The sequence below is a fragment of the Anser cygnoides genome, chromosome 3 (genome assembly GCF_040182565.1).
Source record: "Anser cygnoides isolate HZ-2024a breed goose chromosome 3, Taihu_goose_T2T_genome, whole genome shotgun sequence".
NCBI classification, from domain to species: Eukaryota; Metazoa; Chordata; class Aves; order Anseriformes; family Anatidae; genus Anser; species Anser cygnoides.
In genome coordinates this window covers 10,103,219-10,383,014 of record NC_089875.1, presented here as the reverse complement: position 1 = coordinate 10,383,014, position 279,796 = coordinate 10,103,219, and the positions used below count along the sequence as shown (strand labels likewise).

At 48.8% G+C, this 279,796-nt stretch overlaps 11 protein-coding genes and 4 long non-coding RNA genes across 25 annotated transcripts; 5 read left to right on the top strand and 10 right to left on the bottom strand.

Annotated features, from left to right (window-relative positions):
• The first annotated feature begins 13,304 nt into the window (after positions 1–13,304).
• SSTR4 (somatostatin receptor 4) lies at positions 13,305–17,073 on the top strand. 2 transcript variants are annotated; one of them, XM_048079016.2, is made up of 3 exons: positions 13,305–13,736; positions 13,920–14,070; positions 14,342–17,073. In XM_048079016.2, the coding sequence occupies exon 3, from the start codon at positions 14,393–14,395 to the stop codon at positions 15,590–15,592; it is 1,200 nt and encodes a 399-aa protein (XP_047934973.2). In that variant the 5' UTR covers positions 13,305–13,736; positions 13,920–14,070; positions 14,342–14,392; the 3' UTR covers positions 15,593–17,073. The 2 variants fall into 2 exon arrangements, with proteins under 2 accessions (XP_047934973.2, XP_047934974.2); XM_048079017.2 differs by having other exon boundaries at positions 13,305–14,070.
• A 58-nt stretch (positions 17,074–17,131) lies between these two features.
• THBD (thrombomodulin) lies at positions 17,132–20,415 on the bottom strand. The gene has a single exon (XM_066993444.1). It carries the CDS (start codon positions 20,268–20,270, stop codon positions 18,612–18,614), a length of 1,659 nt encoding a protein of 552 aa, XP_066849545.1. The 5' UTR covers positions 20,271–20,415; the 3' UTR covers positions 17,132–18,611.
• Positions 20,416–24,761: 4,346 nt separating this feature from the next.
• CD93 (CD93 molecule) lies at positions 24,762–30,151 on the bottom strand. Its single transcript, XM_048079015.2, has one exon. The coding sequence runs from the start codon at positions 29,742–29,744 to the stop codon at positions 28,086–28,088; it is 1,659 nt and encodes a 552-aa protein (XP_047934972.2). The 5' UTR covers positions 29,745–30,151; the 3' UTR covers positions 24,762–28,085.
• An 18,776-nt stretch (positions 30,152–48,927) lies between these two features.
• On the top strand, positions 48,928–54,081 carry LOC125184671 (uncharacterized). Its single transcript, XR_007169023.2, has 3 exons — positions 48,928–51,133; positions 52,150–52,302; positions 53,572–54,081. It is a non-coding gene; the product is annotated as an uncharacterized lncRNA (long non-coding RNA).
• A 9,283-nt stretch (positions 54,082–63,364) lies between these two features.
• On the top strand, positions 63,365–77,358 carry LOC125179658 (GDNF-inducible zinc finger protein 1-like). 3 transcript variants are annotated; one of them, XM_048079010.2, is made up of 7 exons: positions 63,365–64,017; positions 69,730–71,034; positions 72,555–73,469; positions 75,022–75,116; positions 75,613–75,780; positions 76,315–76,472; positions 77,221–77,358. In XM_048079010.2, the coding sequence occupies exons 1-7, from the start codon at positions 63,806–63,808 to the stop codon at positions 77,326–77,328; spliced, it is 2,961 nt and encodes a 986-aa protein (XP_047934967.2). In that variant the 5' UTR covers positions 63,365–63,805; the 3' UTR covers positions 77,329–77,358. The 3 variants fall into 3 exon arrangements, with proteins under 3 accessions (XP_047934967.2, XP_047934970.2, XP_047934971.2); XM_048079013.2 differs by lacking the exon at positions 63,365–64,017 and adding an exon at positions 64,090–64,571; XM_048079014.2 differs by lacking the exon at positions 63,365–64,017 and adding an exon at positions 64,584–68,585.
• Positions 77,359–77,408: 50 nt separating this feature from the next.
• Positions 77,409–88,787, top strand: GZF1 (GDNF inducible zinc finger protein 1). 3 transcript variants are annotated; one of them, XR_010830037.1, is made up of 7 exons: positions 77,409–77,541; positions 79,623–80,989; positions 82,657–82,751; positions 83,633–83,800; positions 85,279–85,436; positions 85,947–86,929; positions 87,784–87,921. XR_010830037.1 is itself a non-coding variant. In XM_066993442.1 (7 exons), exons 2-7 carry the CDS (start codon positions 79,644–79,646, stop codon positions 87,960–87,962), a joined length of 2,175 nt encoding a protein of 724 aa, XP_066849543.1. In that variant the 5' UTR covers positions 77,409–77,541; positions 79,623–79,643; the 3' UTR covers positions 87,963–88,787. The 3 variants fall into 3 exon arrangements, 2 of the variants coding, with proteins under 2 accessions (XP_066849543.1, XP_066849544.1); XM_066993442.1 differs by having other exon boundaries at positions 85,947–86,175; positions 87,784–88,787; XM_066993443.1 differs by having other exon boundaries at positions 85,947–86,175; positions 86,799–88,787.
• Positions 88,788–89,341: 554 nt separating this feature from the next.
• Positions 89,342–102,055, bottom strand: NAPB (NSF attachment protein beta). Its single transcript, XM_048079001.2, has 11 exons — positions 101,824–102,055; positions 98,740–98,819; positions 97,918–98,034; positions 96,519–96,565; positions 96,289–96,366; positions 95,445–95,500; positions 94,854–94,938; positions 93,768–93,872; positions 93,085–93,153; positions 92,654–92,704; positions 89,342–92,131 (listed from the first exon to the last, which is right to left on the bottom strand). The coding sequence occupies exons 1-11, from the start codon at positions 101,919–101,921 to the stop codon at positions 92,027–92,029; spliced, it is 891 nt and encodes a 296-aa protein (XP_047934958.1). The 5' UTR covers positions 101,922–102,055; the 3' UTR covers positions 89,342–92,026.
• A 14,113-nt stretch (positions 102,056–116,168) lies between these two features.
• ZC3H6 (zinc finger CCCH-type containing 6) lies at positions 116,169–160,218 on the bottom strand. Of its 3 annotated transcripts, none has more exons than XM_048078991.2 (12): positions 159,793–160,218; positions 133,137–133,317; positions 131,585–131,710; positions 129,750–130,005; positions 127,686–127,804; positions 124,725–124,841; positions 123,092–123,203; positions 122,376–122,485; positions 121,365–121,618; positions 120,205–120,725; positions 119,695–119,934; positions 116,169–118,591 (listed from the first exon to the last, which is right to left on the bottom strand). In XM_048078991.2, the coding sequence occupies exons 1-12, from the start codon at positions 160,104–160,106 to the stop codon at positions 117,087–117,089; spliced, it is 3,855 nt and encodes a 1,284-aa protein (XP_047934948.2). In that variant the 5' UTR covers positions 160,107–160,218; the 3' UTR covers positions 116,169–117,086. The 3 variants fall into 3 exon arrangements, with proteins under 3 accessions (XP_047934948.2, XP_013046577.3, XP_047934949.2); XM_013191123.3 differs by lacking the exon at positions 159,793–160,218 and adding an exon at positions 146,585–147,353; XM_048078992.2 differs by lacking the exon at positions 159,793–160,218 and adding an exon at positions 136,713–146,393.
• LOC136790325 (uncharacterized) lies at positions 147,985–156,316 on the bottom strand. The gene is made up of 3 exons (XR_010830036.1): positions 155,598–156,316; positions 151,788–151,908; positions 147,985–150,415 (listed from the first exon to the last, which is right to left on the bottom strand). It is a non-coding gene; the product is annotated as an uncharacterized lncRNA (long non-coding RNA).
• Positions 160,219–164,792: 4,574 nt separating the features above from the next.
• On the bottom strand, positions 164,793–172,332 carry FBLN7 (fibulin 7). The gene is made up of 8 exons (XM_048079000.2): positions 170,954–172,332; positions 169,311–169,470; positions 168,928–169,107; positions 167,972–168,097; positions 167,733–167,870; positions 167,513–167,650; positions 166,891–167,029; positions 164,793–166,742 (listed from the first exon to the last, which is right to left on the bottom strand). The coding sequence occupies exons 1-8, from the start codon at positions 171,044–171,046 to the stop codon at positions 166,370–166,372; spliced, it is 1,347 nt and encodes a 448-aa protein (XP_047934957.1). The 5' UTR covers positions 171,047–172,332; the 3' UTR covers positions 164,793–166,369.
• A 141-nt stretch (positions 172,333–172,473) lies between these two features.
• On the bottom strand, positions 172,474–196,288 carry MERTK (MER proto-oncogene, tyrosine kinase). Of its 3 annotated transcripts, none has more exons than XM_048078995.2 (19): positions 196,003–196,288; positions 191,955–192,336; positions 191,361–191,461; positions 190,968–191,141; positions 188,669–188,755; positions 187,668–187,783; positions 184,110–184,293; positions 183,647–183,798; positions 180,143–180,293; positions 179,766–179,919; positions 178,286–178,371; positions 177,848–177,943; positions 177,441–177,521; positions 176,714–176,806; positions 176,466–176,584; positions 175,615–175,724; positions 175,110–175,269; positions 174,581–174,717; positions 172,474–173,038 (listed from the first exon to the last, which is right to left on the bottom strand). In XM_048078995.2, exons 1-19 carry the CDS (start codon positions 196,061–196,063, stop codon positions 172,549–172,551), a joined length of 2,934 nt encoding a protein of 977 aa, XP_047934952.2. In that variant the 5' UTR covers positions 196,064–196,288; the 3' UTR covers positions 172,474–172,548. The 3 variants fall into 3 exon arrangements, with proteins under 3 accessions (XP_047934952.2, XP_047934950.2, XP_047934953.2); XM_048078993.2 differs by having other exon boundaries at positions 180,143–180,296; positions 196,003–196,287; XM_048078996.2 differs by lacking the exon at positions 196,003–196,288 and having other exon boundaries at positions 180,143–180,296; positions 191,893–192,033.
• Positions 196,289–198,140: 1,852 nt separating this feature from the next.
• LOC125184668 (uncharacterized) lies at positions 198,141–202,813 on the bottom strand. Its single transcript, XR_007169012.2, has 2 exons — positions 202,680–202,813; positions 198,141–200,430 (listed from the first exon to the last, which is right to left on the bottom strand). It is a non-coding gene; the product is annotated as an uncharacterized lncRNA (long non-coding RNA).
• ANAPC1 (anaphase promoting complex subunit 1) lies at positions 202,404–238,456 on the top strand. 2 transcript variants are annotated; one of them, XM_013191105.3, is made up of 47 exons: positions 202,404–202,785; positions 203,119–203,280; positions 203,460–203,511; positions 203,691–203,800; positions 204,230–204,312; positions 205,815–205,888; positions 206,153–206,298; positions 206,778–206,998; positions 207,629–207,838; positions 208,489–208,584; positions 209,049–209,139; positions 209,257–209,322; positions 210,213–210,350; positions 211,442–211,582; positions 211,939–211,999; positions 212,520–212,707; positions 213,490–213,564; positions 214,571–214,836; positions 215,194–215,285; positions 216,043–216,191; positions 217,828–217,906; positions 218,014–218,050; positions 218,153–218,223; positions 218,352–218,530; positions 221,366–221,592; positions 222,832–222,950; positions 223,501–223,772; positions 224,597–224,831; positions 226,026–226,117; positions 226,291–226,425; positions 226,599–226,681; positions 226,834–226,912; positions 227,521–227,595; positions 228,698–228,774; positions 229,066–229,156; positions 229,247–229,300; positions 229,606–229,799; positions 230,193–230,279; positions 230,798–230,915; positions 231,790–231,867; positions 232,305–232,372; positions 234,044–234,182; positions 234,718–234,804; positions 235,363–235,458; positions 235,826–236,024; positions 236,935–237,069; positions 238,090–238,456. In XM_013191105.3, exons 1-47 carry the CDS (start codon positions 202,573–202,575, stop codon positions 238,203–238,205), a joined length of 5,856 nt encoding a protein of 1,951 aa, XP_013046559.3. In that variant the 5' UTR covers positions 202,404–202,572; the 3' UTR covers positions 238,206–238,456. The 2 variants fall into 2 exon arrangements, with proteins under 2 accessions (XP_013046559.3, XP_047934947.2); XM_048078990.2 differs by having other exon boundaries at positions 206,150–206,298.
• A 4,289-nt stretch (positions 238,457–242,745) lies between these two features.
• LOC136790324 (uncharacterized) lies at positions 242,746–244,474 on the bottom strand. Its single transcript, XR_010830035.1, has 2 exons — positions 244,360–244,474; positions 242,746–244,258 (listed from the first exon to the last, which is right to left on the bottom strand). It is a non-coding gene; the product is annotated as an uncharacterized lncRNA (long non-coding RNA).
• A 17,585-nt stretch (positions 244,475–262,059) lies between these two features.
• On the bottom strand, positions 262,060–273,649 carry BCL2L11 (BCL2 like 11). Its single transcript, XM_066993440.1, has 4 exons — positions 273,569–273,649; positions 272,858–273,287; positions 268,226–268,338; positions 262,060–264,396 (listed from the first exon to the last, which is right to left on the bottom strand). Exons 2-4 carry the CDS (start codon positions 273,270–273,272, stop codon positions 264,307–264,309), a joined length of 618 nt encoding a protein of 205 aa, XP_066849541.1. The 5' UTR covers positions 273,273–273,287; positions 273,569–273,649; the 3' UTR covers positions 262,060–264,306.
• Positions 273,650–279,796: the final 6,147 nt, after the last annotated feature.

The window sequence follows — 279,796 nt, the reverse complement described above, 5'->3', positions numbered from 1 at the left end:
AGAGGCAAAGTGACCTGCATTTTGATGTAGATATTTCTTCTTCTGTTTAGAAAAGAAAAGGACAAGGTGGGTTGGCAAAGCCGGGGCAGATGTACCCAGGGTTTCCCAAAGCATGGCTGTAGCTGAAGCCAAGAAGCCCGCATGTTGCCATAGATTGTTCTTCTTCTTTTCATCAAAAAAAAAAAAAAGCACACTGGGGTTTGCCAAAGCCGGGGCAGAGTAGCACAGGGCTTGCGAAGTTTTGCCATGGCCAAGGCCAAGAGGCCTGTGTCTTACTGTAGATTGTTCTTCTTTTGTTCAAGAAAGAAAAGCACACTGGGGTTTGGCAAAGCCAGGGCAGAGATGCCCAGGGTTTTCCAAAGCTCTGCCGTAGCTGAGGCCAAGAGTCCCGAATCTTGAGTAGATGGTTCTTTTTCTTTTCATCAAAGAAAAGGACATCAGTGTTTGCCAAAGCCGTGGCAGAGACGCCTAGGGTTTGATAACGCTTTGCAGTAGTAGAGGCCAATTGGCACACATTTTGCTGTAGCAAATGCCAAGAGCCTCGCATTTTGACGTAGATATTTCTTCTTCTGTTTAGCAAAGAAAAGGATGTTGGGGTTTGCTAAAGCCAGGGCAGAGGCACCCAGGGTTTGCCAAAGGTCTGTTGTAGATGAGGCCAAGAGGCCCATGTTTTGCCGTAGATCTTACTTCTTCTTATCATCAAAGAAAAGCACACCACAGTTAGGGAAAGCCGGGACAGAGTCGCCCAGGGTTTGCCAAACTTTTGCTGTAGCCGAGGCCAAGAGGCCTGCATCATGCCATAGATCCTTCTTCTTTTCATCAAAGAAAAGCACACTGGGGTTTGGCAAAGCTGGGGCAGAGGCACCCAGGGTTTGCCACAGCTCTGCTGTAGACAAAGCCAAGTGGCCTGCATCATGCCGTAGCTGAGGCCAAGAGGCCTGCATCATGCCATAGATCCTTCTTCTTTTCATCAAAGAAAAGCACATTGGGGTTTTCCAAAGCCAGAGCAGAGGCGCCCAGGGTTTGCCAAAGCTCTGCAGTAGTCAAGGCCAAGAGGCTTGCATCTTACCATAGCCGAGGCCAAGAGGTCCACATCTTGTTGTAGATCATTCTTCTTCTTTTCATCAAAGAAAAGGACATGGGGGTTCACCAAAGCTGGGGCAGAGTCACCCAGGATTTGCCAAAGCTCTGCAGTAGTCTAGGCCAAGAGGCCCGCATCGTGCTGTAGCCGAGGCCAAGAGGCACACATCATGCCGTAGACCGTTCATCTTCTTTTCATCAAAGAAAAGCACACTTGGGTTTGGCAAAGCTGGGGCAGAGGCACCCAGGGTTTGCCACAGCTCTGCTGTAGACAAAGCCAAGTGGCCTGCATCATGCCGTAGCTGAGGCCAAGAGGCCTGCATCATGCCATAGATCCTTCTTCTTTTCATCAAAGAAAAGCACACTGGGGTTTTCCAAAGCCAGGGCAGAGGCGCCCAGGGTTTGCCAAAGCTCTACTGTAGTCTAGGCCAAGAGGCCTGAATCTTGCCATAGCCGAGGCCAAGAGGCCCGCATCTTCCCTAGATCATTCTTTTCCTGTTCAACCATGAAAATGAGCTTCATTTTTGTTTTATTTTCATTTTTTTCATTTTTCGTTTTGACCAAAGCCCGGGCTGATGTGCCCAGGGTTTGCCAAAGCTCTGCTATAGATGAGGCCAAGAGGCCCACGTTTTACCACACATCTTTCTTCTTTTCATCAAAGAAAAGCACACCGGGCTTTGGCAAAGTCGGGGTAGAGGCACCCAGGGTTTGCCAAAGCTTTGCCGTTGCTGAGGCCATGAGGCCCACATCTTGCCATAGCCAAGGGCCAAGTGGCCCACATTGTGCTGTAGATCATTCTTTTTGTCAAAGATAAGGACTTGGTTGTTTGCCAAATCTGGGGCAGAGTCACCCAAGGTTTCCCAAAGCTTTGCCAAGTGGCCCGCATTTTACTGTAGCCAAGGCCAAGAGGCCTGCATTGTGACATAGATCATTCTTCTTCTGTTTAGCAAGGAAAAGGAAAATGGGGTTTGCCAAAGGCGGGGCAGAGGCACCCAGGGTTCACCAAAGCTCTGCCGTTTCCGAGGGCAAGGAGCCCACATTTTGCCGTAGCCGAAGCCAAGGGGCACGTGTTACCATGTAGATGGTTCTTCTTTTCACCAGAGAAAAGGCTGCCCAGGGGTTTGCCAAAGCCAGGCAGTGGCTGCCTGGGGGTTTGCCAAAGCCGGGGCACTCTACGTGTGCTCCATGCAAGTGACAAGTCTCCACTGTCATCCCTTTTCTGAGACCAGCTGTGGTAGGATGCCAGGCAGTGATGTGCTGACCCTCATTTGTCAGAGCTACTCCTGCGGTGCATGTAGATCCCAGCCAGATTTGATTTAGAGCTGCACAAAGCACATGCAGCCCTTTGCTTTGCTCACCCTGCAGAGCACCCACAGCAGGGAGAAGCACCCCACTGCCCAACCTCCCAAAGGAGGACTAGCCCCTTCTGCAGCACTTACATGGGAATGCAGCAATCGGCCCAGATGCCTACCTGATGAGCCCCCATTTATCCATTTATTTAACTACTCAGCTGCTAATACAGAGACCTGCCTGCTCCCTATCTCTTTACCTTTCCCTCAGCATCCATAGGCTCTTCTGCTTCTTCTGCTACCTGGCACCAATCCCTCGGCTGTGATTTTGGGGCAGAAGATAATTAGTTTGGAGGTGCACTGGCTGCCATGGTAAGGAATGAGAGCACATGTCCAGCATGCTGTCAGCACAACGGGAACAGCTCTTGCACAAGCTGAGCAGCCCCCTTCCTGCAGGAGCCCATTCCCTGGACTGGGTGAGGAGGAGGAAGAGAGGACACACTGGGGTTCGTGTAGCAGCATTGTGAGCCCTGCTGCCAGCAGAGCTGGTGGGACGTGTCCACACCAGGATGCTTCGCTTATGAGCAATGGCTTACTAACTGCCAGGAACTGTTCTGATTCAGCTGAAATTGTTCAGGCTTTTTGATAACTCAAAATATTTGGGAGGGAGGGAGGGAGGGAGGCATGCCTGGGTCCCAGCCAGTTCCTCTCGCTTTCCCTTGAGTGAGAGGAAGGTACTTCGATGTGTTTAGCAAAGCAAGCACTTTTTGAGTCATTGAACCCTGGCTTTGTTTTTTTTTCCAGTTTGGCTGGGGCTGAGTACATGCTGTCAGATGCCCTCAGTTCAAGCAGGGTTTTTTCTTCTTTTTTTGACACACAGTAATTCATGCTGCTTCCTGAGGTTCAAACCCTCCTCCTGAAAACATGTCTGTGGGGCTGGCTGGGAGGGGGGCTGTTCTGGGGGACAGGACGGGACTCATGTGTGGGGGGCACCCTGCCTGGGCTGGCAGGGAGCCCCCTAAGAGCCCCTTTTGTGTCACGAGTGGGATTTTGCTGATAGAGGTGGGCAGGCATTACAAAGAAAGACACATTCAGTTCATTCTTGTGAGTTGATGGGACGCTAACGTGCACTGAAACTGTCCATCTGAATTAGTGATTCAGAATCAGGTCATAGAAATCTCTGCAGCATATTTATTTCCTTTTAATTCAGAGCAAACTGAGTATGAAAAGAAAGAAACTTGATCTGCTGCTAAGGAAGATGTGGGAAGGATGAGGCGGATGTGTCTGACACTGGCAGAACTGGGGAAGCTCTAAGAAATACTTCTGCAAACAGTTTGCTCACTTAGAAATGTGTGTGTTGGCCAGCAGTAAGCGATGAGTGAAACTCAGCCGTGCCTCTTGGATCTGTGCTGCGGTGCAAGCCAGGCTTGCACCTCAGCACCGTGCTGCGAACACAGAGCAGAGCTGCAGCCTGCGACCAGGGGGAGGACACAGCTCCCGGCCCCTCGCTGGGCACAAGGGGTGTTGAGGACCGCAGCTGGGATGCTGAGTTGCTCAGATGCTGGGGTGCTGGGATGCTCCCTGGTGAAGCATTCTCCAGCAGGGTTCAGGAGCAGTGAGACACAAGGGGGAGATGATTGCAGAACATCTATTTAATAAGATGTCTCAGTTGTCCCTGCGGCTCCTCATGAGCTCCTGCAAGTCTGGCATTAAGGATTTATTGCTTGAAATAAGAATTACAGCACGTGACACTGGCCTTGGCTGACTTGAGTGAGGAAATGCTCCCCTCATTTGCACTGGTTTTCATCCATCCCCACTGCACAGGGTCCAAAGCACAGGCACACATAGTTAGTGCACAGTGCATCACTTGTGCATAACGCATTGCTTGAGCACAACCGCATTGCTTGTGCGAAGCCCGCACGTCCCCAGGCACAGGCTTTGCTACCATTAGGGCTGCAGGCAAAACGGAGTTTTGTATTTCTGACACAATGCGCCCGATCTGCTGTTATTTTGTGTCACCAGATGGCACTGCTGCTGTCAGCTGAAAGAAATTCCCCGTGCCACAGTGCTGCTGGCGCTCACTGGATGCTGGTGATTGCAATGGTTTGGGCTACTGGGCTACAAGCTGGGGCCAACGTGCTGCAGCTCTGCGGAGCAAACCAGCCTCTTCAAACGCTGAAGATAGAGCATAGTTGAAAAATGTCGAAGCATATTTAGCTCACGTTACATTTTCCCATGTTCTCATGCATGTTTTTCCTGCCAGCCCACCAGCAAGCCCTCGCCCCTTCACAAATCCGCACAACACTACTGAGTTAGGGGCAGGGGTGGTGGTGGGCAGTGGGCACATCAGCCCCTCGCCGTGCCATGTGGCCACAGACCAGCACCAACAGGCAGCCCCAAACCCCATTTTCCACCCAAATGGCACCTGCATCTCGGTGCCATTTCCTAAAGAGTTTGCAGGGCCATCTCCTTTGTGCAGAGCTGGCACCAGTGCAGGAAGATGCCAAAGGAGAAGGAGCGAGCCAGCATGCTGGATCTTGGCTGGCTCCAGCATTCAGCGCAAATTAATAGCAGACCAACTGCAGGGAGACACAATTTTGTCCTAATCTATTTTGTTTTTAGGGCCTAATAACTTCCAGCTGGAGATTTGTAAATGAACAGGCTCCTCACAAAATCCTGAAATGAATCACTTGACACCAGACCCTTTCGCTCAGCTGGGCATTCAGCACTTGCTTCACAGCACATCTGTTGGACGCCTGCTGCAGAGGGAGCACGTTGGGTATCACCAAGGTGCCGACAGACCTGACTCTACCGGCAGCTCCCACCCAACCCCACCGTGGTGGAGAAGGTGTTTGCGCCACGCCTTATGGCTCACTGGCCCCTCACCGAGCTATTGCAATTGCTGCAGCCGGAGCACTCAGACTTCTGCCAACTGCGATGGCCCGTGCGGCAGGGTGCTGACCCAGCAGGGTGTCCAAAGGGGCACTGCTGCTTCTCCCCCGTGTTTCTCATGTGAGCCGTGTGGGTGAGCCCGGCCAGCCCTGTCCCCGGACCCTCCCCAGCCCTCTCCTTTCCGAAACGGCATTCAGGCGCGGGCACAGGGACCTGCCCTGTCAGCCCTCATCACTCCCTGGCTTGCTTCATTGTTCCACTGAAGGCTCCCGGTCCTGGAATTTCCTTTAAAGGTGCAGAACAATATCAGGAAAATCAGGTTTTCTTTTTCTTTCTTTTTTTTTTTTTTTCCTAAAAAGCCAATGGAGGCTCGCTCTGGTCCCTGGAATAAAATAACATCCTCTGCCAGGGACTCGCTGCCCGTGCTCTGGGGCACAACATCACCACTTTCTCTCTGCTCCCAGCAGCAAGCACTGACCCTATCTCACGACGGCACCAGCAGCCCTGTGGGACTCGCTCCGTGGCACCCTGGCCATGCTGGGCAAGTTTTCAAGCCTTTTCTTCCCATTCCCCAATATTTGTCGTAAGGATGGACCCCATCCAAAGCAACCCTCGACTGCCGAACAGTGTGATGGGATGATCGGAGCCGAGCTGTCCCCACCACTAATGGTGGTGCTCAGAGTTTTTGCTGCTTCTCCCATCACCTCCTGATCTCCAGCTGATTTGCAGCTGTTAAATTTTTGGTCACCTACATGGCCGAACATAACCTCTCAAAACCATTAGAGTCTTTCAGCACCTGCTATTGGCCCACATTTTAGTGTTTGTGGTTTAAATGACCCTTTCCTGACTGCCACCCAGCTGTCCTGGTATCCCACACTTCTGCATGCCAGTGGTTTTGCTTGGCACTGCCAAGCAAAGGTGCTCAGCACCTCTGGCATCACCAGCAGTGGCTTTGCCTCCCCTCTGCGGCCTGAGGAGAAAACCAGTCTGGAGGCTGATGCCTCCGAAAGGACAGGGGCTGCACCTCTGCCTGGCTCTGCAAAACACTCCCAGCAGCACTACCTTGCTCCGCTTGAGCTAAAGTAAATATATATAAAGGGAAGTCGTAAATGCTGATGAGGACGCAGAGGAATGAGGATTTGTAGATATGGTAGGAAAGTTGTAATATAATGATGTTTTGAAGAACAAAAAAAAGTCCAGAGTGATTTTCATGCTGACTATTTAATACACCCACCCTTTGCTGAAACCAGAGAGAATCTATGACAAAGATAAGTTTTCATAGCTTTTAACTATGACCCCTGGGGAAAATCCATGAAAAATATACAATATGTGAAATTTGAAAACCTAATGAACTGCATTTTGGCTTGATGGCTTTGCAGTTGGAAGGAAGAGCACTGGCATTTCAGAAAGAGCGTCACTGCAACAGCCACAGCCACTGACACTGGGGTAGGAGAAGGAAAACCAGAGAGCGGCCCAGGTTTAGTGCTCCGAGCAAACCTGGCCGTGCAGCCAGCAGAACTCCCAAGTGACTCTACCTCTGAGCCCCTCTAAAATAAAAATTGCAATTTGTAAATGGGGAACATTGGGAGCAATGTCCCCTGGCAAAGGGGGCAGGCTCAGCTCTGAGGCAGGGATGTCTGCCAGGGTAAAGCCTTCTCTTCTGTGCTCAAAATAAACCCCCGACGTGTGTCCGCAGGCCGATTTCCGGAGATAACCCAGGAAAAAAGAAAAAAAAGAAAAAAAGAAAAAAGGACATTATTTTCTTGCTGCAGAGAGTCAGGCCCTTCCAGCCAGCAGCGAGCTCAGCACGATGCTATCAGCGCCTCCCCAGCCCTCCACCCACAGCAAACAAAGGCAGGATGTGCCATCTGTCATCCCACAGCCCTGGGCCGGGGGACCCTCCTGGGCGCTCCCCGCTCTTCACCACCCTGAGCAGTTCCGATAGCATCTCCCAGCCCCATGATCCACCAAGAAGATGCCAGCCCTGGGAGAGGCTCCTTGCGCTGGGAGGATGAAAGCGCCCTTTGATGCTGCCCAAACAATTCATCGAGGGCTGGGCTGGTTTCCCCACAAGTGTGTCCTGGTGGCAGCGGGACTCCAGGGGACACCCTAGTGCTGGGCGCTGCTGGCTCCTGCTCCCCTCCCTCCTCTCGCCCCTATTTTCGGAGCCAGCCTGCAGCCAGATGGGGCTGCTGCATCCACGAACCCTGAGTTGAGGCTGCCAGCCAGTACTGGCAGCAGGTGCAGGTGGATGTAAAAACAACTTATATACCATTATATATATTATATTTAATAGGTGTGTGAAGTGGTACAGTGATGGTGCAGCAGCTGCAGGGCCAATAGCTCAGCTTTTGCTTCTGCTGTGCCCAAACCAAGGTCACCAGCATATTACCGAGTGCTTTGCTTTGTAGTCTGTGCCCCGCTGCTGGTCACAGGGGGAGCGCGTGTTTGCCCAAAACCAGTGAAAAATGCAAAATATTGGCTTTGGTCTGAATTGCGAAGGAGGAGGCAGGATGGAGGCCCAGCCAGAGGCACCGTGCGCAGAGCGGAGCGGGAGCCGCGGCCCGGCACATACTGCTCTTGCTGCCGGTAAAGTTCATTGCACCGCCCAAAGGTGTGGTGCTCTCTGCTGATCCTTGTTTTCAGAAACAAAGGATATGTGTGCTCTGCCAGGAAATCCTAAACCCTGGAGAAATGGTTTACATCTCCATGAACTCTATTGTCACTTTTATGTTAAATGTGGGTTTGTTTTTTTTTGACAAAGGTGATTTGTAGAAATAGCTGTGTGCTGCAGGAGAATGGAATAATGAGTGATAACGTCCTATCCTCTGGCAACAGAGCTTGGCAGAGGTTTTCAGTGAGCATTTTTGGAGTGTGACAACCAAATGGCCTTCAGGACAGAGCCTGATGCAAACTTATTTTTTCATTGCTTTTACTTTGTTAGAGGGAAGCATGGGCAAAATAAAAAAAAAATAAAATCAAGGAAATGCATCACTGCAAGATTTCCCTAATAAACCACTCTGGTTTTCCCATTTCTGACAACCTTTGGTTCAGAAGCGCCAAAGCTGGAACCTCAGTCCTTGCTGTTTGCTTTTTTCCCTGAAAATGAGGCACGAAACATGGGAGATGTCCAAACGCTGCACGGCGCCACGCGTGCTGAGCACCACTCCTGGTGGCTGCTTCCCCTTTCTGAGGCTAATGCTTCGGCAGGAGGCAGCACTCGGCCACGGAGGGTCCAGGTTCCAGGTGCAGCAAAATCCACATTCCTGCTGCTGCCACCCCAAAAGCCAACTCTGAATCCCAAAGGCTTCGGAGGAGTTTAGAGAGAGGGAGGAATAAAGACATACCTGGCTTTATGGAGTGCTTCTATCCAGGATTAGCAACATGCTTTTCATTTAGCAAATTGCAAGGGGGAGCTTTCAGGGGAAAATGTGAAAATAATACTGCTTGCAATGCCAGGTTTTGAGTGCATCAGTGGGGATGGGGCCTTCCCCCTGCCTTCAAAGGGAAGTGGATGGAGCTCCAAGCACAGCCTCCTTGAGACTGGGGAAAAAACAGGAGTTTTCTGCTGCTGCCCATTGCTTCAAGCTCTGAACCTCTCGACACGGCCATGCACACTCCCACGTCTTTGAGCGGTCACCAGTGGAGGGCTTTAGGAGCCTCCACCTCTGAGGCGGCACTGTTGTGCAGTCAGGAGGCTAAAGCTTATGTCTGAATGTCATAGGTTTCCACTGGCTTTCTGCCAGCTCTTTTGGAACACAATAATTGAAGAAAACACAGATTTGCCTGGGGGAAAGGGTGGGATATGCAGTGCAATGGCTGCTCCCACAAGAAACTGGAAGCAGAAAAAAACAACCTCCCTATAATATGATTTAATATATTTTAAATCTCTTTTCCTTCTGTGCTTGACTATTCTGCTCCAGTGGTAATGACATTACCCGATTTTGTGATTTATTTATTTTTTATAATTGAAATTGTAGCTCTGTGCATGGATTGGCTTGCAAGGACCCGGTTGGTGATGGCTCGTGCCTCTCCAGGCAGCATGTTATATCAATTCAGACAAAATCCTGGCTGGCCCACGCTGTAGTAAAACTATGTGCAGAAACCTGCCTTTGTGCTCCTTTGAGCACACTGGGCAGCCTTGGCCATCCCTCTTCCCAGGGATGCTGCCCCAAGTTCCTGCTAACCTGTGAATTATTATTATTATATTAATATAACTTTACGATACATGTGCAATATGGTGATCATTATATTATTATTACTTATGAAGCCAGCTGTCGCAGGCAGAGACAAAGCGACTTCCAGCCAAACCTCAGCACCACCTCCAGCCCATATTTACACTTCAGCAAGTTTCCTCCTTCCCTGCAGCCCCCCACGCCCCGGGCTCAGGGCGAGCTGTCCTTAGCCGCTGCTTTGTCAGGGCGAGCCATCTGTGCTGCCTCTTCCCCAGCACCAGCCCCACCACAGCCCCGCAGCCGTCTGCTCCGCTCCAGCTCTGCTTCATCTGTCCCGGCCGGAGCCGCACAGCTCAGTATATGCAGGTTTTTGGCTTCTGCCTAAGTGAAACCAGAGGGAAATATGTTTAAAGGCTGCAAAGCAAAGGAGCTTGGGTTTTATGCTCAAGCTAGAAAGGCTAAGAATTGAGAAAATGTGTGTTTGGCAATGTCACTTTTATATTAATTCAGATCTTATTGCAGGGATTAGCCTATTTTTAGCAAAGAAAGCAGCTACTGGATGCTGACAAAGCAGCTGCAGTTTGCAGTTGGGATGCAGAGCCCCGGAGCTCACAGCCCGCGGGCCGGACGCCGCCTGCCGAGCTGCAGCAGGGCGCTGCACCCCCGGGGGGATTGGGGCAATGCAGGGCGCAGGCTGGACATGGTCAGAGACTCCCCCAGGCCCAGGCACCCAGTGAGCACCCCTGGCTGCCCGTTAGCCACAGGAGAGTGGTCCAGCAACAAAACCAAGGGGCATGGGTTTAAATGAGAACCGAATGAATCTGCTGTTGGCAGGCCAGCTCCAGGCCCTGCCAGACAACACGAGTGCCGTCTGGATGTCTGTGCTTCTGCAGAAGGAAAAGGCTCTGCATGCTCCAATCTCACATCTGTGCTACAGTGAGAAGAGATGGAAGCATTGCTTCTAGTCCACGGGGGAGCCCTGCATTCCCCCCCAGGATCGCAGTGCTGGGCGCTGCTGCAGGCATCCTCCCGCTGTCGGCTGCCGATGGATCCTTGCGTCAGCTCAAGCACCTTGCCGGGAGCTTTGCCTTGGAGGCAGAGGCACATGGAGAGCGGCAGCGAGGAGTGGGACCATGAGCCCAGCCCAGGGGTACCTATGTGCTAAACATTGATGTCCCTACACACTGAAGGGATGACCCTACATGCTAAAAGGGATGTTCAATCCTAGGGGCACCCGGAATCCTTCCACCTCCAGCCATTACCCAGCAGCTGGAAATGAAGCTGGAAAGAAAATCTGATTAGAAACCAGCCGTAAGCTGGTAATAATGAGGTAATCAGCCACGGGGACCGTTAACTGAAGGAAATGATACATGCCTTATGAGGAGCGTCTGCATCAACAGTGAGGCATGGAAATTGGCCTAATTCGAGGCAAGCACATGTTGTCAGCCGTGTGGATGTTCCTGCTGGGTGCAGCCGTGTGCTGTCATGGCTAGAGGCAGCACCTTCAGGCCCACTGCAAGCTCTGCCAGCCGCACGGCTGGGAACCCTCCCTGCAGCACGGGGCAATAGCCAGGGACTACTCTAAAACACGTGTCAGGTATTTTCAATTTGGAATATTTCACCTGTTCCACTTTGAAACCACATTTCCCTTTTTGTAGGAAAGATTACCAATAAATAAATAAAACACAAAAACTTCCTAAAAGGGAAGGAAACAAGGCCTGTTCTAGCTAGCACTACATTTCACTGGGTTCTCCCATGGGCCAGAGAAGAGCAAGACTTGTTCTCTTTGGGCCAGCCCAAAAGGATTACTTTATTTTGCTTTATTTGTGTGCCTTGGCTGCTCCTCCAATGGACGGGTCTGGCCAAGCTCGCAGAGGTAGCCAGGCCCTGCAACAACAAGCTGCTGTTCTGTGGTGGTTTGGGACGCAGAGGGGTGCTGGGGCTGCGGGGCAAGAAGCGCCCTGCAAGCATCGCAGGAGACCTGACCCCGGTTCTTCTGCACCCCATGGGTGGCAAAGCATCCCAGTGCCACCGCCAATGGGGACAACAATGTACTGCTTGCTCCCTCCTCGCCTGTGACAGTGGGCTAGGCGTTCGGGCCAGGCTTGGCTGTTTTTACCTCTTTTGGCTGTATTTCAATGTGGATTTTTTGTTGCAGCCACTAAAAAGAAGGCACAGACTGCCTTTTGTTGGGAGACCTGGCAGGGGAGGCTGGGCTTTACAAATATTTAGCTAGCGGTGATTGTACACTGCCTTTGGAGGGGAAAATGCCAGCGCAAACACGTGCAGCCAGCGTTCTGCAGCGTTTGCCCCCAGCATCGGGCATGACCAAAAAAGTGCACAGCTTTGCTTTTACAGGGCTTTAAGTCAGTGGGTTGCAAACTCAGCTGGGTGAATGCTCAGCATCCAAAAAATCGTCCCCATGTGCAAACTGGGGGTGCCTGCCTTCCCCACCCACCATCAGCATGCAAGCTCCCCTTCATTTCCATGCTCCCTGGGCAAAGCTGCATGCAGCCCGGCTGGGATCTGGCTTCGAGCTGGTGTCCCTATGGCAGAGAGGCTTCGGATCTGTGTGCCCTGCTGGGACCCGGTGCCTCAGGGGATGTCACCACTGCCCCCATGGTGCTGATGGCTGCAGTGAAGCTCCTGGGGAGAGCATGGGCGTTTGACAGCTTTTATTACTGCAGGCCGTGGGTTTCGAGTTGGGGTTGGTTTTCTTTCCCTATCAAAATACCTCTTCATGCTACCTTGGTGGAAATGGGGTGCGCTTTATTTTAAGAATTAACCATTCCTGCAGCAGTTTTGCTCCTCCCCACCCAAACCTTTTCCACAGAAGGACTGGTACCAGCAGCCTGATATGAGCAAAAGTCCCGCTCGCCGCTAAGGAGCTTCCTCCGTTACAGTAAAAAGCATTTAAAAGTTTCCTGTTCCTCCTGGGAGGTGGACGGGCTCGATGCAACCCGCAGGCAGTTTCATTGTTTTATTACACACTTTCCGGTCGCCGTCTGCAACCGGAACCCCTGGAGCACCGTGTCCCCCCCAGTCCTCTGCGCACAGCCAGGCAGCCCCTGTATGGGCACAGGAGACCTGCCACTGCTCTCCCCCCTCCGGCACCCCTTGCTGCACAGCTTGCAGCTGTGGGCACCAGCCCCTGCTGTGCTTCTCCACCTCTGTGAAATTTAAGCCAGGATGTCCTCACCAAAATTTTTGCCAGCTGCACAATTAACTATGGTTGTATATTTAAGCACCAAGAAGAAACACGCACCTGCGTTCCCATGCACATAGAGCCTGTTCTCAGTAATATAATATATGCATTTATCAATATCCCTCTCCCTGTGGCCAAAATCCCTTCCACACACAAATGCGCTCGCTCACTCAGCTGTCTGTCAGCTTTCCGCTCCATCCTGACTTCCCAGAATCTCCCACAGGAGGTTGCCCGATGCAGGGACCCGGGAGCACGAAATGCGGGCAAGTGAGAAAAAATTCCTTTGCTCCAGTGATGTCCCAGTGCAGGAGGGAGTGACAGCGTGTGGGTTAGCTTTGTTCAGATAAATCAGAAAGTCACAGCGACGCACACGTGCTGCAGGGCTCTGTGCTGCTTTTGGGGGTTGCCTCCCACCCTGTCCTGCAGCTCAGCCCCCAGGAGGACAGTCCCTGCGGGTGGTGGCCACAAGCAGCACTGATGCTTTGCCAGGTCCCAGTGGGAGCACTTTTATTAAAAAAAATATTGATTTTTACCCAAAGCTGGGGAGAAAACACCTTGTGTGTCACACTGAGCGCTCAGCCTGGCCGGGACAGGCTTTGCAGCCCTCTGAGCCCCTTTTATTCACGGCCCCCTTTTGCCCTTTGCACCATGAATTCCATCCAGGCTCTGATTTCAGATGAGGCTTTGGGTGCGTCACCGCTCTCTGCACCCTCCTCCACCAGCTCTTTGCCCAAGGCCGGGTTTGGGGGCACGGACCTGGGCAGGAGCCGTGGCAGCCACCACACAGGGATGCGTGGCAAGATGCGGGATGCGCAGCAGGATGAGGGATGCGCGGCAGGATGCGGGAGTGAGCGCGGGGGGCGCGCTGCCTCCCTCCCGTCGCCAGGGCAACCGGCCTCCATCGCCTCCCACCCGTGGGGGACCCCCACAGCCCCCACTCGATGCAGGGGGCACGAGGCCCTCCCTGCCGCGGTGCTGGACTGCAGCATCCCCGCCTCCGCAGCGGGCTGGGGACGGCGGCGGGCGGGAGCGCACTTCCCTCGGCCACGGCCGGAGCAAGAGGAACGCCGCGAACCTGAAAGAGAAGGGAGAAGGGTATGTCGGGTGCTTTGTTTTGGATTGGCAAGTGGAGAGCATCAATCAGAAATTGGCTTTTATGTATATATGTATTTATTTATTCATATGGGAAAGCTTATTTACATGGCACAGGTGATGCAGGCGAGTGAGACTCGCCTGCATTCAAAACCGGAGAGCATGGTCTGTCTTTCACTTTAAAAGGTTCGGATCCTGCCGGTCATCTGATCCAGGTCAAGCAGGACTTTACCTCGCCAGCAGCCCCTGGAGCTCCTCACCAGTGCGGCTTGCAGCGCCCGCCGCTGCCCCTCAGCAGCGGGCTGGGGGGGTCTTTCAATCCCTGGAGGATTGAGAGGTAAAATATCTCCAGATTGCTTTCACGTTCTGCTTGCTTCCCCCGGCGGGGTTTAATGAAACCATTAGGATCTGTACAGGTTCCTTAAGGTGGAGGGTGGCCCAGGGTGCAACACTGCTGCCCTGAGGAGCACGCAGGGAGGGGACAGACAGGCTGGGGGGGCACGGGGGCCCTCGGCCACGATCTGAGGGGTTGGCAGGGGAGTGAGCCCCGCGTCCACCACACGCCGCAGCTCCCATCTCCTTCTCTCTGCCCTGCACCCTGCCTGCAGGCTGGCACCCGTCCCGCCGGTGTCCCCCCCCCCCATGGGCCACCCCCCAGCATGAGTGTCGACGCTGAGCAGCTGCCCCTCTGGGCCGCCTCCGAGGTGCCCCCCAACACCAGCACAGCCTCGGCAGAGGCTGGCAGGCTGCAGGGGCTGTCGGCGTGGGGTGGCAGGGCAGGCGAGATCGCCGGCATGGTGGTGATCCAGTGCATCTACGCCCTGGTGTGCCTGCTGGGGCTGCTGGGCAACTCGCTGGTGATCTTCGTCATCCTGCGTTACGCCAAGATGAAGACGGCCACCAACATCTACCTGCTCAACCTGGCCATTGCTGATGAGCTCTTCATGCTCAGCATCCCCTTCGTGGCCACCTCGGCCGCCCTGCACCATTGGCCCTTCGGCCGGGCGCTGTGCCGCACCGTGCTGGGTGTGGACGGGCTCAACATGTTCACCAGCGTCTTCTGCCTGACAGTGCTCAGCCTGGACCGCTACATCGCCGTGGTGCACCCGTTGCGGGCGGCCACCTACCGCCGCCCACGGGTGGCCAAGATGGTCAATGGGGGCGTGTGGCTCCTCTCCTTGCTGGTGGCCTCGCCCATCCCCATCTTCGCAGGCACGGCGACTACCCGCGACGGCCAGGCGGTGGCCTGCAACCTCCTGTGGCCGAGCCCAGCCTGGTCAGCTGCTTTCGTGGTCTACACCACCCTGCTGGGCTTCCTGCTGCCGGTGCTGGCCATGGGGCTGTGCTACCTGCTGATCGTGGGCAAGATGCGGGCGGTAGCACAGCGGGTGGGCTGGCAGCAGCGGCGGCGCTCCGAGGGCAAGCTGACACGCCTAGTGCTGATGGTGGTGGCCATGTTTGTGGTCTGCTGGATGCCTTTCTATGTGGTGCAGCTGGTGAACCTGCTGCTGCCTGGCCGCCTGGATGCCATGGTCAACAACGCCTCCCTCATCCTCAGCTACTCCAACAGCTGCGCCAACCCCATCCTCTATGGCTTCCTCTCAGAAAACTTCCGGCACTCCTTCCATGGCGTGCTGCGCCGCTGCCTCGACGCCAGCCTCTGCTGCTGCCACACCAAGGCGGGGGTCACCGAGGAGGAGGAGGAGGAGGAAGAGCCCCTCGACTACTGTGCCGTGCCCCGGGGTAACGACAAGGGCAAGGGCTGCATGTGCCCACCGCTGCCCTGCCAGCAGGAGCCTGCACACCCTGAGCCCTGCTGCAAGCCTGGCACCCTCCTGGCCAAGACCACCACCTTCTAGGGTGCCCTGCACTCAGCCTCCATCACCCTGGCAAAGGGGATCCCGGACGGAGAGGGGGCAAACCCCTTCAGCTCTGTCCCCATGGCTGCGCACCTGGGCGGGAGGACACCAGAGGGCAGCTGGTGCTTGGCTTTGCTGCGCAGGGTTTGTGCCGGCAGTGGCACCGGTTCTGCAGCCCGGATGCTGGCACCTCCCCTGGGACACGCATGGCCCCTCCATCCCCGCTGCGCTGCAGCTCCCTGCTCCTGTGGGGATGTGGTGACCAGGGGCCGCTGGAAACGCTGCATCCGAACTCTTCGATGGGGGACAATGCTTTGAGTTCTCCCACTGGTCTGGGGAGAAGACGTGGCCCTCTGTCAAACACAGAGGAGAGACCCCGAGCTCTTCCCATCCCCTGGCAGGCAGCGGGGACAGCCGCGGGGCGAGGATGTGCACAGCCAGGCCGTCTCCCCCTGGGGAAAAGCGGGGGCTGCTCTGCAGAACGACTTTGCTGATGACTTTGCTCCCACCCCTGCTTTTCGAGGCGCTAGGCTGGGGCGCCCCCCCGGTTCTCTGCGCTCTCCAGTAGTGCTGTGCAGTCCAATGAAATAAAAAGCCATAACGTTGGCCCGTCATACAGCTAACAGCCTCAGCTGAGTCATCATTGCTATCGCCCTCACCACCGAGGAGCCTTCGCTGTGGCCCCTTGACACCGGGCGAGTAATTGAGCTAATAGCCAGGTCCTGGCCTCGGGGGGGCTGCGGGAGGGCAGAGTTAGGCATGAGCCCCATGCCCAGGCTGCGGGGACACTTGCTGCCCATGGGGGACACAAGGCTGCTGTCACGGCAAGGATGCGCCCCGTCCCACATGCCTGGGCTCACCATTGCCACACAGGACCAAGCTGGCAAGCTGCTGCAGGGCTTCTATTCCTCACGGGGCAGAAAGTGGACTCGAGGAGCGGAGGTCATGGCAAAAAAAGGCACCTGCCAAATTTAACAGCAGCTTCAGCAGAAGCTTTAGCAGTTGCCAAGGAGTCCTGAGCTTACCTTCATCTATAAGGATAAACTTCAGGTCCCATAAACAGAAAATCCTCCCCCCTAAAAATTCCCCAGGAAAAGGACTTTGGTAATGCAGGACCCAAATGGCACTTTCCACAAGAAAGCCTGGGAGACCGGAGCCCTGCTTGCTCCATTTGCTGCAGACAAGCATCGCCCTCAAGGGCATCTTGAGCACATAGCCATAGGAACTGAAGACCGGCGCTGGAGCTGCACCGACTGGGCTGCACTGAGGTAGCATTAAATTAGCCATTTCCAGCTTGTTTGGTTATAACTTTGTCCTTTTAACGTTATTCTTGTTCTCCACTATTTATGGCTCATTCCTTCTATTTTAATCCTGCTGGTGAAACAACCAGGAGGGCGTGCTTTCAGCCCGAGTCTCTGCTAAGAGCCCGCAGCTCCTTTTTTGCTTTGTTGGAGCCTGTGGCCCCTGGAAAAGCTGCGAGATGTCGACTGCCAGGCGGGGAAGGCTGGGGAAGGGGAGAAAGAACAGCTCATTCCCAGATTTCTATAAACCAGACAGTAAAAGCTTTATTGGTCTACACACAAAATCACAACGTGATTGTGCATTGCGTAGGGTACATTTCCAATAAATAAATATTTACACACGTGCTGGGTCTATAAAACAGCGGGGTCAACCATTTACACGAGGAAAGCAACAGTTCACGCAGCGCGCAGCTGGTGTTTGTCTCAGTGATGGAGCTCCATCCCTGGGGGGCACAGCCCCTCCAGCCCTGACCCCAAACTCCCAGCCCCAAAACGGGGCCCAAAGCCCTCAGCACTGGCTCCACCGCTCACCACGGCACAGCTCCTGGACCCGCACCGCCAGCCCCAGCAGCACGGCCCCTGATCTCACCCCCCAGGAAAACCCCACAGAGCACTTTCCCTGGATCTTCCTCCAGCTCCATGTCGGATCCTGCTCCTGCAAACACCACTAGGAAGTTTTGCTGTTGAACTTCGACATGAATTAGATTCAGCCCTGGACTAAAACTAAGGGGGAGGAAAAAAAAAAAAAAAAAAAAAAACAGGAAAAAAGCTTGCGGACGGGAGGGGTGGGTTAAGTTGCTCTGTAACAAGCAGTTTAATCCAGCAGCGGCAGAAAACGATGGAAGACGTGCAGAGAACACAAGGCATGGTCTCATGGTGCTGAAAACGACCCTCCCTAGCACGGAAAAAATTACCCTGGCATTCTCAGTATCCCCTTTTAACCTCTGCACCCCCCAAAAGCCCCAAAATGGTAAAAGGGAAGAGAAATTAGCGTTCCCCCCCTGCCCCATGATGACGCCCAGCAGGGTGCCTGCTGCCCCTAGTGATTTTACTAGAAAAGTGCTCAGCTGCGCAGAGATACATACGCAAAAAATGGGGAAGAGAAAAAAAGCGATAAAATTTCTGCCGATGAGGGTGACGGGGGCACAGAGGGAAGGCAAAGTACTGACCAAATGACCCGTGCTCCTTCTCCCACCATTTATCAGTTTTAAAACACTAAACCAAATCTAGACAAAAGCTGGAGCATCCCAGCTCCTCTTCACCCTGGACAAGCCTTCATCCCCAGCCTGCAGCGCTCTCCGGCCAAGAAGAGGAAAAATTCAGGCGAGACGACCTCCCACAGCCCAAGGTCCTCAAGGCAGCTGCTGGGCGCGTGCTCTCACCCCGTGGCGAGGCGTATTGAGCTCAAGTCAGGTCCAAGCGGGGCTGTTCCTCCAGCAGAGCTCCCCTCTGGAGCCTCCCCGCCCGTGGGCTCAGGAAAGGGAGCAGAAATGGGAACCGCGCGGCAGCGTGCCCCGAGCCCTCCCCGCTCACTGCGGCACACGTTCACGAGAGCTGGCTGAAAAGCAGCACATATTTTTTGGCGGAGGGGGTGATCACAGCTTCTCCTGAATTCTCTTTATCATTACAAAACCGGGGGGGGGGGGGGAAGGGGAGTTGAAAATAAACTTTACCCAGTTCCAGTTCACCTCCCTCTCACTCCGTCCCACCCGGTCTCCCTACAGTTTCTGGCCAGAGGCGGCACAGCCCGTGGTCACCTGCTGAAGTCCCATCTCCTTCTCGTGGGGGCTGCCGCACTTGTAATCCATGGAGGCGGGTGGCCGGCAGCGCTTCTTGGCCAGGTGGTACCCAACGGCCAGCAGGACCAGGGCCGCACACAGGACGCCCATGGCAATGCCCACCAGTGCACCGGGATGCAGGTGCTCCATTTTTGGTGGGCCACGGCTGGGGACGGGCGTCCAGAGTTCAAAGTCTCCTGAGGAGCCCCCGCCATCCTCCGTCTGGGTTTCCTGGCAGTGGTTCCTGTCGACGAGCACATAGCCGTCAGAGCAGTGGCAGGCATAGCTGCCGGGCTGGTTGGTGCAGTTGTGGTCGCAGAAGCCCATCTCGCACTCATCGATGTCAACGCAGAAGACCGTGTCGTTGCTGGAGGCCTCGTCCAGCACGAAGCCCTCTGGGCAGTAGCAGTAGCGGGTGTTCGAGCTGCACTCGGCTGGGCACTGGCTGCGGTTGCAGTACAGCACGCAGCGGGCGGGCTCCTGCGGGTGGACTGCATAGCCAGGCATGCAGCTGCAGCGGTAGCCGCCGGGCACATCCTCGCAGCGGTGCTCGCAGGGCGCCGCGTAGCAGCTGGAGACAGGCTGGCAGCGCCCCTCCACCATCTCGTAGCCGTGGTGGCAGCGGCACTCGAAGCCGCCCTCGGTGTTGATGCAGGCCTGCTCGCACAGCCCCGGCGACACGGCGCAGTCGTCCACGTCCTCGCAGCTGCTCTTGTCGGGGGCCAGCTGGTAGCCGGCCTCGCACATGCAGAGGAAGGTGTCGCCGTTGGGCACGCAGTGGTGCTGGCAGGGTGCCCCGGCGCAGGGCGAGGCGCAGCCGCGGCCGTCGGGGCCCAGCGCCTTGCCGGCGGGGCAGGAGCAGCTCGGCCGCCCCCCCGGCTCGGCGCAGCTCCCCTCGCAGCCGCCGCCGGCCAGGCGGCAGGGCCAGGCGCCGGGCTCGGCGCGGCCCCAGCGCAGCCCCCCGCCGCCGCCCGCGGCCGCGCAGCGCAGCTCCAGCCCCAGCGCCGGGATGAGCGCCGTGCTGCCGGGGGGCAGCGCCAGGAAGTCCCCGCCGCGGACGCCGAAGGGCGTGCGGTAGGCGGCGGGCAGCCCGTCTGCGGGCGGCAGGCGCGGGCAGCTGTCGGGATAGTTGTACTCGCAGAGGAAGCCGTCGGCCGGCTCCTCGCAGCCGCGCTCCTCCCAGCGCAGCTCCCGCGACACGGTGGCGCAGCGGCTGCCGCAGCTGCGCCCCGACGGCTGCCAGTTGGCGTAGTCGGTGCGGCTGTCGCCGGTCACCCACTGGAAGCCGCGCAGCCGCTGCGCCGGCTCGGTGCAGGGGGTGGCCAGCCGCAGCCCCAGCCACAGCCGCCCGCCGCGATTCTGCAGCAGCAGCGCGATGGCGTCCTCGGCCACGGTGGAGCGCACTGTCATCAGGTGCCCGCCGTGCCGCTCGCAGGCGGCGCTGGCGGCGGCGAAGGGCAGCGGCGCCCAGAAGACGGCGAAGCAGTCGTGCTCCAGGCACTGCGCCCCCGACGGGGCGGCCTCCGCCGGCTCCGGCTCGCCCGGCGCCGGCCGCAGTCCGGCCAGCAGCGGCAGCAGCAGCAGCGGGAGCCGCCGCATGGCGGCCGGCCGGCACGGCAAATCTCTGGCATGGCCCCGCCGCCGCCCGCCGCTTTATAGGCGCCCCGGCCCGCCCGGCCGCCCGCCGCAGGAAGGAAGCGCCTCCGGGGACGGGCCCCGCCGCCGCCGCCGCCGCTGCGCCCAGGGATTGCGGCGGGGGCGGCCCCGGCTCTGAGTAAATCCCCGCCGCCCCCCGGCCCCGCCCGGCCCCCCCGCGCCGCAAGGCTCCGGGCAGGGCCCGCCCGGGCGTTCCCGCGGGATGGGGATGAGGTTGGGGGGGAAGGGGGCGGTGTGCGCCCCCTCGGGGGGAGGGCGGCAGGGCTGGGTGCCGCAGGGGTGGGCGGGGGAGGGAAGGAAAAGAGAAAAAAAGAAAAAAAGAGACAGAATAAAATAAAATAAATAAAATAAAATAAAATAAAATAAAAATATAAAATAAAATAAAATAAAATAAAATAAAATAAAATAAAATAAAATAAAATAATAAAGAAAAAGAAAAGAAAAAAGCAAAACAAGGAAAGAGAAAATGAAAAGAAAAAAGAAAAAAAAAAAGAAAAGAGAACAGAAAAGACAGCAAATAATTTTTAAAAAGAAGAGAGCGTAAGGAGAAAAGAGACCCAGGGGGCGAAGGAGAAGAAGGAGCAGCACAGGGCAGCCAGGAGCTGCCAAGGAGCCCCCGGCACAGCAAGGCCAAGCTGGGAGGGGAGCAGTGGAGGCCCAGCAGCACCCAGGGAGCAGAATGAGGCCCTTCTAGCCCTGTGGGGATGGACAGACAAGCAGCGTGGGGACAGAGAGCCAGACAGGTGGCAGGGACAGCCAGCCAGGACCACGTCCAAGCAGTACAGGGAGAGCCATCGCTCCAGGCTCTGCAACAGCTTGGCCCCTTCCAGGTTCTTATCCTCGCAGGATCCACCTCTATGATCGGAACATGGCCAAGAGCAAAATAAAACTGAAAAGCAAACATCTAAAGCTTTGCCACTCAAGGAAATGGGCGTCCGACCTTTTTTTTCCCCAGTTTAAATAGCGGTGTTTTTCCTGGAAGGCTCAGCCACAGCAGTCAGCCCTGGGGACCCGTGCAGAGCCCCAGGGCCGTGCCGCCTCGCCCCGCTCCCTGCACGGAGGTTACTTCATTTATTTCATTTAGCATCACGGCTCGGCTCCCCAGACATCGTCTTTGCTCCCGGGGGGCCGGCGGCAGCAACTCCAGGTGGGGAAAAAGGGAAAGATGGGGGAAAGGCGTAATAGCTGTCATTAATAACCCTAATAACTGTAATCGGCTCCCTCCCTGTCCCAGGGTGACTCCCTTGCCCTGATTTCGTGGGACAGTCCAGTGCTTCAGAGCAGGACAAATCCGTCTGTGGGACCTCAAAAAGGAGTTCTGTCCAGCACCTACCGCTCCCTGGGTGAAATCACTCCTCCGACAGCAGCTCTGCTGCTCCTCACCTCTGCAGAAGGAGCAATCCCCCCTTTCCCAGAGCTGTCCTGGAGGGGGAATTGTCACTGACACTTGGTAATGCTGACTTTCCTTTGCTTTAATAAGAGCTTTTCCCCTGTTTTCATTTTGTGTCTTTTTTTTTTTTTTTTCCCACTTCTGTGCCTAAACTCTCTTCTCCCTTCTCGTTCTATTTGTTTTGTTTTCAGAAGAAACACAGCAAAATAATGGGGAAGGGTCAGGGAAAACAACGGAAAAAGCAAAAAGACGAAATGTAATCAGTGAAAAAAAAAAAAAAAAAGAAAAGATTTCTGTGTTGTTGTTTTTTTAAGATATTATACGAACGTAAGTGTCACTTCAAACCCGCGTGATGAAGAGTGCTTTGAAGCGTTCCAGCAGGAGCTACAGCAGCGCCCAGGCAGTGCTCCCCCGAGCCACGGGGGGAGTGCCCGCGTCCCTTCCCGCAGCCAGCCGCAGGCCTGCCAGGAGCAGGGACACGTCTCCGGGGCAGGAGACATGAGGGCAAGCACGCTTTGATAACGCTTTTCTATCCCAATGGTCGTTTCCCTCCGGTGCCTCCAACCACCACAGGCGTTTGCTCATGTGGCCCCGACAGGCTGAGTCACGGACAGAGAAATGCCTTTCCTGCTGACATCCCACTTTTCCTTTATTAATCATGCTGCTCTGCCATTTAAAGTTATTGCAAGACTATTGCCGGCTGTCCGTTGTGATAACAGAAGGGAGACCTTTTGCATTACTCCAGCCTGAGTCATCTGAAATGTCACTGTCACCCCTCTGCCAGGGGGATGCTGACAGCGGGTATGTCCAGGGTGGCTGACCTGTGGTTACAGGGTACGTGATGTGGATCTTATTGGCTTGCTTGTTGGATTTGGGAAACGCGGCTCCTTCTCCAGCTTTGCCAAGCAGATTTTGCGTGTCTTGCAGAGAGAGGTGCAGCACGGCCTCAGGGGTGCAAAGCCATAAATCTGACTGCAAAAATGAGAGGATATTATGACAATATTTTTACCCTGCTAGCCTGCCTCAACTGGGGGCCCAGCCTCAGAAACAGGGATTTCAGATTTTGGAAAAAAAAAAAACTAAAGTATTTTTTGCCCTGACAGGGCATGTGGCTGACCCCGATTGCACCCAGCCCGGCCATCCCACAACCAGCAGGGCACAGAGCACAACTGCACCCAGGGCATTTAATTGGCTGCAGATCAGTTAAGAGAACTACTTAAGCTGGTTTTCTGCTTGGGCTGCTTTCCTTGTAATGGTGTTGGAGAAGGCAGGGTTGGGGAGGTCACATCACTTGGTGAGTGAAGGTTTTTTTTGTTTGTTTTGTTTGTTTTTAATAGGGAAAATAACTTTTTTCTGCCTGTGTCTCCATTGCCTGTTGCAGCCGTATTTTCAGTGCAGGTGCAGGGGGCACACTTAGGAATGCTGGATTTTTATCCTCCAGCAAGGCTTTAGGAAATCCTGCCTGCTGATTGTGGAGAGAGCCCCCAAGCCTGCCCTGTGCCCACTTTCCAGGGGGACAGGGGCTGTGAAGAGCTGGGAAGTGCTTGGAGGGGCCAGGTGAGATCAGCAGTAGTGCCCCTTGCCTCTCTGTGGCTGTGTGTGTCCAGCTCCTGCTCCCCTGGGAGAAGACCAGCACTTCTTTTCTCTAGACTAAGACCTGAGGCTCCTGAATTTCTTTTATTTTAATGTCTTCCTGCCCTAAGCCAGTACAGGGGAATTAATTGGTGTCTTTCTTAAATGATGGTTCCCAGGCAGCTCAATGTACAGAGGACAAAGGCTTTTGAGCTCTTCTGTGCTCAGCTGGACAAAGTTTGAGGTCCTAGGACTGGGGAAATATTGAGAGTTTTGTTTATGTGACTACATGACACTCTGAACCTCTGCTGTGAGCTTTCTGTTGAAACTTGCTTCATCTCAAGTGCTTGCACAGCAGCTGGAGCCACCTGAGGAGCACACTGGGTTTTTCTTCAGGAAAGCCCTCTCGTTCCTTCCCTACATTGTCACCAGCAGCACTCAGATCTCCTTGGCAAGGAACCAGCTTTGCTTACCAGCCTCAGAGGGGCTTCAAGGAGCCAAACGCCAAGAAGTATTTACAAAAAAAAAATAAATAATAAAACAAGGAAATGAGCAGACATTTAAAACATTTGTTTTTGCAGTGTCTGACTCTATGGGACTTGAAGCAAGGCATGTGGTATTTTTGTAGATTATATTAATTTAACTCAATACCTTTTCTCTGAATTCCTCTGGTGGAGGCTCTTTTCTTGCAGCACGTTTCTTCATGAAATGGAAAAAAAAATGTGCCGGGGGTGGCTGAATTACTGCACTGTGCTCCTTTCCTTTGGCTCAGGTGTGAAGCCCTTGTAGGAGGAACTCTGTGTCCTCTGCTCCTACACAACATGTACTGACCTCAGCTGCTCCTCAGCCATGCAAAATAAATTGCATTAATAGGACCATGCCTTAGCCTCACGGGGCAATTCTGGGGCAGCCGGAGCAAGGCTGGACATGCTTCTTTATGGAGTGTGGAGGCACTGAACATCCACCACAACATGTAGTGTCCTTTTCTTGTTTATTTTTAAACACTACTTAAGGAAAATGCCAGTGAGTGGTCAAGGGCCACATGAATGTCACTGCAAGCATGGGTGATATTAGTGGTTTCCTGTGCTGTTGAGGTTTTTCCCCTGTCTTTTGAGTGTTAACCTTTACACTTTCAAGGCTGGCCTTTCCTTGGCAATGCAGAAGAGCAGATTTCTGCCCTCCTATAGAACAAGCTGAAAGCAGCAGCTTCGCATGGGGGCAGAGATCATCCTGGGACCTTGTTGGATGTGAAGCAGATGGGCCCTGCTCAGGGCAGCAGTGCTGGATGCTGCTTGGGGCCCAGCCACCCCAAAGTGGAGGAGATACCCACAAAAGGCTGAGATCCCACTGGCATGGCTGTGTGCCTGATGAGCGCCAACAGTGAGATGATTTGTTAGTACTGCTCTGTGCTGTAAGAAATTAATTACATGTACCAAGTGACTAGGTTTTTATGATATATGTATCAAAAATAATTGAAGACACATTCTGTTCAGACTTTATTTGGTGTTTCATCAGCAAAGTAGCAGTGTTATTCAATATGTGAGATAACCTTTTTCTTTTAGTTGAAGGCAACTGTATGGCTTTAGTGCTGTACCATTTCTGTATGGATGACAAAGTCAGTACTGATAGGCAATTCTCATGAAAGAAGAGGCACACCTTAATTCTGGACTCTAAAAATATAACAACACTTACAAACCATTTGATGCACTCAAAGCGTTTCGGACATGTTGGCTAGCCAGTCCTGCCATCTTGATGGCAAGACAGTTACAGGTCTTGCTGACCATTAAACCTCATTTATACAGATGGAATGATGATGCTGATCATCCCCTCTCTTCTGACTCTATGCTGGGGGTACAAAACTGTCTGATCCCGTTTCTATTTGCTTTAGCCAATGGTTTTCACCAGGCCCTGGATAACTCCCTGATGAGGACTGAAACATTCCTGCTGCTTTCACAGAGGAAAGCAGGCAGATGGAGGTTACCCAGGTGTAATGGCACATGGGGGAGGAAGCTACATCAGGAAATAATCTCACCTGAGAGAACCTGACCTAAACCTAGGCACAAATTAGTGTTTTCCCTCTGCTGGACCCACTACAACACTCCATTGATAACACAGTACACACATCAGAATACAAAAGTCCGTAGCAGGAATCAGGATTATAGGTTTTACTGAGGGGGTTCTGTAATAAATAACTCTCAGATTTTTACCAGCTCTGAGTCTCTACTCATGCTTCCTCTTCCCTTTTTCAGGGTGGAATCAGTGTGCTACCTACAACAATTAATGGATACTGTAATTGAAAAATATGGCAGAAAAACTCCCAAGGCTATTAAGGTTTTGCAAACACCTCAGCTTTTGATCAAGCAAGCCAAGCAGTCCCCGAACTGTGGGGTGCATCGCTGTGACTGCCTCTTCCCCATGCAGACCCTGAGTCAGCATCGCCTGACCGTGCAGGCTTAATTTTATGTATGTAGGTTGTCCCACTGATTTCAGTAGGATTATTCATTTGCTTAATTTATTCATGTATTCCAAATGCTCTGCTGGCTTGTTGTCACAACAAAGACATGGTATGAATCTTTTGCAGGACTTCCAAGAATGCCACCGCTGCATTCACTACTTCTCTGAACCACTGTGCAGAGAAAAGGAAGCATGAACAGAACATTAAAAAAACATTTCTATCAGCTAGGAGCTACATTTTCCTGTTTTTTATTTTACAATGGAGAAATGAAGAATTAAAAACAGCAGGAAAGGGGTTTCTTCCACACACGGAAGAACAGGATGCAGGTCGCTGCCCACAGCAAAATCCTTTGTGTTCAGTTCCCATTTCTGTTGCAATTAAGCCTCAAGTATACAATAAAAACAGCAGAATCTTCAGGAAACTTATGTACCCTTCAAATCACATGCTTATTCTTTAACACCTTTTTGCCTTGTAGAGCGTTGGGTTGCTGCAGTACGTAAGGAAACTAGCTAGCCATGCTTGCCCTGAGAGATGTACTGCTGTTGAACCAAGGCAGTGTTTTGCAGTGATGCCGGTGCTCACTTGAGACTGTTTTCAAACCTACAGAGTTCCCTTTCCTCCAAGGGAGCAAGCCTACAGTTTGATCTCTAGTAAAGCATGGAGCAAGTCAGGAAAAATCTCCTGTCCTGTCTGGAGGCTGTACCATTGTTGCAGGCTGTGTGATGCCTCCCTCCTGCTCAGGTGAAAGGTGCTTGCTTGCATCAAGTCCCACCGAAACGAAGAGGACTGCTCCCGAAAGCACAGCAGTCAGGTCTTTGTGGTGCTGCAGCGGGTGCCTGCATTTCCCTGTGAGCTGGCAGAGAGGCCAGCAGCTCCTTCTGCCCTTGCTGCTTCACAGGGAATGCAAACCCAAAGGGAGACACACCTTCCCTCTGCTTTGCAGCACTGAAACAGACTGGGGAGCAGCTTTACCCTGAGAGAGCATTTGCTTTGAAGGGGAATTAGAAGCTTTATACATTAGTTAGCAAACATACAACATCCAGTGCATTGTTTACAGGGAGAAGGATGGAAAAAACATTCAGGCTGGGCCCCACACAAGCTTAGCCCAAGCAATCAGGAACTAATCCTGCCCAAAAAATATGATACAACAGGAAAAGTCTGGTCTTTTGTCTGGCTGTGTTTGAAGGAGAGCATTGTTTTGTGTATTTTGCAAGTGTGTTTGCTCAGAATACACTGCAAATGGGTGAATGGTTCTTCCTAAATATAGTTTCTCCTACCTTTTTATCTTATGCTCTCTGTCTTGGCCCCTTGTCCAAAAGGCCTGATTATGCAGCTTTCCTGCAAGCTTGCACCTCTCAAGCTCAGCAAGGTGGTTAAGCTCCCATCCTTAGGGGGTCTGATGCTTTGGGAGGGAGCATCACTATCTCACTCCTCCAAACGCAGTGCTTCCACACAGGTGTGCGTACAGCTCTGGGGAGTGGTGTGGGGCTGAAGAGCTCCACTGCCCTTACAGTCCCTGCTCTGCTGGAGGAGGTTTCTGCTGCTGGAGTTCTAAAAAGTTTAATTCAATTACTTGATTACTTCTGTAATTACATTTTAGAAGGAAAAAAGAAAAGGAAAAAAACCATCAACAACAAAAACTAGCTGCTTGTGGCTGCAGTTACCGATTCTTGCCTTCGTAAAACACTTAAGAATTTTAAACCCGTTTCAATGAGAACAAGGGGAAGATGGGGGTTGAACAGCAGATTTCTGTTGCAGTGTAGAGAAGGTGGGGGGGTACAGTAGCATTTTTTTTTTTTTTGGAATGACAAAAGATTGGGAGGGCAGCAGGGAAACTGCTGCTTTTGCATGCCTGCATTTTAAATATAAGCAGGGGAGACCAAATGACACAGGAAATTAATTGCTTTTCCTTTGGAAGCCAAATCAACATTTCACATTTGATATTTTTAAGCCCAGTTAGGTTTTGCAGAGCTGAAGAGCAACCTGGGCAGGTAATTGCAACCCCATCCCATCTAAACCTGTCTATTCCCTATTAACCCTTTACTTCAAGGAGCAGAGGTTTATAAATCAGCTAATGTTCCAGACCTTTTGCCGTAAGGAATGATTTTGGCTGCCTTCATATCTGTGCATCTGACTCCCAGACCTGCCTTTTCTGAGAGAGAATCAGGTCCTGCCTTCTCTGAAGCCCCAAGACTGGCTTTCAGACGTGAAGGCACTCAAAATCATCTTGGACAGATAGCATCACCCCTCTCCTTCCCCCCCCTTTTTTTTCCCCTTTGCAAAACACGCTCCTTGCCACTTGCAGCTCCACATTCCCGCTCCCCTGGAGGCGCGGGCGCTGTTACCTGCGCTCGCTGCCCGCCCCGCCATGGCTCTCCGGCTGCTCGGGCACCCAGCAGTAGTTGTCCGCTGCACTTTTGGCTGGCTGCTTCTCCCGCTTGGCTGCCCTCTTCCTGCAGGCCAGCATGACCAGGGCAAAGGCCAACAGCACCAGGATGGCCACCAGGCTGCCCAGGATGTAGTAGAGGAGCAGCCGGGGGCCGTCGGCACCATGCTCGGGGCTGTGATCCGACCCCAGTGCTGTGGGGGCTGGCAGCATCATCCTGCTAGGAGTGGCAGAAGGGCTGCGAGTGCTCGTGGTCCACGGGGCGCCTGCTGTTTGGAGGATGCTGGTGGTCTCTGGGGTGCCTGCAGGCTCCTCTCTGGCTGTGGGGGTGGCACGGCAGCCATGTCCATCCTCCTGTGGGAGGAAGCCAGGCGGGCAGAGGCACTCAAAGCTCCCAGGCAGGTTGCGGCAGGGCCCAGGGCAGGGGTTCCGCAGGCACTCGTCCACATCCAGGCAGGTGTCACCACCAGGCTGGTAGCCAGGTCGGCAGGCGCACTGGAAGGAGCCGGGGAGGTTGAGGCAGAGCTGGGGGCAGGTGCCAGGCTGGGCGCACTCATCCTCATCGTGGCAGTGGCGGCCACCCGGCCCTGTCAGCCGGTAGCCAGGCTGGCAGGTGCAGGTGAAGCTGCCGGCCGTGTTGTGGCACTCATGCTGGCAGGGCCCCTCCAGGCACTCATCCACATCCAGGCAGCGGCGGCCGTCGGGTGCCAGGACATAGCCGGTCTCACAGATGCACTCAAAGCCTCCCGGCCGGGGCTGACAGGACCCCTGGCAGGGGTTGGAGTGGCAGGCGTCCTCCAGCAGGCAAGAGGCCATGTCGGGGCCCAAGATGTAGCCAGGCTGGCAAGTGCATCGCAGGGGCTGCCCCGGCTCTTCCAGGCACAGCTGCTGGCAGCCTCCATTGCTGTGGGCGCAGCTGGCAGGGCAGAGGGGCCCGGGGGGGTGCCAGGCGAAGCCGCCCCCCTCCAGCGGCCCCTTGCAGAGGGTGAAGGCTGGGCCCTTGGCCCCCTCGCACACCGCCTCCGCCAGCGTGCCAAAGGGGGCTGCCGCCAGCCGGGGGCTGCGCACCCCAAAGGGTGTCACGTAGCTGACCCGGCCAGGGCCCCCCAGCCACAGGGGCCCGCACATCCCCTGGAAGCTGAACTTGCAGAGGAAGGCAGGCAGCGTGGCACGGCAGGAGCGGTCGACCCAGCCCAGGGTCCTGTCAGGGCCTGCGGGCTGCAGGGTGACACAGCGGGTGCTGAGGCAGGTGACCTGGGGCTCAGCCAGCCAGGCCGAGTAGTTGCCGGGCTCCCCTCCGGCCACCCAGGTGAAGCCCCGCAGCGGCTCCTGGGGCTGCATGCAGTGGCCGCGCTCCAGCCGCAGCCCGATCCAGGCTGCGCCGGCTGCGCTGGCTGCCATCAGCTGCCCCAGCCGCTCAGCCTCGGCCGCGCTGCCCACCGGAGCCAGGTTACCGCCGTTGTGTCGGCAGCGCTCCTGGGCGCCGTTCCAGCCCAGCTCATCCCGGTGCAGCGTGTAGCAGGCGGTGCCGGCGCAGAGCACCTCGACGTTCTCGCTCCGTGTCACCGGCAGCGGCGGCGGCAGCAGCAGCAGCAACAGCAGGGCCGCAGCCATCCTGCCGGTTGGACGGATGGACGGACACTGCCTCACATCCCCTCAGCTCGCCAAGCTCACCCCGCACGCATCCTGTGCTGCCGGGGCTCCTATTTATCACCGGAGGCTACTGCTTCCTGTAGTGTGGCCGCGCCGCTCACTGCTTGTTGGACACAGCTGGGATGTTTGCCTCCGTTTCTTCTCTTCTCCTCCAGCGATGCAGGCTGCTCATTCCCATTTCAGACGTTTCACTGCAAAGGGGCTTTCTTTATTTTGGCCGGTGCTGCTTTTCTGTATGAGAAAGTAGCCTACATCCTGCTTTTTTTGGTTTTGGAGGGCTTACTCTACTCACTCACCCAGTAGATAATTTTTCTAATCCCTAATAGGGCCTTGTAGTTTTCAACCATGCATTTGCTGAAAGCAGGGAAAAAAAACAAGCCGTGGGATCTCTCACTGTCTGCCTATGAAAGAGACTGAATATTTGGCGCAATGTCTCATGAGCAGACTAAATTTCCAACGTGTTTTTCCCCTCTTGGTGCGCTTTAAATAGCTGGACGAGCCCTGGATTAGGAGCTGGGTCATGAGAACATCCAGGCTGCCAGGAGGGAGCCAAGCCGCTTGCCTGCACTGAACCCGCTCCCAAGACGAGGAAGCACTGCAGTGGCCTCAGGCTCTGGGCGAGCATCGCTGCTGCCGCGCTCCACCTTAACAACTCCTCACTTGACCTCGAACCCAGTGCAGGGCAGAAAATCAGCTGGGTTTTGTTGGTGTCAGCAGCTCTGCAGAAGGCTGTCAATTACAGGACAAAGATGTTAATGTAGTGTGCTGTAATGTTTAAACAGACACATCACTTTTAAAATTATTATTATTATTATTATATTTTTATTTTTTTTTTATTTTTGCTGCAAACTGTCCTTTTAAAGCCGATTCCTGCCTGCTGCATTTCAGTTAGAGCAGTGTCTGCACCGAGGTCAAGATGGTGACAGCATTACAGGCAGTGGAGATGAGTAATGGCCCATCCCAAAGAAGAGCTGCACAAGAGCCTCTCCAGACACAGGGCTCCTTTCACTTTCCCTTCAGTGTTTGGAGATCCCTGGATGAAGATGAACGGGCTGAGGAGGCTCGACAACAGCTGATAGAGGGTTCGTATGCATCGAGCAACATGGGACAGTTTATTTGCACAATCATCAAACGTATGGTACACAAGAAGGTGGAATAACAAAAGAGCAAAGCTCTAATGAGGAGCAGAGTGTCTTGGCACATGAAGAAGCTGCCACCGGAGGCAAGGAAAAAGCAGTGTGTTAAGCAGAGGTGGAATGAGAAACAGCTGCAATCGGGGATGTCCTCATGCCTGCCACCCCTCACAGCGAGTTGGGGGCACCCTCACAGGCCTTGGTTGGGGCTGAAGAGCAGTTGTCTCCAGGATGGCTGGTCCCCTCAACAGCCACCCACCTGTCTGCATTCCCACACTCCTCTCTGTGAGCTTTCTTCTCTCAGCTGCTGATGCAGATCTTAACCTCTAGGCCTGCAACTCTGTCTCATCTTTTCTTGCTTAGTGGGCATCCGTAATTATCATTAGTTCCATGTTCTTTCCAGCACTCTTGTTGTTTGTTAATTTTTTTATGTGCTGAGTTAGCAAAGTAACCCAGTAGTCAGATACAGCAATCAAACTGAGGAACAAAACCAAGAAAGCTCATTTTTCACTTCCCCCTTTCATACCTTAAATATGAAAGTTTCCAAAAACCTAAAGACTACAGATTTCTATTCTTGTTGCCCATGAACAACATCCCTGAAGGACACATGGGTGCTGGAGTACTTGTGCTGACTTTCAGACCTTGAAGGTTGCCAAGATTTTCAGTCCAAAGGAGAGGTCTGCAGCTGGAGTCCCTTCACCAAGATCTCATGACACCTACGGTTGGGCCAGCACTGGATGGCGTTAACTGACTTCACTGAGCAAAGGGAAAAGTGTCTTGTAGATAAAGGAGGTGTTCCTCCTGACTCTTCTGGCCAAGTAAGATGCAGAGAACAGAGGAAAGAGGAGCACACAGAGAAAAATGAGTTTATATCTGGTGTTAATGTGGTTGGTGGCTTCCTGCTGGAGAAGAAGCACCTGGCTGCTGGCAGCGGGCCCTTATCTGCCCATTTTTCTCCTCACTTTGGCCAAGCCAGGTCCTGGAGACCACGAGGAGGGAGATATGAAAGAAGAGCCGCTCAGTGCTCTGCGCTGGGCTTCTCTGCCTCGGGCAGGTTGTCAGATAAAGTGTTAAAACTAGTGGGAATGAGGCAAGGAAGTGCAGGACAGACAGGACAGGACAGACTGACAGGAAAGGGCGCCAGGCCAAGAGGGGAGGAAATTCGACCCAGGCCCTTTGCCACTTCCCAGCGGTCCAATCCGCAGCTAGCACTTGCAAGCTATGGAGCCTTTTGGTTCAGCGGCCAAACCCCAGCACTGGCTTGGGAGGAGAAAATACTTTGATGCCATCTAGAATTGTTTTTATTCAGAATTTCCTACTGGAAGAAATGGGAGAAATTCTCTTTCAAATTATACAAAATAACAGTGCTCAACACAAAAGCATTTCCTTTCTGTTTCACCAGAACATATCTTTGCTTTTATGAAAACACGCCTAGTGTTTTCTCTCCCCAGCTGACACAGTCAGACTGAGTGCTCAATCTACAATTTATTTTAGTCAACCCATGCAACCCAGCAATTTTTGTCAAGATCCATGGACAAAAAATGTCCAGTTGTCACTCCAGCTCCTCTGAACGCTTTCCAGCTGGGGTTATGGACGAAACCAGAAGTATTTAGACATCCCACGAGGGATTATGTTTCAGGGGTTATCCCAGCAGACTGATCAATCGCTGGTGATGTTTTTGTTACGCTGGGCATGTGGTGCAATCGGGGATAAGATGTGGAATCAGGGTCCCTGTGTGATGGATGAGATCAAATCTGTGGCGTCAGATCCTTTCCTTTAACTTGCAAGAATACAGGTAATATTCTTTTCCACTGGCTTTTTGTTTTTCAATAAATGTTTGGCTGCTCCTGACAGAGTTGTTTACAGGCTGGTTGCAATTTCAGGAACAGGAAGCTCCCCCCCTCCACTCCCCGGCACTTTTAAGTGAGATCTTCATCTGCAAAGCTTATGTTAATATTTTTACCCACAGATTTGGCAGGAGAGTAGAATTGGTAACTTAAAAACACATCGTGCTTCTATTGAGTTTATTAAATAAACCGTATTTATTAAATACGCCATATTTATTAAATTTTCTTCTCAGTTGGGCTGATGTTCCCATCTGAAAAGCAAGAAAAGACCTGGTTCTAAATTAAAAAGGGTTTGGTTTCTCAACCCCCTCAGCTGAATAAGTCTATAAACCCCCATCTGGGCTACTAATCAAAACCAAATTATCTTTTTAAGAGCAGAAATCCTGCCCGACGGCATGCTGCACGTAAAAATACATCAGCCCGCTGGAGGATCTGGTTAAAAGACGTTTCTCAGAGGCCAAAGAAGGAAATGTATACCATCTGATTGACATCAGCACCAAGTGTTTGTGCAAGCAGCTCAAGGCTAGGACAAGGAACAATGGCCCTGGGGGCAGGGGGACACCTGCACCAGTAGCAGCCTGAGAAGAATAGGAGGAACTGGGCTTCCTCTGGGGACGTCCTCAAGGACATTGCCACAGAGCAGCGTGAAGCAAGCAGTGCCGGCCCCTGGAGAGGTGCATGCAGGTTTTGGGGGCTTGCAGTAACGCCTTATTGGATTAACGTGAAATGAGGATATGAATATCCAAGTAAGATCTGTGTCATCTACTTTTAAAGTAAGAAAATCTTACTGCCTGGAACATTTTCCAGCTGAACATTTTCTGGGGATGATGCTTAGTGGCTGGTGATGGTAGTCCCTTGCTAATAAGCAGGAATTAGCAAGGCTGCAGCAAAAACAAAAACTACCAGGAAAAAGAGGTTGCTGTATTTAGTTTCTAGCTATCATCTGGATTACATTAATGGTAATAATAGGTACATTGGCTTGTATGCCTGGCAGTCAGGTAAAAAAGAGTAGTGATTTTTGGTAAGGTTCTCGTATAATGGATGGGTTCCCGCATAATGGATGGGCTCCAAAAATAGTGTCTTCTGATTTTTCCTATGGCTGACTGGCTGGCTTGGTCTGTCCACATGTACGTCGTCTTTCTGCTGAAATTTTAGCATCTCTCGGGGAAAAAATAGCAGCAGCTCCCTCCCGTCCTGCCTTGCAAAAGGCTGGGCTGTTTGTTACAGACAGATGATTTCCCTGGTTTCCTTCCCTTCCTATTTTTGAAAATGAGATAGAGGGTTAGCTTTGCACTTGATCTGGAAGGTCACTTCTCAGTTATGTGGGGGGAACACAGACTCTCAAAACGTGAATTCTTACAGCTGCACATTAGGAAGCCACGAGGTGTTACTCTGTTCTTTGTTCAGCAACCCAAACCCAGCTGTTTCTGAGCCAAGACCACCTAGCTGCAGGAGGCAGGTGAGCGTTGTGAGGCACAGGGGGGTTCCCCGCTCCATCCTGCTCTGCCCCGCATGCCAGGCACCTTGCACCCAGGCTGCCCTCCCCCTGCCAGCTCCTGCTGGGACACCAGCACTGGGAGCTGGCGTGCAGAGCGTGGTGCTTTGGCCAAACTCGTGGAGACCCTGGAGTTATTTAAAAATGCCTGGAAGGAAGTAGAGAAGCAAACAACATTGAATACAAGGGGGAAACAACAACATAAAGAAAAAACAGTTCCAAAACCTGGAGCGTAATGGGACAACAGATCAGTGACTCCCTCCAGAAAGGCTTTGCAAACAGCAGCGAGCACCAGTGCTGCTAGCAGGAAACATCCACACCGCCAGGCTGTGAGCAAACGAGGCATCACCCTGGCAGAAGGCTGCCTTGTCCTTGCACCCCTCATCACAAGCCCTAGAGGAAGTCACCCAGCATTGGTTTGGGGGAGGAGAGTGTGGTCGCAGTGGGGCTTGGTGCCATCACGTACCCGCCGTTGCAATACTTGTTTTCACAGGAAACCTATACCCTCTGAAGTTATCAGCTATTTACACACCCATTATGGTATTGCACACACAAGCACATGCCTATTTATATACACATTTATAAACATTATTTTACATATTTTTATCAGCAAGTGTATTAGGATTCCCTTCGTGGTGCGGGAGGTTACCCTAATCACACTGGGGAATATCACATCGCGCTCTGCAGATCCTCCCAGGATTTATGCGTGGGCCTTTGCACAGAGGAAGAAAAGTGCTCCCTGTGAATAAACCTAACAAAGTTTATAAGAAAAAACAATGCAAAGATTTTGCATTCTTTGGTGGTAATCATTCAGAATTATTTTTCTAAGCCCTTATTTTAGTGCTGCTAGCTTGTTAAGTGACTGTAGCAAAGAAATGGCCTCAGCATGAGAGGAAAGGATGCGCTTCCACCTTGCTTTCAGTCATCAAGCCAGCCAGGAAGGCTTGGGAAGTGGTAATGCTGCGGGTGTTCCCCGCTGTGCCAGCAGAGATGCTGCAAAAAGTGGATGCTGATGGCAGGAGGAGGAGGCTGAGCAGGCAGCTGGCACCAGGCATGAGCTGCAGCCCCTTTATCCTGGGGTGCAGCTGATGCCCACGTCCAGGGACATCGAAGGGACCACATCTGGCTGTGCAAACAGCGGTTGCAGGGATCAGCATGCTTCTGAGCTGCGAGTGTTGCAGATAAGCTGCTATCAGTAGCCCACTTGAAAGGCAGCCCCAGGAGGAGAGCACTTCCCAATCCCACAAACCTCTCAGTGCCTCCATCTGCCCCCCTGGCCGGAAAGAAACAGTGCGTGGTGCAAAGCTGGGCATTGTGATGTGCACTCCTATCTATTTGTCCTCCATTTGCCTTTGTGCTACAGAAAATGCCTTCCATCACAGCTCCAACGCTGAGACAGAGAGTGTTCGTGTTGGGGTATGGACACTCAAAACCTAACCAGGGGTTTCAGCAGGAAAGCAGTTTGGCAGCATTTCAGCTGATGGAAAGCGTGAGGCCAGCTCTTGCGTCCTGCAAATGCGGTGGGTTTTTCAGTCTCTGCTAGCTTGGGAATGGAGCTGTTCATGGGCAAAGGCAGGAGGTAGCCGTGGAGTAAGGGACAATGTGGCCACCTTCCACCTGTGCCACCCTTTTGGAAAGGAAGAGCTGCAGCACGTGCTGCCTTCATGGGTGGGTTTTCGTGTCCAGGAATGTGTTATTCCCCTTCTCCGGAGGAAAGCATTTGCAAAGTTCACTGCAGAAAGTGGCCGCCTTTGCCAGAGCAAATTGAAATCATGTTGAAGATGACACTGACTTTGAAATGTTGCTGCAATTATGCAAGCTGGCCCAGACACACTGCTATGTCATAATAATGAAGATCAGTTGTTTATGCACAAGAGGGAGGCATCAGGGAGCCTCTTCCCTGGCTGAGAATTGCTGTGCCAAAGAGCAAACAGCTCCTCTGCCTGTGGCACCTCCAGGACCCTGTCCTCATGCCACGGTCTTCCCAGAAAGTACCTCACAAGGCCAAGGACGATAAAAGTCCCAGCACCTCTGTTTGTTGGTTTTTCTGCTTTTTTGGGTCAAGCAGCAATGAAAACCTCCCGAGTAGTGATTGGTCCAAAGGTGCCAGGCCTCACAACACTCTCCTCTCTCCTATATTTTAATGACATGGGTTACAGATCTAAACTCTGCCTTCTGCAAAACTGCCCAAAACACAAATCCCACACCCAGATAACGCTCACATCACGTAAGCACTTGTACAAATAGTCTTACTTCATTCAGCTGCGGCTCTAACAAACCTTTGGAGATTCAGACAAAAAAAAAAATCACCAAAGTGCTGTGCTGTTGATTTATGAGACAGAGGGTGTTTGGGTTACAGCTATGAGCATGTTGGTGGTCTTAGGGAAAAGAGAGTGGGGTTTGCTTTGGAGAGAGGGTGGGAGGATGCCGAGACCTCGCAGTTCTCTGCTGCAGCACGGTGGCCAGCGTGCTGCTGCGCCTTCCTCCCTGGCTTTATTCTCTCTGAACCCCACTGCCATCACCATTTAGGAGAGGTACTATGCTTGTTCAGGCAAGGTGTGTGCTGTGTGAGCTGCAGATGAGGCTGCTGATTTTAGCATTTGCTTTCCAAAGTGGTGAGTTTTGTGGGTTTTCCCTCTTGTGGCTGACTTGTGGCTTACTACCAACTGGTGATACTTGCACGGAGTGACTGGGCGTGCCCTCCTCTTCTGATAACAGGGGGAATCACATCCCTTTTGCTAACAGCTCAAGAAACCCGCAGCCTTTTCAAGCAGAAAATCACCGAGCTCTCTGCATCGCTGCTTTGAGCGCTGTGTATTCAGGGCTACCATTAGACAGTGGTGACCTCGTGTGACAACGTCCCATGCATGTGCTCTGTGCCCAGAAGGGGAGAAGATCACAAAGTGCCATCAGGTTCTTCGACACCCCACTGCTGATCTCTGCTTTGCTCTGCTGCAGTTCATTCGCAAGGGCTTTGTGCCTGTGTAGCACATTGGAGTGGCAGAGAGGGGGACACGGTGGGGGAACACGGCTGAAGCAGGGTCAGGATGCATGCATTTGTACTCCTCCCGCTGGCAGCTTGAGCTGGGAGAGCTGTGTGCTGCCTCCCTGTGAGTAAGAGCACAGTGAGGGTGGGAGTGGGAGGAAAATTAAAACACATGTGGAGAGAACACGATGGGAGGAAGAGGCAGTGCGGATCCAAAGTCATAAACTGTCCCCTTTTCACTTGTTTTTATTGCGTTCATTTGTTTTCCTGGGTATGTTTCCTATGTAAACTGTGTATCTGTCTTTATTGGGGGCTGGGGAATTGCTCTGAAACGTCATTTTCATGGAGTTTGTTCCCCAGTTGAGCAGGCTATTCAGGGGGCAAATTGTTCCTATGGGTTTCTTAAGCTCCATCCCCTCTGCCGCGTGTCGGAGTGATCCCGGTGGCCATGGAAAACCTATACGTATATTCTTGGCAGCAAGCAAGGATGTTTTGCTGTGGGATGAACAAGGAAAAAAATCCCTTAGAAATATTTGTAATCTACACAGTTTTTTTCTGAAGAAAAGGGTTAAATTCAGTGGAAGGCTCCCCGTTTACAGTCAGGGGGTGAAGCAATGCGAGGTGAATGTCCTTGCCCCACACCACTGGCAGGAGGGTTGAGCTAAATGCTTGGAGAGGTTTTGAACCAAAAGATCCCATCGGGGAACCATTGCAGCATGCTGCCGAGCCTGCGCAGGAGCACAGCTGGTGTGTGGTGGGGGGACAAGGGTGCTTGCAGCCCCTGCAAAGCTGCAGCCACCAAAAAAAAAAAAAAAAAAGTGCTTTTGGATGTAAAATATCTGTGGGGGGATGTTGTTAAAGCCTCTGCAGAAATCGTGTTCGTGGCACCCCAGTAGCTCTGGTGTAGCACCCCAGGGGTCTGAAAATAGGTGAAAAATGTGATAGCTTGACCGACAGATGCCAGATGCACAGGGTCCGAAAGTGCTGTTGACCTGCCCTGGCAGCGAAGCAGTGAGCCAAGCCGCAGCGTCAGCCACACTGAGCTGTTTCCCACACGCAGATTATTGCTGGGGGGGCCGCTCTCTGTTACCTCTCAGGATCTGAGTCTCCCTCTTTGTGTTCCCACATCACGCATTCTGTAAGCAGTAACCAACAATGACATCGTGCACTTTCCTGTGTACATTGTGAGGAGCTTTTAACCTGCCTAAGAGGCTCTCTCTCCTCTTACTGCTCCGTGTTTAAAAAGGCACCGAGATGCTGGGGGGATGCCTTGGCGCTAACTCATCAAGCAAAGGTTAGCTCTCCACATCTGTTCGCAATGCGCTCTTAGTGCTCGCACGCTCCCCTCCATGTGTTTGGGATTAACGGAGGAGAAGGAAAACATTTCCCTGCTCCAACGCAGCGCTGGGGAGGAAGACCTGGCACAGCGGGATGCATGCGAGGAGGAGGGCAGCACACACCGGTCCTGCTGTGGCACCCTTTGGGTTCAGCATCCCATCTATCCCCTCCTTTCAATGCCTGCTGTAATGCAGTGGGCTGGAATCACTCCTCTCCATCATTTTATTGTCAGAAAATCGGGATTTTTGTGCACAGACACGGATGGCATGCCGTAACCCGTGGGGGGACCACGGGTCTGTGCCAGCGCTGCTGGGTCCCGAACCCTGGGCACTCCAAGCAGTGAGGGCCAGACTGCCCTCGGCTGCCCTGCAGCCAGCCCAAGGCACCGATGGGCCCACGGCAAGTTCCTTTTTTGGCCCACAGTGTAAAATGCAGATTGCTGGGGGGTGAAGTTGCGGTGCAGCACGTGGCCATACCTGCAGCAGGTTTAAGTATCCCACCCGCATCCCCTGCGGGCCAGAGCTTGCTATACCTTGCTGACCCCAGGCTGTTTCACCACCCCATGATACATCACAGCAAGTCCCTCTGTTCCAGAGCCTACAGCCCGGGTAACGTTGGATGTGGGCAATGGGCCAGAACCGGCTGCATCCATCAGTCTGCAGGCATCATCCATCTGATGCCTGCGACCGCAGTGGTGTCCTCGGGGAGATGGTTCCCTGAGAAAACACATGGGCTTCCTCAATACAGCAGAGCAGGGCGTAGACACTGAGGCCCATAGTGCTAATCCTGACCTCTTTGCCCAGAAAAAAATCAATTAACTCTTTGGCAGTGGGGGGTCCACTGGGAAAGAGAAAAAAAAAAGAAAAACCACACATCCAATGAATGCAGAAATGTTTCTGTCCTGTTTTTGCACAGCATCGTGCAGCTGGTTTTTGGGAAGTTTAATCTGCACTGTGTTCAGAAGTCGTCCCACCAGCGAGACCACCCGCGAGCCCCATGGCTGCACTGCTGCTGGAAAGCACGGACATCATTAGAGGAGATGGATGTAATTGTTCTCTCTGGACAGACATTCGCCATCTGAAGGCTTCTGCTTGTTCTCCAATTAATTTAGCAGGAAGGGGGCAATTGAAGAAGGGTGTAAAAGTCCAGCCGCTCTGTTGGTATAGTGCTCTGCAGCACAATGGAGCTGCATATCTGCATCTCCCCAGGCCCCATACTCCGCAGATAAATATTTTCTCCTAATTCCCATTTAGTGCATTGAACTATCACAGCCCACCATCTCCCTCTCGCCCTTCTTCTTGCCACAATATGCTGCCACTCTGCAGCATGAATCCCCTGAGGGTCTGAGAGTGGTTGCTGTCATTGAGCATCTTCCTCCTCCTCCTCCTCCTCCTCCTCCTCCTCATCATCATCATCCCCCTGCACCACAGCCCCCAGCCGTGCCCTTGGGATACCTCCTGGTGCAGCAAGCCAGGCAGCAGGGGTGAGAAGCAGTGGGGCCACAGCAGGCACAGCGTGGAGCTCCCAACCCCCTCCCAGTGCTGCTCGGAGAGGAAAGCTTTTGGTGGGGCTGCTTCCTCCGCTCTGGCCTGACAGCACTTCTTTTGCTGCTCACCCATGGCAGGCAGCCCCTTGGGCTGCAGCTGCTGTTCTCACACCGGAGGAGAATTTTTTCCTCTCCCAGCATATGTGGCCAGGTGACACCTAGCTGTTTGCTCTCGGCCTGCACTCCCAGAGCCCTCAGCCCCCTAAGCAGCTCCAAAGCTGTGCTCATTAGGGCTTGATGAGCTTCAGGCTCCCTCAGCTGAGGCTATTTTACCCGGTTGCTCCGGTGGCATGTTTCTCCAGGGAGCTTGGGCCACAAGGACCTTCTCTGTGTCATGCATCACTCTGAGCCCTGCACATGGTCAGTGCTGCTCCCCTAGGGGTGACTTCATGTCCAGGAACATATTAATCACCCTGTGGGGTCACTGCTGACAGCTCTTGTGTGAGTTTGCTTCTTGTAGCCTTGGAACCAACCTTTCCTGCCCAGGATGTCCTGTGGGCTTTAAGTGGAGGTGCAATTTTAAAAAATATTCTTATTTGGGGTCACTCTCTTGAAGAGTGTGCTGTTTGGGGAAAAACCCAGGGGAAATGGGGCTCCAGATTTGCACCTTGAGGGGGTCCTAGCTGTACAGAGATGTCAGCATCATGTTTGCATGACACTTCAGCATGTTTGTGCAACCTGTTGGCAAGGCGCAGGTCAGAGCATTTACCCAACGCTTGCCTGTGATTTAACTGCGAAAAGATGTGACAATTTCCTCTTCCTACACACGGCTTTGATATTGCTATAGCCGCAGCAGCATGACATTTATTTTTTCAAAAACCTCATGGTTTAAAAATCAGGCAGCCCAGGAGCGAGCAGGGGGAGGCTGGCGAGTGGCAGTAGCTCACCTCGTGCCTCATGCGCTGCGCTGAGCCCTGGCCCTTCCCTTCCCTCCCCTCCCAGCAGATACGCCACTTCTTTGGCTCTCAGTCAGCGCTGGGGGAGGAAAAAGGAGGAGGGGGGAAAAAAAACAGAAGGAAAAAAACGTAATTTGGAGTGGCAAGAGCAGTGGGGAGGCTTGGGGACAGGGAGGCGCTGGGGTGGCTTCTCAGAGCAGGCTGTGTCTGTTCACTGTCTTGCTCTCCCTTTGTCACACCATCCAAAACAGCTCATACGGGGAGCTCTGTCCTTTGGCACTTTCACCCTTTTCTAGGAAAACCCTTGCGAAATCCCAGTGTAACTGTATGGCAGAGGCAGCTTATGTTTTTTGGTAGAGTAAGTGAATACTTATCTCGATGAAAGGAAATGAGTGGTGCGTTCCCACCCGAGTATCGCATCACTTCTGAGCATTGGCACTGCGTGCCTCCCTTCCTCCCTTTTATTGCTTTTGGAGGAGGAGGAGGGGGGGGGGGATGGGGATGGGGATCTGCCTTTGCCTGGCAGCCCGGGTCTCTGGGCTGTTCTTCCCTCAATCCCACAAACAAGCAGCCGCAGGACCCTTTAGGGTCCCTGGTAACCTCAGGCCAACCAATAAATTCTGTCATGCAACAGCACTGACAATAGGTTGAAAGAAAAAATAATTATAATAATAATAAAAAAATAAATAAAAAGTAATGGGGTGGGGGGGGTGCTTTGAGGAGAGCAGGAGGATGAAGTCGGGTGCTGTCCCCTGGGGCTTGTGAGCAGATGATGCTGCAGGGCAAAGGCTGTATTGGGGAGAAGAGGAGGACAGACCAAAACCTTCCTTTTAATGGCAGGGGGAGGTTAGCACTGCTATTTCCAAGTCTCGTAATAACCCTGCTGTTCGCATGCCTCGCTGGACGGGCTGGCTGCTACTGCAAGGATGTGCCTTTGCTCCTGCCCCCAGTAGTGGTGTGGGTGAGGTGGCTGTGGCGAGGATGTGCTGAACAACAGCCAGGCGCTGGGCAGCTGTGGCAATATGGCCAGAGGGAATTGCAATCTGCCTTTCCAGGCAGGTATTGCCTACATGAAGGAAAATCATGTCCTTTCATCTGCTCCTGTAACTACTGGCCTTGACACAAAATGGTAAAAGATAATTGCACTTTCCAAGGGCACAGGGAATTTTTGCTCAATTTTTCCCAGAGTGGTGTGCTTGTTCTTTGTGGGAAACTGGCTGCGAGGGTGAAAAATGTGTGAGAAAACATCTTTAGTATGCTTTAATGACTTTTTTCTTTAGTTGGTGTAGCTTGAGATTTTCCCCCGTTAATAGTAGGTGTCGGAAGGCTCACCTCTGGGTGCTTGGTGAGGGACCGCAGCCATGCAGTGGCACCAAGTGATGCTGTGTGACAGCAGTGATGTTGCAGTGTTTCATGTTGTGATTCAAAATGAGGTGAACCTTTGCTTACAAACTATTGAATGCCCATGTGCTTGCTTTCATCTTGGATCCAGGCGCAGGGAGAAATGGTTTCACTGATGTTTTTCTCTGAAGCTTTTGCTCCTGTTGTGCTCCCTTTGAAACTCGAAAACTTAAGCAAAACTCACAGCCTCAAAGCTGAGGTTTTTCTAAGTAAACCGACTCTCCTTCCAAAGCACTTACCCTCAGTGCCATGAGAAAGATCCTGTACAAGCACGGGAGGAGAAGAACGAAGCAGGGCACACCTGAGCAGCTCAGGGCTGCAGCCTCACAAGTGCTGTACATGAGCTCACCGAGCACCCCTGGCTTCCCCACATGGCAGGCACAGCGTGGGACCTTCACTTTTCTCCAGTGCAGGTTTTAGCACTCCTGCTGTGCTGAGGGAGGACATCACCAATCGCCCAGAACAATGCATCCCTCAAACATTCACCCAGTTTTTCATCGACTCGTTCTTCACCAGCAGGTGAAGGTGCTCAGCCCAGCTCCAAAACCTTGGAGACCTTTTCAGCTGCTGACCTGCCTTCTGCAATGGACTGTGAGGAAAAACGTCACCCATGAGCACTGCAGGGCGCTGGTGCACATCCATCCCACAGGTCTGCACGTGGGGCGTGAGTGGCTCGGCTGGGCCCCAGTGCCACAGCCAGCAAACACCCCATTTCTTCCCTTCTTTCTCTTTCTTTTTGGTGGGCTGCAGGCAGCGAGACAGCACTCAGTCTGTTACCAGCGCCCCCTGCAGCACCGGGACCAGGACGCCGAAGTGCCACGCGAAGGGCTGTGCTTTGGATCCCAAAAGCAGGCTGCAGAAGGGCTGCCGGAGGGCACATTGCGTGGCAGCTGGAGAGAAGCGAAGCCCTGTTCCTGCCGGGGACAGGAGCGGCTCCTCCAGGTGCAGCGCAGATGAGGCAACGCAGCTTTTGTTATCTTTAATTGCTCGAGTTGCTGCCTGCGTGAGAACGCTGCACTGGCATGGCCAGAGGCAATTGCACCATTTCAGGCGATAGGTGAGGGCTTGTTCCCCTCGGTGCTCATGGTTCAGAAGGTTTCTTTCCCACTGGTAACCGGTCCTCATTAGGTGGGAACGTCAGGATGTTGGAAGCTCTGAGCTAGAGCTGTGCTTGGGCTCCTGCTGGCTGCAGGGGGGCACCCCCACTGTGCCCTCTCCTTTTGGTGCCAGAAGAGCGATCCCAAAGGAAGTGCCATCATTTCTTGCAACTGCAGGTCCAGCCTCCATCACTTGTGGTCCCAGCCCTGGGGACAGCAAAAGTCAGTAAAGTCAGCAGGACCTGGGGGTGAGGCCTTCGGGGTCGCCTTTACTTCAGGAATCCCTCATTTACACCCAGGACATCCACACACGTGCACAAGTGAAGGTGTCTCCGAATTTCTGTGGCTTCCTTTCTGGAGCAGAGCCACAGGAGTGGTGGGGTTTGTATTAAATATGAATTTCCTCCTCTTATGGAATGTTTACTCTCAGCGCACAATTTCCTGCCTGCTTTCGCTCAGCCTCCTGTGCGGGTTTGTATGTTTGAGGTCTTTCCCCAAATTTCCTGGCTAAGGTTTGCTGCCTGGGAGCTCTGAGCAGGCAGTGGGAAATGCATGAATCAGGGGAGAGAGGGGGGATGAAGGTGGCCAAAAACAGCTTAAATTGGGCTCAAGGTGGCACCCTGTGTGTCCCTCCAGCCGCCAGCTCTGACCACGTGCTGGAGACGGGCTGGGGGCCCCGAGGAACAGGCGGGGTCGGGAATGGAGCCGAGGGCTGGGTGGTGGCTGCCTGGCAGGAAGTGGAGGTGGAAATCCTCCAAGGGGGCACGTCCCTCCCGCCCGGCCCCACGCCTGGGTGCCCCCGATGGGTTGCGCTCGTCCTCCTGCCCCTCACAAGAGCAAGATATCGCCCTGCAGCCTTCCCTGAGCACTCTAACAGAGAGGCCTCAAGGTGCGGAGGCTCTGTCTGAAAACCCACATGGACCTGAAATATTTGCAAGGTAGCTCGACCCCAGGTTGGGCCAGATGCTGGCCCAGCCAGCGGATCTGCTTGCAGGTGAAAGGGATTTTGTGTTTCTTTGCAAAGCCAGAATGAGCTCCTGGGGTTGTGCTTTGCTGCTGAGAGTCCCTGTGCAAGCATCCGCACCCAGTCCTTGTGCGGCTCTCAAGAGAAGGAGCTGGCAGGAGCCAGCTGCTGAGCGCTGCTGAAGCGTCATTTCTGGTATCATCAAAGCTGGCTGCGCCCAGCATAAACAAGCAGGTTATCTTTAGCTAGCATTATTTCATGGAAGCCTCATAACCTAACCTTATATAAACAGAAAGTCAAGGCAGCCAAATTTTGAGCACTGTCCATGCAATATGGCCCCTTCTTTTGGCCAGGTTTCCTTGCACGTAGCTCAGCGGGGAGGTAGCAAGAAGTGGCCGACGCTTCGTCCCCATGAGCCTGGACGCCGGGGCTGAGTGCTGGAAGTTTTGATCCCATGTCCGGTAAATGCACCAGAATAACTGTTTGTACTCCCCCATTAACGAGCCCTTCACCTGCTGTGCGAAGCATTTTGCTTGCTCAGAGCTTTGGGCAGTGCAGCAGGAGCTGTGGTCAGAGAGCAAACTGCGAAGGATTTGCGAAGTGGGAAATATCCACTCGCAGCCATGCCAAAATATACGTGTGTGTATATGTGTATATATATATATATACACGTGGGTTTAGATGTATTCTTTCATGTCTCAGTCCCTAGAGTTACATGATGCTTCAGATTTTATTTTGTGAAAAAGCGTCTAGTCCCGTTGCAGAGAAATCCCTGGAGATCTGCCCAACCCTTGCGCTTAAACTAAAGCAAACAAAACAGTGGTTTTGTTGTTGTTGTTGTTTTGTTTGTTGTTTTTAAATAAAAAGCTACCTGCAGGCACAGGTGGGGACTGGGCCCATTGAGATGCAGCGGCCCTTGGGCTGGGGTCCCTGTGCCCCTGGTGGCAGAGCCTTGAGGCTGGCAGAGAGACAACACAAGCAGCCCCACCAAGACCTTTGCAGGCTCCCGGAGCCTCTGGGAGACACTTTGGGAGCCCCTGTGACTGTTCCGTGCCCTTCCAGAGCACATGGGGCTGCTTGTTCCTCACTTGGTGTACGTGTGCATATTCAAGTGCATGCATGGATGTGCATATAAATGTATGCATAACTGCACACAGATAGGTACGTGTGCGTACATAGATAATGCATGCACATGGGGTCGGCAAAGGCGTTCACCCAGCACCTCCGTGCCAAGACAACAACGTGGTTTTATCCAGAATGCGTCTCCACCTCGATCTGAAGAACCCAAGAGAACAGGAGGAAGCAGCTTAACGACCCAGAAAAAGGAAACCAAGATTTCAAACAAAGGGAAAAGTTCATTAAGGCGTTACCCAAGCCAGCCTATCCTGGAAATGATGTTCAGCATTGTTCGGCAGCCGCCCATGGCTGAATTCAAAGGCATGCCGCGCTGTGCATTAAAAAAAGCACACGTGCAGGCAGCGCTCAGGTTTGCATGGCATTTTCTCTGCTCCAGCATTACTGTTTCAGCCCTGCAGGACTTGTCCTGGGAAATATGTTCAGAGCGGAGCATCGTGGTCCCTGGCAGGACGTGGCACAGAAAAACCTCAACGCAGACATTCATGGAGAGGAACGGATCCCATCCGAAGGTCGCTGTGGCAACAGGGTCCCCTCCCCCAGCTGTATCGCTCCAGTTCCCAAAGCCCCCTCCCTCCTCCCCAGTTCCTCAGCCTTGTGTTTGTGGCATTAATTACCAAATAGTAAAGCAATTAGTAATTAGCTGTGTCTCTGCTGCTGTAGCATGTAATGGTTCAATCTTAGAGCAGAATGACATGTGAATTGACAGCATTTGGGGATCGTGTCCTTAAAGTTGTCTTTGTTTAGGGGGGCTGTCTGTTGAACCCCTTCAGAGCTTTTTGGGATGTTATGCTGTCTTTCCCATTCGGTGGGGGCACAAAACCCATTTTCCCAGCGAAGCAGTGCCTGCTGCTGGGGCCGTGCAGGAAACCGAAGCGCCCCACGCCACAATGCATTATTTCCTGCAGGGAGGCACCCCGCAATACAGGAAAGCATCAGCAGTTTTCTACGGCCGTCGCGCCCTTGGGGCAGCCTCAGCCAGCTCTGCCGCCACATCCAGTGCAAGCCTCCACATCACCCCGCTGGGGCCAGGGGCTGCCTGAGCCCAAGCATGGCCTGTGTATGAACGTAGAATAAATAAAAATAAAGAGCAAACACAAATCCCCCCTCTGGAAAGCAACCAGGACTTAGAGGAGGAGGATGCTGGCATGGAAAACCCGTCTTGCTCCTCCCATCACCGTGGGAAAGGTGCCCAGTGCACCAGCCATCACCGTGGCTCCAAAACCTCCCTGCTGAGCATCAGTCTGAGACCAAGAACAATCAAAATACAGGCATTCTTCCAGCAAAATCTGCCATAAATCTATTTATGTAGTGATGCAAGCTTATGCTAAGAGCCGTGACTCAGAAGGCAGCACAGCACGTAACCTGTGCAGCCTATCTCCACCACATCTGGCTTTCTATGCCTCGTCACTGTGTTACATGAGCAGGGTTTGTCCCCACGCACTGCTCTGGGGCTGTGCTGTTCTGAAAATCTGCTTCCAAAAATTCGTTTGGTTCCTTTGGTAGAGATCCTCAGGCCTGTTGTGGCTGCCAGTTAAATATGGGGTTGTTTATTGTGTGCTTTCTGGTTATCTTGGGGGGAAATAAACTGTCCTCAATGCGTGCATCCTCACAATATGTGGGTGTTGGAAATGCCAGTCCTCAGGGCCTGGGCTATGGGGAAAGGAAACGCAGAGAAAAAGTTTCAGCTCCATCAATTTTTTTTTAATTTTTTTTTTCTGAGTAGTAAATATCTGCTTGTCTGGTGTTGCTCTGCAGTTGTACAGAGCAGCGCCCGGCTCCACAGCACGTTTCAGGTGCCCCTAGACTGAGCTCCAGCTATCTTTGCTTCTGCTCTGTAGCAAACTGCAGCAAACAGCCAAGGAAGCACTGGCCAGGGGACCTAAAAGGCACATTTTCCCCTTCTCTGCACCTCGCAGGCACCCACTGCTGGGTTTGCTGGCACTGGGAGGGCTGGGGAGCAGCCCCGGGGCTGCGAGGGGCGCACGCTACCCTGGTGATGAAGGTGTCTGCTCTGGAGTTGTGCTGCGGGCCGCCGCCGCCCCTTGGCAAAGTTTAATTTTTTCCTGCTCTTCGGTGATTTGCCAACAGGTGAGAAACGCACGTGCGCGCCTCACCAGGGCGGCAGCTGGTGTGGGATTGCATTGCCACCGTTCACACACAAAGTCCTTACGCCGTTTTGCTGCAGTGCCTCCCATGAAATAATCTCAGCAGATAAGCATCTGGATCCTGCCATTGTTATCCGAAAAGGAGCAACGGGAGGAGAAAGGTGGGGAGTGAAAGATGGTCCCCCCCAGCAGCCAGGGCAGCGAGGGGCCACGGGACAGCCCAGGCACAGATTTTGCAGATTTGTTTGTCTCTCGGGGGGAGAAAAATTCCAGCTCCGCTCTCAGCAATCGCACAAGCTTTCTCACTGCTGGATAATATTGCTTTTCCCTTCCATTGTACTTGCACAAAGTAAAACCTCCAGCTGCAAGTTATCTTTTTTCCTTGAGCAGGCAGCCCCGCTCAGTCATGAAACCACAGCCTGTATGTGCTCGAGGGCTTGAGGGGAGCAGAAAGGGGAACAGGGCTTTTACAGGATGCAAGGGTTTGCCATTAGCTTCATGAGGAGTGCCAACCAGGAGACCAAACCACACCAAACGGTTGCTGGTGTTGCTAACAATCCAGGTGTGAATCATTGGGTTAATGCAAAATAAAATGATCATGCTAGAAGTTGTTTGAGAAGAAAACCTCCCCTGCACCCTGCTTTGCTCCTCCGTGGTGCTTCTTGTGCTCCTGCTCCTCTGAAGCGAACAGCGCCAGGAGCTTCACTGCTAAGTGAGCAACAATCAGCACAGTCAGATAAATATTTTCCTTCAAAACAAGGAAAAAATTTTGCAGACTTTTTCCAAGCCTATAGTGATCTTTCCCTGAACGTGACCAATGATTTTGCCACTTGGTTTGAAGCACAGGAGTGGTGATTCTCACAGCCTGCTTTCACCATGACTGCAAGCCCCCAGCCCTGGCCTGGCTGCTCACCAACGGGTGCGAAGGGAAAGCTCGCGGCCACATCCCACAGGCCGTCCCCACAGCCACCTGTGTGCCCTGGCCTCATCCAAGCCCAGCTGGAGGCAAGTGCAGCCTTTCCACTGACCTCACTCCCCAAATATTCCCTCCCCCTGTTTTTGCAGGAAGGAAAGGAGTGCAGAATTAAGGATTGGATACACAGAAGGACTGAAGGAAAAATTCCTGCCCTGGGCTGTCACAAAATGTGTGGAGCCTGCACCCAAAAGCTTGGCGGTGGCTGTGGGATGCCTGGCGACCAGCTGCCCCATGCTTCACATTCTGTTTGCCCCCTGAGGCTGCCCTTTGCACCGAGTGAAAGGGCTTCCAAGGCTGGAGTTCCCCTTCACCCATCCCGACCCAGCTGCTTCATCTCTGGTAAACATCTCCTGGGGGCTTTGTTGTCATTTTCAGAAAATTTCCGTGAAATGCTGGAAAAGCTCATTGGGAGGCTCCACTCTCATGCGTGGGGGAGCAGCAGGGCTGCATCACGGCAGCCGGCACAAACCTGAACCCTCGGCTTGCTCCTGCAGAGCTGTGCCTGTGTAGGTGGGAAGCGTCTCGTGCCACACGCAGCATGAGCCCTGCACGTGGCATCGCAGAGAATAAAGAGAACAGGATTCCCATCGTGCAACCAAAGAGCTGCTTATTGCAGTTCTGCCAGACTATAAGTGGCATGGGTGGCAATGCACCTCCCCACAGTGCAGCTGATGTTTGCAGGAGTGCACGGTGCTGGCACCAACCTCCTTGTCCTGCATCAGCGGTCTGCGCGCATCATCCCAACATCTGGTCCGGCTGCAGCGCTTCACTGCCAGCACCAGCACACATCCTCCAGGGACATCCAGTGTTGCATGGCAGCCCAAGCCCTGCCCGAGCCTTTCTCTGCTGGCGCAAAGCTCCTCGGCAGCTGCTCAAACGCAGCGGAGAAGGGAGGAAGGGAAGTGTGGGTGGGTTTGCTGTGGTGAGTACAGCGTGGCCTCAGCCAAGCCAAGAGGTTGCAACTTGTGTGTAGAGAGGGGAACTGGGGAGATCTGGAGAAACTCTTTCAAAAAAAAACAAATTCAAGCTAGACCCTGCACTGCAATGAGGCCATAAAAAAGCTATGTGTGGGCACAGGGCCATGGTATTTCTCGGTGTTTCCCTGTTTTCCTCTGCACATCCGTGGTGCTTTCTCCCTCTCAACCTGTTTGTCAGCTCCTGCCATGTGTGCCGTCACTTCTAACCGCTGGCTTAAGTTTTACTAGTGCACAGCATCCAGGGCTGAAAGCAAACAGTGGTTTGTGTTACCAGGAGGTAATGGCGAGGTGATGTTTGGGAAGGAACCTACGAACAGGACTGCAATGTTACCAAGAGAAGAACTAAAATGTTTCTCCTGTGATGTTCCTTCCAGATTGCTCTGAGGTTTACAACAGGCAGGTTTTCTGGCAGCAAACCCATTTCTCAGGGCGTAAACCTTCCCTGCAGTTTGTGCCAGCTACAGGCGCTCCCTGGTGAGGTGGGAGAAGAGGAGCTGCACACAAGTCCTGCTGCTCACAGGCAAAAACGGTGCCGAACCCAACAGGACTGGCCCCAGGGCTGGCTGCGAGTGATGGACGCAGTGCGAGCCGGGTGAGCTGCCTGTGGCTCAGCCTCCCGAAAGAACGCCCCGCTGATCGATAGCACGTGTGCTCGCTTAAACCTCTGGCTCTTCTCCCGGCTCATGAGGCTTGGCTGAAGGCTGATGAACTATGCGGCTTCCTACTTGGTATAAATCATCCTATACATTTATTGCGGTCATAAACCTGGCAGAGAGGAACGCTGGTGCTGTTTCCAATGCCAGTCGCTATCGGTTGTGCCATCGTCTCCTGCGTGCAGTGCATACAGCCGCGGGGGTGCGAGCAGCCCGCGAGCCCTCGGGGGAGGCAGAAAGGACTGTGCTGGCACCGATCCCCTTACGCCGCTGCTCCTCTGCCCCCGGCCCCACATGAGGGCAGAGTGGGTCCTGACCCAGCTGCCTGGGAATTTCTCCATTGGTGCAGGGCCTTTGCAGCAGGGTGCTGGCTGAGCATGCCGCAAGCGAGCAGCCTCCGCGGAGACGGCAAAGCCTCCAGTCCCGTGAGAACATGCTCCCCGGGATGCGCCAGGAGCCACTGACATCACGCCAGAAAACGCGTGTTGTGGTCCTCGCTCCATCGCCATGGAAACCAAGTGCAGAGCTCCGGTCTGACATCAGCAGCGGGGTCACCATGTGCAGCCCGCCTGCCTTCGTGGCACCTCGCCTGCCTTCCCCAGCACCTCGCCTCGTCCCTCACGGTGCTGCGGGCAGGGCCGGTGCGAGCTGCACATCCACGGGGCGGCCGACGGAGCTGTGCTGCATGGGGCCTTGTGCTGGGAGCTGCCCTCACAAAGGGGCCTGGCGACAAAGGCAGGCGGGGACCTGAATCCCGGGCTGGAGGAAGGGACACCCTGTCCGGGCCCTCCCGGTCCAGGTGGGAAACCCATCAGGGTGACTCAGTGGGGCGGTTCTCGGGCACCTCCGGGCCTTGGGGAGGGGTTGCCTTGCAGGACGCAGCAGGTGAGGGGATGGCACAGGACTTATTCTGGGATGCCTGAGCCATGCCACCAGCATTCCCAAGGCTGCTGAGCTGCTTTGGCTATCCCCGCATGTCCCCCGCCCCCTGGCCGGAGGCACCCTCTGCATCTCAAGCTGCTCCCACGGGTGCTCAATGTTCCCACTGCTCCGGTCCTTTTGCCAACACAAGTCCCAGCTTCCAAAGCTCATGTGAGAAAAATGAAGTTATTTTTGGCTATGTGTGAAAATGGCTTTAAGCTGGCAAACCGGATGGAAAAAAACATGAAATCAGGACATGCTCCAGGACTCCTTAAAGGGTATCGCGATGGCAAATATCTCTCGGGGGAGCGCTGGGGGAGTGCATCAGCCCCTGGCGCTGGGTGGAGGAGCTGGGTCATGTCCCCAGCACCCCTCTGCCCAGTAGCTGTGCAGAGTGCTGCCCTGGAAAGCGCTGGGAACATTCCATAAGCAAGTGCAAGGAAATGTCGTGAGCTAGTCGATATTTTCTTACTGTGGGGAGCACCGGGGGCTTGGCTCTTTCCAAGGGTGCGAGGCCATCAGGGAGGCTTCTGGCAAGGGGGGGGGGAGGAGACCTACCAGCCTCTTGCTGCTATCACTCCTCTCTACGTTGCCCAGCAAAGCCACCTAATCATTTTCAGCCCCACCGAGAAAGTTCAGGTGAGGTCAGCTGTGTGTGCCGGGCCACCGGCCCCTGCTTGGTCCCCACATGGCTCTTCCCCATCCCGCTGCAGGTGCTGTGCCCCATCCTGCAGCACGCCGCGGGCGCTGCTCTGTTCTGCTCCGTGCAGAAGAAAAGCTGGGCCAATCCTTCCGACGCTCTCACATTTTCCAGGGGAATAAAACCCCCTCCCTGGTGCTGCTGGCCGCCCACCCAGTGGCCGGAGCTGTGCGACCTTGCACCTCCTCCTGCAGATCTGTCACGGGCCCCTGTGCACCCGAGAAGGCAGAAGACGTACGTGACACATGATGGCTGGCATTTAGGGACCTCTAGGTGTGCGTGCAGATGCTATTTGTGGAGCTGTGCTCACACAGACCTGGACGCCGGCTTCGCCCAAACCCCTGCCCGTGAGTGTCCAATTCCCCTGGGATGTTTTAAATGTCAAGGTTCGCGTCCGCGGCATCTTGGGGACGGAGGAGGGAAGATGAGACTTGCTGCTCACATGGTCATGGACAACCACCCCTCAGCATGTCCCCCTGGGGAGGCAGGGAAGAATTTGGGCCCGAAGAAGGAAAATGAGAACTCAGGGGAAGATAAAGCTAAAAATCACCCATCTACGCACCCAGCCAGGACGGGCTTCTCAGAAACAAAAGGCTGAGGTGCAGGGAGATGAAATGATTTTACCAAGGCCACGAAGCTTTAACAGAGCAGGGCCAACACCTGGCATGCTCCCAAGGCAGCTCCTCTGCTCCCAAAGGTCTCTGCTCTCTCTGTGGGTCCTGAGTAGCCCGTGCCACCGCGGTGACATTTTGGGGCAGGAGAGCGGGAGCTGCAGGGGGAGTGTTGTGGCCAGGCAAGGTTGCTTACTGCTGGCAGCAAGTAGCTAAAGCCCACAGCCAGCCAGCCCTGTGGGGCAATGAGCAAATGCATAAAGCATCCATGGGGAAGGTCTGCTCAGGACCACCAGGAGAGGTCCGGACGGATTGAAGGCAAGGAAGTTGCGCCCCAGGTTGTGTTATTTGTTTCACCTTGTTGAAGAGGCAAGGGGCAGCAGTGGGCACCAACCATTGCTCAGTCCCCGTGCTGCGGGACTGGTGCCAGGGGTACTCTTTGCCTTCAGCTGGAAACCCACTTTTGCCCGATTTCCCAGGAATGAAAGGCATTCTTTACTGCCATCTGCAGACATAACCCCTGCATAAATTAAAGGCTCCGACAGCGACAATGCCTGAGAATTCCGGGTGGTTTTCCATCACCACAGATTTTCCTCCATGTTAGGAGGCTGCAGTGCACTTCTCCAATTGCCTACAAAGCCTGCCGCTCTGCTCTCTAAGATTTTTCTCTAAAACCACAGCACTTGGAAGTAAATCGAACCCAGGAGAGTTGATGCCAAGGGCCGAGATGTTTGCGTGCATTTGCTGAGACGAAGCCAAGGGGGTGCGGTCGTGCTGGGGAAGCACAGGGGGGCCTGCAGCTTGTTGTCATCATTGGCACCATCATTGTTTTCTTACAAAAGCAATAACAGAGAAATGAAGAATTTTTGGTGCTAGAGGGCAATGCACATTGACAAAAAAGAAAAAAAATACCCCCAAAAGAAAACTGAACCAGAAGCCTTAGCAGGATATAAGCCAATTTAGCCCCACCAGCACTGTGATTTATCTGTGTTTTTCTCAAACCAGTGGAAAAGGCAGGTGTTCCTGAGCAGTGGCTGCAGCAGGGCCAGGGTGCACGTAAGGCACTTTGGGGACTTGGAGGTACTGCTGCTTTGTGCTGTGTGAAATACCAGGCCGCAGACAGATGGACATGGGTGATGTACCAAAGGGTCCTCGTCACGAGGGAATTCAAGTAAAACTGGCTCTCTGTGCATTTTGAGTTTTTGCCTGAAAACCTGCACCGTCGGTGCTGTCTCCTGTGTGTTGCAGCATTGTTCACCCCCCTCATGGGATGTGGTGTCCGTGGGCTTGTGACATGGGCTTGTTAGCCAGCCAGCACGATCTACATCGAATTTACTTCTCTGCATTGCTCTGCGGGGTCAAGAAAGGAACACACACACTTATAACGTTATACAGAATAATAAAGTACCAATGAAAAAGCCCTTTGGTGGATAATGTTCTGGGATTCTAATTAAAGTGAAGTAAAACTCTGTACACTCAAATGCCCCTGAGGGAATGTTTTACTCTCTCCACTCTGGCACTTCTACAGCTCTTGAATTTGCACATTTCTGGTGTTCTGCAATCCTCCAATATCCCAAAGTAAGAGCAGATGCTTTTAACAAGCTCATGGCCCAAGCAGAAGTCACCGCTGCTGTACCCAGAGGTGTGAGGCTTCTTGGTTGCCCTCCCACTGTTTAGGAACACTTTTTTATCCCCTTATAATGGTAGTTGGGGAAACACATTCTTAAAACAAAACAAAACAAAACACAAATCAGGCATTTGTCTGGTGACACTTCTACCTATATCGCTTGCCCATGTGATGAGCAGCAAGTCCTGCTTGGTGCTGCCAGCAAGGAGAGCTGGCTCTGAGACTTAGCGCCACACAGTTATTGGAAACGAGCACAGAGCTGGCAAGTTGTGACCTCGGCAAACACCCTTACAGCCCTTCTCCTCTTCCCTCAGCTGGAGCTAATGAAACGTGAATTAATTTTGACTTAATTTTGAATGGACATGGATTAATTTTGACTTTCCCTATCTACAAAGCAAGCCATGAAAAGCAAGCAAAAACAGATGCAAAAAGCAGGCTTCAGTTCAGGCTGTCGTTCTGCCTGCTCAGCCCATCAGCTGCTGTGCAGACTACACTTCATTTCACTGACCCCTTGTTAATCTTCTTATACAGATCAGCCCTCCCTTTTTCTAATTATGCATACATGCAGGCCGTAACAATATGTCCCTGTCTCACCATGCTGCCCCCACGTGCACACGAGCGTGTTTTTCCTTCCCCACGTTACCCCTGTCCGCTCTCCCTATTCCAGAAGCCCCATCCCACGTCTTCTTTTTTCTCCCCCGTGCACGAAGGCCCCTGGGTAATGCTTCTGAGCCCTGTGGGTCCCTGCATGCACCCATCCCTGTGCACCCAGGCCTGGAGCCTCCTAAGGCAGCAGCGGCACTGGGTGCCGGCGAGGCACAGGGCAGGGCACCGCAGCTCCAGACCGAGAGCAGAGAGATGCTCCTGGTCATTTCCTTTGCTCCTCTTCACAGTGATTCTCTCAGCTAAATAAGTCCTTGTTTCCCAGAGCCTTCAGGACTGGGAGAGGGCAAGGGGGACCTCAATGGAAAAGAAGAACTCCTTGGTGGGATTCCAAAAATAATGAGTTAGTTAGCTGCCAGTGCAAAACTTCCCTCCTCCGTTTCTGTGTTTAATAACCATGCCGGGAACAAATACGGATGGATGAAAAGGGATTAATTGTGTTTTTAATGAGCTCAGACATTCCATTTGCAGAGACTGATGCTCGCTGCAGACCGTGCAGAGATCATGATGTCCCCTCAGTGGCTATCAGCCCCGCTCTCAGGTGGTGTGGTCATCCTCCGAGATCCAGCAGCAGGGAGCTCCGGACGATGGGATGACAGGTAAAGGCAGATGAGAAGACTGCCTCGGGCTCCTTCTGCACCCGGGAAACCTGACTCAGGTGTCAGCGTCAGTGAGGTATTGCAGCTAGACCAAATGCGTCAGATGCCTCCCTTTATGTTAGTCTGCTATCTCATAACCCGAAGGGAAGCATAAAGCCGGTATTATTTAAGTAGTCTAAAGATGTTTTCATGTCTCTTGTTCTTTTTTCTGATAGCTGGTAGATAATGAGGAGAGTTCTTGACAGTATCAGAGGAGATCTTGCAAAATACAGAACTTCTGTTAGACTCAGCAGATAACTTGATAAATTGTAGAAAACAAAAAGAGAGGCTAGGAAGGTGCTGCTGTTTGGTATCTGCGTGAATCACGCAGTTAGGAGGCAGGCTTCACTCCCCATCGGGCGCTGGTATGCACGATGTGCTCCACCAGCAGCTGCTGCAGGAAGCAGCAACTTGCTGCTGGGCATTCCTGCACCCTTCCCTGTGCTGCCGCTGTAATTTGCTGCAAAATCGTCTCTCTAGAGTGAGAAACAAGGTGAGAACCCGTTTATATGGAGCTTTACACCTGGGAAGAGCATTCCCCAAGCCTGAGAGCAAATGCTGCTGATCTCCAGTTGCCACTGCCAGATGAGAGCTGGTTTATCTGATCCAGCCATGTCTCACATCACTAAAAACTGGGGGGCAAGCGCATGCAGAGGTGATGCTGGGGTACAAATATGGAGTTGATCCCTTAAGCCCAAGCTGCAGGGGCTCTCATCACCCTCTGTGGCTGCTGTCACCTATTCCCACCAGCACAGCAGCTGAAAAGGCCTGCCTGCAGCTTTCCTTCTCTTCCCTAGCACCTCTTTCTCCTGTTGTGCACCCCCCCAGCGTTCTCTCTTCCTTCCCTTCCTGCAGTGGTTTTGCTTGTTTATCTGTATTTCAAAGCACGCGTATCAGCTTTCTTGGATGAAATCCCAGAGCTCCACATGTGGCTCCTTGTGCTGACGTTAACCCAGATTTCTGGGCAGAGGAAAGATCCCGCTGCAGGAAGAAGCCGGTGCTGCGGGACCCCAGTGGCTATGAGCAGAGATTGTCTGGCTGTACCGCAGACACCCGCCACAGGAGGCTGGCCACTGGTTTCAGGGGAGCTGCTGGAAACCCGGAGCAGCCCTCTGGTGACAGAGATCACACCTGGCGTGCATTGGCACGTCCACAAGCACGTGCTTTGTTCTCAGGCTGCAAGATGCCCTGCAGATGTGTTTTCGGGTATCTGCACCTTTCAGAGCCCATCCTCACTTCATTATGGGATTCAATGTTCAATCGAATGTAAAGTCACATATATGTGCTCCGACCAACAATCCCCCAGCTCTATCAAGGTGTTTGTTGCGATGGTTTGTCCCCCAGAGCTACTGCAGTGATACGAGACAGGCAGCACCCGTGCTGGAAAACCAGGGGCACAGTGGTGCATAGAGCCCACTGGTGGAGGAAGCAGGAGCGCACCCACTGGGATGGGGCCGGGAAGGCTCCCCGTGACACGCGTTGTGCAGCTGGGGTACGGTCTTCGCAAAGCACACAGGCAATGACTAATCGCCGAGTCTCCAAAAATATTTTGCCAGGTGTTTGTTTCTCCAGGCAGCTGCATTTACATGTTTACTCATCGCACGAAGCCTCCACACCCGATCTAGTGATCGAAAGGGCATTTTCTCAGCCCAGGCAGGGAGCAAGCGATTGCTGCTGGAGGTATGAGTACGCCCAAGGCAAAAAGTTCAGCTCCTCGAAGACACTCAGGTCCAGGACACTACTTCCAGCCCTCCAGAGAGAGCGACCAGATGCAAACCTAAATTCTCAACTTTTGCCAAAGAATTTGGATTCCCAGTTCACGATGAGGGCCCATCATTAAGGAAAAAACGACAGTATATCACCGTGAATCCAGGAAATGTTTATAACAAAAAAAAAAAAAAAAAAGTCATGGGCTACTTCAGACGTTTAGAAGTCAAGGGGCTCAGCTATGATGATGCAGAGGGGGCAGCCCCTTCCTGTGGTCTGCTCTTCTGGACGTGTCTTCCCACCTGAATTACAGTCAGTAGCACAATTTCTGGAGAACCGCATCGGTGCAGAACAGGGATTTTGATGCCAGATGCAGCCTACAGGCACCAGGGATGCCTTGCTGCTTGCCTGGCCTTCACAGCAGCATTTTTGCACTGATTTCAGTGAGTCGGGTTTTTTGTTGCTGCTGTTTTTTTCTTAAAAATTCCCATCAGTTGACAGCTGGGATCAGGTGGAGTTTGTCTGGCACCAACTTCTTCAAATCGGCAGCTATTTTAACAGATGTCTTGGTCAAAATAAAGGATAACATTAGCAGCGCGAGGCTGGGACTGTAAATCTGGCAAGAAATTGCAGTTTTGCTGGCGTTAAGAATAACTTTGATTTTCTGTTTTATTTCTTTTGGCTGGGAGCAAGGTGCTAATATTAATTTACTCTAAAATCCGTTTGACATTATGTAGGAGAGAAAAGGGAGAAAAATATATATATATATTTTCCCCTTTGCTGATTACATTTTTTTGTTAATATTTAAGAGCCTGTAACTAAACAGGAGGCAGTTTGTTTCCAAGAGGGGAAAGTGCTAGCATCCTGCAGCTATCAGCAGCGTCTGCTGGCCAGAGACTAAACATCATCCACCTGCTTTCTAGACTCTTGACAGAGACACAGGATCTTTATATCCTTTCACCAAGCCCCAGACTCAGCAAGCTATTTAAATATAGGCTTGACTGGAAACAGGAAGAGTTATGGAGTTAAAAAAAAAAAAAGGCTTGCACACAGAGGGAAAACTTGGCTGAGGTCTCCAGAGCTGCATCAGACCTTCAGTGTTTCCTAGAGCAGGATAGGAAATCACAGGCTTGCAAAGGCAATTGCTGGTGTTGATGCCTGTAGTTTATTACGGGTTAAAATATTTTGCTTCTCTCAAAGGTACAGGGAGAAGCAGAAGGTTACAATGTGCCAACGGCTTAAATATGTGTAATAAACAAGGGCACCTAACGGATGAGCTGTGCAGGGGATTTATTTGGTAACAAAGCAAACCATCCACGGACCCACCTCTTACATCTTGTTTTCCATCCGCCTAGCACGCCACTTGTCAAGAGCGTGGTGTCAGCTTTGTAGTGAATTAACCCAAAAGCAGCCCCTCCAGCGCCGTGGGAATATATCGTGTCACAAGCGCCTGAGCACAGGGGTGAGCCAGAAAGAAAAAGTAGATGGAAAAAGCGCTGCTCTCCATAATTCAGACTTCTCGAGCCAGAAGGGGCTGTCAGGCCATCTAGTCTGGTCTCCCGTCCATCACCACCCCTGCAGTGTTACCCCAATCCTGAGCGTAGCTCTTGTGGCTGCCTCGAGCTGCCCTGGTGAAGGGTGCTAGGGATCAGCTGGAGGTGAAGGAGCCCCTGTCTCCTTTGCTGTGCTCCAGCCTCCCTGGCAAAACTAACTGTGCCTCGCCAAGAACCACAGTTTGCTTCTCTTTAGTACAGTAGTATCTCCTTTTTGAGGAAAAAAAAATGCAGATGAGTTTTTATCAATTCATGTGCTTATCAAGTGGCACCAAGATCTTGGATTTTTTTGCCAGAATATACATAACTCCGGCTCCTCGCAATTTAACATATAAGCAGTGTAAGAGGGAGAATATATGGTATCTTTGATTTGTAGCAAAATCACATGCCAGAATGTATTATGCAGAATTGCATTCGAGGTTAACCAGTACATACCACTAACATACAGACCGCGAGTCTGCTGTTTGTTTCTCATTAAGATTTTGTCTGGAATTTGCATTTTTAGACTGTGCTGAAAGCTCTGTCTCTGTTTTGGGGACAGCACTAGGGTTTGCTGAGTGGTGGCTTGGCTCCCATTCAGGAGAGCTTCAGTTTCATCAGCTCCAAACTTGGGAAAAATTCATTTTGAAGCCCTTTTCTCCTCAAAGGCTCTAGCAGACACGTGGTTGGATTCCTCCCGATGTCACGGTCAGTTGAACAGCACGGGGGATCAATCTGTCCCCTGAGGAAGCTATTCAAATTGACCTTTTTTTTGTCCTTCCCAGTATATTCTCACTCTTGGCTCCTTCACCATTTAACTCGTCTTTTTCCTCTCCCCGTGGCAAAGGGGCAGCCCAGCACTGACTGTGCTCCTGCGCAGAGCTCGTCCCTTCAGGACACCCTTCAGGGACCTGCTCCATCCCCACTCCCTGCCTGCAAATCCGCAGCACTATCAGTGCACCCGAGAGGGACCAAGCCCACCGCCAGTGGGCAAAGGCCAGAGGGAACTGGTGATGAGCCCCAGCAGAGCCGCAGGGCTAGCTTCAAATGGCCTGGGCACCACAGTCATTTCATCTTCCGTGCCAGGAGGCCGGGATTATGTCAGTGAGCGACCGGTTGTGGACTTTTGGACCCTGGGAATGATGAGCAGGGCTGCAGGACTATTTCTGAAGGCTGCAGCATCCTCTGGCGGAGCTGCAAGGAAAGGATTGCTGCCCAGGGGAGAGGCGCGATGAGGTTTTGTCTCGCATTGCCAGGACAATTTTGGGCCTCTTGAAATGTGCCCCAGTGTCACTGGTCTGCAACGCGACCTTTGGAAGAGCTTTAAGAACAAGTCTTCTGTGGGGGGCTTCATGCACGCCCCAGATTTTAGGAATCGCTTCTCGTGGCCAGTCCGGCACCTCTTGGTGTGTCAGCGTCCGGAGCCCGGCTCCCTCCATGTGCTTGCCCTTTGGTGCAGGAGGTTCCCTGTGGGCTTTGGAGAGGAAGAGGCAGCCCAGCAATTAGCCTGGCACTGGGGGGACTGCACTGCCATTCCTTCCTTCGCTTAGAGATGACCTTGGGCATCTAGGAGGTCTGCAAATCTCCTGGTGCCCGAGGGGCAGGACCAGTGTTCACAGGGGAGTAACCTGGCTCCAAACATCTCCCTTTTTCCTGCTCTTAGTCACCACAATCAAAGGCCACAGCATTCACTCCCAGGCAAAGGAGGTAGATAAAATCTGGGTTCCCAGGCTGTGATTCTTTCCTGGACTTTACAGTGTTTAGGCTTAAAAGGACAAAATGGATGTCTGTGTCCCGCTTTATTGCAGCAGCCTTGTGTTGAGATCTCTCATCCCACACACAGGGCACTTGAGTTCAGCGTTTTCCTCAGGCCGAGAGGATCCAGAAGCCTCTCTCCCACCTCCCAGCTGTTTCATCCCTCCTGTTGAAACACTGCATAGAAGAGTTTGTGAATCAGAGAGGGCGAATAAGTCACCTGCCCTCTCTCTCTCCCCCCAGTAATTAGGATGCTCAACAGGAATGGGGCTTGATCTTCTGCTCTAAGAAGCCATGGGGAAACATGCATGAGCAACCCCAAAGTGCAGCACAGCACCCAGGACATGTGGAGGGTCAAGGTCCTCTCCTCTGACCTCAGAAACAAACCACTGGCAGCATGAAATCCAGCCTGCCCTGCTCCCTGGGGGACCCCAGCGTGTGAAAGCAGCCTTCAGAGATTTCCTCCAAAGTGGGCCCACAAAGATTGACACACAGTACAACCCTGAGCAACAGCGCTGCCAACTTTTTGCAGCAATTCACTCAATCCTTACGAAAGCAAGACTAAATTGGACAGGAGTCTGTACTTCATCTTCTCTCCCAACTCCTCTGGGTGAGAACTGTTGAGCAGACCAGGTTTCAGATAAAGTAAAAGCAAACACCATTCCCTTGTGCTAAGATACAGGAATATTATCCTGACATTTTAGCATGGATCACTCATATTGCTGCTCATTCTTTCCGCTCCTAGAGCTGTATCTTGACAATAGAAACATTCTCCCAGTACAAACAAAATAATCAGTGTTGAAAACCAAATTCATGGTGGAAGCACGCACTCCTCAGTGGGAAATATCTGTCAGGCGAGGTTTGCCTCTTGGCCTATATGAGCCTGAGCAAGTTGAATTTCCGTTAGTTATTTTTATTCTAAATATTTTTATTCTTTCTTTCCTACAGTAGTCTTGTTTCCACATAACTGTGTGAATATCTTCTAATATCTGGCCAGTAGCCTGATAATTATAGGATCCAGGTTCAAATTTGTGTGATAGAAGTATAGAAAAGAAAGGTAAACAGCATGATAAGTTCCAGTGATGTTGGCATCTTAGTGAGATTTTTAATTGAGGAGTTTATTTTATGTTACCTTGAGGAATTACAATCAGCATCCAACATTCTTACAAGACATTAAAATGTAAAGATTAAAACCTCCACTTCGGTAAAAAAATAAAAAAATAAAAAAATAAATTAAAAAAAAAGGTTTCCAGGAGGACTTTATCTGTGATTTGTCTTGGGGACAAGATTTGTGTGTTTTAGTACTTGGCAGCCCACAGAGTGACTTGTCATGTCCATCGGCTGTTTAAAATCATTTCACGTGATAAAGGACAGCTTGCCGTGCTAGCGCCTGTCCAGATGACCATAACTCTGGGTTATGGATGAAAAACAGTGGCTTGCCCTGCAGGAGCAGTGGTTGTGTGAGATGCAAGCCTCTCTCTGTACTTCTGCTAAGCCCAGATTTACCCCACCAAAGCTTAAGCACTTAAGTTAGATGCACAGTCATTATAAACTCTAATCACTGGAAATAATCAATGGCTATTCATACTGGGAGGTGTGGAAAGGCTGGATCTCACTGGCAAAGCAAGCTGGGCTGTAAGATGAGTGAAGGCATTTACTGATTCTGAGGAACAACATGAGGAACCGTTGGCAATGTGAGCACTTTAACCAGATCCTACTTGAGTTTCTGGGTGAAAACAGAGACCCTTAGGGCCCAGAGCCCCTTGACAAAGACACCTTTTCCTGGCCTCCTCCGGAGGTAACTCATGACAGGGCTGTGTCTTCTGCAATGCAGCAAGAGATGCATTGACAGGGCCTCCAGGCAGGACAACCTGCCTGTCAGTGGCCAGACAGCTCCAGACAGGTCAGTGCCCTTTGCAAGGTCATGGGCTATTTCGAATCCAGTCACAAAAAACATTTGCTGAGGTGCTGGTTTTCAGTTTCTGGTGGTTTCTCTGTTTAATGGTTTTAGCACTAATAGCCTTTGATGGCAGATGCAGTCTTTGGGATGTGTTTGGGCAAGAACAGTGAAACAGTTCATTCTGAAAATGTGAAAACAAATTGTTTTTGATTCAATTGTATTTTTTTTCAGTGTTGTGGAAAGAATTGAACAAAAGCTATGTAAATTCATGTATTTTTTTCAACCAGCCCTTGCTAGTGAAGATATATATGAATCACTGGAAAAACAAAGTCCCCACAGAAACTGTTCGTTTCACTGTTGTCCAGCCTGGCAATGTAGAGAGACAGTAAAGTACCAAATGCAAGTGAACGAAGTCCTGGCAGCCAGCTTGAAACCATTTTCAGAACTGGGGCCCTGAAACCTGATCTTCTGGAAGATTTCAACAAAGCTGGCTTGCTTTCTCACGGGAACAAAATGCTTTCACACAACTTGCACGAACACGCTGCCCCGAGATTTGAGATTTTCTTTTTGAGTGTCAGAAAACATTTTAAAGCCATGTATTTCCTCATTTCCCTGTTGTCTACCCCTAGCAAGAGAAATCTCCCATCTCTTGTCTTCCCTGAGCAGGATGGTACCAGGACCACCTGTGAATCTCTCTCATGAGGAAAACTAGCACAGCAGTAAAGGAGACATTGGTGGTTTCCTGAAACAAACAGCCCAGAAATAAGTAAGCTCTGGTCCTCAAAATCCCACTTTTGCCTGGGGTACTCTCTGCAAAATAAATCTGTAGGCTGGTCTGTACAAATATGTACAAGCAGGGGTTGCCTCTTACTCTGATAGCCCTGATTGTGGGGCTGTTTGTGGGGTGAGATTCGGCACTTTCTTGTGCAGAAATATTTTAACAGCAGAAGCAGTCTAAGGAATGGCTAAAACTGACCCCCACCTGCCATTCTGAGGAATTCGGTGCATCATGCTCGGGAAGCAGACAGAGCGTGTAACAGTGTTGAACTGAGCCGTGAGAGGCCTCCCTGATTACCCTGGCTAAAAACCAATAAAGCCCCTCTCAAATTAGTGTCACTGGGGTGCTGCTCCAGGCACGCACTTCTGAGGGTGGGATGTGCCCTGGGCCTGCAGGAGGGCAGGTCTCAGCGGGCAGGTGAGCTTGGGGCATGTTGTCCCTGGTCCCTGCCCAGCAGGTGGTTTGTGTTGCTGGTTGGTTGGTTTGGGTTGTGTTTTTGCTTGTTTGTTATTCAGCTACTGGCTGAAGACACCCCCTCCTTGCTCAGCACGACTCTTCCTCCCAGACACGAAAGAGCGCCGTAAAAACGACTGGGAGAGGGCAAAGGACCCGCGCCCAAGATGGCTGCCGGCTCCTGACATGCTGCTCCCCTCACTCAACATGGCGGCAAGACCAGCAGGCCGAGGTGACGAAGCCGAGGGCGGCCATGTTGCTTTCGGGCAGCGGGCCGTACCATCGCTCCGAGGCGGCGGGGGGGGAAGGTGGTTCCTCCCGGGGGCGGTGCGCGGCCGGCTAGAGCGCGGCTGCCGCGACCCAGGCGGGAGGCCGAGGAGCGGGACCTCGGCGGCAGGGTAAGGGCGGCGGGGAGCCCCGCCGGGGCCTGGGGGGGCGGCGGGGGCGTGGGAACCCCCCCCCCGGGGCCCGCCGTGAGGGTGTCCCAGGGCCCCGGGAGCCACCGCCCCTGCGGCGCGGGCTGGGCTTCGTTGCCTCGTGAGGCGTCATGGCGGTGGGCCCTGCCCTCAGGTGCGGCCGGCGGAGCCGGGCCGGCCTCGGCTCCCTGGCGTGAGGAGCGCTGTGAGGGAACCTCGGGCGTTGCTGGCCGTGTCTCGGTGCCTTCGCTGCCCGCGAGGCAGGGTGAGAAGTTTCACACGTTTTAAGAAGAATCAGGATTCTGTGAGGGAGCCCTCTCAGGGAGCGTAGCCCCAGCTCCATGCCCAGCAGGACGAGCTGGGCGCTGGGCCGGGCTGCCCAGGGTGTCCCACAGAGCACCGCCGGGCTGGGGCTGAGGCAGCAGAGCTGTGGCTCAGTGCCCTGCTCCTGGGCCTTCGGACGGACCTAACTAAACACGTCTGCCTTGTGCAGGAACCCGTGTCAATAAACGACATTTTCCAGATGATTAGTGCAGGTGAGTGACTCCAGCTGTTACTTACGCCCTTTTAATACTCCTTTTCACCTCTAGCAGTTAATTATCCCACTGTCATGAAAGTATTTTATCATCACAGTCCCGCTTCAATACAGGCAAATACTGTCTGATTTTACAGGGGAGAAAAAAGGCGAAAATGAGAAGAGGCATCACAGGTAGTCTTTGGCTTGTTTGAGAACTGAAACAAGGTGGTAGGGGTCTGCAGCAGTGACTTACTGCCATTTGTGTGCTACTGAGTACTGCCTGTTGTACTATGGCCCTGAGTGCTTAATCTGATCTCCACGGTGATTCACGTTATTGGCCAGGATCTGGAGAGTTACACTGCTGCCATCATCTACCCATGTTTATCATACTTTGCAAAGTTTCAACCCAGTCATCTAAAAGAGCAATTACGCTCTCTTACGCCATGCCAGTATTTCAAAGAGGTCTTTGGGCAGTTTCTGCAGGGGATCAAGGTGATCAGACGAGAGCGTGCCAGGACTCGTTTTCTTCTCACACCACTGATTTAGTTCAGGGCTTCCTATTGCCGTGGCTGCCAGGGCCCTTCATTGTGTGTGTGCATGGCTGTCAAGGGCTTAGAGGAACCCTTCCTGGGAAGATCAGCTAGGGAAGAAGTTCTCAGCACTTCTCTGAAGGGAACCTTAAGATTTAATTGAAAAGGCTCAGGGAGAATTGAGCAACCAAAGATAATGTGTACTTTGCAAAAAGCAGAGCATATTTATATGAAATAAATTGAATTGGATGCTTATCAAAAATTCTGTTCTGTGACCTATCACGTTGTTGTTGTTTTCCCCCAGATACATGGGCGTACGTTCGCTGTCTTCCTTTCAGAAGGGCTGTGCCATGTCACAGCATTTAAGGCTCTGGGCCATAGAAGTTTCTACTTAAGCGTGAACTGTGAAAGTCAAGAAACAGCACTGTTTTAGAAATACTTACGGTCCCTCTTACAAACACAGGTTTCCTGTTTCATTTACTTTAATTATCTCTAATTAGAGCAGAGCTATTGAGTGTGTCATTGTGTTATACAAAAGTGGTGTGGCACAGAACAAATGTAAATCCTTTCTTGGGATTGGAAGCTGCTATTAGGACTTATTCCAGTGGTTTTGAATAGAATACTGGAATTGGAGAGACATGGCTTTTGCAGTGGTTCTTTCAGGCTAATTATGTTTTCTGGAAATGTTGCATACTTACAAACTCTTTAAAGTGTTTCTTCTTTTATTATCAGGCAAAAAGTTGAAAGAAGTTCATTTGAAAAGTTGAAAACAAACACTTAAATTGCAATCTGTGGAAAAAAATGTTGTTCCCATTTAAATCTTCCCCCTGAAGTCAGTGTCTCAGGCCAGCAGCTTGCTGCCTTATTGCAAAAGTAGCTTCAGGGTACAGCAGAATGGTATTTATTAGGGCTGTTAGCCTCTTGCCAGCTCTTTTCTGCTTCTGATTCCGTCAGTCATGACGGGTTCACAACGACCTGCGGTGGTCGGTGTGCCTCTGACGGTGAGGTGTGAGCCCTGTGCCCCTCAAGTAGAGCTCGGAGAGGGTCTTGCAGAGTGTGAGAAAACAGGAGGCAGCTGTGGAGTGACAGAGAGCGCTCCTCGTGCTGCGCTGGGCTTCTTCTGCCCTGCTGATGATCCCGCGTCGCCACTTGGGGTCTTGTTCTGCCGCGCCGTGGGGCTAGGGTGGTGCGATTCAAGTCCAGCAGGAAAGAGAAGTGCTGGTTGTTTCGAGTTTTGGGCCGACTCAAGCAGGAGACAGGGTGAAGCTCCGGGAATGCTCGCTTGATAGATGCAGTCGAGAGACAGGATTGTGAAGACCAGGGTGTCTTGTTCACGTAAATGGAGCGACCGAGTTAAGCCTGATACTAATAATGGTGCTGGCGTCATTTCTTCTGTTCAATTACTGGTTGTAATTTCAAGCCGATGTTAACTTGTAGTCCTTACAGTAAAATGTGCTTCTCTTTGATTCAATAAGGAAATGATTTACTACATCTGTTATCCTTGGTTTTTCTTTTTTTTCTTTTTTTTTTTTTGGGGGGGGGGGGGTTGGAATTGCTCAAAAATCTTCTCTTGTCATTAAGTTTTAATGAAGTGTAAAAAGTAAGGAGGAAACTGCTTTCCTAATCCACTGGAGAAGCAGCTGCTCCCATACGCCTCAAAGGAAAGCAAAATACTTAGAAACCTTCTATTGACTGAACTTTTCAGGAAGAACAAACAAACAAAAAAACCTAACCCTTAGATGCTGTTCTGATATCACTGGAACCTTGTGTGCCAATCTTAACCTCATGAAATGAAAACAGGAAAACCAGCTAGTCAGCAGTACTTCAGAAAAGTCAAGTTAAATGTTCTCTCCAAGCAGCAACAGAAAGTAGTCACATCTTTTTCTGGAGAAAAAAACTGGTGAGAATTCACAGAATCACAGAATCGTCTAGGTTGGAAGAGACCTCCAAGATCACCTAGTCCAACCTCAGCCCTAACACTAACAAGTCCTACACTAAACCATATCACTAAGGGCTACATCTAAACATCTTTTAAAGACCTCCAGGGATGGCGACTCAACCACCTCCCTGGGCAGCCCATTCCAATGCCTAACAACCCTTTCAGCAAAGAAGTTCTTCCTAACATCCAACCTAAACCTCCCCTGGCGCAACTTTAGCCCATTCCCCCTTGTCCTGTCACCAGGCACGTGGGAGAACAGACCAACCCCCACCTCTCTACAGCCTCCTTTAAGGTACCTATAGAGAGCGATGAGGTCTCCCCTGAGCCTCCTCTTCTCCAGGCTAAACAACCCCAGCTCCCTCAGCCGCTCCTCGTAGGACTTGTTCTCCAGACCCCTCACCAGCTTCGTTGCCCTTCTCTGGACTCTCTCGAGCACCTCCATGTCCTTCTTGTAGCGAGGGGCCCAAAACTGAAACACAGTACTCGAGGTGCGGCCTCAGTTTGTGGTGGTTTTCATTAGAAAGCTATTTCAGTAGACCATTTCTGCGTTGATTTAATCTAGAACCAGCTGAGCTAAAGAGATCGTGCTGGAACATACCTCTGCTTGGCTCAGTGTCAGATATCAGTGTTAGCTGAGTTCACATGAGTGTGTACTGAGAATTTATCGCAGACAGGGATCTTAAAAAGGAGGAGGAGAAAATGCTCATTGATTTCCTTAAGCGCTACTGATCAGTGAGCTGCTCAGCCCTGGGGTCAGCTCTCAGGCAGGAGGAAGGATATCACGTTGGAAAACATTAAGAAGGGCAAGCCAGGGCACAGATGGAGTGGCAGCTTTTGTGAATTTGTGGGCTGGGTATAGGTATTAGCCTCTGGTCTGCATTTGTTCCCGCAGCCTGCAAGTGTGCCATGGGAGCCGCTGATACACACAATGCCAGTGCAGAGCTGGTGAATGCAGGTAGGGAGGAGTTGGCAGGGTTTTGAAGGTGCCTGCTTGGTCTTCTGGGACTGGGTGGTCACCTAGAGGCTGGGATCTGCTGGCCCCTGCTGTTTCTACAGGGTAGATGCAAAGTAGTAGGTAGGGTTTGCGGCAGGTTGCAAAAATCTCAGCCAAAATGAGGTGCAAAACAACAGCGCTGTGCATTTATTGATAAGATTCTTTGCTGTCCAGAATTCCTAAGGCAGAGACTGTGTTAATTATTGGACACTTGCAGGGATCTGGATCTGAGCAGTCCCTTTCTGATAGAATGCAGTCAGTGTTGTTTTGCACATCCCCCCGTTTCCAGCTCCTGTGGTCTATTTCAGCACCTGCTTTATTTGTCTTCACTCTTCCTTTTAGCTACTTACCCGAGGTCTTTTTCCTTTAATAACATTTTTGTTTTCTTTTTTCTGAGTAAACACCTTTGAGGAACAGGGGAGACAGAAGGTTGCGTGCTAGCGAGATGAGAAGGTTGGCATCCCAAGCAGACCCCTGCTTTGGGTGAGACTTTTCACGGGAGCTCACGGAGGAGAGCACTCAGGATCAAACCCGAGCTGAGTACAAATATTGAGGTTTTGCATAACTCAGGTGTGCAGGCACTTAAGGTTGAGTAGAAATCACGCCCGTTTCCCCATGAACGTGGCAGTACACGTTCCTGTGACACTTAGAGGGGTCTTTAGAAAACCAGTTTAAACCTTTAAATGCAGTTCTTAAAGCGTTATTTGGGATGTCACAAGCTATGAATTACTTACTCCTGGCAGATTAGAAGATGATTATCCTCTGTGGTGCTTGCTGCAGCAGCTTGTAATAGGAAGAGTTTCTCAAGGCTATCTCTTAAGCCTGCTATTCAAACCTATTCACTCTAGGCTACATATTGTGTTCAACTTCCTGGTGCTGTATATTGAAGATGCATTTGTCTTCTTAATCAGACGCTTTATATCTGCCAGGAATGTATTTAATATAATGTCAAACATAATTCAGATGAGAAGTGAAAGCAAGCACAGCGAGCCAAGCCTGAGCAGAGCCTTTAAGCAATAGCAGGCTACTTGGTCTATTTATTTTGGCCTAGTATTCCTCCCTGGGTTACAGATCTGTTGCAAACATGTGCTAAATAACAGGCATTCAGAAACTGCTGCGTCAGGAAGATCAGCTTACAGTATCAGATCGGAACAGCTTGCATTATGGGAGCATCTAAAGACCACAGTAAGGGGTGCTGGCATCGTCCATTGTGAGATTTATTGCTCCAGAGTTATCGGTGTCACATGCATGGGGGTTGAGATGAGAAAGCCACAGAGCTCTCAGACGTGCTTTTTTGTAAGGACATGCAGCCTCTGTCCCTGAGCTGCTGGGAAAGTGCAAATTGTTCTTTGTCAAATTGTCAAAATGTGAAAAAAAAACTTCTGACCCCTCTGTTTGGTGACTGAGAAGGAGCAAGCAGTTTTGAAATATTTTTCAAATAAAATACTACTGCCTTGTCCAAAAATATTTTTATATATTGTTTCTAGATATGTAACTTGTCCCTGTAAATCATCTGCATTTTAAAAGCGTGTTTGCTGATGACGTTTACGTTGACAGAAGTAATCTTGAGGTCTTCGCTACGTCTTTTAAATGGGGAATCGGGACACAGCTCCACACTGAGCTTTTTATATAAGCGACTGTTTTATAGGAGTGAAAAGAAAACTCATGGAAGAGGGAGAGCAAGCATTCAAACATTTATCTGTTTTTCTGGCAGGATGGAGAAGAAGAAAATTCTGATGAAATCCAAGGTTGCTGCTCCTAACCTCCTGAGGGCCCTGCATTCCCTGTACCAGTTAGGTCATCTCTGCGATGTGACAGTTCACACGCGGTATCTAGGAACTCAGGAGGAGTTTCTGGTTCACAAAGCTGTCTTGGCAGCTTCCAGCAATTATTTCAAAGGACTTTTCCTGCATGATGAGATGCTGGACACCAAGAATTGCACGGTGACTATACAAGACATTTGCATGGAAGAGTTCACCTCTTTTCTGGAGTTCGTATACACTGCAGAAGTAGAGATTGAAGTAGAAAAACTGCAGCGAATGAAGGAAATAGCCGAAAGACTTGAGTGCAAGGATTTGCTTGACGTTTGTGAAGAAGTGAGAGCAGAGGGCAAGAAGGGCTTAGATTTGAGCCTCCATCTGAAAGGTCAGCCATGCGAAAATGGCGGAGCACAGTGGCCTCGCATCCAGCAAGAAGAGGACCGCAGAGGGAGCAGCTCTTCCCAAGTGATGGCAGTACCCATGCAGGGGAAACTTTGGGACAGGCCAAAACATAAAAAGCTGCTGGCTGGTTATGAGCTCGTTGAAGGCCAACCAACAAGTCTGGAGCAGCAGGGCACTGCCTTTCCAGAACCAAAATCCAGGACAGCAAAGCCACCAAAATGTAACAAGACAGACACCGGCAGCAGCCTCGGCACGGGTGTCATTATTCCGGAGCACGATAGTCATTCTCCTGTAACTCAGACTGAGTCAAAGGAAGCCTGCGTAGTGATTAGCAGTACGCTGCCTGAGCAGTGGGAAGATGAAAACGGTTTAACTTCCAAACTTAGCAGTAAAACAGAACGTAGGAAATCACCGCGGCGTGTGGCCAAAGTCTTGCCGCAGACGGCATGCGAGAAGTGCAACGCATCATTCCACGTTACCGAGCAGTACCAGTCACACATGGAGCTCAAGCACGATGTGCATCTGGCTGTCAAGTACAGCTGCAGCGTGTGCCAGCAGCTCTTCTCCAGCCACCAAAACCTCAGGCAGCATCACCTCACCGCTCACAGTGAGGAGCGGGGCTTTTCCTGCCTCTTATGTGACAAGAGGTTTAAGCGCCAGAAGGACATAAACGACCATGTGCGGAGGGTACACGAGAAGAAGCGGGACCCGCAGGCGTGCCCGTACTGTGACAAGGTCATCAGCTCCAAGTGTGGCCTGACGGTCCACATACGAACGCACACAGGGGAGAAACCGTACAAATGTGAGCGCTGCCCTGCCAGCTTTGCTCAGAGGTCTGCTTACAACACCCACGTCAGGTACAGCATTCTGGGTGCGTGTGTGTGTGTCTGTGTGTGCACAGGAAAATGCATGCTGTTTCTGGGCAGCAGGATAAAAGCATTCCTGAATGCTTCACTTCCAGAATTCCTTGGAGCTGATCGGAAGGCTGTTGAAATCGGCATAGATTTTTTGGGAGGTTACTTCACCGGGCTCTCAGTCTGGGTTACTGTATTGAGGTTTCCGAACTGGGAATTCAGGCAAGCGTTTCCTGTTGAATCAAAGAGATCTTGTGCAACTGGATCTCCTAAGTGATTTTGGAAGCCTCAGAGTTCGGTTTTTAAATACGAGCCTGGAAAGGACCAGCACCTGTTTAAAATGCACAAAAAATGTCTTTCCTCTTTCTCTAATGCCAGTGCTTTCTTGCTTCTTAATAATATATCTAATAAATGGTAATACTACTAATTCACTCCAGGATGAATTCCAAAATAAAGATTAAGGGAGCTAAATTATTTGAAAATACCATCGGATCAATCAAAAATCCGGTGAAATAAAGAAAGTGGGGATAAAAGGAGTTACAAGACCAGGTTAACTCCTAGAGTCATAAAGTGTTAGAAGTTGTTCCATATTGTTCTTCTGCACTTCTGCTCTGTGCTTTCCAGAGTAAATCCAAGATGAGACTGTGCTTTACAGTTTGGATTATCTGTAGTGCTGAAGGTAACACAGGTTGTGTGCCATAGTCCCTGAGACAAATGATTTTAAACCTTTACCTGTTAGCCGTTCTAGTGTAGGCTCGGCCTTCAGTTGAGGGCATGCTTTCTGCTCTCTAACTCATGCCAAATCCCAGTTTCAGGTAAACGAGCCATAGGGACTGCTCTTCTCCAGGGCAAGAGAGCTGCTAGTATCTGGTCTTGTTATTTATTGATTTTAATAATCAAAGGTCCACCAAGAGGACCTCAAACTGTATTTGATTTTTTTTTAAAAAGCACTTGTTTATTCCATGTTTGGAGACTAAATTTGTAGGGGGCGTAAGAGGCTCTCCAGCACATCCGTGTACTGTAAGGCTCTGTCCGCTGTCCTGACGTGATTTCTGGCAGACTCATGTCTGACCTGCTTTGAGAACCGTGGCAGTTCACGGTCCACGTCCTGACTAGTGGTGAGTAGAGTTAACTGCCTCGACTGGTGGCTTATGAGGGGCTCTGTTCTGGTTTTTCATGTGGGTGGTTAATCTAGATTTCCCTTGTTTTAAGTCATTAATGTCTTATACTGCCCACCATGGTCTTGGAGGAAAACTTACGGTCCATCCTAGGTTGCAGTTCAGATGACAACTAAGTATACTTGAGAGACTCCAACCTTGATGAACTCTGAGGCATTTCAGTTTTGTTTAATTGCAAGGTCCAACTCCTTGCAAAATTTCCATTTGGCTCTCCCACTGTGCTGTTAATTCTCTGAATGATGTGAGGAGCGATTAAAAGGAAACAACCCCTCCTCCAAGACAAACATGCCTGAATTGAAACTATTAAACCTATTAAAGTTGTGCTCTGTTTGTTTGTTTCAACAGAAAAATCCATGAATCTGGGCAAGAGAGGAACCTTTTGCCGGTCTACTGGATGGTAGTTCCGCCTGCACGCGGACCAAGTGCAGCTGACGGCGGCAAAGACCCTGAGAGGGAGACATGGGATGGGGCCTCAGAGGCTGAACTACAGAAGTGTGCCGTGCTCAAAGAGGCTGCAAGCCATGAGGAGGAATCTGCTCCCAAGGCAGACAGTATCAGTGAGCAAGAACAGAAGCAGAAGTATAAGGAAACTGAAGCAAGAAGGGAAAAAACGAGTGAAGAAGGGAATGAAGTTGAAGGTGAAATGAGCATGAAGGGAGAGGAGGAGGCAGATTATGAAGCAGGGTATTCAGAAGTTGAAGATGATAATGAGGATGCCTGTGCTGAGGGCGATGAGGATGAAGAACGCTCTAATGAGAAGGATGCTGAAGAACGTGAATCAGACAAAGACTTTAAAATGAAGAAGGTAAATAAAAGTGGGGTGAATAAGAAATCTGCCTATGTAATAATATGTGATAAGTGTAATGAGCAGTTCGTTTCCCGGAAAAAATATGTGGATCACTGCAGAGATGTCCATCAGTGCTTGCCTGGCAAAGTCTATCAGTGTGATGTCTGCAGCAAGTCGTTTGCTAGCTACAACAGCTGGAAGGAGCATCGAGCTTGTGTCCACAGTGAAGAAAGGCAGTTTGCCTGCACCCTTTGCAATGCCACTTTTAAAAGAAAGAGAGATGTGAGGACGCATTATATGCGGAAGCATGAAGGCAGAGTCAAACGCCCTCTCTGCTCCGTCTGTGGGAAGATCCTCAGCTCCCGAACAGCGCTGGTGTTTCATATGCGGACGCACACAGGAGAAAAGCCGTACGAATGTGGCATTTGTCATTCAAAGTTTGCTCAGCCATCACAACTTAAGATCCATACCAGGTCAGCCTTCAGTCCTGCTTCTCCCATTACCACTCCCTGCATGCCCAGTGTGCTTCAGCACTTCTTTTTCCTCCTCTGTCTCCCAGTTCTGAGTCATTCTCCCTCCGTGTCCTTACGACAGGAGTATTGGGATAGGATGTGATCTGTAATATCTGTGATTAATTGTTTTATGTAAAGGCTTTGTCTGCATCTGGTCGTTGCATCAATTTTGGCAGGGATTTGGAAACAGATGCTCTATCCAAACTTGTAAGCAAAAGCCAGTCACTTGAAACAGGTTTCAAAATCAGATGATGGCCCTCACTGATGAGAAGTGAGCTGAAAATGAGCCAAGGACTTGGAGGCCCGGGTGGAGAGCCCTGTTCTTTCCATGTCAGTGAGCAAGCCTTTTGGTATGGGATTTCATTTCTTCTGTGTGATACAAGAGCTGGACTTCTCATCTGGGCTCCCTCTGTAGTCAGCGTAACTAGATCGGGTGAATTGCTCTCTAGTGGGATCTGTGTTAGATGTTTCCTCTCCCAGGAGGGGATGAATCATCCCATGGAATTTCCCATCTTTCTCCAGAGAGCCTAGCGGGTAGCTTGTAACGGGAGGTGAACTGTGGGAGGGCTAAACTGGGTGAGAGAAAACCCATCGTTTCAGACTGGGCCCACGCGATGGGGATGGTAATGTTTTTCTGTCTCCTAAGCATTCTTACAGTGATCTAAAAATTGTGAAGTGTGCTGATTGCAGAGCAATAAACTGCGTGGCTGTGTCAGCTGAAAGGCAGCAGGGCTGTGCTGTCACAGGGTAAGACGAAGCCTGAAATTGGGACCAACTGCAACAAAACAGTGACTCACGGGTTTTGTGTTGGGTAACTGCCTGTCTCATATCTGCAGCATTCTGCCCAACAACTCAAAATCAGGCGTGATTTTGCAAATCATACTGCGTGGGTTGCAGTAAGGAAGGTCAGCGCAGTGTTAAGATCAAAAGTCAGGACCTCTGGTTCAGACTTTCTTTGGTATGAGCTGGTTTAAAATCAGGCATCCAGCATGTGCTTGGAAAAACTGCTTGCTTGACTTTTGTGCCTTTTGACTTAAACTGGGCAGGGTATTCCATTTTGAAGCCTGCAAGCCAGAGGCATGCGGCTGTGAGGGATTACGGAGGGCAAGTACGCCACCCGCAGAGTCTGGAGAGATCTGCTGCTGGCAGCGTGCTGGGGACGGTCAGGATGCATTCAGACGGTAGCACTGCAGCAGCCTGTCATCTTCCCCGTTGTCTCCCTTCCAGTGCTTACGCTGCAAACTGCAACCTGTGAGAGAAAGGTGGATTTTTCGAGGGCCTTAGAGTGAGGAAAAAGGTAAATCCTTAAAACAGGAAAGCTTTACGTAGCACCAGTGCTGGTAAACGTTCTCTCTCCTGACTGAGCAGAACGTGCTTTTTCCCAGTTACCTTCATCTGACACAATAAAGTGTGCTTCCTGTAACGTGTAGAACGTAACTTCAAGCAGCAAGTATTTAAAAACACCCTAGGGGAGCTATTTTATTAACAGGCATTTGTATTTTGCTTCATTTAGGTCCCATACAGGGGAAAAGCCATACATCTGTGAAGACTGCGGGGCTTGCTTTGCCGATAAAGGGAAACTGACTGGCCACAAAAGAACACATACAGGTAAGCATTAAAGACTTCTGTTCCTTACATTGCCTCCTGCTGCTGCCAGAAAAGAACGAGTAGGGATTTGAAGGTGCACGATTTTTTGCTCACTAACTCAGAGAAGAAACTTCAAGTACTGGGAAGGAACTAACAGGGGTAGAAAGGCATACGAAAACTAACTTTGAAGTAGAGAATTGGGGGTGGTGGCGTGGGGTTGGAGTCTTGTGCGCTGAAAGCGTAATTAAGGGTTGAGTGAGTGAGCGAGGTCCCAAGGGACTTCCTACGCAGAGGGCCAAGGACAGAATCAAAGGATAAACAGAGCCACAAGGAACTCAAATAAACAAAAGCTTAAAATTGTGAAATAAGTGATTCTGGGGAGAAAAATATTTGAATTGAGTGAAAAGCATCAGGAAGTTAAACATGCAGAAGGGAACCCTGTACAGCTCAGAGCCAGGAGGGAGTTTCGGGTGCAGACTGCTGCGAGAATTCAGAGTGCCTTTTCCCTTTTTCTCAGGAGAGCGCCTCTTTAAATGCGATATGTGCGGAAAACACTTTGCCACCAATGAATACCTAAAATGCCATAAACGATGCCACATGGGTGCGAAGCCATACAAGTGTGAGGTTTGTGGGAAGACGTTCGGCTTGCGAGCCTCGCTAGCTCAGCACAGCAACGTCCATGCAGGTAATGAAACTGTCGGGGCTGGGAAAATGAACGGCATAGAATTTTGAGTCTGAAGTACTTTACAGTTGGGATGGTGACTTTTTATTCACTTTTTATTCCAGAAACACTTTTATAAGCTCCTTGAGTTAGGTGGTGAGGAGAAGCAGGACTCCTCACGATCCTGATTTGTTAAAAAGTGCAAGGTGCTGCACTTTTTTTTTTACTATTCGATATGACTATCGAATGGTGCTTGCACAGAAGACAGAGACAACTTTGTGCTGCTGGAGAACGTGACTGTAGTTCACTTTGTAGTGACTGTAGTTGCTGCATTCCCCTTGCAAGAGCTGTTCTTAGGCTTTGCATCGCAGCCAGGGAAGGCTTAGAAACATTTATCAGGTGGCCTTAGAAGCCAAGAGAAACGTGCCTGGGGCCCTAGCTACACAGCTTTATCCCAGCATTCATCTTTTCAGACTTCGGTATGCTTTTTTTGTGCTGAAATCAAGACCAAAAGAACCAGCCTTCCAGGTCTCTGATTCCAGTTCCCTTGTTCTTCAGAGACCCGTCCGTACTTCTGTGAGCAGTGCGGGAAAACGTTCACCCAGCAGGGCGCCCTGCGGCGCCACGAGCGCATCCACACCGGGGAGAAGCCGTACAAGTGCCGGGCATGCGAGAGAGCCTTCACGGACATGTCCACACTGCGGAGACACGTGGCGGTATGCTGCGCCCTGTCTGAGTGCGGTCGGGCTGTGCTGGTGTTTATTGAAAAAAGAAGTAGAGGAATGAGGCCTGGGGCTGGGGGCTGGAACCCATGAGAACCATCTCAATAATTTTTTCAGACAGGGTATTCTGTGAAGCTATTTTATTCGTGATTGCAATGGTGGGCATCCTGCAAGCAGGAGTGCACAGCTAAAGTAGATCATAACCTTATATTATTCCCCATTACCCGACACCTGATTCTTCCCCCGTTTCCTCCTTGGCTGAGTACTACAGGTTCTCAACCTACTCACCACCCTTCTATACCCTCTGTACAGTTTTATTTGACCAACCATTAATTTCTCCTTTTCCTTTTTTTTTTTTTTCCTTTTTCTCTCGTGACGTGATTTTTGTTTTTACTACTCCCACGCTGCTTGTCCTGTTTTTCTTAGCTATCCTCCTTGTTTGGGGGCAGCGGGACCTTCCCCCTTATCTGCTTAACGCACTCCCCGCTGCTGTGCCACTGCCGAGCCCGCACAACCCCTTCTGAATGCGCAGGGTCGGGGGCTGTCCACTGCGAAGCCGCCTGCTGCTGCAGGGCCACCGCCGCGTCTCCAGCCGGCCGGGGCGGGGCGGGGCCGGGCCGGGGGCCTGGTGGGAGGAGGAGGCGCGGTTCGCGAGCTCGGTCACCGCGTGTTTTCGACGCGCGAGCACCGCCCGGCTGCCCGGGGTGCCCGCGCTGAGCCGCCGGCCGCCTTCCCCCCGCAGGTGCACGGCGGCGCGGCCCCGTGGCGGAGCTTCCTGGCGGGGCCGCCCGCGCGCCGCGCGCACAACTGGTCCCGCATCCGCCCGCTGCACGAGCCCGCCCGCAAGTGACGGCGCGCGCCGGCGCCACCCGCGTCGCCTAGCGACGCCCGGCGCGCCGCCTGTGACGCCGCTTCCGCCGCCGCCGGGAGGGGGCGGGGCTCCCGCCGCTGCGCTTCCGGCCGCCGCCCGCGCCTGAGGAGCGACCCGGCCCGGCCCGGCACAGAACGGATCGGACCGGACCGGACCGGACACCGCACGGCTCCGCGCCGCCCCGCCGGCGAGGTGGGTCCCGCCCTGCGGCTGCGTGCCGCGGCACCGGCCTGGCCCTCTGGGGGGTGGGGGGTGGGCCGCGGCTCGGCGCCCCGCGTGCGTCCCGCCGGGCAGAGCCGGGAAGGGGCGGCCGGGGTGCGCTGGGCCCGGCCGCCTCCTCCAGCGGCGCCCGGGCGGTGCTGGCACCGAGGAGCGGCCTCCGCCGTGCTGCAAGTGCTGCAGGGAGCTCTCGCTGCGCGGCGTTAATAAACAAACGTCGGCGTTGCGTGTCTGCCGCCGCGGGCACCTGCAGCCGGCTGCTGGAACAAACGGCTCCCGAGCACGGTCAGGAGCTCGCTCACCGCGGGGGGAGAAGTTTGGGCCTTGGGTTCTCCCTCCCTGCAGGGCACCACTGCAGTCTACACGTGATGACAAATGGAAAGTGGATAGGCAGCTGCAAAACAGGACGATAAGTAGTTAAAAAATAATCGTGTTAGGGAAAAAACGTTAAGTTCCACCACCATCGGTTATTTCAGGTAAAGCACTCAATGCGTGCCAATGTATCACATAACCAAGAGAAGGAAAGGCCTGGGTAGGTACAGAGAGGGGAAATTAAGTTTAAAAACGTTCTTTTCTGATTATTAATGTGTTATCCTTTCAGCCAGGAGGCAAATCATGTCATTCATTTTAAAAAGTCTGTCAAAACAGAAGCATAGCATTGGGTTGTAAAAGTGGGCAACGTTCTGAGATGTTCACCATGCTCTGAGCTGGTGGAGCAAAAGAGTGCATTCTCTGTCGTCTTTGTCTTCTGTCGAGGTGTAGTAAGCCTAATGCGGTAACAGTTTTTTAGGTATTTGTTATAATAGTGTCAATGTAACTATTTCAAAACTTAATATTAAATTTACAGAGCTAAAGATTCACAGGTTAGGAAATAAGGAGGCTTTGATTTGGGGATGATCTTTTTCTATAGAATCTAGGATGGAGGTTTGGGCACCTGAGGTGGATTGGTGGGTTGTGTTCGCTCTTCTCCAAATACTGTTCTCCTGTCTCTTTATCATGTAATATAGCTTCATTACAGTTAATATAAATTGTGCTCCACTTGAAAACTTGGTTCTGTTCTTCTGAGCAAGATTTCTAGTGTCCCACGTATTAAACGCTGCAAATTACTGTACCTGAGATTGGACAGGGAAAAGAAACTTTACTGTTGGAAAGTGGAAAGAATTTTTTCAGATGCAAAATGTGGGCATCTGTAGTTACACAGCGAAAGTCAGTGTGTTGCCCGGCGAGGCTTTGCTGCGGCCATCTTCAAAGATCACAGAAACATTGTTTGTTTCTTTGAAACAGAAAAAAACACTTCAGTTCCCTTGAGAACTTTGGAGCAACTTAAAACATTGGCTGGAAAAAGATACGAACCAAGTAGTTTTGGAAGTGGTGAAGCCTTGGTAGGACTGCAAATGGGCATTCAAAAAGTGGAGGCTGTAAGTCTGAGTGAGGGATTGCTTTACAAAAGACACCACTTTGGGAAGGTTTGTGATTCTTTAGGTTTACAATCTGACAATATATTTATGCAGTTTCCTTTGCCTCAGTCAGTCAGGCTTTCAGAAGTTTATCCAAATCTTGTTTAAAAGTCTTATCGGAAAAGGCTGTTTAAGGAAGTATTTAATTAGGATTGCAGGTCGCTTAGACTCACCTTTCTCCTACTGCCTGATTAGGAGGGACAACAGTTTCTGAGGCATGCAGAACTAAATGAAAACGTTTCTTTTGATTTTTCTCTGTTTGCTTTGTCCCTGTTATGCTTTCTAATACTCTCTGGTGTTTCAGGTAAAATTATGGTTGAGATATAAAATGAAATTAACTTCCAAGAAATCTGTGTGTGACTGGCAGAGCGTTCTTAGATATTACCGCTTAGGGGGGCACTTTGGGAGACCTGTCAGTGCTTCCAGCCAGACTTCTGACAGTGCTCCTTTGACAGCCTGGTCGTTTACGCTCAAGCACCTGAAGTACTTGAATCTGTCGTGAAGCGCACTCAGAAGTCTGGACGGGACTTGTGGCTGCTCAAGTCTCTGGGTTTTATCAGCTTCCTGCAAATAGCTAACACGCAGTGTTGTTAACAGCCTTTTGCAGAGAGCAGCAAGATGGAAAGCAATGCGGTTCTCCTTGAGTCCAAGTCTTCTCCCATCAACCTGCTGAATGAGATGCATCAGCTGCGCCTCCTGGGCCACCTCTGTGACGTGACGGTCAGCGTGGAGTACCAGGGCGTCAGGGCAGAGTTCGTGGCTCACAAGGCTGTGCTGGCAGCAACCAGTAAGTTCTTCAAGGAAGTGTTCCTTAACGAGAAGAGCGTGGACGGCCCGAGAACCAATGTCTTCTTGAATGAGGTCCAGGTTGCTGACTTTGCTTCGTTTCTGGAGTTTGTCTATACTGCTAAGGTAGAGGTGGAAGAGGACAGAGTGCAGCGGATGCTTGAGATAGCCGAAAAGCTGAAGTGCTTGGACCTATCAGAAACCTGCTTTCAACTGAAGAAGCAGATGCTTGAGTCGGTGCTTTTGGAGCTGCAAAACTTCTCCGAATCACAGAACTCTGAGGAAGAGAGTGCAGCCCAGCTGAGCATTTTGCATGAGTCCAAAGCAGCTGCTGTGGCAGAAGCTAACCGGGCAGACCATCCTCTGGATCCTCCGGATTCCCCAGCAGACAAGCCCAGAAACGGAGTGCCCCCTGAGGTGCCAGCTGCCAAATCAAAAGAGAAAATGGACAAAAAGAAGGAAATGATGAAGCCTCCTTATGCCAAAATCAGGAGGGCGAGTGGGAGGCTGGCTGGGAGGAAAGTATTTGTAGAAATCCCAAAGAAGAAGTACACGAGGCGGCTGAGGGAGCAGCAGAAGAACGCTGAGGGTGCTGCAGAAGAGGACAGCTACCCACAAGACCCGGAGGTGTGTGACAGGGAGAGGGAGGAGGAGCAGGCGCAGAATGCCATCAAACCTGAAAGTGAAGAATGCGATGGCAACTTCGAATCGGAGGAAAACCTGAACAAATCCGAAGAGGATAAAAAGAAACGAGGCAGTAACTTCAAGTGCAGCACGTGTGAGAAGGAATTCCTGTATGAGAAGAGTTTCCTCAAGCACATCAAACACAGCCACGGCATCGCAGCCGAAATTATTTATCGGTGTGACACCTGCAGTCAGACCTTTGCCAACCGGTGCAACCTAAAAAGCCATCAGCGCCATGTCCACAGCAGCGAGCGCCACTTCCCTTGTGAGCTCTGCGGTAAGAAGTTCAAGAGGAAGAAGGACGTCAAGAGGCACATTCTCCAGGTTCATGAGGGTGGTGGGGAGCGTCATCAGTGCCAGCAGTGTGGAAAGGGGTTGAGCTCCAAAACTGCCTTGAGGCTCCATGAAAGGACGCATACAGGCGACAAGCCTTATGGGTGCACAGAGTGTGAGGCTAAATTTTCTCAGCCTTCAGCACTTAAAACACACATGAGGTATGAACAGACTTACCTGGCCTTGCTAGATTCTGGGGGGAGAAGCAGAATCCCCTGGATCACACCTTGAACCTTCCAGTGAAGTGGGAATGTGAAACGGGACTGACTGGAAAGCTTCAGTTTTTCCTTTTTCATGGCTTTTCTCCTGCTTTTCAGGTTAAGGGAGCTGCTGTAATTCTCTTTCAGCCAAGTAGAGGTGCACGGGCTGAGGCCTGCTGCTGCGCAGCTAAGTTTTCTTGTGGGAGTGCACCTATCTAGAATCAGTGGGACGCTTCCCATGAGAAAAGCAACCCTGTGCTGAATCATTTGTGTGATCAGGGCTATAATTATTTCAGCTATGTTGATGCCTCTTTATATTCAGTAGCAAAATGTTATGCAGTAAGTACAAAAATACTGTATTAAAAGGAAGAGCACCAGATTTGGGTGCTAAGCCTAGAAAGCAACTGAAATTGGACTGGGAAGAGGCCAGTGTGGCGCTGCCTGGAGGCAAGCGAAGCACTGAAGGCACCCAGAGCAGAACCGGTGGGGTCAGGTGTAGCACAAACACACAGTCTCGGGAGTTCCTGGGAGAGGCTGTTTAGCGAGGCGTTACTTCTGGGTTTCTAAGGGCTGTGTCCTGCTTTTAGCAGTGTCCCAAAGCAGTGATCTGAGACCGACACAGATGTAGCCAGGGAGTGAGGGTGGAAGGAGGGAGGTGTAGAAGCAAGATCCCCAAGCACTGGGGTAGGAAGCACCTCGGGAGCAGCCTTGTGCTGGGCTGCCCTGTGGCGTTGCTGCTGGCGCAGCTGTGTGGGATCTCATGTTCATCGCGTGTCCTCTAACCACCGGTCATGGCTTTGTGCTGCTCGCAAACAAGTGGTTGGCACAGCTGAGCTCCTCCTCCAGCAAGCGCTACCGCGAGCATTCAGTAAGCCTGCTGAGCGCGGGAAACTGCGGGCTGCCCTAATGTGCGTGTTGTGACAATCTGTAGTGGGAGTTTTTCATTTTCTCATAGAAATTTTTACATCTAGGGCTGAGATCCTGCAGCACTATTCAAAGGATCTTTGATTTTCACTATGGGGTGAAAATCTAAGCTAGAGGGACCTGGAGACTGGCACAGGTGACAGTTCTGTGTGCTGTTCCTCCTGTACCCAGCTTCCTGGGGGTCAGGCTGCGAGGCGGGGGTGTCGGGAAGGAGGCTGCCTGCACAGCAGTGGCGCCGTGCGACTCCTCACCCTACGTGACGTGCCGCTCCTTCAAGCTGTGGCCACACACTCATCTTCTAATGATGGCCCTGCGGGAGCAGCAGTCCTGTGCTGCGTGGAATAGTGTACCGGTACTGCCAGCAGCACAAGATCTTCTCTTCAGGTCACAAGATGATGACATTTTTCTTGCAGTCTCTCAATTTGAATATAAGCTTTTCTAAACCTTACTCAATTTCTAACCTTAACAATTTGTTTTTACTTTAAAAAAAAAAAAATCTGGATCTGGGCCTTGCTCATGCAGCCCAATGCCATCAAAGCAGCCCTGCAGGAAGCACAGAACTGGGCCTGGCCAAAGGTATTTCCAAAGGACAGTAAAGCCTTGTGCAGGCACGCAGCGATTCTTCACAAAGTAAAGACAACTTGTGCTGTACTGCAAAGGAGAGAAATAGACATTGGTCTTCTAACGTTGCTTTCTCGTTTCAGAATCCATACTGGTGAAAAACCTTTTGTCTGTGATGAGTGTGGTGCCAGGTTCACTCAGAATCACATGCTAATATATCACAAACGATGTCACACAGGTAAGGCTTTCTTTGACAGCGTACTGTGCATTGGAGGCAGCCTGCTGTGAAACCAGGAGGTCTTATTTTCATTCCAGAGCTACATGTCTTTTTGGTTTTGATATAAAACTAGACTTCCTCATCCCTAGACACAGTTTTTCTGAGAAATGTTCTTACAAGTGGATGAGCAGACAGTGGAAAGAGTAAAAGCAGCTTATTAAAGAGAAAGGAAGCTCCCAGCCAGCTGGGATCTGGCATCTAAGTGTGGACTGGGACCACTTTGGGTATTCATCAGTATCCAAAGATCTAGCATCCGTAACAGGTCTGGTTGGATTCTTAAGAGAAAAAGGATTTCTCTCTAAGCCTTGGAAGAGTTGCCCAAGGGATGTCGAACTTGTCTTGGCACGTGCTGGTCTGCAAAGCAATGTTGTTAAAAGCACCTGTCCTTCTCTTGGGTAGCCTTTGGAGCCTCAATTGGTGTTTGGAATTGATGCTTTGTCCTGCCGGTGAGCTGTGTGTGGCATGTGTGCATCTCTAATTGAATCCTCTTAAACCAGTCTGCTTTCTGCTGGTTAACTCGTAACTGAACGTGGCTGGCAGAAAACACTAAATGTCAAAGAAATGTATTTACAAGAATGCTTTTCCAGAAGTGAATAGCTGCTTACAGGTGGGGGCCTTTCATCTAGAGAGGCGTGGTTCCTCTTGCACTTGGCCTGCTTTGTGCAGGCTTCTTGGAAGAAAGCTCTGAGCTTTGTGCAAAGATCGCTGTTGTCACCGCGGTGCGTGCAGATGCTTTGTGAGGTTGGCACGTGGTTCGTGTCCAGGAGTTTCCAGTTTTTGCATGCATTGTACCATTTGCAAATGCTACCTTGGTTTAACTCTCCTCCTCACCCTTGCTGCAGGAGAAAGGCCTTTTATGTGCGAAACATGTGGGAAGAGCTTTGCCTCCAAGGAGTACTTGAAGCACCATAACAGAATCCATACGGGATCCAAACCGTTTAAATGTGAAGTCTGCTTCAGAACATTTGCACAGAGGAACTCGCTTTACCAGCATATAAAGGTTCACACAGGTAGGAGGTTCTCTTTATTTTTGTTTGAAACAAACCACCACGATGCAAAGACTCTCCCAGCTGCACAACTCAGATAAGGGATTTCTCAATTAGGATTTCCCACTGCTTGAATTCCTGCCCAGCAAGGACTCAAGTAAGGGGAAGGTTTGATTCTTGATGCAGGATATTCTTTCACTCGCTCTGCTTCTGCTAGTACCTCCCTGTGCTTCTTCCTGGCTCTTAGAGCAAATCTCTAAAACATTCCCAAGACCTACACAGATATTGCTAATAGTGCAGCTCTGTTAGGAGGAACTGAAGGGTTACTAGTGACCAAAGCAGTATGCCCATTTTAGCTCTGAGCAAAGCGTTGCAGAGGGTTGATCCGTTCCTTGTCTGCTTGCCCACTTATCTTGTTTGTGGTCTTTCCTGCTTGGATTTTCTCTTCAGTCTCTGTTGTGTTCCTACCTGCTGCTCTATTTTTTTGAGTGGAAAGCAGCGATCATCAGCACACCACTAACTTTCAACTGTGTAGGCTTTGTTTCAGTGCTGAAAGGAAGAGTGAACAGTCACTCTTTGCAGCCTTAGCGTTTCTGTCTGTTTTACAGTCTGTTACCCTGCCTCTCAGAGGGCAGAACTCTGTTTTCTGCCTCACACTGGCTCTGAGTTTCATGTCTGCTGGGGAATCAGAAATGCTTTTCTCTTTTCTTGTCTGCCCTCTCAACTCCACATCACTGAGCAATAACGCGGGTTGCAACTGTTTGTGTTATTTTGATCGTGTAGTAAGTACTGTGCTTTCTTATCCAGCCCCACCCTATAGGCAGCATCCTTGCCCGCATTCTCCATGCTAACAAAATTCTCGTTTGGCTGCTGTGCCTTGCTCTTTCCTTATTGTGTGGCGTTACTGTAGGGGGAGCAGGGGACATTACCAGTAAATAATTAGTGCTAACAGGAACATCATCGTGTTCTGCAATGGCATCTCTTTTTTCTGTGACACCACTTGCATCTGTTTCAAATGTTTTTGGTATCCTCATTTTTCCTTTAGCCAGGAAAGTAGGAAACAGGAGACTGTGTTACCCTGTGGTTGTTCCAAAAAGCATTTAATACAGTGAGTGTAATGAGACAGTTTATGACATATTTGGAGTGAAGCTACTGGTTATGAGAAGCTCTAATATTGATGCTTGCACAAATTACCTTGTAAATAGGCAAAATTTCATTCTGGGACAGGACGTTTAGTTGCTAGTGGAATAGATAGGTCAAAAGTTGTGGAGGTTTCCGTGGCTGCACAGATCTACGCTGGCTGTGGGTCTAGCCCTTAAACTGCAATTATCTGCTTACTTCAGATGTGTCAAAACCAAACCTATTGTGAGAATCCTGGAAGCACCTTGGTGTTTCCCAAAGGTGCTCTACTTAGTGCTGATGGAGGCAGGAGCTAAGTGAGGTTACCGGGGAGCAGCACTCACCATCCCTGTGTCACCCTCGCTGCTGTGCTCTGCTTCCAGGCGAGCGGCCCTACTGCTGTGACCAGTGTGGGAAGCAGTTCACCCAGCTCAATGCGCTGCAGCGGCACCACCGCATACACACCGGGGAGAAGCCGTTCATGTGCAACGCATGCGGGCGAACCTTCACGGACAAGTCCACCCTCCGGCGGCACACGTCGGTAAGGCCCTGTCTTACCCCTGCCTTCTGCCCTCGAGCCTTCTTTCACAACCACACTGATGGGTCTATATTCTGCCAGGCCTGGAGGGGGGATTCCTGCAGAGTTTTTGTCGGTTTTAGCACATTGTCCTCTGTGAAAGGGCATTAAAAATACTCCAGTGGTTGCAGTCTGCAAGGAAGCCATTCTTGATCCATTGGGGCATGGCCCATATAGGTCACACCCATAGCCTGTTTGGTGGCAGATTTGGTCTGTGCCCTCTGACCGTGTTCCCCATGCAGCTGGGAAGTGATAGGAGAATTCATTTTCAGGGCCAGGCTTTTTGCTGAGCCAGTTAGATGCTTTACAACACCAGAGGAACTCACCAGGGACACGGCTTAGTGCCTTGATGTACACTGATATAGCCTGAGGACAGTTCTGGGGGATGGAAAGGGAGACCTTTTCTACCAGAGCTGGGTTCAGGCTTTTGCCTGCCACTCGTCATGTGTTCAACCTTCTGCTGTTCGTTTTCAGATACACGATAAAAACACACCGTGGAAGTCCTTCCTTGTCATTGTTGAAGGAGCATCTAAGAACGATGAAGGTCACAAAACAGAACTCCCAGATGAAGACTATGACGTGTCACCTAAAATGCCAGAGAAGCTGCTGTCTTTCTCAGAAAATGGCCACTATCAAAGCTTGGCTGCTGTCCCAGGGAGCGTGACTGCACTGCATGACAGCGGGTCTGCACCAGGGACAGACTGTAAGTCAGATGGGACTCCCGGACCCCAGGAAGCCCTTATAGCTACCACCCTAAGTGAGCTGACAGTACTGCATACACAGACAGACTCTATTCAGCCACAGCTTCATGCTCTGGTGAATATGGAATAAGTTGGCATTACAAATCCAGTTCAAGCTGCGCGCTTTGTATAGTCCTTTGACTTTGCCAATAACCTGCTGAGGGAACTAGGAGAAGCTACGAAAAGGAAGCAGGGCTAAAAATGAATGGAATATGCTGGATTACCAGAATTTCCTTTAAAAAAAATATTATTTACTTCCAATGCGTACAGCTCCATCCCCTGAAGGTAGGGTAGAGTAACACCAAATCCAGTTTGGTTTCATCAACTGGATTAAGTTTGTTCCCTGCAGCTAAACGAAGGCTGGAGGTAGGTGCAGTTCAGCATTAGCTGCCCTGCAGTGAAGGTATACCTACATTCAGATAGGCTATAAGGAAGGTGCAAGTTTGATTTGCAGCTGGTTTGATTACACGTGTACAATCAAGAGAAATGATGTGGTGTTTCTCAGCCTGGTAGCTAAGTGATATGAACTGCCTTTTCCCTAGTGGAAATACTTACATAAATTAAGTTTTGCTAAATTGCATTTCAGGAAATGTTGGTTTCTCTGCTTTCTCCAAAGAGCCAAGCACTAAGCCAGCTCACTCCTCAGGACTGTGAGCAGGAGCAAGCTTTGGAAAGATCTGGAGTTCCAGAAGTCGCAATTCTCTAGTTGCAAAATAGGCAAGTGGAAGCCCAGTGCTGTGTCTGTACAGGTGGTGGTATTATTTTTACTTTACAGTGAAACTCGGTACAGTTTGACACTAGTGTTCAGCCAGACAGTCTTTATCTTCCAGCTGCTCCAGTTTACATAAAACTTGGCTATTGAGAGAACAAATTCTCTTTTGTAAAAATGTTTATGAAAAATGGTACTTGAGCTCTACTGGAAAAGCCAGCGTAACGAAGCCCCCTGTAGAAAGACAGCTTACTGGCTTTTTCCTGTTGAATTGTACCTAAGCTCTTTGCTGCTGGTCCAGTTACGTCAGCAATGCTCTTTTCTCCACCATCACTTAAGTATCGCTGTTGTGCAGAACTGCAGACCTCCTTGTACATTAAGTAAAATTCTGGTGGGAAGAGTTAATTACTGTTTGCTGACAAGTTGCTACAGCTAATTCCACTAGTACAAGTCTCCTGAGGTAAATTCAGTTGCAAATGGGAGGGAGCCAGCGTTCCTATGACAAATGGCATTAACACATGCAAATAAGTGAACTATGAACTATGTTCAAGGCAATTAGGCCTTGATTTCCCAGATTCCAAATACCTTGTTTGTAAGCTTATGTTGGAATCTGGAGGGCAGTTTTAGGCTGATATTTGTTTAACTTGTCCGAAGTTAGCTCTTAAGGGGCAGACATTAAAAACATAGGTGATAAATAAAGTTGCCGCTCAGAGGGCTTTTCCTAATTATTAAAATGCAGCAGCAATTTTTAGAGCCGTGACAAGGTGCCTAATAAGGAACGTGACACAGTGAGCACAGGGACTGAGGGTCGCAAATACGCTTTCTGTTCAACCCGCATGCTTAAAACCTCTACTTCCCACAGCCTGCTCCAACACCCGCTGCGTTTGGATTCCACCACCACCAGTCACTATGAGAATCGTGCTTCAATTTGGGCATGTCTTACCAAGACAGCAAGATCTTTCTTTAAGTATCTCCTCCTCTTCCCCAAGGAGTACAGCCCTGGGCTCTCTCCCATCGTGTCCAATAGCTGGGAAAAACTGAGAGTTTCTGTCCAGGGTAAGCATGTTCTGTGTTTCCAGATGCTTGGAGGTCTGTGCCAACACAGAAGCTGAACTGAAATTAAAGTTAATTTGTCTGACCTCAGATTAACCTCACTGGAGTACTCTGGAAGAGTAGGGGGATATTTTCCATGTGCAGGGATGGAAACTTGAAAATAGCTGGCACTGACAAATAACCATTTCACTGGGATGAGTCTGGTTTTTGGAAGAAGCTATGAATCAAAGGCAATTTGCTGGTATGGTTAACTCTTCCAACTCAGAACCAGATTCCCAGTGCCCCCGTTAAAAATCTGGAGCTCTCCTAATTCATTTTTCTGGTTTGCTATCCTGTTTTCTCTTTATTTTAATATCAATATAGTATTTCCATAGATGCTTTCGCATCTGAAGCTGAGAGAAAAACTTTCTGAAAGATTACATTAGTGTAAAGGTAAGCACAATCAAGCCGTATGAGGGCTCATATTAAGGCTTAGGGGTTGGCAAAGCAATAAAGATATCCAAACTGTGGCAGAGAGCTATTTTTGAACCTTAAAGGGATGTCTAATGTGTTTCCACAGAATCCTAACTTAATCTATAGAAAGGGATTTTTTTTTTTTTAAGAGAACATTTCCAAGAGGTTATATTTGAAATATTTATTCAAGCACGATGTCCTGTTGAAGCTCAGTATTCCCAGTGACCAACGTAAAAGTTTGTAGATATATTTAAAGTCTGAGCATTAGTCTCTGTAGCCGGGGAAGCTTTTGTACTCCATGAATGTACAGAAGTGAGTTACTCATATGAATTGTTCTTATTAAAATATTTGAAATCTTAACACTGACCTTCCACTGACTTGGTTACTGTATAAAATGTTTCTATACCTTGCACATAAGGTGTAAATCTCTGCTGCTGCAAGCGTTGCACGGCTGTCTGCACTGCCATTGATGGGGTAAGTCATAACCTGGCTCTGCTGCAGGCGCTGGGTGCTACTCTTCTTCCTCCAGCCCGTCACCCTGCAAGAGATGCCCCGCTGCTTCAGAGCAGCACCTGAGGGGCTACACCTTACCTCTCCGTGCCTCGGGCTGCATGTCCTGGCCCTTAACTTGAGCTAAGCCTTAGGACTGGATCCTGAAAAAATAGTAAGTGTGACACTTTGGGACATTTCCTGTATGTTGTACATCACTTGCAGCAAGTGACTAAGTGGTGTAACAAGCTCACACACTTGCCTGTGAGCATCCACCCTTAGCACGGTGCCTTAAAAGATCATCAAACAAAACAAAGACCAGCGCTGCACATGTAGGCTTTTATCATCACACCCTACCGTGTTACCTCAGGCTCTAGCTTTATAGCTTGCCTTTCGCATTTTCCAGTAAAGGACATTTAGCGCTATTTCTGTTCATGATTTTCACTTTATTAATGTACAGATTCACACAAAACGTTATATTCTTGCTAAGGCCATTTCATTAATAAGTGTTCATAGTAGAGAGTTGTGTACCGGGGGGGGGGGAATACAGGAGATTGGCAGATCATCATTTTAAAACTGTCACAATTTACCACTGCTATACTGGAGGACATGCTGAAGTAACATACAGAGGTAACATACAGAAGTAACGATTGTATTCTAATGATATTTACTCCAGAGCACAGTAACAGACCACATAACCCCATGGGTACGGTCTTCTGGTCCACCAGCAACATAAGCATCTTACCACAGCTGTGCACAATACAATTGGAAAAATGAACAAAAAAGGAGGCATAAAATGCTCACCTCGGTTCTGCGTGACATTAGCAAAAGTGAAACCTCACAACCACTGCGTGCCCTCACCGGGGTTCCTACAGTGTTGGAGCCAAGTCAAGACAAACCTCACTATATAAGGGGTCTTTGCTTACCAAGGAAAGAAGCAGATTAAACAAGAAGGGTTCCAATCCTGTCCTTCTACCACACATAAGCTCAGCAGCAGTTACAGCTTTGGGCCCTCTCGTACAAAATGAAACCATATATGCAAATAATCCAAATTTTGCTATAAGAGTATCTACCTACCACACTAGCTGTGTCCTAAGCCAAGTGTTTTGTGGCACAAACATGTGACAGACTGGTACAGCCATGGGACATGCTGGGAAAATGACAGTTCTTCCTTCTGATAAGCTAAGCATCTCAGGTGAAGACAGACCAGGACCACAACCTAAATGGAATTCAAAATATTTCTCTGCCAAGTCTGTGGAATAGATGTACATAGATCACCTTGTTTCAAATTGAAGAGAGAGTTTTGGTGCAGGCAGAGGTTGGTTGTGTAAAAACGCATCTGAGAAGTTAGCAAACTGAAGCTGCTTGGAAGACTCAGCATCTTCCCAGCTGTTCAATGAACTCACCTTGCCAGTTTTGCACAGTTCACGGGCCTTGTCTTCACTTTCTGATGCACAGAACAGTCTATGAGAAAATTAGTGACTGGTGAGATCAGTCAGGGAAAAAAAAAAAGGCATGTACCAGGAGAATTTTTGGTTTTCTTTTGCATGAGCAAGCAGTAGATAACAGTACCACTTCAATAACACTAAAAGCCTTTTAGGTCAAGGAGTCAGTCAAATGTTGTACTCCAATAAGTTTCTAGATACAAAACAAACTGAAGAGAAGTGTGAAAGCCAGCATTCTGGCTGCCGCAGTACAAGCAGACGCAACTGTTTTATCAGGACAAAAAAGGAGCAGAGTCCCAACAGGGCAGCAGTGCCCACCAAAGCTGTGCATGGGGCTACCAGGTCAGTCCTGTGCTGGCCATGGAAGAAGGCCCACTTAAACAGCATTTGTGCCAAACCAATCAGCTTATTTTTCACTCTTAGTGCAGCACCAGTGCGACTGAAACACACTTCATTACAGAGAAATACTAAGTGACAACTCCCACTGACAAATTGCATAGGATCACAAGTCCCTCAACATACACGCCTGAAGTAGGTAGCTTAACCACCGCTAGTTAAACAAAGCATTGCACAGAAGAGCCGTGGTTGCAGACATTTTAAAATATGTTTCTAAAATTACTACAAGAATTTTTAAAGTGTCTCCGTCTTTTCAAAGCACGCTCAATTCCTCTGTCACCCACACAATGAAGACAAGGTTCCTGTTTAATACCAAGTCTCCTTCAACACTTTTGCATGTCACAACAAGGCAGCACAGCCAACAGCAAAAGGGTCAGAAACTAACGGGTACTGCCTGGCATACACAAAAGACTGGTAGTAGAGACAGCAGGAAGAGTTTATGTAGATGAGAAGTTAGAAAAATATATTACTTGGGTCTTGTCATCTTGGGGTAGGAGGGATGGGGTCCACCACAAAATAAATAAGTGGAAAAATAGATCCAAGAAAATATAGAAGAGCCTTACATTTCATATTTAGATCTTAGATACAAAATACACAATTAACTAGCTCTACTCCTGACGACTATTCGGAGGGCTGACACCAATCTAAGCAGTCCTGTCCTCGACGTGTAATGCATTTAGCACTAGGTTGTTACGTATTCTGTATTTATACATGCACACATGTATCTGTATAGGATGTATACACACACATGCACACTGTACCTAAGAGTCACAAAGCCTTTCACTAGCACCATTAAAAAAGCTCAATCATTAAAAAAAAAACAAGATCCAAGGGTATCTGGCAGAGGTCCATTTAAAACTAGGAAACAGTAACAACACAGCAACAGATCTGAAGCTATTATTTGTACTGTACGGGCATGGACAAAATATTTACATGCTCAACTCAGTGGTACTGAACCTTAAGACAGAACAGCAGGGGGGAAAAGTAGTTCAAGTGCAAACTTTGGGCTCATCAGCTAACAAAAAGAAAGATTTCTGCCAGCAGTGTTTCTTTCACCCTAGAAAGATCTGCCAGCGATACCCAGAGCAACCTTTCTCATCTACCCATGTTATCACAACAAAGAGCAGGATACTAAAGAAACATGTAAGTCATTTGTCATATAAGCAACAAAATTAAGCTAGATAGTTTTATCACGTATCCCATAGTGGTCCTTGGCTGTAACACAAGAACAGATTACTTAGGCTGCATGCCACAAATACCACGAACAATTCACTTCAGGTCCCCATCCCCTTCTCCTTGAATTGACTTTTTGATGCGAAGCAACATGGTTGTAAGCCACTGATCCAACCGTGATATTGAATCGAATTCTTTCACCTATTAAAGAAAAAGAACAGTTGAAGCTAACATATTAGAAAGCACATACACAATACTGCTGCAAAAGGAGCATTCTGCATTTCTCAAAGCATGTTCTTTTAAACCTTCTACTCTTCCCAAGGTAAAAAAATAAATATAATACACAAAGAACTACAAGCCATTGTCGGGCACAGGAAGGGGTTGGCACAAACCCCATGAATAACTGGCGGTATCTTTATTAAAATGATTTGTTTCTCACTCTGAGTTAAAGTACTGTGTTTGGGACTTGCTAGAACACATGCTGGAAGCAGCTTTGCTAATTTCTACCTCCTCCCCCTGGACGTTTTGTGGCAGGATGGTGAAGCCTGCCCGCTGTTTTGCCCCCCTGGACTCTCAGCACCAAGCAAGGTCGCTGTGCTCAGAGCTCAGGCCTCCGGTTACCAAACACGTAACATAGCACACCAAAACCAAGACAAAAGGGGAGGCCACATCAAAGAGCCCCAGAAACAGCCAGCCACACAACACACAAACACGAGTACTTACAGCCTCAGTGTATGCCTCGCAGTTTTGCTCCTCGTGGGCTTCCAGCAGTTTCTAGGAAAACACCATAAGAAACTTAGAAAATGCTACTGCGTGCTCCGCGCAGCTGGTGCACGAGCTGCTTCTCAAACCCAGGAAAGGGGACTGCAGGACACCGCCTCCCCAGACCCACATGTCCAGCAGCAACACCTTTGTAACCCATTAAAATGCCAACCCAGATTTTTTTTTTTTTTTTTGAAAGTTAACTAGAGTAATCATCTTTCTGCTGTTGCTACTCCCACAAGTTTGGTGTAAATCCCATGCAAAGTGAGTCTAATGTCCTCTAAAATGTTTCAGTAAAAGACCAAATACATGGCAAGGTGAAAAAGCACAAAGTAAAGGGCAGTATGCATTTCCAAACACAAGAGTGTTATTTTAACATTGGCTTTACTTACTTTCAATAGCTTGCATTCCCGTGAATCTGTGAACGCTGGGAACATTTCTTCATATTTCTCAAGAGCAAGCTGAAAGAGAGAAGCACACCCCTAAGCTCTTTTCACACAAAGTTCCTTGCTTTTTATTTCAGTTTTCACCTTCTAGTCCTAAAACCACACAGAGAGCTCGAGAAAGTATTCACAGCAAATCCAAGAGTGCAGGGAAATGAAGAGGCGAGCTCAGAATTTGGCCTCAATCTGACCAGAGGCAGCTGTGGCTTGAGATATCACTCAGGCATGAACAAAGCAGGAACACAGACAGACCAAAGGCAGAGCAGAAACAAGGAAAACTCCCTGCATGCAACACAGCAGCTTTCAGAGCCAGGTGCTTATAAGGAGGATCTGCAACGTGTGCCCCAATTTACCTCTGCACCTCCCACTCCAGAAGAGCTGGGGCTCACCCTTAATTCTGCTCACACTGGTGTTTTTTGGTGTTTTGGCCATTTCAGCCCAGCAAACATCAGGTGAGAGCATCAGCTACATGCTGGCCACCAGCCCCCCTCTGCTCTGCGCAGTTGTTCCCTGCTGCTCTTTCAGAACAGAACAAGTGCACGGGAATTGATGCTGCAGCCTGTGCAAGAGCCGTGCAAACCCCTGCACCTGCAAAACCACGGGCCGGGTGGCAACGGTCCGAGCCCACTGACCTTGGCGTTCAGCTCATCCACAATGAAGTGGCACAGAGCGGCCTTGAAGAAATACTCTTTCGCGCTGTACTTGAGCAAAGGGTTATCCATTGTGTTTGTTCCAACCTATGTGTAAAAAGACATTATTAGAGTCGGGAAAGAAAACTGCATCATTAAGAACTGAATTAAAAACATGACAGCTGATTAAAATTAGACAGCATCACACAACTGTCTGCAAAATGTCAGTGGCTGCAGAAAGCTATTGGGCAGCCAGACAGAGTTCAAGTGCCCCAAAGAGCAGTCTGAGACCCACAGGCAGCCCAGGGCCCACTGCCTGTGCTGCCCCGGTTCAGGGTTCCACCCTGGAACCTCAGGGCTGCCTGTCTGAGGCAGAACAGGGAAAGCAAAGTCCGCTCCGTGAAAGCCTGCTCTGCTATTAGCCCCCCAGAAACACAAAAGCACCACAGCCGGTATTCCCAAGTCAATATTGGACACAAAGGCAGAGCAATCAAGTTGGTTGATTTGGGGGGAAATTCTGTGACAAAACATATTTCTGAATGCCATCAGAAGTGTACTTATAGACTTCCTCCCCCCTGCCTTCCTGGCCTTTCTCTAGAAAAAGATGAATTCAGGAGGCGAAGAAAGAAAAGAAAAAAAAAAGGAGAAAAAAAAAGAAGCTAGATCAACTCGTAAAAGCCAAGGAGCAATCTGTGTCAACATGGCACGATCAGCTCCAAAATAAGCAAGAGCAGAAGCTTCCAGGTCACAATAATATTGTAAGACTGATGCACTGATCAGCTTTTCATTTTCAAGTAATTTTTTGCTCTGCGCTTTCTCCAATTTCTCTCTCATCTGATCTGTGGCATCATTTAAACAAGAAAGCCTTTCAGCCCTTGAGCAAACCTGAAGTGCCCCAGGTGTGGAAGAGTCCCTAACAATTTATCTGTGGGTAACAGGCACAACTCTGTTTTATAGTGCAAAACTCTGAGATTTCTGTAACTGGAGCAAGGCAGGACCTCTCCAACCCCAGTCCGGGTGCCAGCACAAGGGCCAGGAGCTGCAGACATGGAGAGCTGTGAGGCTGCCCGTCGGACAACGCGCGCTCACCTGCTCGTAGATTTCTATCGCCTTCTGGTACTGCTCCAGCTGCGCGGCATAGGCTGCGACCTTCAGCAGACACTTGTTGGCGGAACTGCAATCAATACCATCACCTACTAAGTGCTCTCCTGTGGGAGAGCATCCGTGCCCTGCTATCTCCCAGCACTCTCTCTGTTACTTAGCATATAGAACAGTGGGACCCAGAAGCTGCAAATTAGGAGATTTTTTTTTTTATGGCTGAAATTAATACACGTGGAAAAGGATGAAGACCTTCAGTTCAGCATAGGCCACGTTTCAGACACTGTTCAACCCCTCCATGCTTTCTGTGCACCCGAAATGGGCATCCCAAGCCAGACAAGTCTTATCTTGGGGTGAGAACCCAGAAATTCTTTAGAAACAGCTGGCATGAAGAAGGCATGAGCACCCCAAGGTATCAGAGCTGCAAAGCTGTAAATATTTACGTAGAATTTGGGCATCTTATCAAAGGACATTTTAGAAGAGCCTGTTGGGTGAGGCGTGTAAGCAAGTGTGCAGTCTAGGACAAATCCCCATTTCTGACCCCTCCCTGCTGTAAGTGACCATTTCACAAAGACCACTTACCTGTTGGACTCTTCTCCTTTGTAATAGTCTGCAGCCTGCTCGTAGTGTGCAATCGCCTGGGGACAGAAACCTTACACTTGAATACCACTTCTAAATTACAGTTTTTGGTTAGATCAGTGTACAGTGACCACATTTACAAAAGCTTTTCCACTCTGCAGATGAAAGGAGCGAGATGACAGCGTGCTGCAGGATTTCTGGTGAAGCGAGGCACCCAGCAAACTCAAAACATGAGGCTGCCCTTGAAAATTTGACTGCGTACTTGTTAATGGTTCCAAGCTCCGCAGCACGTTTAATAAAGGTGACACTACTGTTGAAGTATTGACTACAGGCATTTAAAACCACAGTGCAGCAAGGCTGCTGCCAGTTTTGCCACGATATGGTAAATATTTTAGCAGAACTGCCCTGACGCAGCAGTGCTCACTTAAAGTGGTGCTGCACATGGACAGTGAACGCTGAAATCATTAAGATAGGTGGACAGGACCCAGTGAAGTGGAGCTGAAGAGGCAAATGGTTTTCTATAAAACAGTACCTAGAGACTGTAAATTTTTGTTCTGCAAACTTCAAGCAGAGAAAGATTTGCAGCTGGTCAAGCTGACGAATGTTTGATGTAATCCTGATCAGAAATCCAGGTGCAGGCTTCCTGCTGTAGGATCTCCGTTATGGGAATTAACTTCAACTAACTTCAAACTATGGGTGACCTGCACGTACCCAGAGAAGCCTCGTGTCTGATGGGAGACGAGTTTTGGCATACGCGCTGGCCCCGGCGCTACTCTGGCCAGGCAGAGAAATGCAGCCGCGCCTGCAGCACCTGCACAGCAGTGCCAGCAGGGCTTGCCATCCTTACCTTTTCAATGTCTACCAGCTCAGCCTCGTAGATCTCCGCAATGGTGATGTGATGCTTGGCAGCGATGGTGAACCGCCCCTGGAGAAGATATAGGGTACACGTGAGAGGGGGGCTCCCTCCGTGCCCTGCACACATGCCGCAACAAAGCGGCAGTGCCACAGCGAGCTGCGCCTCTTTCAACCACACACGTAATACGCATCCACCCACGAGCAACCAGTGCAGCTTCTTACCATGTCGGTGTAGATATCAATAGCTGCATTTAAGCAGTTGATGGCCTCTGCAGCATGAGTGTTCAGGAAAAACAACACAAAGTCAGCCAGCACGTCAGAGTCCCCACTTCAACACCTCCCCCCTCCAAAACCAGATCTCAGTAACATTTCTCTTCACCAGATCACAGCACAGCTTCTTATATCAATACCTGCTTACAAGTGTACATGTGTGCATGTGGAATGACTGACATCACATTCACCAGGGATTGAGGACGTTATGTTCCCCACCTTTCTGCAAACCTCATCCCAATTCACCCACCACAAACACCTGTGTGCTGCGTAGCCACAGCAGAAGCCCTGACACCGAGTGCTAACAGGTGATTAGGATGGGCAAAATACAAACAACTCATGGCCTTCGATCACCAGGCTGCATCCCCAAACACAGCAAAACTCACAACACCAGACTTGTAAACACACAGGGGCTGCCATTTTCTAGGAAAATTTTTTATTTTTTTTTTCTCCCACAATTACAGAACAATGACATCAGCCCTGAGTGGTTTCTTCAGAGTTCTGCAACAGCTCTCTGGCATGGGAAAGCATCAGTAATGCTCCTGGGCCGTTTTGTCTGCGCACACTCAGCCAAGACACCGGGCTCCCAGAAAACCACAACCCTGCTCTTCACAGCCAGACTGAAGTAAGCCAGACCATTTATCCTTTTATCCCGATCCCAGCAGAGGTCCATCTGTTTCCCTCCTGCCTCCCCTCTGCCACGTGGTGGCACCTGAAGTGGTGCTGGGACCTCCAGCACCTCCCACTGCCACCCGGAACCGAGACCCTCCTTGGACGGGTGAATGTTTCTCCAAAACCAAGCTAAACCAGGAAGCAAACTGCACCGGCGCATCCCTCATCACGCTTCTGCCCAGGGTCTCTCCAAAGCTTATCAAGGACAGCATCAGAGACAGCATGAGAGCAGCTAGAGGAGAGGACAGCTCAGCACGTGCTGGTCCAGGCAGCAGACCGAGGGAATGCTGACTAGGCCCCATCATCCAAAATAGTCCCCAAATTCCTGCTTCACTATGAGTGCCATCTCCTTGCGCAGGAGAGGCGCAGAGCATCCCTTCCCCAGGCTCTCATATCCTTTTTCCCCTGAGGATGTCTCCTGACTTCTCTCCTTTCCACAACCGCCATCCCAGCGGCAGAGCTGCAGAGCCAAGTTCTGCAAGTAACGTTAAACTTTAGTAATTATCCTTCCTGACTGCTTTTAAGAAGGAGAAGCCCAGGCAATTATTAAGGCTTTACAGTAGCCTGCACTGAGGATCTGAAGGCACACAGACCAGCTGACTACGAAAGCCTCAGCGCACCGGCTCCTACGCAACTAAGAAGATTTGCACAAAACAATCCCGGATTTTGTCCCTCTTACCTTGTGGGTCTGCTTTTTTGTAGGCGTTCCCAGCGTCCACAAAACTGGTGGCCGAATCGTGCTTGCTCTGCAGCTGCATATGCAGTTTGGCCGCCTGACAGAATGCATTTCCTGCAGCTGGGACAGAAGCACACACCAACCTGCTGCACCCCCACGGTCCCACGCAGCGAGCAGAATTGCAGCAAAATGACAAAACCTGTTGCTCCCCAGGACCTGGCAAGTTTTGGAGGTGCAACCACCCCAAAGGTATTTTCAACCCGGTTTGGCACAGCAATGCTCTGCTTCACGCCAACCTCTTCCCATGAAATCAGCATCCAGTCCCACAGCGAGAGGAGCGAGGAGGAGCGAGCCCAGGGCAGTGCCTTTAGCAGGCTTCCCTGCTGGCTACTAGGTTCAGTTTGAAAATGATAAACTACACCCAGATGGGTGATTTAACATAAACATTCAGGTCACCCCTCTTTGCCCACCTTCCCATTATTTTAAATCACTGGGCAGAGCTTAGAAATCACATCACCACAGAGATAATCCCCACGAAGACAGCCTGGGATGCACAGCTCCGCCAAGAGAATTTGCAGGAAAATGCTCGGGTACGCGCGGGTCACCTGGCTACGAACCTCCCCCCCCCAGCATCTCCCCAAGCATTCAGCCAGGGCTGAAATGTTTCCCCCACGTCCCCTTCACAGCCAGGACAGACACCCCAAGTGGGCTCTCCCGACCACAATGAGCAGGGTGAGATGTTACACCATGGAGTTTCTGGCTCCCTCTGCCAGGGGCAGCTGGGCCCGCAGGCAGGCTGCAATGACCAGCGTGGGCTGTACTCACCGCTCCAGTTTTTGGCGATCTTGAACATGTTTGCAGCCCTGGTGTACATTTCACAGGCTTCCTCGACGCGGGTGTTGCCCCTGGAACAGAGCAAGAGCCCGTCACTGCGTGCTGGAGTGAAACACGTCACTGAAACGGGGCCACAAGTTCAAATAGGGCTCGCTGGGGTGACCTGGCCCACTGGGCATTAGGCTGCGAATGGCTGCCCAGCTGTGCCACGCTCAGGGCTTGCCTCCACCTTCTCCTGCAACACCAAGCGGTGTTTTGGGGCAGGGAGAGACGACGCTTCATGCCAGCACCCAGGCACGGCAGCAGTTCCAGTCCTCCCTGCCGCCACTCCCCACTCCTGCGGCAGCACGGAGCAGGCAGCGGCCGGGTGATGCTATAAGGGGAGGCAGATCATCTTCACTGCATTAAGCAGGGACAGAAAAGCCAACAGGAGCCCAGTCCTGAAACAGCAACTTATGGTTTTGCAGGCTCCTGAAGAATTTGGAGCCTTGAGCTCGATCTGCTCTTTGACTCATCTGTGAGCACAAGTGGAGCCAGCTCATACGAGTCTCATGAGATACACCTGGTGAAAACACTTGCAGAAACAAAGCCTTGCACATGACAAACTGGGCATTATTTAGGTAACTTACAGCAAACCAAAAATTAAAAACTTACTGTCTGACCGCCTGCGGAACGAACAGGCGTTCGTCAGGGATGAGCACCTGAAGCTAATGGGAGCTAACACCAACACAGCCACCCGCTTCCAACTGTTTTCTGGCTAGGAGCGCAAGGGAAAGGAGCACTCGGAACAAGTCTAACTGCTGGGCTTTAGCACCATAACTCAGCCTCCTGACCAGGACGATTAACGAGAATTCAGTTCATCTCCAGAGAGAGTTTTTGTTAGTTGAACACAGGTTTCTTCATGGACTTACTCCTGCACACTCGCTGCTGCCTTCTTTAACACAGAGTCCTGACACCCTGGACGAGCCAGCCTGGCTGGCGGGAAGCAGGGGAGAAAACATGTGGTTTTGTCTCTTTTTCCTCCTCCTCCTGACAGCCAGTCACATTTCATTTCTAAGCACAGCCAGTTTATTAGGCCTGCTTTTCCTGCCCTTGCAAGAGGCATTTTGCACAAACTACATCCAGAAGAGGCGCGAGGTAATGGGAAACCCCACGAAACATCCAAAATGGGCCAGTTTCTAGTCTCAGAACAAAGGAAAAAGCAGAAAGCACTTCTGCAAGCTAAGGAAGCTCCTCAGGAAAAAGCCTGGCTGTCGATAAGGGCTCTGGCTGGACACCTGGTGGCCTCGCTCCCACTGGGAGGCCAACGCGCCCCGCCACCACGGCAAGCACTGCCCGTTTTACCAGGAATTAAACCCAAAGTGAAATGCAGGCAGTGGCCAACACGCAGAACAACCCCAAGCAACCACGAGTGCCGGCACAGAAGAGCCCAAGTAGAACCTCTCATATTTTAAAAGCAAAGCCTAAAGGAGAAACCCAGGTGAATCCAACTGCACGATGAGACAACGCCGCGCTGCCCTGCCAACAAGCTCCAAGGGCAGCGATTCCCTCCCTGCAGCGCAGACACGAGAGGACAATGCCAGGAGAGCGTTTGCCCATTTTTCTTCTGTCCAAAGCTTGTTTAGGAATCGCTCTTGCATCTATTTTTAGCCAAAGAAAATTAGAAATTCGCCTCTTGAATCTGCTGGATCACACCGAGGGTTTTAGGGCAGCTGCCCGCCAGGATTATGCCTGGAGCGCGCCCCGCCTGGTGCATCTGCCTCAGGGCCACGAGGAATTTATTTTTAAAACTTCTGCTTTTGGGCTGGGGGCACTCCATTTTTCCAGGCTGTGGTTTAAAAACCTCAAAACCTCCGTGGCAGCATCACCAGAAATGCTCTTTTCTTTAAGTAACTATTTTTAAAATGGCACACAGAATAAAGCTTGAGGGAGACAGAACTACTAGTTTTTCAAAGCCCTTCCAGACACAGCTCTCACACCCCCACAAATACCTATTCTAAAGGAAAAGCCAGGCTGGGTGCAGCAAAAAGAAAGCTTTGCGATTTTCCCCCGTCTTTTTGTGCCAGTATCATCCCTGAGCAAAGTTTAAGCCGAGTCCTGCTTTCAAGACAAAGTCTCTGAATTACGATTTCAGCGCTCGTTTCCTTGAAAACATGACATCGTCAGGCGATTCCACAAACTGGAGTTCCTCCAGACTGAGGGATCCCTTTGGAAGCCCTCGAAAACCCCCTGTATCATGCCATCTGGGGGTCCCTCGAGCTGCGGCCCCTCTCCCAGTCGGTTTGCTGCAGTAACACTGTTCCTAAAAGCCCCCCCGGCGAGCGCTGCAGCTCCTAGGGCCAAGGACTCTGCCCCTTGCTGTTGCACAGGGACAGGGAATTATTCAGCAAAATCCGGCTGGCTCTGGGATGCGGAACAGCCAAGCTGCCGGCGCGACGCCAGCGAAGGGGGCTCCAGCACTTCGGAGGAGTTGGGCGCAACGCCGGGCACGTCAATCCGAGCAGGGGATGCGCTGCCAGCCCTGCACACCCGCACGGGCGGTGCGCACGCCTGCACGGCAGCACCGATGCAGCAGCGATGCTGCAAAGGAGCTCATCCCTCTTTCCGGGGGGCACACCACTGCACCCCACAGGGTGCCTATGGCGCGGGGAGGTTTTCTGGGGAGAAACGGTCCTTCTCCTGGGCAAATCCTGGTGAGGGCCACGGCCATTAGGGACAACCAGCAGCAAGCCCCCGCCGCGCTCGCCTGGGGACCCGCCGCGGGGGCTGGCGGTGCTGCAAAGGCTGAGCAGCTCATCACACCCCCGGCTGCAGCACGGGGTGCGCTCTGGGGATCCCTCCTGGGGACCCCCACTCGCCAGCTTGCCCCCCCGCTATGGGGGGTACTCGCGTACCCGCTTTGAACCCCTAGTTTTCCACGCACCCTCCCCCCCCCTTTTTTTTTCAACCTACCCGTTTGCACGCCGTGCACCCCCTTTGCTTTTTGCACGCACACACCCCTCCCCACTTTTTACAAGCTCGGCCTGCGAGCCCTCCGGATAACGCCGGCCCCCCCCCGGCCCCCTCACCGCTTACCCGAAGAGCCCCCGCAGGAAGGAGTGCGAGCCCTTCACCCGCTTCTCGGCCTCGGCCATCAGCTGCACGGCCTCCCGCTCCTTGCCCGTGCTGTCCATCGCGGCGCAGCTCGCGGCCAGGCCAGGCCAGGCCAGGCACCGCCTCCTCCTCCTCCTCCTCCTGCTCGTCCTCCTCCTCCTCCGGAGGCGCGGCCCCGGCGGGCGCGTGCACGGGGCGGGGCAGGGTGCGCGCTGCAGGGCGCTGAGTGCGTGTGCGAGGCGGGCGGCGCCTTGCACGCTGCGCGTGCTGCACGGTGCGCACTGCACCACGCACGCTGCACGGCATGCACGCAGCACGTGGTGTGTGCGGCACCGTGCAGGATGCACGTTGCATGGGACACACTGCATGGGACACCTGTTGCACCGTGCAGGATGCACGTTGCACAGCATGCACAATGCACATGATGCACGTTGCACGGGACGCGCTGCATGTGACGCCTGTTGCAGGACGCGCACTGCACACCATGCACGCTGCATGTTCCGTGCCGCACGCCCCCACCCCGCACCACCCCTCACAGTAGGGACACGATGCCCACCCCATACTCAAGGAAGGGGCAGGTCACGGGGATTTTGCCTCCTGCATTTTGGGAGTGCTTGCAACATGCGCTTGGTGCATTTACAGTAACACGGTGAGAACATGCAGAAACTCTTAAAACTGCTTCTAAAAAAACATCCCAACACCTGTCTTAGCAGCTGCAATCAATCCCCTTTTGCACTTTTGCAACAAGGGGGAACTGTGCAGGAGTTAAAAACAATCAGAATAGTTAAAAAGGGTTAATACAATACAATCAGAATAGTTAAAAGGGTATTTGAAAGGGATTTCACTCTTGCATATACCTCTGGAAAAGAACTAAGGAAGACAATGTTCTGGAAAAAGGCAGTGCTCTGATACAGAGTGGGTAAAGCTGCAAAACAAGAGGGTGACAGGCTGCTCAGGGCAGCTGGACCCTGCCGGAGCATCCTGCACCCCAGCACTTCTGGGCCAGACCCAAAAAGGCCCCCCTGTGCCCCACTGTGGCCAAAGGGTTGGTGAGCTCGCAGAGGGGGCAGCACGCATCACCCCACAGGCACCATTTATAAGGGTGGTTTCATTCACAGCCTGCTTAAAGCATGCGTAGGTGTTAGGAACAATCAGCCACCGCTGGGATGAAGTGCCAACAATGCAGAGAAACCCAGCTCCATCACTTTCTTAGACGGATGTTCATTAACAGTGCACATTGCTGATGGCTGCATCTTCACCAGGATCAGCCCTTACCACTCCACAGTCAAAGCACTTACCCCCTCCCACGTTAGCTGCACACTCTGAGTACGCCAGAAAGAAAAGAAGTCGATTCATCCCAACCTGAACTTCAGCGTTCCTGGTTTGTTTTTTTTTTTTTGAAGATCTGACTGCTTTTTACATTCCTCTGTTAGTTTCCACAGAATTATTTAAGCTTTAACACAGGAGGTAATGCTGAAGGTTAGGCTCTGGGCAGAAAGGTCTTTTCCTGGGGCCACTCTTCATCAAGCAAAGACATACAGAAAAAGCCAGAAGAACAGGCAGGAAGTGTGCCCATTTTCTGTCTCACACACATTTGTGTCCCACCCCCAAACTACAGCTGAGTCCCTCCTAATTCAGTTCAGCACCAGTGCCCTCACTACGTGGCTGCCCGTGGCGGAGCTGGAAGGCTCTGTCGGTCCATGTGGCAGCTGCTCCACCATGGCACTCAGGCGCATTTGGGAGGGAGAATTCTCTCTCCAGGCCCATCTGCTCCAGGTGTTTTAGTGGGCTGAGATAGTATTAATTTGTGACATGAAGCTACTGAAACCTAACTCAGGCCCATGGGCTCATTTTGCAAAGGCGACCAAACAGCTGCCGAGTGGCAAATTCATCCAGGCTCAGTCTGGGAGCAAAAACCAACACCATCCTTCCACCTCCCAGCCTCACCGAGGTCCTGTGTTAATCCCATTCCCTCTTCCCCATGAAAGAAGGTGGCTGGTGCTGCCATGGGTCAGCAACTCACCTCAGGTCCCAGCAGGGTTCCTGATTTGGGCTCAACTTTGCTACCCTGAGGCATTGCATGCTGCTCTTCAGCCGGTGAGCCAAGCTGCTGCTCTGAGCCCTGGCACAGGGCTCATGCTGGGAACACGCTGTACTGGCACTCACGTCACTGTGTGCTGGATCCCAGGGCTGCTGCTGAAACGCGCTCTATGAAGTTCTGACAGGCTGCATACACACACAGACATGTGGTTACAGCACTTAAAAAGGTGAAATCTGAACAATACGTGCCTCAGGGCAGACCCGCTCCATCCACAGCAGCCCTGCAGCCAGCTGCTTGGTGCAGCACTGGCTCCTGCCATCCTCATCCCACCTTCCCTCGCCCAGTGCCAAGAACGCCACAGGACGGGGAGCACCGCCTGCCACTCCACAGTGGGAATCCCCCCGGGGAACTCTGTGCCTCTGGACTACAGCTCCCGGCAAGCCCCGTGCCAGCCACCTCACCGGGCGCTGTGCCGTCACTGCTTCTCCATGGAAACACTCGGATCACATTGCTTCCTCACCTTGTCCCCTCCTTGCCCAAAATACAGCCTTGTGTGCTGTTAAAGATGACATCGCGGTGCTTCTGCAAAGCCAGAAAACCATGTTTTTGACTCCCCAGTTAAAAATACACCCCATTTTGATTGGCAACTCCAAAACGGGGCTGCAACCCCAAAAACCTGCCATCTGGAGGAGGCTTTCGCTGTACTGACAGCATGTGTTTCTTTTCCACCTGTTTTTCAAAGCATCTGCAGCAGGAATTAATATATAACTAATTCGCCTATGTGGGTTTGTATCCCTGGCTTTGGAGCTATTTGCATGTGCACAATGCAACGCTGACGGCATCCTTCAGAGCTGGCTGGGAAGGGGCCAGTGTGAACACTCCCCGTGCCCCTCAGCCCTGGGAGAACATCACTGCCGCAGGGTCTCAGTGTGGCCACAGCCTGCAGTCCTGCCCCGGCCACTTGCCTCCACCTCCATGATTCGCTGGCAGCCGAGTAAAGAAATACTCTGGTGCCTGGGACTCGAGTAACGCCGCTGCGATGGGATCCGATAAGCAACCGAGCTGTCAGCACCAGGGCAGCTCAGGTGCCGGCGGGATGCATTCACGGGGAGCTCCACTTACAGATGCCCTGGACACTTCACAGGCAGCCTGAGCGGCGGCAGAGCAACACAAAGCCTGCTCTCCGGCAGGTTCGTGCTGTGCTCCACTCTCCACAGCCCCTGAGGTGCGAGGTCCTACCGCAGCGTTTCGTCCAGCAGGGGCACACTGAATTTCTGCGCCTTGCCAGGATCCTGGTGTGGGTGAGCAGGCTGGGCAGGCCTCCCCTGGCATGAAGGGGATCACCTCGCGGCACATTTTCAGGTTTGCTGCGGGATGTTCACCATGCTGGCTGACGGTGTGATTGCACAGCGAATACAGGAGATGCCATTAATTATTTCTATTGAAATAGAAACGTTGAATAATTAATAGATCAATATTGAACAATTAACAGAATGGGGGGTCCACACTGGGAAAGCTGGGGCAGAAGTCCCCAACTGGGGTAAATGCAGGTTGCTGACCTCATTGCAAGACTGGGAGAAATTACATCCGGTAGCATTTCCAATATCCCCTTGGGACTGAAAGCCATAACTGCCAGCCAAAACCAAGGTCGCTATTAAAACCGATCACTGTTACGCACCACAAAGGATTTTAACAATCCCAGGTGTTGTTTCACTTCTCTGGGCAGGACACAATGGAGCCTTTTTGTCTCTATGACCTTGGGATACTAACAGAAAACAAAGCTATTCAAAAGATCCTTTGCCCCATGGCTGCGCAGCTCTGTCATCTAATCCTCGCCCTGGAATGCAAAGATGGGATGCATCAGACCTTTCCCAATTTAGAGGAGAACGCAGAAAAATTTGCCAAAGCCACTGAAGAACTCGCTTCTGTTGCAAGAAGGTAATTTTGCTGGGTGTCTCCCAGCCAGATTTGGGGGCTGGGAAGGAGGAGAAAGGGACAGCAAAGAAACTGAGCTGGGGGCATTCACAGAGCACAGCGCCTGACTCTCCCGTGCTCTCTGCCTGCATCCTGCTGGAGAGGTGGGAGGTGGCCGGGCGGTAAACAGTGAGGAGGAAGGGATGGTGGGCAGAGGAAACCTGGTGTGGGCACTACTCATGGGACAGGGACGAGCTGAGCCCCATGGCTTCTCCTCCAGGTTGGCTGAGGAGGCCAGCGATGAGGCATACAAGGAGGAGACGCGTCCTGTGGCCGAGTCCCTTGTCCTGGCAGGGAGACACGTGCTGCTGGCAGCCCGCAAGCTCTGCGTACATCCGGACATCCCTAGCCACCGGGAGGGGCTGGCTGCGTCTGCAAAGAGGGTCTTCACAGAGGCCGTGAAGGTAGCACACGATGGGGACGGTGCTGAAGTGAGCAGTGGGGGAGGCTGGGCTAGGACACAGCAGTGGGAAGGCTGCAGGAGGAACAAGATCTCCCCTCCATAGGGCAGGGGCTGGGGAAGCTCTAGTTGGAGCCATGGTTGTTTCTTCACCTTATGCTCTCACTAGGGCAGGTCTGCTGGGCAAAACACCTCTGCTCTTCCCTGCGGTGGCTGCAGTGTCATTTTCGTGGCTGTGCAAAGGTAAGAAACAGCAAACAGTGATGTGTGAGCCTTAGCCACTCTGACCATTTTTTCTGCTGTGCTGGTTAGATCCTTCAGATCGAAGACGCTGCCGGGGTGAGGAGGATAGTTCAGGCTGCCAACTGGCTTTTGGAGTGCCTGAGCATGCTGCGGGATGCAGAGAACATGCCAGGACTTCTGGCTGCTTTCCAGAACTTTTCTGAGGCCTTACTTCTGCTGAACAACCTGACAGCAAAGCACCTCGAGGAACTCAGAGATTCTCCTCGAAGGACCAGCTTGGTCCAAACTTTGCAGCTCCTTCAAAAATGCGTTCCTTTGCTCCATGCAGCCAAGCACAGCCAGCTTAAATGCTCCTGGGATCAGCAAGTCAACCTCTCCAAGGATTACGCTTTCCAGATGATGGAGAGGACCATCAAAGAGCTTGTTTCCCTGCTTGTCGACAACACAGGCAGCAAGGAGCTACAGGACAGAAATGGGATCTTCTCCCAGCACGTGTGCAGGCTGCTGGCTCTCCTCTCTCACCCAGACCCAGCATACCTCTCTGACAGCGAGTTCAGCACTCATGTGGAAGTGGTTATTTTCTACTGCATGCTTCTAGCAGACACGTCCGGGCCAGATCTCAAGCAGGATCTGGTAAAACACTGCTGTGTTCTCCTGCAGCTGAGGAAAAGTATCTGCTGTCATGTAAGCAAAGAGGAGGGACAGACAAGGCCAAGCTGGGGAAAAAGCAGCCTGGAGGAGAAATGTCACACCATGAGAGAGGAGGTGGAGAATCTTGACCAGGCAGTGCTTACAGCTACTCTGCACCAAATCCTCGACACCTTCTTTGAAGCTAAGGAGCCCCTGAGGCAGTTAGTCAAAGAAGCCCTTAGCCTTGGAGGTGCAGGGTGTTTTCCAGCAGTGCAAGGAGGACTTTTAAAGAAGCTTCAGCCCCTCACTGCCACCTTCTTCACACACGCCCAGCAGATGCTCAGAGTGGCAGACTTTGTTCTGGCCAGGTGCACCGAAACACAAACTGCTAGAGAAATCCAAGACTGGGTAGAGTATTTAAAGAGACTCCTTGCCAGTCTCCCTCCACTGCTCACAGAAGTGAGCAGAAATACAGCCCAGAGGAGCAGTGCTGAGCAGCTACAGTCCCTGTACCACACATGGGCTGGAGCGACAGAAAGCCTCTTGCGGTGTTTTGAGGAGACAGTCAGCATGCATGAATTCCTTAAGCTATCCACCCAGGAAATGGCCAAGCAAAGGGAATGGTGTGAAAAGGCCCTAGATAGTCAGGACCCTGAAAGGCTCTCCTGGCATGCAGCTAACCTCACCCGTTGGGCTCGGTGGGTCGCTGAAGCTGCTACCAGGTATGTGGATAGTGCCACAGACCCCATTTTCAGGAACGGCTTGCTGGTTTGGGTTGAACAGCTGGCCAGCTCCATTCTTGAGCTGAAAGCAGCCACAGCCTTTTGTCCAGAGACACTCTCCTGCCTCCAGACTAGGGATGTCTTTTCAAAGACAGTGAGCTGTCTGATGGATACTGCTCGCCACGTCCAAGATGGGCTGGATGGGTCCAACCACCCAGATATCCTCAGCCCTCTCCGGGAACAAGTACGGAGTACTGATGTTACAAGGGAGCTTGAACTCAGCCCGTCGTGTGCTGGGCTGAAAACCATCACTGCTGAAGCTACATTGCAGGAAGATGCCTTAAGTCATCCATCTTCACAAGCAGGTAACTTACACCCAGATGTTGTTCCAAGGAAAGGAGATACGCTCTCTGTCATTACAGCACTCCTAGCAGCAACGAGAGCGCACGATATGGCAGCTGTCAATGCTGCTTGCTCCGCCTTGCTTGAAATTTCCACCTGCTGTATCGAGGCAGCAAAGGAGGCACTGCCTGTGGCTGAGTCTCCCCTGGTGGAGATGCTGGGGCAGTACCAGAAGATTGTCTCACTGACACCGTGTGTTATTAGCTTGGCCAGGGAAACAGCCGCAGGACAGCTCCGTCATCCAGGCAGACTTCTCCAAATGGCACTCTCACTCTCTGAAAGGATCTGTGAGACCAAAGAGTGCCTAGCAGCTGTGGCAGGCTCTTGGTATAGCCTGTCCCAACAAGTACTCAGCTTTATCTCGTCTGCTGACCTCATGAGCAGCAAACAGGCTTTGGACGAGACCATGATGGGCTTAGCAGAAGCAGTTCAGTTAGCAGGGGACATTGCCAGCATGTGTGGTAGTAAGCAAAATCCTGTTTTCCCTGGTGTCTGGGAGAACTTTCTACAGGTCCAAGCCAAATTTTCACATGCTCAGATGAACACCAAAGTGTTACTTGGGAAAGCAATGTCCTTTGAGGGCTCCTGCAGGTTGGGAGAGGCCAGCCTGGATCTGCACTGTGTCCAGTGGGCTGTCAGCATGCACGTGCTCCTGGGTGCTGTGGATCAGTTCATAGGCAGGGACATCCTGTTCCTGAGGGAGCTGAGAAGTGCCATGAAGAGCAAGCTTTGTTCTCAGAGCCTCTTGGCTGCTGTGTCTGAGAACTCCGTCAGGCTGCAGGAGGCTGCCTGGCTCTCTTACTTGTCCTGCCCTGAAGACTGTGGTCGCAGTGAAATCCTAGCCCTCAAGGAGGAGATAAAGGTGCTAATGGAAGCACTGCTGGATGCCTCCAACACCCTCTTGGTCTCCCCGCTGTCTACTGCCAGCTTGTACATTCGCTTTGAGCTCCTGCAGAGAGACTTGGCCCTCAGGGTCAAGGCGCTGCTGCTCCACCTGGAGGAGGCCAATACCGAACATCTACAGGTCATCCGAGATGTCCTTCGACCAGCCCTGTCTCCCCTCTCTGAGGAAGGAAGGGAGAAGAGCAAACAGGCTTTTGAACAGAAGGCAAGTCAGCTAATGGCCAACATTCAGTGGGTCAGAACTACCCTCCACGATGTCCTGGAGACCACTGCTCAACTGCAGTCGCAGGGAAACCTGCTCTCCGTCGCAGACCACCTCCTGATTCTGACATCTGATGTAGTGAGCAGCGCCAGCCAGCTCTTCCAAAGCCACCAGGACCCAAGGCATCTCCACCTAGACAGCATTGTCTGGTACTGGTCAGCACAAGCACACTACCTCGTCACGCGGCTTCAGGCTGTCCAGGGCATTGGTGGGCACGTCCTGGAGCTCTTGAGACAATGTTTGCAGAATGCAGGGAACCGGTGCTCTCCAAGACAGCACAGCAGCGTAGCCAAGCTCTCCATAGCCCAAGAGCTTGGTGCTGTGAGCCACACAACATCAGCAGAAACTCACCTGACCAGGAGTGGATGCACAAGCAGAATGGCCAGAGAGGCACGTGAAATGGTACAGTAATTTTTCCCCCATCAACTCTTAGTGCAGCATAATTGTCAGGGCCGTCAGTCAGCCCTGTTACCCGCACTGGGGAGTACTGGGGTAACTGAGGTAGGCAAGGACCTCCTGGAAGTCAGTAGTCCAATCCTCTGCCCAGAGCAAGGCCAACGTCCATTAACTATCAAGCTGCTGGGTACCCCATACCGCTGAGCTCTGGGTATCTGATTTGACAGAGACCCTTGCATAAATAAACCCATCTCCAACATCCTCTTTCTGAGGAACTGGTGGCTGTACTGTCCTTCCCTTCCCTAAAATACTGCCCGTCTCTGCTCAGCTCCTCACCTCCCCTCCCCACAAGCTTTCCTCGGGAGTACCAGCCACCCTGTTCCCACCACAACTGCTGCCAGTTGCCAGAAGCTGGCAAAAGCCTCAGCAGACTTTAAATCTGTTCAGTTCTTGTCTCGACAGCAGCAGAGCGGTCTTCTCAGAGTCTCCCTTGCCAGCAGCCCTAGGAGGCATGAGGGAGAAGACAGTGACATGCTGCAGAGTGGCCCCAGCAGGATGTCCCAGGTCACCAAGGACATGGCAACAAGGATGCTTCACATGACTCATTTTCTGAGGAAGAAGGGCCCCATCATGGTATGGAGTGTTTCACCCCCTCTACCCCAGCACTTTAATAGGCATAAAGAAAAGATTTTTTCCTCAAGAGTGTGGTCAAACCCAGTGACAAAGCTGCCCAGTGCCTGCTGAAACACCAGCATTATCCCACCCTTCTAAGAGTGGCACTGGGTGCCACTGGGAATTACACTGGGAAGTGCACAAAGCACTGGGAATTACTTTCCTGAAAAGAGATGCAAGTCCTGTGTCCAGTCCTTTCCTCATTTCAGAACACACCTGGCCTTTCCACATGCTCCTGTCTTACAAGAAAGGGGTCTGTTTTCTCCTTCTCTCCTGCAACACATTTCTGTTTTGTTTTAGAGCAATGAACAGCTTGTCGCCTGTGCCAGGCAAATCGCCTCTGACGGGCAGGTGGTTGTCAAGTTTGGCCGCATTGTTGCGAAGAACTGCCCAGACAAGAGCTGCTCCTCGGAGCTGCTGCGTGCCGCAGAGCAGACCCACACCATCAGCAGCCAGCTCGGCATTGTGGCCAGGTGGGTTGCTGCAGACAGGGACAGCCACCCCCCAAGGCCGGTGGCCCCTCCTCAAAGAGATGTGCACGGTGGTCTCCAGAAGTCCTTGTCGGACCTGGGGGTAGCCCTTACAGCTCAGCTACAACCAACAGCACTCCCTCTCCTCCTTTGGTTGCCGTAAGCAGCCCTTTCCTCCCCTATCTTGTCTGCCCCTCTTTCCCCTGCACTCCAAATCTGGAAACCTGCCACAATAGCGCAGGGGACACCTCTTTGGGCTTTGGAGTACCTGGCCACACAGGAGAAGCCCACTGTCTGATGCTTTTCCAGTAGTAAAATACTTCAAAATATCTTTTAGGGTAAAAGCAGTAACTGCAGAGAGCAAGTCCTCTTCGGAGCTGCTCGTGAGCAACGCGCAGAACCTACTTCAAGCCGTTTTGCACGTTCTGAGGGCAGCCGAGGCAGCATGCATCAAAGTAAGTTAATGCTGATGACACCGAATAGGTTTCACAAGGTAAGCCCATGACATGGGGAGCTCCTACAGCCACATCAGGCTACAGGGAGGTGGGAACTGGCTGCTGTGGGACCTCTGTCAACTCCAGCCATGGGCAAAGATTGTTACTGTGATGTTTCTGTTTTACGCCTTTGTGCCTCATTTCCAAAGCCTCCCATGCCTCTTTCCAGGCATCAGATCTGCTCTGTCACTGCTACCAACTCTGAAGTCATCTCTAGCTGGTCCACTTCCCGTTTCATTTTTGGACAGGAGAGCAGCAGCATCTCACTGGAGGCCTTTACTTGGAAATATTCCATGTCAGTCTTAGCCTTTCTGTTGTCTCAAGATGAGCTTTGATCAGAAGTCCCAAGAGCTTGTTTTGCAGCTGCCAACAACAGCTGACTGATCCAATTGTAAATAGTTTGTGAGAGCAGACTTTATCTGAAAGCACTTAGAAAACAAGTACAAATACAACAACACTCTGCACTGATTCAGTTTTTCTTTGTGGCTTAACCTCCTATATAATCCTACAACTTTTGCTGAGCTCCAGCATGTCATTTTGAGAGTCAGTTTTGATTAGAATTTTATTTGATGGAGAATCAGCAGGCATGGAAAAGCTCCTCCTGTGCTCACCTGCCCATACTGGTAAAAGCATACTATATACACCCATTTTTTACTTTGCTGATGCCAGCCTGAACTAAGTAGCCATTCTTTTATCTTGATTGTCTAGATTACAAAGTCCTTCATGACCCAGCTTTTTCTCTTTAGAAATGTAGAGATGTCAATAGAAATGTCTGCTTACCAATACGCTAACTAGATGGCATTTTTTTTCCTCTCTCTGTAAGCAGGTTTTTAAGCATTTTAAGTATTTTTTCTAGCATTAACAGTTAGAAATGCCACACTGATTGCACGCACATCATTACATTTAGACTTTTATATCGTTCAAGATATTTTAAACAAGTTCACGCACAACAACATATTAAAGCATTCAAATATTTTGTCTCCTACTAGGGCTTGCAACAGCCCCCACCTGACTCTGAAGAAGGGGAAGTAGCTGCTTTTTGTATCCAGTGGAGAAAAAACCTGTTGCTGCATAGAGCCAAGGAGTGTTTAAACTCAGACAGGAATGAACTAGGCCTCCGCAAGACTCAGGCAAGGGCTGAGCCCACCCTCACAGCCATGGTACAAGAACAACCCCAAGAGTCCGAAACCTATTAAAGGACACGCAATTACAGGCAGCCACCTCTAAAAGCAGGAAGGGACTTGTGCTGCAGATGAACTGCATCGCCAGCTGGCAAGAAAGCACAGCCAGTGCTGGACTCGCCTAGCTCACGCCTCTTCTGCTAGAGCTGCGCTCGTAGGACTGGAAGCGCAAGGCCTGAAAAGACTTTTGTGTGCTGGCTGCTCTGCCTATGGCAAACCCCACCCTGCAGACACTGCTTCCTTTTGGCAACTGTATGGAGAGAGGAATAAAACGATGCCACACGCTAGCGTTATTTCCTAAGAGGCCTCTCCTCCAGATGGTCTTTGAAGTTGAGTAACACAACATGATACTGAGCTACAGAGGACAAGGGAGCTGGGGAAGAGTCATCAGAGGAACTTTACCCAGGGAAAGGAAAACCAGAGGGTTTCCTGTTCAGTAGAACATCAGCATTCATGGATCTTTGTTATGTGGCATGTGAGCCACTCTAAAACTGTAAATCAGTGGCCACCAACAGGCTACATGGGAATCAAATTCTTTATATTCATATAATGCAAACTCCCTGCGGGTGTGAGATGGCTGGGACTCTTACCTAGTCAGTCAGGCTTTTGGGGCCAGGGACAGGGGGAACGTTATGTAAGGAAAACATCATCGGATGAGGTACCTTTATTACATTTCTTTAGTAACTGCCAGTTTGCTATGTTCTCCAGCACCTGAGATGAACAGAAGGATGTAGGAATATACTTGTAGCAGCACCAGCAGATCTGGCTGGTAGGAAGAATCGAGGGGTCCTGTAAATGCCTGTTTTGCTCATTCCCTGCACAAGAAAGCTTCATAGCTAGGAGGCCTTTTGCAGCACCCTGATCTTTAGCACACTATTAAATTCCTCTTCAACTAGCACTATTGTGTAATTTTAATAGACACCATCCTATCAACGGCAGCTGAAGGGGATTTTTTAACAACCATCACCTTTTCTTCTAGGAGTAATAATCCTAAGTGCTGCACAGAAGTGCAGCCTGAGATACACAATCCTGCAGAAGAGTCACTGCACAGTGGGGAACTCACAAGCAAAATACAAATTCAGAAGGTAACAAGAACAAAGGTACTACAAAACCTGGAGGAAACAAGAATGAATGAGAAGGAAGACTAAGGGATAGGGTCACTGACTTCTGAGATGCAAAACAAGCATATAATTAAATATTCTACATTTTGCAAGAACAAAATGACTTGATTTTTGTTATGAAGGATTCATATTGAAGTATTTTCATCATAGTAGAAAAACAGCCTACCAAGGGAGGCTAGAGATCTCCTTAAGAGTCCTTTTATCATGGGGCAGCAAACACCAGCTGCCAATCTAAGAACACACAGTCTATCTGAAGTGCAGAGAACAGACAAGATGAAAGAATCATTTCACTCTTTCACATCTGCAGGGCCAGCAGGAGCACTTTGTCACACCTGCTGCCCCTGACTCAGCACATCCTACAGCCTGCGGAGAAATGAGACTTTTCTCCAAGATCCCTTTCAGCCCTAGAATTCTAGGACATGCTGCCGCAGTAAAACATTCAATGCTGATGATCACCGACCTTGCAACTAGGAGTTTCTGGCTGCTTCTGCTGCTGCTCTCCACTTCACAGCCTCAGACAGGAGTTGCGAGTGTCCGAGGGAAACGCCACTCCAGCAGCATGCTGTGCTTGTGGAAGAGATGGAAGCAAGCCTCCCCTGCGAAAGACAGTCAGTTCACACAGCAGACCAGACTTGACTTGCTTAGTGGCTGCAGTCGATTCCAGCCAACCTCAGTGGGGCAGGACTGTCCCCACACACTTTCCTGCCCCCTCTGCTGGGCTCAGTCACCCCCCAGCACCTTCCCTTTGACTTATCAGGTAGGGCAGTACTTGCATCGTAGCAATGAATCTCCTGCGTGTCTCAAGAGAATAGCAGCAGGCACACCAGATCAACCTTGGATTCAGGGAAGAAATCTGCAAGGAATAAACCAGTGAGGATGAGTGGACAGGAGAGCTGAGCAGCAGCCCACGGACACTTGTGCTGCCCACTGGGAACTGCTGGCCAGGCATGGCTGGACCAAGGAAGGAAGCGGTTACACGTGGAGACCACAGGCTGCAGGGACAAGCTAGCTCCTTTCAGATCACATTTCCTTCTTACCTTGTCCCCCTTCTTGCCCAAAATAAAGACCTGTGTTGTATTAAAGGTACTGAGATGGCAGTGGATCTCTAAGGTTAGAAACTAGCACTCCACACCCCCCTGCCAGAACACATTCCGTTTTCATCTGCAGCTCCAAAATGGAGCCACAACCGACCAACAGCAAGCCACCCAAGGTCCTTCAATTATCTCACCTGGTATCATTTTGTCCTTGGTCTTAGGGCTCCTTTGCCCCTTCTTTTCCCAATACTTTCAAAAAGAAAGAAAAACAAACAAACAAACAAAACCCAAGCAAACAAAAAAACAACAACATAAAAATGAGTTCAGTTTAGTGATGATATCCTCACTGCCCTACAGAAGCTGTAACCTGAGGTTACAGCTGCCCTTCCTGCAAGTATGGACTAATTACCTTCCACATCTGAACATGAAACCACACATTTGGCTTCAATACGGACTTTCAATGCTGGCTCATTTTTTAATGAAATTCTTTAACAACCAAACTTGTCATCAGATGAAGAAGCAATAAGTAATTAAGTAGGACTAGTGGATTACTCCAAAATAACGTTGACATTTTGTGTCTAGTTCTCCGTTATCTAGTTCTCAATTATTGCAAGTGCTATTTAAAATACCATTTAATTAATACAATTTATACTCTGAAAAATTGGGAAGGCAAATTGAAACCATGATTGCCTTCAGCAATGTCTCCCCTGCCATGTTTTGCACACAGAAATCAGCAGCTTCCCTGAGCTCATCCAAGCTCTGTTCAGCAATGCAAGACAGCTCCTGCCTGGATCGCTGTGTGTCTCACAGGCTCAAAAAAACAAAACCATAGAAGTTGTGATAACCATCATGCGTCCCAGTCACAAGCGTTCCCTGGGTCAACAAACAGGAAGAAAGAGGAAAAGGTCCACCAAGGAAGAGACTTAATGCAAAGAACCATTCCACATGGGCGGGAACCAGGTGGCAATTGAGCAGACCGCAAATTTTTATTTTCAGTGTAGCTAGCTAGGTATAACTACATTTCCGCTATATAAAAAACAAGCCAAAAGGTAAAACAAGAGAGGCTTTGAGGACAGTTGTGCTCTGGGCATGCAACATCTTCAGAAATTAAAGAACACGCACGACATTTTTTGTAGCGATGATGATCTTTGTAGTAATGAAACAATGACAACACAAGTGTGATCCCGGAACCACTTGGCAAGCTAACTCATTGGGACTCAACGCAAGGTCAGCTTCAAAACCCACTGCCATCTGACTGGCAAGTGGCTGAGCGGCTGAGCTAAAGGCAACTTTAATCACTTTCATCCTTCGGACACCCCCTCTGCTGTTACTCCAGCCGTCAACTAGCTGCCATCACGTCAACATCACAGTCGTTACCAGACTTTAGCTGTACCCTTTTTAATTTTTTGTTAAAAATGTCATAAAGACACAATGAATACAAGTACTGCAGTTACATCAATACAAAAAAAGCAATACAAATTAAGCAGCTGAATACAAAAATACATTGAAATACATGAACACCACAATGTAACTTATATCACTAATCAGAATTGTGTATGCGTGAAAAAATTAAATAAAAACCTTTTTTGTATTAGACAACTTAGGTATTCTCCACTTTTAACAGTAACTTTCTTCTAGTTATGTACTTCACAATTTCTTCTATATACAGCATAGAATAAAATACTTTTAAAAGATATGACATTTTTACTCCTCAATATGTGATATAGGTCTCTTTTACACTAAGAATATTGACTGCATGAATAAAAACCAATGTCTTACATCGACTGATCTGAAAAGGAGGATCAACATTTTCCTTTTAAATCATTTATGTATACTTCCGTTAGTAGGTTTGGCTTGATGCGTCAGACAATCCTTGTCAAACAGTGTCTCTCACAGTAATGTACATAATATTGCTTGTATTTATACAATCATACAAATGTGGCAATCATATCTAAATGTTGTTTATGAAAGAGACAGCTCACACATATACAGGTCTTCAGACTTTCTTAATGACTTATTTACAATGAAAGTGCTTTTATCAGCTCTAACACGATACATGTTTTTTTTTCTTCTACATGTCAATTATTAGTCTCCCTGAAATTGGAAAAAGTATTATATAGAAAATACCACAGCTTTGCAAACACTATAGCATACTGTATAACTGCATGTGGTTCTGAGATTAGCAGCTGAAAAGTGTTGATAATTATAATTTAAAAATAAATAAAGCAAAGAGGTAAACCAGTTACAAAACAGCAGAAAACTGCAATATTCACAACAGTAAAAAGACTTAAAATCAATTGCTAACAAAATGGTGAAGCAGTTGGATCGAAAGTCTTGAAAACATCTTTTAGCGACTTATCATCTGATTCCCCATTCGGATCGTTATCCTGTGTCTGAATTACCTGTCCAGGCTGTCTAACCTGCCTTGGATCGCTGTACTGCGGTCTGATTAATCCTGATAAAGCTTGGATAGGAAGATTATGCACCGCAGGTGCAGCGCTGGAGTGTTTAGCCTGAGATTTACTGGTGCTATTTGCTTTATCTGAAGTGGCTTCTGCTGATCCTTCTGTATTTTTTTCCACGTTCAAGGCAGGCTTCGGCAGTGACGCATCTTCCGAGAGACTGGGTTCATTTTTGCCAGAATTTTTCAAAATACTTTTTTTCTGGTTCTCTCCGTTCTCTCCTGAACTAGCTGGAGCCGTGTCCAACGATGATGAGCTGTGATCTCTCGGATCATACAAGCTAATACCGCTCAGTATCGAGCCCGGAGTTCCCAGCCTGACACCACTCGACGATAACTTGGGCGCGTAGGGAGGCAGAGCATCTGGGTCAGGCTTAGCAGTCGCAGCTTCTGAGGTCTGCGAGGAACTGGCAGCAGATCTGGCAAGGCGGGGGTCAAACTTGGAAGGGTGCGAATCCTTTGCAACTCCGTGATGCGAATCAGCACTAGACAGTCTGTGGAGCCTGGGATCAACGTTTTTTTGTAAGCGAGGATCTCCTAATTTGCTTGAGCTACTGGCGTGTGAATCTGCAGACTGATCCAGATAGCTGCTCCTGCCCACTAAGTTGTTCTTTGCTTTCGCAGCTAGTCTTGGGTCAGCTGGCATCGCATTTGGATGGGGATCGTTTTTCAGATTCCGCAGTTTATTAAGTCTCTGGTCAGCAATGAGTGGAGGAAGAGGTAAATTAATTGAGGAGACGGGGTCAGGCTTAGGCAAAGGTACCGGGAGCAAGTCTTCAGGTGCCCATACAATATGCTTAGCAAAGTTTGGTTTCATCAGGGTAACGTCCATTTTAATGTGGCTGAACTGCCTAAGCTGCGATCGGGGATCCCTCAATGTTACACCAGGCAAAGGTTCCAATGGTATCAGAAAAGCTCGTTCTCTCAGTTCTCTTTCTGAGTCCTCTTCATCATCATCCATCCCTTTTTGCTTGACTTTTACACCGGTGTGAGGGTGGTGTAAGTCTAGCTTTGCTCCCCCAAGAGATGAGCTGGCATGACCACCCTCATTAACCTTGTGCATCCTGGGGTCTCGTACAAGTCGGGGGTCCAAGGCTGCGGATTCTGAAGGCTTTCTGGGGGTTGACCTTGGCGAGGCCCTAAGTCTTGGGTCTGCAGCCTGAGGCCCTGCACCTTTGTCTTTTGCCAGCCTCGGATCAGTAGGAATACCAAGCATGTGCTGCTCTGTGGAATGCTGTTGCCGATTCCTGAAGTTTTCACTTTGCTTCTTCAAGGTTTTTAGTATCGATTTAACACTGCTCCCCTCTTCTTCTTCACTACTGGAGTACCAGTTGACATTGTCATCTGAGAAAAGAGGATTCAAGTAAATGATCACTGGGGAATAAAACAGTGCATTTACTCATATAAAGGGGTAACTTCTCAATAAAATAATGGAACTGAGTAATAATACTAAGGCCTGATATCAAGTCCTCACTCACTGTATTACGACCACCATAATATGACAAAAAAACAAATTAAATAAGGAACTGAAAGAAAAATAAATGTAGTTAGCTGAGATACTCCCAAATTCTGCTACATTCTCTCCACATCTCTCTCTCTTGATACTAATTTGGGAAAATAACCTACTTCCAAACAATTATTTCTACTAGTACTTGTAAAAGACAACAACATTTTAAAACTGAGTCTGAATGAAAGTGACCTTGCATTGCGGAATAGGTAAAGTAAAACAGCACCTTACAGTTGTCTTAAAAACAGATATATTACCAATGTGGAATTTGCTGCTTCATTACACAGATAACAGAAGTACTTCTAAAAGCCACAGAAAAGGGTGCAGCAGCAAGCAGGCCAAGGGACAAACGTACTCTGTGCTGCTCAAGCTGATCTGCAGATTTACTGTTCTCTATTGGCTATAGCTTACAGAAACACTCAAATTAAACACTGCAAATTTCAGATATTGCAGAGGGAAAAAAAAACTGCTCTAGAGAAACGGAATATGCAAAAAAGATCAAGAGGCACAACTGAATAAACAGAATCTAAGAGGCTCTTGCAGTATTGGCAGTTAGAAATAATAACCCTGTTTCAATCAGGGGTTTTAAGAAGCAATTGAGTTATCAGCAGGAGAACCTTTTAAAAGTGCAGACTACATCAAAAATTATCCACAGATCTACAGTTGGCCTAGATGATCTTAGACGTCTTTTCCAACCTAAATGATTCTATGATTCTATCTTTCTACTTCGAACTGAAATGCAGAAACTAAACCTATACTAAAATCCTAGAATAAGCTGGAAAGAAAAGCAAGTACCTTGATCTGAAAATATTGAGCTGGTACTTGTGCGCTCACAGTAATTATGAACGGCAATATGATGAAAAATTCAAATCAACGGATTTGTTCCAGGATAATATATGGTCAGTAGGCAAATTCTGAACATTAACAAAATTAACTTTACCTTCGTCTTTGCTCATTGCCCTCTGACCCTGGCTGCTGACAGAGTCTCCATCTCTTTGATGCTTTTGACTAAGTCTTACATAAAGGGCTTTCTGCATTGCTGGAAGAAAATCTGGTACATTAATGGATGGTTTATGGCCCATATGACTACTCATGCAGTCTGACTCGCTTCCACCTTGATGAGACTCTTGAGCCATTAGGTGAGCCTGGTGGTCTGTAAATTCTCCATGCCACGTTCCATCTGCAGTACAAAAAAAAATAAACAGTCAGCAGGTACCCCATACAAGCTTTTAGAGCAAAGGCAGTAAGACACAAAACACAATCTAGCAAAACTAGCACAACATATTACACAAATGGAAAGCATCATCTGAAAATGTGCATATGGTGAAGGCATTAAAACAGGTGTGGTTTTCTTTCCAAAACTCTTTCAGCTGCTCAGCTTTCAAGCCATGTTTTAACACTGTACAACTACAAAGCACCATATGAAACAACAATTCTTAAATGTCCTTACCACCAGAGTTATTAGCTGGCTGGAAGTTATGTACAGCTTGATGAGAATAATAATTGTCGTAGAAATCAGCTGGATTCTGAATAGGCTCGTAATTCATGTTTGGTTGCCGTTCACCAGGCATCTGCTGGTACTGTGGCCCTGGAGGACAATGATTATCTCTCGGCATATTCACCATATGTCCCTGAACTCCTGGGCCGCTGTAAGATCCACCAAGACCTGGTGGTGTCAGAGGTGGACCACCTTGCTGTCCTTGCATAGGCATACCAGACTGGTTCTGTGGTCCTAGAAAGCCTGGTGGAACACCCTGCATAGGAGGACTTTGCGGCATTCCTGGGCCTTGAGGCCCTCCACATGGATGATGTCCAGGAGAACCTGGGTGCATTGGTGGTCCATTATGTCCTTGCGACATGCCAGGTCCTGGCCCTGGACTTGAACCTGGATTATACATATGCTGAGAATGGGGATCATTTCCCTGAAACGGTGGTCTTGGTGGTGATGAGCTGTTATAAAAGGTTGGTGGCCTGTAGGCAAAAGAAAACTAATAAATCACTTGCAAAAATTTTTCACTTACAAACAGCCTACTAGCTATCTCCTCCCCATCTTCTCTCTTACGAATGCCTGTTTCATATATATTTGTTTTCAAGTTGGATAAAAATCTGAAAGCAAAATAATTTTCAAGAAGAATAACTGCGTATGTTACAAATAGCTCATAACACATTACTGAGCTTGTCTACAAGTAGAACTTTTTTTTTTTTTTAAATTAGCACATGCAAAACTGAACATTAGCTGCAACTAAGAGTTTTAAACATGTCACAGCCAACAATCTCCATTGGGAGTGTCCACTGTCTTTGGTCAGGAAAGATCTAACCATAAAAAGACTTTAGAAGGAGAATGAACTTTGCTCAGCCTGCAAATGGAGATAGACAAGACAGACACAGAGCCAAAACAAGAGCCAAAGGAGTGGCTTTCTGGAAGGTCAAGGCTCAGTAAATAATCCTTTTAAGGAAAGCATTAAATGAGTAAATAATTGATAGCCAGTATTTGACGGATCATTATCTTAACAATATACTCAGAAGCGTATACTGACAAAAACTAAGAGAATATTTTACGCATTTATGTAGCCACGTTCTAAGAACTCTAAAGAAAAATCTAAAACCTACTTTTTTCCAATTTTGTGTGCTAAATCCACAGTAGGCTTCACAACAATTTCAAAGAGAGATGGTATTTTCTTATATTCTCCTGAAGGATCTTGGTAATTTTCTATATCAGACTCAGAAAACGGATATTGCTCTGGTGGGGTTGGCAGAAGCCCAACACCTGGTGGTGGCTTAGGGAGAGGAACTATGCCACGCTTTCTGAGTTCCTCCAGTTCTTTCTCATCTTCATTTTGTGGTTCCTCTTCATTATTCAAAACCTAGAATGAAGCAATATAGCAAAGAGTCCATTATTTTTACAGTATATGCAATTCAATTTAGTCTTGCATTTTCCATTGAAATGTAATTACCTGCTGCAGTACTAGTATATATTGGCATCAAACTCAGGAAAATTAGAAATCTATTATTATTTGTTCCACAGGACACCAATTCACATCCAGGAAGAAAACTATTACTGTAGACAGCAAAGGACAATTTTACAGAGGTCCGTTTCCCTCAAAGAGAAATTTTAAATGACAGAAATGGAATGACATTCTAAAATTCATAATGCTTTTAGTGTTAAACCCACATCACTTTTCTTTTAAGACCTCTTGTATAGTAACTGGGGGGAGTTGTGAATATCCTACTTAACACAAAGGTCAGAATTTCATGAATCATTCAGAGGAGGCAACTCATTCCTTTCTCCACCCTGAGTTCAGAAGTCAGATGATATCTAACTTCAAGACAACTAAAGCTACGCTTCTTGTTATGGAGTGCATGGAGACTTCCACAGAAAGGGAGTCCAAAAGTCCATGGGCAGAATTACTAGCTGTGAAAATAAGTGAGTCAGATATGACTGAAAAATAATGGGTGGCAAGGGGAATTTGATGTATGGAACCGAGTCACAGACTTGCAGCACTGAAGAGCAACAGGGAATTTTAGCGCCATTAGAGTTTAGCACCAAAGCCCCATGGAAATTTCTAGCAGCACCCTCCATTCTTTTGGGGGAAACTCACGTTCAGACTACAAATTGCTCACCTTATCCAACAACTCTTTTGTTTCTGCAGTCAGGGGAGCATGAGAAAATTTGCACTTATCTCCTTGATAGCATTTTGCTCCTGTGTGGTAAAACTTGCAAGGGAATTCATGTAAGCAAAATGTTAAGGATTCCTAACAAAGGCTGATCGCTAGTTTGCACTGTTTGGCAAGTTTATTAAATTCAGCTGTCAGCTATCCTTCAATTTTTCCCAAATACTTTATCTTTCCACAGCAGCATCTTAACAATTTTGAAAGCTAATAATCAACTTACCTCTTAGTTTCACTTAGCGTTCTACTAATAATTACATTACCGTAGCCTGAACATTATTTCTGACTAGATACTAAAACTGTGATTAAAAAGATCAGGGTACCAGTTCCAAATACAAAAAAACAAACAAACAAACAAAGAACAAATCAGGGTTTAAAAAGTACATGGATATCAGGATTTTAAAAGGGTAAGGATAAAAGCATGTAACTTCATGTTTTTTATCTTCTAAGACATTAAACATCTTCCTAAACTAAACAAAACCAGTAATTTCATTCATATTTTCTCCTCCTACTGGAGTAGAAAAATTATCTTCCTCTAGTAAATCCATACATACTTTTGTATAGTCTCTTAAGAAAAGACATAGCCACCCTTTAAACTCATTTACATGAATTAGGAGTAAATATCAACAGTCATTTTGATTCAAGTATTTTTTTTTTTTTAAGGATATTGTGCAAGTAAATGCAGTTCTCTCCTTTGGTGCAGTAACCCTGTATGTAAAACTTGCAGATTTCCTTTTTCTTTTCTATCTCTGCATCATGATCAAATTTACACTGCTCTCCCTATAAATAAGAAAAGAGGAGAAATACATTATCAATCTGAAATGCTGAGTAATTCCACTTTACGTTTAAAGAAAAGCATACTCCTTAGCTGGATTTAAACTTTTTATCATTACTAACACAGCATTATAAGTATGTTCCTATTAATAACGGGGGGTGGGGGGGTGGGGGTGCTTGGACATAGAAAAAGAATTCCTGAATCTAGGTTCAAAAGAATATATGCAGTAGTTAAAGAAAACAAGCTGGTCTTATGGCACCAGTTCTCTTCTCTGTTTCTGCTTAGCAATTAACATTAAAAAGACATTTAAACAAATATTTAAATATTTTACTGTTTTTTTCCCCATACAAACTATTGTGCACTTAACCAGAACATTTGATTCTCTTTTAACATCATGTGGTAGAACCAAAAGAAGTCCAACAAAATATTAAACTACTCCATGTAGGAAAAATGGAGTCCAATCAACATCAAGTTGTCAACCACGTCATGCTATACATCAGGATTTAGTTGCTGGAGAAGTTATTTTTCTACTTCTTTGTAATTATTCTCAGGAAAAATACATTAAATGCTCTTTCAACTACTGGTTTTACAACTGAAGGTGGCAGCAAATCCTCATCTTACTGGAGCATAACATACTAAAATATATAAAGCCAGCAAAAAATGCATTCCTTTCAATTTGCCCCCTTGGTTTAGGCAGAAAAGCACACTAATTTTCACCCTCACTTTCACCACCTGAAAAAGAAACAGAATGTTCTATCATGAAACACACAGAGGAACTGAATATAAATGGCGCACTCACTTATTTGAGAAGGATGGAGTTTTTCTCAAATGTATTTTCTAACTGACTGAACTATTCTAACATCAAAGGATTCAACTTCACAGCAGCATTAGCTTCAAAATGAAGCAACAGCAATTTTTTAATGCAATAACAGACTGTCTTACTAGGGCTTTTGCTTGCCAGCTGACTGTTCTGAATAGTATTCTCTTCCTTCTGTTGCCTTCCACTTGCTGGCTGAATGAAGATGACTTCAGTTCTTTGGTAGGGGAACTATTACTACAACCCCACTTTTTACTTTAGAGAGAGAAATAATTCAGCATAATTAAGCAATTCCTTCAATGTTTCAAAATTCTAGTACCATAAAACAGAGAAATGATCTAATACTTTCAGAAATCTTTGCCCATCTACAGATTCCACACGTAAGATTTGTTACAGATTTACATGACACATTGTCAGTCTAAGTTTATAATACTATCACAGAGGTTTTTACTGTAAATACACTAATTAGCAAACAACCATTTTTAATAGAATTGGTTATAATCGTAGAAGTGTAACAGAGGGAATATTTTTCCACAAAATTTTCTGTTGGCATTTATCTATAAATATGTCAAACATAAGAAGTAAAAAAACTGTTTCAACCCGTAAGTTTTTCTTACATCAGCTAAGTAAAACAAAACAAAACAAAACAAAAATCTTCTCCCTTTCCTCACACCAAAGAAGTATACCGACAGACATGGTGCATATTTACCTTAATACATCTCCCTTCAAGGAAATATTTACAAATTTGTTTGCCTTTGTGTTCCACTGTATGCTGATTTATGAATTCCTGACTCATGTTAACCCATTTCTTCACTGGTTTGCCATCCTGTAAGGAAAATGAACATCCTGCTGATGCTTACTTATTAAGTGCAGCTGCAACAGTATTAGAGCATATTTAGTGCAGTAGTTACCCCAAAATGTGATTAACTACACCACGATTAGGTTCTTAATATTACACCCACAGATCAAAATAAAGGTAAACACACACACTTATACATAAGAAAACTTACACATAAGAAAACTTAGCTGCTTTAATGCTATGTTTGCTATAAATGCTATCAAATCAGAAACTTCTCACACTACAACAGATGTTCTGTCCATTCAGTGAACTTATTTACCTCTCACACTTAATTTGGAAATGCTCAAAGGCAGGGCTGGCTCACAGGCACCCAGTAAGCCCGCTCCCACCTCCCTGATTGAGGGCACCTCTGCACATAGGCTTTGGTAACCACCCCATGACGTGCCACCACCTCTGCAAGCCTTAATGTAAAATAACATTCAGTTGCAAAAGAGACCAAACAAAGCATTTCCTAGTTTTTCCTTGAACTATGCAGTGCTAGCAGCTTGTTGGCCACCAGGAGTCAGCCTTTAATCCTCATCAGTCAGCTTGCTAAGCACACTGATTAACGGCTGGCATTTTCACCCTACAGAGAGAGATGAGAAAGACAACACCCTGTTCCAGCACCAGGTACCCTGGCCAGAATGCCTCCCTCAGGGTCCACTTTTTTGTGCTGTTCTCTACCCAAACTGCACTGCACTTTGTGACTGAGCTGCTTCCCCGTGTGATGAGTGGGGAGACTTGAGGCACGTGGGTAGGAATGGCGATTCACCAGTGCTTCTGGGAAGACAGCAGCAGAGGGGACTGAGCAGCAGCGCTGGTGGTGCATGAGCTCTTGCTGCTGAGAAAATCCCGAACCATCAACCACCTCATCTTTGCATTTCCTTCACAAATCTACTTATCACCCCATGTTACCACCATGCGTGGTGTTCAGTTCAAACAAATTTATTTTCTGTTTTTACAATTTTAAAAAATTTCTACGTGAATATAGTAGTAATGCCTGTAACAGAGTCAGAAGCTGAACAATCATCCAGATATCCAGGCTACCACCTCAGCTACAAAGCTATATTTAGTCTAACCTTCCCCTCTACCTGCTTCTCACGCGATTTTTGTGCCTTATTTGCAATGATAGGTGGTCGCCTACTGATCTGCCAATAGAAGGAAGTTAAGCTTTTCCAACTTCTGATTTCCACAGAAATGAACAGGGATCTGACTGCTGAGTAGGAACGTCTGAAATGGAATGGATGTGGTTCTTCACGGCAATCAAACTGAAAACATGAGCATCAGCACACCCTGTGTCTGCACTCAGTTTGCTTGGCAAATTAAGCAATGTCACAAAACATTAACACTAAGAATGATTAGCAGATTTTATTGACGTTGTGAAGCAATGTCTTGAACATTGCTTCGAGCTAGGAACACCACTCCTGGATCAGTGGAGATCCCATCTCTACTCGGAACACATTAAATCCAGAGAAATCTCAGCTGCCCCAAACGAAGAAGTTCTGAATCCAGTACTTGATCCTCTTCAAGATTAATTCAAATACCAAACGAAAACAATGCCCCAAGCCTTTCTGAGAGCACTGAAAGCCAGTTACCATCCCACACCTCAAAGCACTTGAAACAACAGCTCGAGGAAGGTTGAAATGCTCCAGTTGTGTCACTGAGAGTCCCAGGGACGCAGCTGCGTGGCAGAAGAATCTCATCAGTCACCCCACCACACAATTCGGCATCTGTGTGGCAGAATTCATAATTTCGCTGCAGCCAGGAGCCCAGCTTTTTGTTCACTGTCTCCTAGCCCTGCTGGGGCCTGCCTGCAGCTGCCTCCTCGTCTCCACCCTTCCCCACAGCTTGGAGACAGAGCTGGATGACAGGGCATGTTTGGCAGCACCAGGAAGGAGGAGTCCTACGAACAAGCATCGTCCTAACAGATCAAACGGCTGCCCTTCACCCTACCACATAAAGGGCAGGGAAAGGAAAATCTGATCTGGACCACCCAGGAGCCCCCGAGAGCTGGGCCATCTGCAGAGCACAGAGATAAATTACCATGGCTGAACTACTTATTACTGCATCAGCTAGAAGCCAGCCACGTGCATTCTTCAGTGCAGGAGGGAGGAGAGCCGCAGATATTTTACGGAGATAGATAAACTACCATTGCCTCAGAATCTGATCTCAATGTGCTGTATACATTTAAATGTGATTTTGCTTAAACGATGTTTTCAGCCATAGATGGATTTGATCCTTTAATCAGTAATTTTGTATTTTTTTTTTCATTTAGATAGTTGAAGATTGGTGTGACAAATTTATTAATACCGTGGCAATATCAAACACCAAGTTTTCTCTAATTCCTATAACAATAATTGGTAATTCCTGTAATAAATAATTACTAAACGAAAACCAAGGTCATATATATTTCCATTTCCACCATCATAGCTCTGGAAAGAAGCAGAATCCTTCACGATTCAGAAGAAAATTAGCAAAACATGTGAAGGCTGCCAGTTTCTCCACTGAAAAAACTGAGGTGAATTGGTAGTAGCAAAATGTCATCTTTTAGAAACAGTTAACATGGAAGCTCATACGCCGTTCAAAATCAAAGCTCATAAACCACTTCTGTTAGTTTTTCTTATTTCCAAGAAAAACAAGAAAACAACCTGTTAGTTTAAGTTATCAACTGTACTTTGTACATCAAGTGCAGGAAAATTCTAGTAAGGGAACTGACTTTTATAGAGAAGAGAACAAAAAGTGAAAAAACATGTACTTTTAGTCTTCCGTTAAAACAAGATGTCCAGTCATTTGAAACAACTGCATTAGAAATTCAACTTTAATTCCACATACCTCATGGAAGCCATCAGATCCTTTATTGCCTCTTCCCCTTCCACGATCCTTACGCTTCAATTTCTTCTGCATTCCACGCCCTCGACCAACATTGTAATTATTACCTCTTTGAGAAATACCTGAAAAACAGCAATGACCTTTTTAAATGACCTCAGAAAGTACAGACAGTTACCTAGCGACAACAAATGCAGACAAATATAAAGCTAACTATCTATCTTTTTGCAGTCTGAATTCCCAAATACTGTCTCGAATCATGACTTGGCAAGTAGAACTACACCAACCAGTTATAATTCTATGCAACTGCCTGCTCTTTGAAAAGCTCTTCAAATCAATAGCAGACTGATAAACTGAATATAAAATTAATCTCATTCAAAAAAGCTTCTCACAATTAGAAGTACAAACACGTGACTTCTAACTAGCCCAAACACTTAAAATATTTGTGTGCTATTTGGGCGCTTTCTGAACTCAGAACTAACCAGCACAGTTGGCACCCAGGTGCACACATATGCATCACAACATCCAAGAAACTAGAGATCATAACCTAAGGAATATAACAGAACAACTTTGAATGCAATAATATTTAATGACAACTGCTTAGAAGCCTCAAGGCAGTACTTTTATAGCTATGAGCATGTCAGCAGTCATAGCCTCAACTAAAAACATGGAGACAGAGTATCCATCTGCTTTCTCATTAACTTAAAACCAAAGAAAAACAAAGCTCTGCAGACATCATCACATCTGCTTCAGGTGGCAGCCACCCCACAACAGCAAGGCTGATTCCAGGTGACTTGCAGACAGAGATCTTGAAGCAGCATTACCAAACAGCACATGAAAAACACTTTTGTCTCAGCCAAGTAGAGTCTAACAATCTTTTGCCAATTTATTTTGTTCTGAACCAAAATAGAACACAAAAGATCACCCCAGTAGTAAATGAAAGAAAGCTTACTAGCTTTATGTAACACCTCATTTTCTTGAGAACTAGTCAGATAGTCATGTCATACAATACCTTGCTCAAATTTTGTGTGGCAGACAAACCTTTAGCCACATTTAAAGGGAGACAATTTTGCAAACTGACTGAATCAACAGTTTCTGAAATATGAACTTTGATGCCAACCTTTTATCTCATAGAAAAAGCAAAGAGAATAAGTGAAGTATTTCTAGATGACAGATCAGGATACCTCTAAAAACAGTATGCACTGTCTCCCTTGTCTAACCTTCCACACCCTAAGACAACAGGTAGTAATATAAGAAGATGGGGGAAGTCAGAAGTCCCTTCGTAATACAGAAACCAGAGATGTAAGCTGGCTTAATGAGTTGCACTGCCATGTTAAGGAAATGATCAGACACCAAATGAAAGGTGCAAGCAAGAATGCTTGCATAACTAAGTTTATGTAACTAGGGCATGAAAAAAGGGCAGCAGGACTCTTTCAGAACACTTTTTCATCAAAATTTGTATCAGTCCAGCTTTGAATGAAAGAAAAGTTGTGAAAAGAAAAACAAAAGGATCTTAGCATACTTACAGGGCAAGCTGATAAATGTATTCAGGCACCTATCAAAATTTCTAAGTACTTTACATAATTTTATATACATGTATACACACGCATACACACAAACACATGGCCTAAACTGGGTATTGGAATTCACCTAATACATACTCCTTCCCCTCCCCTGCATCAAGTCCCATTTCAGACTTCCATGAAATGCCCCAGAAAGCCACTTTACAGCCCTATGATTCCTTAGTAGTTACATAATCAAGAGCTTGGTGGTTTTTTTTTGTTTGTTTGGTTTTTTTTTTGGGGGGGGGTAAGGTTTTATTTATTTATTTACTACATATATAATACCCAACATTTGATCTTTTCATCAATAAATGCAACAATGCAACCATATGATATTCTTCCTTACCAATAAACAGCGTACCATTACGGATGAGAGGCTGCTACCTCACAAGAAAGCCACTGCTTGCAGCTCTCTTCATTCAGCTCTAAACACAAACATCCTGAAATGGTGCATGATACAACTGCTACTGTCATCCATTACTACAGCTAACAATTCAAATTATCTTACCTTTCTGGATCCCTTTCATCCCCTGTTTTTTCACTGGTTCTTTCGGAAATGGAGGTCCTAAATCACTACTGGAGGTCTCTTTAGCTTGCCTGTATTGTTTAAGCTGATCGGCAAAATCTTCATCTTTTTCTTCCTCGTTATAATTACCAAAGTTTTCATCACTGTAATGACTATAGTCATCATACTCCTTACTTTTTACATTTTTTTTATGTTGCATTTTCTGTGAACTCATGTAATTTCCTGATAGGTGTCCATGCTGTATGAAAGGGATTGTATTGTTTAGAAGCAACTCAATATTTCAAACACCACCCCTCCAAACTGCTCTACAAAACCAATTGTTTTTAGTCTTATTGTCATGCTGTCTACAGATCTGCATAAACAAGCATTAATAATAAACAATAAAAGTCAGTTATTCAGTAGAAATTAATACGTTTGACTCTGAGTGCATCAAAGTAGGGAAAAAAAAAGATTGTTTTTTTTTTTTTAAACAAAAGAACAGCATCAGGATTTATACTCCAGAAAGCTTCTTAGAGAGGCTGACAAAGAATTTTAATGTATGCAGTCCTAAGCATTCTAAGTACTACTTCTAGTCTGTAAAGATTTTCTTCTAAAAACAAACAGCATTAGTAAAAAATAAATTACTGATTAGAAGGTGTTCAAATCCCATAAATATATATTCAGATCCTTCACAGTTGAGCTTAGATCACATATATAAGAATGCATAGTGGCATTCCTATGTTTAGATAATTACTTTAACTATGTTACAATAGGCAATGCAGTACACAAACAATTTTAAATATAAGACTTTCACACTTAGTTGGAAGACTTTGTACTGATACTGCATGTCAACAAGATTCTTTAATGCTTGTTTTGCTGAAATTTGAGAAGTTACTGGACATTTGTCAAGAAGCAAAGCTGATTAACTTGTGGAGTCTGCAACTGAGCTGCTTCTTGAAACTCAGGCTACTTCGGTGTACAGTGTTCAACAGTTTGAAGAGTATACATTCTGGGAAAGTCAGCAGGACTGAAACAAGAATCCTATGTTTACATTAATAACAGAGTTCTCTCTTAGTAACAGCAGGCAGAATTAAAATTTAACTTGTTATATCCAATTTCTGAAAGGTTAATTAGAACTATGATTAAAATGAAATCTTTCCCTCATGATCTCCATATCCTGATAATCTTGGACACAGATGATGCAATCTGCCCTGTCTCTGACAGTCAGGATAAAATATTTCTTTTGACCCCTCCTAAGCCAGCACTGTCCCTTCTCCAGTTTCTGCAGACAAGATCTTCAGTTCACTAACAAATCAGGCTGGCTTAGAGGTTTCTGGAATGGTTTCAGGATAAAAGGAAAGTCTCCTCTTCTCCAAAGTAATACAGTTCCAACAAGCCTCTAACTACTCTATCTCACCTTTAGAGAATGGCATTCTATTTCACCCAGTGGTCTCAGGAGGGCTATTGAGCTGCACAGACTGAGAAAAACCAGGACAAATTGAGCTATCAGAAAGCAGCAGCAACTCTAGATATTTACAGGTGACTTTTCAAGAGCTGTTTCCTTAGTACTGTCTAAATCCGAGGTAGGCAATAGTAAAGACATCTTAATAATCACCTGATAGAAGAAAAATAGCATAAATCTTGTTTACAACACCTACACTCATGCTACAGATAACACTTTACATTTGGAAATCTGCCCAAAGGAGATGAGAACTATACGTACTTCCTGAAATCTGTGAGAACAGGCTCTGTGATCAAGTCAACCTTCGAAAAACACAACATTTTTAAAATTGCACCCAAATAAATACATGGGAAATCAAGTTTAAAAAAATTACTACCTGACTGAATGAAGAATCATAATCTCTGTATGAAGAACTGCTACTCTTTTTATGTGATCTTTCTGTACGTTCAATATCAGAGTCATGGCTGTAGTCTGAACTGTCATCACTGGAAGGGGAGTTATGCTGGAGAAAAAAAGAAACAGAAGAAAATAGCTCTCTAAAATGCTGTTACATAATTTACTATGTAACTGGTTTGCTGCATGTGAACTTAAACAGACCCCTAGCCCAAAATATGGCAGTATTTTCTTAACTCTAACAAACATCCACCTCTGGGGGGAGACCAAAGAAACCACAGTTTGACGACCCACTCTCTTTATCAGAGAAAGAGATTTGATCCAATGAGGCTTTTGAATGAAAACCTTGAGGGTTATCTGGTTACTCTAGGTTCTATCAGTTTCTCAAGGGTTTCTCTCTCTGAGACCTACTTCTTTGCAACATAGCAGAGATGCTGCTAGAAGGCTAAAAAATCTGGGAGCCATCTAGAAACTTGCATATGACTATAGAATAGATTGGCATCCCGTCATTTTCTGCTGGGAGAAAACTCAACATTACTCCATTACAAGTGCATTTAGATGTATTGGTTTGTAGAAGATTTAGAGGGGAAACTAGCTGCATAAAAATCAATTGTAATTCTTCTTCTCCCCTTCTCAAAACCATACCATAACACTATAGTTCCGTGATTTGTAGAAAATGGCAATCAAGTTTAATTTATTAGGTGAAGATTTTGTGAATCTCTTGCATTTACTTAAGAGTCAACTAAAATACGTTCTATGCATTATCTTAAGGTTAAGTGTACTGAAGAATTCACTCAACTGGCATGAAATCTTTTCTTTCCATAAGTATGCTAAGAAACTGAACAAATGAAATTGAGAAATTTACATTATGCTTGTTATTGTAAAGAAATTCTCACTCCCTGTGGTTTGCCTGCCATCACCTTTGTTAGTGGCCAGTGCTTACGTTATATTGCTGCTTAAGATATAAACAATTTCAGAAGTGGTTTAACACTTTGGTCTTTTATGTCAGAACTGCCACAACCACTGACAATGTCAAAGTGCAAAATGCTCCCAAATGTGAGTGTTTTGTAAACTGCAATTAAGAGAAATGTTGAAATAAATAAGCATCCAATGAAAACGTGTATCACAAATAACATAGTTAAACCCACAATCTGATTATGCATTTCTTTTAAAGACAAGCTGATGAAAACCAAGTTTATGAAATACACTTAGTCAAAGCTAACAAGTAAGTTTCTAAACTATCATTTGAAATGTGCTACAGCTGGATTACTTAATGATTTATGACCTCTTACTCCACACAAACTATCGCTGAAATACATGAATATGCACTGCCACATGTCAAGGTCTACTTAAATTCTTTAATGCTGAAATGCATTGATAAGATAGGAAACTCAAAAAATGCACTCAAGTCCAAAAACTGCCTAAATAGTAATAATGCCGTTTTTAGACGTCTTTCATTTCCTGGATTCTTGTCTAAATCTGGAAACCTGGAACTAAAATAAGCACTTTCAATACTCTGGTTTGCGTTTTCTAACCTTATGCTTATCCCGTCTTCTCCTTTTTGACTTTTTCTTTTCTTTTTCTTTTTTGCGTTTCTTCCGTGATTTTCTATGTCCTTTCTCATTTTTCTGTTTATCATCACCTTTTGAACCATGTTCTTTCACATCTTCATAAGCTGCATCATCTATTTCACCATCTTCAAGCTCCCCATCTTCTCTGTAGGAGGAAAAAATATCAATACAATAAAATTACATAATATTATCTCTCTTGTCTGTCCAACAGCACAATAAAAACAAAGCCACCCAATATTTCTTTCCACCAGTTACATTTTCATACACAAGCTTATGCATATTATAATACACGTAACACCCCAAAAACTACTAGGATTTTCTTGTGTAGAAAAATGGAGTAAAAGCCATTACACGCACTTGAATTGTACTGCAAAATAAAATAGAATTAATAATAATAATAAAACTATGGTGTGTTTTTTGCTTTGTTTTACTTCTCAGAACAAACACCTTCCCTTCTTCCATAATTTCCTCCAACATAGTTAAAAACACAGCTTCAATATATCGCCCACTGCTGCACTTAAACCCATTTCAAACTGAAAACATAGTTTGACCATTTCTAGAAATACTTAACTACAATGCTATTACTTCTCTTTATGTTGCTGTACTTGCAGAACAGATATGGTCAAATTTAAAGGCAATTAAAACTCTCTGAAAGCCATACAGTTAGGAATAGCAGTAAGAAAAACAAGCAGTTGGGCACTGCAGGAAAAACAATGCACCATCCTATGCACACTTTTCCTTCAACACACTGTTTCATGGAACTTCAGATGAGTCTGTGCTAACTAGTGTGCAATGGCTAATGGCCTGAGCAGTTCCAAAAAGGAAAATTACTTTGGTGGTTAAACTGAATCTTTAAAATAAATTAATGGTAGTGGATGACAAGAAGGGAGCAGTTAACATTTGAAGTCTATTTGCTGGAATCTAAACACACAGATTACGCTATTTTTCTAAGATGCCTGGTTTTTGTTTGCTTGTTTTTCCAAATTTCTAGCCCTGACTTCTGTAGGGTTTCTTTTCACACAGCACAGCAATAACTGATACAATAATCATTGTAGATGGAACCATAACTTGTGCAGATGAACATGACAGTGTCAAAAGTCTTTACATTGGAATTAACACCAAAAGATGATTCAAAAGCAAACATATAAATATTAACACAAAATGCGTCACTTCAAGTGCTTGCTGACTAAATAAGAGAAAGGTTAGTGCTCATCTCTACCTGTAAGGGGGGGGGGGGGGGGGGGGGGGGGATCTATATATATGATTACGTAAGCCTTTAATAACAACCCTGAAAATATTTTGCCATAAAATAAATACATCCAACAAAACACTAGCTAACCTCTGCCCAATCCCTATTTCTAGCCTATTTTGTGAGACTGCTGAAGCAATCCCAATCCCCCTCCTGTTATTTGCTGGGGTTTTGGTTGTGGAAGAATACACTACTTTCAAACTTACGTAACTGGCTCTATATAACTCTTTCTACATTACTTTCCACTGCGCCAGGAATTCAGACTTTGTAGACATCACAGAACCTTACACAAACACAACACTGTATTTTTACATGGAGACTACTTGAAAATGGTGTGAAGCCCTATCATGCCTGAAACCATCACCCTGTGAAAGTACCAGATTCAGCAGGTACTTAACAGAAAAGCTGCCGGGTGGGGGCAGCAAGGGGAGAAGCCCACAGATACTACAAAACCATATACAAGTTCAAAATAGGAAATTCAGGTTTTTGTCACAAATCTCTACCCTGTAAACAGAATCCTCATTTACTAGTGAACAGACATCATAAATCCTGAAGCGGGCACTGCCAACAACAGCTGGCAAAACCAGCTGTGAAATCAACACAGTGAAAAAGGTAGTTAAATGAATCTATGTATTGTTTTGCTTTTTTCTAACTTGTATTTCTTACTATGGAGGATCACTTGGTGGTTCTAAAACTACTCTTGCACATACTATTCTTTGCTGCGGGTGGGCAACTTCTGCTCCTCTCTGCCAACACATACAGACTATCACTGCTGTATGCTTTGATTCGAGACTACCATTCTTTCATCTTTATACAAAACAGTAAAAAAAAAAAAAAAAAAAAGCTTAGTATGACATTTAGACAAACAATGTAGTATATTTAATATCAACCAAATTACTTACAAAATGATGAACTACTGCGAAAACCCTGAGATTAACGGAAATTGGGAAGTAATTTGTTATTTGGAATGCAAGTATCTGCTGATCTAGACCATTGAGGAAAATGGTACAGAGTAAAATACAGTTTTTAATGAAGAAAGAAAAAAATTAAGACAAAACAATCTTCCACTTGATGGAGAGATTGTTAAAACGGTAATATTCCTTGTGTACTGTTAGTCTGGAAGAGTCAAACGCTTTATCCTGCATGAAACAGGAATGCAACAGTGTCTGTTAATAAAGCTTTGAAGTTTTTGCCTAGTCAATGAGGCTGAGTTCCTTGCAAAATATCTTCTGATGTCCCTGGAAATGCAGGAGTAGTGGGATGCAGGGAAGACAAGTGAACCCAGAATCATATTAAACCGGTTGTGATCTATGCCTCTATATATTTCAAACATCTGAGAAACCGGGCATCAGAGGCTTTCAAAGCCTTTTGTACCTAAGGAACAATGTAGCCAGCCCTCCTCATCTCTGATCTGCTCACATCTCTGTTATGCAGCTGCTCAGAACACTTACATTAGAATCGCATACATACTTTTTTTTTTTCCTAAAGCACAGAGTTTAAGCAGAAAACTGTTCTACATCTGTGTCCACATTCTGGACTCCAGCACTGCAGCATGTTTAAAAGGAGCAACTGAAAAATCAGCTCTTTATTGCGATGCATTCTGACTGACTGGCTACCATAAACACATACTGAAAATGCATTACAGGATTTTAAAAAAAAATCATCCATCACAATTGCACTGGGATGTCTCTCAGTACAACAGCCAAGAAACACTACTAGAATTATTAGATTAACAGCTTCGTAAACAGAAGATTGAAGATTTCATACCAAGGCTTAATCTTTGTTAAGGACAAGGTTGTCTATAAGCAGTAACAAAAGATCATAAAGCACAGAGAGATGCACAGTGCTCCAACCTTTCGGTATGCATCTACTGAGGATAACTTCTGGTATCTGAATGGAAACTGGACTTGACAACAAAAAACTTAAAGCTGTTGAAATTTGGTCTCTCGGAGTAGGAAGAAGTGACAAAGCATTACGAAGACCTCAGATACAACAGACTCGTAAGCCTGGCAAAGCTGTAACTTTGTCAGGCCCTGTGGCATTTGCATAAAGATCTGCCTTCCTGAAACAGAAGGAACTTAAAGTCAAGATGTGAACACAGCTATCATTGGAAAACGATGACATTCACTTTATCTGCTGTGCCTTGCTGCTGTGAAAGGAAAGAGGGGCACAGGCCTCGTTGCTCTCACTTGGCAAATAGAGCTAGATGAAAAAGGAAAATGATTTGGCATACAAACCAAAAGGCGCCTAAACTAAACCCATTTTGCTTGCAGTCTGCCTGGGGTAGCTACCTAACAGGATTTATGATCCACCACGTCTGATGCTCCTTGCTCTGGAACGATCCTGAGGGACCATCATTGAAACAACGTGCTTCTGCTCGACAGTTGGTTCTGGTGTAAAAGAAAGCAGCAGCAGAAATTAAATGAAAGCAGGGCCCAGAGATATTTCTGGTAACCTTAGGCCAATAGTACTTTAAAATCACTTTGTATCTATTAAGAAAAAATAAATTAGCAGTGGTATTTATACGTATAAAACATGTATGTACCAGCCACTGCTGACCTAGAAACATGCAAGCCTGGCCATTCTGAAACCAGAATGGCAGTACTCCAGTACACTGATCCTGAAGGCAACAGAAAGTCTTCCAAAGAGGCCCACAAAACAACTTATGAATTGTTGTTGGTCCAGTAGTATGATGTAAATACTAAACAATTGCATTTGAGCTACACCAATTTGAATAATGTTAGAGCAGCAAGAATAAATCCACATTAGACAAGCCACAGTAACACTTAACGATAGAGAAAAGAATTTAAAATTCCCCTTAAATTGAAATTACATAACTACAATAAGACCAGATGGGGAGAATAAATAGGAGAAATTTACTGAGAGGGAAGATCTCCCTCTCTTTTGAGCTGAAGTCTCAAGTTCAGATTCCTCTCTTTTAGGAACGAAACCGGCATCTGGTCTTTCCATCTGCCTCGTTCCATTCACCCCCTTGCATAAATAGATGGATAAACAAATAAATAGATAAAAAAATGAAAATACACAGTGGTTACAAACTTAGAAGCAAGCCATAGTACTGATTTTTGTAAGCTGAGTAAATGGATGCACTAGGGAGAAGAAATGGGAAAAAGAACAAAGAAAACACATGCAGTTATTGGCTCACAAAATCCCATAAAGGCCCTGAAAAAAAAGGAAGGCAACCTATTTGGGGTGGCTCCCTGCTCACCCATACCTCCCAGCGGGCCCTGCAGCCTATGCCATGCTCTCCTAGCACCTGGGGCCAGCCCACCGCACCGCACCAAGGCCAGGGACAATACATTGGAATATCTATCCCAAGCATAAAACAAATCCTGTTTTCAAACACCACAGAGTCCGTTATCCCAGGCATTCCCTGACAAGTTCGGAAGTACATCATTTAATAACCCATGAAAGTGTTTATTAGTCAGGTATCTCCTGGAGAGATGTGACAAACTGTGCATAACTGAAATGCAAATATTTATGAAACACCTGCCACTATAAGGAAAAAAAAAACAGTCTTTCCTATTTTGACAAAGTGAGCTAAACTCACTTGGGTCAAGGACATCTACTCAATTAAAATATCCTCTTCAGTAAAACAGCTACTGAAAATGCTCTCTGGGAAATAAGGCATTTGCCAGTTTCCAGTTCCTCTGGGAACTGCCATCATATATTTACACTTCTGGGATGCATGCACGACTCAAGTATCTTTCTAGGAAAAACAACTGCAGAATCTCAGGAATACTATCTTTTGTATTGTATTTCAGAGGTACTGTTACAAAAGTTGTTCTCTACTCCCGAAATGCCTAAATTATCTCCTCAAAATCCTAAAATTTTCCAAGGACTGAACTTCAAGAATGTTAAAAAAAAAATAAAATCACTGGATAAATATAATTTGAAAAGATACTGGCCTAAAACATATTTCCAGGAAATGATTTAATTCTTCTTCAGAGAAAGCTTGGAGGAAGCTATAGAGCAGAAACTACCTTTGGTTTAGGCTTCCTTTTTTATTGAAAATCCAAACTGAAGCTAGACGCTAGAAAGCGAGTGCAGAACCTCCCCCTTTCAGAAGTTCTCTTCCTACATGTGTTCCACGGACTTGGCTATAGCAAACAGCTTTGGGAAGGGCTTTCAGTGATGTGAAGCAAGACTACCTCCTTTTCCACTACTGAGTAATAAAAGTCAACAAACAGATGTCATCTGGAAAATACATAGCTAGTAGATGATTTTCTAGGAAATGAGTCCTAGCTTTATGCTGTTTTCCCTTTGGCAGATAACTACAGTCACACCACTGATGTAACCACAGACAATATCAACTTCTGTTTTGCACAGTACAGTGCTTGCTTACAGAATATTATGGATTTACACAGGATCTTAGAATGCTTCTATTATTGCTGGAGACATCTGACATAAAACCAAAATTTTCTTAATGTAGAAAAGCAAGGAACTGTCATCTTCTTTCTTTTTCAAGACTTTATTTCTCTTTCAACTACCCTACCCCACAGAACAATACAACAGAGAAAGACCCTTCACTGAAATAATGCCAACACACTGTGGGGGGAACAGTTTAGGATGCAATTCCTACACATTGCATACCTTAGGAGTCACAAAGACAGCCTCTACGTTGAGGGAATACACACTGGCATTTTATTTTTTTAAACTTCTGCCATGTGTTACCTTCCTGGATTCTATACTTGTATTTGCGAAGGCTGAGCTAAACCTGACACATCTTTTGTCTCTTTCTTTGATATTCCTCTAGATTCCCTAGGGAAAGAAAAATATCAGAGCAAAGAAGGATTTTGCAGGGAAGCTATGAGAGCGTCACGCTTAGCTAGATTCCACACATATTGCTCCAAACTGAATAGGCAGTGCTGTATGTGTTTTTGACAATGCAGACATGCATTAAAAACAGCGGGATTCCCAAGCTGTTTGATACTGCCCCTACACACATTTGGAAGCTGCAAGACAAAGCGTTAATAAAAAGCAACAGGTTAACACAGATTCTCCTCATCAGTTCCCACAAAGGACACCTGGAATACAGGATCCAACTTGTAAGGGCATGGAAAAACTACAGCTTTCCCCTAGTGAAAGTATACCACCTTAAAAGGGGACACCAATTATTTTTGTATTCCTTATGCTGTGAACCCTCCTGAGCACCGAAGCCTTACTTGGGAAGAAGCACACTTGGGAAGAAGCGTTGCACAAGGTGGCCTACCCCAAGGTGAGGCAGCCATTCACTGCCGACCCCAGCAGGCCTCACAGCCGGGCATTTCCCACTGCAATTTAAGTCCTTCTGGAAGGGGAACAAAAGCGACTTCCTGAAATACCCAGTGTTAAGTGACTGGGAGGTTGTTTGGCTACCATAGCCTGACCTACTGGAACTTCCTCACAAGGAGCCCTGGAGAAGCTTAGTGATTAAACCACATTGCCAAATGGTACTGCTATTTCCTCCTAAGCCACGGGACAGTGAAGGCAATCTTGCTGTCCAAAACACAGGCGATGCAAAACTGACACCACCTAAACACCACGAGCTAAACAAAGCCTGTCTGAAGGCAGCACTCTGGCACCGATCCTGTCCTACGAGCCCTGCACAACAAAACTTGGTTCATCTCCAAAGGCCGGGGAAAGAACTAAACTTGCTGATGGATCACTCCCTCTTCCATGATCCCTGGACACTTGGAACTTGATGGATATGTGGAATAAACCTATAAAGCATTTCCACTGCCCCAAGCGTATTTCTAGCACATCTCCAAAATGGATTAGAGAGACACAGAAGCCAAGTAATTTTTAGAGGAGAATCGGTCTGGTAAAATCACTGAAAGACCAGTTAGACGATTCTTAGGTTATGGAAAACAGAAATCCACACGTAAAGTAACCCACCACCACTCCAGTACTTCCAGGGTAACACCTAACATTCAAACTTGGCTTTAACTTACCTTTCTTGCCCTTACCCCCCTCAGTTTTACAAACAGCATTCTCTGTCTTCAAAGATTTATGACTCAAGCTCCTGAAGCCCAAGATACACAAAACTAGCTGCATCTTCTCAGTATGCTAATGATCGGAGCTCTGAAGTATTTTGAGGAAACTGGAAGTTGTTTTTTTCCCCTCCTGGGACTGTTTTTTCAATCCTCCCAATGCAATTACTTGGCATACATGCAAATACAGCAGGTGCCATGTGAGAATCTAAAGAATACTACTGTATGCTTTAAGAACTTACAGGAACAACATCATACAACCAAAATGGGAAACTTTATCATCAAACATTATTTTCTGTTAAGTTCATTTTTGGTAGGTTTAATTCATAGCTGAGGAAAGGTCTCATTTAGAAATTTAGTTTTGTTTTACAATGTGATGCCCTTGACTTTGCTTATTAGAATAAGCCTTAAAGAGAACGTTAATAACCAAGAATTTCCGAAAGCATTACCAACACTAGAAAAAGTATATAGAACAAAAAAGTGAAAGTTGCAAACCTCTCCCTTTTACTTCCTGTACACAGAGGATTGCTGTAGAGAAAGGACCCAGTAACAAGACTGCAAACATTACCAACGATCAGAACTCCAGCACATTAAGCAATAAATTATTTTTAAGCAGCTACTAATTTCTGGTGACAAATGAATTTTACTGTCCAAATATATATATATGTACACACAAGTCTATTTCTTCCTAAAATGAGTGCATTGTTAAACCTTCACCTCTTCTTCCTGCAATTAGTTCTAAAAGAGATAGGGTATCATAAAACATCCAGGATGTCCAAAATCTCATCTTCTCACGTAGGAACAGCATATTAACAGCCCTCAGTTCACAGGAGCTGGTAACAGCGTAGTGCACCTATGCTGCTGACCTCTGCAATAAGGCCATATGATGCAAGAGAGAGACAACACAGGTGGTTTGGGCGCTGGTCAGGAGCCATTTAGTGAAATGACACACCCCTCACAGAGGTGACTGCACAGACCCGCGGCTCGCCACGTCTCACATCCATGCGCGCACTCTCTCCTGCCCGCTGCCACGTGATCAACCTGCAGCACCCTCACAGCTAACATGGTGCTGTTGGAAAATCCTCACAAGCACAAGAACTCAGCTGCATTCCATGGCACAAAAGTTACATGTCTCAAGTAATGTCTATTAGAGGTCTAAAATTTATTACATGAATTTGCCCTAGCAATCTGCTATGCTAGTTTTTATGAATGAGTAAGGGAAGAACTACAAAAAGCAGATGTTCTTTCAGTCAGCCAGCCAGTGTCCAGTGACAACTGATGCTGGCCTTTTCCACAGCGTTACGCTGGTTACTTACAGCAGCTTGTAGTTGTCCTTTAAGTTTGACCACTCTGCAAATGCACAGCTATTTTAACCTACAGCCAGGAAGTGAAATTGTTATTGAGAAAAGTTACAGAGCAGATTGCTTGGGTTTTTAATCTTTTATCCCTAGGCTGGCTTTGACAATGGGGGAAACACAGGAGGCAGAAGAAAAAAGCCAGGTTCCTGCGGTGGCAGTGGTGGTGGCAGTGGAGGCCAATGAGCCCGCCAGAAGGCCCGCTTTCTCACCCTGCTGCCTACCCACCTCCAGCTGCAGACGTTTCTTGCTGCACAAGAAGTGACAGAGACTCACACAGACCACCCCTCCGCCCCAGGAGGATGAGGACTAACAGCCATGCAAGTCAGACGCATTTTTGCCACTCCTGCAGTGTTTGCTGGACAGTAAGTAAGCCTTGTTTGCCCATAGGGCATATTTGGGAGTGGTTTTCTCTTCATTTCCTATTTTCCTAATGTCAAAGCCAGTTTTGAAATCATGTTCAGAACCAATAAATCACTACAAGGCTGCACACAGGGATCACAAACAACTTCAAGTTAACATGAATGCATTCTTTGGTGATTAACTATTACTAAAAAAAAAAGTCTCCGAATCCAGCTACAAGTAAACATTTTCAAATCAAACTATGCACACATCGACAGAGGGCATTAATGAACGGGCAGAATAAAAGACACATGCAAGTCATCCACTGTGATATTAAATATGGATGGGAGCCTCACAGCCAGGTGGGCTGGATGGTATGACAATGGATTATACGAGATCTTGAGCCCTTCAGCTCCACAAACGCTGCCCGATCTGTGCTGCTACGGTGCTTCAAGGAGCTGACGAGCCATAAGGATCAAGACAAGACACCAGCAAAGCAGCCTGCAAAACAATGCTGACTGAGCAGCAGCAGAGGAAGCGTGTAACTGGGGTATACAATACAGACTTGAATTTACTGTTACCCATCCCGTCTGCAACCAGCCACTTGCACTTTTCCCTTTGCTTCCCACTGACTAATTTCCCAGAGCAGTTCTCCATTAGGGTGAACCAGCCCAACCTGTTGTATCAGCAGTTTAAAATCATAATTGCCAAGGAGACGAGTGGAAAACGGGTACACTGAAAGGGAACAGGTAATGCCTAAGAAAGCTGGAAGAAGAAACTGGGAAAATAAAGTAAATACAAAGGAGCAACTGGGTGGAGTCTCTATTCGCCTGGTTTGTCTGGACCGAATCACAAATCGGTTTATCTTGAACAAGAAAGTGACTATCAAATGAATTTCAAAATGTAAAAATGATATTCAATGTATAACAAAGAAGTGTGCAATGGGGGTTTCCATAGTTCTTGGAAAAGGAACCTAAAATATAGAAAAGCGTGACTTTGCAGTGGCATTTCCAGAAATCAGGACAATTTTCTCAAGAAACTTTGTACAGGACGTTTGGGTGTCCATCAGAGAGCTGTCTTAGATGCAGAATTTACTTTGTTGCACCATGAACAAGTAAAAAGGGGCCTGCTACTTAAATGCAACCACGCTGGCTATGGAGGCATTACTTGCACCTCCGTGATCTGTGAGTTAGCATCTCACTGCTCAGACCTATCATTAGGTCACTGCTATTTTTAAAGCAGTTAATACTATAGGAAAACTCTGTGTATGGAGATTAAATGACAGTAAAGCAGAAATGGCAAACAGAAAGAACCAATACCAATAGGACATTTTATATATAATTACATATATATACAAAAAAAACACCCTCCAACTCACAGAAAAAAATACTTTCTTGCGTTTCTGGCAACTGGAAATCTGGCACTGGTTTCAAACAGAACTATTTGTAGCAAACAAGTCCTTCTCTTGTCTGTAACAGCTCAATATTAGTCAGAAAATCAAAGTCTGCAGAAATCTGCACGAGGACTGAACTCTTACGTTTGCAGCAAGCATTCAGTCTTATCTGAGGCACGTAGGCATTCAAGCGGGTGCCCCACTGGCCGCATGCAGGACAGGACAATGCCTATAAAACAAGAGTTCAGGCGGAATAGCAAGCGCCCTGTCTGGGGGCGTGACAATACCCGCAGACTATCACACTAAGCAGGCCGTGCTGATGTCCGGAAGAACGCACTCATTGCACACACAGCAGTTTATACACCAAGGCTCCTTCCTTAAAGCTGCGCTCCTTTTTCCCACAGTCTTGCCTTGCTGATGGCAAGCCAGAGCCGAGTTTGCGTGTATCCCAAGGGGACTTCGTTCCTCTGAATTTATTTGCTGTTGCTGAGTTTGCCTGCACCCTGCCTCTGAGTTCTTTCTTACTCATGAAAAATTACCTACATAACAAGCAATCCACAATAAAATGTAACCTGACAGGACAAAATGACAAGATACCTGCTATCTGGGTGTACACAAAGTCTCAAACACACCAGGAGAGGGCACGTCCCCACAATGAGTTAACTAAAAATATTTCAAGAATGAAAACCCTTCCTTATGTAATCAGCTGCCCCATCTATAAAGCAAGACAACAAAGACCCTGGATTAGAACAACACTTCCATCTTAGAATGCTCTGAGTGCAGCCAGGCAAGGTTTTTCACTATTTCCTACTGCTCAAAGCACTAACCAACTTCCTCATAGCTCTACAGATCAGTTCAAAACCAAACTCTTAAATGTTCAGAGAAATGCTATTAATTCATGCTGCACACATCGATCTAATCTGTTACGTGATCTCACTACCTTCCCATTATGGTCTGCATCTATAGTAAACTGGTCTGTCTGAGCTACCAATGCAGCAAAAAACCTGAATGCAAGATAAAACATAATGAAACTAGACGTACTACTTTTAAAACACCAAACTAGCACTAGAGTAAAACTCCAGTTCACATTAACTTAGAAAATGAGTATATCAGGCTCTTGCATCTTTTCTACAGAACTGACCCAAAATACTATATCTCACTTTCAACTTACTACAAAGGAGACTTGACAAACCAATTCAGCACTACAAGAGCGTTCCCACTGAAAGCTGTCCTGTCCCCTCCAGCCAACACTGACTTCTGGGGCAGGGAAAGACCCTGGTTTTGTCTAGGCCTCACAAGTAACCAGCTCCTGGGGAAACTCTGTAAATTTCAGCTAGATAAATATTACATTTTGACAGGATTACATTTACATATCTAATACAATACCAGTACTTATATTTAGGGCTTTTTTTTTTTTTAATAACGCTCTAGGTGTATTAAGAGTGTGGTTTACCATACACATCTCAGGTCAGAGGACAGAGTTTTCCAGAAGTCTTGCTGATTAAAAGTATTATTTAAAAGGTATTTGATTTTGTTAGTCTTCTGCTCTTCTGAAACTAAAGCATTATAAAGCAGTGTTTATAAACAGATGTATTAAAAGTACATCAGGCTACTAAGTAGCACTTATTTATTCTATTTCATAATTTACCAGTGTAAGGACAAGTGCACTGGTGAGAACAGCTGGTAAGAGGAACTCTGTTTGTCAACATCACATGAGGAACTCTAAACTAGAAAAAATATGCTTCCAGCAGAAGTGTGGATGAAGCTTTTTTGTGCTCGTCCTCAATGAGAACTTTAAAACACAAAGCATCTTCAATCCCTGAAACAGCATCTGCAGTAAAAAGTCACAGACCTAGGAATGCCTACACCCTAACACATCTCTGCTGCTACTGTTGAAATGACATAACAAGTATATGCTATATCTTCAGCCATCCCAGTGTATTACTCTTTTGCTTTCTACATATCGCTTTTGGAACACACAGTGAGACACAGCTTACACTATTTCAATATTAAACTTAGGAAGCTGGGAGCAGGAATCAGAAGCTCTGAGGTCTGCCCTGAACCAGTCGCTAAATCCCAGTATGATTTTTGGACCAGTTGATCAACTCGTATGGCCCTCCATTTCCCCTTTTATAACACAGAATTTATGACTCTTTCTCCAGTGAGGGAACTGTTACATTCGCTCACAGCCCCTTAGGTGTTTTTCAGTCCTCTGAAACAAGTACCAAGCATGGTTGTGGAGCTGTGTGGGGCGGAAAGGACTGAAAGGCGGCTGTCAAAAACCGTCATTTTAACTCCTGCACTTGTGTTACAAACACTGTGAGTAGATGTACGCTGAAGGACTGGTAGCTGTCACCCAGAAACAGTATTTTTGGAACTAGTTAGGAAGGCCAGAGCTGCCTGGAGAAAGGATATGAATTTCCAGCAGCTGCAGGAGAGAAAGGGAGGGAGGGAGGAACAGAGGTCCTTTCACCAGGAACAGGACTCTGGCTTTCTGCGCATGGGGACTGAGAGGTGGCAAAGATAACGTCAGTCAGACCTTAATCTGCATAAAAAAAAATCCAGTTAAACGTGTAAGGTGTAATCTGGCAAGAAAATGACGTTAAACATGGACCTGGTGAGACTCTTTATAAACAAAAACAATGTGGAAAAAAAAAAGAAAAAAAGCAACTCATAACACCCTTTCCTACCTGACTAGCAGCACCAGGGCAAGGGAGAAAAAGAACAATGGTGACATTCAACAGACACCCGCTGGAAAGTGCAATTTATGGAAAGAAATGGAAAACAGCCCCCCTTCCCAGGCAGAATAAATAAATGAAGATGTATAAAAGGCATGCATTCGAGAAAATAAAACCCTGCTAACAATGCCCTTGCAGCCCCGTGAGCCCCCCGGCCCCCCGCCCCCCTCACCCCAGCCTTGCAGCCTGGAGGTGACCTGCCCCGCAAATCTACCGCCATCGTTAACCCCCTCGGCACATTAACACCCGGCATCATTATCATCATCATCATCATCATCATCACCACCATCACCCCACTAGTATCACCATTATGAGAAGCGGAGAGATAGAAGAATGTTACTCGACCTTTCGTCCCCTGCATGTTGCCTGTCAGAGTCGGGCATGTTTGGGTCAAGAACTGGGTTTGGGGGTTTGGAGAACAGGCTTTCAAAGGCCATCGTGCTGGCCGTGGTGTGGTGAGGAGGAGGAGGGAGGTGGAGGAAGGCAGGACACTGCCGCTGCCCGTGGTGCCGAGGGAGGAGGCGGCGGCGGCGGCGGCGCGCACGGCCGCTCTGGGGGCGGCTCGGTGAGGAGGAGGAGGAGGAGGGCCGGTCCCCCAGTGAGGAGAGACGATGAAGGTCGCACTCACGGTTACCTAGTGGGACACTAACGGGCACTCAGCGCAGGGCGAGGCCGCCCAGGCTGCGCCCGGCCGCCCCGCGCGGGCGGGAGGAGGCGGAGGCGGCGGCGACGGCGGCTCGGAGGAGCCGGCGGCGGCTCGGAGGAGCAGGCCCGGGGCACAGGAGAACGAGAGGACACACACACGGGGCGGGGAGGTGCTGGTGGCCGGAGATGGCTGCCCTACTGCTTCCTTACAAACATGGCGCCCGCTCGAGGCACTCTCACAAAATGGCGGCAGAGGCGGCGGCGGCGGCGGCAGCAGCGACCCCGGCGGCAGCGGCGACGGCGGCGGCGGCAGCAGCGGCCCCGGCGCCGCCCCCAGCTCGCTCAGCGCCCCGGCCCGCGGGCCCGCCGCCACCACTGCGTCCTCCGCGCCCGTCGGGGCCGAGACGGCGTCGCCTGGCGCTGGCCGCCGCCGCCGCCCGCGGCACGCTCCGGATCCGGCTCCGGCTCGGCTCCGGCTCCGGCTGCGCCTCAGGCTCGGGCTCCTCCTCCGCCGCCGCCACCGCCCCGCCCCCCGCGCCGCGCCGTTGGCTGCCGCCGCCGCACGTCACCGCGCCGGACGCGGCGCCCATTGGCGGCGGCGCGCCGCTCGTCACGCGCCTGTGACGTCGGGACCCGCCCCCCCCGCCGCCCCCCCGGCCGCCGCCGCCGCCCTGCGCGGGCGACGTGTGCGCGCGCCTGCCAGCAGGGGGGCGGGGCCCCGCCGCGCCGCGGGCGGGCTGGCGTCACGTGCGCGCCCCGCCGCCCGCCATGGCGGCCGCCGCCCGTTGCGGCGCTTCCGGCCCCGCGCCCTCTCGCGAGAGATGGGGGGCCCCGCCTGCGGCAGGAGGGAGCCGCTGCGCTCAGGGCCCCGCCGGCCCCTCAAGGGGCAACGAGGCCTGCGGCGGGAGCTGCCGCCGGGCGTGGGCCCGGGGGTTCATTTGTCTTTTTCCTTTTTTTTTTTTTTTTAAACACCTGGGAGCGGCTGGCTGCAGGCCTTCCCGACATGTCTCAGCTCGTAGCAGTCCTGTGCTTCTGATGTCCCCTTCTCCTGAGTTTTTAAAGAGAGAAAAACGCTTCTAAAATGATTCAAAGATCATAAATCCAATTTCTTTAAGTGATTTATTCTTTATTGACGGCGCCGGATGCACGGGGGATCTTTCCGCCTATCGTGCATCCCGAAGTGAAAAGCCGTCCCAAATTTATACATCACAGTGATTAATATTTTATTAACGCCTATACATATTCATTATCTAACCCCGCCTACTCTCGCTTCTCATGCTAATCAGTTTTTTGTGTCCTGCGCCTGCGCAGATCCTCTCAGTGGTCTTGGGCAGGGGTCGTCGAGCTGTGGTCGGTGGTCTCAGAGAGGAAGGCCATAAGTCTTCCTCACAGTGTACTTTTCACCTTTGGTCAGGATTCTGCTGAATTAGCTTTCTTCCTAACCGCAAGGACTGTTTTTTCTTCGAATCTTCTGCTCATTATTTCTTATCTTGGATTCCAATGTCTTGTTCGAGATATATTGTCCGTATGTCCTATTTTGAGATACATTGTCCGTACATCTGCTTCCTGCCCTACACCTAATGTTCTGTTCTCCTTTAATAGTTTCATTCTTAACCCTTTCTTATCTGGAATCGCCTCAGCTTCCCTAATCAATCCCCCCTTTTCTTTTCCCCATGCAAATTCTTTTGCATTGCATGCCCTTATCATTAGCAGTATCGCAGTGACATACATACAAATATTCCTACTACCAATAACATAACCAGATCAGTAAAAACTTGTTCTAACTATTGAAAGTTGGGTAACCATGAAGTTAACTTATTCCATATTTCCTCAAAGCCCCATGAAATGTTATCCTTACTAATCTTATACAGAACCTTTGTTTGTTTCTATATTCCTCTATGTCGGTAGAGACCTTTCCGAATACAAAAATTCTTCTTCCCTGCCTCTACGATATGTATCTCTCAATACCTTGCCATGTACTTTCGTCAGGGAAGCTAATATTGCCATTCATTGTAACAATTTCCAATTCCAAACAAGTATTACAAAAGACAATATTAAACTTATACCAACTAACATCAATAGAACAATAATTGGGTGACACAATGTGTTCAAAATCCCAGTTGCAGTTGGCGACCATCCAAAGAGTTTGTCCCACCAGCTATGATCTGTGTCTTGTTTTACTCTTTGCAAAACTCTGTTTATTTCTTTTGTATCATGGTGGACAGTGATTAAAGTCTTCTCTCCATCTTCCTGAATGCCTTTTAAAATTTTGATCAGGTCTTGGTGTTTAAGTAATTGCTTCACTAGCGTGAGGTTCATCCCAATAGGTGTGGGTAATAACTTGTGATACATTGTGTGGTTGGACTTGATCAACTGGTGGGATACCACTGGTGCTGAATATAAAAAATCACACCCGATGATTCTAACAAAGTTACAAATACAAAAGTTAGAGTGATTTTTGCTAGGTAGAGTTATGTTTTCCTTATCTACTTCTACAAAAGCACAAGCAGTTCTTAAACACACACAGCCTTGACCAATATATACAAGCACAGTCTTTTGACTAGTATTTGGATGAATTTCAAAGTGGCAAACACCTTGCTCAGTGTCAAGACAGACATCCTGAGCATCAATTGTGCTGCTCTCACAAATAAATCCTTGTTGTTCCCGGGTAACACATGATTCTAGATTCACAGACTGCCATTTCCTGTTCTTCATCCGGGCCCAGGTTCTATGCTCCGAAGGATAGAGCACTGTTTCCTCATGATTTAACCCTAGTGCAACAATGGGGTGGATAACATAAACTGTAGCATTACGTATGGTAAGCACAAGGGCGGTAGCCATGTTAATAATGGGATCATAGGTAAAATTTACCAGAGTCCACCAAGATTGGAACTTCTTTTCAAAATCATTGGCATTGTCCCAAACAATCTTTCGGACTTCAGCCGGAAAAATGCCTTCACTTCCTTCCCTAATGATCAAGGCAGCCGTTGCCTGCATCCATAACTGTACCTGTATACAACTAAGAGCTAAAGATACATTATCTTGCGCCATACTAAGTGCATCTATTATTAGTCTGTGGTCCTGGTCTTCAGCCTTTTCCCATATTGGTAACACCTTTGAAACTTGCCATTGGCTAGTTCCCAATGCCAGTAAGGATGATTGCTCTTATCCTCTGTGGTTACGGCTTCAGACCAAGGCCACCCACCATTCTCTATCATCATAGAAGCACCTTCCAATTCTTGAATCACAATTACAACTATAAGCCACAGAAATAAAACAATTCTGTTAACTAAATTTCTGCTAACTACATTACTAAATACTCCTGACCATAGTGTCTTCATTTTGCTTGACTGAACTTTAGTTTCAGTTCACCGTCACCCAGCGTTACTTTCCAGGGGGCTTTTGGAGCTTTCTTCACTCTCGAATAATGGATCCAGGCCGTTTGCTCCTTAATCTTGATGGCGGTATGTGTTGTCAGCAGCACCTGGTATGGTCCCGTCCACTTTTCTTCCAAAGGGCGACCTGCAAATGCTTTTACATACACATAATCCCCAGGTTTAAAGGGGTGGATTGGTTGGTCCAGCCCTCTAGCCCTGGTTCCTGAGACAACTTTAGATATTTGATCCAACTGTTTTTGGAGTCCTATTAAATAATTATACAAGTATCCCAACCCCAGTTGCGTCAGGTCCTCCCCGCTGAACAAAAACTGATAGGGTCTTCCGTATAATATTTCAAAAGGGCTTAGATTTTCCTTTGTCCGTGGTTTTACTCTAATTCTAAGTAAAGCCAAAGGGAGAGACTGAGGCCATGATAAATTAGTCTCTTGCCCTATTTTGGCTATTTGTTGTTTGATTAGATGATTCATCTTTTCCACTTGTCCACTTGCCTGTGGTCTGTAAGGGGTATGGAGTTGCCAGTCTACCCCTAAGACCTTACTTACTTCTTGAACTATTTGCGCACAAAAATGAGAGCCTCTATCCGAGGACATTGCTGCCGGAATTCCGAAACGCGGTATTATCTCATTCAGTAAAACCTTAACCACTTCTCTTGCCTTGTTGGTTCGACAGGGAAAAGCCTCCGGCCACCCGAAAAAAGTATCTGTCAAAACCAACAAGTATCGATACCCCCCTTTTCTTGGCAGTTCTGAAAAATCTATCTGCCATTGTTGTCCTGGATAGTTTCCTTTACTGATTATTCCGAACTTTACCCTATTTTCTGTATTAGGGTTATGATGCAAACAAATACTGCATTGCTGGGTTACTTGTTTTACCGTAGTATACAGATTTCTTCCCACCAAGACTCGACTCAGATTTTTATATAAGGTGTCTGCTCCCCAATGAGTCTTATTATGTTCTGCCATGACCGTAGGCCATATTAAATTAGAGGGTAGTACAACCCTATTATCTTTCAGGTATACCCATCCATCACTCCTTGCTTTTCCTCCCAGGTCCCCAATTAACTTTTGATCTTCCTGTGTGTACCTAGGTTCCTGTCCTTCACCTAAAGTTTGTATTTTACCGTCTGGTATTAAAGTGAGCGCTTCTGCCTCAGCCAATCCGGCCACCCTTTTTGCTTCTTGGTCAGCCAGTCGGTTCCCTACCTCGAAGTCAGCGGTTCCTTTTTGGTGTCCCCGGCAATGTATAACAGCCACCTTCTCTGGGTGCTTTACCGCTTTCAACAACTTCAAAATCTCCTCAGCATATTTTATTTGTTTTCCTTGGGCCGTTAATAATCCTCGTTCCTTCCAGATAGCCCCATGTGCATGCACCACACCAAATGCATACTTAGAGTCTGTCCAGATATTTACTTTCTTTCCTGCTGCTAGTTCCAATGCCCGCGTAAGGGCAACTATTTCTGCTTTCTGAGCAGACGTCCCAGGGGGTAATGGTTTCGACTCAATTACCTGTTGAGTGGTCGTCACCGCATACCCTGCTTTGCGTTGTCCTTGTTTCACAAAGCTGCTTCCATCAGTATACCATAATTCGTCCGCGTCTTCCAAGGGCTCCTCCTTGAGATCTGGTCGGCTAGAATACACAGTTTCCATAGTTTCGATACAATCGTGGACCACTGGCTCGTCAGGAACGTTACTAAGGAAAGAAGCTGGGTTCACAATGTTAGTAACCACAATTTCTACGTCATCTTGCTCCACCAGTATTGCTTGGTATTTTAAAAATCTTTGAGGGGATAACCAGTGTGCCCCTTTCTGCTCCAAGACTGCCGAGACAGTGTGTGATACCAGCACGGTTATCTTCTGTCCCATAGTGAACTTCCGAGCCTCCTGTATATTCATGATGACAGCGGCCACCGCTCGAAGGCAACCCGGCCAACCTTTACTTACTTCATCCAGTTGTTTAGAGAAGTAGGCCACAGCTCTCCTGTAGGGGCCCAGCTTCTGTGCCAGCACCCCCAGAGCCATCCCTTGTCTCTCATAAGAGTACAACCAAAAGGGTTTAGACAAGTCCGGTAGACCCAAAGCTGGTGCTCGCATTAACTCCAATTTAAGCTTCTTAAAGGCAGCCCGTGCTTCCCCCGTCCAGACCAATTTTGATTGGTTATTCTTGATGAGGTCATATAGGGGTTTTACAATTAGTCCATAATTATTAATCCATAGACGGCACCAACCTGTCATCCCTAGAAAAGTTCGTAATTCCTTAATGGTCTGTGGTTCTGGAGTATGGCAGATAGTTTCTTTCCGTTCTGTTCCTAACTCCCTTTGTCCCCCTGAAATCTCAAACCCCAAGTAAGTTACACGTGACTGAATCAGCTGAGCCTTCTGTTGAGAGACTCGATACCCATTCAAACCCAAAAAATTAAGGAGACTTATTGTCCATTGCATGCAGCTGCTCCTATTCTCAGTGGCTATCAAAAGGTCATCAACGTATTGCAGCAGAACTCCTTCGGTGTTTGGGGCCTCCCAAACCTCAAGCTCTTTTGCTAGTTGATTCCCAAAAATCGTGGGGCTGTTTTTGAATCCCTGCGGCAATACGGTCCAGGTCAATTGAGCCTTTCGTCCTGAGTCTGGATTTTCCCATTCAAAAGCAAAAAGCTTCTGACTTTCTGGGGCTAAAGTCAGGCAGAAGAAGGCATCTTTTAAATCCAGTACGGTAAACCAAACTAAATTATCTTTTAATTTAGTCAGTAATGTGTACGGGTTGGCTACCACAGGGTGTATATCTTCAGTGATCTTATTTATAGCTCTTAAATCCTGCACTAATCTATAGTTCTTCCCATCTGGCTTCTTAATTGGTAGTATAGGAGTATTATATTCAGATTCACACTCAACCAGCAGTCCATGTTTTAAAAACTTATCCACTATCCCCTTAATTCCTTTCCTGTCTTCTAATCTTAGGGGATATTGCTTAATCTTAACTGGCCTTTCCCCTGGCTTTAATCTCACCACTATCGGGGCTGCATTTTTGGCTCGCCCAGGGATGTCAGTAGCCCAGACTCCTGGGTAAACTTGGTCTAAAATCTCCGAAGGTACTTTACCGATGGGGTCTGCTTATATCAGCATTAAGCTTAGCGCGGTTATCAGCTTTTCTTCTCTCACTTTTAACCCCACCTTCCCTTTTTCAAAGACAATTTCCGCTTCTAATTGTTCTAGTAAATCTCGCCCCAGCAAAGACTTCGGGGATCCTGGTAAATATAAAAACCTATGTATTCCCATCTGTTTCCCTAACTTATATTTTAAAGGCCTTAGGAAAAAGGCTTTCTCGTGCTGGCCTGTAGCTCCTATCACCGTCACAAAATCCTCATCCTCTGGTATCAATTTCTGGTTTAACACAGAATAAGTCGCTCCTGTGTCAATTAAAAACTCCACTTCCTGTCCTGATTTCCCTAGCTTAATTTTAACCAGCGGATCTGCTAGGGTAGAATCCCCCGGTCCACTTCATTGGTCGGGAGATACACTAGCTACCATCAACCTGTTCTTCTCCCATTGTTTCGGACATTCCCTTCTCCAATGACCCACTTCCCTACAATATGCACACTGATTCGGTCTCAGGGGAGGCTTTACTGACCTTCCCCTTATCCCATTCCCTCTTCCTTTTCCCCGAAAAGGTTCTTCTTGCCTCTGTAAGGCCGCAACAGTTGCCGCAGCAATAGCCCTACCCAGCCTTTGTTTCTCATTCCCTTCTCGATTCCTAAATACCCTCCATGCCTCTTCCACCAGCCTTTCTAAATCTCTCACATCCGGCTCCTTCATTTTCTGAAGCTTCCGCCTTATATCGTCCGCAGACTGACCCAAGAACAGTGATACTAGCTGGACTTTACCTTCCTCAGAAGAGGGGTCTATCGTTGTAAATTTTTGCATTGCTGTCCTTAGTCAATCGAGAAATTCTGATGGGGTCTCAGTTTGCCCCTGTTTTATGGTATATAACCTAGACCAGTTTACAGACTTTGGTATCGCACTTTCCAAGGCGATCCTAATCCATTCCTGATATCTTTTTAATAACCTATAATCACCCTCATCATTATAGTCCCAGTTTGGGTCCACTCTGGGCACATATACCTCCACAGTTCCAGGTAAAACTCCTGACGTTACCTGGGTCTGTACTTGAGTTTGTGCATTCTTAATTACCAGTTGCTTTTCCGTTTCCGATAATGCTGCCAGCATTATCTCTATATCTTTCCAATCGGGATCTAAATTCTTTACAATCAGCTCAAACCTCCGGGCCACTGATTCTGGATCATCCCGGTATCCTTTCACAGCTTCCTTCCATGAATCTAACTCAGCAGTTGTGAAAGGTACTTTTATCCGAGCTGGTCCGTTAGCCCCCATAGCCTGTCGTAACGGGGCTTGAATAATGGGCCCGACCTTACTTCAGGTTCGAGCCGTGATCGGGGTAAAGTCTCCATTCCCCCAACTCTCATTTTTCTTATCTATTCTGCCGTTTCCTGAACTCGCCCCCACGCCTCGTTCTATTATCTGGGGCGGGAGGACATAATCCTCCATTCTCTCCTCTGACTCATTCAATTTCAAACATCTCTGCCCGATACTGCACGCCGAACAACATCTTTTCATTTTTCCTGCCCCTTCCTTCTTCATATCCTTTTCTATTGCCAGGATCAAAGGATCCTGTGGGGCTAAGTTAATTCCACACTCCTTCTGCCATTCCGGGTGGTTTCTCAAAGTGAAAAACATATCTGCGTATGACACCTCATCCCACTTTCCTTCTCTCCTTAGAAACAACATTAACTGTAGTAAAGTATTATAATTTAAGGTTCCATTCAGTGGCCATTTCCCTCACAATCCAACTTATAAAGTGGCCACCATTGATTACAATATTTTATCAACGTTTTCTTATTTTCAGTTCCACCGGGGGATCCCCCTATATCTTTCCAATGACTCAAGATACATCCCAACGGGCTTTTCTTTGGAATCCCACTACTCTGCTGCCCCCCCATGTTACAGTTCAGAATGTTTCTTGTTACACAATACAAGCCGGCAGCTTTCCACAATAACACCAAGATCCTAGTAACGTTATAAAGAGTATAATCAAAATCCCAAAGACAATAGCCAAGGTCAAGTTCCACATTTAAACACAACGTAATACCAACCTCGCATGCAAAGGTTACTTGTTTCCCAACAGCAACTGAGTGCTTTCCAAAAAACCAAATGCCGTCCTGCAGAAAACTTTTACTTTCTGACTTACAGACGACCCCAATTGACCGGTCAACCAAATAAACCAAAATAAAGAATATAATCACTTACAGTGATGGGGTCCGTGTCTGCCTCCGCAGTGATCCGTTGAGTCGAGGAGTCCCTCCGGGAAATCCCGGGGGTACCCTAGGGAGTCCTGTTCCCAGCGGGTCCTGCGGTCCGACAGAGAAGAAGTCCCATCTGGGGTGCCAGATTGATTCAAAGATCATAAATCCAATTTCTTTAAGTGATTTATTCTTTATTGACGGCGCCGGATGCACGGGGGATCTTTCCGCCTATCGTGCATCCCGAAGTGAAAAGCCGTCCCAAATTTATACATCACAGTGATTAATATTTTATTAACGCCTATACATATTCATTATCTAACCCCGCCTACTCTCGCTTCTCATGCTAATCAGTTTTTTGTGTCCTGCGCCTGCGCAGATCCTCTCAGTGGTCTTGGGCAGGGGTCGTCGAGCTGTGGTCGGTGGTCTCAGAGAGGAAGGCCATAAGTCTTCCTCACAGTGTACTTTTCACCTTTGGTCAGGATTCTGCTGAATTAGCTTTCTTCCTAACCGCAAGGACTGTTTTTTCTTCGAATCTTCTGCTCATTATTTCTTATCTTGGATTCCAATGTCTTGTTCGAGATATATTGTCCGTATGTCCTATTTTGAGATACATTGTCCGTACATCTGCTTCCTGCCCTACACCTAATGTTCTGTTCTCCTTTAATAGTTTCATTCTTAACCCTTTCTTATCTGGAATCGCCTCAGCTTCCCTAATCAAAAAGTAAAAAAGAGAATCATAAGTGGTTTTTTTTAAAAAAAAAAAATAGAACACAACTCTGGGTACTCAGCACCTACCAATATATCCCAACAGAATAAAAATAATAATAATAATAAAAACACACCTTCCTTTCCCTCAGCGATCTTAGCGATGACTTGTGACTACCAAAAGCAGCCCAGCCACCACCTTAACAAGCCCCACGGGTGAAGCACGGGTAATTACGGGGTAACTGGCCTCAGCACCTCTAAGGGACGTTGGGTTTCCCCAGAGAAATCCTCCCCAGGGCACAGGCCTGCTGCTCATCCTCAGCAGGTCTGAGGTTTCCTCACAGCATCACAGCCGCTCGGACACTTACTGTAAAACAATATTGCCAAACAGCACCTCATTTAGCCTTCATTTCCACGCTTATTCTTTAGACAGCATGGCTGTATGTTTCAATAAACTGCATTACGCTGTTAAAATAGCCCTTGCGTTCATCTCGTCCGAACAGCCTGTGCACAGAGGTTGCAGCCAGCTCCTGTACCAGAATTAAAGGGTCATTATTTGAAAGAGCTATTAATCTTCTCAGCCTACATACCGAGCTGAGCCTCCAGGCAACCAACTTCACCAGGTCCAGTATTTCAGAGTTTTCCGCTTCAAAAAAAATCAATTGCCCCCGCCCCAGTCTAGTTCAAGTTTGACTCTTTTCAGCCAGACCAAGGCACTTCAGAGTTGTTTAGTCCCAAATCCCTAGGGCAACCAAACTGGGGGTAGGGGGGGAGTCCTTTCCACTCAGTGAAACCACAGAAGACCAATGTATCTTATTAGCTCAAGGATATATTTACTGGAGAACACCTTGAAGCCATCGTACGCATTAATATCTAGACATGACATAGGCAATAGCTCTAATTTTCAGGCTACATGGGAAATTCAGGTCTTTTGGTGACCATGTTGGCAGTTCCTCTCCAACAAAACTGTGAAGACTGCCATCCACAACTGAGCTGCGCCAGATTGCAAAAATGAGAGCCCCAACCATGATGACCAACAGCTTCAGAAACAGCCTTATTCTCTGATACAATAGAAAAAGAAAAAGGAGAAAAGAAAAGAAAACCCTATATCATCACAGAATCGTCTAGGTTGGAAGAGACCTCCAAGATCACCTAGTCCAACCTCTGACCTAACACTAACAAGTCCTTCACTAAACCATATCACTAAGCTCAACATCTAAACATCTCTTAAAGACCTCCAGGGATGGTGGCTCAACCACTTCCCTAGGCAGCCCATTCCAATGCCTAACAACCCTTTCAGTAAAGAAGTTCTTCCTAACATCCAACCTAAACCTCCGCTGGTGCAACTTTAGCCCATTCCCCCTCGTCCTGTCACCGGGCACGTGGGAGAATAGATCAACCCCCACCTCTCTACAGCCTCCTTTAAGGTACCTGTAGAGAGCGATGAGGTCTCCCCTGAGCCTCCTCTTCTCCAGGCTGAACAACCCCAGCTCCCTCAGCCGCTCCTCGTAAGACTTGTTCTCCAGACCCCTCACCAGCTTCGTTGCCCTTCTCTGGACTCTCTCAAGCACCTCCATGTCCTTCCTGTAGCGAGGGGCTCAAACCTGAACACAGCACTCGAGGTGCGGCCTTACCAGAGCCAAGTACAGGGGGACAATCACTTCCCTAGCCCTGCTGGCCACACTGCTTCTTATGCAAGCCAGGATGCTGTTGGCCTTCTTGGCCACCTGAGCACACTGCTGGCTCATATTCAGCTGACTATCAACCAGTATTCCCAGGTCCTTCTCTGCCAGGCAGCTTTCCAACCACTCATCTCCCAGCCTGTAGTGCTGCTTGGGGTTGTTGTGCCCCAGATGCAGGACCCTGCAATTGGCCTTGTTGAACTGCATACAGTTGGCCTCAGCCCATCGGTTCAGCCTATCCAGATCCTCCTGCAGAGCCTTCCTACCCTCAAGCAGATCAATACATGCACCTAACTTGGTGTCATCTGCAAACTTACTGAGGGTACACTCATCTAGATCATTGATAAAGATATTAAAGAGGACTGGCCCCAGTACTGAGCCCTGGGGGACACCACTAGTGACCAGCCTCCAACTGGAGCCAACATCCTCCTAGCCTCCGACTACACTTCTCCTCAAAATAAGAGCATTTAAAATCAGCATGACCGGGGCCTATAGAAATTTGCATGTTAATTCAGACTGATAATAAAATTGTTACTTAGAGAAGAAATTATTGGCCAGCACAGGATTAAAATCTGTACTGAAAAGGCAATCCAGATGCTTTTATCATCACTTCAGTGATTTTGTGTGTGTGGGTGGATTAAAAGGGAGGACATTCAACACTCATTCAGAAATCCATAACAAAGCCATGGAGCAGGACGCTGAAGAGCTACATTGAAACCAATAATGCAACAAAAGCAAATGAAGGCCTTGTGGTTTATCTCACGCGATGGTTGGGGCAGGTCTCACCTCTCTTCAGCAGCACTTGCTGGCTCACGCAGCTCAGCCAGCCACAGTCCAACGTTTCCCATGCTCTTATTACTCTGTAGTCTATCAACATGGACGGTAGCTCTCCTCAGCATCTCTTTCTGTGCATGTTGCTTTGCATTTTCAATAAATTTCATCCTCTTCTGCAGTACTGTGTCTCTAAGTTACGTACCTTAACCTTAGGATAGTCTTGCCCAACTCAAATAAATAGCATCAGCTGCAAGTGTTGTCACTTCATTGCTCATCGTTTCTTCCATAAACTTATTCCTACATATCTATTTACAACAACACTGGCACCAACACAGAGACATCCCACCTGCCAGACCCCTGCATGCTGAGAGCTGGCCATTCATTCCTGCCCTGGCTCTGCTGACTCTCAGCAGTTCATAGTCCCTGAGAGAGCCTTGTTTGTTGTTCTCTAACAATTTTAATGTTATTTCTTTTAAGATTGTCTTTTGAGGGACTTTGTCAAAACGTTTTGGAATAAAACCAAGTAAGTTACATCAACTTATTTTCCTTTACAGGCTAGTCTCCTTGGCTTACAGGGCTTTTCAGGACATATGACTCTCTTTTTCCAGTGCCAGCAATCCTAACACAAAAATAAAAGATGAGAACACCCACATTGGTCCCCATTTGGGAGGGGTGATCCTACAGTTGCTCTGCTCTGACATAGAACATTTTTCCCCCTACAAACAAAAAAGTGTCTTTTCCCCTTTCCTATGCCTGATCACCTACAGTGCCTTACTACTGAGGCTTGTTACAAAGTCCGACAGAAGAAATAGTTGAGTGCACAGCAAAGCTAATGAAGCCTGCCTTCTGCACTGCTGGCCAAGCTTGCTGAAGTGCATTCTGCGAACAAAGCGCTTCCCGTAGCAGAAGCATTCCCATTATCCCATTAGAGTTTCACTTGTGCAATGGCTTGACTCATGCTGCAGCTTTCCGCTTGGCACTGCAGAGAATTCCTCTCCCTGCCTATTTTGATTTCAGCAGCCTGAGGTGGCTCCTTACCTCCAGAGCATCCTCCTGCCCCTGCCCTCCAGAAGGGCTCTGCTACGAGTGGCTACAGGCGATGCTGTTCCCCACCGAGCCACCTCTGGAGAGCAGAAAGGCCCAGGGAAGCCAGCTCCTTTTGATCCCTCAGATATTGCAGCTGGGACAGTTCCTGTCCCTGCAGTTCCCCGTTTCCCATCTCTGGTTCGCATGCTGTCAGGCAGCCTGGCTGTACTCCAGGCTATGGAGGAGCTATCTCCCCACGGCCGCACCTCCATGCCACAGCGGCCAGGCACCAGGACCTTAGGATCCCTGCTGCTGCGGTGCTGCATGCCAGTCTAGTTCCTGGCTAGGTGAGCAGGGCAGGAGATCACGGCCAGGTTCAACCAAGCATCCAGGCCAACATGCACATTCATGGAGAAGAGGCAAGTCCTAGGTCAAACCAGCAAAGCAATCTGAGCTGGAGACCAGTGCTGCCACAGTACAACTCAGGCGGGGACTGAAATGGGGCTCCAGGAAGCATGGGCAGGGGAATGGGTGGTGGCTCCAGGTGGGGCTGGTCAGGGCCATTAAGACTAATTAGTGCCCTTGGTATGTGAGCATCCCCATGTGCTGTTTGTCAGCACCATCTCCCCAGGCAATAGAGAAAGAAGAGAACTTCAGGTTTAAAATAATAGTCTGGGTCCCACTTTTCTTGCAGCACACACAGGTCTTCTCCAGTGTGGGGCATGTGGAGCCCTCTCCATGCAGCTCCAGGGGGACCCTGGCACCTATTGGTGTCCGGACCCCTTTGGGACTGTAGCACTGGGTCTGCTCCCTGCTCGGGTGGACAACTCCTCTTTCACCTTGTGGGTTGGCACAAGAGCTGTGTGTGCTCCTCAGGCATACCCACAAAATTAATTTTAAACAGGCAGAAAAATGTGTCAGCACAAGCAGGGTAAAACTGTTTATTTAAATATCCTTACATGTGTTTGCGTTGTCAAGGAAAAAGGTATGCCTGTGAGAAGTTCGTGAATGGCTCTTTTTTTCAGCCTTTTCAAAGTATAACTAAATTTGGCAATATCAGCTAAACGAATTCCCCAGTACGCTCTCTCAGATATCACAGATATACTGGGATCTGGGGTATGGTGTGTAGGGCTTAGCAACATACCTAGCAACCATAACAAATAAAAATGTCATGGTTCAGCTCCTCATTAAGGCCCGTAACAGGATTAATAAGTGGTGTGGAATGCGTGCTCGTGCTTTCACTTTAGTGAGGATTCAAACCGTGATATAAATCTGCGGGGTGGGAGGAGATGGCACAGCGCTAATGTATGTGCTGCATGCCAGCATGGCCTTCTTGGAGCTGCTGGCCTGGCGCTGCTGCAATAAAATTCAGATCTTAAAAATAGCTTTGCTGGTGTTCTCTTCTGTGTATAGCAAGAGAATTGTCACTGCTGCTTGTGGGGATCTGTCTCATTCAGCTGAGGGTCTGTTTGGTGGGTGAGTGATGGTACCTGTGGTACCTACAAGGTTTGGCCAATTCACTGGGTTGCCCAGAGTTGTGCAGAAAGCTTCAAGACCCCATTCCTGGGCTCTCCGACATTGGGATGTCCTGTGTGACCATGTAGGCTCGCGGGTGAGTAGGAGGGATGCCTGCAGTGGCTCCAGCGCCCCGTTCTCATGCGCCTCAAGGAAAGAAATACCCCAGTCCTTCCCCAGTGGCATATGCCAACCACGCCTACTTTAGCTGTTGGAAAGTCTGGATGGTCCTTAGCTGAGCGCATGCCCCACGTGCTCTGCATTTTCATTGGCTGCCAAGTGGGAAACAGTTGAAATAAGGTGTTGTTTCCTCCTCCATCACAGCCCTTTGGGATGGGCTGGGATGTGCTCAGGCAGGCAGCGCTGGCTCCGCTTTGTTCCTTTGGCTTTGCTCTGGGCTGGATAGAAGAGTAGCAGAACAGGACAGGTGGTCAGGAGCGTCTGGTCCTCTCTTCAGGCCCTATGAGCAGGCACAGACCACAGCAAGGTGACTCCAGAGAGAGCCCTCAGCATGGGCAGGCGAAATCCCAGCCCTGCTGCCAGTACAGGAGGTGGAGGAGCGGGGAATGCACAGTCATTCTGCACTTCGTGAGGTTCTCCTTCCCACCTGGCCTGGGAGGCTGGGAGAAGACAGAGTAACCCCATGAAGCTTCGTGAGGGGACCTGGAGTGGGCTCAGGCACGTGCCATGCCCCGTCCTCTCTGAGACAGCGCTGCCTAAGGATCCCCCTGTTTGTCACAGCTACCATTCCCTCCCGGAGTGGGACCAGGTCGGTGCGGGTCACTTGGTAGAACATTCAGGAGGTCCAGGGCCATGGCCAAGGTTAAGTCTTAATGACTTCTTTTGGAGCAATTTCTCATTTTGGTTCCCCTCTCCTTTTATGTGTTTTTTGGGCCTTGTAGACATTCCAGGCATCTCTCTATGTATTTAGATTTGGGGATTATTGCTTTCCAAGCAATGCTGGGGACTTAGTGCTGGACTTCAACTATCTAAGCTGTTTCTCGGCCCCACTTGCCAAGAGCATTCAAGTATGTCTGCCACACACGAGGGCTCTTCACCCTCTATTAATTACACCTACACTTCTTCCCTGATTTCTTTGCTGCTTCTCACCCTGTCAGGTGCATACCACATGGCCCTGCGTGGCTCCATGCATCCCACGTCCACCTCCATGCGAGGTCTTCAGCTGCTCCACACCTAAGGGGGCATCCAGGGTTTGTCCCGGGCTCGGCTCATGCCCGTGAGCCCCAAAAGGAATCACTGCGTCTGGTGGAGCCCATGACTCGCTCCTGAGTCACCTCACACCTTCCTTTCCTTGCTGCTGCTGGGCCTCTGCCAGCACTCTGCTCTGCTTGCAGGCTCCCCCGTGGCCAGAGCATTTGCAGGGCAGGGATTTTGACCAGCGATGATTGGGATGCAGGTGATCTGTGGTCCGCATCAGATGTGGGTTTGGGCTGCTAGACATCAGGCACAGTGGCTGTGCTGGGATGTCCCCTTTCGACACCACCACACCAATGATGGAGCCACCTCCTCCTGCTTCTCCACAGCACCGGCTTGGGAACCCTGTACTGGAGGGGGACGGAGGTTCATCCCACCACCAGGCACTCCACATTGCTACTGTGTCCCCAGCCACCCTCCTTGGTGGCTCTGGTGCTCTCCCAGAGCATGCAGAGCACATCTGGAGTCAGCTGCATGGGGAGAGCTTGCTTTCAGTGCCTGTAAGGGGAGCAGAGGCAAACCTAGCTATTTCTTGGGCTCTGGAATGTTATTATCCCAACGAGAAGTTGTATTTACTGGGACCAGAAGAGCTTCTCACTGCACATTCCAGGCTGCAAGATGCTGCAGTCACTTCTCTGGGAAGGGGAAAAATCTCCTGCAGTCAGCTCAAATGCTGGTCAGAGGCTTCCAGCTCAGTCCAGGCACTCCAGAGCCAATCTTAAACATTTCTGGGGCTGAATGAGAGATGTGCAGCCAGCTAAGGCTGAGAGACATCTGAGCTTCCCAGCTCTGATCCTGGCCCTCAGGGCAGGTCAGGAGCACCTGGAAGGACAGGCACTGCTTCACAAGCCCTGGTGGCAGAGATGCCCCTCCGCGTCTCCGTGCCAGTCTTCAGTGTCCCATCCCATCTTGGAGAGGGGAAACCAGTTCACCCTGGCCTTGGGAACTGGGAAAATGCTGTCAGTTAAGGATTACACTGCAAGGAAAGCCGGCCTGAAGGTCCAAACACCCATCTCCAGCCCCATGAGCCAGCTAAAGCATCAGATGGAAACTATTCAGAAAGTCATCCTCTCCTGCTTCTTGGGCAGCAAGCACACTTGCAGCGGTGCGTTTCATCCGTCCCATCCGGCTGCGGGCAGGATTTGGGCTCTGCCATGCAGGGAAAAGCCCTGCATAAAAGAAGAAAAGCCAAACACATACAGCTCCTCCTGGCAGCCCCAAGCCCAGCCAGGCCCAGGCGCTGTGGGAAGCGCATCCCCAGGCACAGGGATTTCGGCACCATCCCTAAACACCGCAATGATGTGCTGCAGAAGCATCCCAAAGCAGGCTGTGCAGCTGCGGCAGGGCAGACCCTGCTCCAGCAAACCACAGGCTCTGAGCTGCCCCATCCATCATCTTCTTGCTCATAACTGTGTTTTCTTTCCCCAAAGCTGCCCACCTTCAGCTTTTCCAAAAATATAAAAAATGAAAAGCCCCCTCTCATCTCAGCCCAGCTCCTTTGCTGGAACCCCAAAGTTTCTTCTCTGAGCTGGTAAGAAACTGGTAGCTTTTTCTTGCAACGGACAGGATTTGGGGTTTTGCAAAGAGTTTTCACTCTCCTCAAGCCCTCTCAATCCTGCAGTCCCTTTTCAAGGGACATTTCCCCTGGTTCACCCAGGGCATGGAGCAGTGCAGGTGCCTTGTGCTGGGACATGAGAGAGGGGAAGGAAAAAGGCCAGCTCCCTACACAGAGAAAGCTCCTTGTAAAGCCCAAGGATCAAAGGGTGCCTCAAAATGGTTTATTTGCCTAACAGCCATGCTGCTCGGCCTCTTTCCCCTTACCAGGTGGACATCCCCTTTCTCCCAGGAGCAGGATTTTTTCAAATCTGGGCTGAGTTCAAGGGAAACGAGAAAGCTGCTTTTTGAGGGACTACCAGGTGTCATCGCAGAGCCCTGCTGCACTCAGTTTTCCTTTAGGAAGGTGCTTTTGTCCTGCTGGAACAAACCCTTCTTCCGCATAGCCCTGCTTGGGGTGCTTTGGCCAGGCAGTGCCTGCTGTCCCCAGCCGCTTTGGGGGCTGCCTGTGCCACCAGCTGCCCGTGCCCAGCCCCGAGCCCCATGCTTGTACATCCCAGCACCTCCTGCCTGCCCTCCCAAGCAGCATAAAGCAGAAAAAAAAAAATAACCAGGGCAGGTTATTGCCACATAAACCCAGAACCCATTCCCAGATGGCTTGGGGTGAGCATCCCCACAGGCATGCTGGCCACACGCGCATCGGGTACTTCATTCCGCTCTGCACCTACTCAGAGGCTATATCATCCTTTAATTGTATTAAAACCAGAATAATGAAGAAACATGCATAATGTTGGTGTGGTTTACATGCACAAGCGCTGCACTGAGGAACGGGGCGAGGTGGGAGACTGCAGTGGTGCCTCCCCACGGCTTTTACAGCTGCGTCAGGACAGGAGCTGCCACCGCACCCGAGCTATTCCTGCAGCTGCATTGACAGTGGAGGCAGGGGGGTGTTAAACAATGAAATATTCACACCTCGAGCTCCTGCAACATGAGCACCACATGCAGCCGAAGCGGTCACTGTCCCTGTGTCACATTCATGCTGGCTTACCCAGGGCTTCCACATGGTTGCAGACGGATGCAGGTGCGTGAGCACATGTGCCAGGGGTTTAAGGAGCTGCTGCCTGTCCGCTGAAGCATGGGACAGCCCTTAGGTCCTTCCACCCATCCCTCCCCTCTGCTCCTCGCACAATATGATGCTGAGGGCTCACTCATCCCTCTGGGACTCATCCTCTGCCCGTTGGCGATGTTCCTCATGCGGACGAGAGCCATCCGGGCGGTGGCTGAGGAGATGGTGCTGCAGGGATGGCGCGCTGACGGGCCAGCATGGCACAGGGGAGGTGGCAAGAAGCACTTGCAACTTCCCCCCAGCTACTTCAAAAAAGCACCAGGTGAGGTCCTCCCCGTGCATCTCCGGTGACCTGAGGGTAACTGACCCCAGCTGGTGCCAGGGGTTGTGGGAGGCAGGGAGCAGGAGCTGCTCCACCGGCTGTAGGGCAGCGCCTCTTCCCTCAAGTTGTGGGACACGATGCAGGCACCCACGCAGTGGCTTCAGTTTTAGACAGTCTCAAACTCGCTGCCTTGGAAACAGGCTGTGAGCAGAGGCTGGGAAGAACTTGTGGCTTCTCAACACATGCCGAGAGCTACAAGCAGCGACGTGCATTACACCACACGAGATTTCTACACTGCCCTAGGGCTCGCTGGGCACAGCATCTGCTGCCCTGAGCAGCACCAAGTGCTCGAGCTCTGCCCTGCGAGCCCCGACTGGGATTTTCCCAGCTGCGGCTGTGGAAAGCCCAGCACCGAAACACCGAAACGCTGGGAGCGGCCCCTGCCCCGCAGGCTGGGGGTCTCAGCATCAGTGGGGAGCATTCACATGAGCAAGCCCAGGCCAGCACAGAGGAGGGCTGACAGCACCAGCTTAGCTTCTTTCCTACAAAAAGGAATTAAAGAGGAAGTAAGGAGCTTGGTTTCTGTCCACTGCCTTGCACCACGTATGTGTAGAGGCGATGGGCCATCCTGCTGGAGCCTCGGGTGAAGACGATGCTCAGCTCTCACAGCCCAGCAAGCAGACAGCCCGTGCACCCAGTTTCTGTTGCACCTCATTTGCTGTTTTTTCCACATAGGCAAGTGTAAAAGCGACCTGGAGGCTTGTGATGCAGAGGGGAGGACAGCTGGCTGTGGGGCTTCAGCACATGCCACCACCTGCAGCGCTCCAGGTGGGGGATGCTGAGGAGGGACCATCACCATGGGTCTGGCCACGTGCATGTGAGACCACCCAAACCCCGCAGCCGCCCCCCAGCCCCCCCTAAAACTCGTAGGCAGAGACAAAGACAGTGATTTTGGAGAGGTGCTTGGCCTGGAAGGTGCGGTCCAGGTACTCAGACATGTCCACATCCACCTGGATGGTCTGGGGGCCCTTCAGGCTCTGCACGAGGATGAGCTCCCCGGTCTGCCGGTCCGAGCGCTGCATCACGAAGTGGCCCCGGTTGTTGCCGCCCACGATGCCGAAGCGGAGGCTGTCGGGCCCCGGCCGGCCGGGTGCCGCCGCCGTGGCCATGCGGAAGAGTGGGGTGGGGGTCAGCAGGTTGGAGGGCAGGGGCAGGTAGTGGAAGGAGATGGTCTTGGGTGCCTGGTGGCATGACCTGCTGTCCATCGGGCAGGGGTTGCGCTCGCACTGGCTGCAGAGGCGATGGAGAAGGAGGCTTTGAGAGAGCCCGGGTGGACGTGGAGGTCCGTGTCCCCCTCCCTGCCCAAGGAGGGAGGTGGCGTTGGACCAGCTTGGTGGCTACAGAAATATTTAGGGGACAGGGCCCCTGCCATACTTACAAGGGTGATGTTTTCACATAGGTGATGTTGCCGCCGGGCTGGGGACACTCAGGGCGGACGCACTGGAAGCTCCCTCCTGTGTTGATGCACGTCTTCCCCTGCGTGCAGTTGTCCTGCGACAGGGCGCACTCATCGATGTCTGCAAAACAGGGTGGGACAGCAGGTCACCCTCCGAGGGGACCTAAACATCCTCTTCGCAAGGCTCATTTTGGCAGAAAACAGGTGAGCAATTTGAAACGGATCAGGCATCACCACTTACAGTCTTGTTTTTAGTTTGGATCTCCTCTTGGGGACCACCCCATTCACATGGGGCAGCTCCGTGACTCGGCGATGCTCTCCCTGCTCTCTGCCAGCGAGGCACAGCCCCAGAGCATCGTACACCACTTACATGTGCTGCAGCCACCTCCCTGCCCTCCCCTCCCCTCCCCTCCCCTCCCCTCCCCTCCCCTCCCCTCCCCTCCCCTCCCCTCCCCTCCCCACCCAGCAGGGAAACCACCTCTTCATACAAACCCATGGAGATTTTTGCGAGCCAAGATGCTTGAAAGCAGGGCAGGGGAAAAGAAAAGAGTTGGAAAAGGAAGTAAAGATGGCATTTTCCATGTGGAGAAGCAGGGGGCCTCACCTTCACAGCTCTTGCCGTCAGCCAGGAGGCTGTACCCGCCGGGGCAGGCGCAGCGGTAGGAGCCGGGGAGGTTGATGCAGGCGTGGGCGCAGAGCCGCGGAGCCCCCTCCGCCTGGTACACCTCGCACTCATCGACGTCTGTGGGAAAACAAGGCAACCATGCTCAGCCGCAGCCCTCGTGGGTGGCAGCGGCCCCGCTGGCAGACCCACCACCGCTTACCCTGGCAGAGGCTGGCGGTGGCCGTGCCGCTCATGTGGAAGCCGGGCTCGCAGCGGCACTGCTGGGTCCGCTCAACCTGGGCGCAGCGCGGCTTGCGGCTGAAGGCAGGGTCGGCCGTGACGCTCAAGGGCGGGGGTGCTGGGGGGCACCGCGGGGCAATGGTGAGCGCAGAGCATCCCTGCTCGGCTCCCATCCACCCGATGCCCCATGTGCCAGCCCCGAATCTCAGAGCCACCCACCCGTCTGCGTGCGGTGCTGGCAGGCGGCTCCGCTCCATGCCGGTGGGCAGAGGCACCGCTGCTGGCTTGGCCCCTCCACGCACGTCCCGCCGTTCTGGCAGGGGCTGCTGGAGCATGCGCTGATCTCTGCCGTGCAAAAAACCACACATTTCATTTATTTTCTTTTCTTCTTTCCCTTTTTTTTTTTTTTCTTTTTAGGCGCATTTAGCCACCCCATGGCACATTCACCGAGCCCAGACGCCAAGTGTTTGCAACGCGGTGGTGCTGCCCCAGTGCGATGGCTTTGCTGCAATGGAAGGAGCCTTCAGATGCCCTTTTTGCCCCCCATCTCTGCTGCAGGGCTCCCTGTTTGGCTCTAGCTGCTTTTCTCAATGAGAAGAGCCAAACCACCGCCATGCAGGCTGCAGTGACCAGGGACAGCCGCGATACCTCCCCTTTGGTGGACCCCAATAGTCCCTCTTGTTTCAGGAAGCCAGGATTGTCCCCGCTCTTGCAGCTGGACCCAGCAAGCCCAAGCAGATGGACACAAAACCGCCCGACAAGCATGGGCTGCTGCCCCATAGGCCTGCTCAGGGAACACAACCTGCAAACAAAATGTGTCTCGTTGCAGCTTGCAGTGAAGGATGCCACGCCCAGAAACTCTATTTGGGAGGCTTTGCCACCCCTTCCCGTCCCCTCGGCAAGCCTGGGACCAGAGGCTCTTTCCACAGCCAAGTGGAGCTGGGATCAGGACCTGGAGCACCCAAATAGATGAGGAGCAACAAGAACGCCTGTAGGTGGTGATGCAGCTTCACTCTGCTTTGTCAGTTTGGAGAACCCTTAAGCAAGACCAAACCACGCTTTTCCACACCACCCCAGCCTCACCAGCCAGCCTGCCTGGTGCCAATTTTACCCCAGGAAACGCTTCCAGCAGGGGTGACCCCATCCAGCCCCTGATGAGGGCACCGCAGCAGTACCTGTGCAGCGCGGCTCCTGCCCGCTCCAGCTGCCGTTGGCCTGGCACGTCCGCGTGCTGGAGCCCAGCAGCTCGAAGCCAGGGTTGCAGGCGAAGTGCACCTCGTGCTCCACCAGGTACTTCGTGCCAAACTTGCGTCCGCCAGCTGGGGCTTGCAGGGCAGGACAGGACACAGCTGGAGCTGTGGGGAAGGGATCAGGCAAGGGGGGGGCCACAAGTGGCTCCCCCTGCAGCTGCAGGTTTCTCCTGCTTTCCCAGCCCACCCGTGCCTTGTGGCTCCATCCGTAGAGATGCCCAAACCACCGCCCGTGCTTCGGCCCTCGGCATCCCGAGTGGAGGCTTGGAGTGGAGCCCTCCGAGGCCCCTGCCCACTGCGGGACTCACCGGCTAGCGGCTCCATGGCAGCCTTGCTCAGGGCGGCGTGCAGGGCGCTCAGCCGGCTCCTCATCAGGCGCAGGCCCTCGGCGAAGCGCGTCTCCTGCCCCTTCAGCAGCTGCTGCATCTGCCGCACAGCGGCCAGGAGCTGCTGCCTGCCCAGGCAGCTCTGCGGGTGCAGCGGCTGCTCAGTGGGGCACATGGCACTCCGCAGCCCCAGCCCCAGCCCTGCCACCCATATGGCTCCTCCCCGGTCCCATTTTGTGACCGCACAGGGGAGTTTTGAACGTGGTGTAGGAAATCCCTATCTTGGGCATTGTCTCCTACATCTAAGAGGGCAACACAGCGCTCCCAGCCAGGCTGTAATCATTTCGTTAGCCTTGGGAGAGATGCCGTAATTCATGTTTAGTCCTGCTGGAGCGAGAACCATGTCCCACTTCCATATTACAAAATAATAGGAAAACAGATGTCTTGCGAGTTCTTCTGGGGCCAGAAACACTTGTGGGACTTCTGCCTGCAAGCTAATGGTTACCGAGAGACTGACTCATGCAGGCGACGGGCATCGTTATTATAGGTTTCCTGTGGAATTGACTGCAAACCGAAGAAAAAGAGCAAGAGCTGAGCAAAGTAAAGTCAGTTTTGGAGCTCAGAGATTTGCAGAGCATGCAGGGCGGGGGACAAACACTCCCTGGGGAGCCCCTTTTTTGCTGATGGGGAAAGGGCCAGGGTCTGTGCAGCATGAGGCCGGGGGCAAGCAGAGCTGGCGGAGGAGGGGGGAAGGAGGGGGGGGATTTGTGGCTCCCCAGCCACAACACATGGCAGGGAGTTATCCACCCCTGCAAACAGCGACCAAGGGGGTGCAGAGGAAAAAGAGAAGCCAGCATGCTCGGACCACTCCACAACCATCCCCTGCCCATGCTTGGTGCCTCTCGGGGTCGTGGGGGATGAGCTGGGTCCTGCCTGCAGCTCTGGGGTACACCGCACAGGAGGAGGGAGGAAAAAGCAAATAGATGCCTGGCATTCAGCTCACTTTAATAAACAGCTCTTTGTTAGGGCTGGTTTTAGTTAGCTTCAAGAGCCAGCAGAGCTCCCTGCGGGACATTGAACCATAACAAACCCCCATTGCCCTGCAAAAATGGTCGTATTTTTTGCTCCCGGTGTACTTGTTCGTGATTTCAGGTGTGGTGAAAATAAAATAAAATTATTTAAAAAAAAATACACAAGCCCTGTTTAAGCCTTGCCATACACTGACAGCCTCCTTGCTCACAGCTCCCTCCCGCAGCTGCGGGTGCAGGCAAACCTCTCCTCCCACCAGGCTCCAGGCGAGGGGAGCAGAGCAGCACTGGGACACGCTCCCCAATCACTCACCTGCCGGCTCCAGGAGCCGGGGTGAGGTGTTCACAAATTGCCTGAAGCTGGGAAGGAGGCTTTTAAGAGCAGGGAACACACAATGCATTTTACGCTTTAAGCTTCCTGCTTTGGCAAGAGGAAAAAGAGGAAAGAGACCCCCCCCCACACCACCAGGAGGCATTCCAAGAACCCTGTGGCACTCCTGTCCCATGGGAGGCAGAAGGATGAAGCCACACAGGGAGACGCATGCGGACACCCCTAGCCCCACGCGAGGATGAGCACCCACACCCAGCACCGCTCACCTGGGACGCCCGCGCCGCCGGCCGTGCCGCCAGGCACAGCAGCAGCAGCAGCAGCAGCAGCAGCGGGAGGCTGCGGCGAAGCCCCCAGGTCATGGTCCCGCGGCTCAAGCAGGGCTTTCAGCGGCGAGGAAAGGCTGCAAGCTCCCTCCGCCCGGCACCTCTGCCTCCTGGCTGGGATGAGTTATCCCTCCCACGCCGGCCCCGCGCACCGCGGCCGGGGAAGCCGAGCCCTGGCGAGCGGCACAGGCGGATGCCAGGCGCTCCCTGCGCCCCAGCTCCCGCCACGGTCACCCCAAATGCTGCCTGGGGGAGCTGGCTGAGTGCCCCCCTTCTGCCTGCAGGACACCCCCCAGCAGTGCCAGGCCTGCTTTTTAAGGGGGGGCTGTCTGTGGTTAGTCACACTTGCTGCCACCATCAGCCGTTCCACTTTGCTGTCACCTAATCGTGCTGGCTGCCTTGACTTCGACAAACCTCCGTTGCCGTGCCCCATCTTCGGCGAAGCCCATGTTGTCAGCCCGACGTATCCCTGTGCAAAGAAAATGTTTGTGGCCAGATCCACCTGGCGCGATCCTCTTCTGCAACACCCCTTTTTTTTTTGCAGAAAGGCCATTCCTGTAGCTGCTGGGGCAAGTGAGCACTGTGCAGCCCCTCGCCCACCAGCCCCACACTGCAGCCCCTTCCCCAAGCCCATGTCCTCCGCTGTGTCCCCTGCCCCAGCCCGGCACACCACCACTCACAGCAGTATTTAATAAATGCTGCACTGTGTGGGGTCCCTGCACCATCTGCTGGGCACAGCACAGAAATGAGAGCTGGGGCTGGAAGGCTTCAGGGCTCAGGGCAGGGCTGAGGAGGCTCCTGGGGCAGATTTTTTTTGTAGGGGGGGTCTCCCCTCCCTGCAGCAGGGTACTTTAAATGAGCCCATGCTATGGGAAGAGAAGAAATCCCCCCCCAAACAGAGGAGGGCATCGCAGGGCCACTCCATCCCTCCTGGGCCTCCACATTACAGCCTCTCATCTCCCCGTCCTCATGGAGGAGTGATGGTTTTCTCGGTGCTCAGACGGGCAGGATGCTCGGTGGCTGGCACAGGTGGCAGGGCCACTCCTGCTGCCTGCCACTGGCCCCACAGGGATGCACCAGGGACAAAACAAAACCTGTGGTCTGCAAGAGGGGACTTTGAAGCACCTGGTGCACCTGTTTGGGGTCCACTTTGCAATTTTCAACAGGGATGTCCCGCAACATGAAAGCCCCCCAGAGGGCTATATGTCAGCCCTGACCACCCACAGGGCTGCCTGTTGAAAAAGCCATGGAAAATGCTGAGAAAGGTTAAAAAAAAAAAAAGAAGAAAAGAAAAGGAAAGAAAAAGCCACCCGAGGCCAGCTGCAAGGCTGCATCACCTTTTTGGTGCTAGCGCAGCCTCTCACTACAGAAAAAATAGTTATGGCATTTAATTACCAAATAAGAACAAACCCCTGTGACTTCAGCCCAAGAAGGGCCGGGCTCCCCCGTGAAAATAACGCAAGAAGAAATAAGACTGTTTATTAAAATATAATCTCTCTGTCCTTCTTTCTGAGCTCTGCTTTGTGCAGGTTTCCCGTTCACAGCAGCACTGCGGAGTCCTCAGAGCTATCGGCACACCGTGGCTCGGGCACGAGGGAGCTGCCGGCTGGCAAGGTGCTGGCCTGGGTCCACGCTGAGCCCTCGGGGGCCGCCCCGTGCGGCAGTAGTGGGACGTATGCATCCTCCATAGGGCTGACCAGCTGCTCCTCGCCGGCGCCCTCGAGGACGTACCTCGACCCCCATTGTTCGCTGTCGTGGACATCCACGGCCACCAGGGCTGCCTCCACTTTGGAGCAGCAGGGCTCGGCAATGTCCCCAGGGTCCAAGTCAGAGTCCGCCTGGGGGAACCCCGAATCCTGGGTGGAGTCCGGGCTGTCCTCCGGCAGGCTGGTGTTGATGTAGATGACGTCCCTGGGCCCCTGCAGGGCGGGCAGGCTTTCCAGCAGCTTCTCCAGGTGGACTTTCAGCTGCGAGAACGTCGGCCGGTCAGCGGGGTCGGTTCTCCAGCATGCAGACATGATTTCATACCTGGAAATGGGGAGAGGGATGCAGCTATTGCAGAGGATGCAACCACTTGGCTATGGGATGTACGTGGGCTAATTCTCCCCGACAGCTGGAAACTGAGTAAGTGCTGAGCCACTTTGCACTAAAACAAAGCAAAAGCAGCTCCCCCACTTCGTGCAGCTGCCCGACATAGGGCAGTATCAGCCCAAACAGCTGCTACCAGCTGCTGAAGTCTCTCTCACTGCCTGACACACGGAGGCACAGCCCTGTGATCAGCCCAGTGCCATGGGGAACCGTGGTTTGTTGTGGGCCATGGGACGCACAAAATGCACCAAGCAGGATGCAGCTTGAGCCTCTGACAAGTGCACTCCATACGGGGCTGCGGGCCTGCAGCTGCTGCCTCAAAGAGGGGGGGGGGGGGTTAGGGCTCGCTGTGCAGCTCCTTGCAGCTTTGCTAGCTTACAGTTTTGTTTTTGCAGCTCTTAGCCATGGGGAGTTCAAATGTTACAGCTGAAAATCTTGGGGACCAAAGGCCACATGGGCAGCTTCAGACAAAAACCCTCACCTCGCTGCTCAGGAATAACAGGTTTTGAGGTTTCCAACGGCCGTGTTTTCCCTCCCCAGATTCATACATTTTAGGCACTGTAAGGCCCCCAACTTCAGGGCATTTTGTGGGGCACAGAACAGCATCCCCTAGGCAAGACCTTCCAGTCAAAACATACTATCTTAAAAAAAATAGTAACAATAAAAAGTCTGATTCCTTCCTTCACCACAAACTGCAGAGGGCACTGCTGCCATCTCTGCAGGAGCTGGCGAGGTGACCTCTGGCACTTCCCACCCACCCCATGCAAACAGCCCAGCTCATCAGCCTTCTGTGTGACGCCCACGAACCCATTGCCTTCTTTTGGGGTATTTGTTAGGATTTGCCCTGGAGTTAAGATGGTTTTCCATTCCTGGGTCATACTCTGCTCTCCTCTGGGACCTGGCTCTTATTAGACACGTCAAAAGTCAGGAGATTAGGAAAATATCAAAGGTTCTGAGCTTTTTGTTTATGTCATACTTTCATTTAAAATTTGACCCACACCATTATCCTGGCCAGCTGTCTTCTAAGAGGAAACCTGTGTGTGTGTTCTTGCACATTCCCTGACTATCAATCCCACAAGGAAGGAAAGGTTAAATCCACATCATTTCAACTTAAAATTCAGTCTTTAATAACTTGTGTTTCTGGGGACTGTCAGAGAATCAAGGGGGTGAGCTGGGAGGTGATTCCTGGCAACAAAAAGCAGGTCTTCTGCAGGTGGGAACACAGGCAGACAGAGCATTCTCCAGTTGCGCTGTCAGATACGGCTTTGTGGGCTCTCAGCCAAATTCAGGGCTGAGCCACAAATGCACAAGTAATTGTTATGCCTTTAAAGAAAGGACATCAGCAACTGAGAACCACAGAGAACAAGGAGCAACACCCCACAGAAACAAAATCAGCCAAGGATGAGCAGTGCACAGGTAGTTTGGAGCTAGACAGGGCAAACAGGCCATGCTGCAGCCCTGACACAGCAGCGTAATACTCACAGCTCATCTAAGCAGTCCTCGGGCTTTTTCAGCCGCTGTCCGTGGAAGAGATACTCATAGATCTCGTGGTTCTGGACTCCTGGGTACGGAGTCATCCCTCGGGTCGCTATCTCCCACATGGTAACGCCAAATGCCCACTGTGAGAACAAAGGGAAAGCATGCTAAAAGGACATTTCCAGGAGGAATGAATGAGTCTTTTCATGGGGAAAGGTCACTTCCTAGCATCCACTGGACTCTCGCACAATGCTAATGGTTGTATCTCCAGTCCTGCCTTCCCCAAAATTGGAAATAATAAGCAATGCCATAGAACAGGCGAGTGGCCCACTCAATAAACTTATTCCAGGATGCTGGGCAGGCAATGAAAGGTCAGCACAGCTTGTTACTGACAGCCTCACGCTCCCCTGGCTTTTGCACTTGCAAGGTACAAGAACAACCACAACAAAGTGCCACAAGCATGGAAGACTCAACCCACGGATCAGCCTCCAGCTCTTGACTCCTGCTTTCTGGCCGCCCAGCCGTGTGTACCTACCACGTCACTCTTGGTGGTGTAGACGCGGTCTGCCAGAGACTCTATTGCAATCCACTTCACTGGCATTTTTGCTATTCGGCCCTGACGGTAGTAATCGCCACTGTAAATCTTCTTGGACAAGCCAAAGTCTGCCACGCACACTGTCATGTCGTCCCGTAGCCTGCCAGGTGGAAACAGGGTCAGAAAGGCCTGGAGAGGTACAGTTCGCATTACTGACAGACACGCAAAAACTGATGCACATGTCTCCTGCAGGCTGGCCCTTGAAACACATTGTATGCGACTGCCTCTCACTTCTACAGCTCAAAAAAAGACAAGAAAGAAAAGTTTGATGCACCAAATTCTGAACTAGAAACCTGAGATTGATCTCCTTGCCTGTGCCTCTCAAAACGGAGGGAGGTTTTACTTAAGGAAACCCAAGCTGCATGCTCATTCGTAGTGCTACAGAGCCACAGGGCTTCCACTGATATTCACCCTGCCAGGCCAAAACAGAAGAAAGCAAACTCACATGCAGTTCCGAGCTGCCAAATCCCTGTGGAGAAACTGCCGACTGCTCAGGTACTCCATCCCCAGGGCGATATCCACCATGAACTTCAGCAGCATCTGCAGGGGCACGAACTGGGAAGGGAGGATGTGGGTTAGATGGCCCGAGTGCTTTGGGAAGCATGTATGGTCTGACCTGAAATAACTCCACTGGCCATAAGAGCCCATCCTGGCAAACCACATATCTCTGTGGTTTGCTGTAGCACTGTAGTTTACCCTTCACACCTCTGCTTCCTCCTTTCACATCTCTTGAATGCAGCCTGCTATCCCACTAGCTGCCTTAATGTCATGTATTTTTGACTAGAAAGCAGCTCTGCAGAAAAGGACCCTGGGGTCCTGGTGTGGAGCAAGCTGACCACGACTCAGCCATGAACCTTTGCGCTGATGAAGGCCAACCTCACAGCCAGCTGCATTAGCCAGAGTGCAGCCAGCAGGTCAGGAGAAGATACTCTTCCCCTTTATTTGGCACTGGTGAGGCCACATCTGGATACCGTGTCCCAGTTGGGGCTCCTCAGTATGAGAAAGATACTGATATGTTGGAGCAAGTCCTGAGGAGACATCTAAGGTGGGGCTGGATAAGATGGTGGACAAGGAGAAGCTGGGATAGTTGGGCTTGTTCAGCCTGGAGAGGGAAGGCAAAAATCCCACAGGCTTTTGTGGAGCCATATCCCACCACCACACCTGACAAGGCAGGAAGCATGACTACAATCAAGTCCTCTCGATGTTCTCCAAAAGCTAAGGCAGGTTTTGCCTCCTGTTCCCAAGTCATCCCTAGCTCCTGCAGGCACAGAGCCCTCTGCTCCCTACACTCATTACCTGTGGGGCCATCTCCAGCCGGGAGCGAAGCAGGAAGCTGTGCAGGTCGCCATATTTCATGAACGGGAGAATCACCATGGGCTTGGGGACCTGCAAGGAGCTCAGCTCGATGCACACACCTGGAAAACGCAGACAGTTTGCACAGCCCCACTGGCAAAGGCACCACAGTGTCCTGCAGACACGTGGGACCTTAGCTCCCCAGTCCCGCTCCCCAGCCCAGCCGGAGGGCGGGCAGTGGCAGCCCGTACCTAGCAGCTTGATGACATTGGGATGGTCAAAGTCCTTCATGCACGCTGCTTCACTGAGGAACTCTTCGATCTCTCTTTGGGAAAAGTTATCCACTGGGAAGCGGAGAAAAAAGAGGAAGTGTAAAACCCTGAGAGCTTTAACACTTTAATCACTGCTGCCACATCTCTTCACAGCACAGTGCCTGCAGGGGTGAGGGCGAAGGGACCGACAGTATGACAGAGACAGGCTGGGGAGACCTCACATCAGAGGCTCACACCAGCATTGGGTTATTCAGCACATGCAAGCAAGGAACAGCCCTGTGCCATCTGTGCAGCAGCACCAGGCCCAGGGTGGACGGAGACTGCAGCATGAGAGCATGAGGAAAGGTTAGATTTGTTTGGGGGTCCCAAAAAGCCAGGGATCTCTTATCTGGATGGAGACAAGTACTGTCACCTCCCAGTTCTTCAAGGCAAACTTGGAAGTAAGATGAGCATCCCTTCCCAGCAAGGCTTTGGGTGGAAATCAGCAGAGATCACAGCCTTGGTCACTGTTTGGAAAAGGGTCTGAGACAACCCACATCCTGTTCCCCACATCTCACCATGCTTTCCCTTCTGCTGCCCAGCTTCCACCCAACAGACCACCTGCCCCAGTTCAGTCTCTCTGCATCTGGCACCAGGAGCTGTGGTTAGAGCGCCAGCACCCACTCGGATGAACAACACCAAGGTCTGCAAGGTTGGGGCAACTTACTCTTCATGGTCTTGACAGCCACCTTCTGCGGGGTGCCTTCGGGCTGGCTGAGACGTCCCTCCATCACCGACCCGAACTCCCCTGCACCGTCAGAAAGAAGCAAGCACTTTATCCACATCCTGAAGCTCCACCAGTTGGGACATCCCTATCTCCTCAAAAATCGGAAATGCTCTAAGATAGAGACCTTGTCCCCGAAAGGCAGAGGGGGAAGACTTGCTTCTCATCAGTGGCAGAACAAGGACAGGAATGGAGGGGTCCAAATTCCCAGCCCGACGCGTGGTCATCTTGACCCACCATCTCCTCCACATCCCCTGGGGCCAGGCGATGGCATGAGCAGCAGCGGCAGCCCCTGCCTCATCAGTCCGGGTGTGTGTCCATCCCCAGCCCCCAGCAGCACCATTGCTCACCTTCTCCCAGGACCTTCCCCAGACTGAGAGCATTTCTGTCAATGACGACATCCTGCAGCTTCTGCTGGAGCTCGTTGCTGACACCCAGGCTGCCCACTGTGAGAGAGAGGAACAGGAGCTCAGGTCATCTCCCACACACACCTCAGCCGTGAGCTAACCATTTACAACATCACGGTGTTGCATGGTACAAACAGAGGGACATGGCCAAGGGCCAGGATTTTGTAGCTTGGTACCAAAGGAGCTTCCCCCGATACCCGTGGGCCATCCAGCTAGAGACAGAGCATCAACGTTTCACAGAGCACCAGGTGAGAGTGCCCAGCTTGGCAGACACATGAAAAACCAAAATAATCAAGCCCCAAGCTGGATGCACACATTCACTGCTGGCTTGCCCTGCTGCTGCCCCTCATCTCCTCGCAGAGGGATAAAGAGAATGCTCACATGTTAGTTCAACAGCTCTCCGACAGTAGGACTTCTTCGCCGTGTAACTCACCACCAGCTCTGAGTCATTTCTGCTGAAGGCATTCCTGGCGGGACAGAAAGAGAGTGTGCTAGGCCACTTCAGCTGGTTTTCCTCTGTTCAAGGAACTGCAGCTGCAGGTATGGGTGACCACAGAGCTACCCATAATATCAGCAGCAAAGGAGGAAATGTACATTTGCTCTAATCTTTTTCATTTCCCTCTCACTGGATCAGTGCCATTGCCTACAACATCCGATCAAAACAGCCACTTGATAAACAAGGCTGATCTACAAAGGACTGAGTCACAGAGGTATTTGGGGGAGGAAATGGGATACTCATTTCCTAGTCAGACAGCAGTCTGGGCTGGTAGGAGTACGGTGCCCAGACCCACTGCTTCCTAAATCGATCCCTTCTCTTGTGTGATACGTGTCGATGCTCCAGCTCTGCATTAGCACGTGGCCACCACGACCCTTTAGCCAAAAAGAAACCATGGGAGCTGTACACCACAGCCCTGAAATGATGGTAGGCATGTTGTTGGGAGGTGCCATGCAACCTCTCTGGAGCAGGGCCATGCAGAGATTCAGCTCTGGGAAATGAGAACACAAAAGGCTCCACGGAGCTAGCACTGCAAGGACAGAGAGGTTCCCATAATGTTACACCAGTTAGAAAAAAGATTCTTACACACAGCCATTTTCCAGACTAGGATTAGGGTGATGCTGTGGGAGACCAAAGTAGATGTGGTTCCCTAAGCAGCTCAACAAACTCCCTTGCTGAAATGATGCTCTTCCAAAGGAGCTAATTTTATCATATTTCTGTTTGGCAGCAGACATCCAAATGACAGCGATTGTAAGAAAAGCTGCTAACACTACAGTTATTTAACACAAATAATACGACAGGGCAATTAAATGCCACTTAGAAAGTCACAAGGGTGGGTGAGTAGCACTGGCTTATTGTTGTAGATAACAGTCCTTTGTCCACATTACTAAAAACGTCACTTAGTGCAGTCCAGCAGCAGGCTCTCTGCTCGGGGACGCTGGTGTTGCATTTAGCCTTTGGACCAAGATAAGTTTAGTGTGTGATGAGGCAGGAGGGGTTTCTCCAGGTCACAGGACACAGGATATTATACAACTCTGTTCTCTTACCACTGTGTCAAAATGCCAAGGCCAACCCCTATACTAGGCTGCACAAGTTCACTTCCTTTTAAAAATAGGAATAGCGAGCGAAAGGTGAACTGCTGGACTGAGGAAGGGAGGGGAAGTACTGTTGCTGCAGTAAAAATACACTTGGTCCCTCACCCTGGCATAAAACATGCCACTTGGGGGAACAACGCCAGTGCTGGAAGCAGAAGCCTTCTGGATCCAGTGGGGGCTGCTGGCAAAGCTCCCCTGCCAGGCCCTGCCCCGTGTGCCTGTGACCAGCCCAGCCCAGAGCACCACCACCACTGCTCTCCCTTCGGCTTACCCGTATTTGGTCTCCATGCATCTTTTCTGAATGACCACGGACAAGCAGAGGATCAGCCCGACAGCAATTGTCCCGCAGATGAAGCCCAGGGCTATGATAAAGGAGTCTGCATTCCCAGAGGCTGGAGTCGACGAGGGAGCTGAGGTTATTAACCCTAAGGAAACATCCCATTAACAGAGCTGGCGAAGGAGTCAGACTGCAGAGGTCATTTCCGAAGGCCCAGTAAAACCCCAGGGGTTACACAGGAGAGGAGGGTGCAAGGACTGCAGTGGCACATGGGGAGCAAGGCTCTCCTGGCTACCAAAGCATGCCCAAGGCTCCCATGCCATCTTCTACCCACACCCGGGCCACACATGCAGAGACAGGCGTTCCCTTACCGCTGTCAGGGATGAAGACCTCCACCGGGCTGCTGAAGGGCCCCACTCCCCCCTTGGTGACGGCAGCCACACGCACGGAGCACGTGGCGTTGGTGGCCACCACGGGCAGGAGGGCCACGCTGCTGTTCTGCTGGGCTTCAGAGGAGATGTTCTGCTGGAGGAGAGAGAAGACAAGCCTGGGCTGGGGCAGACGGCAGCCCATCCCCACCAGCTGGGCATGGCAGGAGTGAAACCCAGCGATTTACTGAGAATTGTCCCCTCGTTAAAGTCCTGCATTGCTTTGCTTCTAAAAGCCCAGAGGAAATGGAGCATAAACAGCAAGTTATTTATGGAGAATAATAGCCCTGAAAGGACCGGATGAGATCTGGAAAGGAGCTGTGCGGTGTTTCCCGCCTCAGCCTTGTGCCTCTGTTGCTCTTTGCTTGTCAACAGCAGCGGGACCAGCAGATCAAGCCAGAAAAAGGCACGAAAGCCATCTTGCAAGGGAGGAGGAAAGGTATTGCACGCTCTGGGGTCTGAAACACCTCTCTCCCAGAGCCTTCTCCTTTCGACACGTTGTCAATTCAGTTCCCTGCTTCTAAATGCCAACCTGCATTCCTACAGTGCAAGGAACAACATCTTCCCCGTGCCCGTCATGCAGCACGGGGGGTCTGACACAGGAGGGGACAGCGCGGGCTCTGTGCTGGTCAGTGCCGAGAGCCTCCACGCTGGCAGAGCTTCAGTGTTTGCCAGCGGCAGCGACACAACGCCGCCACTCCTTCACACGCACCTCTCTGCTGGCTCTTGGCTTTGGCATTAAAGCACCCTGCTGCAGAGAGTAGCTCTTAGGGCAGGTATTTTCTGACTGTGGGTTTGCACCAAGCTAATAGGATTTCCAGCTCTAACAGCATCTTTCCTTGCCTGGTAACATCACAGAAGTTGGTGTGTTTCGTGACACAGGCTTTTTTCCTTGATAAAAACCCAAGCGATCCCCTTCCCTGCAAATTCCCTGTTGTTTCCCAATCTTGTGACTCAGCCAAGCGGCTGAGAAAGTGCCTGTTTCTGCTCCTCGCGAACCGCCAGCTGCCAAACAACTGCCCTGTGATGTGCAAAACATCTGGCGGGCTGCTGTGCGCCGCAGAGCCTGGCTCCGAGCTGCTGCCCAACCTCACGTTGCCTGGCAAAAACAGCAGCAGAGGTGGGCAAGGAGGAGGAAATCAGAACTGCCCAGAGGGAATCAATTCCTATTCTCAGTCATAAAGAAGCCACGGAAATGGATATGAAATGTGCACAAGCATTAGGCAGAGCTCCACAGGCTCTCGCAGAAGGCGCTGCCCTGAGGAACATGCACGGTCAGACCAGGACTGGACTGATGCACGCTCCCACACTCCTCTTTTCCAACCACTTGCTTTAACAGCATCCTTCGGTGGAAATCCACACAAGATCATTTCCCTGCCACCAGCCCAAAAAGGCACAGGGATCCCTTAATATCTCAGGCAGCTCTGCTGTGTCATTTGAGGACAGCATCGAGCAGATATCAAACAGACTGTGGAGAACATGAGCGCATTTTCAATGCAGACAGCAATTCCGGCAGGACAGAACTGCCAAATTTAATGATTTTTATGAGTCTTGTGGTAGTTGAGGAATTTCTTCACGTCCCAGCTCCTGGAAGCGTGGGTCAAACAAGAATTGCTGGTTTAAGAATAAAATAAGAGCTTTTTGAAGTTTTTAATACCGTTTTTAAACTGGTTGTGGAGCAAAAGAGGCCTGCAGGTGGCCCTGCTGACACAGAAATACAGAATCCCACTGCATTTATTGTGCCAGGATTTTTTAATGATCATTATTCTGGGGGAAGTCTGACCTGAGAAGGGCAGGCATTATTGCTTCGCTTGTGTACAAAAACGTACAGGAGGACAAAAGAAGTAGGGAGTATCTGGCATTTAGTATCTAGCCTGTCCAGGGTGGAAATGCAGGGGATTTATTTCTGGAAAATAAGAACTTTGCCATTTGACAGCAAGCACATTGCTCTTGTACTTCAGTTTGTTTGTCCGTTGGCTCCAGCAGACAGACCACAGCAGCTCGGGAGCCAACCCAGAGGTGCTCTGGAGAGAGGATGTGGGGCCACCACCATTCCCATGCCTCTTAATTCTGCAACAGCCCTTATAAAAACAAGTGCTGGCCCCTGCTTTTGGCTGTCTGCCTCCAGATGCTTGTACAGGCATTTTTGCCTTCCAGAAAACCTATAAGCTGATGAAACAAATCAGCAACAAACACAACTGCACCCTTTGGTCTGCAAAGCCAAGGTCATCTAGAAAATACCTCCCTTGCAGAGCTACCTCCCTTCTGAACTTACTCCACAGCAGAGGGGATTTTCAAGCCTCCTGAAAGCCAGCATGAATGAGAACACTGATTAACCAGGGACCTAAGCAGAAATTTCACTGCCTAAGCATTTGAATTGGAAATTTTATCTATATAAAAAAAAAAGGCTCCCAGGGCTTAAAGGGCAAGTCTTGTTTTTTACTTACTGCTTGAGAGACGACAAATGTGTCAGCATTTTTTTTCCATGCCAGTCACAAGACCATAATATTGTTTCCCTGACTTCATTCGGTCTGGATCTATACATGCTCTTTTTCAGAAACATAAAAGGAGAACAGAAAATGCAGCATCTTACAAAAAAAGAGCGTGAGTCACTCTTTCCACACAGGCTTTAGGTCTTCAGTGCCTCTCTGTGCTTTCAGCCTGGGACAGAGGGAGACCAAACCACAGTGCAGAGGCGATGGCTGGGTACTTCCATGCAATTATCCAAAGGCTCCCCAGCCACAAGCAGAGCCTGGATGGGATGCTGTCTCCCATCTCCAGTGCTGCTTTGCCCAAAGATTTGCTGCGAAGCAAAACCCTTTGCTGCTAAGATGTCCCAAAGCCTGGGAAAGGCAAGCAAGGCTGTGCCAAGTAACTTCACACACTTATGGACAGGCCCCCTGCCCCAAAATGTTCCTCAAGCTAAAAAGCTCAGTGCCTTCTTGCACTGAGTTTGCAGAAGAGTTAATGCATGGAATAAATCCCATCTGAGTAAGGAATGACTCAAAATTCAGGGAGCAAATTCTCCCAAACACCTTACGATTGACTCCATTGCTAAAAGCACCAAGAGATGCTGCCAACTCCCCTACTGGCACTCCAAAGATCATACCAAAGGTTTTTGTCACCAGGAGCATCTCCCTTCTATTTCAAAGCAGATTCTGACTGTCACCAAGGAGCCAAGGTGGACAAGCCCCATCTCCTTTAGGCAGACCTGCTTCTTCCCAATATTAAAGACATGGGACATCACCATGAGTTACACACCTCATTAGCATGCACCAGAGAGACCACTTGTATATAAGAAGCACAGGTGAAAGTGCAAGACAATAGACAAATGGGCTCAGAAAGAACATACAGAAGCACCAAGAACAAATGAGACAACCTTGCTTGATGCCTGCTGGGATTTCTTCTGTGCTTCAAATCTTCTTCCCTATTCCCCTGGTGACTTACCAACCCCTTGGAGTCCTGCCAGCTGTGCCAGATGCGATAGCCCTGCAGTTCCCCATGTATCCTCTCCAGGGGTGGCTTCACCCATCGGATCTCCAGGAGTGAGCTGGATTCATTGAATGACACTGTGACGTTCAGTGGCGGGGTTGTAGGAGCTGCAGAAATCAAAGAGAAAGAAAGTGAGAGGACCAGGTGGATGTGTGCAGCCCCCGGGGACACAGTAGGCAGACTGAAAATAAGCTGAACTAGGTAGCATGCAGTATTTCCAACAGCTTTTAGTATTTCCAGCAGGTGATTGATCATCCATGGGTAAACTTCCTTTCTCCAGTCAAGAGAGTCAGGATGCCACAACCCGTAAGCAACCATCCACTCTGAACCAGCACCTCCTCCAGATGGTCCTGCACAAAGCACAGCAGCACGCCTTAGGCAGGGAAACCCTTCTCAGTGCTAGCAACTCATTTCCTACCTCCTTCCGTGGTACTGGCAGTTATCCAGGGGCTAAATGCCGACCAGCCAACTTCATTCTTGCAGGAAACACTAATGTTATAGTCTGCCATGGGCCACAGCTGCTGGATGTGATACACGTGGGGAGGCACCGAGGTGTTGAAGAGCAGAAGTGAGACATTGCTTCGTGGAACAGCTTCCTTGACCTTAATTGAAAAATCAGTCCAGAAACAAGGATTAGTCAGCAACAACCTGCAGGGTGAGACACACAGCGGGATTTTACATCTGTAAACAGGATCTAGAGCCCTGCTTCTCTCTCTCTCTCTTTCTCTTCCATCAAAACAACACCAAGGCCTCATTCTTGGATGCTGTCTCATCTCCACCGAGTGGAAAGCTGACAGCAGGCCATTCACAGAACCCAGGACTAGGACTAGGACTAGGTCTGAAACGCATGTGGGAAAGAAAGAGCTGCAGCAGGGCCATGGCAGAGATGTGTGAAGCTGTAGAGAGGGGAGGAAGGGATGATTTGCTATTTCTTGTGACTGGAAGCAAAAGGAGCACCCAGTAAAATTACCAGGCAGCAAATCTCAAACAAACGAAAGTCCTTTTTCATGCAGCACATCATTATAGCACAGAACTTATCGTCATCAGATGTTGTGGGAGGCAAGAGTATAAACTGCCTCAGAGGAGCATTAGACAAATTGATGAGGCACCGGGCTGCCGAGGGTATTAAGGATGAAGGTCTAGATGCAATATGTGGCTGAGGAAGGCTCTAAAGGCTCTCTCCCTTTGGGGACCTCACTTTATTAGCACAGACGTCCCTCTCATGAAACCCTCCAGAAGAACTAAATTGCAGACCTCATTAAACTCCATCATTACATGTAACAGAGTGGATGAACTCAACGCTTTAAAAACAAATCATGATTTTTAAATGAAGGGGAACTGTTTTTCACAACGTATCAGGGCTGAAGAAACTCCCTGAAGGGCTGGCACGAGCGCCTTGCCGCTGCCCACAGGGCCCATGCAGCTCTCTGGAAAGCGTCTCGTTTTGTGCCAGGACCTGCGTGCAGTGCAGCCGGCAGTGCCGCAGACCATAACGGGGCTGATCCGACCCCAGACATGAGGCTGGGACACCAAGCTCCGGCTCCAATGAGGCGTGAGAGCCACCCGCTTGCTCAGCGCTGCCTCTTCTGTTTTGCTTTCTACACGCATCAGCAAAGTTCTGGGAACACAGCAAGCACCACGACAGCAGCTTGGGCTGGGACAGTGGACAAAAAGAGGAAAGAACAGGAACAACACGAGCGAGGCTAGCTCAGAAGACAACCCAAGGCAGGATGTGTTTCAGCATGAACCAGGAATGGAAAGTCATACACTCCTTCCAGAAGTCTCCATGCGTACTTTGGGGGTGGCAAGAGACCTGCCTTTGTGCTTGAGGAACAACACCAGGTAGCTCAGTGTGTGCAAGACGGTCTTAGCATCGACAGTGGATGCATTTTCCAGCAAAAATGAAACAGCTTCAGCTTCATAAAGCTCAGAAGGCCCCCAAGCTGTCACTAAATTGATTTGATGGAGGTGAGCTGCCATCAGACAAACGTGCAAGCAGCTGCTGAGAACACCCCTGAGACCGGCTGTTCTTCTGAGCACCAAACCCAGATCCACTATCTCAATCCTATACCTGTCTTCTGGAGAGAATCTGCCAGACTAAAGCATTTTTAAAAAAACATGCTTCTTACAAACTTAACTTGAACTTGCGGGGTGTGATACCAACAGCTTCCATTTTAAGCACCAGCATGCTCAAAAATGAGTTACATGGTCAGCGGGCCACACCATTCAACCTAGGGGATTATCAAAGGGGACAGGAGCAAAAAGGCTTAGTCACAACTGTGTTTTTGCCAGATATCATGTCTTGTTTTCCAATTTGAAAGGCTATTTCCTAATGACAGACCATGAACATTAAGTCATAGGAAATTCCTTGGCTCTCCACCCCGCTTCCTGAGCTCCGTTAGGAACGCAGCAGTAGACACGGTGCTAATATTAGCTCAAGTACCTTTCCCCTCTGTAACTCCTTTCACTTTTACCTGCCTTCAAACATCCTCTCTCTCCTGGGAGGTCAGAGAAGATGTCACACAGAAATGGGGGAGATGGCTGAGAGGAAACAGTCTGTCCTCCAGCTCTTTCCACCACAGAGCCTTTCGCCCAGCCATGGGCGCTAGCAGAGCTCTGACTTGCAGGAGGATATCTGCGGGTTACAGGAGGGCATCAGCCCAGCTTGGAGCTGGAGCTCCGCTGTCACCACTGCCACCCAGACTTCAGGGCGTTTTCTCTTCCTACCAGTAAGAGTTCACATGATATATTTAAACCACACAACTTTTTATGTCCTGCAAGGGATAAGACCTTCGAGGTAAGAACCTAGGGTTTGCTCTGACATGGAAGTTAATGAATACAGAGGGTTTGTAAATGCCAAAATTTTGGCTGTCACAATATGCTGAATTCACTCTTTGTAGGGTCTCTCCTAGCAGTGACCACTCCTCATCCCAGAGCAGACTGTATGTTATCTGAACCAGAGTACAGAGTAGCCATTATAAAAAGCACATCCACAAGAAAGCAAGCAATGGGCTTGGACCGTGAAACCCAGCAATGTCAAAGAGAGGGAGCAGGCAGAAATTGTCTGCAGGGTTTCATGACAGCTATGAAGATGGCTTTCTCTGACTTGTCCAGGAGTCAGACAGCCCCTCAGCTCCTTCCCAGGACTCACAAGGTGTCAGGAGTGGAGAGCTGAGAGAAGCTTCCATCTCCGAGACCCAGCATGAAGGCCACCTGTGGGGGAAGCATTGATCAGGAGGTAAAAGCAGGGACAAGTATGTGCTAGCAGCAATTCAAGATGCACTAATTCTCCCAAAGAGCTACTTAGAGCAGCTCTGGGCATCTCTCCGTGAAGAGACATGACAACCTGGCTGTCTCGACTGAGAGATATAAAAACTCAATTTAGAGGTTCCCGTTTCCCTCTTCAATCATCTTTTCTATGTATTTCAAGTGAGATGAACTTCTGCCCTAATGACTCACGACTTGAGGACCAGTATTTGCATCCTGTTCCCTTTGCCCACCCAAACAGCTGTCTGGGTGGTGGCACCCAGCACGGTACCTTCCTCCTTCGGCTTCTCTGCAGGACCCCTTTCACCGACCTTCCTCCCTTCTTCCGCAGCGGGCAGAGCAAAGCTGCACTTTGTGAGCAGCCCACACCAGGCCCGCAGCTGGTCTGCAGCAGCTCCTGTAAAGCCTCCTGTCCCCCGCAGCAGTGCTCCAGCTGCCCCAGATCCCAACACCTGGGGACTCTGCTCGCTCCTCAGCTCTGACTTCTTGACTTCATGCAACCACAAACTCCCTGGCTTCCCGGACTGCAGGGCACCGGTGAGACAACATGACAGCTTCCCCTTTCAAGCCCACTGTGAAAGTCCTGCTCAATTTGCCCAAACTGATGCCCTGGTCAAATCTGTGTGGTTCATGCCAAACAACACTGATTTCCAACTGCCTTTGGGCATCTGCATGAGGACGGTTGCGGAGGCAAGGGCCACACACTTACCTGGACACTGCAGCTGCTCAAGGCAGAGAATGCATCGAAGCCCGGCACCCAGGAGATCACGATACCGTGGGCCATTCTATTTAGGACATGAACGCTGGTGGGTGCAGATGGCATTCCTGCAAGGAAAAGCCGAGTCCAGTCAGCTCTTAAACCTGCCCACCCTTGAGCTGGAGAACTACAGGATGTTCAGCCTACCCTGGTTAGTAGGGGCATACAGTGCGGGGGGGGTGTTAGGCAAGCATTGGAGGGCACACGGCCTGAGGAAGGCTTGTGCGAAAGCACGACAACCCGCACACCTGGTACAAGCCCTGTAGGTTCATGCCCTTGCACAGACATGGCGCGTCAGGCTTCCCCAGGCAGCTCCTGGGGCTCAGTTCAACTGTGCAAGAAATCCAGGAACTGCCCTGGGCACCCCTACAGCTGCAGCCATATCCTGAACCAGTGTACCATGGATATTTTAGACCACTGGGCAGGGAAGCAGAAGTCATTTGCAGGACTGTTTTGACCATATTCTATATTTGTGTGCTGAAAGAGCACCCTGGGTTGCTTAGAGGCAATGACATATTTTGGGGAACACCTTCCTTGCACTGCTGGAGTGGGTCCCATCAAGAATGTCGAGAATTTCCATCATTTCCTATGGAAAATTGTGAGCACCGCCCTGGTTGTGAAGGAAGGAAAAGAGCGATACAGCCCTTCCGAAACCTACCCTGGGTTTGACAGTTCTGCTTTCAAATGTGCTTTTTGGTGCTTCCTCCCATGGCTGCGATACTGGGACTAGGCTTAGTCCAAATGACGAAGCAGCACTGGATGACCGTGCTACTACGTGCATCCTGCTTGATTTTAAATATAGTTTTCAAAGAGGGAAAAATAAATATGGGAAACCTAACAATACCACCTTCAGTTTCTGTAGAATGACTGCTAGGAACGGTGGAGATCAGGACAGCTCCTGCTTGTAGAGATCTGTACTCAACAGGTAAAGCTAGAGCCATGTTCCCACTTACCTTTCACATTGACCTGCCCTGGGTTCGAAGCAGTCAGCCCTTTACTGTTGTGAGCCTCACAACTGAACAGTGCCGTTTCATTGAGACCTGCAGGGGAAAAAACGAGAACCTGTTGACTGCACCTTCACAAAATGCCCAAATCACACCAATTCTCCACCTGCTGCTCACAGAAGACCATTGCGGCTTCCTCTGTCTTACTGTTGCTTGCTTTTTTTTTTTTTTTTTCCCGCACCACAAAAGACCTCTTCTTTCCCATCTCTCTTTCTCAACGCTCCCTAACATGGCCCTTCTGCGCTGGCAGCTGGCTGGCCATGGATGACCTGCACTGGTGCAGCTTACCCACCTTCCTCACCGCAAGCGTGTGCATGCAGTCAGTGCAAGCTGCGCACACAGGACAGGACTGTACGTTTTGACGGCACCGTTGCACAACCTCCTGAGTAAGCACTTGCTTTGTGTTCAAAAAGGGAAAGGCAGAAAGCAGAAGAGCCCACCACCACAGTTTGAATCAGATGACCTATTGCTTTTCAAAGATTGCTCAAATCTCCCAGCTGGTAGTGGAAAAAGACCGCTTTTGGGGGCCACTGGAAATACCCAAATGCAGACTGCTGCTGGTTTCCCCTGGGCTGTTAGCACAGCCTGTGAGAGATGGCCCCAGCAAGCAACAGTGGCTCTGGATTTTTGTCTCATGCAAAGGATGTTACTGCAGGCAAAGGGCTGTCCATTGCGGGCAGGTGGTGGCACATGTGCCAGGGAGAACATCACCTGCTGCCTTCCCAAAGAGAGGTTCAAGTTGTGCACAGCATTCCCAGCAGTTTTAATTCAGCTTGGCAGCCTGCAGAGATCTACTTTAAAGTGCACAGTAGAGTTATCTGCCTCGGCAGTTCATTCACCTGAGTGTACAGCAGTTTGTTGGGAGGTCAGCTGCAAAGAGGGGAGAGTGTGGCTGTCCCTGGATGGAAATGGGGTCAGGGAACGGTGTACCAGCCAGTTCCACTGTATTAACATGTCCTGCTGATGTCTGGGTAATGTCCAAGCCTTGCTTTTACAGCCTTCTCCTCTCCAGTGGAAGGAAAACAAACTTCTGTAGTTGTACAACTCAAATAAACCCAACTAACCCAGGCCCGCAGAGTAATCAAGGAGCTTTGGACACCAAATCTAGTAGCGCCAGGACACAATCCTGTACCAAAAGCCTGGTAATCGATATTTTAAAACCATCCTTACCAGGGAGGAATTTAGTGAAATGCCTTTCCACCACTGCAGCATGAGGGGCTCGCTGCAGTGTCCTGGACTTGTCAAGCATCTACTCACACCTGAAGCAGTCCCCTTCTGTGTGAGGGCTTCTGGACATGGAGGGAATTGTCCAAATAACCCAATCCAGCATGTGCCAACCGGATGCAAGAACATCCAACAGGAATGAGTCACTTCTTCCAGCTTTCACTGCCTTTTAAAGCATGTGTTTGGATGCCAAGACAAGTCATTTACAGTCTAGTGGCCTCCTGCATGTGAGCAAATCAAGAAGAAGCCCTTCCTCTCTTTTGCCTCTGCAGCAAAACCACTCTGGGTTTTATGTTACATGGAGGACTTTTCTCCCTATGCTCCACCAGGTTGGCAGGGAGATGTGATGCAGGGGCAAACTTCAGGTCTTCCAGAGACATTAAAAGGGGATGACCAGTAAAACAGCCTGTGCAAGCAGCAGTGTGCTGGTTGATGTGGCCACAGGCTACAAGAAAAATCTGCTTCTTGCTTTGGAAAGAGAATTTGAGTGCCCTGCCTCTTCCCAGGAAAAAAGTCTCCGGCAGCAGCCAGAAGGGGTGGCATGAGAGCATGCTCCTTATGAACTGCAGGGCTCTAAATGAAATTCAAGGATGTAGGTCCCCAAAGAGATGCCTAAGAGCCAAGCTGTGCGGGCAGCAAAGCTACCCAGCACCCACAGAAATGCTCTCTGAGGTCACTACACATACTTTTTACCACACGCTTCCCTGCCACTACTCTGACTGACAAATTGTGCATCTGCTCCCCCTGGAACAGGTCCCCTCGTGTGCCATCACAGCCCCACAGCACTGACTCAGTGCTCGGTGACACATGATTGCAGCCTTCCAGCCCAGCATCAGCAACGTGCAGTGCCAAACAAAAACAAGGCAGGGTGGCAGTGCATGGGAACACCTCCCCTGCCTACCAGGAGCTGTGAGGCCAAGGTGATGGGCTGTAAGACTGCACGAGACATGCTTCTGCCCTTCCCTCCCTCGCAGCCACACACAGGCATCCCAGCTTGCCATGGCAAGGATGCTGCTGGGCTCACCTGGCACCATCAGGACTGATGGGGAGATGTGGGGCTTCTCGTTGACCTGAACATTGTTGCGGAACCAGTAGATCTCCACAGGCTCTGGTGGGCCCACAGCTTGGCATGTGAGGTTGAAGGGACTGTTCTTGGTGACATTCAGCTTCTCAGGCTGCCGAATGAAGTGAGGGAGCCCTGCACAGACACAAGCAGAAACACAAGAAATTCAGCAAGCTCAGCAGCACAGCTCCAACAACAACCCCACACTGTCCCACCTGGGGCTGCCCCTTCCCATCCAGGACTCCCCATTTCTGGTGGGCAGATGGCAGCTCTCAGCTCCCAGGAGCTGCCTCTCAGCCAGGGCTCAGGGCTCTCACACCTCCAGCACTTCTGGCCCATCTGCCTCCAGCTCACCTTCCAGCTGCACCAAGATGGGGTCTGACACAATCTCCATGCCAGAGATGTTGAGCTTGCAGACGTAGGAGCCATTATCTGAGCGCTGAGCAGCACGGATGCTACAAGAGACAAGGGAGAGGTTCTGAGGGCTCTGACGGGCAGACCTGCCTTGCACACCGCTTCCACTGAGGACACAGAGGGGCTAGATGTGGGTTTAAATCAATACCAACTACCCCACAGAAGACAGAGGGGGATTAAATCAGTACCAACTACCCCACAGCACACACTTAACACATGCTGGGTTTGCAAAGCCTGGCTTTGGGGGCTAAGGAAAGCCAGAATGAAGATTAACTCTGCTGCTGGCTGCTCTGTTGGCACGGCCTTTAATACAGATGGGTTTTCATGGGCAGGATGGGCAGACCTCTCCCAGCAAGGTGTCACAGTCTGCCCTGGGTACTCAGTGACAGCAAACTTTAGCCCTCCCACACCCAAACACCGCCACCCATTCCCAGTTCCAGTCCCAGCCCCTGATAGCTGTGGGGCACCCTACCTCTTCTCAAGAGCCACGCTGACATCCCTCCTCCCCATCTGCGGGAGGATGGCTCCGGTTACCTGAAGGTGGAGGTCATGGCCACCTCATCCTCGTCGGAGATCTCGAAGTGGCTGGTGGCAATGCGGTCCAGTATGTACAGTTCCCTCCCATCCTTCCACAAGGAAATGCCAGGGGCATCTGGCCGGAGCAGCGACTGAGGTACTTTGATGGAGCAATTAAATGTGACATCCTTGTGCTCATTAATCACGATGTGTCCCACCGTGGGGTTAAATTTAATCTGTCCCAGGGAGCTGGCTGAAGGCTCCTCCCAGGCCTGCTTTGTGCCCTGGTGAGGCCGGTGACTAACGGCGAGGCTTCGCTTGGGGCGGTGGGACTCTGCCAACGGGGCTGCCGCCGAGAGTGACGGATACGGCCTTTGGCCTCCCTTTCCACCAGCATCATCTACAAGAGACCTCAGTTTTGTTACCACCAGCCAGTAACCCTCCTAAAAATGCCCCCCACATCCAAAACCCTGCAGGGAGTCCCTGCTTTCATTAATAATTAAAGGTAGTTCATTTACAAATGCTTCAAACATTCACCATCTCCAAGAGAGCTCTTCTAGAAGCTCCAGGGAGGAAATGGAGCTGGGGGCTGTTCCAAGACTGAACACATACAAGCAGCACCTCCAAAAACACCTTTAACCAAACCAGAGAGACCCAAGCTAAAGGAAGTGCTGGGCTCCTTCTCTTTTAGCAGGGGAGAGGCAGGAGCCGTTTGTGCTGAATTGCACCCTCAGGACTGGAACATAAAAGGAACCATGGGCAGGAGGAATCTGGAACTCAGATTCAAAAAAACCCCTTCAGGGGCCTCATCTCAGGCATTTCCAGCTGGGAAAGAGTCCCCGCAGGAGATTTGTTTGATTTTAGGCTCTCTGTTCCCTTCCCAGCATAGGGTGAGCTCGGCCGCAGGGGGACAGAGCCTGGCGGACCGGGTGACACGCGGGGCAAACGCGGTGCTCTGGGCAATCTTGCTGCGACCACCCTGTGCATCCACAGCTGCCCCGGACCAGGGAGGCTTCTGTGAGTCAGTCACGAATGCCACTGCTGAGAACTGGCCTCGCTGAGCTGCTTTGGTACGGAAAATAACTGCAGGCCAACAACGACATGCCTTCAGATGGTGTGTAGGAGCTGGCTGCTGTTTAGCGTTGTTCTCCTGCAGACTACCGTCTTCCAGACATTTTTCCCAAGAGAAGGCTATTTACCAGATCTTTCTGTGGGCTTCTCCTCCCCACCTACAAATCACTTAACACACAAAGTCCTTGAACTGCGTTCTCCTCCTCCCTCCTCACACAACCCACACCAGCCACAACCAAGAGCAGCCCCATGTAAAGCAATTCCCCCAAAACAAAAATATATATTTTCAACAGAGAAGATCTAGAGAATATACCACAAGCAGGTGCTTTTACAACACTCCTTCTGATTTTCTTGGGGATTTTGCAGGCATTCAGAAATCCCAAGCGGACTGCTGCTTTTAGCAAGGAAGGGCATTGTGCCAGACAGGAATTCCATATCAATTAATTTGCCTCTTCAAAAAAAAACCCCTCACAATTTAAAAAACAACATTGCAGGTAGAAAGTATGATCTTTTTATTTAACCTGAGTTCAGCTGAGTTTGTTTTGAGGCAGGTCTCAGTCCTGAAACATCAGACAACTCCAGGTTTTTAAAGATACGTCATTACTATCGTGAGTAACGGAGCATGAGCCCAGTGTACTTTATTCAGAGCCAAGAAACACAACCTAATTTTGGGGCTGGATATATTCCTTCGCTAAATTGCTCACTATTTTTAACCCTCAAGAAATAGTACTTCTAGCTAGAAACTTGAGAAGAGTTTTAAAGTTTGCCTGGTTGTAAAGGGAAAGAGAAAGCCTCTCCCTGGTTAACACACAAAACAATGGGTTTCCCTTTCAGGAAAAAAAAAAAAAAAAGACCCTAAGCTTTCCAAACTTGCTTCCTAATCTCCACCATCGCAACACAAACAAAGTCCATGTGACTGCAGCTAAACGCAGCCTACCGCGATTTACTCACAGCATCCAGGTGACTGGCTTTGCGAGGGCCAGATAGCCCCGCAAACATTTTCCAAGAGCAAACAAACAAGCAAGCGACCCACAAAACCCTCCCTGTCTCCTGGCAGAGGTTAGCCAGGCCAGAGGCATTTGCTTCCTGACATGATCCAAGCGAGCAGAATTTCAGATTGCTGAATGAAGGGAAAGCAGGCGCCGAATTGAACTGGCAGCATTCGCGCTGCGTCTCAGGGCTTTTCTGTGCTCCCTGGGGCCAGTTTCTGGCCAGCTCTCCCCACACAGCTCACCAGCTCCCTTCACCAGCTCTCCCCACACAGCTTCACGTTAAGGACAAACTTCAAAAAGCAGAGGGGATCTTAGCCTCAATTTCGGTACTGATTAAGTGGAAAGAGGTATTTGCTGGCCCACGAATTAAATACTTTCCACTTTGACTCATGCTGGCAACAGGAATTCATCAAACCAAGGGCTCCCTTTTGAGCACCCCCCCATCCCCAGCTGTTTGGGGTGTGGATATCTTTGCAGTGTCCTCCAAGGGATTTGCCCTGCCTGACAGGGCACTTCTCACCCGTGTCCAGAGCGATTTGCTCAGGCTGGCCCTAAAAGCCAGAGTCCAGGAGCTGGAGGCGGGCATGCGTGGGTGCCCACCATGCTGGAGCAACTCCATCACTTACCACAGCATGGCCCGAGGGAAAAGCTGGCATGGAAAAAAATCCACTTGCAAGCACAATGCTGCTCGCTTGACATACCTGGATTGGAAGCAAAACTAAGTGCCAGCAACACCACAGTACACTGCGCAGCCCAAACCCTAGCACCAGAATAACCAAGCCTGATGACCAAGCCTGATGACCAAGCAGGTGTCAGGGGAATAATGATGTTCAGCATCCAGCCAGCAGGTCCCACGTGCCTTCTCTGTTACTAGCCAGGAGAAGGGCGTTTTAACAAGAAAGTCTGTCTGTTATTAGATGCAAGATACTTTATTACAGAAGAAAACAATAAACAGGGAGTCTCACACCCCACGAGTGAATCAATAAGTTGCCCTTCTGTGGTCCCAGTACGGAACGTATTAGAAAACCCACAGGTCTGCCAAAAAACATTGTACATCTGTAGCCCTGGATTTCCCATTACTGGAAATAGTTCACCTGATGACAACAGCTTTCTGCTCAGGCACTTGTTGAAGTGAATTGTCACATTCAGACAGTGTGGGAGCCTGACCCGAGGAGGGGTGAAGAGTGTCTGCCCGCAGGGTCTCCTACCTCCAACCCACCCATTGAGGCTGTCAGGAGTGAATTTCCCCTGGGGACACACCTGACTGCCAAAGAGATTCTGGGGCTCACACACCTTCTGTATTCATTCATACAGCCCAGGATTTCTGCTTAAATCCAAAACCAGCAGTGAGTTCACTGCACTGCAGACGCTTGCAGCTCCAGCCAAGACTGTTAACTCTCCCCTGCCCAAAGCACACTCTGGCATTACTGCTGCTCCTGCCAGGAACCACATCTTCACATCGATCCACGACCATCCAGCAACCCTCAGGGTGGGCTACAGACCCCCAACAGCTCCAGCTGCAGCAAAGTGTGGGGCAGCCCTGCTGACGGCTGCTTTGCTTTTAAGCCCCCAGATTACCTCTGGTTGTTTGCCCTGCTTTTTCCAAGTAACCAAGCACGAGCAGCAGCAAAGCACTGCAAAGACCGTGCAGGTGCCACGAACCACGATGCTTCAGAGTGATTTTTGGCAGCATCACCCCGCAACCAGCCCACAGCCACCGGGACAGACCCCAGCCCCACCGAGGTACCGCAGCACCCACTGCTAGCCAGGGCCCAGCACACCGGGGGGCAAACCCGGTTCTCTCTCCACATGCATCCCCCAGAAAGAGCCAGGTGCTCGCTGCACCCCCGCAGAGGGTCTGACAGTGCTGTGCTCGCAGCGACACCCCCACCGGGCCGCCCGAAGCCCCCCGTCCCCATCCCCAGCGCCGGGGGGGTGCAGCCGCTGCCCCGCAGCCCCTCCACCGCGCACGGTCCCCCCTGCCCTCGGCACCCCGGACTCACCGGCCCCGCAGCGCAGCGCCCAGAGCAGCGCCCAGAGCAGCGCCCGGCGCCCGCCACCCATCCCGGCACGTCCACCCGCACCGTGCTGCGCCCGGCCCGGCACGGCACGGCTCGGCACGGCTCGGCACGGCTCCGCTCGGCACGGCTCGGCACGGCACAGCACGGCACGGCTCGGCTCCGCTCGGCACGGCTCCGCTCGGCACGGCTCGGCACGGCTCGGCTCGGCTCCGCTCGGCACGGCTCGGCTCGGCACGGCACGGCACGGCACGCCTCCCGCGTCGGCACGGGGCGGGGAGAGCATCGGGACGGCGCGTCCCGCAGTGGGACGCGGGCCTCGGCTTTCAGACGTAGGGGTTGGTTTTGGGGTGGCCCTGCGTGGAGCCAGGAGTGGGACTCGATGATCCCTGTGGGTCTAAGATGCTGAGCGCAACCATTGCTGCTCACGACATGATTTTGCCCTCCCGTTGTCCATGGAGGGACAACTCCTTTATGCTTGGGGACTGGTTGTGTCTGCAGGAAGGTATTAGGGCTGCGCAGGCATGTTCTGAGGAGCAGCTCTTTTCTTCCCATGCTCCTCGTCCCGCAGAGCCCCACACCAGCAGGCCGGGACATCGCTACGGGGGGAAAAGGCACGGACCTGGGCTGCAGCGAGGGAAGAGCACAGGGTGGTGAGCGCAGTGCAGTGGCTGCCATCCGTTCTTTATTTTCTTGAACCAGAACAGCAGGGCAAGAGGGGACAGAGAATGAAAGGGAAAAAAAAAAAAAAAAAAGGAAGAAAAAAAAAGAGAAAACGGGAAAAAAAAAAAAAAAAATGAAACCAATGTGTGACACAAACCATTTAGTGATGTAGTATAAGGAGCAAAGCAGAACATGACTCCTGATAGCACTGGAAGGAAATGAGGAGTTTCTTTCTGTGTATTCAGAAGAGCCTCCTGTTCCTTTGGGGGTTGTGATGGGTCAGGTGCAGAGGGTGACAAGAAGACACACAGGTAGTCTAACATGAAATTCATCTCTCATCTGGCCTGTGTAATTTCCTCATGTGGCCATCCTGACCTGCACACTGGCCATGCTTGAGGGGGTTGAGACCAAGCTACACTGAGGCCATCAGTATTTCATCCACCACAAACCCGAAGGGGCTGGGACCTGGGGAAGGGGCAACCAGCCTGACTTCGGTATATTTCACTGCTGAAACCCTTCTGCTCTCTGCCCATAAAATTTGTTGAAACTACAGCACAAGTGTAACTTTTCTTTCTGGCAACCTACTGTAGTCTTCTCAAAGCCTTGCAGGAGAATAAAGTTCCAAAAAGAGATGTGATTTTTTTTCAGTTACCACTAGGTAAGCATCAGTGCACCATGGAAACAGACGCGTGGCAAGAAGACAGCTCTGTGGTGAAGATGCTCGTTTCTCTTAGTGAGTAACTCATAATGAGAGCTGGGGAGGGCAGTGCTTTTCTCAGGCTGTTAGAGAAAAAAAGAAACACATGGAATCCAGTCTGAAATCTTTTCCAATTGGGAAGAAAATATGTCTCAAATTCAGTGAAAAAAAAATCACTTCCAGACTCCTTTGACTTGCAAAGCTACGTATTCACTGCACATTCCCAGGCCCTAGTGACAAAGACTGAGTTTCCCCCTCACTGCCTCTTTCACTCCAGACCAGCTTCTGACATCTTGAAGTGATCAGCAGCTACAGAAGGGCACGTGTCGCTGGAGGCCCAGATTAAAGGGGAGAAGAAAAACATACTAAAGCTGCTGCAAGAAGGCTCAGCATCTTCAGCAGTGCCTTCTGTGCAGCTCCAGCAGTGCTGCTTTTCCCCAGATTTTGAGTGCGTTTACCAGGCACCCAGCATTGCTCAAGGACTTAGAGGAGACGAGGGAGCGTGGAGGCACAGTTCGAGCCTGTCATTTGGGTCAGCCTTTGCCGCACGTGTGCACTTTCCTCTGACTCCGTTCCCCATTGCTGCTGGCTCTGCGATTTTTGGAAACAAAGCCCTGGAAGGGCCTCCGGCCTTTGTGGGCTGCAGAGTGAAAAGGACCCCTTGCACTGAGATGGCAGTATATAATACTAACCAGGGGGAGGAAGTAGGAACGATTTCTACAAAAGAGAAGAGAAAAAAAAAACAAAAACACAGACACATAAAGAGGATTTGATCAGCTCTTTAAAATCCCCTAATTTGGGTCATTTCATTACAGTAGCTTGGTTTCTGCTCAGTGCTGGTGTAAATTAGTCTCCAGCTCAGTAGGGTTTGTTACAGTTCATTCGGGAACAGCATGACATGAAGAAGAGGCTGGTGTGTGGAGAGGCAGGAAAAATCAGGGAGAGGAGAAGCCAGAGGAGGAACTTTCACACCCTGGTCATGATAGAAAAGGTCTGTAAGCAGCTAGCATGAGCAGTGCTTCTCAGGAGAAGCAGTCTGGCCTCTTTGGCTACTCTCAAGTCAGTGACACGAAGCTTCTACCTTGCCCAATGTATTGCCATGCTCAGTCTCTTCCACAGTACTAGTCTTCAGCCTCTGCCACAGGAAACGTGGCAAGATAACTTCTTCCCAAGAGGAGCTTGGCTTTCAGGTCCTGATATCCCCATCTAGCTCTACATGCAAATAAATTTGTGCATTTACTCACTGAGTGCTAGGTGTCAGCAAGGTTTTCATTTCCTTGGCTGTATTTCAATGGCAAATTCATCTTTTTTCAGGGGTCTGCATGCAAACAGGCTGTGTTTTCAGTCCCAAAGAACACGTTTGGCCAGACTCACAAGCTCTCCCCAAACAGCATCTCCTGCTGCCTGGGCATCAACCAGGATTTGACCCTGAATACCTCCCAAAAATCAACTGCAATCAAGAGGACTGAAATGATGGAAGAATCTTTAATTGATGAAAGACAGATCTTAGGAGAGGGAAACAAAGGCTGCCTGTCTTGTCTGCCTGAGTGCCAGGATCCTGAACCAGCCAAACCTGTTGTGCTTGCAGCTCTGTAGCTCAACACAGGCCACGCTGGAGGGAGCACCCAGCTCTCCCCAGCCTGAAGGAGGAGGGCAGAGTGCCTGGAGCACCACACAGGTATCAGCAGCTCCTGAGTCATGCTTTCAGCCATGGGCTTCCAACACAAAGGTAGTCCAGTCCTACCTACCCATCATTCAGGCCCTGCCACTGAGCAGGGGCCAGGGCACTCTGAGCCCACATTTTCCTGTGTATGCACACACGTGCATGCAGAGTACTGTTGGTGAGCACAGAGATACCTATATTTATCGTCACAGGCTTCTCCCACCTTTACAAGAAGTTATAATCCCCTTCTGATAGCATCAGCAGCTCTGCAGGTATTCTCAGCTTTCTCTTCACAGCATCTCAGAGAGCACTTTCAGTACCCTCAGAAAGTTGTAGAAAGTTGTGTTACCACACTAGAGCCTGAACTTGATCCTTCAGCTTCTTTTTTTTTTTTCCAGAGCAGTGACATTGTTTCTTTGCAAGACTATTTGAAGACTTGGGAGTCAATGTAATATATAGGAAATTAGCTTGTTTAGCAGAAATGACACTCAGGAATTGGGCTGCAGAATGTTATCTGCTGAGATTTCCCCCCCCCCCATTGCTATTTCTGTACAATCTTGTTTCCTATATTTTTGCTTTCTCTTCATGCACATTTTTCTTCTTATTTGCAAGCTCTCCTGATTTTTTAAATATCAAACTCTGTTTTCAGATCAAGGCAGATGTCCCGTTTGAGTTAAATGTTACATCCCAGCCATCGGATACAGCCCTCAAACAATTTGTAGAGAAAAGTGAGCCTTTTGTGGTGCTACTAAAATACCTTTTTTCTTGTGAGGTTTTCTTTGGGCACACTGTACACTTTGTCTTTCACTTGGCACATTCTGTCCCTTGGCTCAGCTGTTTCTTCCTAGGACAATTCTCATGGTCTGTAGATTATTTTGCAAAAGCAGAAAGCTGTCTCCCAAGGCTGGACAGTAGCTAGAACTTCCTTACTCTTGAGCCCTGGACACTTTTTCTTGCCCACAAAATTGTTGTTTGCATTTCACCATCTTATTTGTGTAAATACTTCCATTTGTCTTCATATGGAAATTTGGTCCCTGGCTCTGAAGATCCAGGCTACTATTTCTTTCAGTTGTCTTCCTGACAGAAACTGCAATAAGTACTCTATACCTCAGTGAGTTCTTACTTCTCCAAAGTCCAGCTTTCCCCAGCCATTTGCTTCCCATTTCTTAGAAAATGATAATGCTTATTGTCATGACTTGAACCAAGGATTCCCCCAAACCACATGTTGAACCATGATTTCAAACACATTTTTGATGCTTCTATTGTTTCTCCCTCTTTCGATTTCCCATATGAAGCTGGTATCTTCAAAATAAATCATCCTTTTCAGAATGCACTAGCTTTCCAGTTCCCACCAGGATGCTTCGTACATCTCTTGTTCTTTGATGATTGTCTGTCAAACAAATACAACACCTATGAGCACACCTACGAAAAAGTTACTGTACCCCTATCAATCTTCCTCCCACTTCCTTTTGTGTTTCCACAGGTTCTGAGAAAAAAAAAAAATCCAGTATGCTACTTATATGTGAACAGAGAAAGTATGCCACTGCAGCAGTGGTGATATGCTGAAAGCTAGTAATTGACTGTGATCTGTAGCTAGCAACACCCTCTTGTTTAGGTGAGCAATTATAAAGGTGAGAGGTGAAGAAAACTCACAGCACAGTGTACAAATGCTTGAAGATACCACAGGATAAGCTTGCTCACTGCAGACACATCCACATAGTACAGATGGCTGTGTGTGCCAGAGTGCCCACAAGATGGGTGCTGCTGACTTCATCAGGAAGGCTTGTTTTTAAGGGAATAAAAATAATCTGATTGTGGAATTAATGCGAATAATCTGATTCTGGAAGCCGAGTACACCCCAGAGCAGTATTTCTGCATGTTTTGCTGTGACACCATAACCAAGGGAAAACAACAAATGCCGGAAGCCAAACAGCTAGTTACATATGTATGACATTTAATTATTCAGAAAATGCACATCAACTCATAGTTCCTTTAGCAAAATCTGGCTGGTCTCATCAGAAAACATCTAATTGCCTGACACCTAGTGCTGGTAGTCAGAGATGCAGCTACAAGTGTTTTAGCACTCTCAGCCTTTGAGTGTTGCAGGCTGTCTGCAGTGGACGATACAACCTTTCTGTACTCAATACAAGAGAACAGCCAACTCAGGTGCCCACCACCAGTGTCAGGAGCTGGGGTAAGTTGGTGGAGCCCAGGCTTACAACAAGTTATGCTAATCCATATCACACAGGTATCTGAAGTGTTGTCAAGAGGAATTGTACAACACACCAATAAATGACTGCAGAGTAACAGAGCACTAGTAGGCCCTGCCAGTCCTGGTTAATAGTTTAAGGTATATTGTATTTTCTAAGTGCCCTGTCTGCCTTTGGAAAGTGGCTTCCCATAAAGCGTTATAGAATCCACAGGGTAGGGCTGTCAAAGTGAAACTGACATGAAATGCACACAGACTGAGCGCTCTTCATTTCATCACATTTAGTAGGAAAAGGTCTGAAAGCACTGTTGAGGGGTGAGAAGAAAACAGAAGAATACCCTAACTAGCGTATGTTGGGCAGAGTGAAAGCTATTTCAGGCATCTGTACCACCAGCATGTAGGGTGCACGGGCATTTACCACAGAGCAGGCCCCTGGAGAGCCTGCAGAAGTGGAGAAGAAGCAAAGCAAGTGGGTTCTAAGGGGTGATCCAGCTCCAGCTTTGAGACAGGCGGCCTTGGAATGTGGCAAGGAGACAGGCATGCAGGTGGCTGAGGTGGCAGTGGAAGGACCCAAATCCTTCAGCCCAGTTGTGAATGCTGAGTGTTCACAGACCATGACACCATCTTTCCTACCTGAATAATTTTGTGTAGGAACATAGAATATAATCATAGAATACCCTGAGTTGGAAGGGACTCACAAGGATCAAGTCCAACTCCACAGGACCAATCAAAACATCAAAAATAAAATAATAAAAAAGACAAAAATCAACATACATATTCCATCGTATGCTCGCATCCTTGAGTGCTAGGAGTAGACCTGCTCACTTGCAAATTAAAGTGGTGATTGCTATAAAACAGCCAGCCTCGATGAGCTGGCGTGAGAAGATCCCACAAGAACGAGAATAAGTGATGCAATAAACGATAGCAGAATCACACTTCTCCCTGAGGAACCCAGACGAGATCGGCCTTGACTCAACCCACGCCCCAGAGGCTCTGTATCACGGATCGGGATGCCTGTACCCCCCAGAGGGCGCTCTGAACAGGAGCCCCTCGGGCTCACCGCCAACGCCCAGCGGGCAGCACTCCCACCCTCCCCGCCCGCCCGCCCGCCATTTTGCGTCCCGCCGGCCCCCGCGCGGCGCGGAGCAGGGCGGGAGCCGCAAGATGGCCGCGCCCGTGTGAGAGCCGCCACCGGCGCCTGCCCGCCCTGCCGCGCCGCCCGTGCCTGAGCGCGGCGCAGCTCCGCCGGCCGCGCGGGGCCCCGGGGCCTCAGCTGCGCGGCGGGCGTGCGCGCCCCGGAAATAATGAGGATATCGGGCCCCCATGTCGGACCACTGTGAAGAGAGGGCGACGATGATCGCGGCCGGCGACCTGCAGGAGTTCGCCCCCCGGGGCCGCGAGCACTGCCGGCGCCACCCCAGCGCCCTCACCCTTCAGCTGCGGCGGCTGCAGCCCGCCTCCGAGCTGTGCTCCTCCGACGGGGCGGCCGGCCTGGTGGGGTCCCTCCGCGAGGTCACCATCCACGAGCGGCAGCGGGTACGGCTCACATAAGCACCGCGCCCCCCGGTAGCAGGCGTCGCTCATTAGTTAATTGCCCTTGATCACCTTCCGGGGGTACCCGCCGCACTGACGTTGTCCTTGTTGCTGTTAACAACAGGGATGATCCGCCAGAAGACACCTGAAGTGCAAACCAAATCCCTCTTGTATCCCGTGCTTTCCAAAAATCTCTACTTCCTCAGGAAATTGCCTGAATCAAGCTGACAGATCGCTGAATGATCACTGAGAAATTGTCATCTGTTGCGATCGCTCGTTAGGCTGTTGCCCTGCAGTGTCTTGTAACTTTTCCTAAAAAAATTTTTTTTTTTTTAGGAAAGTTGGCAGTTGAGGAAGGGTGCCAGCGATGTTGGGGAAGAAGTGGACTACGACGAAGAGTTGTACGTGGCCAGCAATATGGTTATCTGGAGCAAAGGAAGTAAAAACCAAGCGTCTACCGTTTATAAAGCTTTCACTGTTGACAGCCCTGTTCTACAGGTATGAAAACGTGGAAAAACGGTGACTGAATGAACGCACATTAGCTAAATACCTGCTGTCCACCTTAAATAGTACTTCAGTGTTTTGAGGTGGAATTGTTTTAGGAAATACAGACAGATGAGATTTTATAGTAACTTCAGATTGTTCTTCAGACATAACTCCGCTGTATTTGGTTTTAGGCCTTGTGGTGTGACTTCACTATACCCCAGGAAAAATCTGAAAAAGTTGATGGTAAGTTTTATGCTTATTGTAACGCCAAACAAATACTTTGAGTTCAGTTCTCAGCATGAGATGTTAGTCATCAGGAATTGCTGTATCAAGACTGCTACCCTGCCCCTTGAGTTTACATTTTGTGTATAGTGAATGTCTACGAAAAGAGAGAATTTTACTGTTTTTTGTTTGTTCTGCAGTTTCAGGCAGTGATGAAATAGTAGAGAAATGCATCTGCATATTGCAGAACTCGTGTATAAATGTGCATAGCATAGAGGGAAAGGATTACATTGCTGCTTTACCCTTTCAGGTAAGTGCTTAACCTTTTTTTCCATAAATGGGCTTGTCATCTGGTTGCACACTGTACCATGGTAGGGAGGCGTGCGTAAAGCACTGCTGTTGGTGGCTGCCTGAATTCTTCATTCTGGTGGGTGAACGTGTGTGAGTTCTGATGAACTGATCGTGTGTGAGTTCTGATGAAAAGCTGATGAGTGTGGTGGTGCCGTTAGGGCATTGGAATACTTTTGGAAGTGCAGTGGTGTAGCCAGTTGTAAGAAGCTGGATAGTACGAGAACGCCAGCTTGGTAGTTGGAGAACCCACGCCGACTGACGTTACACTTGTCTCAAGAAAAGGACTAAGCATCTTATTTTGCTGTAATGAGATATCCAAACATGAAACATAATTGATGCAGTAAATACTTGATATCTTTGTCATGACTATATCTGTAATTCTTTATAGGTTGCAAATGTCTGGCCAACAAAATTTGGTTTGTTATTTGAGCGTAGTAGTTCTTCACATGAAGTACCTCCAAGTCCACCCAGGTATGTAATGAGTGGATTTTGATTGGTTTGCTATAGACCGTTTGTTAATTTAATACAGGGGTATAAGAGTTGAAGAGCAATAATGAAAGGATCTGTGTGTTCATCACAGGGACAGGTGAAATGGGAACTCACAGGAAGGGGCTGTATGATGAGTCATAACCTCCTCTGATACTGTGTTGTCTTTACTTGGGAGTGGTGATCCTGAGAACAGGATTTGGGAAGCAAGTAGAGTATTACTAACCTAATATTATTAAGGTTTAACCTGGGAATTGGTTTCAGTCTGTGATAGCGGGTGGAGAGATTCACTGGGAGAATTGTCACCGAGAATTTTTCTCTCAGCTGCAACATGCTTTGAACGTATGGAGCATCCAGCCCTGTATTTGTAGACCATGTGCTTGGTAGCTTGACATACAGCTGAAGAGAAGAGTAAGGAGTTGGTTGGCTTGAATATATCTGCAGCTTGTATATATTTACAGCTTCAGTATACCTACTTGCTCTCTCTTGGTCTGTATGTATACATTCCAGGTACATGTGATTGTCTAGTTCTTGTTAAAATTGGGACTAGAAATAGAGGTCTGGAAAATATTCAAGAGAGAAGAATCTGGAAAAGAAAATGTTTCCATGAGCTAACTGCAGTGGGTGTTCTGTTCTAATTTTGGTACAGGCTTAAACTTTAGCTCAGATTAATAGCCTACTTAATGTGCTGCTGTGGTGTGCTCTCACCACCCTGCCAGTGGGGACAGTGAAATGTCTTTATCCACTTACAAATGGAGTTAGGCAGTGAGTTAGGGGATTTGTTCCATTGAATCTGAACCCTTGATAATGTCTTAGGTCTTCCAGCCTGCTATTGCATGTTTTGTGTCTAGTGGCTGGCCTTGGCCAGCCATCTGCACTGGACCCCTTTGGGATTACTGGATTACTGCAGAATGAAGTTGTACCTGTTGCAGGCTTTTCTGCTCTCTGGTACTTTGCAAAAATCATGGTTGATCCTACATAATCTGGCCTTCCATGAAAGTTCTTACTGCCACCACAGACGGTTGGCACTATTGCTGCTCTGTGGTGGATACGGATTACCTGATGGCTGTCTGCTGGTCTGGAACCTGGGTGGGGAGTTGTGGAACTCAGACTCAGCTGAAGAGTTTGGGTTAAGAGTTTTCTCCTTCTCCTCCTAACTCCCCTGGTACCAGCTCTGTTCAGTCAACCTAGCTAAAGTTTGTCATGTGGCCACCAGGTGGGGTCATTCTCAAGTGCTCTGAGAAAATGTAAAACAAAACCGAGGCATCATTTTTGGTAGACCAGCCTTTGTCTGACTCTGCTCAGTTAACCAGAAAAGCTTACATTAATGGGATATACGTCTCTGCTGTTAGCTTTTAGGCTCAGATTTGTTAAGGTCTGAGGAGTTGTTTTGGGATTGCAGCACATGCACTGGTTGCATGAGAGAGCAATTAATTATGCTTGTTAGCATTTGTTTTTTGAACGTGATTTGTTTCATTTCTTTCTAGAGAACCTTTGCCCACTATGTTCAGCATGCTGCATCCATTAGATGAGATAACACCTCTTGTCTGTAAGTCTGGAGGTAAGTTTAGATCTTGACATCAAATGCTAAATGTATCACTCAAGCATTTTCTGTATTACAAAATTGGCAAATAATCACTTATTCAAGAAATCAGGATTGGGTTGTTTTAGCTGCTTCATGAACAGGGAAACTCTTCAAGAAAGAAGCCCAGACTGCAGGGGAAAAAAAAAAAAAAGAGTATGAAAAATGCTGACCTTGTAAATGATAACACTGCTGTGGAAATAATGTTTTCATCTTAACTGAAGTTAACTACTTTTTTAGCAGGTGTGTTTGGCTCTGCTAGAGTGCAGTATGTTGCTGATTACACCATGAGGATTGTGTTCCTCAGTGCTGAACCTTCCATTGTGATGACCTATGATACCGTACAGAGTTTACATACTGTTTGGGCTCTTCGTAGAGTAAAGCCAGAGGTACAATTTTATTACTGACTAAATACCGTTATAAAATTTTAGTGTGTGTGTTTACATGCCATTATGGCCATGGCGGTTAGAAATGGCTGATTATTTATTTATGCCAAAAAATAGGGTGACATTAAAAAAAAAAATCTTTCATGTTTTTGACTGTACTGCAGTCATGGAGATCACACGATAGTGATGGCAATGTACTATACTGTGCTTATCATGATGTTCTTTCCATTGTACCAGAAAGTTTGGACTGCTCAAACTGTTGTTTTCCATAAGAAAAGTGACAGCTTACTGCCTGAAAACCGCAGGAGTAGTTATGGTGACTGGAAGGGAGAGAGCATGGTTGGAAGGAATAATTTTTAGGCTAAGTACCTACATAGGCATATGTTTTTAACGTCTAACTGATTAAATAAGCTATTTGAGTGTCATCCTGGCTGTTACTGCCTATGTGTAATTTGAACATGGAGAGCTCTTTTCTCTCCCAGGAGCAGAACACGGTGCTGAAGTTCTCGGAGCAGATGGGCACACCGCAGCATATGGCCACTAGCAGCTCTTTGACTGCTCATCTCAGGAGCCTTTCAAAAGGAGACTCGCCTGTGGCCTCACCTTTCCAAAACTACTCATCTATCCACAGCCAGAGCAGATCAGTGTCATCGCCCAGCATGCAGTCCCGCTCGCCGTCCATCTCCAACATGGCTGCTTTGAGGTGGGTGCTGATCATAACGTGTAGACAGATGATACCAAAGGAATATCAGCGACAGAACAGGCAGCACATCTGGTATTGTTGTCTTTCTTTCTCTGCCCTTACAAGTCTGTCTGCCTAAGGTGTACGTGCCTTCTCTGTTACATCATCTGAAAGCCCTGGTGGAATGCTCTTGTGATGTTTATGTGCTATTACCTCTGTAGCACAGGAGGGTAATTGGTGTGCAGGAGACAAAGAGACTTTTCTGTCATCACACAGCAAGTCTGTGGTGGAGTTGGAAACTGTCTCCAGGTCTTTCGAGTCCCAGGAGTGTTTTGTGTTTCTAAAGAAAGCCATATTTAGAGGGAACAGGTTGAGACGCGTTTTTACAGACTGGACCACACACGGTAAAATGTTGGTTTTCTTACTTTTGAAATTTCATCTATTGGATTTTGACAGAGATGACAGGAAGTGAATGGAGAATTGTTTTCATATGACAATCTATTGCTAAAGGAAGCTAATACTGCGCTATCTGCTGTTTCAGGAGGATTTTGTTTTTAAAGTCTCAGTGCATGAGCTCTCTGTCTTAACAGGGATTCTCTATCTGGTTTTGTAAATTCACTTTTCAGTAGTGTTTTATGTCTTTGCTTGCAGCCGCTCTCATTCCCCTGCCCTGGGAGTACATTCATTCTCAGGAGTTCAGAGGTTCAACTTTTCCAGCAATACTCAGTCACCGAGGAGGCACAGTATTACCCATTCTCCAAACAGCACTTCCAGTGATTCCTTTCTTATAACAGAAACTGAACCAATCATTCCTGAGCTGTGTATAGATCATCTGTGGACAGAAACCATCACAAACATGAGGTTAAGTGCTTTTTCTGGAATGTGAGATTTCCAGTGGGGGCTGGGGAAAGGAAGTAAAATGACAGCTTATTTTCCATGTGTGCTTTTTGCAAATAGTACTGCCTTAAAATAGGTGCATGGACCTGCACTTCCTAATTTTTCGGAAAAGTGGTGCTCACTAAGTGCCTAGATCTCTTGAAAAGGGAGTTGGGCACTTGGAGTGGTTTTATTTGTTGTGTTACTTGTAGTTCTCTGAACTGGGTAGTGCTTTCATGAGATTTCTCAGGCAAAGCAGGTTCAAATCTGACCATTGATTTGGGTTTCCGGTTTTGTTTGGTTTTGTTTTATAAAACTCTTTTTAGGGGGAATATCTCTTGCCCTGTTACCATCAAAAGGGACAAAATACAACATAAAACCTAAGATTGAATGGGAGAACAAAGCCAAACAGCATGTGCTCTGCATGCCAAAAAGTAGGGAACATGAAGACTGGAGTGCTAGAAAATTAATTCCTAGTGGAAGGACTGAAACTGAGACTAGCACATTCTTAGCAACTTGATGCACTGCTAATTGAAGTCCAATGAGTCCCTACAGTTTGTGGCCATTGTGTTTTCTTTAATTAAAATTTTTATAGTAAACCTAACACTATGCTGATCATTGTGTCTCATTTACAGAGAGAAGAATTCCCAAGCATCGAAAGTGTTTATTACCACTGACCTTTGTGGGCAGAAGTTCTTGTGCTTTTTAGTGGAATCCCAGCTCCAGCTGCGGTGAGCATTCCTATCTTGGGGACAGATGAAAAAAGGGGAACACTCTAAAAATTACTAGCCAGATATGGGTTTTAACGTACTTACTCCTTCAGCTAGTGGAATCTGTTATGACAACACGAAGTTATCACTCTCTCTCATATGACTTGTTTTTAACCAGACTGGCATAGATTGTTTGGGCTATTTAAAGGAAACTGAAATTGAAAGAGTGTTTGCTGTACTTTGAGTGGTATTCTTATTTGTCCTCAACTTTACCCAGTAGAATTACGCTGGGGATTTCAGTTAGAGTAGGAGAGTAAAAGTAAGATGATAGCAGGGCAAAACAAGCAAAGGAAGGAGGAAGTAACCAAGTATACCACAGTATAGCTAACTATACCATGTAACACAACTTTAATATTTTGTCTTCTTTCTGTAACAGCAGATAGGACAGTCCTTTTACGTTTCCTGTTGTTTTCTCAAATCTCTAGGTGTGTAAAGTTTCAAGAGAGCAACGATAAGTCACAGCTGATCTTTGGCTCTGTTACCAATATTCAAGCAAAGGATGCAGCTCCAGTGGAGGTATGTATCTTAGTATAAACTGTTAGCTGTGCAGTATCCTGCTTTGTCACTTGTGTTATCCAGTTGTCATATTTTACTTAAATACAAGAAGCTGAATGTGGTGTTTGATTCTTGCAGGGCATTGATACACTGCTGGTTCTGGAAGGCAGTGGCAATCTAGTGCTTTATTCCGGAGTGGTTCGGGTAAGTAACAGTTTTTTCTGTTCCCAAACAAATGTTTGAATCTTTGGTTACAAACTAGGCTGTGCAGAGGGATCTTGGGTGCATCATACATTACATGATACCATTTTAAGCTGCTGCAGACTGCCTCTGATTTGAGACTTGATTGAGAAGGTGCCTGTGCTCACGTACCAAGTGCAGTTTCTGTGCACTGCTGGGAAGATGGTTCTGAAGAATGACTGGCTCCTTGTGGTACAACTAAATAATCTCTTGAGCTTTTTTTTTACAATAGTAAAATGCTAAAGTAATGCAATTCTTTCAAAGAAAGAGAATGTCAAGAATATGGAAAACAAGAATTTTTCCTAAACTAAAACTTCTGAAACTCCTATGTAGGATGCTGGATAGTTCTAGATGTCAAATCATTTTGCTTTACAGAGGGTTGTTATTAGGATGGATGCAATTCATCCAAAATAATTAAAACATTTTTTTTTAATTGTATAGAGATGCACTATGCTCTTTCAGTGTATGCAGAGGATTTGGACACAGGGGTCTGCACATAAAGATGTGTGTGTGTGTGTGTGTAGTAAGTATACTGAGGAAAAAAAAACACTCTGAAAGTATAGCTTTCCTAATTAAACTGTTTAAAACGTTTGGTGGAAATAGACCTGTAAGCAGTAGTGTACAATACTGACCATATATGGTAGTTTTTTCAGTGTATCATGATCTGAAGAAAGGCTTAAAACTAAAAAGCTGTCACCAGTTTTCAGAGGCTTTAGTTAAAATACACATCCAGTTTTCTTAAAACTTTTCCTTTAAGATGTTAAAATCTGAAAACATCCATATACCTAAGAAAGCTCGTGGAAGCACAGGCGCGAAATCCAACTGTTTATTTTCCTATATATTGTTCATAAAAGGTGGGGAAGGTTTTTATTCCTGGACTGCCTGCTCCATCTCTGACAATGTCCAACCAAATGCCTCGGCCAAGCACTCCATTGGATAGTGTCAGCACTCCATCCAAGCCTTTGAATAAACATCTGGGGCCCCTAGAAGAGGTAAGAAGAAACAGAATCCTGCCTTGAAAAGGTTTTAGTTGTAACAGCTTTGGCATAATTTAGCAGGTAACTGGATACTTTTTTTTTTTCTAGAATGTATTCTGTGAATATAAATTGCATATGTATTCCATTACTTTTACCCAGACAGATTTATTGAAACTGTAGTGGGAATGGTATTTTATGCTGATATCTTCTATTTGGGGAGTGGTCTTTATTCAAAAATGAGTAGTTCTACATAAAAACTTCCTCATGAACATTTTAGCATGTAAAAACAAACTTTACAATCACTGAGACGTATCTGTTTCTAAATTACAACACATCTGAAGGCAGACACATCAGTTCCCTTTTAGAGGGGCTTCCAGTCCCTTCTCATTGCTTAATAGTGCAGAATTGATGCTTGGGCATGGCTAGAGGGAACACAAGTATTTTGCCAGAAAATGTTTTACTTTGAACCTTGTGTAGCTGTCATGAAAGACTCATTATGGCTCTACTTCTCTTATTTCTCTGTGGTTCATCAAGACCACTCTCTTTCTTTCCACGCTAGTTTTCATGCACAGCTTCCTTCTCCACAGACTCCATCCATAGTTTCTTCATTTACCACATTTCCCATTCCTCTGCCCAGTTTAATTTGGATGCCTTGATACATTAAGATAAATGAACATACAGTGATGGCTGAGGGCAGAGCTGGGTATGTGACACAAATCTTGTAAGCCATGTTTAACATGTGGGACTAGCTGACAGAGTAAACTGAAAAGGCAATATAAGTACTTGTTTATTTAATGCTTGGCAATTAAAAGTTGGGCATTTTTCCTTCAAATGATTGATTGATTTTAACTTTTGAGGTATCTTTTGGAGCTAAATTGTTTATTTTTCTTCTGTAAAGCCACTGAATACACGGTGATCTATTTTGTGCTGCTCTGTTTGTTTATTTATTTATGATTTTTGTAAAATTTCTGATGCAAAGAATGGAAAGACACTCACAGTTGTTTTCAAAATACATATTAATACTTCAAAAATGGTCATTTTAGCTGTCCTTTGCTCGGTTCCTCTTGTTTTAACAAGTCTCTGCAATCATTTTTACCACTTTTCAGAGTGTGCTTTTGTCACCAGTTCCAGAGCTAAGGGATTCTTCCAAACTTCATGACTCGACTTACGTTGAGGACTGCACATTTCAGCAGCTTGGAACTTTCATTCATTCTCTAAGAGACCCTGTCCACAACAGAGTAACTTTAGTAGGTATTCTGTAATTTGAGTCAACGCTTAGCAAAGCAAAATGAGGGGTAAGCTTACTTCTACTGTATAGTAAGACATTGCTAGCAGCTCCTGACCAACACCAAGGTTATATATTTCTCTGTAGAATACCCTAGAAGGCACAGAAGTTTATCAGTTCCTTCAAGTGAGTCAGGTCAAGATTCATTTCAAGTGTCTCATGTAGCTATCATATGAGGTCACAAATCTTAAGTGTAGCAAATACCCAAGAGTTAGGAATATGCTTAATACATAAATGAGTTCTGAGCTGATGAAAAAGGACCCTAGCTTTATTTAAAGATACATTTTGTAATTCAACTCTTACATTTTTTTTTTTCAGGAACTTAGCAATAATACAATGGTTCGGATTACAATTCCTGAAATTGCCACTTCGGAACTAGGTACAAGTCAGAATCTGTCACATGAAATATGTTGCATAATTTTTGAGGGTTCATTTTTGAAGTGGTTTATGCATAGCTTAGACTACAGTGATTCAGTACCATGTATTCCAATCACCGTTAGCTTACCTTGTAGAGCTGCTGCCATTTATTTAGGTATGTTCTGCTACTTTTAGTGCTTCACCTGCCACACTTTTAGAACTTCCTGTGTTCTTTAGGTTGCTTTATTCTTTACTGTTTATGTTCTTGCTTGAGGCTGAGATGTCAGTTCAGACACAAGTTGGTTTCATTAATAAGCAAAAAGACATTTCCCCCCCCCGACTTTGTGTGGTGAATTAGAGAGGCTGTGTTTAACCTGAACTGAAGGAACAGAAGGTTGTGTGGTGTGGCTTTTATTGAAACAGTTTCCGGAAAGTTAAAAGTAGGTCCGAGAACTGTCGAGATTTTTAGCACTGATTGGATGAATAGTATCAGGAAGTAAGATGGAAAACTGGCCTAACTTTGCGTTTTTCTTTCCCAACAGTGAAAAGATGTCTGCAAGGGGTCAAAGCTATCCTGCCCAAGGAAATAGCTGTACAGATGCTTGTCAAGTGGTACAATGCTTATAATGCTCCAGGAGGACCAAATTATCATTCAGAATGGAATTTATTTGTAACTTGTCTCATGAATATGATGGGTTATAACACAGAGAGACTGGCCTGGACACGTAATGTAAGCAAGCGTATATGTTTGTTTTCCTAGCTTAGGTTACTACTACTGATAATTCTTCGAGGTTTGAAATGGTTAGAGAGATACTGAAGTAAAAAGCAGATTGCATCTTGTTTTAAACAATGAATCAGTTCTGTATTTCTAAATTTCAGGTATACGTTTTAGTCTGTGTTTATCATGATATATGTATATACTTGTAAGATTCTTACCACTAGCTGGTCAGGTGAAAATAAATTATGAAGATTTTACTCCATTTCATAACTAACACCGAGGCACTAAACATTTATTTCAACTAATCCATATTAAGTCTATTTTGTTTAGAAGCACGGATCTCAATGCTGATTCCTGTTTCCTAAAGAAGATTCTCCCTGCATTTTCCCAGCAGTTTGCAGCATTTACAGTTCTATTTTTCTAGCTGTTTCACTGAATTTAGTTGGATTTTTCTGTGAGATTCCTGCTAGCAAGTATGTTTGCAGCACTCACAGGAGGTGGGGGGAAAAAAAGGCAGGGATATATGTATTGCTGAAATTAAAGCAATTACAGTATACCCACATTGCTAGCATTGGCTCATCCCTACCTTTTCCTCTGTCCTAGTAAATACCACCTGTTAGGCAGTCAAACTGTGAAGTTCATGCACCATACACTAGACTAACTAGCTGTGTAAAAAAATCTAATTGCAGTATGTGTTTTATGTGAAAACAAAGTATCAATACAATTGGTGATTTACCTATGCAACCTTGGACATTTTAATATTGAGCTACTTTTGGTCTTCTCATTTCTTACAGCTTGACTTTGAAGGATCACTTTCGCCAGTTATTGCTCCAAAGAAGGCTAGGCCATCAGAAACAGGGTCAGATGAAGTAAGAAATGGTTCTCTTTTACAAATAAAAGCTGCAGGGGCAAGGGGGTTGAGGTTTTTTTATTATTTTTTTTTTTAAGGCAAACCAGAGGAACTCCTGAGTAGTGCATTTCATCTGAGCTCACCCAAGATTACAAGCCTTTGGGGGAAGAAAAGTTGTTTTGCCCTGTGCTGTGGCTGTATCATGTGACCTTGCTTGTCGGGGTTCCAGTTTCAGAGAAGTTGGACTCAGGAGTGAATTTAATATGAATTACAAAGCAACCCCAGGCAGTCTCCTGACAATGTCAAATGTCTCCTAGATTCTTTATCCCTTTAAAATAAAGTTGGCTTACTCTCCTGTCCACTCAGCACCTTTAGCAAGTTAGGGGCATCAAATTACATACTCACTGAATGCACTGATTCTCACTGAATTCAGTAGAGTGTTCAAGATTGATTCACTGAGTTTTGCCTAGGCAGGAATAGGAAGTTTTCTTATGCAGGCAGTGGATGAGACTTACTAGCATTCCACTATAAGAGGATTATAAGCTACGGTGATTCAGTCATGCCATTAGCTTTTTGTGGGTTGACAGCTCAGTGAGCCCATGGGGCTACAGGCTACAATCTGCCTGAAACAAAAGGTAAGATCTAATGCCTGATGTGCTATGACAGGGGAGGTGCAAAGAAGACTGGGAGCACTGGGTGAATGGCATAAATACTCAGTGAGATGTGTCATGAACAGAATTATTGGTGCAAAGAAGGCACTTTAAATCAGCTTTCTGTTGTTATGTTCTCTTACATATAAGGCTTTGTTTCTGTTATGTATTAGAGGTGGGAAAAAAAACAAGGATGTAACTTAGCACTTGAATCTCGGTGCTGCGTAGCTTGCAGGATTTGTGTGGCACATTTACCATAGAACGATTATATTTGTTTTGGTTTAGGGGAAAACCTTCTTCTGTAATGGTGCTTTGGAGTTGCTGGAAGTTTTTGTTCACTGTGGAACCTCTGCCTCTTTCTCCTGTTTGATCTAGGACTGGGAATACCTCTTGAGCTCTGATTACCATAGGAATTTTGAGTCTCATCCTGTAGCCAAAGCCTTGAGATTGGACCCTCTGGAAGTTTCAGCTCCAAAGGATGACTTCTTACAGAGCCTTAGCCTGGATTCCTCAACCCTCCTTTTTACCCATATTCCTGCTATTTTCTTTGTTCTTCACCTGATCTATGAGGAGCTCAAACTGAATAGTTTAATGGGAGAAGGAATTCGTTCACTTGTTGTTCTTCTGGTTCAGCTGGCCAGGTATGCCAAACTGACAAATCACAGATATTGTATATTGTTCATTGTCTCTTGATGATGGCTGTGTATGTTTTATTTATTTTTTTTTAAAGAGGAATTGAATGGTGTTTTCTTATTTTTGAAGAAAATGAATAAATCATGGTTAAAGATATTTCCAGTAGCAAATCTCTTGTATAGTTCTTGCTACTTGCCATCATCAGCATGATTCGCAAATCTTAGTTCTTGGCAGATGGGTTTTATCCCTGTGGTACAAGAAAGGGAGAGTGAGGAAGTATGCTCAACAGATTTTGTAAGTCAGTTTTTTTGTTTGTTTGTTTTTTGTTGTTCCCTCCAATGTGGTTCAAATCCCTTTCATTTCAGGGACTTAAAACTTGAAGCTTATATAGATTATTACTACAGAGACTATCCAGCCCTTGTAAAAAGCTCCAGACAGACTTGCATAATTGATCAAGGTGAGTTTGAAATTAGAACAATATAGCCATGAGCTGGTGCATTCAGTCTGGTGCCTCCCTGAGATGCTTCACTGAACAGGGACCTGGGAGGGAATGATGTTTTTATTCTAGCAAACTCCTAGCTCAGGCTTGCTGAGAAATGCTAGCAGAGAGCTGTAGAAAAGCCTGGTAGTGAGATGTGCCTCTACTGTGAAAAGTGTCTATAGGCTGGCAGACTCTCAGTTTGTAGTTCATAAAAACTTAATCAGAGCTAAAAACACAGTCAGAAAAGCTAAAATAAGGACATATAATGTTTTTGCATTTGTTTAGTGTACTACCAGCTGAAATTTGCTGGTAATGTAAGACAAACTGCTGTTTTTGCTGGCCTAAATATAATCTCATAATATTGGTCAGGCTTTGCTGCTCGTATTTGTGGACAGGGAAGGCAAAGAGGTTACAGCTCAGTTGTTCTCTCACTTAAGTAATTTAATGTTGTTGAATTACAAGACTGTTCCCTTGAGGTTTTTGAAAGTTACATTCCTTTTCATTGTGGGCTGAGACTTTTTCTCTTGAAAGACAGAAAGGTGTCTCATGCTTTCTTTACTGTCTAGCTATAAACTTCGATCTAACAGGAGGCAGATAAGATATGTAGTGTTTTGGTGAAATGCTGTGTTTCTCTAGTTGTACAAAAGAAGTACTGTAGGGCTTGCTTTGGGAATAGTGGAGAATTCTGTGCATTTGCCACGAACTCAGTGTCATTACTATTCATATGATTAAGTCCAAACAGGTTTCATGCACCATCCCTCATTTTTTTCTGCTGAGCCTCCAAGTATCTTTCAGTGGCTGAGTTCCTGTCTGAAGGGAGAAGGAGTGCAGCCTTATCCTTACTTACCAGGAATCTGTGAAAGGAGCAAACTGGTAGTAGTGGTATGTACTTTGGCAAAGAGGATGTGTTTTCTTCTGTCAGCATAGCAGCACCGTGGCCACGGTTTGCCCCAGCTGCTTAATTTTATGTGAGTGAAGCGCCCCTAATGGGAAGTCAAATAAAGAAGGATTTAATCATACCACGTGAAGCAATGGGAGCCTACTGGAGCAGTATTGAGCCTGTGATAAATAACTCTGCTTAGGAGCGTGACTGTAGCTGTATTGTTTGGACACTCGAGCATCTCTGAGGGTTGCTGCACTGTACTACGTAGACCTCATCTGTCTGCACGAGATTCTGTTAGTATTCCTGCAATATAACGGTGTCAGCCTCTCTCTAGGGGGATTAACAAGCTTTTAGTGGAGAGAATTCCCTGCAAGTCCCATCTTCTCTTTTATCACTTTAATATTATTGAAGGGTGTGGATGGGTTTTAGCAGGTGGGAGGAGGTGTTTGAGACTGGGAAGAAGAGTTCATGAGTGCGTGGCCTATGCTTCACTGCTTATGTTTTTTTGTGGTTTGCAGTAGTGGCATGTGCAAAGTAATAATGTAACTCAAGTTAACTGTATTTTGTGAGTGAGAATTTCCCAGCTTTTCTCTTGGGCATGTATCAACATAAATATTTAGCTGCATGAGTAGTTATTAGTGCTGATGTTATCTTCTAGACAGCCTTGATGGCTTATTCACTAAGCGTTTATGGAGAAAACCTGTCAGTGCAGGATTTGGAGCAAAGATGTTGAGCCTGAGGTGGCTGAAGAGAAAAACAGAGTGGTGAGGCTGTGATCCAAGTGTCCAGGATTAGTTGCAGTCTCAAATTTGAGCTTCCAGCATTCAGCCTGTCCTCTGCTTCAAAGTGTGCAGTGTGGAAGCAGCAACACTAAGACTGTTTAAGGTGCTGATGCTTTCACTTAAAATTTGCCCCTGCCCTTGAACTCAGGGGAACAAGAGCCTTTTCCTCAGACTAGCGCCCATGTCTGTCCAACTCTGTCTTTCTTTCTACTTCTGCCTTACTGCCTATGCAGAGGTCAGAGCTGGCATGTCGGTAGTGCAGCTTGTCAGAAGATCTTTGAGGAAATCATAACAGATTTTTACTTGGATGTGATTTTGCCTTTGGCAAGCCAGCTTGTCTGGCTCTATCAAAAAGTAAACAGGGTGACAGATCACTTTGATTTTGGTGATTAAATAGATGAAGTGCACCCTGCTTTGAAAGGGGAGCAACTTTTCACTCAGAGCCTCCACACAGTACCCAATACTCAAGAGGTGGGGGAAACTGAAAGTGAAGAATGGTGTTCGTAGAAAATGTGTGTATTTTCCAAGAGAAAATCAATGAAGTGTGAAAAAGATGGGAAAGGCAATTAGGAACATGTTTTCCTGTTTTGAAGATCTTTTTCTTTTTACCTTAGAAACAACTATTAGGGAGAATTCAGTTAATTGTTTCAAGGTTTATGTTTCCAAACTTAAATCTAGAAATCTAAAGCATAAAAGTTTCTTTCAGTTGTTTCAACCTTTACTTCATGATGTTTTCATAATTAATCTTAAACAGTGAGATGGGTTTAAGTTAACTTCTGCTTGTTTTGATAGGCAGTATAGCAATAACTGCAAACTAAGTGGCTCTATATTATGGTGTCTTTTTCCTATCCAGAGCGTGGCTTTGTACATACTTGGTGATGAGAGCGCTCTATCTAATGAAGCCTCCCATTATTTGTACAAGATTACATCAGGTAAAGATGCTTTGATGCCACCATAATATCTCCTAGTGTCTTGCGTTTATTACGTGCTGTCCTTTTGCTTGGAGAACGTGGGAGTAATATGGCTTTGTCTTTCGTAGGACAACGAAAACAGCAAATAGAACAGGATGACAGTCGGTATGGTTTTTTAATATTATTTTAAACTCTGAATTTTTGACTTTCTGCTGAATTTTTGACTAGTTTTTATTGGCTTATCCTTTATTTTCCATTATTTTACAGATGTAGTTTCAGACACAGCACATCTGTTTCTAGCCTGGCTGAAAAGTTAGTTATTTGGATGACAAATGTTGGTAAGAGCAGCTTTTATCATTGTGTGACATGGTAACAATTGCAAATAAATCTCATGATTGCATAGGTACAAAAAATATTTTATTTAGTTTCGGTAAAACAATTTCTTTTTATTCTCACTAATTTTAAGGTTTCACTTTAAGAGATCTGGAGTCTCTGCCGTTTGGTGTAGCTCTTCCCATTAGAGATGCCATATATTATTGCCGGGAGCAGCCTGCCTCAGACTGGCCAGAAGCAGTTTGTCTCTTGATTGGGCGCCAGGATCTGTCCAAACAGGCGTGTGAAGGGAACCTGCAAAAGGGCAAATCTGTGAGTATGGGCATAAATGGATTTCATGGTACTGGATATTGGGCAGAGCACTCTGTTCAAAAACTTCTCCACCATCTGCTGATGCTTGGGGATGTAGGTTATGGCATGTGGAAGGTGCAGAAATCAAAATTGAGGGCAGTGCAGCGTTTACACACATACAAGGGTTTCAGTATAAAAAACAGCATCCGGCACAGGAAGAGTACATGCATAGCTGTGGTAACTGTCAATAAAACAGATTTTGAACTTAATTTAAGCATAGTGCTCAAAAGCTTTGCCTACGGAGCAATTTAGAATCATAGAATCATAGAATATCCTGAGCTGGAAGGGACCTACAAGGATCGTCAAGTCCAATTCCTAATTTGATTGCTTCTGTAAGTCCTCCTCCTTTCCAAAATGGCTGCACCTTTTAAAAGGTGTTAGAGAGGTTTTGGTCCTACATCCAGAGACCCTGCCATCAGAACAACAGTGGTGCAGGGAGAAGGAAATGTGTGTTTGTCAGTCTGGCTCCTTCTTGAGTTGGCATAGGTGGGGTCTCCCTTTTTGCTGGGACAACTGGATTGATTTCTGAAATACACTTCTCATATTTCTTCTTTTTTTTTTTTTTTTCTCAAAAAGGGCTTAGTTATTTGTATCCTGAAGTAAATTGAAAAAAGTGTGTCTTTGGTTGTTTTTCTTTTAAACATTTTCTTCTGATGGTGGGAATCAGTAGCATCTTCTGGAGTTGTAACTCAAGTGTTTGCTGTTGAGGACACTGTGGAATCCAAAACTCTGCTTGAAGAAAGGCGAGTGCCATGCATAAAAGCGCTCAGTAGTAGTAAAGAGATTATCCATAGTCTTCAGAAGTCAGGTAAAGGGACTTGTATTCTTAAGTACATCTTGGTCAAGATAATTTTTGCTGTCTTAGCTTAGGAAGTGATATTAAAATTACTTGATTTTTTTTTAACAGGGAATTTTGGACTAACTGCATATCAGAAAAGTAAAAAGCTTTTATTCATGTAGAAGGAAAGTAAACAAGCTATATGTTCAAATCTGATGTGACACTGTTCGTTAAAAATTCATTTTATTTTCTGCTAGTGAACTTTTGCCCAACTATAACAGTGCTGAATCTTAAAATGATGATAAATCTGATTTTATCACTTACTTTATAACAATGCCTCGAATATATGTTACCTTAAAAGGATAAAGTGATCTTCAAACACCAAATTGTTTGTCATTTCTCAGGAGGGCAGGGTGGAGTTTCCTGTTTCAAAACGGACGCTGGCTATATGGGTGGTGCAGTTATGTATTGAGATTTAGTGCATATTTATCAGAAGAAATTGGTTTTCATTCATCAGCTGTTAGTCTAGTTGCAGTCCTGGTGTCATGTGTTACAGTGAGCCTTAGGAAGACCCCATGGTTGATTTAGTCTATGTGATTCTCTGTCTTCAGCTTGCTGAAATTCTGAGGTATAGAACGGGAAAAATAACCAATTCAGAGAAATATTTTGCATTTTGGTTTTAGATTTATGGTATCAATATTTGTGTCGATACTTGCCTTGTTACTTTAAGCAAATCTTTTATCCGTGGAAGATAGAAATGATAGAAAAGAGAGGCTGACCAACCTTAGGGTTGACATTCAAATTGTTTTGTCAGGAAACTGTACATTCTGCAGGAAAGCTTAGTTCTGCAGAACATGGTGAAGATAAAAAGAATTGTGCTTTATGCAGAGTGACAGACTTGTTTGGAGCAAGTGTAGCTCGAGCAGACTGTGGGCATACATTGTTGCATCCTGACTTAGGCTATCCCTGCCATTCTTGGTGGTGGTCCTGTGCACTGCTTGTGTGATATGAATAAACTGGTGGGGACAGAGGCATGAATGAGGATTTTAAAAATCTTGCAACAAAGGAGGGGTTTTCCACGGTGCTTTGAAGCAATGAAATGCTTTATTATTTTGTAGTCATATAGCCCTGGTTTGCAAATTCAGAAAACATTCTGGTACTGCAGTGAAAACTAGGTTGACTGACAGCAGCAAACATTTGGAATTCACTGCCATGCAGACTGTTTATTTTAATAAGTAGCTTGCTTTTCCCAGAGTTATTGGGATGGGAGGATGGGGAAATCCAAATTAAATCCAAATTAAAGCCCTAATTCATGAAAACATCAGTGAAAACATCAGTGATTAGAACAATAAACCATGTGCCTGAACAGAATAGTCGGAACAGCAGCCCTGATTGGGTTAATGGTCAGTAGGTACTGGAACTTCAAAAAGGAAGTTGTTACCAGGGACTACATTTGTGCCTTTTGGAGTTTAGCTTCTGTTTTAATATACATTGAAATGCTCATCTATGTTTCTGTTTTTCACTACTGAACTTGAAGAAAAAAAAAAACGTGTTTTCTCAGTAGTCATAGATAACTGTGTAGGCAGGGAGGGGAAAGCCCTTTACGACTACTGCTCTGAAACAAGAAATATTTTTGAAAGGAAGAGAACACTATTTCGTCAGTCACCTCTTCAAGCTTCCACTTTCTGGTTTTTTGCTTGCCAGCCTTTGTTAAATCTTTGACATATTTGAGATGTCACCGCTTCCTGACATGATAGTTATTTATCCCATTTAAGTGTGCAAAAATAGCCAATTACAATGTTCAGGAGTCCTTGGGGCCTTCTAAATAAGTGTAAAGAGTGTATGAACAGTGTCATTCATGACTGCACGAATACCAGTCCGTTCTATTTATAACACCCATCTCAGTGCCGCTAATTGTGCTGAGTGCATTCACATTGTTATTCTAGTATTTGCTGGCTTTCTGCTGGTTAGCAATATACATGTGCACTACTGAAAATGACTTTTTTTTTCCCTTGCAGTCTGTGGGCCCAGTGCTGTCCTCTGATATTCCCTCTGGAGCCGAATCAGAAGAGGATGAGGATGGCATGAATGATATGAATGAGGAAGTCATGTCCCTAATATGGAGTGAGGATTTGAGAGTGCAGGAAGTACGCAGACTCCTTCAGAGTGCCCGTCCTGTACGTGTCAACGTAGTGCAGATGCCAGAATCTAGTGACCATGAATACATAGAAGAAAAAGAAAACCGGTAAAGAATTCTCTCTGTTTCTAGCAGGTTTTCACTCAGGTGAAAAATTGTGAATATTTATGGTGGCTTAAAGTTAAGTATGTCTAATCAAATGGTGCAGTGTATTTTAGTCTGAACTGAGCATTGAAGTAGGCAGGCATGAGTGAGGGACACACAGAAGAGGGTTGTATTTTATAATTCAAGACTTTGAAGTTCATTGTGCACCAAAAACTGTGCTGTATTGATTTGGATGGCTCTTGAGATTGGAGCAGCATATAGGAAAGACTGTTAGTTTCAACCCCAGACAGCATGTTGAGATCAGCTGGGGTTTGAAAGCAGACTGCGGTGTTTTCTCCACCTAAAAAGCAGTAAATATAAGCACAGGACCAATTCTCTAGAGAACACACATCTGTAGAAAACAAAGCATTGTCCAGCCCCTATGTAAAACTGGAAAGCCCTTTGTTCAGAGCTAATCTTAGGTCTAAGCAAGACTTTAGTTGGGGGACCTAATTAATTCTACAGAAAGCAAGTTTACTGCTTCATCCCTCTCTTGAAATTTCCTTTTGGAGCTGTTCTTTGCCCAGTCACCTCACAATCAATGCCATTCTGGTTCTTTATTCACTTATTTTGGGGGTCTTAGAAGATTCTTCTTTAAAAAACAAAACAAGGCAACAACAACAAAAGACAAACTTCAGAACATCATTAACATGCAAAACATTCTACGGAAGTAGAAAACTAAAGGAATGCATCAAATTATTGTCTGACTTAACAAGCTGAGTAATCTAACAAGTCTAGAAAGTGTTTCCAGAGTAAATCATAGAAAATTGTGGTCAGCATTCCTGGAAGTACATTATTAATTCTGTACACAGGTTATTACTAGATGTGATCACTAGTCATAGCAAGATCACATATGGCAATGAACTTTGTTTTGCTTTCTCCTTTCACCTCGTTTCTGATGATGGCTGCTAAATTGTAGCATGGATTTGTTTAGCTAGCACCTAGCTTTAACGGAAAAACAGAGGCAAATTTAAACATCATGGCAGCTAAAGTATATCTTTGAGATTAACCTTGTAGGGATCAAAGATTTTACTTCAGTAGTATAACGTGAAAAAGTGAAGAAAACATGCTGTCTTGTAGCCAGAAAAAAAAAAAAACAGTCTGTCCAGTACCTGTTGCCTGTAGGTTCATGTTATATCATGTATTTGGAGTGTTTTTATGTACTAAGCAATTGGCTCAGTTTTGCTTTGATCTCCCCAACAGGCTGCTACAGCTGTGCCAGCGAACGATGGCACTGCCTGTCGGACGAGGAATGTTCACTTTGTTCTCCTATCACCCCGTTCCAACGGAGCAGTTGCCCATCCCTAAGCTGAATCTAACTGGTACGTTGCTCAGCATTTTCTTCTGAAGAAATTCAGTATTTAACAGAATGTGAGGGAATGTCTTTCAGTTGCTACCCTGTTGTTTTTTGAACCTCTTGTAATTTTATAGCACCTTCTGTGCTTTTCCACAAAAAGTTTCATAGCAGGAATGAGCTTTGTGAAGAAGTAGCCCTTTTTGTTTTGAATCTGCCACTTCTTTAGTATCTTCCTCTGGAATGGTCAAGACCAATGTAATTTTCTAATACAGACCTTAAATCAGGTACATTCTGACAAGTGAAGAGAAGTGAAATAAATTGCCCAAGGATGTGCAGGTGTTTAGTGCTGGGGTCATACAGGATGCAGATACTGCGAAGTCCTCACTGCTGGTTTATCTAGTACGCTGTGCTTCATCATCTGACATGCCTGAAGATATTCAAGACTGTCTTCAGATCAGAAGTATTACTTCTCAAGCTGTCAGTGTTTGTTCACTTGGCACCCTACTGAAGTTGAGAGCTGTTTCTGAAGGGGTTTGGATTCACCTAATTGCTTTTAACAATTCTGTTATGTGCAGGCCGTGCTCCTCCTAGGAACACTACTGTAGATCTGAACAGTGGGAACATCGACGTGCCTCCTAACATGGCTTGCTGGGCCAGCTTTCACAATGGGGTGGCTGCTGGGCTGAAGATAGCACCTGCTTCACAGATAGACTCTGCTTGGATTGTCTATAACAAGCCCAAAATTGCTGAACTAGCAAATGAATATGCAGGCTTCCTCATGGCTCTGGGTCTCAACGGGCATCTCACAAAACTTGCCACACTCAATATACATGACTATTTAACAAAGGTGAGTTATTCTTTTATAAGCAACAGAGAAATACCTGAACCTATTGATTTCTTTAAGCAAACAAACAAACAAAGGAGTCAGCAAATTTCTTTGAAACACTGAGTTGGAAGTTTCCTGGTATAGGTGAGTATTCGAATTGATTTGTTAATGTTAGCAGTATGGGACTTTATTTCTGTTTAAAGGTTTTTCAGTAGTTTTGTCACTAAGTATTTCCACATTGTGATGATGTACAGCTCATTGGGTAGGTGAATGGTCTGAATTACCTCTGCTCAATCTGTATCAAAAAGTTCTTGTTAATCTTTGTGCATGTGCTGGAGTTAGGGATCTGAGATTTTACGTGTATTAAAAGGCTGAAAATCATACGTGCTCTTGAAATCTCACCTTAAATTGTTAGAAGTTGTGTATATCTATTTCCTTTAAAGCTTAAACAAGAATAAATGTTACATATGGTTGCTGTTTGGGAGGAATTGATAATGAACTATGAGGGAGATAAGGTCCTCTTAATGCAAAACCCTCAGGTTTTGTTTTTAAAACAACCCAAATGTTGTGGGGATTTTTTTGGAAACTAAATATCTGCATTATAGCCATGCCTAGCAGTTCATTGTGTAAGAACTTCTGTTTGGAGTGAAATAAGATCTTAGAGCTGGGAAATACCCTTACACCCGTAACAGCTAGTGTTCATTATTCCTGAAGAGTTGGTTCAGAAAGTTCAGCAGCTGTGTCTCTTGAAGAATGTAAGACTTGTATTAGATACTGAGGCAAGTGTATTTCCTTTTCTGAACATGCCTGCTTTCTTTGGTTGCTGATAATTGTTTTCTTTCTAGGGCCACGAGATGACAAGTATTGGACTGTTGCTTGGTGTTTCTGCTGCCAAGCTGGGCACAATGGACATGGCTATTACACGGCTTCTGAGTATTCACATACCTGCCCTGCTACCACCAACTTCAACGGAGCTGGATGTCCCCCACAATGTGCAGGTGGCTGCTGTGATAGGAATAGGCCTTGTCTATCAGGGCACTGCTCACAGGCACACAGCTGAAGTTCTGCTGGCTGAAATAGGTGGGTGCTAATGCTGAAAAAAACAAGATGAGGGCTGGGAGAGTTGCAACACATGCATGATTTCCACAATGCATTGTGGACCTGAAAGTATTAACATATATTTTCTTTTAATTATACCTTTGCCACTGCAGTAGGCACCTCCCATTTCCCAAACTCCATCTTTTTCTTTCAAAGGAAAAGAAGCTACTGTGAATTGTGCATTGGTACAGCGGAGAACACTCACTGAATTCAGTAGAAGAAATCTAACAGTACTAGTTCTGGATCTATATGCTTATTCCGTATGGAAGTTTTGTCTGAATAGAACTGGTTTGGAGCTTCTGGGGCTGCCAGTTATTTGGTAGAAGGACTGCTGTAACGATGTATTCCTTCTAACCCAGATGCCATAGATTTATGCAAAAGTCCTGACCCTCTATAGCACTTGAGCAGACCTATCGCGCACTGCTCATCCAACAAATCTGACGCTTCCCATGTTTCTCATGTCTGCCATGAAGTAACTGTCACTGTAGAAACCAGATTAAGTCACTGGGTGGGAAAAAACACTTGCCTCTTGCAAGGACAGTCTTTTTGACTCACTAGGTTGGTGAAAGTACAGTTGTCATTTCGCAAATTCTCCTGTTCCTAGTTTTGTTGTTTAAGGCTTTCCAAACAGCATTCGTTGAGAACTGATTCAGTAAAGTTCTGACCTGTATTGTGTCCTCATTTTGTGCATAGTTCTTTTGATTTTATTTCTAACAGTTAAGTTCTTGTTCATGTTTATGTGTAACTTTAGTTAAGAGACTGTGTGGTTTACTAAATAGAGAATTGGATAAATTTTAAGGGTGAAATTATATCTGTTATGTTTCTGGTAATCTGATATGTGCGGTCTTTTCTAGCAACAGCTTTTGAACTGTGCTGACGACATTTGGATAGGTTCAGAGATCTTCAAAGTATATGTAATTGTAACATGGCATTTTCACTGTCTTTGAACTCCAACCATATCCTTTAGCAATACATACTGCTTCTGGAGGGGTTTGCCATTTGGTGATGGATGGGTTAAGTGACAATTGTTTGTAATTCCATGGAGAACTTCCCTGATTTTCTTGAAGGACTAGATTTTTTTTTTTCTAATTTTGTTAGAAGTGTAATGCTTAATAAGACAATGTTTACTTAGCTGGAATTTTAAAAGATGAATTTCATTGTTTTGTTTTTCTCCAGGACGTCCACCTGGACCCGAGATGGAGTACTGCACAGACAGAGAGTCTTATTCACTTGCATCTGGGCTAGCCTTAGGGATGGTTTGCCTGGGGGTAAGTGCCTCCTTTTCATTTCAACTGCAATTAGTAGAAGAATCATTATATATTGGGGCAGGGGTAATGAGAATTGTTTCATCCTTGACCTGCAACTGCCTTTGGCTGAATGGATTTTTTACCTCATATAGGAAGGCACTTGCGTATTATTTCTTCTCCTCTTCATTCCTTAGCATGGCAGTAATTTGATAGGCATGTCCGACCTCAATGTGCCCGAGCAGCTTTACCAGTACATGGTTGGGGGTCACAGACGGTTCCAAGCAGGAATGCACAGAGAGAAGCACAAGTCTCCCAGTTACCAAATTAAGGTATGTGTTGATGATTTGTGCTCATTTAAGCAGAAAACATTGGTAACTTAGAAGTCTACAAAGGTCTATGTCTCAGTGAACCAAGTGACTTGGAATGCTTATTCACATCACCTGCAGGCGGTTAGTTGCCTTCCTAATCAACTAGTCTGAATGTATACATTGTGTTTTCACAGGAAGGAGACACCATAAATGTGGATGTTACTTGTCCTGGTGCCACACTAGCACTTGCAATGATCTACCTAAAGACTAATAACAGGTATTAACCTTGGAATTACTCAAACATTTTGCAGTAACTTGTGACAGGAGTTTAAACAGCCATGATGCTGGCTTTGCTTTGTGTGGCTCACTCAGTTTTGTGCGTTGCTGAAATATGATCCAGAAACCCTGTTCCTTTTCTGTGCTCTGCAGATCCATTGCTGATTGGCTTCAAGCACCAGATACCATGTATTTGCTGGACTTTGTAAAACCAGAGTTCCTTTTATTGAGGGTGAGATTTTCTTTTCTTGCATTTTTCAGTCTATTTACTGATACTAAAAATGCTTCTTATTTTAATGTCTTTAATTTTTTAATCCAACCCACATGCCTGTCATGCAGAACCCTTTATATAAATAGTGACTCTGTTACTTGTCAGCCAAAGTTACTACTTACTACAACCTCTCCTTGTAGTAAGACAGCTCACTTGTCATACTGCGCTAGTGAGATGGAATTTAATGAGAAATATTTGAAGGATACGTTCTATGCACAGTGTTAAATGAAACAATTAATCTTTTTGTAGCTTTTCCGAAAGTAATTTCACAGATTGAAAAAACAAGTTAGGCTTCAGCATCTGCTATAAGTACATAATGTGCTTTCATTTCAGTTTGCCAGCTAAAGAAACAGAACTTGCAAGGATTTATTTTGTGGTTCTTTTGTCTACAAGCAGAATTTTTATCTCTTAAAATAAAAGCTGTTTCGTTGTTTCTGATACAAAGGCTGAGAAACAGTGAAGGAGCTGCTAATAGGTAGCTGGACTGTCTGCATTTCTGGATGCATTTAGTACATTAAAAATAATATTCATGTATTTGTATTATGTTTTGGCTTTATCACTTTTTTTAGACCTTGGCTCGGTGCCTGATTTTGTGGGATGACATCTTGCCCAATTCCAAGTGGGTTAACAGCAACGTGCCTCAAGTAGGTATTTATACTTAATGTGTTTACTTCCTGATTTTTCATCTTGCTGAATTGTTCTACATGTGTACATTGCTTTAGTTACATGAGCTGCACAATAAAATGAATGTTAATTTGCAGTATTTCCTTCATATAGGAAGCCTAATTTGGTTTAAGAGAGACTGTGGGCTGGACTAACAGTCCACACACTGTTCTCTTATCAAACTAAGGCTAGATAAAGCTTCATAAGCCACTGAACAAAGGTAAAAAGGTTGAATGTAATAAACGCAAATTGGAATATGGGAATTTCTGATTACATGTAAGGAAAAAAAGCCTTCACAGTGGGGGTGGTCAGACATAAGAAGAGAAGCCTGGGATCTCCATCTTTGATGTTATTCAAAGCTAAATTCATAAGGCCCCAACCAAACTTGATCTAGTTTTGAAAGGCCTTACTTTGAGCAGTGGCTTGGACCAAAGACTACCAGAGTTCCCATCCTGTGAGGTGTTTCAGGTGTTATTTGGCCAAAGAGTATAATCAAGACACATTTTAAATTTGATACTCACATGACAGAGATGATAGTTACATTGGATTCCTGAACCACTATGGGAGACTCCCGTCTCATCATGGTAGAGGGGATGCAGCTCTGCAAGAAAATGGGACCAGAGAGAGAAAGGGATTAAACTTTCCTCCACATTGACTGGACAAGAAGCCAGGTGCAAAATTTTTCAATAGGGAGCTCAGCTATATTCCAAGATACGTTACATGGAGTTTTTAAGAGCAAATTAGATAATATCTATCAGAAATACAGGATGCAGATGGACTCCATGGCCTCTCAAGGTCTCATCCTGTGATGAGCAACATCACAGTTCTGACACAATCTTGCCATTGTTTTAGAAATATCTAAGGAACCAGATAAACAAGCATTAAAAGGTGTCCGTTCTGGATCAGCGGTACAATGGAGCAATAGCATGTGGAAGAAAAGCTGGAAGATTTGCTGGTTCAGAAAAGCTAGCTTTTATATTCCTTTGAAACAAACCTGTTTTGTATCACTTATGAACCCTCAGTGCCTAGAGGGTTTAGAGAGGTTCCTCTGAATTGTTTTTTCTCTTTTATGCTTTTTTATAGATCATAAGAGAGAACAGCATATCTCTTCATGCAACAGAGCTGCCTTCATCTGAAGACCTGAGTTTAGAAACACTGGCGTAAGTAACATGTAAAAGATCAGTTGCAGATAGAGGAGGATTGTACAAAGCCAAATTCTACTTGAAAAAATGCAGCTGAACTTTTTATAGAGATACCAGTATCAAAGAAATCTCTCCCTTGATATTTGGGGAATTTTATTCTCTGTTTTCTGTAATGCAGGGGTCTTTGTTTTTTTTCTCCTTTTCTCTCTCTCCTTTTCTCTCTCTTATTATAATTTAAGTTTGTGATGCGTACTCAGATTAAGAAAAAAGAGAAACATTTAGTCATTTCCTGTTTATGTTGCTTATTAGGCAAGCTCATGTCTACATCATTGCTGGTGCATGTTTGTCACTGGGATTTCGATTTGCTGGTTCAGAAAATCTGGCAGCATTTAACTGCTTGGTAAGAGTGTTTTTTTTCTTCCCCTTCAACCCATAGAGCTATAGCTTATCCTTTGTATCTCTATTTAGTAAGCATTTCTTTTCTTTCCAGTACAAATATGCAACAGATTTCCTGAAATGTTTGTCAGCACCAACAGCTTCTATAGTAAGTTCTTTCAAATTTTCTCTCAATTAAAAGAAGGCTTTGTTGCATAACGTACTTTGATTACATTCGGCTGAAGCCTTAATGCAAACAAAAACATCCCTTTTGCTTCTCTGTATTACAGGCTATTTATAGAATGTGGCAGGGCTATGAATCATTATTGTTAAGGACTTTGCTGGTTCTCTGCTATCCTTCTTTCTGTGGAGTGTGGTTTTCAAACTCTGGGGTAGAAAGCAGCATATTAGACGGACCAGAAGCGTGCGTTTGACCACAGAAATGTAATAATGCCTTCCTTATTCTACATGAAGACAGGTCACTATAATCTCGAAACATGCCTGAGTGTCTTGCTGCTGTCTCTTGCAATGGTGATGGCTGGCTCTGGAAACCTGAAAGTCCTTCAGCTTTGCCGTTTCATGCACAAGAAGACGGGTGGAGAGATGAACTATGGATTCCACTTGGCTCACCACATGGCTTTGGGGCTTCTCTTTCTGGGAGGAGGAAGGTAACTTGCCATTTCCAAAGGCAGTTCTTGATTCTGCAAGAACTTCTGAAAGAATATACCTTTCTTGCGGAAGCTGGAGCAATGTGCAATTTACTATTTTATTGTTTTGTTTTAAATAATATACCCATTCATAAAGAATTTCCTATTTCAAATTAAACTCTTGTCTTCTAGATACTGCATTACTTAAATGCCATAGGAATGCTTTTGGCTTGTGTTTATTTCCTACTGCTACATGTTTATTTTGCCTGCTATGGGAACACATTTGTGAATTCCTTGCGTGTCTGCACTTTGCTACTGTCCTTCCCTCTTGCAGGAGACGAAAATACTTTGGACACCTGTGGTATTGGCCAGTGTTTGTTAAGACTAAAACTAATAGATAATGTTTTTCAACAGATATTCGCTGAGCACTTCAAATTCTTCAATTGCTGCTCTCCTTTGTGCTCTGTACCCTCACTTTCCTGTTCACAGCACAGACAATCGGTAAGGGTTTGCTATGGTTTATATTTCCTTAATTTTCAAGCAAAATCATCTCCTTACAATAGACGTTATACAGGGAGAAATCCTCTAGAATTTTTATTTAGTCTGTAAATAAATTTTTGGAGGTTTAAAAAAAATTGATAAAAGAAAGAAATAAGTGAAGATGTAAGACAACGGTAGTGATTGTTGATCAGTGAGGAAATGCAGGCAGGTTTCCTGAGGCCTCTACCCAGTGTTACTATGACTTGGCTGTTCTAGTTTGCTCAGCAGAAAAAAAAAACACACACAAAATCTGTTCATTTATGACTCTTAATCAGTTATAGTTAAGATTCATGAAATCCCATCCTGTTAGCTGAAGCATACCATGTTAAAGAAATTTTTAAAACCTACTCAATTACTCCAAATTTCACTTCAGTTCATTCAACAGCTGTATGTGGTTATTGAGCTGTGTGTGGTTTGGTATTTGGGGATTGTTCCATGCCTGTACTGTACAGCGTTGAGATGCCTATTCCCACACACAGGTATCATCTTCAGGCTTTGCGTCACTTGTACGTGCTGGCGGCAGAACCAAGGCTCTTAACACCTGTTGATGTGGACTCAAACACTCCTTGTTATGCACTGATAGAGGTTACATACAAGGTAAGGAGTGAAGGCGTTTGAGAAGGTGTGGGAGACAACTGAAAACTGATACACCAAAGCTGTGCTATTTTCATTGTTGTGGCCAGCAGTCTTGGGTTTGTTTTCAAGTTGTGGTGGAGATGAGCCTGATTCTTTAGGCAAATAATTGAAGGGCTGTGTTCAGCCCACTCACGCATTACATGTGCTTTGATGACACCTTGGGAGCAGAATACAGGACAAGTAAAAGGCACCACAAAGTCTTCAAACAGTCAAGTGTGTAATAACTGACCCAGGGACATAGTTCTCATCTTTATAAAGAGGATGGACTTTCAAAGGCACAGAGGTGGTTGGAGCCATCTGTGGTTTTAAAAGCCCACTTCTTATTCTGCTGACACTGGCAGCTTGGTGTCTCTCCTTGGTGCTTGCACGATAAGTCTCCTGGGGAGGAATCCTTTCTGCACGGTTTATTTTGTACAGATTAATGTGAGATGTGTGGTGCTTGTGAAAGACATAAAGAAAGGGTTGCTGGGATTTCAGGGGAGAGGAATTGCAGCGCAGATCCCCTGTGGGGTGGACAAAGATGCTGAAGTTCTGCTTCTTGCTGTAGAAGGATACCCCTATTCATGGTATAGTTTATTTCTCAGACCTTTGGATTTCAGCTGAGGTGTGACTGATTTGCATGGTGTTATGTATTGATCCACCCATGGGAAATATATCTTTAATTTAGGCTTAGGTTTTGTGACATTAAAGGCAATGCTAAGACATGTATTTACTCAGAGCTCAGCAACAGAAACTGACTGACCTCTGCAACAGAGTTGTTGTGAGACCTGCATTTTCTTTCTTTTCACGTGAAAATGATCTTTACTAATACGTGAATCCTGGTGGCATTTTAAAGGGCACGCAGTGGTATGCAGAAGCCACCGAGGAGCTGATGGCACCCACGCTTCTTCCAGAGCTTCACTTACTGAAGCAGGTAAAGAAAGTCTCTGTTTAATGAGGAATTTAATCACCTGTTTTTTGTGCTGCACACTCTGCAGGAACACTTTGTGGCTTTTCTTTGATTCCCTGTCCAACCATAGCCAGACTCTGGGCAAAGCTGTCCTATAGTAGTGGCTCAGAAGACAATTCTGTTGCTATGGAGTGCATGTGCTATCTTGTGCCTCATGCTTCTCTTCACTCTTGACCATCACGTTTTCAAGATCTGATGTAGCAGGGAGTTCCCTGTGCTGGGAGGTTGCACTGTAGGAGAGACAAAGCTAGGTCCTCTTACTTTTGTGTTTTCAGGGTGGGTAGCACTATAAAAGGGCATTTCCACTTGTAAGGGCAGACAAAGAACTGTAGGCTTATGTAGAAAACCCTTACTTTTATGATTCTGGTTATAGCTAGTAATAAAAATGCTTACGTTGACAGATCAGAGTGAAGGGACCACGGTACTGGGAATTGCTAATAGATTTAAGCAAGGGAACGAATCATCTAAAGTAAGTATCATTTATAATGCTTAACTGAATAATGGATTTGTAGTAATTAAAAAAAAAAAAAAAAACACAAAACTCCCATACTTGTAACACCTACGGTTTGGAAAGAAGTCTGGTTTTGATCGGTTCACTGTTGTTCATTTGACAGTACAAGTGAAGAAAGAAACTGCGTAGTTGGTTTCACCTGTTGATGTGAATAATTCATGCAAAAACAGGGCAGGGGAAAACCTGATAGTAAAAACCGCAGATATTGGTAGCAGGATTGAGCAGTACCAGAAACCATCTTAATCTCATGGTTTTAGTTTAGTTTTGAGTTGATGTGATGTCATGTTTCCCAGACTGTTGATACAGTAATTAGCTAACAGTTACCGCTTTGTGAAATACTATTTTTCTGATGTTACGTGAAGTATACAAAGCACTGCTTACTGCATGTTAACTCTCCACTGGGCAACTGTGAAAAACAGAATTTTTACCGGAATACAGTATCTGTGAGTAAAATCATTCTCATGTTTGTGTTTTTAGCAGCCTTCAGTGTAACTTGTCACTGTGAGTAGTACAGAAGAAGCCAGCTGCATCTTTCATCAGCAGCATGGTTGTTCTAGTTACATTAAATGCCACCATTCAGATCAAATTAGGCACTACAATGCAGCGGCTGTTAGTCTGTGCCTTTAAAGATAACAAACAGAACTGAGCAGAGTGCAGAGTCGTCCAGATCAGCAGGCACATACTGACTCATCTACTGCACCAGAGCTGGCAGAAGTCAGCTTTGTCCGTCTGGGTTGAGTACTTTAGACTCACCACACTTCAGCACTTGTGTGTCCAAAAAGAGCCTGCCTCTACTGCCATAGCAGAAAGCAGCGTGGGTGACTGAGGAACTTGCTGATTTTTGGACTGTCTACTCTCTGGGTCTCCAGATGCTTTGAACATGTCAGCTGTCCTCTCATGTCACCACACTGGTAGTATTGTCATGTCCTGAGCCCTTTGAAATGGTAGGGATCTGGCTAGCAGTGTTTTGGAGGTAAATGCATGTGTGAGCAATCTTTTTTTCATATCTTACTACACATGAATTGCTGCTGTGTTGTTATGCTAAGCAGTTAGTTTCAATACAGATAATTTAGTTATTTTAGGGATGCTAGTGCCTACAGTTAGTGGTGCAACTGATACACTAAATCAGGTGAACATGCAGCTGCTTTGCAATAGTGTAACTTTGAACTGCTGCACACTTCTATTTGTAGGCTTGGTCAGGAATGAGGGGGGGGGATTTTTGTGTGTTTGATTGTTGTTATTTTCACATTGAGGAAGGACTTCTTCACTGTCACAGCATGCCTTTAAAGCCTTTAAGGCATGCCAACTTGCATGGTTTTCCTTGGTGCTGAAAATTTATCCTTTAAGAGTCCAACAAGAAGCAGCAATGCCTTCAGGAAATTCTATTCCTTCTATCAGTGGGGCTCACCTGTTTTTCATCACCATTGCCTGCTACCACATCACAATTTAATAGCAGCCCTTCCCTGAAGATACCAAAATTTCTGTGTATACACAAGTTTAAATAATCAGGGCAAAGTATGAATGGGGATATTATCATATTTGAGCTGTTGGAGTTCATATTTCTTTTGTAGGTCTGCCTTATTGTGTACATCTGTCAGTTTACAGTAAAACCCCTTGTTGTTATTTCAGATCAATTCTTTCAAAGGGTGGCATCTTATATGTGAAGCTGAGAGCTGGGCAGCTCTCGTATAAGGAGGACCCCATGGGCTGGCGCAGTCTCTTAGCACAGACTGTTACCCACCGAAACTCTGAAGCTCGAGCATTCAAGGTATGGCTTCCAAACTGGTTCTCTGGCTGATGCAGAGCAACACTGAGACCTCTACTAACATAGACAGCGTGGCACATACAGCTGAAAGCTGGTAAAACTTTGTTAAGAAGAGGTCTAGCAGTAAAGTGATGTCACCTCAGAGGCGTGTCCGAGGACAGGCTGGCAGGGAAATGGGAATGCCTCCTCTGGAAAGGCTGAGGGAAGCACAGCAGGTCATGCTGTGTTACTTATTTCCAGCAGATAGCTCTGCCACCAGGTTATGAGTACTGAAGTTATTTGCTTTGCTTGAGGGAGAGGAAGTCTGGTGTCTTTCACAGGGCATGGGATGAACTTAGGCCGAGAGCAACCATGCAAATGTATGTTTGTCATGGACAGATAGAAACGTTGGGCAGATTTTGCCCATGATATGCTTTACATAGGTTGCAATGTTTTCATTTAAATGCTGGGAAAGGAAATAATGGGTATAAATTGCTATTTCATTTGTGTGGTAAACCAAAAAGTTCAATTTAAGAGTATGTTTTGATCTATTTTTTAGCCAGAAGCAATTTCAGCTTTCACTTCTGATCCTGCTTTGTTTTCGTTCGCTGATTATTTTTGCAAACCAACTGTGAACATGGGCCAGGTATGATGTCTAGATGTGGACTAGCACAGTTTCTCATTTTCATGAACAAAAGGTGGGAAAAATCTGTGTTTAAATGAGAAGAACAGAAATCAGTCCTTCAGGTAGTGGGGATGGGGAATATTCTAAGGGATGTTTTGCAGTTCAAAGGTGCAGAACAGTGTTAATCTTGTAGGTGTTGTTATTTTTCCATTGGTTAGGTTTGTGAAGTTACAAAATAGGAGTTGTGTTGCATTCATTGCAGAATGTGTTTAACAAATACCCAGAGCCCTGTTTGCTGTCCTGCAGCATTTAGGTGGAGTCACTCCAGAAGGGTTAGGGGTTTGCAATGTATTTCTCTGCACAAAATGGCTTAAGGGATGGAGTAAAATACAACTGTGTTATGCCTAGTTTTAATAAGCACGAGAATGAAAGCAAGCTGTGTCGCATTGTTAGCTATCATTAATTTATGGAATGTCAGTGCATGGGTTAACTTTAATGGAAGGAAATGCAAGTAATGTAAGAACCTGAAATAAATTGTACCTAGCATGTGCACTTTGTAAAACATGTGTCTTTTATCAGAAACAGGAAATCCTGGATCTTTTCTCTTCAATTCTTTATGAGTGTGTTACCCAAGAAAATCCAGAGATGCTGCCCACATACATAGCAATAGATCAGGTGGAGTAAATACTATTTTTTATTTATTTATTTATTTTAACTATGCTTAGGCATAAGAGTATTGTTTGTTGCGTGCACTTTTACAGAGAGCAGAAAGGAAGAACAGGGCATACGTTAGTGAGCTTGCAAGGAAACAGCAGCAATTTTAAAAGCAAATTGGAAAATAGTCTAAGGTTGCGAAAACTGTAAGTAATTCTTGTGTAAACAAGAAACATTAGCTGGCAGTTCTTCTAAGTAGGTGCTCAGAAGGGGAGCCCCTGGAGTTGAGGGGTCTTTAGGATTTCTTTACTTTGTGTTTAGAACAGCAACATTTCTTTCCTCCTCCAGTTTCTATTCTCACAGTGACTTTGTATTTCTTCTCTACTAGGCTGTGAGGAGATTAGAAAGAAGAGAAATGTCCGAGACGTTTGAGCTGTGGCAGATAAAGCTGGTGTTAGAATTTTTCAGTTCCAGAAGTCACCAGGAGAGGATGAGCAGGAATCCAAACCGGGGACTCTTCATGAACTCTGAATTTCTGCCTGTGATGAAGTGCACTATCGATAACACTCTGGATCAGTGGCTTCAAGGTACAGAGCAGATGACTTTAATCCTACAGCTGCGGTCACAATTCAGCATTCTTGTCTTCTTTACTCATCTGTATTCCCAAAGCCCCAGGTTGACTTTTGCATCAAAAGTACTGAAAAATTATAATTGAAGGGAAGACAATGGATGTTAGCATAAAACAACTTCTTTGCCTTGTATTTTAGCCTTAGGAACATGTATCACATACCTGAGACAAAAATTTTGTTTTCAGAATTGAGGGGAAGACTTCAGTAACAGTTTACAGAAAGAGGTCTAAAGTCATGCTCATGTACTGCTGCTTTGTAACTGTCTCTTCCGTATCTTGCCTACCAATGTATTGCTTAGGCTTTCTTTAACTTGCTACTGGAAGTCAGTCAGGGAAGTACTGGGTTGTTTTAATCTGTTTGCCTCATAGATGGCTAAATAGAATTGTTAATACAAGCTTCAGTTACTGCCCTCAAAAACATTGTTCCTTCATTTATTTTTTGAGTCTTAGAAATATTACCACAAAAAAAAGCATAAAAGCTGAAGTGTTCTCTGACTGCCTAGTGATACTGCAATTTGAAAAAAAAAATCTAGTGATATTCCGAATTACGCATGATGGCTATATTGCATGGAAAGTTTAATTACCGTTGAAGTCTATTGTGCTATGCAGAGAAAATGCTTTCCTAGTATTTCACTGGGAGAGTTTTCTGGGAGCAAGAGCGAGGGATGACCACAGCAGATAGGGGGTGTAGGGTAAAAGCTGGCCATGGCAGACGGAAAGAGGTTTACAGAGAAACCCTTAGCCCACCTTCTGTGGGGAGATGGAGATTCTTTCAGCAGGCTCCTCCTGATGAAATACTGTTGTCAGGCTTTTCTGTTTCCACCCTCACATGCTCCCTAAATTTCATCAGTGTGTCTTATATGTTATAGCTGGAGGGGATGTCTCCCTGCATTCCTACTTAAGCGGGCAGCCTACAGATGAATCTCAACTGAGCATGCTGGCTTGCTTCCTTATTTACCACTCTGTCCCAACGCCAGGACAGCTGGCAGCTGGAGGCTTGGAAGGTAAGGCCGGAGTGTGAGACAGCACTCTGAACTTACGTGGACAGACGCTTTTGGGTTTGGTCTTGTGTACTGAATGGAGTACACCCTGTAAATTAGGTGACAGTGGGTGTTTCCTTTGAAAGCTGCTAGTTGATTTTTACTCTTGGTTAATTGCCTCGAATGTGAACATAGACGGTAGAGAGTTTGTGCAGGAGTGGAGAAGCCAGAATTAGCCAATACGAAGAAGTCTTGGCTTTCATCTGGCCTGCAGGAAACAATATCCTCCCAAGCAGCAGAACCAGATAAGACGGCCTGTGGCAGGGGAAAGCATTTATCTTGTTAGGCTAGCCGTGTCCTGAATGTCCTTAAATCTCTTTCCTGTAAGTACCTTGTTACAGCGATTACTTTTTCTTCCAGGTTTCCAATGGTAATCTATTTTGAGATGCAGAGAACTCCTGGGCCCTTTCTTAGGCAGCTTTTCTTTTGCCCTCCATCAGTCCAACCTGGGGAAATACCAGTCCGCCTCCGCTTGCCTCAGGAGTGACTTGGTTTCTCAGGTTGCAAAAGAAATGCAGCTGGGCTTTGATTTGGGGAACTCTGTGGCTTGCTCAGGGGTGTGAAATGAATGTCACTACCTCAGTGGTGAAAGGAATCTGTTGCTGAAAGCGACGGCCCCTGGCCCAGGAGTCCTGTGCAGGCCACGGCAAACTGAGCATCCAGGCTAAGGCATCTCCTCTTGAATGTTTTCTGGTCAAGTGACTGGGTATCTGTTCAGGTCAAAAGGCATTCATGGAAATCCTGTTTTTCTGTGTCCTCTCTGCCTGTTACAAGCCTCTGTTTTGGGAGTTCCTGGCCATATTAATCAAATTTGGCATTTCTTAAAATTCTGTTATAAAAACTTACGTTTTGACTCACGTTGCAACATCTCCAGAAATACACCATGAACCCTGGCTGACTCTTTTTACTGTCTTGTTAGTTTCTTTACTGGGCAAGTGTTACACCAGTATGCGATAATTTTCTTTCGTTCTATGATCTCTTTAGGAAGCACAAACTTCTCTGAGCTGCTTTTGAAGTTCAAGCAGTTGAACATGCCGGTTCGTGCGTTACTAAGGCTCGCTCCTCTGTTGCTTAGAAATCCGCAGTCCATGGTGCTGTAATTACACTGGCATGGAAGTCAGCAGCATTCATTTTACATGAGGTTACTGAACGACAGAGCCGGTGTGTTGTTCCATGCTATTCAAAAACATACAGGTAAAATGTACTTAATTCTGTAACTTCACATACAACTTGAACTTCAAACTTGTCCCCAGATGTGGTGACTATGACCGGGAGTTATTTATAAATTGCTACATGAATAAAAAGACTTGTGTAAAAGTGAACTAATAATAAATTTACTTTTGTAACTAAAGATTATTTTCAGATGCATCTTTTGTGGTGAATTCTGAAAAGACCTTGGCTGAGAACCATATAATTTCCCTTTTTTTTTTTTTTAATAGCTTCTTTGTTTGTGATGTATCTTAATCCACTTCCATGAGGTACAGTAGATTTTAGGAGACAGGCAGCGCAAAAGATGCCAAACTTGCTTTTCCTCTTGGGTCTCAGGCTGGAAGGGAAAGCAAGCCACCTGCCATGCCGCTCACATCTTGCCAAGTATGCTTTTCAAGAACTGGCATGATCTTTCAGTCTTTCTTTTTATTTTTTTTTTTATTTTTTTGTCTCATAAATGCTACTGTACATCTCTTCCATAAGCACTCCATGAGTCTAAATTGTTTTGCTCCCACTCTTAAGTGATATACTCAATACTGCACTGTTTACATCTTTTCTTTTTCTTTTCTGATCTTTGTTCTGCAATTAGTCAGTTGCTGCTGAGAAAACACCTGCCTCCACTATGTTACGTTACGTCTGGGCAAGCACTGAAACTTGTTACAGACAATTTAAATAATTGGGCATTCGTTTGTGTTTCCTTCATCTCTCCTATGATGCCTTATGTATTTCCCCAGAGCACTGAACTTGGAGCACGGCTGTGTCTATATTTGTTCTGGGCAGACAAGTCACTTAATTTTTCATAAAACAGGTGGAGTTACTCCAATAAAAGCAGCCAGAGGTTGAATGATTACTACTAGAAAAGCAGCCAGAGCCAAGTTGTTGGACTTGCTTATTCTGAAATTTCAAATTTGATCTTTTTCTGTGGGACTTATGCACATCTTGATCCCCTTTTTTCCTAACCCTCGAGTAGGGGAGCCAGAGGGCCTTAGGGAGGGGAGAAATGGATGAAGACAACTAGGAGTGATCATGAAGAAAGCAAGAAATAGAAAAAAATCTACAAACTTTCTCAATGTTATTAAAAACAACATTTGACTATTAAACAAGGGTTTCAGTGGCTTTAAGATGGCCTGAAGCAAGGACCTGCATACCAGCCAGGTCAAGCTGATGACAAATCCCAACCCCTCCCCTTTTTAAAGCTGTTCAGAAGTTGATCTAATTTCCTTGGGCACCCACTGTAGGAAAGTCGGAGTTCTGTTCCAAGGGAGGTTAACCACTACGACAGACAAAGCACAAAACTCAAACACAGCTGCCCTGGAGCAGCAGCTCAGGCGCAAGCCGCCTTCCCTAACCTATCTGTGGGCTGCACAGCTCCTCGTGTTGGCAATAGGAAGCAAGCGGCTGGATTTTCTCCGCTGCACCGAGTGGCCCAGGGCTGAAAGATTCCCCTGGTCCCACTGCTGGCTCCAGCCCCCCAGCTCCAGAGGTCAGAGCAGGGTTGCAGAAGAGGATGAGCCTGACACAGCGCATTCACGGGTGGAGCAGCAAGGGCAAGAGGAAACCAGATGTGTCCTGAGGGAAGTTCCTGCCCAGAGTGTGCGGGGAGGTGGCTCAGTCCTGGGGGCAAGGACGTGCAGCTGAGATTTGGGAGAGGAGAGGGGAGCACCTCGCAGCACTTCTCTGACAGCTGGAAACCAGAGGCATTGGGGTTTACTTTGCTGAAAAAGAAAAACAAAACCCACCTACTCTAAAGACACCTCCTTTGTTGTGTGAGTGAAATAAACCATTAAGAAAGAAGTGTGGAAAGCCCCGCTTCTCTCACTTGACATCAAGCCACGCTGTCCTGCCTGCCGGAGTCCCGTGTTGGTGGCTGTCACCCGAGCCACCTGAGTGCCTGTGCTCCCCCACTGGCCCAGCTTAGCCTGACCTGCTGCCTTCCCCAGGACTGCAGCTCAGGCCAGGCCCAGGGGTGCAGAAAGAGCCCGTGCCCCTGGGGCCCGAGCTGCCTCAGATGTCCTCAGGGTGCTTTTTGAAACCTTTAGCCAGAGCACATTGCTCAAGCTAACTCACTTTGGGAGACGAAGCTCTGGGACCTTCTTGGTTTTGGTTCTGCCCTTCGTGCTCCTGCAGTGTCTGTCCACAGGAGGTTTATACAGGGCAGATATCAACACCTGATGCTTGCCCGTCGGCAAGGTGTGGAGCTGTGATTGGCAGTGAGGAATGCTGTGGCAGATACCCTTACTACTGCCTGTAACACGTACCTGGGGGTGCACAGGCTTCAGCCCCTGGTTGCAGCTTGGGGAAGTTTTTCTTCCTCCTAAATTGCAGAAATGTGACGCATCAAACACTCACTTCCCAAAGCAAATAAACCCATGCTTTCCCCAGCTCCCCGCCCGCGGCTTTATGAGGACAAACATTGTGTTAGCCTAAAGCCCGCACCACAAATAAACAAAAGAATCGCATGGGATTAGCTGCTACTTCCTTTGCCTTGTGCATGCTGGGGGTGGAAAGAGCATACAGCAAAAACGCTGGACTTCAAGAGACAATCCTGAACGGGTGGTGTGCCGGTGCCCATCTCTCTGCTGGGTGATGGGTGAGGTTTTGGGCACGGGCACGGCGCCCGCAGCCCGTGTCCCCCTCTGGTCATGGTGGCACCAGAGACCAGCGCGGGCAGATGCCACTCCAGCTGACCACGCACCGAAACCAAAAAGCAAAGGTGGTTTGGAGCCAGCCTGCGCGGGGAGGTGCCATGTGTGGCAGAGGTGAGGATGCTCGCGGGTCCCCCCGCACCAGCAGCCCTGCCCGGGGGCTGCCTACAGTCACTCAGCCTCGGGAAGGAAGGCAAGCGCGTGGGTGTGCGTGTGTGTGCGAGCCTCTCTCAAGCTGCATGAAGCCGAGAGGCTTCCTGTTTCCTTTTTAAGGTTTAACAGAATTTGAAAGCAGCCACCGCCACGACCTGGACCAATGATCTGGGCAGAGCGGCGGGGGAGTTTCGGCTTGGCGTCTCTGGCGCCCGTTACGAATGCCAGCCTCGCTCCCGGCCCACGTGGAGCCCACGCTCGCTCCCGGTGCCTGCTCCGCTGGCTGGTCAGGGTAAGGTGCTGCTTGCTGCTGGGGACAGATCTTTGCGAGCCGTTTAAAACGCTGAGCGTGGTTCCTTTGTCTGCTGGTCATCTCAATTGCACTTTAATGCACGTTATCTGCTGCAATTTAAATTGCAAAAGTACATATACATGGTTTTTGCAATGCCTGTGATCCTCGTGCTGCTGTTTGCTGCTTGGGCTGGGCTCTGCCCTCAGCTCAGGGTGCATTATATGAATTTTGTGTTTAAATTGCAAGCAGTCTGCTTGTGGGTGCTGTGGTGATGCAGTTGGGGGAGTGGGGTTTGGAGGGGCACGGCAAGGAGCTGGGTTTGGAGGAGCTGGGGGTCCCTCCCTGCACAGCTGGGGCCACCCGGGGTGTCCGGGGCTCTTCCCCTGTCTCCTTCCCACATCTGGAACAGCTGGGGACCGCATCCAGGCTGCCTCGAACTGTGGGCTGACATCCACAGGGCTTGGTCACCATTCTGGGGGGGGGTTTCACACAGTGTTCACCACCTCTTTGCATGCTTCCACCTGGGCTTTGGGTGAGGACCGGGGGGCAGCATTCAGGGCCTCTTTCTTTTCTTCCTTTTCTTCCTTTTCTCATGTTTGAATTCCTGGCGCTGAGGGAGAGGTGAGCACACGGTGACCCCAGCCACAGCGGGCCCCTCAGCGTCACGCAGCGCCCATCACGTGGCAGCCCCCGCGCCCTCCCTGCCCCAAAACCACAGCTTTTCCCTTGGCTTTTCCTCTCCTGCAGCCTCCCATCGCCCCGCGGGGACCACTGGATCCCCATTGCCTTGTGGCTGCTGGAGCGCGGCGCCTTTTCAAAACCCAGCCGGCCCAATCGGTGCCTTCTTCCCCCCAAAGTTCCCTTTTTCGGGTGGCGCACCCACTGCCCCGCCGGTTTTTTGGCAACAGTGACCTCTGTCGGCACCGCCACCCAGCCCCGCTGCCACCCTCCAGTCACCCATGCCTCCACCCTGGCCCACGGCCTTGCTCCCCTGTGGTGTCCTCAGCAGAAATGGGGAGAATCACTCAAATAGTGGGGAAAACAGTAGCGGGGAGCGATCCCGGCTTGCGTCGGGTGAGCGAGCGTCACCTCGCGCCCAAATTGGCCCCGGCATGTAATCGTGCGCCGAAGCCTCTTGCAGCCAGGGCAGGGATTTCGGTAAACACGCGAGCTGGGGAGCAGCTGCCAGTGATGATCAGAACCGGAGAAAAGTTACCGAAAGGTCTCCCGAGGACAGCCCAAAAACTGAAAACCTGGCGGGGATTTAATTTGTGAGCAGCGCGGCTCAGCCTCCATGACTCATGTAAATAGCGATGTTACAACCAGTGACTAATCCTGATAGCACTTTCTGTGAATGTTTAATCTCCATTCAAGTTTCAGACGAGTATTTTTTACAATTAAAAAATATATATACGGGTGATTTTACGGGAAAGAGGTGAAGGAAAGGTTTGGGCTGTGCAGGGCACCAGCTTGGGGCCAGTTTTGGCCATGCTCAGCCCCTGGAAGCAGTCCCCCCTGCCTCCCTGAGCTCTGCTCTCACATTTGTGAGATGGCAGCGGCTGTCCCTGGCCCTGCACACCTGGGCACGGGGTTTGGGCAGTCTGGAAGGTGCTGGAAGCAGGAGGGAGAGCACGAATATCACCGCCTGATCTGGTGTGCGCGCAGCACAGCACGGCAAGGTGCTGGGGATGCGACCACGTAGCCAGCATCAGTCCCACTTGTGCTCCCTCCAGCTGTTAAATCCTGCACCCACACTCCTGCAGCGGGGCTGGCCGGGTGCATGCCATGCTGTGCCGTGCCGTGCTGTGTCACACCGTGCCGTGCCAGAGGTCCAGGCACCACTCAGCAGTCAGGGGCCGTCCGCAGGTGGCGGCGAGTTTTGGAGGAATGTCACGGCGCAGCGGGCTGGGGGAGTGACTCAGAGGCGCTTTAGGTCTCTGTGGTTTTTCTTTCATGGTTTTGCTGTGACTTAGCGACTTGTTTTTCGCTCCGCGGGAAGGCAGGTGCTGGCATGCCGGGCGGGCACTCACCGGACCCAGGCTTTGGTGGGCTGGGAAGGGTTTTGGACACAAGACTTGCACCAGCACATTGTCCATCCCACGGGATCCTGTCCAGCTGCAGGTTTCTGAACGAGGAGGGATTGCTCCACTTGGTGCTGCAGCCTCCACTCTGATGGACAAACACCCCAGTGCTGCCAAAAATCCCGACCCAAGCTGGCGATGCCGCTTGCTGGGATGCTTCTGCAGCCCTTCCGCCCAGCAGGGGCTGCCAGGGAGCTGGGGCTGGGGGCCTCTGCTGCCAGAAACACCCACCAGCTTTACTTTTTCTTTGTTTGTTTTCTTCCCCAGATCTTCTTTTCTGGGTTTTGTTTTTATTTTTTTTTCTTCTGCTGAGCATGCACACAGCAGGGCGTTCTCCCACCTCCCGCTGCACCCGGGGCATGCCGCCAGCGCTCCCCGGCTGCAAACTTTCCACCGGGTTCTTTTTTTTTTTTTTTTCTTTTCTTTCTGGAAGGAAAATTGGATTTTTGACAGCAGCAAAAAAAAATATTTACCAGAAAAAAAACAACAACCTAATTTTTGCAGCAAATGGTCTTTTCATAAAGCTCACCACGAAGCATGCGCCTGCACACTGGAGGGGCTTGGGGGTTTCTGGCTAATGGCTGTTGAAGCTCTGCCAAAAAAACAGCTTTTTCCACAGAGCTGATGATGACAACAAGGACTTTTTCTGTTTTTGTTGCAATATTTAGGGGGAAGGAGGCGGGAGAGCAGGACGAGTGTTCTCCAGCCTGCAATGCATCCACACGTGCCACTCCCTCCTGCTCCCCGTGCCTGTCAGTGTTGCCATTTCACCCCTATAAAAGAAATTTCACATTTTTGTGATAACCCACAGTCAAAATGGCCCAAAATTATGATGTGGAGGGGGGCAGGTGGAGGGGGGGAGGCTCTGCCCCACCTGGGCCGGAATGCAGGAGCAATGCTTGCAGGGTGACTTCTCCCCCCAGGTAGGATGCTTCCCACCTGCTGGGTCCGCTGACATCACAGCCCTGCTTTTTGGGTTGATATCCAGGTGTTGCAGAGCACGGCATGGCACGAGCAGAACGGTGGGGGCAGAAGGCACCGTGCTTGGATGCCTCCCACCTCAGCAGGTCCCGGGTTCACTTTGGGGCTCTCCATCCCTTGAGTTGCAGCCAAGCTGGCCACGAAACAGCACGGCACTTCCAGCGCAAGGCTCCACCGGCCGCATATTGAAACCATTAGGAGGGAGGGATCTGATTCTGCTCCCTCTCCCTTTCCTCCCTCTCTCGGTGATGCAGCGGGCGCTGAGAATGGAGCCGCTTGGGCAGCAAGTGCATGTTCCCACAGCCCCTCGCAGCTGGCAAAAACCAAACTCCTCCAGTGAGCGCGGCTCCTTGGGCTGATATCCGAGAGCAAACGCAAGCGTCTCCAAAAACATCAAGCCCTACCCAATTAACCCTGTTCTCCTCTGCGCATCGCCACCGTGGCCAGGAGCATCTCGGCTGCAGCTCCGCTTGGGGAAGGGCTGCTGCCCAGTGCTGGCCCCTGGTTTTGAAGCAGGGTGGCTCTGAGCAGGGCTGGGGTTTGCTGATTCAGACAGCCCCTGCTTTGCAACCCCTCCGCCACCGCGTGACTAATTCCTGGACTCACTCTGAATCAGAGAGTAAAAACATGCCGGTAAGGCATTTTCGGGTCGGTTTATTTTCTTGAAACAAATAAGAACCGTACCCCTCGCTGTGCCCAAATTATGCAAAACAGGCATCAGCAGCAAGAAATGGGGCAGGTGTGGGGGGGGGAATGTAACGGCAGCTGGGGGTGGCCCGGTTTTGGGGAGAAGCCCCCGGGAGCAGGGTGGGTGAGGGCAGCAGGGCTGTGCTGCAGCCACCACGTGCCCGCGGCTGCATTGGGTTTCCCTGCCCCGTGGTTCCCGCGCCGTGCTGGAGGTAGCACGTGTTTGGGATGTGTTTTTTTCTTTCTTTTCCCTTCTCTTGCTTTTTAAAGAAATTCATTTATCCCCACAAAGCCTGATGTCAGCAACTTTTACTCCCCTACGCGCTTGACATTTAATAGGTCTTGTTTTGAATGGCAGAAAATACGGCTTAGTAGTTAAATAAGGCAGGAGAGGAAGAGAGGGAACGGCATCGCCAAGAGCAGTAAGATCAGCCAAACCGCAGCGAAGCGCGGAGCTGCTCTTCCCGCCCCTGCTGGGAGCTGCTTGCGATCGGGAGCCTCACTGCGGAGCTGCCGGCCCTGCCGCCCCGGGGACGCTCTCTGGCCCCGCCGTTTGCTCGCCCGGCTCCCACCCAGGGGTTTTGCTGCAAACCCTTGGAAACAAGACCTTTCCCAGGGCTTAGCCAAGCCCTGCGTGGCCTCTGCCTTCACCCCACATGGGAGCTTTCCCACTAGATTTGAAAACCAGAAGGCGTTCACCCTATTCCCATCCCCATTTCTGCCTTTTGGTCCCAGAAGGGCAGTCCCAGCCTGCAGTTTTCCATAGCAAAGGCCCTTTCTGATGAGAAAAAGCCCCAGTGTTTCCCAATGGGTGTAGCTGGCTGCCAGGGCGATGACCAGGGGCCGTGGGAAAGCCTCCCCATCCCTCTCCTCCCTATAAACCCTGCATGCTCCCGGCCCCATCCGCAGCCAGGAGTTGCAGCGAGGGAGCCCAGCAGGATGCGGTGCGGGAGCTTCAGAAAGGTGCAAGAGATCTGTGCGGGGCTGGGCACAACGGGACAGGTACTGCATCGAAATTACCCCCCCAGGGACACTGGTGCCCAGGTGCAGTGAGCAGAGGCTTCTCCGCTGGCTCTGGAGCACTGGCGGAGCATTCGGGAAGATGCCAAGGCTCAGCTCTGCTCTGCATCCCCCTTATTTCCTCACGGGGCTCAGTGCCTCTCCTTGATATTTAAACATGAACGCTGTTTGGGCAGAAATTGTGCAGGTTTTGACTGTGAGCTCTCCCAGAAGAAGCTGAGAGCTCCAGCCTTTGTAATCCATCCCCGCTGCAGCACTGCCACCCTGTGTGCTGCATCCCGTAGCCGAAGGGCAAGCCAGCTGGGGTGGCTTTCATTGCATCCAGCTGAAATCAGCTTTATGAAGGCAAAAGCGTGCTCGCAAGCGCGGGGGGAAGGCAGACATGCAGGCTAATGAAGATCCTTTCCCTCTGCAGGTGGCTGCGGGCCCCTGCTGGAACAGAAGGCACCTGGGAGGCTTTCCAAGGAGCGCAGCGGGGATGCCAGTGGGGATGCCAGAGGTGCAGCGGGTGAGTCAGTGCCGGCAGCCCTGGCCTGGGCACAGTGGGCTTCTGCCCCCGGTTACGTATCTGGGGCAGGGAGGGAAGCCAGCGGCATCATGCGGGGCCGGCCCGTGCAGGGCAAGGTGCAGGGACTCAAGATGGGAAATGAAGCCCAGCTCCTTACCTCCCGCAGTGGCACCGGAGGGGCCAGGGAGCGTGGCAGCAGCTCGTCTCTTCTGCGGGAAACACGAGTATTTTTGAGCCTGTGCACTTACAGTAAATGAAACTGGGTCTGTAATATCAGGGCCACGTGATGAGCACTTTTGGTAACTTGGCTCCTGCTCGAGCAAGAGGAGAGGAAAACCCCAGGGAGCGGCGGGGCGGAGGCAGGAGGTACTGTGCCTCTCCGGGCAGGCACAGATGAGTCAGCGGGCTCGGCTCCATGGGGCAGCCATGGTCGTGGTCGTGGTCCTGGCCATGGCCATGGTCGTCCCTCGGTGCTGGCCCCACCATGATGCTCTCCCTGCTGCTCCCTCTGAGACCTGTGCTGCTGCAGATCTGGGCGCTGCGTAGATTTTGGGGCTGAAAGTGCTGCTTTGCAATGAGCTCAGCTTCTTCCCATGCCCCTATCCCCCCATGTCCCCGCAGCAGAGCCAGCCCCATGTCCAGCCACAGAGGGCAAGTGAGGATTTTGAGCACGGCACTTGCTAATCACAGCATCCCTGAGCGAACCACAAAAGCCACTTTGAGCCTGAGCGAGCGGTTGCATTGTGCTGACAAAAGGGGCGAGGGCAGCGCAGAGCTGCTGGCTGCTCCTCGCTGTGATTTTCGATGGGATGGTGGGGAAGGGAAGGGAAAAGGGAAGGGAAAAGGGAAGGCGCAGCTCAGGCTGGGAGCCCTTGGCTAGGTTTCCCACACCTGAGCCATGCCACAGCCCCGGGGCCATCCTGCAGGTTGGCAATGCTGTGCATCCTCCAAAATGAGGATTTCTTGGCGATTTTAGCCTGGAGGGAATTAAAATAAATCCTCTGTGTTAGATCAAAGCTGGGTATTTTGGAAATCAACTTCCTGCTGCCCTGGGGCTGTGGCAGTGCATCAGGGAGTGGCAGGGATGAGGACGTGTGCTTGGACCAGAGGTGGAGAAAACAGGAACCGCTTCTTCATGAGAATTTAAAGTGAAATCAGTTTAAAGAACTGAGACAGGCCAAAGGGTCGCAGTGAGGCAGGGCTGCTGGCAGCTCGCACAATTTCTCATCACCCAGCACCAGTTACAGGCAGAGGCTTCACTGACATCCGTCTGTCCTTCTGCAATTTTTTGGGTGAAAGGGAAGCGGATTCGGGACAGAACTGGAGCTCCAATTGTCACCAGTTCAGGCAGATTCCCTGCCCTGCTACCTCCCAAAACAAGCACACGGGTGCAGCTGTGCAGCCGGGTGTGCGATGCCCACATGGAAGAAGCAGGGAAAGGAAAGCTCAATGCTCGGTTTTTTGCCCCATGTGCGGCCCAATACCTCCTGTACCAGCCGGCTCTCTGCCGCTCCCTGGGCTTCATCCTGAACGTTTTTGGCCGTCGTCATCAAGGGCTCGGCCGGGAGGAGGCCGCTCGCCTCCGGCTTTGAGATTTGTGCTGAGCTGAGGCAACGCGAGCCAGGCTCGGTGCTGTCAGATTGCCCGGGAGATAGGGAAGCTGGAGGAGGAATCGCAACTCTTTTGTAACCGAGAGCACGGAAGCACACGGGCGCCCCTTCGGCGCAGGGCTTTGCCCCAAGGCATTGCCCCTGCTCTGCCTGCAGGCTACCAGCGCCCCGGGGCCCTTCAACTCGGGGGATTTTATTTTAGTGCTTAAAATTTGCCGTTTGGGACAAAGTCCCGGAAGGAAGACGGCTCCTGAGGTGCGTGCGCAGCGGGGAGGGAGTGCTCCTGAGCCTTACAACGAGGCGGGACTTCTCCCTGGCTGGTGTTGCAATTGCTAAATATTTTTTCCCACCTGTGACAGCAGATCTCATAGCTATATTTTCAAAACTCGGGTTCATCAACCACAGTGACAGATTTTACGGTGTAGCATGTAGGAACTTCAGTAATTTCACTCCCGCGTGGAGTATTTGTTTTTCAATGTTATAAAACTCCCATTTGCGGTAACGAGCTCCCTCGCTGCTGCCGGGCTCTCCTGCTGCAGGGCTTGGAAACTGGGTGCCTGCTGCTGGAAACATCAGCCCCCTGAGCCGGGGGCCCCCGGCCCATCTGGAGAGGGAATGGATGCAATTAAACTAAAGTACTGAGCTGTGCTTCGCCTTTGGCGACAGAGAGGTGCTCGCCACAGGGGAGCACGATTTCTGTTTGCAGGCTGGGGACTTCTCAGCGATTTCTGGCAAAGAGCAGAGCGCGCAGTTCTCCTTCTGCTTCGCGTGCTGACCACAGCCTTAGGCAGTGAGAAGAAATGTACTTTCACACGCCGCCGGGTCGCCCGCCCCGCATGACAAGGAATTCCCAAAGCATGACAGTGAGTTAATGGCACGGCGCTGCAAAACCCCAATATCACTTCTGTTACTTTCGTTATCACTCGCGAAATGAAGCAGCGCACAGCAGCGATGCGCAGTGATTCAGCAGAGCCCTGCCAGTGCCCGCTGCTCATCCTCCTGCCCCATCCTCCAGGCAGGTGAGGGGATGGGGGGGGCCCAAAACCCCTTGGTTTGGCTTCTCCCATGGGCCTTTTTTTGCCCTTTTGTGAACTTAGGTTGTGGAAGCTGCTTGACATGGTGTGCTGAAGTGAATTATTGCCTTCATTTTCTGATATTTGTATTTGCTGATACATTTGTTTTCTGATACATATAATTTCCAATACATACAATTTCTGATACATACATTTTCTGATACATATACTTTGTGATATATAGGTTATTAACTAGTAAATGAATGCTATGGACACCTCTCTGGATGCATTGTTCTGGTAGCCCTCACTTGTTACCAGGCTGTCAGATTTTCATCTTTTTTTATGGTCATTTATTTAAATTCCACAGAGCAGGCCTGTTTTTGCCTGACCAGGAATCTTCAGATAAGGGGCAGAATTTTGCGTGCACGGAAGAAACGTGCACCAGCAGCGTTGGTGTGAGCCTCCCTCACCCACTCCTGCTTGAGGCTGTGCTCAGCCTCTTGGTGGAGGTTTTTTCCATCTGTTTGCAGGATGGTTGGTGACTCAAAGTTCAGTCAACCTGCTTTTCACATGTGGCTGAGTGCTGGGCGAGTGATGCTCATACCTTTTTCTTGCTGCTCTTGGCAAGGTCTTCAGGTCCATTATGGCTTCGGGCACTTGGGCATTACCCTCCCAACCCATGAGGATGGACGAGGAGTCTGCAGGGTGGGTCACAGCTCGTGTGGTCGCACCCAGACACCTGTGCCTTGCTCTGGGCATCAGCTGTACAAGGATCTGGGAGCAGGTTTTGCTGTTTGCCCCTGGGATGCCAAGCTGCTGCTTTGGAAGCCCACTGAGAGCAGGGGGTGCTCAGGCTCGCCATGGCCATCTCTGTTTCCATGTCTCCCCACCAGCGCTTCTCCAGCCCATGCCGCTTCGCTGCTCTAGCCGCCCGCGAGCTTTCAGTGTTTTCACAGAATACTTTGCTTTCGTGTTTAAGAGGCTGGAGCAACTCCAAAGCAAACATTGCTAACCCAGAGATAAACAATCCATGTTGTATAAAAGGCAGAAACCTTTTTCTTCCCTGAATTGCGGTGCTCAGCCCGGGTGAGCTGTGCTTTCCACCAGCAGCCCAGCAAAGCCTGAGAAGTGGCGGCATCAGCGCAGTGCCAACTGCAGAGCGGCCCTTTGGCCACGTGCACATCCATCCCTTGGAGCTATGAGCAAATATTTCCTCCACTAACCTCTCCACCCCATCAGCTTCTTTGTTAGCAAAGTCAACATCACAGCTCAGGATTCCTTGGTCCAAGACCCTCGGCCAGCGTCCCAAAATCTCTGCTCCTCTCGGGCCCCATGTCTGTGCCAAAAAGCCCCTGTGACCTCCTGGAGCTGCACAGAAAGTTGTTTTCTTTCTGGGTGCCCTGAGTAAAAGCAGTAGATTAACCAATGGTGCCCAAAGGCTCACCATTTGTCCTTGTGTCATTGGCCAGGGGATGATTTGCAGATGAGAATGTGACTGTGGGAAGTTTGCTCGGCACAAGCCAGTCGCCTGCAGCTGTGCTCGCACACAGCGGCAATGCCCCTTTCCAAGAGGCTGCGGTGACCCAGCATGCTGGCCAAAATGGGGCTGAAGACATCGCTGGTGGAGCCAGAGGGCGTGGACGTCTTGCCATGATGATTTTCTGCTAGCAGCATTGCTACCCTGAAATAATAATAATAAACCGTAGAGATGGGCAATGAGCACTGTTCTCTCTGGCAGGAGCAGTGTGTAGCTTCCAATATACAAGGCAGCAGAAGTGCTTAGGGTGGGTTATTTGGAAGGAGCTGGAGCAGGGCAGGGGCGTCCCGCAGGGGGGCAATGGCTCTGCGTGCTGGCCCCCCGCCCCTTGCCTGGCCCCTGCCCGTGAGGCTCTGCTCACTGCTCTGCTGCAAAATGGAGAAGCCGGGGAGCCCTCGGCATGGCCCCGCTCCCGGCACCGGCCCCAGCGCAGCACCGAGCTGCTCTATAATGGGATGTGGTTTGACCCCAAGTGGGAGGGTTTAGCCTTATATACCATTTATTTGCATACCCTTGTCTGAAATGAGTGTTTCAGGACAGTTTACCGGGGCTTGGTATCCCAAACACCCACCAGAACAAAATCTGCTGCCGGGCTGTTTCAGACAGGGTGGCGAGGCGGTGTCTGTCTGTGTTATCGCCGCGCACATCTCGGCTGGCTCAGACGCAGGCGCGCCGTGCCCTCCAACGCAGAGGCGTTCGCAGGGCTCTCGCCGCAGGGCCGCCCCCTCCCTGACCCTCACACTTTGGGTGCAGCACCCTGGGGTGCGCCAGTGTCACCCGCATCCCGGCCAGCACTGAGAGCATGCCAGGGGCAGCGGGAGCACGGCCTCAGGCGAAGATGCATGCGATGCCGAGCGCAGGGACACCGCTGTTCCTCTGCAAGGTTTTCAGCTGATTTTCTGTTTCCTAAAAGAGTTTTGTAAATTGTTTATCAGCCTGGTGATAGGTGCTCTGAATGCATAAATATACATGTGTATATTTTTATAGGTATTTACATGAAATGAGGACTTGCACGTGCCATCAGTGGAGCGCACGTAACGCTGGGCAGCAAGGCAAGGCTGACGCGTGCCGCCAGCACTGGGGCTAATCCCTGCCGTAAACTTGTGCTCTGAAAGCACAGGTTTTTTTCACTGTCTGTGTACTCGAGATCTCAAAAGATTTCAGAATGACTCAGAAACAAGGGAACAGGCTTTGCTGAAAGAAAGCACTGGGCTGGAAACGCTGCTGCTGGGGTGGATGGGGCAGGGAGCTGGCTCCTCCTGAAAACAGTGCGGAGGTGGTGAACACCAAGGCACAGGTGACTTTTGCAACCCAATGGACAGAATAGGCTCCAATTCGCCTTTTTGTCTGCATTTTGTTGGCTGTGCCTGGCTTTTTTGGGATGGAATTTAAGGAAAGCAGCACAGCCACCTTATCTGGGGCAGCGCATGCCCTGCAGGTAATTTCTCACCCCAGTGATGGTCCCTGCTTGCCAAAAAGCTGTGCCTGCAGAGAGGTGGGGAGGGCAGCCAAAAGCCATCCCAGGCCTGGGGCTGCCGTGCTGGCCGAACCTCCCCAATTGTCAGAGACCTCGCAAACAGCCTCCCTGCCTCTTCTCAGTGCGGCCAAAGGTGTTTAAAATATATATATTTTTATGTAAATACACATTGTAAAACCACAAGATGTTTCTCAGTTTTGTTTTCAGCTGGCTTTGATGATACGATTGGCATCTCAGCCGTGCGGCGATGCTCAGGGCGCGTGGCCACCGCACGTACCGGGGGGAATATTTCACAAAACGCCCCGCGCCACCCCACAGAGCTGGGGATGTTATTTCCTATGTAGTTGGTGGCTGGGATTTCCCACTCACCCCCGCAGGCTGCTCCCTTGCTGGGGGCACAGAAAACTACACTTTTCTGCTCTCCAATCTCCACTTCCATCCGAGGCATTGCAGCAGTGAATAGCCCCCAAAATGTTGTTGCAGTGCCTGTTTGTTAATTTTTTTCAGCTTAATTGTTGTAGAGGCAGTTACTAAACCCCTGTGGAAGTCCCAGTGTGATTTTCCTGGTAGGTTTCATTTTCAAGGCAGCTGCTTACAACTCTTGCCAGGCTTGCAGGTAGGAGAGCAGTAGCAGCCCAGTTCCTCTCCACCCAAGCACAGCTACCACGTTGTGCAAATTACCAAAGAGCCAAATGAGCTCAATCCCAAGCCCAGGCTCTTTCGTTTTTCCCCATTCTCCTTTCGCCCTGCCGCCTGCGTAGCAGTCAAACAGCAGCAGAGCCATTCGCCCACCGCTGCCCAGAAATGCTGTAAATTACTGTCTGAAATTGTCCAAAATTCTGGTTTCCTCAAATGTGGTCAGCTGTGCAGTAAAAGCTTTTTGTGTAGCCCACTTTCAGGGGAGTCTTGGTGTTTCACTCTTTCCACATGAGTCAAACTAAAATGATTTTGCAAACCTCCCCGGGTTCGTGCCCTCCCTCGCCGAGCGGCAAATATTAGTGCGGCTGATGGGCTGCTCGATCGCGCGACAAAGAAATGGATGAGTCAAAATACACCGTTATCGAACCCTGCCCGATTTAGCTGCATTTTGGCTCCCTTCTTTATACAATCACGTGTGGAGCACTTTGCTCTAACAGCGGGCTGCTCTTTGGCTCTGGCAGGGGGATGAAAATAGCGGGGTGGAAATCAGCCTGCAGCTCGGCATCCAGCCCTCGGCACCCAGGTGCTGCTGCCACCGCCGTGGTGCCGTGCTGCATGGAGCAGCCACCGGCACCAGCCCTGCTCCAGGCCGAGGCCGGGGGGGCAAAACACAGGGAGGGTCTCTTGCCACGTGTCTGGTCATCCCTTACGGGCGATAAATAGAGGAAGAATCATTCTCAAACGCGGCGTGCTGCGCTTTGTCACAGGAAGTGCAGACAGCGCTGGGAGACCCGTGGCAGGCTTATTTTCTCTAAATTTTGGTGCACAAAAGCCCTCAGGAGGGTGCCCACTGGGGGCCCTGGTACGACCTGGGGGTGCCGGGGGTGCAAAGATGCTGACGGGGCTTCGGGGGGCTGTGGGCTCAGGGTGGGCATGGCGGCGGCAGTGGGGTCCCCCCGCGGCCCCCCCTGGGGGTGCAGGCGTGCACCATGCCCCGCGGCTGAGGGGCCGAAATTGTGTCCATCACCCCAAGGCCAGCTGCCGCCGCTGCCGCCAGCCCTTTCGGGGAAACCGTTGTGGGCTTGTGCAACGGTGAGGCAGCAGCAGCGGCAGCAGGGCCAGGAAGGGGAGCGGGGTTTCGCGATGTGTCATGCCCCCGGCCCGCCGCGGGCGGCTTCGTGGAAAAACCCAGGAGATCAGCAGCCGTTTGGGGGACGGGGACAGCTGGGAATCCGGCCCCTCACTTCCCTCCCCAGCGGCCGTGCTCGGCATGGCCGCACGCCCTTCCCACCCAGGGAAAAGGCGTTCGTTTTGCTGCGACCCCAAAATGGCAGCGCCGAGCCCCCACTTGGCACTGGCCCACAGTGGCCTGGGTGGGCGCCAGGCCTCGAGCCCCGCGCAGCGCACTTGGCTGCTGAAACCCGGCCCTCCCTGGCGAGACTTTCATTTTATTTTTAAATACCTTGATTCTGCGGTATTAATTTGCTTTTTGGTTTCGATATTAATATCAAATACGCGCCAGGTCGGCGGCGTTTGTTTTCGGTGGTAAATAAGCGCTCAAGTGATTTAATCCACGTGGCACTGGCATGGTGGGGGCCCGGGGGGTTCAGCGCGGCCTCGCAGATGGACAGTGGCACCCAAACACCCTCCCGAGTCTCCCTGAGACCCCATCGGCCACATGGGATAGGGCTGCCTCACGTTTTGGGGGGAAAATGCCAGAAATGGGCACCATGCCAGACATGCTCATGTCATGCTGGCTGGAGGGGCGATGTGCCAGGCTGGTGCTGCCCATGGGCCACTGGCCCTCTGCAGAGAGGGAATTCAGCCAAAGGATGATTTGGGGGTTAAATCTGCCCTTTTTCTCGTTGCGCTGTGGCTGGCCTCGCACTGTATTTGCCACTGTACTGTAGCTGAAAGGTTGCAAACAGTTTTGGGAACAAGATGTCTGCCTAAAGCATGACAGAATTGGCCACAAATTGCAGATGAGACTGATAACAAAAGCCAACAACATAAAATATGTAGAAAAACAACACGTTAAAGGCTACAAGACCACTGAAGGGCTTTTTTGTGTGTTCTTTAACCAGGTCTCTAGCGATGGAAGTAAAAACACATGAAAAGAAAAAAAGAAAAAAGCTTTTTTTTTTTTTTTTCTTTCAGAAAACAATCAGCTTCTCCCTCTTTAAAACCTTGCAAACGAAGTGGCCACACGGCACGGACAGGGCAGCAGTACCAGGGGCTGTGAGCCTCTTCCCCGTGGCCTTGGGCTCTGCCACTGATTTTGGAGGAGCCTGCAGCCAGCAGCATCAGTTTTTCATGGTATTTTTTCAGCAAAAATCTGCATTGGTCTGTTTTTGGGTGCAACGATGGTTTTTTGGGGGGCAGCTGCGAGGCTGTTTTCTCTCCACATAAGCCTGAATCTATCACCAACATTTTCATAGCAACGTAATCCTTTCGGCCCCGTAGCGCAAGGGGGGGAAAACAAAACCTCGGCCGGCTTGGTGCTGAGATGCATGAGGGTTTTTCACATGAAACACGGTGCGTTGCCTCACAGCAAAGGGAAAAACAGGCTGCAGCTACCTGCTGGAGGGGAGTTTCCTTTGTTTTAATAAATCAGGCTGAGCTCAGAAATTAGGATGAGGTTTTTGTTTTTGTTCTACTTATTTAATCTTTGTTTTTATAAATAAATACAAATAACTCAAACTGAAACTTGATGGCTTTGGTGATAATAAAAGAGCAGCCCTGGGGAAATTTTCTTCATTAACATGTTCTTTCACAGCCCACACTCGGGTTTCGGTAGGAAAACTGCTTAACCTTTTCAGCAGCAGCAGCAAACGCCTTTTGAAGTCCAAACACACTGAAACACCAGGTTCACAACTCAAAGCTGGCTGTGCATTGCCAGGGTTTGGCTCTTTTTTGGGTTTGCGAGGAGGGTAGAAATCCTGCTGCCTCTCCCCAGCACTCCACACACCTGCAGCTCCCACATCCCTGGAGCAGGATATTTGCCTTTTTGCCATTTTCCATAAGAAAACAGGGCTGAGGGAAAACAAATCTGCTGTCTGCATGCAGCCCCATGTTGCATTGCCTGATTTCTGTGTCTGTCTCCATTTCCCTGCTGTCCCTGCCTGTTGATATGCATGTGGCTGGGATGCAGGCAAGCAGAGCATCACCCTGGGGCCAGGTTTGTGTTTTGCTCTTCCAGAACCTGCTTGGAGCATGCAGGAGAGTGGTGCCAGCACGGGGCTCATGTCTCCACCCCAGGTTATATTTTGGGGTGCTGACTGTGTGCCTGGCACCCTTGCCTTGCTTGCAAGCAGCAGCCCCTGCTTTGGGTGCAGCCAGCCCCATGCTGGGAGCAAAGTCCTTGTCCCCAGCCACCTTCCCCCTTTTCCCATGCCACCTCCTTGCCCTGAGCAGGAGTGAACATCAAAAGCACAGGAATTTTTTTTAAAATGTCTTTTTTCTTTATTTTATTTTTTTTTTTTGGGGGGGGGGGGGGGCAGATCTGTGCTCTACTAGCTCCTTTACACCATACTAGTTTTTAGTATTTGCAGCTCACTTCCTGTATGAGGTTAGTTTGTTTATCATAAAAACCTATTTTTAAACCCATTTCTGCCAATAAGTAATTTGAATGCTGATGCTCACTCGTAGCGTTCCCTGGCCAGCCAAGGGCTCGGCAACTGCCTCAAGCCCCAGGCATGTAGTAGTGGTACTCGGTGGCTTTTGTTGGGAGATGCGCCCAAGGAGATGCCCCAAGTGCATCCATTAGAGCCATCAGCCCAGTTCATAGTGGTCAGGAGAGGGCTTTATCCCCAGATTGTTCTTTAAAGCTAGTTTTAGAGAGATCAGGGCAGCGGTGCTCACCTCGGGCTTCCCAGCATCCACCAGGCACTGATCTTAAGCCATCATTTTGAGCGATGGGGGAACTGGGCAGCATGCAGTGTTTCCTGCAGTCCCACGTCCCAGCGCCACCGAGCCCACTCTCCATCACCTGCGAGGCACCATCAGCCATGGCACCACTGAAATCCCACAGACAAGGGTAGACTGAGCAGTAATAACGGTATGTGCTGAGATTAAAAACCTACTTTTCGTTTGGAAGGACTTGTGGAAACGCATCCCTCCACTTGCATTTTTGCAGCCATCTCCTTGCCGAGATGCTGAAACGCCTCCTCATGACCCAGAGCTGGGCCAGGCATCCCATGAGAGCTGGGAGGACGTGCGCTGCCAGTTTCTGGTTTATGAAAAAAAAAAAAAAAAGAAGAAGCAAAAACTCCATACTTTTTTCACCTTTCTCCAGGCTGAACCCAGTGCCGCTGCAGCTGTGCAAATCAGAGCCAATTAGAGCAGCACTGACAGTGCTGGTGCATGGTGGGGGGAAGCGGCATCTTGCTACCCAGCGCGTCGCCCCCTTTGGGAACTGACATTGTGCCACCTTCAAACATTTCCTCCCTAATTAAAATGATGTATTTGTCAAAAAGTTCCCATTCGGCATGTGATGTCACGAATAACATTGAGACAAAGCGTGGTTTAATTAACTCCAGCCACGTGGCCAAGCAACGAAGGCTCCCCCGTGCCCTCCTGACAAAATTAAAATATGAGCCCATCAAAATGCTGGCCAGGAGAACCCCCTGCCCCATTCCTTCTGCACTGGTGGGATTTGTCTGCCTGCAGGCCAAAGCTGCTGGGGGATTTCGGCTCAGGACAGGGCTGCCAGGGTAGGGAGAGCAGCCTGCATCTGGTATGCCTGACCCAGGTGGCTTTCGTGCTTTGGGGCTGGCATTGGGAGCGGCAGGCCGGCAGCAGATGGAAATTGGTTTTTTTACACCATACAGACACGTCCACACAGCTCTCCCCTCACTGCTGCCAGGGTCCTGCTGGACAACGCAGTGCGAGAGCCTGGGAGGCCCTGCCAGTGGCCAGAGCCCTGTGATGCCAGTCCACAGCGAGGTGAAACTGCCCAGGTCGAACATCCTAGAACCGTCCAGAAATGTAAGAAAACCCACTGGAAACAGTGAGCTTTGTTGCAGTATGAAAATCAGATGCAAAGCTTGGTGGGTATTTTTAGCTGTTTAAGGCTGAACAGGTGTTTGAAAGGTCAGAGGCGAGTCATTGGAAAAAAATATAGTAAGAGCATGGCAGGATGGCTCTGCCACTCTCCTGGTGCTGGATGGCCCCAGAGCCTTCCAGCCTTGTTATACAGGGGATGGAGCTTGGGGCCTGCTTTGTCCGTGGCCCTGCAGCACCTCAAGGATGCTCAGGGCAGTGCTGTGTGCCCCCATGGGCTGTCTTTGGAAATGGACGCTTGACTTAATGGGTTAATTTTACAAAAAGAATGAGATTAATCCCACGTAAAAGTCCCACACAAATTCATATTGAAGCTGTCACTCAGTGTTCTTTATTAAAACAGAGCACTTGGATTTAATAGTGCTGGGGTGCAGGCAGGAGGAACCCTCCCTCCTTTCCATCGCCATGGGTGGCTTTCGGTGGCCGTTCTCCATCTCGCTGCCTCCCATCAAGTTTAGAAGGGCTTCCTTCCATGTACCATAGCTCACTGTGAGCCTCAAAGTGGTAATCATCAGATTTAAACATCCCCAATCAACAAGCCTAGGTACATTTCCAGTAGGTTCAGCTGACAGGAGTTAAGAGCAGATGCACATGCAGCCATGAGCCATTTGTGTGACTTTTTCCATGATCGAACTGTGTGTGTGTGTTTGTTTTTTTTTTTCTTTTCAAGGAATAAAGGAAGTTTGTCATCATTCTAACAACGATAAGGTTGCCGGTGGTTTTAATTTGTTACTCAAGCAAAGCTTTCAGGCCACAGGAAGAAAGGGCCTCTCTCTTGGGGCAGGACCTGGTGATGTGTCTTTGGTGGACCTGGGACCTGGCCAGCTGGGACCTTGCCAACTGGGACCAGCCATGGCCAACCTGGACATAGCCATGGCCAAAGTGGGCCAGGTCCACCACAGCACCAGCCATGGCCAACCTGGACGTGGCCATGGCCAAGCCGGGCTGTGAGCACCCTGGACTGGCCGTAGCCACAGGAAGGAGCCGCCTGGCGTTCTCGCCACCATTTGGTGCTGCTGGGGTGCGTTTCCCTCCCCTGCTGTCTCACCAAGGTCGCAGGGTTCGGGCAGGCACCTTCCAAAATGAGTCACAGCAAAAACAAAGGGAAAATAGCCGGTGGGACAACCTGCCTGCACAGGCTGCTCTGGCACTGCTCCAGCTCCAGCTCGAGGCCGAGCCCCTCTTGTTTATGTCACAAAAGCTCTGTTTCATTTTTTCCCCCCAAAACATGAGGCAGGACATCCATCCTGCGCACCGTGTTGCCCAGCGGGCTGCTACATCGGGTGAACAGAGCACCAAGGGCTTCAAACCCTCCTGGATGGGTCAGGGCTCTCCCCGAAGCCTCTCCTAACGTCCCAGTGCCACCGCACTTCTAACGGGACAGAAAACCCCTGTGCAGCGCGGGGCTGGCAGCTGGCATGGCCTCGTCTGGGCAGTATAGCCTTTTTTTGAGCTAAGCCCCCGAAATAGCACCTGAAACCTATAAACTTCCCTTTCGGGAACTTCTGTAATTTGAAACACGCACAAGAAAAAAAAAATAATCCAGAATTTTTTTGTTGTTTGTCAAGGGGGACTTTTATTTTTTTAATACATTTCAGCAGGAGGCAGTGACTCTCACAGGGAGCGGGTTTCTGCTCTCACAGGGAGCGGGTTTTTGGGCACTTTTCCCTCTGATTTCTTTCTTTTCCCCCTTTCTTCCTTCCTTTTTGCTGTCCCATCCCCAGCTGATGCTTTGGAGGTGAAGGCAGGTGAGCATGGTCAGGATTTATCCACTAAAAAATTGAAAGTAGTGGCCAGCATCACAGTCTGCTCAGCGGAGGCTCACCAGCAGTGTGCACCGAGCACTCGGCATCGCTGTTAAAAAAGGGACAATGATTAAAGACGGCACATAGGTTGGGGATCTTTTATTTATGGGAGAGCAGAAAAAGTGTAATGCACTTTAGGACTTTGGAGAGCCAAAAAAAGGAGAAAAATAATGGGGAGCAGCAACATCTAAAGCAACTCCTCCTTGAGCAGCTAAAACCAGCTTAAACACAACAAACCAAACCGAGCAGGGGGTAAAGCTCCACTGCCTCTACAGAAACAAGCCCTGCTCCCGCCCTCGCAGCCATGACTCACCTGGAGCAATGCCGCGGCCGGGTTCCCCGCAAAGGGATGCACGCTGATCCCTAATTAGTGATTTGGGCACTGCGCTGCCTGCTGGGGCACGAGGAACCGCCTGGGTGGGCACCACGGCTGCGACACCAGCTGGGAGATGCAGAGCGCTAGGTGCAAATAAGGGCACGCGCGTGGAGATGTGTGTGCATGGAGAGGGCCCTCGTTTCTGCCATTCCCTGCTGCACATCGACCTTTCCTGCTTCATTTCACGAGCTTCGCCATCACCCCATATCTGCTCCTTTTGTGCTGAGAGCCCCATGTGAGCAATCGCAGCAAAATAATTGCTCCAAACCGCGGCTGATGCTATCAGTTATCTGCCATCTATTATCTGCGGTGAAATAAAGGCAAAAAGAGCGAGCGTGCGGGTACATGACGCAGGACCCGGCCCCTTGCCCTCTTTTGCCATCGCCGACCCTGAGGCAGATCCGGCCCTAAAACGTCAGGGAGGGCTCCGAACTGGGGGCAGGAGGGAGCTGGGGCAGTCATTTTTATGCGCAGGTTTTGATTCAAATTTAAAACAAAAATACAAAATTTAAAGTAATAGCTAAAGAAAACATCTGAGAACTTCTCAGATGACTCAGTTGGGAATCCTAAACAGTCTCTCAAGAAAGAGCTTGCCTTGCAAAACCCTATTAAATTAATTAACAAACTAAATCAATCACAGGCTTGCTCTCCTCATTTGCAGGCATTTAAAATCACCAAGAATTTCCTCGCAGAGGGTTTTTGAAGAAAATAGCTTAATTTAATAGATGCAGTACAGCACCAGGAAGTTGAAAGCATTTCAGACCAGAACAATGCCCCCCCACAAGCCTGGAGCAGCCTGCCACCGCACCTTAGGTAGAATTGGTGATAAAATGGTAATTATCTGTGTCATCACCACCCTCCCCCCCAGCTGATAAGAAAATCCCCAAAGAAAGCAGCACTCATGACAAATAGTTGAAAGTTTTATTCATATAAAATATTATAGAACATAAAAGATTGCATCTTAAAAAAAAAAAAAAAAAAAGATCTGCAATTATTTACAGCAGTATTGCACAAGTAAAGTGGCAATTACCCTGTCCAAAATTCATCAGTGCAAAACACAAGTAAGCCAGGGAAATTGCAATAAAAATGCTACATATGCTGGGTCCTATGAAATGAGTTAGTAATTAATCAGGACATCAGCGTGCACTCCCTTTGTACCTGATGCTAAATCTGGTCCAAGGATCATGGCTGAGAGAGGAAAATGTGGTTTTAAAAGGGACTGACAAAACTCATGGAGGTGGAGAAGCCAAACTACCACTGAATGTCACTAATGCTGACATCTTATATGCGCCTAAACCACTATGGGAAAGTGGCACTTAGGCACTTAAAATCTCTTTTTCTACACTGTGGTGGCTGCACTGAATCCAGTAGGCAGTGCTGGGAGATTGATCACTCGCATGGTCCATACACACCAGAGACCTGGGGGCAGGGAGGGGCGAGACACAACCTGTGGAGGAACTTAAATAAGCAGAAAATAAATATGCAACCTTTCTGCAAGTTACAGCATTATGGAACAGTAGAGTGCATTAATTACACAGGGAAAAAAAAAAAAAGAAAATCTACAGTATTTACCAAGTTCAACTCTAAAAAGTTTAGAAAAAACAGGATTTTTTTTTGCTTACTTATAAGCTGTACAAAACTTACACGAGAAAGGAAAGGGACTACATTGCACACAGATATTTGGCTCAGATGATGAAAATAATATGGTGCCCTACTCTAATAAATATTCAGGTATTTACAGTTACCAGAAGAGGAGAAGCGTAACACATGGTGTGAGACCATCCAGCAAATCTGGTTTCTCCACAACCACAGAAAACTTCATTGAATCGTTCTGGCAAAACAGAGAGCACAGGCTATAGAGGCTTAAAACGACCCAAAAAAAAAAATCCATCAGCAAACACAGATAAAATGAGTTTAATCACTCTTTAAAAACACCTTTTTCAGAAATTTTATTTTTTTTAAAAAAAACAACCCCCCATGAGCCTACAGGGGGGTGAAACCTTTTTTTTCAGGGGGCTGCTTTTTCCTCTATCTATCTTCTGGCCGGGAAGGCTTACAGCGAAGAAGCCCAAGCCAGCCGGTGCCGACACCTCGGGTTCTCCCCCAGGGACTCATGGAGTTTTTCCGCGGCACGGGGCCGGGAGGACGGGGTAAAGTGCTGGGCGCCAGCCGCGATTCTTTGGTGTGCTCCACGGGACGTGCTCAGGGCAGCGCAGCCTCCAGCCCAGCTGGGGTCGGTGGACGTGGCAGCTGCTCACTCTCCACAAGTGCAGAGGTTCCCCCTCTAAAATACTCTTCTCGAGTCATCCCTGCAGCCAAGGCCATCTCCCGCAAGAGATGCTAGTCTTGCAGGACCAGAAAAAAAAAAAAACATACTAAAATCACTCCATAATCCTTCCAACGAGTGCAATCAGGGGCACGCAGCCACCAATGGGTCATTGCCTACCAACCAGTGCATAGAGGTCAGATTGTACAGCTCTTCCAGCATGGAAACACTGATCTTCAAACAATGGCACTCAGAACAGCCTCTCCTGGCACATATATTGCAACACAGTAGGAAAAAAACGTTATTGTGGGGCTGGGTTTGCTTTTTCTTCTACAGTGCTGGTGAAACCAGAACTAACTGCAGCATTTGGAAGGTGATTTTAGGACCATCTACACCAGCCAGAGGGAAGAGGACAGCTTTGAAGGCGAGAGAAGTATGTTTGTGCATAGATACGCGGGCAGTTGGAGCAACTGCACACCCCAAAAGCGCCTGCCGTGCAGAAGCCTCCCGCATGAGATGAACCAGAGATGGTGGTGGGGCCTCCATCTGCAGGGACACGGATCCTGCTGCTGCTGGTGGCCTCCTGGGCCTCTCATAGAGCTTCCTGAGCCACACGGGATGGTCTACAGCTGGGAGAAGAGATACGGCATTGTCCTGAGGCAACAAACACGCTGAGGTCTTCCCAGCTGGAAGGAGGAGATGTGGCACATGGAAAAGACCTCCCCAAGGCAGTTGGTGGGGAGCAGACCCAACGCTCCACGTCGAGCAAGTCACCGATAGGTTGGTGCCACCTGAACAGTAGGCACGTGCAAGGCTGTGTCCTGCAGCACTGCCATGGCCCTTCTTCCAGCTGGATCCCCTCGCAGGAACCTTTGGGGTCTTCATCTCCATGCCTGTACCCGGCTGGCTTCTCCCATCGTCCTGGTCCTGTCTGAACAGAAGATCCCAGGAAACATCCACCATGCCACAAACCCTCCTGGGTTTAACAGCAACACACTAACCATGCCTTAAAACAGTTCCTGGAGTCAAGCAGCAGGACCTGCCTCTGGGTGCAAAACTGCAGTGTTTTGGGAACTGTTTTAACCTGCCTCCAAGAATGTTTTATTGCTGAATTACTCAGTCACCGTTATATATTATAATATACAATACAGAAGCATTTTCACACGTCTTATAGAAAGAATTTCTAAAAAAAGGCAACCTGGTGGATTGTTTTTTGTTTGGTTAGTTGGTTGTGATATTTTGGACCCTGGGAATCTGACAGCTAAGTCTTGAAATTCAGAATTAAAAAAAAAAAATTATATATAAAAAAAATCAGTCAGCAGGAAATAGGCTATTTGCATGATGCAAATGAAGTTGGATTTGGGGTAGCATTAGGTATTTACAGGTAAGAGAAGTGCTGATTGAAATCCCTCTGCCCTTCTTCCCTCCTCATCCTCTTTGGCAGCCAGGAGGAGGCAGCAGCGCAGTGGCTGCAGTACAAACTAAGGCAGCTCTGCAAATCAGCCAGCTCCACTGTTTTTTTTGGGAATATCCAAGATGAGCCGACAAGTTCCCGGAAGCGATGATGAAACAGGAGTCGATCATCATTGAGTATTTTCTAAGTCCTTTTTAAAAAAGAAAGATTTTTTTAAAAAATTGAGAGAAACACAGTAAACACCACTCTCAGATAAAATCCGGCTTTGGGGAGTCCCAGCAGGTCCGTGTGGGAAATTCGCCCTCATCCAGCCATTGTGCGTCCCGGCGGGGAGGGCGGCTTCGAAGTGCCAGGCTCTGGCGCCAACTCTTCTTCATCGTTTTTTTGGAAGAAGTCATCAAGTCCCAGCACCCCGCTCCGCATGGCATCACTGCATCCTCCAGATGAGGCGGATGATATAATGCAGGAGGCGCAGAATAACGATCTGGGGGTTTCCAACATGGTTATCCAAGAAACCCTAGAAGGAAAACAGGGAAAAAAAAGTGACTTTAATTCCCAACTGCACAGCCCTCACGAGACAAACACCTCCTGCAATGCTGCCTGGATGCGGGGAAAGGAGGAGGTAGACATGGCACCTTCCTTGCCAGTCTTCTCCCCAGAGTGCTGCTGAGACTACAAGAGGTCTACATTTACCAACTGAGCTTGTTTCAAGAAGTTCAATACAGACAAGACTCTAAAATTTGTCAGAAGTGGTGGTCAAAACAAAGATGATTTTAATTTTGCATTTTGACCATGCTGAACCCTAGCGAGTATTTTTGAAGCAAACAAAATAGTGGCACAAAAAACTGCATGGGAGCCTGCCCTGACAGGCAAACGCAGAGGGAAAGGATGAAAACAAAGACCCAGCTCAATGCCATCAAGTGCTTTACTGCTAGAGAAGCCACTGCTGACACCCCATCTATGCACCAAACCAAGGTGAAGCCAAAACTGCTGCAAAAAGACTGTCTCCATGCCCCCTCTGGGACTGCTCCCACCCACATTCACAGAACTGGTTCAATTTGAGTTCAAAGTCAACTCAAAATTTCTTCTGAGCAGGGACAATAAAACACAAACAGGGCAAATACCCCGATGCTTTCGAGCAGGGCTGAGCAGGCACTTCTCAGCTCCTGCAAACGAAACCTGGAAACAGAGATTTCACAAGCTCAATATCAAGCACTTTAACGAAACCCAGCCACCTTCCATGTTTTCTTTCAATAAAAAGCTTTATAATACTCAGAGGGCCGAAGCTGCCTGCTCCCAGGCACATTTGCTTCACAGGCTCAATGGGGACATCGCGCCGTCTCCCTTCACATGGGAGGCATGTAACGCTGCCAGGGGGCTGAAATGTGGCAAACAAGCAGTAAGCCCTGCTACAAGAGGCAGGGAGGTAATAATCAAAAAAAAAAAACGGAAAAAGTAAAGACCCCCAGCAGGGAAAGCAGCACCGGCAGGTCCCTGCTGATGGTGGCAGCCGCAGGTTCAGCTCTGATGGCTCCAGGCGCTGCTACCACCACGCTCGTGGAACACCATTAGCCAGACATTGGCAGCAAAGCACTTCTCCTTGGAGCAAATTTTTCTTCATTATTTCACAGCAGCAATCAGCACAGAGCATTTAATTTTTGAGCTTTTTTCGTTTTTCAAGCATTGAAACAGAAGCCCCAGTGTCACCACCTCTCCTCCTCTGTGCCATCAGAAAGTGGTGCGGTTCGGGCTATATTTAGTGCAGCAAAACCATGTCTGTACATGCCCCGAAGAGAGAAATCACACTGTTTACACCGATATGCAAACTTTTCTCTCTGGCACGGGGCCGTGACGCACGCCGAGCACACTCGTCACCCGCAGAGGATGCTTGAGCACCCTCGCCGGGTGGAGAGGGGGCAAATGGCACAGCTTTTGGCATGCCACATGTCCTCCACGTAACAAAAGCCTTGGCGTGGAGTTGAGCTGTGTGGCAGCAGAGCACTGTGGCTGCTGCTGTTTGCTCAATCTGCCAGCAAGGACAAGGAGGGGGTTGATGCTGAATTGCCCGATTCCCACTCGTTTTGCCCTGGGGGGATTTTAAAGGCAGGCACAAAACAAAAAAGGGCTGCTTTTAGGGACCCCTGCACTCCTCCGGGTGCACGCTGGGGCAGAGCAGCAACGCAGACCCGTCCGACAGCCCCGACCTGTCTGGCGAGAGCTGTTTTGGCACCGCTCTTAGTTCCCCATTTCTACCCTCCTCGAGCGGCTCCGCGCTCAAAGGGCAAACCCGAACAAGCTGGGCTGCGCGCACCGCAAGGCGGGAACGAGGACGGAGGTGACGGGGACACAGGCTGCCGGCGGTGCGGCAGGACCACGTGCAGCACGCCGCCACAGGGAGCAGGCTGCAATAGCAAATCCTCCTGTTCCTCCCTTCCCAGGTGCTGTGCCAATGATCCAGTCCTGCATGTGCAAGCTTCTTCCTCAACAGCACGCTGTTTGCAGCAGGAAAAGACAACGTTTCAGGGAGCAATAGCCAGGCACAGTGGGAATAATAAATCCACAGCAGTTACTTAAACGCTCTGCAAGCCGCTTGTTTCTGGATGCAATAGACAACAGGAATTCATCAAATTGTAATTAAGCCCATGGAAGGCAATGCTACTTTGTCCTTGCCACCAGAGAACAGGGGAATGCTGCATTCCCCAGTGGACCTGTGCTCACCCACATGCATGGCAGCAAGGGAAAATGAGAGCAAATCCACAGGGGAAGCTGCTGACTCTAAAGCGAGGGGGTAAAAAAAGCATAAATTCAAAAGAATTTGCTTGACAGGTGACTAGATGCAGGGGAGCACTAGGATGGGTAACCACAAGCAACCAAGACGCTGCAGTAGCTGTTGCAGAGCACCCAAGCTACAGACACTAACAAAATACTCAGTGCTCTCAACCCAGCCATGCAGCAATATGCACAGCCCGTATCACATCCTTCTGATGTTATTATAGGCATTCAGTGTTTTTAGGGTCATGCATGACAAGCCATACTAATGTCATCGAACAAGCCATACATGGCCCTCTGTTTCAGTTCTTTCCCCAGATGAGCAGGTTGGATGCTCAGCTGGGAACCGCTGCAGGAACGCAGCTGAAGGAAACCCTCCGCCACGCAGCGGGTCACAGAACACGCTCAGGTGAGTACAAACCACGCAGGATGCATTTCTCACATCATCCACAGAGTCACATCAAGCATGGGCTTGCGACAGAGCAGCCTAGCATGGCAGAAAAGTGGGAGCATTCAGAAAGAAAGTGATGTACAAGTTGCAAGCAAGGCAGTGCTGAAAGGCTGTGGAGAAGGTGTCGGACCACAGCAGCTTGGTGCCCATTTTGGGGGAGAGTTTCTGCCTGAAGGCAGCTGTTGTACAGACCCTGGACGTGGTGAGGAAATGCTGTGGGGGTGACTCACGAGCTGGGGAGGATGGATAAAGATCCGGGTAGTCAGCATGTCGTCACCAACGCCTCTACTTCTGACTCTTCTTCCCACAGAGGAGGAAAAGGAAGAATAGATGGACTGGAAATCACATGTACGAACATGCAGCCATGAGAGATGTACAACAGGCAAGTTACTGGCTAAAGTTCTTCTGAAAACTACTGTTACTTCATCTCTCTTGGTGCTGGCTTGTTTCTTTTTTGTGTTAGTGCCACCCATTTTTGTTGCAACACTTGAAGGTGAGACTTTACAGTCTTATAAACACAAGCTTTTTGAAGGAGCTCCTGTTGCCGATTGCTGCTAAGAAAAATAAGCTATCAGCCAGGTTCATCCCTGTTGCATGTCTGCAACCAGGACACACACGATCGTCTGCAGCAGCAATGTGGGCACTGGGCAGGCTGGGGAGCTGTGCTGGCTCCTGGCACGTTTCCCTTAAAACACCAGTGCTGGAACCCAACAGTGCCAGCCTCCCAGAATGGCTCCTTTTGATGCCGTCCCAAAACCACACCTGAGCTTTACTTGCTTCAACTTTTAGATGTCTTTTTCCCTCGTTACCATCAGGTCTGGTCCTAACCCAGCAGCAGACCATGCTTTACTGGCTCTCGGTACTGGGAATGAAGCTGCAATAACTGAAAGTCTCTGGTCCCAACTCGCTGGTGACTCTGAGTGCGTTTAATGACATTGCAGCAGCGGACGACTCCGCAGCGCAGGCAGCACGCCCCTGCGCCCGGGTGAACACAACCACCCGCGCATCCTTTTCTACATTTGAGTGAACGAAACACTTGCCGCAGAGCTAGTTTCCAGATATGATTAAGCTTTTCCCTTTTAGACACTAAGTGTAAAGAAATGGAAAGTAAAAATAAGAAAATTACCCTTCTCGGACAATAGGAGGCATTGAATTCATCTCCAATGCGCCGCAGCTCCTGTGCAATCCATATTTCTGGCTGTATTTCTTCTGCTAGCAAGTGAGACCGCCACCTGGAAGCTGCACAGAACAAAAACAGAGCATTTGAAACAGATGAACATGAGGGGAAAAAAAAAAACAACAAATACTCTGTTAAACCCAGGAAGAGTGCAACTGTGACTTGCTGTGTACGATGCGTATTGTAGACAGGTTTTAATTCATTATTGGTTTTCCATTATTATTAGGCTTTTATTCATTAATTTATTATAGGCTTCCTATTGGAGCGCTTCCTGTGGCACATCCAAGCATTGGTTCCTTCTTAAACAAGGAGGAAAATGGAGCTGCTGCTCTTCAATTTCTTTCCCTAGCAAAAACTTATGCCCCCCCCCCCCCCTTCTAAACCTAACGATTTCTTGCAGGCACAGCAGCAACTTCTTCTGTAACCTTAAAAAACCTCTGTCTTGATAGTTTAATCTAATTCTCACATTTCTTCCCCAAACAGTTCTGAGGCATCCAGCAAGAAAAGGAAAACGATTATTTTTGCCATGCTAAGAAGAAAGCCACAATTGGAGAAACTGCACTTTGAGCAAACTTGTGGACTTTTCATCTCCCCAGCGGGACTGGAAGGCTCTTCACTTCAATATTATGTTCCAGCACTTCAGCAGAAAATAAACCAGGAGCAAGAAAACGGCGCTGGCTAATAAAAGAAAAAAAAGAGCTAACACATCAATTACACTGAACTGTACAGAACCAACCCCTTTAGTCTCCATTTTAAGAAGCTTCTGAACACGTGATAAAACAATCGCATAATGCCACAAATATTTGAAGGGGAAAGAAGCAGCCTGTGACCCAGGCGAGCCTCGGTGCAGCACCTGTGCCACCTCTGCCCCCTCCTGCCACGAGAAGCTCAGATTTGAGCAAGAAATGCAGCCTTAAGAAGGGAGGAAAAAAAAAATCTACCCAAAAAAACAGCACACAAAACAAAACAGAGCATTTCACAAACTTGGCACGAAAGCTTAAAAGGACTCGCGAGGGAATACAAATAGCTTCCAATCTCAAAATATTCAAAGGATTAGTAGGGCAGTTAAAATAAATAAATAAATAAATAAATAAATAAATAAATAAATAAGGAGTCTGGCTCCGACCTGACTGGAAAATTTATTTCTGAGCCAAGCTGACACTGCTTGGCTTGGGGAGCTGTTTTGTTTTCACACTGTAGTAGCGCAGGAGCGGTGCCCGCTGCCTTCCCGGGGACGGCCCCATGCTATTTATTTCCCGAGCTGCTGAATGAACAGCAGCAAAGCCTCGGCGCTTCGGGAAGGCATGCGCGGGATTCAGGCCTGTCTGAAATCCCGCTGGCACGAAGCGGGCACGGCTGCGGTCCTGGTGTGGCTCTCCCGCTCGCTCCATCGGTCCTGCCCCGGCATCGCGCCGCCGCGAGGGCATGGTGGCTGAGAGTGAAATCGGGCTGAGGTTTTCAGAAAGGACTTTCTGCGGCACTGCCGGATCGCAATATCAAAAGCGTCCAGTCATAATCGGTTGCAGAAACAGTCAGAGGAACTTTCAGAGCGTGCTCGGGGTGGCCACAGTCATACCGGGAGCCGACGCCGCCTGACGCGAGGGGAGGCAGCCCCGGGCCTCAGCCCGTCCACACATCGTGGCTCCTCCAGCGCCTCGCCTCGATGGAGACCAAGGGACCAAACACATGCCCCACCACGGAAGAGGTGACTGCCCAACAGCTCCACGGGCCCTAATTGCCCTACTAAAGCGGATGCCATCAAGGGAGCGTGGCAATGTCTCCCACATCCCCCCCCACAATAAACATACAAAAGCTTCTGAAGCCCAGGAGGTCTGTGAGAAGCTTCCCTGACCAATGCCACCATCAGGTGTCCCACCTGGGCCAGCCAGGTGAGACAGGGCAGCCTGGCGGGGCAACATCACTGTGTCCATGTTTAAAACCCAAACCATGTCCACCTTTGGGGTTGCGTAATTCAAATCCCCTTCACGAAAAGCTCGTAAAACACAGGAAAACAACCTTGGATAAAACACCAGGTCAGGCACGCAGAGTTCCACCGCACCACTGAGGCATCGAGTGTGAGCAACACCCAGCCCACACCACACCAGCACGCACACAAGCACACCTCCAGCTTCTCGGTTTAAGTTTTCCCCGTTAAATTCACCTCTCCTGCTCATGGAGGATTTCCCCCTGTCACGCTGGGCTGACATGAAAGCACCCCTTTCCCCTTCCGCCTCTTGCTTGAGGCCTCGCGTCAGGGCTCAGCGAGGGCTCTACTCACAGCAGCCGGGGGTTTACCCTTCTCACACGGGTCGCTGCCAGAGAGCACAAAACAGGTTCATCCACGAGCAGTGAGAAGTTCACACTTCTTTCCCTTCTCTTGGAGGGCAGGAAAGCACACCAAGATCCCGACGGCACAGGGAAGTCTCATTTACAGAGCACCTGCTCCAAACACATCCAGAAAACCACATACAAAACCCATGTGCGCACCTCCTGCTCCTTTAGACAGTGCTGCTCTTCAGGAGAGCAGCAAGCAAAGCGATCTGCTCCCATTGAGAGCTAAAGACTCAAAATATCAGCCTAAGATTCCTATGGCACCACCAAACAGCTGGGTTCTGGTCTCGGGTGACGTTATTTTGAGCACTCCCACAGGCAGGCCATCCCCATGCATGCCACTGCCCTGCTTTGCCACACTTTCTGAAGAAAAGCAGGCTTCTTTTTCTTCTGTTTCCTCCCCCGTATCTCCCCTACTGCCCTGCCACGCAGTCTCCAGTGTCACCTCTTTTGCTCACCACCACAGCTCCTCCTCTTCTCCTCGAGAGCACCCTTCCCAGAACACTACACCAGCACCGCGCATCAGGGTGCTCCCCGCCTCCCACCCAAGAACATCTCCACCTCACACCCACCCTGTTTCTCACACATAGTTTTGACCATTTCACACACAAGAAGAAGACACCAACGCAAAGTCTTCTGAATCTTGAAAGCAGCCTCCACCACAGCAAACCAAGAGAGTCTTGGGCAGAGCTGCAAACGCAGCCCTTGCAATAGCTTGCCACGCAAATGGGGAAACCAAAGTCCCCTTTCCTGCTGCTGCAAACATGAACCCATCACTCCACACTGAAACTTCCACCCTGCCTCCTCCCTCCTGACTCCTAAAGTAGCCGCAAAAACAACAGCAGGCTGCTTTGGGGGCAGCGGACACCCATCGCCCACACATGCCCCCACTGCTCAGCCCACGTGCGACAGTCAGCATCTCCACTAAAACAGACGTACAGAAACTCAGCAAGAAGTCCCTCTGCTTGCTTCCCTCCAGGGGGATAGAAGGATTTCCTCGTGCCACGTGGAAATCTGACAGCACGCACCCGGCACAGGCAGAAGCGCGCAGATCGAGCGCTGGCAATAACCACCCCCGTGTCCTCGCCCACCACGCAGAGCCCGTCCCCACCGCCTGGTCGCAGCTGGGGGCCTGCAGCCCCTCAATGGGAATAAAACAGCCCCGTGCCTCTGGCTTCACAGGGTCTGAAAGTAGCCAAGGGTCCCTTGTATGCAGCTCAAGTATTTTCCACTGGCTTACGGTTGTTTAGGATGATGCCCCTAGCAACAATAACAGAACAAAGGCTGGAGTAAAATCTGTGTCTCGACAGCTTTCGCTGAGCTCTCTGTATGGATGTGAAAATGCCAGAACTCAGAAAAATCAGGGCAAACTTCAACCTCTTCCTGAAGTACCAGAAAAAAAGCTATTTGCTGCTTCAAGACATCCATGCCTCCCTGCTGCACAACTCCAGCATCCTTGTCTGGTGGTGCCACGTGTGTTTGCTACACAAGGTTGTGAAACTTGCATTAAGCTGTAATTACAGCAATAATGTCAGAAAATCTTTCCTAAGGGCATAGTACAGTAAGCGCTCTGCAGCTGTAACCACAGCCATTAACCATGAAAAAAAAAAAAAAAAACAGATGTTTTGATCGCGTAAAGCTTGGAGCCGGCGTTTGTTATTCCCCAGGAAGCGCTACCTGCCCCGCTCCATGGGAACGCGCCCACCTCCCTCGGGTTTCGCCGGGCGGAAGCCGAAAGGTTTCCTCCGATGACGGCGGGGAATTAATCACGAGGAGGAAAGGCATCGTGCCGCGGGACCCGGGCAGTCGTGCGCGCTCTGCCGCTAGAGGCTTCCACTCGCGCCTTACCTGGCGAGCCGCGTGTAAACAGACGCCCGCCTGCCACCGCGCCACTTCCAAGCGCCCACTGCGGTTTCACCGAAATGAGCGGGAGCATTGCGACCCTGGCGCCTCCAACCCACCGCTGGGCACCGAGGCAGTTTGAAGAGGAAAAAAAAAAAAAAGCGCCCACAAAGCCAAAGCAGGAAAACAAGCGAGAAGCAGCACACCTCGGGGCGGTGTGAAGCCCCGCGCGCCCTCGCGGGAAGCGACCCGGGGCCGGAGCGCGGCCAAGCCTCGTGGCCTCCTGCGGCCGTGCGGGCAGAGGCCGAGCCAACGCGTGCCCACGGAGGCCTGGCCTCGTGCTGCCGAGGTCTCGAGGCGCGGCAGCGTGCAGCATGTGGCGCCCGGCACCTCGGCTGGCTCACTCACCCATGGCGCTCAGGTAGTGGCTGACGGCCTGGCAGGGCGGGCTGGGGGTCTGCGTGGCCTTGTCGCAGCTCATGGGCGCGGGGCTGCGCTCGGCCTCGAAGGAGAAGTAGCCGCTGGAGGAGCGCGACAGCAGCGGCGACCTCCGCACGAAGATGAAGAGCGGCGAGCGGGTGGCGAACGGGCCGGGGCTGGCGGGCGGCGGCTGCGCCCGCGGCGGGCTGCCGGGCGAGACGGGCCGGGCGGCGGCCGACGACGACGACGAGGAGGAGGAGGACGAGGCGGCTGCGGGGAGGCCGGGCAGGGCGGCGGGGGCTCCGGGCCTCAGCTGCGCCGCCGGGCCCGGCCCCTCGGCCGGGGGCAGCCGCCCAGCCTGGCGGCCGCGCTGCGCCTTCGCCTCGGGGGGCTGCTTGGCCATCGGGCTGCGCGGCGCCTGCGGGCGGAGCGCGCTGAGCGGCGGGCGGCCGGGGCTGCCCCCGCCCCTTCCTCCTCCTCCTCCTCCTCCTCCTCCTCCTCCTCCCCCTCCTCCTCCCCGCCTCCTCCTCCTCCTCCTCCTCCTCCCCGCCTCCCCGCCCGGCCCCATTGTTCTGCCCGCAGCGCCCGCACGGCCCCCCCGCCCTCCCCGCACCTTCCTCCCCCCCTCTTCTTCCTCCTCTCCTCCTCCTCCTTCCCCCAACCCAGTTCCCCCGTCCCGTCCGTCCCGTCCCCGCTCACAGTGCTCCCGCCGCGCTCGGGGCTCCCGCTGCCCGCGCTGCGCCGCCCCCGCCGCCGCGCCCCGCCCCGTGTTTACCAGCGCCGCCAGCACCGCCCCCGGCCCCGCCCGCTCACCTCCGCTGCCCTCCCGCGGCCGCGCGCCGCGCGCCCCCGCCGCGAGCGGGACCGCGCAGCCCAACCTCCCCCCCAGCACCGGGCACGCGCGGCCTTGCACGCCCCTCGCACCACGCACGGCCCTTGCACCATGCATGCCCCTTGCACTCCCACTTGCTCTGTACACGCGTGCTGCATGCTGCCATACACGACCCCTTGCACGCGCACCCCTTGCACGCACACCCCTTGCACGCACACCCCTTGCACACGCACCCTCCTGGCACCATGCAGCCCCCCTGTGAGAGCTCCTACCCGCACACACCCTTGCACGCCCGCACTCTGGTGCTGAATTTTACTCTGGAAATGAGAGAAGAGGGGAGGAAAAGGGGGAAAAAGGCAGACTCGCTCATGATGTGCCTCGCGTGAACAATCACCATGATATTTTGCGGTGACAAACTCCAACCTGCGCCGTGGCAGCCAGCAGCAGCCAGCCACAGCTTCCTCTGGCCCTGCCACCCATGCCGGGGAGCACGGCCAGGCCCCGCCGGCACCACCACTGGGGGGGCAATTAATTGGGAAAAGCTCATCAGGGATAAAACTGTTGCCTAAGGGGCTGCCCATCACACTCAGCCCCTCTGGGCAAGCCAGGGATGAGCTAGAAAGGGGAGAGGCAGGCAGCAGGCATGGCGTCGACAGTCAGATGCTTCTGCTATTTACTCCTCACCGTTCAGTTTGGTTTCTGCGTGGGTGGCTCACGCGAACAGAAGGGCTGTTGGGTAAACGCCTTGCGGGAACAGGCCGTCCCTTGCACCTCCGCGACAGCCCGCCTTCAGGCACGGTTTTGGGGATGCACACCAGGGCCCTGTGCCCCAGTTCCCCTGGGAACTGCAAAGCATGGCAGTTTTCACCCGTCTGTAAAAACGCTCCAGGTCTGGGCACAGCACGAGCAACCGGCATCATCCGGAGGCCTTGACGCCAGTAGCATCGCCTGTTTGGGATGAACACAGAGAGGAGTGGGGATATCACCTGCCCTAGGTCCCCAACCCCACCAGGATCACCCAGGCGTTCCTCCGGCCCCTTTGTGTGTGCCTTCAGCCCGGCTCTGCCCGCCAAAAACCCAGTGTTTCCCTCCATCCAACCTCACGGCTTCGGCTGTGCCATCTGTCGCCAGATTGAATGTTTGATAAATTTCAAAGACGCTGCCTTGGCATGGCAGTCTGCCAGCAAGCCTCGCACCCTGGCTCAGCCACACCAGTGTGGCCACGAGCATCCTGGGGCCAAGACACCCAGCGCTGTGGGGACAAGGGAGTGGGAAAAGGAGACAGCACCCAGCTAGGGGCTGCTCATGCTGACAGCACAGCCCTCACTGTGGAAAGCTGGAAGCCCACGGTATTGGAGAGCAGTAAAAAAAAACCAAAAGACACACTGTGCACTCAGCTGCTCGCTGAGCTCTAATATTTTAAATTGTGCGGCACCCAGGAATGGAAAAAAATGACTTCTGCTTCTCCAGCCCATTGTGATAAATGTTATTTCACTTGATGCTGGCAGATAAAATCAGTTTAAGCCACATGTCTTAAATACGAGGCTTTATCTGAATCGGTGCTGGAGCCTGACCTTTACCGCAGAGCAGCAGCGCGCTTCATGCAAAATGCTGTCATTTTTCAGCCCTCCGAGCACACCAACAGACGCAGAGCTGCTCGTGAATCATCTGAAGAGCCTCGAAGATGTCGCAGGGGCGAGAAAAAAAGAGGGAGATGCTTATCTGGGAGAAGGAGGAGACTTTTCAGGGAGAAGCAGCGTGCTGCGGACTGGCAGGGGCATGGGACAACGTGGATGCTCCAGCAGCAGCGGGATGCGCAGCGGGTGCTGGCACCTGCCAGGAGCATCGGCAGCCCTGACGCACCCAAAAAATCCCATGTGTGGCACAGGACAATGGGTGAAGGTGCCACCCCAGCCCCTTTGAGCTGGGGACACCCAGGTGCTGTCAGCAGGACCTTGGGGGACGTTAATGCCACAGCCTATGGGACAGGGGAGAGCTGCTTGGTTACCATGCACCTGGCTCAGTGGGGAGGTGCCTGCAACTTCTAACTTTAAATTTTGCCTTTTTTTTCCCCCTTTTTAAATAGAACTGAGAACTCTGGTGCCTGGCAAGCCGGGTTTAGGGAGATTTTACTGGCAGCAAGGGCTCAGGCCTTGGCTGCTTGGGGATGGGTGGCCACCAGCAAGCCCTAGGGGACACAAGAGAAGCAAGTGTCAGACCCTGGCAGGGGCCCTGGGCTCACCAAGGGCACCATGGCACAGAGCAAAAAATGAGTAAAGTTGGGTTTTCTGCAGAAGAAAGAGCAAGCCACCCACGCGCCAGGAAATCTCTCCTCTGGGCGTGGGTGGTGGAGGCCCCAAGATGAGTTATCTCTAAAGGGCAACTCTGGGGATACCTAGAGATCTTCATCAGCGTGGATTCGGCGCACACAGAGGAAACATCAGCCTTGCCAGCTGGGGTTTTGGGTTTTTGCACTTTTTTTTTTTAATCAAAGCTCTTTTTTAGCAGCTCGTTTTAAAGTCGGTTAGAAAACAGGAGGCCCCTGCCGCCCCCCCCGACCACCCTTCTGTCACCCTGCTTGCACGGCTGCCACCCTGGGATGCTTTTACCCTTTTCAATGGAAAATACCATGGGTAGCGGCAGCCTGCACCCAGCCCTGCGGAGCGTGGGCAGTGGCCCCAGCTGTCCCCACCAGCTGTGCTGCCCTTAGGGTCCCCCCACCAGCCTACAGCCAGAGGAATTTGCAGCAAAACAGAGAGAGCGCAGGACAGTAAAATCACAGTGACTACAGACCCCCAGCCCATACAGCGCGCCCCTACATGCATCCTCAGTGGCCACAGGGAGCAGGGGGGGGCTCAGTGAGCCCCTCAAGCCAGGGGCCAGGGCAGCTTTCAGCTCCCCCCTTCCCCCTGTAGATAACGATGTGAAACTCCTACACCCACACGTGCAGGCAAAGGCTCTGTCGCAGCAGGCACAGCCCTGACATTTGGGTTTTGGAGGCTCGGGTGCAGCTGCTGGGGCCCCACCTGCACTCCCCAGGGAGGGCACACATGTGGGGAGCACACCTGAACCCCCCCAGCCATGCCGGTTGCGTGCAGGGTGATACAGGCCAGTAGGGACAGCTCTAGCCTCCCCAGGTCCTTCTGCACACACAGAGGCACCGGAGGAGGCTGCACTACAATGAACGAAATTCTGTGAGCGCGTGAGCCCTGGCAGAGATCTGTGCCTGGATGGGGAACAGCTGGCTCTAGCTCCGCGCGTAAGAAAAGTAAACGGAGGAGGAGGAAAAATCCCCAGCGCCGGGTGTTTATGTTTCCACCCGCTGGAGGAGGTTGCTCCAGCTGATGCGCTCCAGCTGACGGGGCAGCCGGCTGTTTGGGATCAAGGCCGAAGGCTTCCCCCGTGACAGCAGGCAGAGCGCAGCACGGGAAGGGGAGCGTGCCAGGGCCACGGCCGGGGGAGCGCGGGCTGGATGCCCGGGGAGGAGAGCACTGCGGCACGCAGCAGGGCGGCCGCCAGCCACAGGGAATGGTGGAGCCGGGAGAAGATAAACAACGAGGGAATTACCAAAAATGACACATGTGCTGTGGTCAACGCCCCTCCCGCCAATACGGGCTTCTCTACAGTGCAATTTCATTTATCAAAACAACAGGACAAGAGTTTCTCGGTACCTCTACATGCAAAGCAGCCTGCAATTTCAGCTCACTGCGTGGCTGCCTTTCCCACTGCGGTCCCCAGGCCAAAGTACTGTCTCAGAACAGCAAGGCCTATAAAAAACAAACTCTACATCCCTGGTTGTGGCGAGGCTCAGCTCACAAGCTGAATGCCCCTGCCCTTTCTCAGCACCCAGCCAGCATGTTGGGCAGCCCGAGTTTATTTTAACTATCCCACTGTAGGGTGTTTCTCAAGTTTAACAACTTGAGCAGAATGTCTGACACAACAAAATACCTCCGCAGTACAGTGAGACCAGGGAGATCTATGAAAGTCTGTTGTTTGTCTCCCTCCTGTGGATAGATGCACAAATAAAATAATGCCCCCACTGTACCTAGGGCTTTGTGCAGCTCATCCCTGCAGCTCTGGGGGGACTTGGGTTTCCAGCCAGCTTTCACAGAGCTGCTGGGGATGTCAGGGCTAAAACTGGTTGAGTGCCCAAGCAGAGCTCCTTCCCACATCACACATGCTGCTGGAAGCCCCCAGTCTCAGGGGAAAGGATCATGCTTTTAGAATACAGACACAGCACTGAGAGCAGCGTGGGGCAGCTGTACCTCGGCACTTCTACTGGAGAAAGGTCCCCATAAAATGTTAACTCAGGGAAGAACCAGGAATAGGCTACTTACTGGTGAGACTTAGGAAAACAACATAGAATCTGAGCAAAATCAGCCATTGTGAACCAAATTAGCCCCTTCTTTTAAGATTTGAGGCTCTGAAATGATATAAACATTTTTACTGTCATTTTTGCATGCAAAATACAGAACTGCTCCATCTATCCAAAACCTTTAAAACAGCCTACACCCTGCTGATAAAACATTTTTACCCTCTAGGTAGCAAAGTCAGACCGACAACGTCTGAACGCTGGTATTTTGGGGCACTGCCTACATGCTGAGTGCTAATTTCCCTGGGGCAGGCAAGTAGGACTGCTGGCTCTCATCTTTCCCATAAGTTATCTTTATGAATCACTCCAGATCCTGCAGGTCCCAGTTACAACTCCCCATTTCATCTTCGACACAGGAGCAATGCCCTTAGGAAGATAAGCACCTCGCTGCTGGGAACCTTCAAGCAACCCCTGCTTCTCGACAGTCAAAGGCGCACTGCGAGCGATCCATTACTCAGAGCTGGTATGGCATTAACGCGAAGTGCCGCCAGCACGCGAGGAACAAAGTCAGTATTTACTCCTCGAGATCAATCAGCAGCCACAGAGGCTCGGAGGCAGGCAGTAATAAGCTGTGGTGTGCTTTTTGGGCAAGCGGCCAAAGGCGCACCTGCTGCATGCAGCCGTAGCTCCCAGCGTGCGCCCTTGCAAGCCCCAAGACAGGGCAGCCAGGGAGATTTCACCACCATGTAAGAACCCTGGGAGAGGGGAGCAAAGGCAGGTCAGGGCACTTCAGCATGTGAGTGCAGCTGGAAAGCCCTCAAGAGTGATCAGAGCTGTGGCTCTGTGAAAAGGTCACAGATGTTTCAGCAGCAAGGCTCAGCTGAGCAGCATACAGGATACAGAAATGAAAAGAAGCAAGGGGAGCTCGAGAGGAAACATCCCTCCACACGAGCACCAGCCATAGCTCATTCCTGCCTTCCTGGTGCCTGTAGACCATGTCCTGCCCCAGCTGTTCCCAGAGTCCTTTTAAATGTTCAGCCACAAGAATGAATAGCTTGAACAATTTTTACTTTGAAGAAATGCAAAGGCAGAGAAAGCCTCCCTGAGAGGTTCGCTTGGTATGAGTGAATGTGGATACATTGCTCCAAATAAGCAATTTTTTTTGAAGTTCGTGTGATTTGGGGCAAAGCTAGTTTGATGCTTTGTATTTGACAAGGTATCTATGAAGCCAAGCTAAGCTCACACAAACTCAAGTGAGCGCATTGCTTCGGCAGTAACCATGCAGTGCACTGGTATATTGGCTGCTGTAATTAAGAAATGTGTAGAAATATATTAGAGAAAAAAGGGTACATGTAAAAGGAATGCTTTTCCAGAGTTTTCCAGAGCAAGCTGCCAGATACCACAACACAACATTTTGCCACAGTAAGGGAAAACAAAACCTCGCAATGACCAGAAAACAACCATTTCAGTTCCAGCAGGGAGACATTTGTCTCTTGGTTTTGCCCATGTCTCTAATAATTCTTTGTGACTGGTCAGAAGCAAATGCAACAAAAGTGACAAGTGTGACTTAAGTTCTATCTAATCTAAATCTCATCTGCTAACCTCAGTTTCTTTCAACCTAGAAGTTCCTGAGAGAAAGAGTAGAGCATAAAGAGTTGTGAATGTATGAGCCACAAACCTCAAAGAATTGCAGTAACAGCACTCTTGAGCGCTGCTGCTCATCCGCACACTCATCTTGTCACCGACTTGAAAGAGTGTTCCCTCATATTCATTAGTTATTAGC

What these genes read in the sequence shown, in the direction of transcription:
- SSTR4 (XM_048079016.2), top strand. Translation starts at nt 14,393, where the DNA reads ATGAGTGTCGACGCTGAGCAGCTGCCCCTCTGGGCCGCCTCCGAGGTG.
- THBD (XM_066993444.1), bottom strand. Translation starts at nt 20,270, where the DNA reads ATGCGGCGGCTCCCGCTGCTGCTGCTGCCGCTGCTGGCCGGACTGCGG.
- CD93 (XM_048079015.2), bottom strand. Translation starts at nt 29,744, where the DNA reads ATGGCTGCGGCCCTGCTGTTGCTGCTGCTGCTGCCGCCGCCGCTGCCG.
- LOC125179658 (XM_048079010.2), top strand. Translation starts at nt 63,806, where the DNA reads ATGCTGCTCCCCTCACTCAACATGGCGGCAAGACCAGCAGGCCGAGGT. An exon ending in CAACTTAAGATCCATACCAG is followed by an intron (nt 73,470 to 75,021) that starts GTCAGCCTTCAG and finishes TGCTTCATTTAG; the next exon opens with GTCCCATACAGGGGAAAAGC. An exon ending in CCACAAAAGAACACATACAG is followed by an intron (nt 75,117 to 75,612) that starts GTAAGCATTAAA and finishes CCTTTTTCTCAG; the next exon opens with GAGAGCGCCTCTTTAAATGC.
- GZF1 (XM_066993442.1), top strand. Translation starts at nt 79,644, where the DNA reads ATGGAAAGCAATGCGGTTCTCCTTGAGTCCAAGTCTTCTCCCATCAAC. An exon ending in GCATATAAAGGTTCACACAG is followed by an intron (nt 83,801 to 85,278) that starts GTAGGAGGTTCT and finishes CTCTGCTTCCAG; the next exon opens with GCGAGCGGCCCTACTGCTGT. An exon ending in GTCTGCACCAGGGACAGACT is followed by an intron (nt 86,176 to 87,783) that starts GTAAGTCAGATG and finishes TACTTCCCACAG; the next exon opens with CCTGCTCCAACACCCGCTGC.
- NAPB (XM_048079001.2), bottom strand. Translation starts at nt 101,921, where the DNA reads ATGGACAGCACGGGCAAGGAGCGGGAGGCCGTGCAGCTGATGGCCGAG. An exon ending in GATCGCCAAAAACTGGAGCG is followed by an intron (nt 98,035 to 98,739) that starts GTGAGTACAGCC and finishes CTTCTGTCCCAG; the next exon opens with CTGCAGGAAATGCATTCTGT. An exon ending in AGCTGGTAGACATTGAAAAG is followed by an intron (nt 95,501 to 96,288) that starts GTAAGGATGGCA and finishes TTCTGTCCCCAG; the next exon opens with GCGATTGCACACTACGAGCA.
- ZC3H6 (XM_048078991.2), bottom strand. Translation starts at nt 160,106, where the DNA reads ATGCAGCACCGCAGCAGCAGGGATCCTAAGGTCCTGGTGCCTGGCCGC. An exon ending in GCACACAAAATTGGAAAAAA is followed by an intron (nt 120,726 to 121,364) that starts GTAGGTTTTAGA and finishes TTTTGCCTACAG; the next exon opens with GCCACCAACCTTTTATAACA. An exon ending in GGCAATGAGCAAAGACGAAG is followed by an intron (nt 118,592 to 119,694) that starts GTAAAGTTAATT and finishes CTCTTTTCTCAG; the next exon opens with ATGACAATGTCAACTGGTAC.
- FBLN7 (XM_048079000.2), bottom strand. Translation starts at nt 171,046, where the DNA reads ATGACCTGGGGGCTTCGCCGCAGCCTCCCGCTGCTGCTGCTGCTGCTG. An exon ending in TGCCATGGAGCCGCTAGCCG is followed by an intron (nt 169,108 to 169,310) that starts GTGAGTCCCGCA and finishes CCTTCCCCACAG; the next exon opens with CTCCAGCTGTGTCCTGTCCT. An exon ending in CACCGCCAGCCTCTGCCAGG is followed by an intron (nt 167,651 to 167,732) that starts GTAAGCGGTGGT and finishes GTTTTCCCACAG; the next exon opens with ACGTCGATGAGTGCGAGGTG.
- MERTK (XM_048078993.2), bottom strand. Translation starts at nt 196,063, where the DNA reads ATGGGTGGCGGGCGCCGGGCGCTGCTCTGGGCGCTGCTCTGGGCGCTG. An exon ending in GGCGCTGCGCTGCGGGGCCG is followed by an intron (nt 192,337 to 196,002) that starts GTGAGTCCGGGG and finishes GGTCTCTTGTAG; the next exon opens with ATGATGCTGGTGGAAAGGGA. An exon ending in ACACCACCAAGAGTGACGTG is followed by an intron (nt 174,718 to 175,109) that starts GTAGGTACACAC and finishes TTGTTCTCACAG; the next exon opens with TGGGCATTTGGCGTTACCAT.
- ANAPC1 (XM_048078990.2), top strand. Translation starts at nt 202,573, where the DNA reads ATGTCGGACCACTGTGAAGAGAGGGCGACGATGATCGCGGCCGGCGAC. An exon ending in TCTTGTCTGTAAGTCTGGAG is followed by an intron (nt 205,889 to 206,149) that starts GTAAGTTTAGAT and finishes CTACTTTTTTAG; the next exon opens with CAGGTGTGTTTGGCTCTGCT. An exon ending in CAGAGTTCCTTTTATTGAGG is followed by an intron (nt 226,913 to 227,520) that starts GTGAGATTTTCT and finishes CACTTTTTTTAG; the next exon opens with ACCTTGGCTCGGTGCCTGAT.
- BCL2L11 (XM_066993440.1), bottom strand. Translation starts at nt 273,272, where the DNA reads ATGGCCAAGCAGCCCCCCGAGGCGAAGGCGCAGCGCGGCCGCCAGGCT. An exon ending in CCACTACCTGAGCGCCATGG is followed by an intron (nt 268,339 to 272,857) that starts GTGAGTGAGCCA and finishes TGTTCTGTGCAG; the next exon opens with CTTCCAGGTGGCGGTCTCAC. An exon ending in CCTCCTATTGTCCGAGAAGG is followed by an intron (nt 264,397 to 268,225) that starts GTAATTTTCTTA and finishes TTTTCCTTCTAG; the next exon opens with GGTTTCTTGGATAACCATGT.